The 288358-nt window shown below is 37.0% G+C and overlaps 1 protein-coding gene and 1 pseudogene across 14 annotated transcripts; one reads left to right on the top strand and one right to left on the bottom strand.

Moving 5' to 3' along the window:
* Positions 1-7558: 7558 nt before the first annotated feature.
* Positions 7559-201278, top strand: mast4 (microtubule associated serine/threonine kinase family member 4). 14 transcript variants are annotated; one of them, XM_069187097.1, is made up of 31 exons: positions 7559-8082; positions 63969-64122; positions 70484-70608; positions 105698-105729; positions 154647-154735; positions 160248-160317; positions 162812-162832; positions 163816-163894; positions 166384-166538; positions 167739-167814; positions 169073-169282; positions 172238-172339; positions 173965-174097; positions 176225-176292; positions 176763-176848; positions 178316-178524; positions 178940-179078; positions 181170-181302; positions 182642-182677; positions 184115-184280; positions 186295-186396; positions 187365-187487; positions 187684-187796; positions 188427-188554; positions 189839-190056; positions 190406-190603; positions 191156-191382; positions 192956-193078; positions 193221-193357; positions 193878-194062; positions 194406-201278. In XM_069187097.1, the coding sequence occupies exons 1-31, from the start codon at positions 7804-7806 to the stop codon at positions 198110-198112; spliced, it is 7623 nt and encodes a 2540-aa protein (XP_069043198.1). In that variant the 5' UTR covers positions 7559-7803; the 3' UTR covers positions 198113-201278. The 14 variants fall into 14 exon arrangements, with proteins under 14 accessions (XP_069043198.1, XP_069043199.1, XP_069043196.1 ...); XM_069187098.1 differs by having other exon boundaries at positions 166402-166538; positions 190403-190603; XM_069187095.1 differs by having other exon boundaries at positions 7560-8082; positions 190403-190603.
* A 32776-nt stretch (positions 201279-234054) lies between these two features.
* LOC138237806 (uncharacterized) lies at positions 234055-239080 on the bottom strand (annotated as a pseudogene).
* Positions 239081-288358: the final 49278 nt, after the last annotated feature.

A 288358-nucleotide genomic window follows, 5' to 3' on the forward strand; every position in this document is an offset into this window, starting at 1 on the left:
TTTTTATACTGTAGATTCTTGCATAAAAAAAGGCTCTCTTTGCCTTTAGGGAGGTGGCTTATAGAAAAGAGAATAGAAGATTATAGAAAAGAGCCTGCTCTCTGGACAGATAGACTTTGAGTAAGGGAATCTGGGTAGAGTAGCATATGTGATACTTTATATTCAAGGTTTGTTTTTCATTTGCATATATTCAACTATGTAAAGGTTTTGCCACTGGGTGCTTGGCACATTTTATGGTTTTTGTTGGTTTTTGGGAGCAGAAATCATTAAACTTCTTTGCATCCAAGTGTTATCTTGTCCACCATTTACTTCCACCCTTTACAAGTTACTTCCACCCTTGTCTGCCCATACCCAGCACTGTGGTTTTGTAACGAACAGTTCTTTCCGGACCCTATGCGGACGACACAGTCCGACGGAGTGGGGAAACACTAGGGAAACGTCATGCAGGAAAACGGGGCTGAAGACAAGGGGGCGTGTCCAAAGTGCGCTGGTGCACGGGGGAGGTGTGGCCGAGGCGAACAATCCGAGAGTAATCCTTAGGGAAAATCCAAAACGCAAGGGTAAATCCAAAACCAGGAGATCCATCAGAGGAAGGAATTAAAAAACCACGAAGGCCGGGTCGGAACCGGCGGACGGGGAACAGGAACGGGAACCGAGGTTAAAACCTTAACGGGACCAGGCGCTTCCTGGTCCCGGACTCGCACGATATGGAAATCAGGTGCAGAGCCCAGATGAGCGACAGCGCCTGGCTTTTAAGGTGGGGTAGGTAAAAGGGATCAGGTGCACAGAATGAAGTCTTTAGTGAAAGGGCTGGAGCACCCTTAAGGAGGGGGGACTATAATCGTGACAGGTGTGACGCTGCTGAACGTTCACATTAAGAATTTTGTCCTTTTTTTCTAATTAAAAGGCTTTTAATAGGCGATCAGTCTACAGTATTGTATTGTTTGTTCAGTTTACAGAACAAACACAGACAGGAATGACAAGGTATCAAACAACTTCTACAATTATTATTTGACCTAAAGGTTGTATTTCCTATAACACACAAGAATGAGATATGTACTGAAACTTTAGAATCGGGACTGCATTGATACCAATAACAACCCACTTACAACTGAGAGAAAATATAAAACCTTTCCTAAAATTGAAGATAATAAAACAGCTTGCCTGTGATTAAGTACTTAACTGGAGCAAAACCTAGAAGATGTACACTACCAGTTCCACAAGAACAGGACTAAGAACTATTGTTGCTGGAGTTGCTGATGTTCAGCTGAGGAACTGAATACCTGGTCATTAAAAACCCCATGGTATTGAGACTAAATAATAATAATAATAATAATTGCTTACACTTATATAGCGCTTTTCTGGACACTCCACTCAAAGCGCTTTACAGGTAATGGGGTCTCCCCTCCACCACCACCAATGTGCAGCATCCACCTGGATGATGCGACGGCAGCCATAGTGCGCCAGAACGCTCACCACACATCAGCTATTAGTGGGGAGGAGAGCAGAGAGTAATGAAGCCAATTCATAGATGGGGATTATTAGGAGGCCATGATTGGTTAAGGCCAATGGGAAATTTGGCCAGGACGCCGGGGTTACACCCCTACTCTTTTCGAGAAACGCCCTGGGATTTTTAATGACCACAGAGAGTCAGGACCTCGGTTTTACGTCTCATCCGAAGGACGGCACCTGTTTACAGTATAGTGTCCCCATCACTATACTGGGGCATTAGGACCCACGTGGACCACAGGGTGAGCGCCCCCTGCTGGCCCCACTAACACCTCTTCCAGCAGCAACCTTAGTTTTTCCCAGGAGGTCTCCCATCCAGGTACTGACCAGGCTCACACCTGCTTAGCTTCAGTGGGTTGCCAGTTGTGAGTTGCAGGGTGATATGGCTGCTGGCGATAAATATGTTAAACCGGGTGTCCTACCTAAAATTCACTTTGGGTTTGGTCAAATGAGGTCTCCCTAATTTTCCCCCGTAATTCAACTGGTGAAATAATCTCTCACATCTTTACCTGATATGCTGTGTAGTGAGACTGCTGGCAAAATGATCACTGTGTAGGATTGATGTGGGATCTGCACCTTGGTTGGTAAGAGTCCAATCGTATATTTAAAGCAGCCTGGGATGATTTGGGGAAGAAAAGCACTGTAAAAACTCAAGGAAAACTAGTAGCAATGGTGGAGGTAGCTGTACAAATACTGGCAGTTCCACACATGTAGCTTTTTTCAGATAGTTGCTAGTATCCAATTACTTTAAGGACTTCATACTATAGTTTCTTAAAAAAGGGCAGAGTAACAGCTTTGATAACATGGCTGTTTGTTCCAGACCCCCACAACCCTTTATGTAAAAGGTGTCTCCTGTTCTCAGTTTTAAATGCACTTCCACATAGTTTCTAGTCTGGTTTGTGTTTGGCTGTTGTAGAAGTCCATTTCGTTAACCTTATTAGTGCCTATGAAAATTCTGAATACAGTTCTTGAATCAGGTGCTCTTTTAGTCTTTGTAAGAGACTAAAAGAATATTGTTCTTTTATGGTGTCAGTGCATTGCAAGTCATTCCTCTGAGCCTGGAGATGTACCTGCTTGCTCTTCTCTGGGCTGATTCTAGAGCAGCAATGTCTTTTTTGTATTGTTGTGACCAAAACTGACTATAATAATCTAAAGGAGGTCTCATTAGAGAATTATAATGTAGTATCCTTTAACTCTATGCTTTGAATATAAATTAGACTGTAGTTCTCATGCACATTCGTTTTAGTCTCCTCTGATTAATTTCATACTTTTTTTTTCTTTCAATTGCGTACTCCCAATGATTCCAAACTAAACACTCTCTTAATTTGTCACTTTTGTTTCCAGACGGTTTTTGATATGCATTTTAGCAACTGTAGTAGTTTGAGAGGTAAAACAACACATTTTGGCCATGGACTAAAATAATCACATGGATCCCTGAGCTACAGTATGTGACTATGCTACATAATTAAACAAGCTTCCCATTGATGATAATTACTGGTAGTTAAGATAATCCTGCAGAACTACTGTGTGTAGCATGAGCATCTGAACAGGAAAATCAAATAATATTGGCAACCTTCATGAAATTATGATACAATTTAAAATACTAAACCTTTCATTTTTAAACCATTCAAAAATAAACACTAATTGTTTAAATGTGACTTGATCATGCTTTCAGTTATATATTTGTTGTTTCTTTATTTTATTTTTCATTGATTATGGTCTTGTAACCATTTTGACAAAACATCTATACGCAATTCCACTTTCACAATTGCTTTTGATGAAAAATATTAAATCACAAGCTGACAGGCTGCTATTTTTAGGGCCAGCCTGCATTTCGTTAAGTAATGACGACTAGAACCTCAAGCTTATTTAAAACGCTCCACTTAAAATTAATCTCAATAGATTTTAATAACATAGATCATTCATGTGTGCCAGGTTCATTCTGACTTGTACTTACATGGCTATTATGGCATAAGCATGCATAAATACAAGAATGTGCTTGAGCAATATTTGGAGATTAAAAGCATTATACATTACACTTCAGGCAGTTTATGGATAATATAAAAAATCATTTGGAACTTTACTGATGTTTTTATTAATTAATTTATTGCCTAAAGTGTAATGTATCATGTGAGCTTAGTGTAGCTGATTGCTTTTTTTGTAAATGCAATGTCTACAATGAAAATACCATAAGGCAAATTTTGTTTTCAGGAGCAACAATGTAGAGTAACCATGAAATTAAGCAGCAAGGAAATGGCGAAAATAAGTTTTAGAGTACAGAGAAGAGGGGACAACATACAAGGAGACTGACAGAAAAATGGGTAGACTGACAGCTTTCATACCATGTACCAAGTGAAGCATAACACCCATAACATTGTAGTTCATTTCTACAGAGCTTATTTTTTTCCATCCTTTTTTTTTGCAAAGGATAGATGGCGGTTTAGAGTTTTTGTACACAGTCTCAAATATTTTCAAGAATTTAGTGCTGCAGAAAGGTCTGTCCTCTGTAATGCACCTCAGTTATATTAGCAGATGTTTATAGATCACCTTCAGTTTTTGTTAGTAGTTATTTTTACAAAAGGAAAATTGGAGAATAAAAGAGTAATTAAGGTCAAAGGATCTTATTATGGGGATCAGTACAGAAAACATCAGTGCATTGTAGCAAGCCATCAGCAGCTGCTCAAGCAGAGCAAAACACAGTTGTAAAGATCTGGCATCACAGCAAGACCTTGTGTTGCTGTAATGTCTGCAGTTCAATTAGCGTTGTATTTAGACTTGACTAGCACAGGTCAGATTCTGCTTCTGGTCACCGATTGCAGCAGTGCTGCTGACAACCTGATGGCTGGTATTAATTTCTTAATTTGCAATTTGTATTGCTACATATTGTTTTATTTTATTGTGTCTGTAATGTTTTGCTGTCCAAACTGGAGTCTGTTACAGTTTGCTTAAAAACTGTGTCTCCCTCATAGTGACTCAACTTTTGAAGGCACCTTTTGAACTGACAGCCGGTCCTATGGTCGCAGGTTTTAGCCTGGGTTGTATCAGTAGCCGGTTGTGACTGGGATTCCCCAAGTGGTAGTGCAGAATTGGCTGAGCACTACTACAGTTATGGTGGAATTAGCCTCAACTCTTTTTGCTCTCAGTGACACAGTGGCCCCTTGTGGCCACCTGGGGGTTTGCAGGCATGTGGTACAGTACCTGCGAGGTACTGTATGTGCCTCAACTCCATTGGGCACTGATTCTCTGGTACAGGGCTGTAGCGCCTGTGATGTGTTCAAAGATGAGTGGCTCAAGGGTGGACAGGACAGAGGAGTCTGCCTACACTTCCTACGCTGCAGGGGTTGAAGCTGCAGCAATAATACTCAATGTGCTATTCCAAGTTGTAAGGCTATAACAAAAAAAAATGGTGATGGAATTGTTCTTTAAAATAACTGGTGATGGTTCCAGTGTCTTTAGTTCTGTGAACAATAGAATTGCATCATTCCTAATTTGAGAAAATGTTCCAAATAAAACTGGGATTGCCAAAAATGGGTTTTAATACAGATCCTGTATTTAACTTGTCTGCATGTTAACAGGAATCCAAAGGGGAAGGCTGTTCACCAAAATACAAAAAATGCGTTCAACAGTACTGGATACCAATTACTTAACCTCATTTCAAATAATGTTCAGTATTTCAACCCTTCCACGAAACAAACAAAAATGCTCTGAATTGTTCAACTGATCAGCCAGCTAAAACTTCAACGGGGCAATTTTCAGAACTGTTAGCTCCACAACAGATGTCTCACCTGACCTTCAGCATGCAGTTTCAAACCCTAAAAGGCGCAAGTCAAGCAATACAACAACATTTATCTATTTGTTTTCTAACCGCTTCATCCAAATTAGGTTACAGGGGAGATGGAGCCTTTCCTGGCAAGCAGTGGACTCAAGGCAGGATACAGCCTGGACAGGATGCCATTCTATCACCCAACAATATACAGTAGATATCTAAACTGAATATACCAACTGTATTTATCTTATTTCAATACATTTGTGGACTTTTATCTTCAGCATTAACTTAGAGAGCATCAAATGCAGAACAAACATTAATGATTTGGATGCGTCACTTGAGAATATGGTGGCACCAAGGAGCAAAAAGAGAAAAATTGCTCTGTAGAAACTTACATTATGGTTAAGAACATGTTTCCATGAGACATACCTGGAGTATTCTTTATGCTCTTGCTCTGTGTCTTTTGGTCCAGCAAAGTACTTTTCAGTGCCAGTTCTCCACCATTAGCAAACAAGCCAGGTTAATCTTTGGCTGGAAGAAAACAAACCGTCTCACTAAACATTTCACATGCAATGGTAATGCTGGTTTAAATCCTTTGACATTTAAGTTTTGGCTTGTAAGGGAGTCACTTTGTGTAGAGATAATCTTTGTTTTGTAATTTTCATTAATTTTTTACATGAAATTCCCATGATGTTGGAATTACTGTTAGGGATTTAATCTCCATCTGCATGATGCAACTCTAATAAAATGCTTTTTTGGGGGGCAAATTCTCTTTTTCCTATCTGCAAAGACGTAAGGGGCCACGGGTATTGCTAATCCTCTACAGCTATGTACTTATAAACAGGTCACAGCTCATGCTAACCACACCTTTACGTGCTTGGTTAGTTCCAGACTTCAGTTTGAAATATCCCAAGGCTCGATATATACTGTATGGCACTGATTTCTTTTTCAAGCTGTCACATGAGTATCACATGCTAAAAGAGAACAGCCAATACTTCAACAAATATGTTGTTTTTGGGAGCTGTTAATTCCAACAGATCTGTACTAAATGCTAGTGTGGGAATTGTGTGGCTACTCATACAATTAAGTTGTTAACTGAAGATTTTGTACTGTGCAACAGCCCCTCTGCAAATGTTGGGTTGTTTTATGATGCCATCAGCACTGAATCTAAAAAAATAAATACATGTTAATTATGCTATTTCAAATTGAAAGAAGGTTAATAATCATCATTAATTTTACTGTTTTACCCTCAAGTACATCAAAAAGTGGTTGCTTGCATTGTAGAGGAAAGCATTGTGGTTTGGGAATAGTCCTACAAAATCATATTGCATGCCGTAATGCTTCATGACAGTGGTGATTATTATAGTTATTAATAATAATAATATAATAATAAACTTTATTTTATATAGCGCCTTTAAAGGTGGCTTCTCAAAGCGCTTTACAGGATGACAATAACAATAAATAAGAAGACTACAACAATAAATAAGAAAATTTCACAAGACAGGACACAATTATAATTACAACAATACAACAATAACAATAGAGGAGACCGTGGAAGATGGTATTAAGAAGAGCAGAGGGGTGAAGAATGGAAGCAGTTAAGTAAAGGCTTTTCTGAAAAGGAGGGTTTTGAGTCTGGATTTGAAGGAGTTTAGAGAAGGTGACTCTCTAATATCCTTGGGCAAGGAGTTCCAGAGCTTGGGGGCATAGCAGGAGAAGGCCCTGTCGCCCATACAATGTAGACGGGCTTGGGGGACAGTAAGGAGGGCAGAATTTGAAGAGCGGAGGTTGCGAGGTGGGGAGTAGGGCGATAAAAGTTCAGACAGGTATTGAGGTGCCAAGCCATGTAAAGCCTTGTAGGTGAGCATGAGGATTTTAAAGTCTACTAGATTTTAAATTCTAGTTATTGTATTAGAATGTGATAATGATCAGATAGGTTAAAAATCACAAACGCAGAAAGCCACAGATGTTTTTGCAGCACTTGAAGAATTTACCATACAGAACATGTGTTAATTTCTTTGAAGAGCGGAGAGTTTTCACTTGAGAATATACCTTCTAATTTAGAATACGTTCGGCTTAAAGGTTATTTAATACATTGCTCTAACGTTCGGTTCAACTGGTAGATAAAATAATTAAGAGCAGCCTTTGAAAGTCTTAACAGCAATCTTTTTTAACGCTGGCGTGCCTATTCCCTGTTGACTGTTGTGCAGGCTGCCTGTGGGTTTCTACGAGGATTCCTCGCTCAAGTCCCGTGGGCGGAGACTCATAAGAGTAGATCTGAAACAGTAGCTGCGGCACTGCTGCTCAGACCAGAGTTAATCAGATGTTGTTGCTCCGTGACTGAACTAAGTTATGAGCTGGACATACCTGCTGCGAGCGTGGAATACTCGCTGAAATGCTGAAAATGAAATCGGCACCCTTCAAGGCCTGTTCACTTATCTGGGTGGACCCAGTTAAACAATAAAACAACTTTTCTGTTGCCTATGCAGTGCTCGGAATTAACAAGCCGCACGACACTTCTTTAAGCAATGGACGGGAAAGTTTGCGTTAGGTTCGCTACTGGTAAAAGCAATGAAAGCAAGACCTCTTCGGACTCGGATACCCTTTCGGAAGGCGAAATGAAGCATGTTTGTCCTGATGCTACACATGATAAGGATGTTAACAGTAGCTGTAGCGACTCTTGTTCAGACACCGAATCGCAAGCCAGAACCGGGAAGGAAAGCGAAAAAAGAGAAATGAGGAAGAGCTTGGGAAACGGGGGTTCTGGAAATAAGGAAGATCCCATCGAAGAAGAAGAAGACGAAATGGTAATTTATATGCAATTAGCATATTTTATAACTGCGAACAAACTAGTGCAAAAGAAGTGCTTTGCTATTTTCTAGCATCGTCTCGCGTGTGTGGGGAGGGGCTTGGGCAGGTGAGCTGTGATTTCTAAAGCAATGCAAATACTGTAGTGAAAGAAGTAAATAACACTGAGAACAAACGGAATCAAACAAATATCTGTTTCAAAGTCCGTGAAATGTCTTGCAGTGTTTACGGAATAGCGCTTTCATTATTAGATGGGGTATTTACAACTGATCACCAGGTGGTGTATGGAGTGGTGTAGGTGTTCTTGTCGCATACAAAACGCTTTTCTCCACCGTTTAACTTCCTAAGGGGTTCTAGGCTGCGTGCTATCTGCAAGTGAAAATTTTAAATTAAGTCCCTTTTCATATACCTGATATTTAATGACAATAGCGAGCCCCTAATTTAGGTAGATGAGCGAAACACCACTCCTACTCCTACTTTGAGAAGCCACCTTTAAAGGCGCTATATAAAATAAAGTTTATTATTATTACTAGGGAACACAAGATAAGTGGTGTTTTTGTGTTTGTGGTTTATTGGATATTAAGTAACTTAAGGCTCAGTCATTGCCAGCTCCGTAGTCTTATCACTAAGGTCACTAAGCAAGTGTTAGAGAGTTGCTATCGCCTATACCCACACTAAAACATGATGACTATACTGTAAATCATGGCAGTATGTGCAAGATTACAACAAAGCAGATTTTGCAACGGTTAATTGTGCTTTCCTTATTTTATGGAAACTTGCAAGTCCGTTTTGGCTCTATGAATTCGAAGAACTTAAGTAATATTATAGAAACCTGGGGTGTTAGCGTAGCGCCTCGAAAAGGTGTATTGCTGTTAGGATTAACGAATGGTTTAAAGTTACAAAATTCAGTATTTCTTAATTGATTACAAAAATTGTAAGTTTGTGTGTATGTTTTAAAACAACATTGCTGAATGTGGGTAGTCATCAACAATGAATGTCACTGTACAAATTCCAGCTGTCTAGTATTATTAGTACAGAATTGATCGATGTCTTAGGTATACCTTTTAAGCAGCATTAAAGTTTACTTTAATTCAGCATTTAAAGATAATTCTAGCAGATTTGACATTTTTTTTTATCTTTTATTGGTGAGAACTGAACTACTGTCACCTTGTTGTTGTGGTTGATTTGTTCAATTGGTAGAGCACCTTGGTTTAGTAAAATTTCTGTTGAAGACCCTCTTCAGTTTAGTGATGTATAAGTAGTGATCCATACCCTGAATATGTTCACCTGTCATAACAGATGAATTTCTGTCCTTTGGGATATTAACCACAAAAGTCAGCATTGTTATTGTATAGTAGATATTTAAAGAGCAAGTGGTGTACTGGGTCTGTCTTTTCCCTTGTGTTCTTATCATGCAAGTCTCTATAGACAGATTGCTGTGATACGCTTAATCCCAGAATATTTTGCCAGTGATTATGGATTTTCATCATGAGGGGGGAAAAAATACTTTTGTCCTTTACTAAATCCAGTTCACCAAGATTCTTTGTATGGTTTCTCCAGTGTGCTCAGCTGTGGAATAAGTTATGTTTAGTGGGGCCTCTTTGCCACACTAAACAAAGATCTTCTTTTTTCTTTTGTCCATCTTATGTTTTCCAATTTCAAAAGAAAATTGTAACAACCAAAAAATAGGAATCTAATCTAAGATCTGATAATGACAGGTACTGTATGTCCCCATGTTGTTGTATGCAGTAAATTAAGTAGATGCATCAATACACACTTGAGATGATATTGTACATGAACTGGCACAAGCATGTTTTCAGGTTTGCGCTATTTCATACAGTATAGAAGGTCTACTCAAACATAGAGAATTGTAATTTACCATAAAACACAAACAATGAAAACAGTTCTTATTCTTTGCTTTACTACATCTGATAAATTGCTTTTGAATATTAAAACCCATTTAAATGAAAAGCTGGGTTTATTTTTCATTCAAAAGTTTGAGTTCTTTAAAAAAAGTGTAGATGTAATTGGCAGAAAACATTTATACATTACAAAATGTATATTTTATAAACTTATGTTTCATTAGGCTTCTTAGGGTTTTTTTTAGGAGATCTTTAGTACCATTAGAATTTGCTCTAGAGATAAGCTTTGGTTCTCCAATTAGTATTTTGTACATTATGTGGAATATCCTCTGAATTTCAAAATTGTTTTTTGGAAATACTTAAAAAAAGGTATGATGTTGGCTTTAAAATGCAACTATAAATGTTTTGTTTTTTCTCTTCACATTTTGGATTGCATGACTTCAGCTTTATCCTCTACTGCCACCCTTGAGAGTGGGAAGGTAGAAGCTAATGAGGTCTAGTCACAACCTCTTCTGACCCTGTACTGTATTGTATATCATTGTACTGTGAGTGGTACAGATATTAAGCCTCTTGAATATGCATTACATTCTATAGGTTCTCTTCCTGATCCTGCCAGGTGGCTCTTAAGTGAAACATTTTCTTAAAAGAGCAAATCGGAACTTCGTTCTGTTATTTCTAAGCCAAGAGTAGTAGCTCACTACAGTTGAATTTTTTACCAGAGATTTGAATCATTGACATTTGCACTTAAGAGAATACTATTGAGAGCTGTCAAAGGGGCCACGCGTTATCCTCTAGGTCCCGTACAGTTGCAGGTTTAATCTTTAAATCTGATTATAAAATTTGAGATTAAGATTAGAGGCAAAAGAAGTGATGATCAAAGTGTTGCAAAAAATAACAAGAACATGTTTCCGATACATGGCACTACTACCTCAGTATATACTGTACAAATATGAAGTTATGGTCAACTTTTACTATACAGCCTATTCAAGGTGAGCCATTGACTGACTCTTTGAACATAAGAACTGTTACAATCAGGCCATAGCTACTTTAGAACTAGCTTGTTTAGTTGCTAATACAGTAGCTAAAGGATCAAGTATCCACTTTGTGAGCGTGGCAGGATGTTGGAAATATATCAAATAAAGAAAGAAATCTTCCACAGTTCTGCCTGTACATTTCTCTGATTTTATCACATTAGTCTGTATTATAAATTATATCTTTTGTTGTTGGATGTAACTGTACTGACTACAGGAGTGCTTGTAACATTTATTGCAAATGACTTCCTCGCTTGCTTTGCTGACCTAAATTACTATATCTTTATTTCCTTTCGGTATTCTTGTTACCAGATACACTGACATCAGTTCAGATTGCATACAGCACAGATGGTGGTAACAAAAGAAGGTTCCAAGTATTACTTCAATGAATGAATCAATGGAAAAAAAAACCCTTGACATAGCTAAAGCTCAAGCTTATATTTTTTTATAGATTTTCACTCAAGCCCGTAAAGGTCAAGGTATTGTATACAATATTATAGTTTAGATGGAGTCCAAAGCAGTGATTGTTTTGGTCTGATAAGAAAACATTTTTTTTAAGTGCACATTGTTCTTTTCGTGTCTTATTACCTGTACTTTGGAACATGTGGTGTGAGATTAAGAGCTGTAAATAACTAAATTGATAGCTGAAAACATGAATTTGGGTGATTGTTAATACAGTGCTTTCCGAACACCATAAATCATTCCTTTCTCAAATGTGGGCTTGACTGTTTAATCTGACCTTTAGTGCCCTTTAATTCTACCTCAAACACAGGTTGATCAGTATTGCATTTTGACAAATCATTAAGCCACCAAGCAGCCTGTTACCCAGGAAGCATGATGCAATGTGATGGGACTGATAGCTTTCTATACTCCTTCTAGCTCAAGGGTGGTTTCTGTATGAATTAAATATCTACGATATATGGCTTTACCCATACTGTACTATGAATGTAGTTCTTCATGTGTTTTCTGGTGATGCAGCTCAAATGTGTAATTTAATAAAGCACAAAAAAACAAAACAATGGACAAACAACCATTAAATTACACTGAACCAAGTAAAATAGGCTGGTTATCACTGGTTTTCCTCGAATAAACTGAATTCCACTAGTTGGTTGAATACAGAAGCCAGAGATATGTTTGGGTACAGAGCACTAAATGTGTTGAATAAGAGTATAGGGGAAGTTATGGAACAAGTAAAGGTTTATTCCATGCTGTGGAGCCTCACACCTAAAGAGCCGAATAGCCGAAATGTTGTGTTTTCTTTCTTCGATTTTCAGCATGGAATAAACAACGTTTCGGCTGTGGAGCCTCACACCTAAAGAAGGCTCCACAGCCGAAATGTTGCGTTTTCTTTCTTCGATTTTCAGCATGGAATAAACCTTTACTTGTTCCTTTGCAGCCTAAGCATGCTGACGCAGCTACCTACTTGAACTACTAGGGGAAGTTATGCCCAACTGCTACAAAGCACTAGAAAGATCTCTTTTAGAATTTTCTTTTCAGTTTTGGTTACCAAATCACAACAAATATAGCCTTAAAAAGAGTTCCAAGAAGAGCAAAGATATATATTCCTGGTCTCTAGCTTTGTTATATACAGACAGATATATAACTGTCTGTTATAGACAGTTATATACTAATGATATCAGTATACAGTATTTGTCTTTGGAAAACAAAGAAGATTAAGTGATTTGATTAAATTGCAGTACTTAAAATTCTAAGGCCTGTTGTGAAGGTTAACTGGGGCACTATTGCAGACTCTGTGGCAGAACTGGACACAGGTCATTTCATTTTCATTTAGCTACTGATGGGCCTCTGGTTTTGCATTCTTTGTTGTGTGCAGATGGTCTTATTAGTAAAGTTAAGCCACCATTTCACCTTTGGGTTTAAAGGACACAGTTTTCCTTATCCTTTCTGCTGTGACCTGATGAATATCTGCCCCCTCATATTGTTCTTTTCTAAAAAAATTAAATAGTCTTTCTTAGGGGCCTTTGTGGAATTTCATTTTGAGAGACGTGGTTTGTGCATGTCATTTTCTTTCCTATATCCTTGGCTAATTTACTGTGAGATATAGTTGGGCTAGGTCAAGATTTGCAATTGGAAGTAGTGTGGAGAATTTAGTTACAGTATTTCTCATACTGTAAACTCTTGCAGACTATTTTAACTACAATTATATGTTTTAAAAAGTTTAATGAAATTTATTTTATAGTAGCAACTGTCAAAAGCCTTTGACTCTTAGGCTGGAAGCCTTTCTTATCATGCACTGTTTATGAGAGTTATTCAGATGGTACTGTTTAGTTGCGTCCTTGATGGTGTGCTCAGCTTTTTTTGTGGGTGTTTAATGGTCCAGTTGCTACATTGAACCAATTTACTTGGTTATTGACTTATTTGATTAAAAGTTGCCTGTGTCTGGTGCAAACTTTTACAAATGAAGTAATAGAAATGTTCTTTCAGAATGAAAGCCTGCAAAAAGCAAGAACTTAAGAATGGTTTATTTGGCCCTGCTATCTCTTTTTTCAGTAGTTGAAGACCTAAGAATCTCATGAAGGCTTTTCATAAAGGAAGCCAGGGTTTTAGTAAAATATGGTTGAGCAGTTTATTCCATACTTCCACAACCCTGAGTGTAAAGAAGCTCCTCCTGTTTTCAGCTTTTCATGCACTTCCATGTAGTTACTTCTTGTGTTCTCTGGTTTACTGTATGTTTCACTGTTGGTTTTGAAGAAGCCCATATGGTAGACTTTGGAGCTGTGGTAGCTTAGACGGCAAGGGCGTCTAGCTCCTGACTGGAAGGTCCTGGGTTAAATCCCAGGTAGAGGCAAGCGATGTAGCTTGCTCTAATTCCTTCCAGACAGTTCCCAGGTCCCCTCAGCCTGCTTTCAAAGTGAGTACTGGGGGTTAATCCTTCTGGGGGGTAACAGGCAAGCCGGGGTGTGATGCTGACCACATAACCTCCACCTTCACCTTCAGTATTGGATGGTCAAGAAAAATGGTGGCCCTTGCCCCCATTCCCCCATGGGCCTTTGTGGCCTGAAAAGGGACCTACTGTACCTACCTACCATATGGTTGACTTTGTTTTGAATACATGAAGTAGATCCCCACACAATCTTCTCTGTTCAAGACTAAAAAGGTTGAGTTCCTTTATCCTGTCAGAGCAGGACATTCATTTGAGGCCCACAACTTATCTGAGTGCTCTTCTTTGGATTGATTCCAGAGCAGCAATTTACAAAAACGGAATGGGTTTTGTTGCACCGTAACAGCAACAGTAGATAGGATTCTAGATGAAGTATTACTATTACATTGTACACTGTTGACATGGTATCTATTGTTTTAAAGTCTATTATTTTAGTTATACCAGTAGCCAAGTGTTTCCAACATGTACTGTATAGATGAAGACAGTTTGTTTTAACTAAATGGTCTCCGTTAAACTAAGTTTAACCCGAATTATAAAATAAACAAAGGGTAATCTAAGAACAGATGCATGATTTTGGTTTATCATAGTGCAACATTTGCCAATTTTTTATATCATAATCTTTCTAAATTTTTTTTGAACACTTGGTGTGACAAGACATAGTTACCATATATAATTTATTGGTCATATAACATATTAAAGTAAAAAAAAGACACGTCTTAAGCACATTATGCAGCATTACTCACAAATCCAATTCATCACTCAAAAGCTGGAGGTTTTAAAGTTAGATTGGTATATACCTGGCCCATCCAGGATGTATACTGCCTTGCACCCATTGCTTGCTGGGTTTGGCTCCAATGCCCCCTGTGACCCTTTATGGGATATAAAGGATAGAAATGGATGGATGGGTGTATATCCATGTATACCTTTTCTTATTTCTGACTTCACGTATTTTCCCAGTGTGAGACTATTGACTTTTTTAATCCTGCCTAATCTCAGTGCTGTGACGTGGCTATAATGCTGAATTCTACTGCTTGATTATAGCCATTATGTATACATAAATTGTTAGCTACAGTTGCTTACAGCTATAAATTCCTGGCACAGACAGTCACAAAATATAAAGACATCCATAGTTAATAGTAATTTCTGATTGTTTTAAGCAAAGTGTTTAAAAATTGTACTGTATTTGAAAGTGAAACTGTCACTTACATACTGTATTACACCAGTCAGAAGAAACGGTTTTAAAAGGCTTTTTCTTTTCTAATCTGATAAGAAATACTATATTAAAAAGTACTTTTATTTATTTTGTGATACGCTGGCACAACCTTTATGCTATCATAGTATATAAAATATGCTGATTAATTTTGGATGAAGGTTTTCTTTTTGTGTAATTTTACCACTCTCAGCTCAAGCAGAATTACCTATATTCACAAAATATTACAAAAGAAAGTGGAGCAATGAAGTAATGAGCATGAATTGATTTTTAAATTATACATAAAATTGCAGATGTCTGTGAATGTAAAGACGGGAGTCTGGTATTTTGTTTCTGATTAATACATTTCTGAGAAATGTCAGAAATCAAAAAACTAATTTTGTGACTGTATAATTTTGGAGTTCAGAAACTGCAAAATCATTCATTTTTACCCCCAATTTTGTATAATTTTCTTCTTTGATAAATCTACTTTTTAATGATTCAATACAAAACCAAAATGGAAGGTGTTCTAGCATTCTGTAGAAAAGATATTTGATTATGGAACTGGTTGAAAAGGATTTAATTGCACTGGAATAAAATTACAGTACTGCAGCTTATCAATAAAGTCTTCAAAGAAGCCAAGTACCTACAGGAAATTTATCACAGGAAACCAGCCATTTTTAAATCTAATATTAATTCCATTTGTTTGTATGTTCTGATTAAATAAAGTTAATTTTGTAATAAAGGAACAAATGGTTAAAGTAAAAGTATCACTGCAATCAAAATGGAAGATTTCAAATATTACATGCAAGTGGTTGGATTTGTTTGTTAGTTAAAAATGTGTAGTTTTTAAATTTGCAAATTAACTTAAAAATATCTTCTCAACATAATGAATTGTAAGAGTGACCAACCACCTTTTTATGTATATATATTTCATGTCCACTCATTTATACAGTACATTATATTTGTATTCTGTTACAGAAATTCAAAATGCCGTTGTAAAAAAAGACCTCACAAATGTAACTCAACATTTAGCCATGTTATTCACTGGAGTACAGTTCTAATGCATCGTTTTATCGTTAATTTGTACACCAGTCATCTTAATCTGAAGTGGCTACCTACAGTATGACAGCTGCACATAGCAACATGTTCCTTAGTTCCTAATCCTAATATGCCCTGCTTGCTTAATATTATGAGATCTAGTCCATTTCCATTTTCAAGATAGATATTAAACTGTAGCACAAAATAAACTCATTTAGTGTCTTCTTTAATTAGATTGTGGTATGTTCATTTGGGATTTTCTGGAGAAACTGCACTGTACACATACACAGCATGTTATCATGGAATTCTGTTCAGAGAGCTTTAAATTACATTGTGTGTATCTGAAAGTTGATAGATGGCTGAAATATTTAATTATTTTGTATAGTTTTTTTTCCAGAGATTTTTTTGATAAATCACATTAAGGACTTTCTTCTATTGTGAAATACTGTTCACAATAGTTGGCATTTTTGCAGCAACTCTTAACCTCACTATGATGCATTTTGTATCGTTTTGTATTTTAATAGATTAAAATATACAGAAATAAATGTCTGTCAACCTTTTGTAATGCTTTTCTTGTCAATGTTTTGCATTTTATCATGTTAAGCCATGTTCATTTATTTGAGGACATCCTGAAACACTTAATGGAAAAACAGATCTGCTGTATGTACCAATATATTAATGTAATGTACAGTTTACCATATGTGAATTGAAACTTTAAGGCTGATATGTAAAGCTTTGTGTTCAGTGTAGAACATTTACTATCGTCTCTGGACATTGCCTTTTATTGTATATGCATTTTATTTTTACATTATTTTTTTAAGTGGATGTAAAACTTCAGTTCCCAAAATCTAAAGATGGTTTCACATAGTTAAAGGCAAGAAAGCATCGGAGTTATAAAATGACAAGAGACATTTATTGAAGCTTTGGTGATCTTGGATCTTTTTTATGTTTTACTGTAAATGTCTGAAATTAATGAGAATGAAAAAAAGAGGGTAAAAACCTTCAGCCTTTTGTATCTGCAAAACTTACACATTTAAAATATTAATAAAGGATAAGAGTGTAGCATTAGAACATTCTTAAATAGCTGGCATTGTATTTTGGTAGAGCAGGGTTTCCCAAAAGGGATGTCCGGGGTCACTCAATGGCTTATGCGTTAAGGAGATTATCTTAAATCCATTTAAGTCTCTTCTTACTGCCAGGGTGGTCATGCCATGATTTTTTTAAAATTCTTTTCCTGCTTCTTGCTGTGAATTGTGGTTTCTTGGCCTTATTTTAAGCCAGAGGAGGCCATCTGAAACCAGGTATGGCACTGCTCAGGAACATTGCAAGTCCTGGCTGTGCTTCTTCTGAAGGCTGTAAGGTAAGAATGTGGAGCGATGGGTGGAATTGTACAAGGCAGAAACTGTATTAATGTCTTACCCTGGTTCTGGTTTAAAGGTCTCACTCAGACACCTTGACAAGCATTGGACAGTAGTTAAATGGAAATGGACTAGATTATGTGGTGCTTCACCAAGATCTTCAGTTATGTCTATATCATAATATTTAATGGGATTTCACGGGCTATGTGTTTTGAAATTGATAAATTCCAACAGGTATGACTTTTGATCTATTTGCCGTTTATTAATTAGCTATCCAGCAGTACACATGAAATATATATTTACAACAAGGGAAACTATATCATTGTAGTGTTTAAGTCTTTTCTGTATTCATCTATTGAATGCAAAAGAATTGTTGATGTTGCATGTAAATATTTTGTGAATCATTTTTTCCAAAAATTGGTAAAAGGTAGAAAATGTGTGTAATTATCTGTGTGTGCTCACTGAAAATCTTTAAATGAGTGGGGAAAAATCTGAATCAAGAGCCAGAGTCTTTCCATAGTGTGGACTGAGTTTGTTTACATTGTTAGCTCAGGTAAGCAGTATTGAAACTTCTACACATGCAACAGAATGTTTTGTCTATCATTTTCATATATGATTTGCATACAACCAAATAGGCTTGTTTTCTTTTATTGTACAAAGCATTTCTATTAGTTGTTGAAAAACATTTTGTATTATACTTATTACAAATTTATACTGAAGGAATGGATGTGCTTCAAATCTCAAATAAGCAGTAAAATCTGACAACTCAGATAATAAGTATTAAATGAGGTTTTCCTGAATTCCTTCTTCATTGTGTAAGTTGGCAAATTTGGAAACTTGAAAGTGTTTTCTACAGTATTTATTAAATGTATTTGCTGTAAGGCAGAACTGTTAGCTAATGCATTTTGTGACACAAATACAGGAGCTCATGCACTTATCCATCCAAGAACAGTGTACATTCCCTTCATTTTTTAACATGACCTTGTTCATTTGGTTCAATTCCTCTGGTATAAACAAGAAGAGAGAAAAGCCTTCTTCTTAGAAGAGAGACCAATGACCACTATAAGGAAAGTGACCTATGTCTGGTGATTTTTATCTTGGATAATGTGAAAGCTTAAATTAATTCAGACATAAATTGAGGGATTTTATTCAGTATTTATTTGTAAAAAAATGGTTAATCAAGCTCATTTATTGCTGAATCTGGACTTAAATGTTGCAATTGTAGCCTTTGCTATCATCTGAACATACTGTATAAAAGAAAATGTGAAGCATGTCTGTTTAAATCCAAATGCTACACAAACTTCAATTAGAAAGCAGAAGTACATATTTCAGGAAAACCATCTGTTGAGAAAAAATGTGAAACAATGAAGTCGCCACATTTAATTAAACTCGTAGAAAAAGGATGTGAAAGTATGATTTTGTTTTTGGTTGTGTAATACTCAAGAAAGGACATGAGCCATTATCACATGATTGTGACGACATCCTTCTCAGCAACTTTCTGATGTATAAGACTGGCCAATGTTCCTGGAAATATTGATTATTCATCAATACATATTTTAGGTCTTTTCAAATTACCTTTATTTAAAGATAGATTTTATTTAAAATTAAAAAGGGTTCACTTCAATTTTCAGATTTCTACCTTTTCAACAATTTCTGCCTTTCATCCTACATCTTCCCCAGTGTGGGGAAAAAAAACAACTGAAGAGAAACCTGTTCATTCATTATAGTTAGGTGTGTGGATGATCTGTGTCATATCAGTAGATTCAATTCTTCCAAGGACATATGGGCATAGTACAATGCACACGGATCATGTGGCCTGCAACAGCAGAAGTTGTGCTTGAATAATCCTTGTGTAGTAAACTTAATACACAACTACGCAAAAACTTTGAAAACATTAGCCATCCTATGAAAAGCTTTACCAGTGCTAAATTGTAGGGCTTTTCCTTGTTTCATGAGTTCTGTCTTTGTCCTTGTAGTGACGACTCTTTCACATGACAATAATTCTATTTGATAGCTATCGGGACACACAAGTCTTGGGATGTTTTTCAGCTAGCGGATTCAGTTTAAACCACAAAGGAGTCTGGCTCTCTTTACTGCTTTTTTTTCAGTAATCATTTAGATTAACACAGGAAGCAATCTCCCATTGAGAGTATCAGGGCACAGAGTTCAAATCCCACTAGAGGCATTTTAGGAGGATAATGCATCTTCACTTTTACCATAGAAATCCGGTGTCCTTAACTGATCCAAATAATGGCCAAATTGTAAAAGGTTCTGTTGATAATGTTTGAGAGACATGATTTTTTTAACTTTGAGCATAAACATTCTCCCCAACCTCTGACAGAAGTGTGGGATTTTGGTGGAAGAGAAATCGGGAAAGCAAGTTGAACAGATGCAATGAGGTGCTCCATATGGTATGTAATGGACCCTGAGAAACAGATACGGGAATTCCAGAATATCTTTAGGGATATGTGAATATATAAATAAATAAAAATTTGACAAATAACAGCTCACTTCCCATATGCTTTTAATTCCCAATTCCTTTTGACATTCCTTTCTCTCAACCCCAATATTCTGTGAAGAGCTGATGGCTTTCAGGGGAAATAATTTTTCCCACTATAAGGACAATAGAGAGGGGTTATGCAATGTAAAAGCCTTACAGTATGTAGTTGACTAATCATGGTAGTATTTGAGTAAATGCATCAAGTTTAGAATACTAGTCTCTAGCCAGGGATTTGAGTTTCTCTAGCATAATATTATGCAAAGTGGAGTGGTGTCCTGGGTTTTCAATAACTATTCATCCTAATTAAATATGCAATAGATTCTTGTAGTCTGATTAAAGATCTGCATACCCATTAGTAAGCATTTTCTTTGAATATTTCTATATAAATTTTGCATTGCATGTTTGCATTTCTTATTTCTTGAGCACACAACAAGCAGAAAGCAACCAGAATTAATTCCCTTATAAAATATAATTCCTGGCTCCACCATAATATATTTTTCCTCATGTTTTTTTTTTCCTAAGAGCTGAGTGCATTTCTTGTTAATTGCTTGTGAAAAGTGACACGGGGTTATTTCTTGTCTAAGTCTCTTAGTTTCACATTCTTAACAGAGCAAATGTCAATAGTCTCACAAAGACTAGTAGAATTTTGTTTATGGCTTAATTTCAGATTATTTTGGAGTTTGGTCACCAGAAGATAGCATTTTGTTTTGAATAGTGTGTTTAAAACATAGGGTGTTTTGTGTTGGAGTGTAACGGACTAGAAGGTGTCATTTCAGAACCATAGCTTGGAGTCACATTTTTTTTTCTTGTATCTTTCCTTTCATATTATTTCTACAATGAAACAGGAGGATATTGGGGATATTATCTTTATGATCTTGTTTTTCACTGCATTTTCAAAAAGGGTATTAGAATAATAAAATATGCTCAGTTTTGTGTTGGTTTCAGAGAACTGTGATGTAAAAGTATTTTTTGATCTGCTTAGTTCAGTTTTGATGTTTAGTAAATGAGTAAATTTGTCTCCGTGGATATATTACATCAGAAACAAAACAGTTTTCATTTATTAGATGTATTTATGATATTAATTTAAATGAGGCTAACTACATTTTTTTCCTAAAAATCGTGCATCATTCAGTGATTGAGTTTTAATTATTTATTGCTGTATTTGGTGCACTACAAGAGATTCATTTTGAAAGGGGTCAGGAAAAAAACATTTTAGTCTCAGACATTGCAGAGATCTGTTTACCAAGTTTGAGCGGCCTGGCAAGTTATGTTTGTACTTTCATAAATAATCTTTGTGCGTAAATAAAAAAAAAAGTATTTAATTCTTGATTAAATAAGGATCCTGCGGTCTGCCATTTCAAAGTGGTTTACTGCTGTCTTTGCTTTCCTGACCATTGCCATTAATTACATCTGGCTATTTTTAGTTAAAGTGAACGCATTTCCATTTAAAGCACTAAGTAGAGGCCATGAGTGCCTTTAGTGTGAGATACAGTTCTAAGCCTTCTGTTTCCTAGTTGTGTAACAGCATTTCATACCTAAAAGAGGACATTTGTGGTGGAGAGGATACAATAGCCCACTGCAGGTTGTGTGAAGTACAGCAGGTGATGTTGCTCAAAACAGTACCAGTGCTAGGATTTATTTCTATGGGGTGACCTGTACGTATCAGGAGTGTTATAACCAAATTCATCATTCTAGTGGTCTGGCATCAGATTGCCTTCCTTGTGCTGAGCCAAGCCTGCATGTCAGATCTTGTAAGTACTACAAATTAAGATTATCATAGCTAAAGGAGTATTTATCATGTTGCACTAAATACTGTTCTGAGAAACCATCCAAGAACAGAAGAGGATTCACTGGTTATTGCTAATTGTATCAGACAATCCAGGAATGTGAACAACAAAATTGGGTAGTGTTTGTGGGTTCCAGTGGTATCCAGCAGCATTTACTTTTCTTAAATGATGCAATAGTTCTTTACATTTTTATAGCACTTCTCCTCACAGAAGATCACATATGGGATGTGACCCACTTTATCCATCCCTGTGAGTGACGCATAGCGTGTACCAGTACTGTAGTTCCACTGATCAAAGATCAGAGAATTGGGAAACTGCTAAAATCTGTTCTTATTGCCTTTATTTTTTTTATAACACTTTCCAATAAAAAAAGATACCCTTTGCAGGTGTTGTGTTTTCTCACTTTCTCACTGTTCTGTGTTGGTGTGCCTTGCGATTTACTTCTTGGGCAGGGCCATCTCCTGACAGGTTCTTACTTCAGATTCCTGAACTACAGGACTCATCCTGCCCTTCCAGTGAGTGGATCTGCCAACGGAGCTACTGGGGAACCTCAGGTTAACAAAGCATTTAATTTAGTAATAACGCACTCTGTCTCTCTTGAAATTGACTTCGCAATTGTCTTTTATTGTAATATGCGGTGATTTATATTTCATCTTTTGCTACCAAAACAAAGGTACAGATTGAATTAATGAATTGTGTTTAATCAATAAACAGCACATAATGAAAATGCTGCAGGGTTGCCTTTAAGCCTGCTGTCTTATTTTAATTAAGTCTTGCACGGCTGCTTCTCAGCAGTACAGTCTGCTGTGTGTAATGAGTGTAAGGAGCTTCAGTGTAAAGGTTTCTCTTGGAGGCTTTTCTTTCCATGGGGCAACAATATAACAATACAGAGATCCTACCATTGATTATTCGTAACAGTGTGATATAAGTTGGTACCAGGCATGATAATTTTGCTTTTGAAAAAACTTTTTCAAAAAAGTAAGTTTGGAGATTAGTCTAGTATTGTTCATCAATCATATCCCCAAATATTTAGTTAGCAACCTATAGATGTAATCCTCTTCAGAATCAGTTTAGTTCAATGCAGGGCTACGGAGAGTTAGAGCTTAATCCAGGTAGTGAGTTTAAGGCAGGACACGCCAAGGATGAGACGCCAGGCCATTGCAGGGAAAACAAAACACACACCTGCAGGGGAGGGTAATTTAGAGTTTCCAGTTAACCTACTGTACACAGAATGCTGTTGGATGTTGGGAGGACACCTGAGCACGTGGCGATAACCCACACAGCCACGGAGAGAACATGCAAACTTTACACAGAGGATGCCCCAGGGCAGACTCAAATCCAAGACTCAAGGGCTGTAAGGTTCCTGGTCTCCTCCAGTTTGTAACTTATGTTCTTTTTGTAAATCTAACTCGGCAAACACCTGCTGGGAGAAGTCTCCAGTAGTAATGGGCAGACTCATGTTACTGTAGCTCCTGTGGCCAGAGGCTATTTTTATACCAGTGCTGCAACAGGACTGGCAAGTCTGGAAGAAAAACCCATCCGCACAGTCTTAGGAAAGATGTCGGCAATCTGGCATGTGTCACATCCAGGTGCCATAGTTGTGAGTTTCCTCTCCATGCAGGTTAACAGAGTACAGGGATTTGCTGTGGTTGACTGTCTTTCAAGTTCAACAGGAGTGAATGATGTTAATTAAAAAAAAATAGGCTTTTGAAGTTGTAAGAATAAACTAATGTTTTTTTTTGTTGGTTACAGCCAATTTGAAACTGAAAATCCTTTTAAATATTAAAAACCACAAGCACATTTGTAAATAAACTATTAAGACAAGTGTCAGTATGTATAAATGGACTGTTGAAGTATACTGTATTATAAATCCATGATGTATTCTAAATAAGCAATATGGTTCATCTGAGTTAATTATGATATAAACCTTTTAAATTAATATTGATTCATTTCTGGATTAATACACATCTCCTGTCTATAGAGGTTGTAGCTCTTGGTCGTAGTTTACATACTGTATCAATTGAAATGGATTTTCTGTCTCATAGTACACCTTGCAGGGATAAATGAACTTGATCCAGTTTTCTGTGATTTTTGTTCCTGCCACCATTTGTTCAATACTGTATTACCTGAAGGGATTAAAGAAGCTATATATTGAGATATTTGTGAAGTCTGTTAATTTCCTTTCCCTTTACATTATCTGAATTTTGGATAGACAAAAAAGACAATTTTCTAGTCTGGGATATCTAATCAAAATTGCTAGAATATTTAGTCAACATTTAGAAATTAAATCAAGAGATATTATGTTTAACATTACATAATGCACTAAGGGCTCTTCTAGAATATTGTGTGCAATTTTGGTTGCCATGTAGCAATAAATATATTTCTGTTCTAGAATAATTTCAAAAAAGAGCTGCCACACATTCAAGAATTTAAAACAACCTCCTCCTCTGACAGGGTGAAGGAAGTGAAGCTTCTCAAATTGTCAAAGGCTTTGACGAAGATCTCCCAGCAGAGTTCAGAATTCTCGGGAACAGTTGGTGAAACACAAATTAGAGGACACGAGTGGAAGCTGCGTGGATGTATGTTTAAATCGGAGATTGGGAGGCACTTCTTAACCCCAAGGCTTATGGGAGTAAGAAAGAAGCTTCTGGATGATCACCTTGGTTCAATTGGCAGCTCACTACCAAAAGAGCTAAGTTGGCACAATGGCCTGCTCTTGTTCATCACCATTGTTATGACACTTAAAATGAGAAGTTTGAAAAAAATGGTTGTGGGTTCTGTTTGTGCCCCCTGCCTCATTTCTTTTTTAATTTTTTCAGTAACGTAATCACTTGTACGTTTATTTATTTAGGCCAGTTTAGCTAATGAAGTTCAGCTTTTAATTGCAGTGTATTCTATTTAAGTAATTCTGTACTCCTAGTTATGCTGATGCAATGTGTGAGACCTCTATGTATAATGTAATAGAAATTGGGTAATTCTCTGGAGAATTGTATATAGTATGGAGTATGCAGTATCAATGTATTTGTCTGTTTTTTTTTGTGCTGTAGTGCTCTGATTTAATTTTCTGTGCAGATCCTCTTGTTTTGTCAGCACCTAGGACAGACACTGGGAAACACCTAGCCTTCTTCCTCTTTTTGCGCTTGTCAAAATACAAAATGATTGCTGCGTTTTAATGTGGCATTAGAACAGTTTCATTGTATTGAACATGTTAATCTGACTAGACATGCTGATGATTTAAACATCATTAAGATAATATGTTTCTTCTCTTGATTGCCTTTTTACAGTATGGCAGTGTAAAGATGGTTACTAGACTTCTCAGAGCTAGTTTGAAACATTGGGGAAAAAGCTGGAATTACAAAGTTATTCTCAATAGAACAATTGGGAGACTTAGGGATGTAATGAGATGACATTTTATGAAATCACTCATAACAGATCATTTATAATGAAACACTTGAGCAATTTAATTGCATGACGCATTTGCATTCGGTGTGCTCATGCTGTAAGCAAGTTTCTTTGGTTTTGTTAAGCAGAATCTGAGTTTGGCAGAGTGTATTCTAAAAATGTGAACATCTTATTTTAGGATTCCCTGCAAGGTAAATTGGGTTAGGACAGCTTGGTCATCAAAGAATGCATTACCTGGGAAAGACAATTTGATTTCAGGAAATATTTGTTCTTGTACGACCAACTGAAGCGTTTTTGTGATCTTGTTCCTCCTAATATCCTTCTGATTAAATTGTGCTTTGTCTACTGTAATTTTGTTTACTCTGGGGCACAAGTAGTCATCATATTACTTGAACTACAGCTGTGCTTTAACCAGACGTGACTGAGGTGTTAAATCATGTTTATTGAATGATAACCTGGCTACTGACGGAGTGTGGAGAAGTAGTTAAGGTTCTGGACTTGTCTGTAACTGGAAGGTTGTGTGGCTGAAGTCCAGGGTGGTTCACTGCTGTTTTATCCTTTAGCAAAGCACTTTACTCTGATTTGCTCTGGTAACATGCTTTGGTCTTTAAATGGGAGTACCCAAGTCATAATTGTAAATTTTTTAATGGACTTAACTGGTTGAATAAAGGTTTATATTTCTGAAACAATATAAACGTTTCTGTTGACACGGTCTGTTTCAGTGTGTTTCAGGAAGAACTTTGTTTACTCTGTATATCTGAAATTTTGTACTTATCAGCTCTCTATTATACAGAAATATCCCCTCTTCTTACTGCACGTATGTAGGAATAGTTAATGTTTTACTTTTTAGGGAATACTGGCGCAATGTATCACTGAAACTGCTTTTTCACTGATAAGCGCTAGGCTAAAAAACAATGGTGAAAATGACAAGGATTGTATACAAGGCAGGTTCCACTGCAGCTCTCTGCAGTGAAAAAACATAAGACAGGTGGCAAGAGAGAATTATGTAATTGTTTTTGTCCTTATTTCAAATAATCACATGTTCAATAAACTTAATAAAAATGAAAAAGTAGTTTCCTGCAAAATGGTGAAGCATTTAAATAATAATTTTGCAAGAAGTTTAAAATTATATTCTCTGTTGAAAATTGAAAATGATTATTTTCATATGTAACATTATTTTGTTTTGTTCAATCTGTATTGCAATAGAATTTACAGTCTGACGTGTTCTTACACAGGGCCATTGTTTATCATGTCTTCCATTCAATGACAGTATCACAGTATGTTGCGTACAGTATGTCACTTGTACGATAGTGGATTGATTATCTATCATTATCAAAGAACTGTCTTCCACAGTGTCATCAGCAGATGTCAAACAGTATTTGCAAGAGATGTGCATTAAGCCCTGTATGTGGCCATTGTAACAAAACTGTCTCTGTAATTGACAGTTTGCGTCTCAAGTGGTTCTCAAGATTGGCAGTTTGGCATTGAATAAAGAATTATACAGTACCTAATGCACATTTAACTTGTGGTACTAAATATGGCTTTGTGCACCATTTTATTCTAATTCTAATTATTTTCATTCTTCATGAGCTGTGGGCTGGTCCAAATTGCATAGATCAGTAGACTGTCGATTCAGGTTTTGTGCGTTTGTTATATGGTCCCAGTCAACAAATAAAACACCACAAAATGTTCAAAAACTAACTTTGCAATTGTTTGAGATGGAAGTATATAAACAGTACACACTTCACTCATTTGGTTGCTAGTAGGTAATGGGTCCAATTGATCTGTTTGTTGAGACAAGGCAGGTAGGGTATCAGCATAGACAATATGGCTGGGTAGTTTACCAGCCAGATTACTAAATCCTTTTGTACCTACTTATCTCGGTACTGAAAGCACTTTCGCTTAGTTTCTGCTTGTGTTGTCTGGTTTGTGTTTCACTGAAGACATGAATGCTTTAACTGTCAATCTTTGAGGACTTGGAATACTTGAATTCTCTTTGTAGTATTTTTTGTTCAAGGCTAAAATCATTCAGTTCTTTTAACCTGTAAAAGCAGGACATTACTTTGAACACCAGAATGTACCTGGTTGCTCTTCTTTGGACAGTTTACAAAGCAGCGATTACATTTATTCTGTTGTGCCCAAAAATGTACACTAATGTCTTACTAGTGCTTTTTACAGCTTTAACTAAACATTCCTTGATTTCTATTCTAAATTAGTTTTATATTACTTTCCTACATTGTCTAGAAAACATATGTACATACATAAAGTATGTTTCAAATTGCTTATTCAAGCTCATTGTTTCTCATGTTACTGTATATTGGTCATTTATTTTTGCTCCACACATACACACATGTACAGTGTAACCCCAGTTTTATGCAAGTTTGAATTTTTTTACAACTGAGTGCAAAACAATATCCCCAACTTCCAGCAAGTATGCCCTACGTGAAAAACATATTACTAGTGCACAGTGCTAGTTGTGAATTTTTTTAGATACATCATTCACAAGCACATGACAGCACCAAAAAAGATGGGACATTTGATCCATTTCATTTTAATCTTTGAAGCAAAAATAATCTGAAAGTATTTGTATTTCTATTTCAATTGAACACACATAATATAAACTCAGGATACTCACAGTGATCTAAGTTACCTCAAACAAAAGCATGATAGCTCAAACTATTATACGGTATATACACGTTAAGGTACGATGTTGAATGTTGAGCTGATTTTATTTAGTCTTTCTTCAGCATAAGATCAAAGGATTTTTCATGGCTAATTAGGACAACTGATGTGGATAGGACAACTGATGTGGAATGTCATCACACATTTCATCCTGGTCTGGTTTACTCATGAGGGTGCTGTTTACATGCTTCTCGCTTTCATGCCCAAACAGATTCACCTAATAGGGTGGAAATAAGAGAAGCAGGGTGGTATTGTCTTACCAATGCATGATGGAAGTTCCCATTATCCCAGATCATGATCAAAGTAATTCCAGCATGTAGATGTACAAAACAGTTCTATGGAACATCTAGAAAATGCAACGTGTGGACTAAATTGTATGGCTCTAACCCCAACACAGAATTTCGTTGTCTAATTATGGCAACAAACATTAGAGTATGTACCATATGTAATACATTACAGTATGTTCACTCTATGCTGCCCAGGCAGCCTTGACTATGGCAGCTGGCAATAATGTTCTGACTACGAGGCCGTTTTATCAAAGCACTATTGATGTGGTTTCATATTTCACAAGCCCCCTATTGTACTGTAAAACATGGATCACATACCAATAAACATACAGTATACATGGTATTTATCTACATAACATCTCTCTGTTCAACTGTTACCAATACTGTGAGAGCTCCAACATGTCTGCTTCTTGCTACATGTGTTAACATTGCAATGCCTCCACAAGTTCATTTCTTTGAAAAGGCACCAAGTACATATAATAATAGTTACTTGATGCTTTTCAGAATGCATCCAATTGTTTATGCTGATATAACCAGCCTCTTGATGCGTTTTTGTGTGTAATGATGATGAACTGGATGTCCTTTAAGCAGATGTCATTCCTATGCCATGACTATTTCAACTGAGCATTTGCTCTGTCATGTCTACTACTAAGTGCTTTATATTTTGAAATTCAGAAGTGCAATGCAAATACAGTGATTTCACACAAACAGCTTGGCCATGTGAACATTCAGCAGTTTCCATAATATAGCGCAAGTAATTTCAGTATTATACGGTACGTTTTGATTCTTCAAATATTCTGCTGCAGGCTACGGTTGGCATCTTGGGATTTAGTTGGACATCAGAATCAGCTGCACAGATTGTCCGATCTCTGTTTATGGCATGGTCGGGTATCTTTCCTCTACTTTCATTTGAGACAACACGCTGATACAGTATATTTGTTGCTGATCAGGAGCTTAACCAAAGCGTGACCATGACCACGTCCATTTTTGTCTGCCTCCTCTGTGGTTGTCACAGACGGCTACTGTTTCCTCACAATCTGTTGTGTGGAGATGTAGTGATTATCAGTTCAATTTCCTTGCATTTTCACATGGAAAAAGCCATTTACGATAAAGACGTGTAATTGTTACCAAAGATAAAATTGAGTGTTTTGAATGAATAGACATTAGCATTTGAAATAGGTCCTTATGTGTGATAATAGTATTGAAGAAACTGAATAGGCAGTTGTGAGTGGCAATAGTCTGTTCTCATTCATTTGGCTTTTTTTAATATCCTTTTTTATATCCTTCAGTTCATTTTACTTCATGTCCTTAACTAGATCTTGTTTTTTTTAATCATTTTGTAAAGCATTTTCGTTCAGCTTATATTTCTCCTAATGTACAGTATTTGTTGATGTGGGCCTGTGCATTGTTGTAAAGTGAGAAGTTGTTTAGCATGTTCTAACCCAAGCAAATATCAAGTGTGAATTGTAATTCCCATGTTATCTTCCACATCTCATGTCATTAAGATCACTTTATAAGCCATATACAATTTCTTGCATTAGGAATTTTATTGCTCTGCTACTAAATGCAATGAATGCAAAGGGTAAATTGTCACAAACTGGGTAAAAGTAAATACAATTATTTGATTAGCATTTTTACCATGTATTTTTTGCAAGAAAATATGCTACGGTGTTCTGAGAGGTGTAGTTTATTCTAGGAACCTGTCATCAGTGCAAGTGAGACATCGCATGCTGACGCAGCTACCCACCTGAATCATTTAGTATTGTGGTTTTACTGTGTCCTAACCAGTAGTTTACACTGACTTATATACACCATGTGATGTGTAAAGACGACTATTTTAATTAGCTTCCTACAGTATATTGCTTATCCCATTTAATGTTGAATGTCTAGTTACATGCATTGTTTGTGTGTGTTTGGGGGAGGGGGTTTAAAAATCTGCCTGCTTAGGCCCCCTAGTGGGCTGGTAACCCCGTTGTTCACAGCTGTGTTGTGCTACAAAAGAAAATATTTGAGTTAATTCCCACCACTTCCCAGATTCTAATAATAACCACATTGTTTCTCTGCCTGCATGTTCTTATGTTGGAACTTCCCAGTGAAGACTTTGGATTGACAGGATTAAATCAAGAGCCTTTCGGTTCTAAAGTTTACTGCATAAACCACACATAGAGTATTAAGTTAACCATTTTGTCCTGCCAGCAGGCGTGAGCTACATCCCGGAGGGACTCATTAACACTGCAGGCTGTATAAGCTACAGTACATCGCCGAGCTGATTAAATTTTGTCAAAGTTGTAGAGTGAGCAGTGGGCATCATTTGTTTCTATGTGCCTGTATGTTCCCAAGAATATACAATAAATGTGGTCAAACTCTGACCTTTTTAGGGAGAAGCATATAGTCTATATGTTGAACAAAAGCTTTAGGTTATGTGCACAACTTTGGTTTTGCTTCTCTCCTTTATCACCACTGTATTAGGTGTGGTTAACTGGCACTACTTTGCTATGTGTGTATCATAATGTTTGTTTTAAATTACTGGCACTATTGTATTAGGTTTGTAACACTGGTTTATTGGCACTGCTGTACTAGTGTGCATTATAATGGTTTACTGGCACTGCTGTACTAGGTGTTTATCGCAATGGTTTCAAAAGTAACAATAACCCACTTTTTTGTTCTTTAACTGCTGCTGGCAATGATGCCATTGATTGAAATGCATGTGTGAAATACAGTAGGTGTTTTTATATAAAAATATTTATGGAAATATTACATATGTATGTAAATTTATTTTATTGAGCCTTTTGAGTACACATTTATGTTTAGTTACATTAAAGGTATCCAGTACATTTCTAATATAGGAGAGAAAAGGTTGTAGCTTGGTTCTATCCATCCATTTTCATATGTCCTTGTAAGGGTCCAATACTGTACATGTATTTTTTTACACAAACTATTTTGGTAGATGTGAGTCCACTAACATTCCTTTGTTTTAATAATATGGGGTCTAACATCGCCAGCCAAATTACCTGACTTGGCACGATTGGACTACTTTTTACAAAACAATACGAGCTTTTGGGTCTCATACGGTTGTTAAAATTGCCATAGACTAGGAACCAAAACATGAGTTTTTTCTGTGAGTAGTTCTCAGACTCATTGTCAGTAGAATATAGAGCCTGAATGATGCTCATGCTAGATGATAACATTTATAGGCTGAGCACAGATGTGTTATGGGGAAAAAAAACAATATTTTTAAGGTTGACTCATTTGTCAGGGTTTTGTTAATAAATACATATGCTATTGCAAATAAAAAACAAAGGAGCTATTGTTTCTTCCCTTGTAGACTTCTCATAAAGAATTATTTTAATGGAATGAAAGGCTGGAATAAAATCAATAGATAACCGTCTGTTTTGGGGGAAACAAAGTCTAGGATGAACATCAGGAGAGTAGATCAAAGAAAGCCAGCTCTCCTGTCCACTTGCTATTCATTAGGTTCATTGTTATGAGCTACCTAGTTAAGTAGTTACCATAGCAATAAAGAGAGGGTCGCTAAGAAACCACTTTGTTGGCCCTAAATTTTCTTGTTTTTGCTGAACACTTTTCCCCCCCTATATATTCAGATTTAAGCACTTTCTGGTAGTATTTATAATTGCAGCAATTGCAGCTATTGCAGCTCAGTAGTGATAATTCACATTTAGTTAATATGTGTGAGGGAACAGTGAACAGGTTTAATGCTGGTGAATGCAAAGGACAGAAGTCGAGTGAAACTGATAGCCACAGAAAGCAAATTCTCATTCATAACTTGTGGAACATATTCTGTACTTGTGACTTCAGAGTGTGTTGAATAACATGATGGAGCACAAATCTAAGGTAAGTGGTTGACCCTCTCCGGTATGGTAATAGCTGACTTTTGAACACTCTCTGTAATGTTAGAACACCATAACTAACTGCAACATACAGTGGGTGCCTACCATAGCCGGAAATAAGAAAAGCCAGGCTGTAGATGCCTTGTTTTCAATACATGCTACTTTAATGAATTAATACGTAATTTAATTACGTATGACTGTATACAGTACATCCTTTACATGAAGCAGGTGTCAGAACTGTTAAAATTTGTCATATGAGATGAAATGCTTTGGACTTACTGAAGCATCTTTCGAAATACCATTTTCATTTAAAAGACTCTTGAAATAAAACAGAAATGCACTGTATCCTGTAATCGAAAGTTTCCTGCTTCATAATTCAATCACAGAGAAAGCCGTGTCGCTGAAAATTAATTTGTGTGGATTTTCCAATGCACAGTAGTTATATACACATTCTAAGTGGTAATTGTATTGGTTTGAATTAAAAGTATTTCTCATTTAAAGACAGGTGGAGGCATTAAGTTCTCAGTTCAGTCCTGAAAACAAAACAGCCTTATCACACACTAATTACCTTATTGAGAATAATTCAATTTTTCTTCCATAAAAATATGAGAAAAAAACATTAAATGAGAAAAAATGTCCCCTTCTTAATAAGCTTGTGTAAAGTATTTTCAGTTGTTTTACTTAGTGTGGAAATTTTAATGTATCTGCTTGAACTCTGCTGAGCTTGGCTTCTCTGCAGCCAGGGAAATGCTAACACTTAATAGTCATTTTAAATATGTGTCATTTATCACATGATTCGGTTCATGTCCATTAAATCCAAACACCTTTCAAATTAGTGATTGCAACAGAAATGGTAAGTAATATATTGCCAATGTTCTTTCATCATTCACTGAACAATAGAAGTAATCTGTAAATTATCTGTTGTTCTGCCATAATGACTACAACTTTAAAGTTACTTTCATTTTCCCCTGGGACTGAAATGGAGAGTGAACCACAGATAAGGTTAATATACGAGTTTCTCCATTTCACATGATGAAACTCAAAGCAAAAAACTGTCTGCTTTTTTAAAAATGCACAAAAACATACATCTTATGACGCTTTTCCTGTTGGTGATGTGTGCAGCCCTGAGGTGATCGAGTCAGAGTTGAGTCCTCACTAAAGGTGCTCCAGTTGTGTTGAAGGAACTGCTTAGATTAGATTGCTTCAACTTTCAGTTACTTCTTTATGACCTCCTCTTTTGGAAGTATGGAAGAGCAGAGCACATACAGCAAACCAAGAGCAAGAATAATTGACTTTTTCTTGTGAACTTTTGTAAAGTAATATATTACTTACCATTTCTGTTGTAAAGAAATAATTTAGAATTTAATTTCCCAGTGGACCTGCTGGACAAAGCCATGTTCATAAATTAAAGCTGACCCTAGTAGTATTCTGTTCTTTCAAGCATCCCTCCATTCATTCAATTTAACAAATCCTATAGTGATTGCTAAAAATATATAAATGTATAATATCATACATCATTTACCTGTAGCCTGCAGTAGTCTTACACAGTGCTTTTGACCATTGCCTCTTGGATGGCTTACTGGAAAATCAATTGAATTAATTTGCCGCTATAGAAAATATTTACATTTCACATTAACAGTGAGCACAGTAAACAATTTGGAATGCCGTTCATTACAGGCTTCTTCACTTTGTAAAATTTACCCATGGATAATGGCTTTAACCTTGATCTTCACTCTCATATCAAAGTACTGTATGGATTGATGTGCTCTTTAGGCAGTGGGGGTGATGTTTAAAATGAAAGCTATAGCTGGCTTTATGAGTGGATGTGTGAGAAATGTGCCTTATGTGCCATTATTATGCTTGGTACTTGAGGTAAGATAAGATCACAGTGGACACTGTTAAAGGTTTTGCATTATTGGAGAGGTGTTCAATTATAATGGCAGAGTGATGTTGGTAAGTACTTTTAAAGTTATTTTCTAATGGTTAATTCCATTACATTCATGGGTATTACATTTCAAGGTCTGATGGTATCCAATAAAATACTCGCTCCTTTTTAAAGGAGTTAGCTCTGCACAATACAGTAGGTATAACCTGTCTGCTAAATGTTTTACTTTTAAATTTTAGTCTGTCTTGATTTCCACAATATTGTTTTTTATACAATCTTGCAGCAGTGTGGGTATGAAAAAAAGAAACGTTAACCAATGTATAAGAGTTCAATCCATATTCTTTCCCACATCAACCGAGGCTTGTGGCTTAATTTGCCATCAGTTTAAACTGAATGAAAAGCATTAGGGCTTTTTTTACTTTTCTTGCTGTAACCAACTGCACAAAACACTCTTCCTATTCGTTTTACAGTGGCTATCAACATTTTTTTTGCAGTTTGTGTTACAATATGGAATCATAATGTATTTAAATGGGAATGTTTGCTATTGATTGACAGAAAACATAATTAATTTCGAAGTGAAAACAACATTCTTGATATCCTCCTAAATGAATCATAAATACAAAAATTAAAATATACCTTATTGCATGAGTATTCACCCCCTTTGAGATGCTATCTAGTAGAATAACATTTGACAGCAATTACAGCTATAAGTCTTCTTGACTGCCAGCTCTGCACATTTGGACACTTGTATCTTGTTTGCAAACTTGCTAAAACTCTCTCAGGTTGCATGGCAACTGTTAGTGAACAGCAGTTTTCAACTCCTGCCACTGATTCTTGATGGTTGAGGTCCAGACTTTCTTTGGGCCAGAACATTGACCTTTTTTTTTTTTAAACCAACATGGCTTTGGCTGTGTGACTATACAGTATGTTTTGTGTCATTGTCCTACTAGAAGTAGATGAATCTTCTCCCAAGTCGCATGTCTCTTGCGGACTACAGCAGGTTTCCCTTCCGGATTTCTCTGTTCATGCTGCTTCTAAAGTATTTTTCCTGAAGTCTTCTAAGCCCCATTTCCCCATAGCATGATACTGTCACAGACATGCATCACAGTAGGGATGGTGTTATCAGGATGAAGTTCACCGTTACATTTGTGACAAACATCACGCTTGCAGTTGAGGCCAAAAAGACCATACAGTCTTCTTCCACACACCTTCTGGAATGTGAAGTGGATATTTGATCTTCCACAAAGCCCGGATATGTGATGCACCCAGGTATTTGTCATACTCTATATACACAGTTTCTCCCAATTTAGATTTAAAGACTGTAATTCCTTTAGCGTTGTCACAGCCATATTAGTGATCTCCCAGACTGAGTTTCTGGGGACACCCTGTTCTTCAAAGTTGGACAGCCATATTTTCTCCATTTCTTTATATTGGACTTTACTGTGCATTGGGGGATATGTAATGTTTTGGAAATTCTTATATCCTTCCACTGATTGGTGCATTCCAATAACCCTAGCCCAAATTTATTTGGAAAGTTCCTTTGTCTTCATAATGTAGTTTTTATTGGGAGCTGTACTATGGTATATTTATCCTCAGCTCATGTTAAACACCCTAATTGCACCAGGCGGACTCCGTTCATCAAATTATGTGACTTCTAAAGACCCTTGGTTGAACCAGAGCCTATTTATGTGTGTTATAGTAAAGAGAGCAAATATGTATATAATCACATTTTTTCTGTTTTATATTTGTAGAATTTTGTTTTCACTTTAACATTATAGAGTATTTTGTATCAGTAGTCCGAATACTGTAGGTAGCTGTTGTCAGTATGCATAGTCTGCAAAGGAACAAGTAAAGGTTTATTCCGTAGTGAAAAGAGAAGAAAAGAAACATAGTGTTTCAGCAGAAATGTTTTTCTTTTCTTCATTTTGTTATCAGTGGCAATAATCCCACATAAATATACTGTGATTCAATATTTACGTAAGGCCTTAAGATGTGAAAAAGTCCAAGGAGGTAAATATTTTTGATAGCTTCATGTACAGTAGTTACATGTATTTGAAATGTATCTAAAGAATTATATTTCACACCCTTAGTGTTCGAGTATGCCAGTAGTGTGCTAAATACTGTACAACAATGTGGGACACCCCCTTGAACCCCCTTATTGAGAGTCTAAAGCTAGGTTCTGACATCAGATTTTTTGTAGTGAGTAGACTCCAAGTTGAGTCACCTGCATCTACACTCTTTCTCTCCTAATCTCGTCCACTTTAGGTTGCGTGGTCTGTGATTGTTTTTAGTTCTGAGTTGAGCTAACCTTTCACCTGTAATGTTTGCAAAAACATGACCACTGTCCCAAACAGCACCAGTCTGTGATGCTGTTAGGCTTTCAAAATAAACAAACCCTGATCACATTGAGAACAAAATACGTTTGCCTTTATGTAATGATATCAAACCAGACAAACATGGTTTAGCTTCTAAATAGCTGGAGGGTGGAAAAATCAATATTAGAGGGACAGATCCTCCTGGGATGCATCTTATTTCCTGCAGTTTTCTGCCCTTGGTTGTAGAAATTTGTTTTCTGTTCTTGAATTTAGAATTGCTAATCATTTTATACCTTCTTAGTTTGGAAGTGCCAATTGTTCTTCAATATGGTTTATAGCTACAAACACTATACTGCATGGGAGAGGATGAGGCCACCTGTCTGAGTCATTTATCATTTGATATGTAGCTCCAAAGTGCCTCACTGGAGGCTTAACACTGATTAGAATTGTGGTGTGTTTCCCACTGATGCTTGCAAAATAGATGCAAAATAGATAGACGTGGGCCTTTTTAGGACATACACGGTATATACTTCCTTAATAAGCTTTTTTATGGTGTAGTCAGAAAACTGATATTTCTGAAGTGTTCTTAGTTTTAATTTTTGGGACTATTTTTCTTCTTTTGTGCAGGGTGGCTGAATTAATAAGTCTTATGCAGTCAAACTTGAATTGTTGCTTCATAACAGAATGATTTAGATGGATTTAAATACATTTATATGTATTTTAAAGATAGTGTGAGACTGGGATACATCTTTAGCTGTATGGGCAGCCTAGAGCTGAACCAGTATTTCCTTGACTTTCTGCACAGCATAGAACTAGCTGTGCTGACAGAAAAGATGGTACATAGCTTGCAGTCTGTCAGTGGACTAGTGTGACCATGCCTTGTATCTACTGGGTCAGGGTCCAGTCCAATCTGTCAAGGGCTTCCTAGCTTTTTGGGGAAAAAAATAGCAACGGCCCCTCATTTTGCACAGTGAAAAGCTGCCAAGCTCTGCTACAGGAATTGATTAATGAGGGGGAAAGGAAAGCAAAATCTTTAAGGTAGAAGGCTGACCTGCTCCCATGACCCCAGGCAGTGAAATACGCAAACATCTCATCTTCACCTTTTGTGAAATATTGTCACCCTAGAAATGCTGAATGGCTGTGACAAGTGAGCAGATCAGAGGAGTGTGCACTCAGTGTGGCACAGGTTATGTTGCATAAAGCCAAAATAATAAGCCACTGGCAGTTCCAACCTTGATCAGTGGGTAATTGGTAGATTACTGGATATTCAGATTATTCGATATTCAGATATCTACAAAACTACAGAATGATCTCTGCTGCACCTGGTATTGGATTAAGAAGAATTGTCTGTGTACTAGGGATTTCCCAATGACATAGTGAACATAAGCATTAGGCTTTGTCCAGTCAAGGACGCCAGGTGGTAAAATGTGCTCTCATTTTGCATATCGACGTTTGATTTTACGTGTGATTACATTTGAAGTTGATGTCTCCATTTACGATTGATGTTTTGTCATTGTGAAGGCATCACCAGCCAGAATCCTCTCCTGTGCTGCCATGATAACATCTGTATCTGGTTTTAGAGATATTGTTCATATTGCCCATTCAATTACAGACAGATGAAAAGCAGCATTTTATGCCATACAAGTCTCAATCTAGTGGGGTTTTCAACACTGCCATGTTCTGGCCCAGTATCATGACTTGAAGATTTCCCTGCATGGGAGATGCATAGGCTATTTCACACCCTGCAGTTTGGAGTTCTAGAGCAAGCTGCTCCGCAGCTGATTTTACTGTTCTATTGACTGGTCTGAATTTTAGGTTTACGCAGTGATTTATAATTGATAAACAAACATTATCTGTACCAGACGGAATTTGGTTTTATTTATTAAAATACTAGAGAGTTGTTACCGTAGTAAATAGAAAGTTTTTTTAGTTGACAGGTTAAAAGACAGCCGATACCCCATAAAATGTGGATTATATGCTATTTTTTAAATACCACCACACCCTGTAAGGCTTTTTGTTATGTTTCAGTCTCGGGGCCCTTTTATGTAAATATTTTAGATTTCACAGATCCGCTGAGCACACACAAAGCTTTTGATCAGATGTCACCTCACAAAGTCTCCTGCGCTTTTTTACTGATAATTAATAGATTGAAAAAAGAGTCCAGACTTTGAAGAATTAACTCAAACATTTTTTCTCCAAATAATAGGTATTTAAATGGGGGGGGGGGTTTAAAAGCAAAAATCTACTTTACTTTGAAATCAAAAGATTACGAAAAGGCTGATGTTCCCAATATGTGCTGAATGAAAATCTTCAAATTGATTTCTCCCTCCGGCATATTGAAAATCCACAGACCATCCCAGGTCCTGTAAGATCACTAAACTGAAGATCAAACACAAAAATTGATTTAATCATTTCGTTTTATGAATGGGCTTGGTTTTAGTATAAATCTGCTTATATTGGTTAAACCCAGACTGTTGTGGTTAAAGAAAATAACTTGACAACCATTGCTGTTTCAAATAATGCTTGGTAATGTCCCTAACAGCATGTTAATGACTGTTTACCTCTTTTAATTCTTTCATTCTGAGCCATTGTATCAGCAGGGTACTTATGAGAATCGCATTTCTGTGACGGTTGGGTCTGCAAGGAGTACTTTTCAGTACTGTTATTCATCCAGGGTTTGAATCCAATTAAAAGCTCTGTCCTATAATAATGCTGATTTCTACTGCATGTTCCCACAGACTTTTAATCCACCCAGTTTAAAATGGGGGAATCAAAAGTTTCCACTAGAAAGTGATAAACACAAGTTAAAACATCCAGTGCACATAGTGTAGCAGCAAGATATTTGTATATCAAAATCTTCATACTTCTATGTTTTTTACCCTTGTGAGTTTAATGGTATTTTTGTCTCTAAATAAAATATCATGCTGTATTTTGGTTAAAACCTGAAAATCTGTTTTATCGTATTTAATGCAGATATATTCTTGGTTCCCCTATTGGCTGTTGTATAGTTAATGTTCATGTGAAAGAAACCCCGATAAGAAAGTTGTAATTTTGTAATAGTATTGTCATTTTTGTGACAATATTGACAGTGAAATAAAATTGTCAAGAGGGGCATTATGGTTCAGGAAACTATGATGACAATAGAAAGACAATGTTCCTTTAGTATCAAATATTAAAAGTATTCACAGCCCACGGGTCCTTCTATCTCCACTTAAATGTGTCTGGTTATCTGTTCCTCTGACAACACTTTTCAGTTCCCTGGAGCACTGAATAAAAATTCATTGAATGCTTGATCAATTTTGATGTTTGGAACAATCCAGAATGTTTTTAGTCATGTCACAAATGAAGCAGAGCTTGAAATGAGCACACTAAATGCAGACATGCATTTTATTTTAATCGGATACCATGTTGCCTACATGCATTTTAGTTAGTTTACAAATCTGAAATTGAAGCAAACCTTTTTTAATGAGGGACTTTGTCAGCTTTTGTCAGCTGTGAGCAATATGATTGTAAGGTACATTTTTAAAATAATAGGGATGTGGCATCATTTTGTGTAGATCAAGCCAATTTAAACCTTGTATTCCTAGGTTTGACTTCATATCCCTTATGTTTTGGCTGTCAACAAGGCTGGATTTTTTGTTTGGAAGAAATGGCAGTATTTTAACTTAATAAATGCTTGATTGTTCAAAACAAAGAGTTATGTGTCTGAAGTTGCAGGTTTCTTGAGGGCTGCATTGAAAATGCACAACTCAGCAATGTTCTGCAATGCAGGCGGGCAGGAATGGCAGAGGACAAATGTCACTGCTGCTCCCTGCACGTGCAGAACTGTTTAAAACCATTTCCAACCTCATCTTCCACTGCGCTGCTGTGTGGGTCCATCTGGATTTTACAGAGCTTGGCAGAAAATGAAGCTGTTATTTTCAAATGAGAATTGAATTCTATTCAGTAGGCTGTCCAAAATAACGTAGAAACTTTTCAGTTTTTATAATGCAAAAGCTTTATTTATACAAAGGAAAATAGAATCACAGAAAATGTCTTACGTTATGTACTGTAGTGCAATAGAAATGAAGTATGAAGATTTTGCTACTGTATACAAATATCTTGATTACACCAGATATATACTCGAGTACAATGGAAGGGGTTTGCTCCACCCTGTGTGAAGTAAGTAAAATACAATAAATAGCTAAATACAATCAAATAAATAGTTGAATACTTCTGTTGTAGATTTATTATTCATTAGTTGTTCTAGAGAAATCTCTAGGTCCCAATGGTATTCTGATATATGTCAGGAAGCGATATAGTGTATAGAGATCTTTCATACTTGTGTACAGTATTAGCTCGGCCCTGCACCATCCCAGAGTTGCCGTTTTTTCTAGTGTGAACATGGGAAAAATGACAAGGTGGCCCTGGTTTGAATTACGTTTAGGCCACCATTTAGATGTTGTCCAGGGTCAACAGTTATAGGACCAGAGCTTCTAACAGTTATATCATTTTACTAGCCAGAATATGTGGGTAAAAATACTCCTCTACTTGCTAGCAAGCCAAAAGTGTAAACAGAAGCACTGTTGGACTAGGAAGGTAAACAGATATGTTGAGCTTGTCAAGTCAAAGCACTGTTTAAAAAGTAATAAACTGGCTGCTTAAAATTAATCTTTAGCCAGTAATTACTTTTTGATGAATTGTTTTTGTCAGCTACAGAAAGAAGTGTGGCATATTAACAAGAACATACAGTAAGAGTAATGAGCATAATAAGTTTCATACATTTATAACTTATGATGCTTTCAATAAAAAAGGACATTAGAGTAAATAACACTATTAAAGATATGCATTTGCATACATGTATGCTCATCTTAAACAGTCTGCATATTTGAATACATTTGTTTAGGCATTGAGTAAAAAAGATATTCACTGTACTTTGTAACTTTTGTAGAAACAGTATTACTGACTACAGAAAAAAACAGGCTTGATGCCAAATCAGTTTTAATTCGAGCATGTTATATGTTATATCCCCGAGGGTTTTTATAGCAGCAGTGTTGGTGTACAGACAGACAGAAAAAAAAATACATTTATTTGCATTGAAAACCAAGTGTTACGTAAGGATAGGGCTACAGGTATGAATGAGAATTTGAATCTGTTGGTTTTGGAGTTGGGGAGTCGGAATCTGCGTTCTGAAGGGAGTAATTGGAATTCATTAAACAAGGGGTGTGAATGATCGTCACAGATGCATTTTGCTTTACGCAAAACACGTAAATGATAATGTACAAACGGTACATTTGGAGGAAAAAAATGAGGGTGGTATCTTCCACCACAAGGAGTTGTTGTTTTGTTCCTATTGTTAATGACTAAATTCCAAAATTAGCAAGTGTTATTAGTCTTCAAAATTATCCCTGTCCTGTCATCAGTGTATCTGCATATCTGCAATATTACTGCATCCTGACTGTTTCTCAGTATTATATATATGGAGCTTTTGACTGCTTGGGTCTGAGGATATTGTGGAGGCTTGAGATGCTGGAGTACTGACATAGTTGTTGACTCCCACAGTCCTTTGTTTAAAAAGAAATGCGTTTCCTCATGGTTTACATTTGTGTTCTCTGGGTTGTTCTTAACTAAAAAAAAACTTGAATTTGCTAAATACATTTTAACTTTGACTACAATATTACATTACTCTGTAATAAAATGTCTGCTTTAAGTTATATTATGAAGCAAGAAATACATTCATTCAAGAAGCTTAAAAAATACCTACTAAAGTCTGGGCTTTTTCCATAAAAGTACTTAAGTAGGAAAAGAATCCTTAAAGTACGCCCTTACAGCTGCAATGGACGTTTCAAGTGAAAAGTGACCCAGCCATGGTGTTGAAGGTGGTGGCTTTTGAAGAGACAGCTGGGTGAGACCCTTGGATCATTTAAATTTGCAACCAAATGTGCTAGATGGACCGAATGGTCTCTTTTTTGTAACCTTTCTTCTGTTTATTTTACACCAAAACAAACGCTAAACAGTTTGGTTCAAATTGGTATTGAAACAGCAGAATACAGTACTTTATTATAATGGCCATATTGATTCTAGGAGTTACTGAGTTTAAAGTCTGGGTTTCTTTTATGTGAGATGGCACTCAGCCAGACATGCTGCTGGCTTGAGGTCAGGAGGGAAACTGAAACTCCTTATAATCTGATAGACTGAGAAGCTCTGTAAGCGATCACGTTTTCGGCTTGTAGTAACCTTCCTCCTTCAAAACAGCCATGGAAAGTGCCAGTTTAGGCCTATGTTTAAATTGAGTTTTTGATACTGAAAAGTTTTTAAAAGCTGAAAGTTCTAAATCGGACCGTTTTCATCTAAGGACTCAGACTCACTCAAAGACTGTTTTTAAAAATGATTGTCTAGTGTCATTATTTTATTTCACTTCCAAATTCACTATTTCACTCAAATTCAATTGTCTCTTCTCAAAAGTCATTTTAAAGGGATAAGGCCAATGTCTTCACTGCGGAATGCAAAATCCAGGCATTCAGAGCTCTATTTTCTTGTAAAATATTTGTCCATACTGGCACTGAAAAAAAATCAAGTGATCCTTTATTGACTTCAGAACACTTTTGCTAAAAGCTAACTTAAGTTCTCTTTCCTCAATGTAATGAGTCAAAGACACCAATGGAAAGCTCAGTGTTAATCTTTGTTTTCCAGTGATATAGCTTCTTCTTAAACACCAAGTGTAGATCTGTGTAGATCAACAATAGTAATTTCTGCTCCCTGCAGAAGTTTTGTACTACTAATAATAGTTTTATCTGACTTATTTTTACTAAAATCAAACCTCTTTATAAATGTATACTGTATGTTTTTTACACCCGTATTTTTAAAATATGAATAAAATGCCATTAAAGGTCTAAACATCTCCATGTTGTTGTTCTGTATGTGCTGTTGCAGATACTCTAGAAGTCACTTCATCAAGTAACTAATAGAGGAAACCACTGCAATTGTAAAAATCTTTTACCTGTAAGCACCCTATTTTTGTTAAATACTCAGTTACATAAAGGTAGTGGATTTTTTTCTATCTTTATTAATCCATAGCTGTGTGTTTAAATAATACAAAACTCAAGAATTGTCTTGATACAAAAGGTGTTGCCTGAATACTGCATGTTTGGATGTGGGAACCCAGCATGTGTCTACTGATCCCAATGTAGATCCTGGCAGGCATGTTGATTTAAGTCATCCTTCTGATTAACACTGTGCTGTAACTATAATGTTTAAAATGAAGGCAGCATTTTATATTAGGACAGTTGAGACAGTTAAGAACAAAGTCACATAGAAATACTGTTATGTTAAAATTGGTGGCTATACATTTTTTCAGCTCTGTCTTTCAGCGAAGCATCAAGGGAATCATTGTTTTCACACCCTCGATAATTATCTTTTAAAAACATAAATTGCTACTATACGGTTTACTTCACACCGCAATAGCTTCAAACTTTGTTCCTCTTGGATTACTTCAGAAATGTCACTCCAGTGTCTGATATTGGGGGGGAGCAGCCCGAGCTGACAGCTTTTGACATCTGCATCTACACCTCACGGGAGCTTCCCTCAGGCATTCCTGATATCTGCACGTCTATTTTGTCCTTCAGTGTTGGCGTGTTACTGTAGTACTGCTTTTGAACTTCACCTCAGGTTAATAATGTGCTATTCCCCAAAGACACATCAATACCGTGTTTATTTATTCCAAGGACTATGTAACCTGCATCCATTCTAAGGCTGATTGATTACATTTGAGCGCACATCTGTGTAAACAGAAGTTGGTGTAAATATTCTTTTTAAAAAGTTTGGGAATTTTCTATTTTTTCTTTAGGTATTTGGAATTGTGTTTTTTTCTTTTAAAATCAGGATAATAGAATACCACATGAGCAGAGGGAGGGGAGAGACAAGGGCTGCGAATGCTGTCTCCTGACACATCCATTGTTGAGCTGTTTGACATTTGAAATGCTGTAGGGACAAATCCGCACATCTTGAGTTCTGCACTTCTTGCTGTTGCCAATGCAGAATCACTGGTTCCTGGGTGGCAGGTTCCAAGGATTGCAATTGCATGGGGAAACCCCAGCAGGGTATAATCATGCTCCCACAGTTGGCCAATTGGATAACCAAGCATTGTTCCAAATGAGCGCATGTACTGCTTGAGATTCTTGAGAGTTTGGATCCCATGTAAACATGTTTAACAATGAAACATATCATTAGGACTTTAGTGGAAACCCCAAATTTTGAAAGTCTGCGCTGTGTTAGTTAATATACAGTTAAGGCTGATTTTTCTTCTCCGCTTCTTATAGCACCTACTGTAAGTGTTTAAAACCAGGAGGTATGTAAGTTCTGACAAAAATTATTCAGATGAGATGATAAATCCTTAACTATTAATGTCCAAAAATACTGCTTTAGCTGTAAATGCACTCATTTGGGAAAAATACTTATTTTAGATTTGTCAGCTTCAGTTTTTTGTTATATACCTTTTACTTTTGTACGTTTTAGTGCTCTGATCAGAAAAATCATAGCTGTGCTTCACATCTCGGTGCTCGGAGCTGTTATAAAGCAGCATGGATCTCTATAAAAATTGGGAAGCTGCAATGTTTAAAAATTAATCTAGAAAGACATGGAAAAATCCCCTATAAATACATAAAGGTACACGTTGTCCCTTTCTTTTTTCCCCTGCTACAGGACTGAGGAACTTCTGGGGAGCTCTGGAAAAACAAATTAAAATTGTATTTATTTGCTTCAAAGTGATAAGCGTCCTAGGTATTACGGATTTAATAAGGCAGAGTTTCACCGTAAATGTGAAATTGTAGCGTTTGCCTCTGGGGTTTGACATCAGTGTCATAATTTAATTTGGTTATTGTCCGACTTCCGCATTTTCAAAACGAAGAATATAGAAACCCCTGACATTTTCTTATGGTCTCTGCCATTGGGTTTACAGTTGCTTTTGTTGGTTCTTGTTAACCGGTTCTTCAAATCAAAGTTTATTTATCAGATGCACAACAATACAGCGTGCAGCAGTAGTTGCTGGCAGTGAGATGTCTTTTTCTGCGAGCTCACAAAAATCACAAGAATCGCAAAAATAAAAAAAATTCACAAAAACACAAAAATCACAAAATTGAGGTTGCATTTTTTTAAATTGAATAAACCTCAATATGAGTAGAGCTGCTATGTGTCCATGGTGTATGCAATATATACATGTAGTGCAGTTATGCTGAATACAGTGAAAACTGTGTGTCCATGTAGCCATTACAGATGATTTGCTAAAGGAGCTTCAGGTTGACTATTTAGCAGTCTTATTGCCTGGAGGTAGAAGCTGTTCCGTAGTCTGTTTGTCTTGCTAATAATAATAATATAATGATAATCATTGCTTACACTTATATAGCGCTTTTTCTGGACACTCCACTCAAAGCGCTTTACAGGTAATGGGGTCTCCCCTCCACCACCACCAATGTGAAGCATCCACCTGGCGCCAGAATGCTCACCACACATCAGCTATTAGTGGGGAGGAGAGCAGAGAGTAATGAAGCCAATTCATAGATGGGGATTATTAGGAGGCCATGATTGGTAAGGGCCAATGAGAAATTTGGCCAGGATGCCGGGGTTACACCCCTACTCTTTTCGAGAAATGCCCTGGGATTTTTAATGACCACAGAGAGTCAGCACCTTGGTTTTACGTCTCATCCGAAGGACGTCACCTGTTTACAGTATAGTGTCCCCATCGCTATACCGGGGCATTAGGACCCACGTGGATCACAGGGTGAGTGCCACCTGCTGGTCCCACTAACACCTCTTCCAGCAGCAACCTTAGTTTTTCCCAGGAGGTCTCCCATCCAGGTACTGACCAGGCTAAGTTGCAGGGAGTTGCAGGGTGATATGGCTACTAATGTTAAGAGAGAGGTTGTTCTCCTGGCACCATGCTGCCAGGGTTTCAACCTCCTCCCTGTATGCAGACTCCTCACCATCTGTGATCAGGCCAATTACTGTTGTACCATCCGCAAACTTAATGATGGAGTTTGAGTTATGCCTGTTGACACAGTCATGGGTAAATAAGGAGTAGAGGACAGGACTAAGCACCCAGCCTTGGGGGGCCCCAGTGTTTAGAGCCAGGGTAGAGGATATGTTGGTGCCCACCCTCACCACCTGTGGACGTTCCGTCAAGAAGTCCAGGATCCAATTACAGAGGGAGGTGTTCAATCCCAGGTCCTGGAGCTTGATGACCAACTTTGAGGGCACTATGGTATTGAATGCTGAGCTGTAATCAACAAACAGCATTCTCAGATATGTTCTTTTCTTATCCAGGTGTGAGAGGGCAGTATGGAGGGCAGTGGCAATAGCATCTTCTGTTGACCTGTTCTGGTGATACGCAAATTGCAGTGGGTCTAGGGTGTCAGGCAGTGAGGAGGTATGCTTTGACCAACCGCTCGATGCACTTCATGATAACTGATGTGAGTGCAACAGGGCGGTAGTCATTTAGGCAGCTAACTCTGGGTTTTTTAGGAACAGGGACAATGGTTGTTTTCTTAAAGCAGGAAGGAACTATAGACTGAGCTAGAGAGAGATTGAAAATGTCCAAGAAGACATCTGCCAGCTGGTCTACACATGCCTTCAGAACACGGCCAGGGATAGCATCAGGGCCAGCCGTGATAATATGACTCTAATTTAACTCTGTAGTTGTATTTAGCTATTTTGATAGCTTTCCTGAGGTCGTATCTGGATTTTTTGTATTTATCCATATCGCCAGAATTGAAAGTAGCTGTCCTAGCTTTCAGTTTGGCGGGTATCTCACCATTTACCCACGGTTTCTGATTTGGATATCTGCGAACAGTAATCCTGGGAACCATGTCTTCAATACATTTACTGATGTAGCCAGTAACATACTCCATATAGAGATTGATATTATTTTTGGCAGCTTCACGGAAGATCTGCCAGTCAGTGATAGCAAAACGGTTATTTAGTATAAAATCCGATTCATCCAACCAACATTGAATGGTTCTTAACGCTGGCCTCTCCTGTTTAAGCTTCTGCTTGTAAACGGGAAGTAGCAGAATGGAGGCGTGATCGGATTTGCCAAAAGGTGGTTGGGGGAGGGGTTTGTAACTATCCTGGAAGGGAGTGTAAACATTGTGTTTGTTCCGCACGTCGGGCAGTCGATGTGTTGATGTAGATTAGGCATTGTTTTCCTCAAGGTCGCACTGTTGAAATCGCCTGCTATGATGAATGCCCCCTCAGGATGTGCATTCTCATGTCTGTTAATGTGAGAGTGTAGTTCTTCCCGTGCCTTTGTGTAATTTTTCTGCGGCGGAATATACACCACTGTGAGAACTACCGATGTGAACTCCCTCGGGAGATAGAAAGAGCAACATTTTATTGTCAAATGTTCAAGATGTGTAGAGCAAGATGTTGAAATAATCTCCACGTCTGTACACCAGGAATTGTTTACCATGAAGGATACTCCGCTGCCTTTGCTCTTACCCGAATCCGTTGTTCTGTCCTGACGGTGAATAGAAAATCCTCCCGGGAGGATAGCAGAGTCAGAACTGACGGGTCAAGCCAGGTTTCAGTGAACGCCAGCACGTTGCAGTTCTTGATGTCCCGTTGGAAAGCAAGCCTTGCTCTCAGTTCATCCAGTTTATTGTCCAGTGACTGAACATTAGCAAGAAGTATACCCGGGAGCGGGGCGCGATTGCTGCGCTGCCTCAATCTTACCAGAACGCCTGCCTGTTCTTTACAGTAACTTGTGCATTGTATCTCCAAGCGTGGTTGGCTACACAACCGTTTCTGGCTGTTTTGAGCCCTTTCTTGATCACTGTTCCAGAAGACGGGGCCTCCTTCTAGAGGAGATTTCTACAGTCTTTAGTTTACAAAGGGGTGACTGACATCACCCTCTGTAGCAGTTTCTTGTACACTGAGTCCTTTTACACAGTTTGCCCTTTACAGTGCGGCAGTGTTTGAGGAAAACCAACACAGTAAACTCTCAAGTGCAGCATTTAACATAATCGCAATGCAGATGGGACCAGCTCTTCTAGGCAACCAAGGATTCATGATGGCCTAGACTATAGCTTTTTAGCACAGAACATTCTTTACATTCCAGGAATGAGCCAATCTATAGAATGTTTTTCATACCTACCTTATCTTTGAATGTGTTAATAATTACAAGGGGCTAAAAAGTTTTAAAAAAAATCGTTTTCAAATGGGAAAATAATTTCATTGGAATGTATTTTTGAAAATTGTTTTTCAGCGCGTGTAGCTCTCTGCTCCTGTTAAAGATGACATAACATGTGGAACATACTACAGATTCAAGCTCTTAATCACAACTTGTTCTCTTAATTACTACAGTGCAGATTTTTTAATTGTAACTTGTAACACCTTATAGATCAGCACTGTTTTTGGCTGTTGGCAGATATAGTTAACAGCTGTATAATTTTCTCAGCACTGATTGGAGTTGCCTTTTACCATAGGTGAACTGTAATCTTTTAATATAATGTAGCAAAATTATATCCTTCTGTTACAATTCCTTCTGCTACCACAAATCCTTGCAGTGCACACAGAAAAGTCAGTCTTGAAAATATCTCTTTACATCATTGTAATATTTCTAACATAATTTCATCAAATAATCTGTCAGCCTTTATAATACAGCTTATAACGTGCTGTAGTCACAAAATCATTGTACTTATGCATAGGTGAAGAAGTTAGTGTTAAAACAAAGTTTCTTGTATAGCTCAAGATGTATGGACAGCTTAAGTGATATCTCGTTTGCATAAGGTTTTGAAAAATAGTGTTCTGCAATTCAAATGGTTATACCTTTTTTGGTTTTTTATTTGGCATCTAAATGGACAGACACATCTGAGAAGAAATGAGCTGTAATAAGCTTCCTCAAGCCTTTTCAATGCCTCACTCTAATTTGAAAGTGTGGACTTTATTCTGTTGAGAGACAAGTCCAGCAATGAGAATCTAACTGTGGTGCCTCGGGGGCTGTTAAAATAATGGATCTTGACAGTGTTACTGTAGCGTTAGACAGCTTATATGTTGCTTGATCCCACTTGCATGATTCTTAACACAGGAGAAGTAGAGCATTATTTAAAGATATAGATTTATTTTCAAGAGTGAATCCACTGAAGTTCAGTATTTTAAAAACATTTGAAAATCATTTATCAGTGTGGGAGAAAAAGTTTTGGTTATTTCCAAAAGACATTAAAACAGGGTTTGAAAATACATTGCCCTTAATCTTGCATTGATGAGTGCATTTAAAACCACAAATGAAGTAAAATATACACAGTAATGTGTATAACTTAAAATTTTAATCACGAAATAGACTAAATTTCCAAGTACACACATCGCCATGTTGCTGTCATTGTCTGTGATTCAGAATGAAGCAACAAAGCACCCAGTGAGGTGAAACAGCCCTATTACATTGTAAACAAGCAGATTTACATCTCTTTTAATCCAACAAAAATACTGCTCTCCACTTCGAGGTGGTTTACAGACAAATACAACTTATCTCTGCATGCAGATCTCGTTAAAACGTTTTTGCGGTGAAATGTCTTCAGCGCAACCTGCACTTATTTTCTTGTACGTCGTATTACATTAGTCATTACAGGAACTAGTGAGCAGGAAGAGCTGGTTTAAGTCACAGTTCTCGCAAACTATCACTCTAGCCCATGGCGAGACCACTGGTTTGCGACCAACATGGCAGTCATACAGTACGTTTACAAAGTTAATGATTTTTTGCTTGATTTGGATTTCCTAAAAATTTGCGATACAGTCAATACATTTATTTTGTTACCGAGATTTAATATCCAGTCTGAGAAATTGGGACTTTAGTTCCTTTAACTAGATAAGATAATCTGCACAATGAGACTTCTCATGACTAATGGAAAATTATTAGAATAGAACTGTTCCTCCTGGCCAAGTTTGAAACTATTTTTCTCTAAGAATCGTTTACTTATGACTATTATGCCAGCCCAGTGTTTTCTTAGATACCTTCAATAAACAGGGTAACAAAAGCTTTCCAGGTTGAAAGCAAGTTAGCTGAGTAGAGTCGAATAGGTGGAGCACTATACACTATACAGCATTGTCCGTTTCAGTATGAGTTGGTGAGGATTTCTGTAGATGTGGTCAAAATGTGAAGTATCTCTAATACTGTATTGATGCAAATATTCTTTATATAAAGTAGAAGCATATAAATATAGACTACAAAGTTAATGAGAATACATTTAACAATGGGTTAATTGCTTATGGAGCAATTCATTACTTAATGCCCTTTTATTATTTCCTTAACAAAATAGCTCAAGGCTTTGCTGTACTTTATTATGCAATCCTAATAAGGCATATTAGCACATGGTACATGTTATTAGTCATCTTCATTAATATGTATGCACAAAATATTGCAAAGGATAGCAGAATGTAATGTACATTACTCTGACTTGTCTGAGTGTGTTAAAGACATTCTGAGTAAGATGGAAAAATGTTGGCCTTTAAAGCATGGAAAAAAAACGTTTTTGAGCAATTTCATCAATGTCAAGTGTCGATGCTTTTTCTAACAAACATTGAAAGGAAGAAATTCTTAACCTGAATTTTCTATTGTGCATTAACTTTTAGCATCAACTTTATGCATTTTTTCAAGTCATATAAAGCTTTGTCTCAGTTTTATGTTATGAATTTTAGTTAATAGTTTAATGAAATTCTTCAAAAACAGATTAATTGTCCCCAAACTTACAATGGGTGTAAATAAATCAGTGTATGTAGCAAAAAGTTAGAAACAAGTGATAATATCTTGTTATCTTGATAATAACTTTTAATTATGATAGTTCTTGTAGAATTCTAACAAATAATCAGAAGTCATTTTCTTTGGATTTTTAAATGCATTTTTCATGATTGTAAAGGGCTCACTCCAGTCTTGTTTTTCCGAATCTGACACTTTACTGAATGTTGTTTAAACAAGATGCTTATATGGTTGTTCTTTTTTGTTGTAATTAAAGCAGTTCTCACTACAGTTACTACTCCCATCATCAATTGTAACATCCAATTCAAAAGCTGTTATGTGTGTCAGTTTGTGAAATGACTTTGTCCTCTTTACACTGTGCCCCAGAGTTTTAAGGTGTATTTTGTTGTTTGGAATTCACATGGGGGTAGTCGGGAGATTGTGAATTTCCAATTTCCTTTAAAGGTGTGCATTATGTTTTATCAGAGTATTCTGTTTGATCTCTCCCAGATATTTCGCTGGTTGTCAGTTCTGCAGCTAAGCCACTTATGTCTACATTCATTTGTTTGTTTCTATGGCATTGTTTTTACTAAATTCCCTATCATAATAAAGTTGATAAGTTGAGATGGCGATTAATCCACCAGCTGGATGTTATATAACAGAATTGAATTTTTGGAAGCCAGCTTTGAAAAAATAAATTGGTAATCTTAAGCTGTCATGTCATTATTGCAGACTAAAGACTGCAACATCTGCCTGTACAGAGTATGTCTGTGATGATACATTTCCAATGAAACTTCTGATTATTTGGATGTTATTTTGTGTTATTAAATGTTTTTCTCTTCCTCCACTGGGAAAATGATGGCTGCTGGGCAGAGATCAGAAAAACTAGCCAGATCTGATGCAGGGCAGGTCAAGTATGTAAACTTACAGTAAGTCAATAAGAAATTAACTGCAGATAGTAAAAGCCTAAAGCTCACTGTAAAACGTATTTTGGTGTTCTGTATCAAAGGCTGTTGCTGCAGTAATTCATCTTCAACCCACTGAAGCTAAGCAGGTGTGAGCCTGGTCAGTACCTGGATGAGAGAACTCCTGGGAAACACTAAGGTTGCTGCTGGAAGAGGTGTTAGTGGGGCCAGCACGGGGCGCTCCCTGTGGTCCATGTGGGTCCTAATGCCCCAGTATAGTGATGGGGACACTGTAAACAGGTGCCGTCCTTTGGATGAGACCTAAAACCGAGGTCCTGACTCTCTGTGGTCATTAAAAATCCCAGGGTGTTTCTCGAAAAGAGTAGGGTTGTAACCCCGGCGTCCTGGCCAAATTTTCCATTAGCCCTTACCAATGATGGCCTCCTAATAATCCCCACCTATGAATTGGCTTCATTACTCTGCTCTCCTCCCCACTGATAGCTGATGTGTGGTGAGTGTACTGGTGTACTATGGCTGCAGTTGCTTCATCCAGGTGGATGCCGCACATTGGTGGTGGTGGAGGGGAGACCCCATTATCTGTAAGGCGCTTTGAGTGGAGTGTCCAGAAAAGCGCTATATAAGTACAAGCAATTATTATTATTATCATGTTGAAGTTTAGGCAGGTACAGACACATCTTCTGCCTGTTCTCTTAGAATTTCTGAATTTACCTCACTTACTGTATAATGTCTGTTTCATTAAAAGAAACAACTAGAATGCTTTTCAGGTATCTTTGAAAAGGCAACTTTGTTTTCTCTATCTTCATATCTTTTTTTGGTTGACAATTGGTGCCAACATTGTTTTAATCTTCTTCTTTAGGCACTATCAATAGGCGTTACCAATGCAAGTGTATGCTAGTCATGAGATATCTTGGCTGCTATCCAGAGGCAGATTGTACAAATATTCCTTTCCACTTGTTTGTTTTGCAGTTTAAGGATAAGATGAAACATCCTATGACTTGTTTCTTAATTGCCAGAATGAAAAAGACTAAGAAAATGCTGTGGTTTCATATAAATGGCGGAGCTAAAATACTATATATAGTGCTTTCCAAGAATTTATGGGGTGCACATAAATCGTTCAGTGCATAAAAAAGCATGACCAGTCTCGTGCCCTTTAGAGACGGTGAACTGTAGAGCTACAAAGACAGTAGATTAGCTAGCTGACACAGCTTATAAGGCTTCTCCTAGCGATTTGCAAGGATTTTTTCTTCAAAATCAAACTGGCCACTTTGCCACTTTCAATCGCCATGTAGTCTATCTAGACCTATTGGCAGGCATAGTTCTAGAGCCATGGTGTAAGATGAAATAAACTGAGAACCTACAGTATATGAATGAAGATTGCATCCTGACACATATCACAAAACCTTTCACAATCATTTTTTTGGGGGATTGTAGCACTGATTAAACTGGCAGGTTGTGAAATCCTGGCATCATCACCTGTACCTACTTCTGCTTTATTTCTCACCAGCTTGTTACAATTATAACTACACTGAACTGTCAAATTCTCGATTCCCATTTCACCAAGGGACACTTAAATTAGATACTGTAGGTATGATTCTCATAATGCAATTATAAATTTGCATTTGTATTTATGCAAGAGTCTATGTGGTGGGTTGCCTGATTGGCAGTGGTCAGTTGTCAGTCTGCTTGTCGTTTAACACGGGGTAACTGATCAACTTCAAAAATATTCTGATATTCTGTAACCTGCTTCACTGACATGACATTTGTGCAGTAGTATCAACCAAACCAGTGACGTGGACCACATTTTCAAAAACTCCTTCTCTTTAGAACACCTAAGCCTTTTGATTTGATCTTTGGCTGATTTCCAACCTTGCTTCATGCTGGCTTAGTGTAAATTGCTATGACAAAATCTTGAAATGTCTGAAAAGGACATTGTGATACCTGAAGCTAGCTACAAATTTCAACTGCTTCTTTTCAAAGCCTGTTCATGTGGAAAAAGTGCAACAGTGGCTTGAATGGGCTACATTTTTTTTAATTTCAAAGTACCTTTTCTGATTTTGCTCTTGCCAGTCAAATCAACATCTTACAGGAATCATTTGTGCAGAGTAGCAAGTTTTCAAAATGAAAGTAATTCCAACAAACTTCAGACCACTGTTGATGAAAATGTGTTTGGCAATTTGTAGTAATTAATAATGCTTTAATGTTATACAGTATAGCACTTTCAATCTGATAGAGTCTCAAAGGGCCTGTATAATAGAGGGGTCCCACTTCAACTATCCCCGAAGTCCAACTTTAATTATCAAGCCTTAGGGAGAATCCAATTAAATGTGTAAAGTTAGTAATATTAATTATTTCATATTTCCTGATTACAATACTCATACTCAGAACTTGGTGTGGTATTTATTACTCTAAGCACTGATTCGAAAACTCTGTACTGCCACCTGGTGGTTGTTCAGTAGAAAAAATGGCAAACATGAAACATGACTTTTTCACAGTCAGCATATTTGAAATAGTTAAGTTTCCATATACACACACTAAAACCATTTTATAGATGCAGCAACACTGAGTTTTTAAAAATCTGGCTAATATGAGTATATTCATTGTAGTTCTGTCAGTTTAAACATCAGTACTGCTGTATGTTTTTGTTAGGGTTCAGTTACTGTCTTTGACCTGAAGCACATTTGTTTATCCCTAAAAACATATGAGCCCCGACCTAATTTGTTTTTGCTGAAGACTCATACAATTTCTATAGATTGTTCTTTGTAGGTTACATCTGTTCTGTAGAAACCTAACCTCTTTTTTTACTTCAGTATTTCATGTCAATGGAAAGCCATTCAAATGGTTTGTTTGTAGCTATTGTTAAAGCTTCTTTTCTTTTATATGTGAAGGTGCATCAGAATGTCAGAATCATGAGGCTCTTTCGTCTATCTGTCTCTTTTGCTATTTCTTGCTAATTTGCAAAATTGTGAAATTAATTTAATGGAGTTGTAAATAAGGGAGTGTAAATGTATATATTTTTAATTAAATGCAAGTTCCTTACCTCAGTTTACCTAATCTTAATGTCTGGTCTACCCAGTTTCTGTTTCTATTAAATGAGTTTGAAATGTCATGCAGCCTGGATGATGTTCAGCACTGTTGAGATGACTGTATGCAAGCATTGTTCTTTATTGCCACAGAATAATGTTGTTTGTCTACTGATATTTACTGGCCAGTATTCTAGTCAGGAACGTCTGCAGCAGACTGGAGAGTGATTGCTTTAATAAGCATAAAGCCGTGGAGGAGAAGCCCCTTCTTTTATCTCTCACATTGCTTTTGTTCTGTGTTTGAGAGGGTTTTTTTCTGCATTTTGTTTTGCTGTGAAGGAGTAACTGAAGCTGTTTTAGATAAAGCCGGCTTTTCTCTTTCGGCGGAGCTGCCATGTACCGCAAATGCCGGCATGGCTTCTGTAGGGTGTGAAGAGGTTTTATTTCCTTTTATTGTGATATTCCTGATATTGTGCCGCCTTCGCTTGATTTGAAGTTCACTGTAAATTGATCCTTCACAAAGCCTTCATGATGTTAACATGATGATCTTTTATGTTGGAGTTAGTGATGTTTCTGGGGAAGCACACTGTAGGCTGTATGCCAGCAGTAAAGTTACAACCATATTATAATGCTCATTTCTTTTAAAAGAGCTGTAACATCTCTTAAATCTCTTTGTGAAATATATACTTTTTCTTATTTTTAATAAAAGAATTTAGATCTCGTCAATAATAAGTCACCACACTAAAAGAAATACCACGAAACTGGAGGGTCAGATGCTACTAATTTAAATGAGTTTTTTTAACCATTGCAGTAATATTACAATAGATAGGATGTTAAAAAAGCGCATCAGTTTTTTTTTTTTAAATCAATCAATAAACTGAAAGCCTTTGTTTACTGTGATAAAAACACATTAAGCACTTGTTTGTGTGGAGCTTAATAAGGATTTAATGGACTCAAAAAAACAAAACTCTGTATTAAGTCTCCATCTTGTTGTCAGCATTTATCCAGCTTCATCTGATGTTACTGCCATGCATGGACACATGTAAGACATGTTTGTAACACAATGGAGTCATTAAACTGTAAGGTACTCCTAGAGGAAGTATTTCTTTCCATTTGGCTCTTGTTGGGTTACGGTTTCTGGTCTCCTTGCCATACTGTACCTTAGTATCCACAGGTCACAAGGCGGCCTGACTCGAATGCAAACGGGACGTGATTAATACTCTCTGAGGAGAGGGTGTTCCTGACCAGACGGAGACGGCACATCAGCCAGTGTCTGACTCCATGTGTTTGTGTAATAAGGGAAGTCCTCTTCCTTTTCACTATTATTGTTCTCTTAGAATCATATTTCGGAACAGTTTAAAACCATTTCTCCTCCCCCACTTTCACTCGACCTGCCCATTCACAAATTAGAATGCTGCCACCCTGGCCAGTGAACAAAACTAAAACAACTTGTTGGTTGAGACTATTTTTTTCCCTAAGTTTTAAAAGCAGAGTGCTCTCAATGAATGTTCTAACTGAAAATGGCTTTCTGCAGCTTTTCACATGTCGTGCAATGTTTTTAAATTAAAAAATCAATCAAAATTGATGAATGAAACATTTACTACATACTGTATATTCTACTACTTGTATTCTGTTTACTACAATCTGACAAAATTCTATCTTGTTACATGTCGCACCACAAACAACACATTATCATTATTTCAAAGTCTTAAATCCTTAAAATGTCACTTTTAGATACCTGTAGTATCATTCTTGATGAGTTATGTAGTAAATATACATTAATTTAAAGGAAGCCAAAGGATATTCTTTATTCTTCATAAACCGCACTGCCAATAAACACTTTGTAGTTAATATTTACACATTGCCATTCTAATTGTATTGTATACAAAAATATACCAAAATAATTTATATAGTGAATATTTCATAATAGGACATAAGTTGTGTATTTTAAAGCTCACAAATTATATCCCATTCTGTAAGCAGACATCTCTGTTTGCAATTTGCAAAGATGTGATACAGGAGACATTCTCCCTGTGTTCACCTTTATTATATTTGAATATTATCATTGAATCCCTTTCTTTAACAAAAATGGGCACAAAAGTTGTATGTTGTGTGTTTTGTGTTTTATACAAAAGTTGCGTGTTGGGCACAAATTATACATTATACATTCATATTCATAGTTCTTTGTACTGTGCCAATCATAATGTCAGTGGTTTACTTTGATATATTTACATCTTATGGTATGGAAATAGAACATTCCTTAGTCTAGTTTTGCAGTCATGATGCTGGAGTACTTTTGTGCCTTCTGATTTTTGTTCCAACTTACAGGTATGTCTTAATTAAGATGATTGAATTCATAATTAAATCAACCATGGTTTTTAAGCGTTTCCTTCACTCAAACTCATTTTCAGATCTCATCTTAAATAACAACAGAACTTGGTTCCAAACAATCTGTTGATGTATAAACATGGAATCACGCAGTCAGGTATGCATGTCATAAGAGTTGCTGCCCTATACCCATTTGTGATTGTGTTTAATAAGAAACTCCAGTGTTTCTACCTTGGTCTAAGAATGTCTTTGAAAGGAAGATGAATTAAATGTTTGACTTAAATAATACCAATAATTTTTTCAAATTTGTCTGCATTTTAACTTTTCAGGTGTTTAGACTTGTATGTTATTTTACTGTTTCATGAGAAATATTGGCAAGGTGCTTAAGTTTCTGTCTTTCTCAGAAACAAGTGTGAGTAATGCCTCAGATCTTGCAGTTAACAGTGCTTTGCCTGAACTGATTGCTGTATGTAAAAATACCTGCAGTAAATAAGAACAGGTTTAAATTCTTTAACTGGTCAAAATTGATTCAATATCAATTGTATTGTCTGCTGTACTGAAAAACTTTTCTCAATAACAGTGTCTCGCTTGGGATTTCACTCAAGCTGTCCAGTTACCGAACAACTGGTCCACACCGCTGCTTCAAAATGTTTTTGGATGTTTAATGTATTAATTCTAAACTCAAAATGTCAAATACAGTAGTATTACCTCATTAATCAGAATGAAATAACATGCAAATCCTTTCTTTTTTCCTTGGAGATCTTGACTTAATGTATGTAGTGTGCTCATAAAAAAATGAAAGGGGCTCTATGCCAATTAATAACATCAAGGACATTCAAACAGTTTAATGACTCGATTTTCATTAGATTTAAAAACATGCCTTTCGTTACATATCAAATGACAGCCTTTTTTCTTATTCTCAATTATAGGATTGCACTGGAGATATAAATGAACATGAATATTTTAGAATCATTCCATGTTAAGATAAGTACGATTTCAGGAACATTCCCATCTCAAGATTTTGAATAAGATAGGGACATTTTTCAGTTTCTTTTAATATTAATTATTATTATGTGGAGAGATTAAATTAGACAGCCCTAGAGCAGCATACAGGAACCAGTTAAATTATGAACACACAATCAATTTGCAGGTTAAAGCTCTTAAACTGTAGAAGGAAAGGAGATGTTAAAAAATCACTTGTGAAATAATATGAGGATACTGTAAGTTGTTAATTTACAGTTCCCAGATGCATTCAGTCGAAATACTACAAGACTGGTAGCTACTGGGCAGAATATTTCCTTGGCTATCTATACAGAAGCATTCATAAGCTACAGTACATAGATTCTACATGTTCTTTTTAGATTCCCCAAATTAGTTTAAAAATGAAAATGAACTGTTACAAGCACTTTTCAAGAATCTCAGAGCAGTGTACATTCATAAAAATATAATACACAAAGTAAACGTACATTTAAAATAATTTAATATACATTTTAATATGCATTTTATATTAAGAAGAATTAACATCTATTCCGTAATGGTTTAGTGCAGTGAGTTTCATGGTGATAGCTGCACACAGGAAGACTATCTTTGATGATTTAACTGGTCTTTGATGAAACAGGCTCAATCTAACATTTGAATTTTACATATGCAATAAGTCCTTAATTTAACCTGGTGCAAGATCTTTCGGTACATTAAATATGAGGAGATGGGAGAACTATTTTATTATTTCACAGGAACATTGGACATTCTGAAATCTGTTTAGTACTTCAGAAGATAATCCAGGAAGAAGGGCATTATATTAATCCTGTCTTTATGAATTAAACACATGTATTACTATGTTGGTACACAAGAGTTAGACAAAAGAGATTCTCAATTGAGTAATGTTACATAGTTGTAAGGTAAGATAACTTTTTCTTGCATTAGAAATTTGTCTTTTCGCATACCCCAGCTTGCTCTCCATGAGACACACAGGCACACAGACAGGGGTAGAGAGAAGCTTGGTGTCAGAGCGCAGTGTCAGCCATTTATACGGTACCCCTGGAGCACCTGGGGTTAAGGGCCTTGCTCAGCCGCGGGATTTGAACCGGCAACCCTCTAGCCACGGATGCAGATCCTTAGCCACAGAGCTACCGCTCCGCCCGTAAAAAAGATACTCTTGTGATGTTTCATGATGTGCTTCAAATGACAACACTAAGTTTTTTACTTCCATCAGTGGTTTTATTCCAACACTGTCAACTGCCATAAAGTCACCATCTTTATGAGGCAGATGTTGGGAGCCTATGAACCTAAACCATGACAGAACTCTGGTTTTGCTATGAAGGTCGAAGACATGGTTTTGTTGTATCCATATCTTTTTGTCAGAAACTTGAAACGTGCAGAAGCCATAGCTATCGGTTTTAATCGGCATGTAAATCAGCATCAGCCATCCAGAAGATATCGTCATTGGCAGAAGTGAAAACTGTAGCCCAGAAGGAGAATGTAAAGCAATCAAATCGGAAGCCATCAGCAAATTATTAAAGTTTTCAGTATTGTCTGACTGACAAGGTTCAAAGTCTCATTTAGTTTAAGATAAAATTGTAATTTTATCACTGCTCATCCCAAAATATTTGGAAGAAAATGCAAATTGGAATTAGGATGATAGTTTTTAAGCACAGGCCATTGTTTATTAGCAACATACATTAAGCCTATATAAACAAAACCAAATCTCAGAAATCCATTGAAGTTGATAACAGAAGCTTTGAGTTCAGGTTGTAGGGATAGGACCCAGGACACATTGTTTTTGGATGTAGCTATAACAAGTATGAGATAACAAGACATTCTATTTACCTCTTAGACAGCATCAAGAAAAATAAAGTGAGAGAAATTCAAATTCAAGTGTTAGCAGTGCTCATGAGTGCAAGGAATGAGGTCAGCAGTTGGATATGGATATGATGTATTTTGGTGTAAAATATATTTAATGAATGCTGTTTGTTATAATGTTTTGCATAGAGAGGAAAGCTAGACAAGCTGGTTTGAACATTTTTTGATGGTGGAAATGAGGACAGTGCAGCTTCACTTGTTATGACTGTAACAGAAGAAAGGTCTACTAATATTGTTCCTAAGCCTGCAGATGAACAGTCAGACCTTTCTCTGTTCACTTAACTGAAGGAAGAGAAGTTGACCACTGCTTAATATTTCATATTATCCGTGTTGGTCTGAAACGATCACATGAATTTTACATTATTCAGAAGAGGGGGAAGGGGGGCAGACTCAATGTCTTATTTCAGCATTTTATTGATTGTGAAGAAAAAGATTGTAGGATTACTGTGACTCTTTTCGATAAGACTAGAATAAGTTGGAGAATCTGGCTCTTTCAAGGGTATCCCTATAGTCCTTCTGATGTCAGTCAGTCCCTCCACAAACTCAAGACGCAGTCCCCCTGCCTTCATTTCTGTAGTACGGTAGGTAGAAGCTAAAGAAAACAGTTTTCTTTATTCCAGTCTATCCATAACTTGTTAGTTATGTTTTGTCAAAGGCAATCGAATCCTAATGGAAAATAAACTGGGGAACCTTTATTCCAACAGAAGAAATACTGTATCACTTATGTGGACATAATTATATATAATTATTACATACAGTATAATGGTTAGCTGTCAGAGAAATTACTGCTGAATGTTATCGCCACTTTTTATTGTTATAAATATCAAGTTGAGAATATTAATATCAAGGAAGTAGCAAATAGGTGTACATTTTATTAAAATATTATATATACTGTACATATGTTTACAAACAGATATTTTACTGCTAGTTAACATGCTTTTTTATATAAGCACAACAATATTCTGTGGAATACAGTGGAACTGGTAAATAAAAGATGAAAAAATCAGGTACTTTCTTTTCACTTGGGCTTGTATGAGCTGTATTGTCTTATGCAGTGAGCAGGAATTCTGTTTCTTTAGTTCTGTAGTTATGAGTGTCTACCATGAGATTTTCCACAAAAAGTAGGCAATCCAATTAGATCATTCCTTACTGCATCATCATATTTCAAGGAATCTGGGGGAGAAGATACTCCAGTAATAATGCAATAATGAGATCTTGTGTGATACAGTATCAGCGATCCTACAGTATTTGACCACTATTGCTCCACCTTCCTTCTGGAATGTGCATCATGTAACACATGGTAGTAGAACATAGAGGGATCACTTTCCCTTTTCCCCAGTTTACCTTTCCATTTGCTAAATGGTCTGAAGGGAAGAGGATCACAGCACAGTACTATTCCACAGCTGCCCTTCTCCTTGCATTCTAGATTTTTAATGCACCGTTTCCTGGATGTTGAATGTCATTACTTTTCAGATCTTAGTTATTTTAATGTACTTAATGCTGGTCAGTTATACCGAAGACCAGGCTTTATAGACAATGTTTTTTAGCCAGGTTTGTTCATGCATAACAGCCTAGTAAAAGACTGCATGTACTTCTATGTGACTGACTCATTTCTAGGAAAAAAAAACAACTACATTTTAATTTGTTTTAAATTTGTTTTTTTTTGTTTTAATTGTTTTTGTTTGAAGTACAGTGGGATTATCGGTTGTAGTCAATTCCTACTTGATGTGTTCATAAGCTAAAGAAGCACAATGAGCTCTCTTATTTTTATTACCTGTTATCCAAAAGTGTTCAAGACTAGTAATGTTCCTGGTTAGGTGCCAGAATAAGAAGTTATACCAAAAATGAAAGATTACTATCACCTAAGACTAAGCCTACGTGTGAGGTTTCTCGTTGTTTACAATTGAAAATAAGGCAAAATGTATGTGGTTTGTCAGGATGCTTAGAAGTGTAACTATCTTACTTTGTATGATGTGTTGTATTGAATACTATCATTTCAAGTTCTCCCACATTTCATGGAAACATGAAAATGGCCATTGATGTCTCCAGTCCTTCATTCTGTATGAGCTCTTGAGGAAATGGTTCTGGAGTGGAGGAGTGAGTTTGAATAGAATAGAAATTAAATAGGATAACTATACTCAAACAATCAGTAAATTTTCATAACGTGTTCTGCTACGTGTGCATGATATTTACAAATGGAAGTTTAGTCAGGCTGAATGGATATTTGTGTGCATTCATGTTGAATTTAGATTAAGGCTGCTTCCTAGGATGATTAAAAGCATGAGATGATGCTGTGAGGCCATCAGAAGGTTTAATGTTAAATCATTTAAGTGTTTATTATTGTAAATGGAAAGAGAGATTAATCTCGTTGAGATAACCCATTACTTGAATGCTTATTTTTTGTGTTCTTGGCTTCACAAAATGTCTGCCTTTTAGCATTATAAATATTTGTTATTCAGAATTTAAATACACTTCTTCTAGGGCTTAAATGGCTAGGATGGTTTGTTCTTGTCTCATTTCCAGTGGCCTCAGGATGTGAATTAATCCCCTTATGTGTCAGAGTTTCCTTTCACAGACACACTGGATGATTGGATCCCTAGTCTTACTAATTAAGTTGGAAACCACTTAAAATCCCCGTTTTTAACATTTATCCAAAATCTTTACATATTACTTAGAAATTATAGGGCAAATACTGTACAAATATTTGTTATAAAACATTTCTTAATTGTTTTTTTTCAATGCTACATTTTAGCATACTGTAGATATTTTGCACGTTCGTGAAGTTAAGGTTCAATTATTTGCACTTGAAGCTGGAGTAAATGAACAGTGAATGGGATAGAAAGTCTCAATAGAAAATGCAGAGGTATTTCTAGACCAAAAAGAGGATAATTCGGTTTCCAATTATACTTGGAATTTTAAAATGCAGGTTTCAGAATGTCAAGCATCCAGTACTACATACTGTAGATGAAGATCTGTGGTTTTCAAAACTCCTCTGCCACACTGATTAGTCTCTGTCAGTAATTAAATCTGAATTCTTAACTCAAATTTTGTTTTCCCAAATGGGTTGAAAAGCATCCAAAAATATTTTGAAAATCCTAGACTGAATTAAGATTAGAAACATTTTCATATTTAAGCATGATTATTCCAAGTAGGATATAAACAGCTACAGTATGTGGCTACTGAATATATTAAATAATATTGATTTTCTTGCCTTAGTGTTAGTTTAATAGTGGATATGATGGACCTTTACAGAAGAGAGACTTAAATATTAAATATACCAACTGTCTTCTTGCACAATTTTTTTGACCAAATGTTCCCTTAATATTTTTTTATGTAGAAAGATTATTTTAATCATAGCATACAGCACATTATTTATGCCCATTTTAAAGAGACATTTGTCATTACTTATGGTATTTCAGTGGCTGGAAGCAAAACTGATGGGTATGTAGTTTCACTTCAGGAAAGAAATTTATGCTCTAATCTTGGGCTACAGGAAAAAAAGATGGCTTTGAAAAGTTCATTTATCTTCTTCTTCAGAGGTCAAACATAAATATGGGTAGTTATGGCATCTATGAACCTAGACATCAGTTTTAACCAGGCAAATTATATCCTATTACAAGATACACATTTGTTAGGGCTCCTCATGGTTTTCAAGGCTGCAAGGAGGAAGATACATTTTTTACTCTGTAAAATTGTTTACACAAGGTAAAGTTAGACAGAGGTATCACTGGGTTTGCAATAGTGTGTTAAAATCCTTTTACAGGGAAATGCAAAATGCTCTTCAATACTTAAAAACTGAAAGCACATATACATTGATAACAGAGACATTTATTTGAGTGTCAGAAGACAGGTTTTCTCTCTTGCCCCTTGACAACATATCAGAAGGGCTCCTTTGTGTTCTATTTTCTGTCAGGGAAGCCGTGTGAGTTTCATACTGAGATGCATTTTATTCCTTGTCTCCCCAGTTGGATCACATCTTACATCCTCCCTCCATCCCGGTACGCAAGTCCAGCAACCCTGAGGTGTCCTACGGCTCGGGAAAAGCTTTCAAATTCAAACGGCAACTGAGCGAAGATGGAAAACACCTGCGCAGGGGGAGTCTCGGAGGAGCCCTGACAGGTGGGTGTTAAGCACAGGTTCCAGAAGCACGTTTATACTGTATAGCTTGCCGTTGTTCAGACTTGTGCTCATTTATTATTCTGTCTTTACAAACAATATTTTTTGTCTTAGTCTGCCTGTCGGTATGTGCATGTGTCTGTATTGTATGGTCTGCCAGATTTTTTGTGTGTGTTTTTGACCGTCTGTCGTCTTGCACCTTCGAGAAACCCATTTCCTGTGGGAATTCATTTTGACCTGAAAAGACTGCACAGATGAATCAGACATTGTGCATTCTTTTCAATTATAAGTGCATGCTTTTCTTAAGCCTGGGATGGGTGCACAGCAGCTCCGTCACAGATCATAAGGAAGGATTTCCTTGCTCTGCGGTATGATGGATGCCTGCAAGGACAGAAGTTCACACTGCGAAAGTATTGACTTTTCCTCGCTTGTATCCTGTTTTCTCACTAATAAGCCAACTGCTCGGTGAGGTACAGGATGTTTCTGAAGGGTGGGGTATGTCACACCAAAAAGAGTGGTGCCTTTTATTGTTTGTCTGGAGATGTCAGAAAGCTTTGAAGATATAAGCTAGGTTCTCTGCACCCCCTGGCTGCCATAAGTTTCTTACAAATGGGATAAGATTTATGGCACCAAGTATTTAACTACACTTTACTTTTGTACTTCAAATATGCCAGCAAACACTTTTATTTATTTTCTTTAAATTTCATGTAATAGTCTCTTTTTCTATATCATTTTACCTAAATTGATACTATAGGTTTGTACTGTAGCTTTTTTGATTAGGGAATCAATTTGTTATGCAGATTTCTAGAAAGAAACTAATTACAGCTTGAAATCTAATTTTATTTGTTCTTCTCACCGTTATTTCTTAACATTTCCCTTTGGGGGGAAAAAATAATTTGATTGAAATGTCTTTGTTTGGGTTTTTTAAATCTAAATTACTGCTTTTCCAAATAAAACACTATATCTCAATCCTAAAGTTCAATCTGTAGGAAATGTATGCTGAAGAAGGTAAAATTGAATAATCCTCATGGTTTATTTGCACAGCCCTGGGTTATGTACCATAGTTCATATCGGAGACATATGTACCATAGTGAATGTGCAGTTCATTGACAAAGATTCTTTCCAGAACAGTTTTCTTTAATTTGCATAAGTTTTTTTTGGCAGTATAGGAACCATTCTGTTTGTGACACCAGTGAAGCAATGTTTTTTTTCTTCGTATATTAAGTCTTAGCTGAATGTCATTTATGTTTTGCTTTCTGGATATGATGTTTTTTTTTATTCTCTTTAGCAGGAACTGAATCTGTTTGTTGTTTATTCTCATTACTGTTACACCCATCTGGCCTTGCTAAAGAGTGGATACAGGGTACCCCCCAGTGACGGCTATTGTTCTTGTCTACTAACTTCCCTTAGAAAGAGATACAGTGATTAGCATGGAGAGATGATCTGTCCAGCTGAGTGGCAGCAGTTTCAGTTCATGATGTGCCAGGTTTTTCATGATGTGTTTTTTCCACATTCTGTAAGGGAGTGTTTTTCTACTCTTTATGTATTGTCAGGACAGAAACTGTAGGAAACTGATTCACCCATGCATTGACCTGCAGTTAGTATAAGATCTATGGTCAAGTATGACCCTGGGACAAAAAAACTCCACAGCTAGTGGCTTTTATTCCCTTTAAGATAAAATTAAAAAAGGAGAAATGTTTTTCTTTTACAAACAGGTGTACCCTTATGGTTTCATCATAATTTCTGTATAATGATAGTGCCTGTAATCGTGCTTATTATGCTGTCTTAAATTGAATTATAGCAAGTTAATGAGTTAAGCAGCCTAATATTTCAGTATCTAGAAGTAATATTTCCTTTTGTGTGATTAAAAAACTTTGTCATTTACAACCACATCCTTAATGAAACAGTTCCTTTGTGATGGCAAATTCTTCATCCTTACCAACTGCTTTTCATTTAAGTCATGTCTATAATGTGGTTTTTGATCATACTGTAGTTTTGAAAACTTGGACACCCTGTGTGTCCATAAAATTGCTTTTAAATGAGAAAGTGCATGATAGAAACATAAAATGAAAGTTGAGCCTACATACCCTGTCACCATTATCTTTAATACTCAGCTTTTCCTATTTCAGCCATATGTGATTTAGGAGATCTGTGGTTTGTTCATCACATGCTTTATTAATAATTATTAGTTTTCCTTTACAGAACTGTTTGAAATGTGGCATATTCTAGTCATCCTTTCATTTCAGTCCACTTTTCCTGTTAAGGGTTGCAGGCTAATTTCCATGGGAAATCCAGGGTTATCACATATAGTATGGTATAATGACCGTAGCTGCTCTGTAAATGGAGTTTCAAAGTCTATAAAGCGCAACTTATTGCTGCTAGATATGTATAAGCATTTTTATGACATTTTACATGGAATTCCGCTTGAAATGGTACATTCAATGTCATTGAATATCTATATGAGACAATTGCATGGAATTTTGCTGTTTTCATAGAAACTATTATTACGATTATTACGATTATTATGATTATTATTATTATTATTCAACCAGCTGTATGGGCTTCAGCTTTTCTAGGGTAGGTTCTGCAGTAGACTGAAATCCCATCCAGTGGGGAATCACATGCTCTCTCTTTGCTTGATGGCATGGAGAGCAGGATAGCCTCTGTACTGATTCGCCATGATGACACAGATACCTATTACTTAAATTTTGTCTTCCTTATTTGTTGTGAAGACATCATTCTAGCTTATCGTTTTTACTATTTTCCAAACCATCTTGATCTTCATCTGTGCTTGTGATTTTTCATGCTCCTGCTGTAGAAGTACTCTCTCTGCTGTTTTTTTAGGGATTTAGTAAGTAGCACACAAACACATTTAAATTGAAGTTACAGCTTTAAATTCAATTCAAAATCGGCTGTGAGCATCCTGATTTCTCAGAAAACCATGAACTCTAATGAAATGGTGTGTTTCATTGAGTGTGTAAAACTTAGGCTAGGAATAACAATCGATAAATTTACAGTCAAGCCCCCTATTTTGTTAGTTTTCCTGACAAGAACTAGACATGAGAGCAGGGCCTTGTGTATTTCCTTAAAACTTATATACAGATATTAAAGTGATGTATTCAACAAGACAAAAGCAGTAGCTGTTTTTGTGTGCTTATATCTCAGATGCCCTTTTGAGATACTCACTTAAGTTATTCCTTACTCTCTAGGCTTTAAAAATAAAATCAGTTTATTTTCCACAGTTGTTATGTTTAGTGATGCGTGATAGTTAATTGCTCATCCTTACCAACTGTTTTTGTATAACTGTGCCATTCACGAGGGCATCCATTGCTTTATTTTAATCTCAATACATACTGTATATTGTATGCAATGACTGCTCTTGAAGTCACATACTACAGTGCATCCAATCTCGTGTTTTCCAGGATGTACATTAAATCAGGAATACATTTGGTCTTGTTTGTTTTCATTCGCGTTTGTAAGCTGTTATCTTTTGATATAATGGCATGCAGCATTATCTTGTTGCTATTAAATACGATCTGTATGTGTGTGAACTCTGTGACCTGTTTTGTTAAGTTCTGATTGACTTGTTTGTAGTTTAATCACAGTTGAATCAAGTGAAGAGGCCATCATATTGTGGGATATGGCTGGCTACAGTCATAAGGATATTGTGTTCTAGGTGGACACTTTCATCAAAGACAGCAAAACCAAACAGGAAGACTTGGAGATTAAAATCAGACAAATCTGGACAATCAAGACCACAGACATGCCAGCTGTGGTCAGGTGTGATATTGAAAATGTACCCTGGAAAACCAGAAACCAATACATACTACACGTACTCTTCAGAAAATATTAGATCTAACAAGCTGATTCTTATCGGCAGACTATTGCATGGGTCTGAGGACTATTGGGTAACCTAAGCGCCAATTTGCTCTTAACCTTGTACATTAGGGTCTCGATATTCTTGACAATATAGTATGTGAATTTGTCTAAAGTATATAGTGTGTACTGTATGGCAGTATAGTATCTATGCTTAAAAGACATACTGTAAGTAATCCTTATCCTTTATATGATATTTTGTTCTAATGCATTGGCCTCAATTTAATTGAAATAACATGGCCAACTAAAATGAACGATAGAAATCACAAACTTACATGTATGTTAATCAGTTAAAACAGTGGTTCTCAAACTTTTTGGACCAAGTAACACCCCTAATCCAACCTAAGCATCCAAGTACCACCTACAAGTCATCTTCTCATAGGAACCCCAGAAATTCTCAATGACCAACATGAGCGCGCGTGCACACACTCACACATACATATAATAAATATTATAATGATAAACTTAATTTGATATAGCGCCTTTAAAGGTGGCTTCTCAAAGTGTTTTACAGAAAAAAAAACATTAACAACTAATAAAAAAGCACCATTTCAGTGAGAGGGGTGAGCCTGTTTAGTTGAGCAAAGCAGATGTGAATTAATTTTTCGAGCCTTGATACAATTCACAACGGAGTCTAACAGATATTAAATCGTCAGGCATTTTCTTGACCGCAAAGATCTTGCGGTGGATGTTGTAATGCGTACATTAATTTCTGGAGCAACCAATCTAATTCGTGCAACTGCACCGTTAGGTCGGCTTGTCATTGCTCTAGCACCGTCTGTACAAACTCAGACGCATTATATCCAGTCGAGGCCATTCTCTACGATAAATTCATTCAGAAGCTGAAATACATGCTCTCCTGTAGTTCCTGTTGGTAGCGGTTTACAGAACAGAAAGTGTTCATGGGACATGCCCTCAAACTCGTGTCTAACGTAAACGAGCAAATTGGCCAAATCGACTACAGACTCATCTAATTGCAGTGAAAAACCTCTGCTCATCTTAACGCGCTCTATCAGTGTACTTTTGATATAATCCTTCATTTCAATAATTCTATGAATGACTGTGTCTTTCAGGGGGAGGGGGGCAGCAGGTCGAGCTGTTTGGCAGCTTTTTCTCTACACATTATACGCGTCAGCTCTTTTGCCAACGGTAAATAAGATTCTTCAAAAATAGTGTAGCTTACCTGCTTTAGCAATCCGCAAGCTTGCATTTTTCCGCGTTTCCGTTTTTATTTCTGTATTTATTTAAAGTTTTTATTTCATGCGCATGGGAGCGAAACACAGAGACGCTCGGTGTATTTTTCTCAAATTAGAACTGTTCTTAAATATTTTTCAGTTATCACGCTTTTGTGTGCTCACAAGATTACCTGCGTTCGTAGCACGTATTTCTTTGCATTCCTGTGTTTACAACGTTAGCATTGTTCCAAAATCACGCACATTCTCCTTTCTCCCTATTTGCTGGAGATACAGTAGCTTTTTTTAAATACAATTGGTCATTTGCATCCGTAGCACGCATTCCTATAGAGTGGTACAGAATTACAGAGTATCTCTTCTGTCCACTGAGCTATTAGCGCGCACTGTATCGTAGTACGTAGGCTGCGTATTCGACACGTATTAAAATACGAAATATGAAAACCCGTCCTGATTTTTCAGCGCACATGACACAGTTCCAGGGTCATTTGGCGTACCACTTGGTGGCACTCCACGTACCACTGCCGGTACGCGTACCACAGTTTGAGAACCACTGAGTTAAAATAAACAACATGAGTCTCTCTGCATCATGTGAATGCCTGCACTCTCTCTCTGTCTTACCAGCTATTTTCCTGCTCTGTGAATAGCACTTTAACGAAGAGGACATTGAAACTGTCAGTGAGCTATGAAGTTGTCTCCAGGAAGTGATTCTGCAAGGTGCTGGCCCTGAGCCAGGTCTTTATACTACAAAAACAAAACCTGGTTGAGATAAGGATTCTGGGTAGTACGTACCTGGGCAGGGAGTATGGAGAGGGTTATTCACTTGCTGGCTTTATCTCACAATCCTGAGTCTGTTTGCACTGCTAACTTGAAAGTTGATCTTGGCAACCTTAGGCTTGTTTTCATCCCATTCTGCTCTTCTTCTCCCATTCATGAGCCCGTCAGACAGACTGAAACACGAATAAGCAAATTCACGAAAGTTATATTCACAGGTTTCAAGACCCAATTGTCCAGTGTTTACAGTATGTGAAGCATAGTGATGATGTTCAGTAACAGATTCTGGTTTCTCAGTGTGTTTTTCAGTGGTCAGAGGGCCAGCTGCACTAGATCTCGGGTCTCTGGGGCAGTAAGTTAGCAGGCCATTACTTCACAACAGGGCCAAGTCCACTTATAAGCCAGTGTGCTTTGGATTTATAATTGGTGCTCCCATCAAAAATGATAATTAATATTGCTTCTATTATAAAAGGTTATTTATTTTCTCTCATCTTATTATATAATGTCTCTGATTTCTGTTACAGGGAAGTATCTGCTACCCTACGTTTCTGCTCCGCAGGCATGGCTGACTCCAGCAGAGACCTCCAATTTGGTCCGCATGCGTTCTCAGACTTTGGGCCAGTCAGCACCCTCTCTCACTGCCAGTTTGGTAAGTATACTCCCCTTTTCATTAGACCACTTCGATGATGCCCATCACTGTGGAGAGGCCGCAGCGAAAGCCCCGGCCTGTTCTCTTGCATTATTTTTAGACACGCCCTCACCCGATTTTTTTCCTTCTCCAGAACAGAGCCAGGAGAATTATGGCTTGCTGCTCGTCCCTGCTGTGAAACTGCCTTTTCATCTCCAGTAAACTAATCAAGTTATTCTGCTGAGCTACCAAACAATCTTCTTGTTTTTGATGTATAAATCAAAACCTTATTTTGATATTCTCTGAAGTGGTGGCTACAGCAGGTATTTCCTAATATTACAACATGCAAGAGGCCTGGTGACATGAGATAAGTCTTGACATGGTGGAGGGGACTGGCTTTTTATGCCATACTTCATAGACCACTGCAGTTCGCAAGTGAACTAGAGTGATGGACTAAAACATGTTTCAGTCTAAAGTTCAAACTTTAATTTGAGCAGCTTCAGTAAAACTGACCTAAAGACTATAATATGTGATCCCCCAACCTGCAATTAACTCATTACAAAATCTAGTGGGACTCTTTACCAGTAGTTTTGCAACTGAAGCATTTAAAAAGCCGATAAAATGTTTTTCTGCTAAAGTATAGGTATAATAATACGAGTTATATTTACTTTTATATTTCAAGCTACTGTAATTGAACTAAATGTGCCTCTGTGGAAGTATTGATATACATTACTGTTTTGATTTTTTTAAAATGTGGTAGGGTTAATCTGCAAAAGAATGAAAAATACATATTTTACTTAATGCACATACTGTTAAGAGATAGTCTGGTTACCATTGAAAAAAACAATAAAATTTAAGCATAGCTTTTAGTAGACAAATAAAAATACTTGCAATTAGACTATAGACCAGGCATAAAAAAATTGATTTGTTAAAAGATATCATGAAGACTTTAATGATCTGCTGCTGATTGATATTTAGTTACGGTACGGTACTGGGACTGGAAAACAAATTATATATGGGTGTTGCCTCACTATAGCTACAGCACAATGACAGCCGTGATAACTGAGCTTTTGAAAGTGAAATTACATTATTTAAAATGAAGTGTTGTAATTAAATGATGAAGACCCATGGTGGTTTAGATGTATGGATTGTCCGCAGTGGTTCAGCACACCATGTGTCGGTGCTGATGCCAGCCTCATTTTATTTTTCCTTTTACCCATGAGGCCAAACAAAAAAAAATAAAACAAATTGAATTTGCTAGCGTGCATCGAAGCATTTTGACATCACCAGGCAGCAAGCCATAATGAGAGTTTTGACAAGCTATGAATCAACCTACAGAAAGGACTGACACTTTTTTTTGTGCAACTACCAAGGAAATGTGGCTGCTTTGGATCTTCACTTTCCTATACCTGTGAACCGCTGTTATTGAAGTAAAAAAAGCTTCGTTCCAAATTCATGTGACAGATATATTTGTCTAGTGATGTGATTGCAACAGTTATCATCTTGAGAAGAACTTAGAACATTTATCATTTGCAGTGTTCGAAGTTTCTTTTGCCACTGAATGTGAAGTCTGGTCTTTTCATGACTTTGGCTTTTTAAGCTGGTAGATAGGTTTAAATATTTGATACTCTCATCACAAGGTACCATACCACAGCTTTGAGCCCTAAAACGTTCAGCACAGATATCCAGTATTCAGTTTTTAAAACTTTTTCTCCTAAATCCCTTTCTGTATCTAAGTACTAAGGTAATTTCAGAGGCCTCTTTATTGGAATATGTGCTGTTTGTGTTTCCTCTATAGTTTTAAAGTTTCAAAATTTATCATTCTACAATCATCAAAATATCTGTAAAGTAGTACATTATAGAACAAACTATGACAAAAGCTTAGAGACTTAAATTATAGATGATATGCCATAACAAGCCATGAAAAGCTGTTTTTTCCATCAATGATAATATCTTTTACTACCTCACTACTTCATTCAATAGAGATGGAGGAAATCCGCTTAGGAGCCTTTCTTGCATAATCTGATTGCAAGAGTCTCTTTTAAAGTCAATGTCCAATACTGCTTTCAGTATGACAGAGCTTTTAATAATTTCCTGTGTCAGGTTGGTTAAATTGATCACACAGCCCAGATAACAGATCAAGCCATTCTTGAGGAGGTAATTTAAGAAAAAAAAAGCAATCTAGCAATATTCCTGTTAGGGCTGTGCATTTTTTACATTGTAAAGGCCTGGAAGCTGCATGAGCTATGAGATTTAATACTGATTGGAATAAATTGCTATTGATTGTCGGGTTGATTATGAGGAACAGCAGCACAAGGTGTTTACAAAACAAAGTCAAAGGAGTAAACTGAATGACTTGACTAGAAAATTGATGGACATGGCTTGCGTGGGTGTGGAGTGATTGGTAATTTCCACAGACCACACTAGAGGGCGCAAGTGCATGCTATATCCACGGAGTATATGAAGCAGACGTATTGAGATTTTTGGGGAGATTTTTGTTTAGAGCACTTACTGTACACCTGAGAAATGCTTAACTTCATCTATGGGTAAAATTAAACATTTATTCAAATGAAAAAAATATAATGTAAAGACGTGAATATTTACAAGATTGTCTGAGCTTCTCTTTGTCAGTGGCATCTGTGGTCAGAAAAGGCATGTGGACATCACCACTTTGTTTTATTGATATTAATCAGTATATTCCAGAATTTCTTTGAGACAATATGGTCTCTGCAAAGGCCAAATGCTATTTAGAATAAATGGCTTACTTCCCCACATCAGGACTGTGCCGTTCTGGTCCTGAACGGCCCGTGTCTTCAGATTTTCTAGGTCTCTTTAATAAAAATGCACACGAAGGCCCAGAAAAAAAGGTGTTAAATTGGTCCAATTAAGCCAGTATCTGTCTTCTTTAGCTCGTTAGGAAATGAGCTGTAATGAAAACCCACAGCCACACCACGCTCCAGGATCAGGACTGAGCAAGTCTGACTTGCACACACAAAGATGAGACTACAGTAGATAAACTAAGGGAAACTGTCTTTTGAGATATGGCCAGTTATTCTGAAATTCATTAACTCCAGTTTTCAGCACCAGTGGGTTTTGGAAGGCTTGTATCTATGAATTAATGTAATGTTCTGTATACCATTTCTGACTGGGAAATAGCTTCCCCACTATACAATATTTATATTATACTGTACATTTACAAGAACAGTAAACATGAGTAGTCTGTAACTATGACCTTAGTGGTTAATTCATATATGTTCATAGCTGGGAAATCCAGAGAGCCTTATTTCTTGCTTGCACCCCCAAATCAATGCAGTATGAGGGTGACTTATCTCTGGTAATGTTCAGCTACTGTACATATTGCTGGGATTTTAGTAAAATGCAGTTTATGTCTTTGTATTATTCTTGAGTTTGTTTGTTAAAATTAGAAAAGTGTCTACTCCAGATGGTAGCACAACCTGTTTGAGACACTTTGTTAGCCTCCATTAAGCTTCTCATAATAGTTTTCCTTTCAGTCCTATTTGCATTGTAAATTGACATGCAATATTAGGTTTTGAAGTACCCCTGGGTTTGTTTTTTTGTCATACTCAATCTCTGACAACACTCAAATTGTGCCTTGAGAAAGCAAGCCTAAGATGAACATCCTGAGATTTAGTTTCTATTAGAACTGAATTTGTAGTTGTATTTGGAGATTATCACTAATTTACTGCGATAAGTACATTCCCTTGGTCTCAGACACAAGTAGTCTGTTATGTCACGTGTGTATGATGATTACATGTACAGTAGCTTGCAAAGGTACCATCAGGTAAATTCTAAACAGTTAAAGGAAATGGGTTAATCCAAGTTTTGACAAAGTATTTATTTTCCCAATGCTTACTAGTCACCATGGTACAATATATATTCTAAAAGATGCAGAATAACTGTACTGAATGCTTAAAAAATAAGCTTTTCTTAAATTATTTTTGCTTACTATGAAAAAAATTAATTGTTTTTCAGCCTGCGTTTATTTTCAGAAAATTTTATTTTAAAGTAAAAAATGTTTTCAATTATTCTTATTATGATGGACTAATAATTATCCAGTCACTATCTGGTGGACATAAGATTATTTGGAAATGCTGTAATTAGGAAATTGTTTTTCTTCTTTGCAGTGGACATTGGAGAGCTAATTTAAATAATCATTGAACAGTTTTAATCCTAAAAGTAAAATTTTGTACAACTTTAACTGGTGGATACTGAAAGCATAATGAGGGAAATGCAATTAAATTTTAATTACATCAAAAATAAAAGCTCCTGGTATATTTTATTATGAAAAAAAATAAATAAGTAACAATACTTTAGGAATGGGTACTGCATTAGAGGTTTTCTCAGATTTCACAGATTTCACACGTTACATATGATTATTCAAAGATTAATAATGTTTTAATGCATCTTAAACTTGAAATTTAAAATGAACACTTCTGCATAAAAGATTTTCTAAAGCTTTTGGAAATCATTCTGATTTTATGTGTGATGCACATCTCCTGTGCAGATGGAGTGGAAATGCTGTAAAGCAGACTGATTTGTTTTTCAATTATATATATTTTTAGAAATGAAAGAAACTAAGTTAAATAGAGAGTGTAAAGTTCACTAAGTCATTAGTCAAGGCTAAATCTTGTCTCTTTAGCTTTTATTACTTTTTTGAACGAGCTTTTTTGAATGTAGAATTGAAAATTGGCATGCAGTTTTATGATGGTTCTAATTGAGAAAAAGATCCAAGAAGTAATGTCGGTAAACGTGATTGTAGTAAAAAAACACTAAGATAGTAAGATAGTTGGGAACTAGCTTTTGTCTTCCAATTCAATTTATGCAATAACTCATAGCAGTTAACATCAGCAACCAATATTTCCAGTTAAACTGAGCAATAATTTCATTGATACTTTTATATATTATACTGTACCTACTGTAGCAAACTTAATTTTCATGGGTAGTCAACCTACGTTTGAGCTTTTTGCTGCTACTTGTTTGGTGCAGTAGCTCACTATTACTGTACATCATTCTTAAAGCTTTTAAGGCAATTAAAGAATGGCCTGACATTGTTTTAATTCACAGAAACATTTTGTTTGAATGCTTCAAGCTGACATGTGCAAACTACTTTCCAGACAAACATCTATTGAAATGTAGTCATCTTTGTTCAAAGCTGCTGCTTAATGTGTAATTTTTGTTGTGTGGAAAAAGTAATTATTTTAGATTTGCCTGCAAATCTGTCCAACACTTACACATAGATTCAGATTCAGTAGACACCATTCAGTTTCAACAGTTCCTCGCCGTTTCCCAACCCAATCTTCTGATCAAGCCTTCAGGCTTTACAGAATCTGTTAATTAGTTATTTTTTCTGCAGCTATGATAAGTGACTGTAACTTTAGGTGGAAGTCTGTTAAACCATGTCTGAAAGCAGAATCTCCTCATAAGAATTAATAACGTGTTCTTTCAAAACATTCCCTGCCACCATTGACCATTTTTTATTAATGAAATTCTCATTCCATAGGCTTTCCAGGAATGTTTCATTAATACTTAAGATGATTTCTTACAAATTCTTGAGATGCTGAATCCCTTGGAAAGGAAAATACTGAGGTTCTTAATGTCATTTTGTCCCCTTGAGATCTGGCAGCTACCAACGAGAGGTTTTCCTGATGTGGAAGACCATGCTTGATTTTCTTCAAACCGCCTCAATACAATCTCAGAAGCCCTTGGGGAAAATGTACAGTATACAGTAACTAAGATTAGATTTAAATTAATAATTAGGGAAGGCACAGGGTCAATAAACTACATTTGGAATGTCTCTATGCGAGACCACAAAGACAAAACGCTTTTGAATTTTCTTTGCCTCACCCCTTTGGAATTCTTTCAGTTCTGTATTTATGAACCACATTACTTTACAGTATATCTGTCATTAATACACACAATTAAAACATAGTGCTTGCCGGACAAAACAAGCATTCTTTTTGGGCAGTGCAGTGGCTCTGTGGCCTAGGCTCTGTGCCTGTGGCTGAAAGGTTGCCGGTTCGTATCCCGCAGCCAGCAGAGTAATCCTACTTCGTTGGGCCCCTGAGCAATGCCCTTAAACCCAGCTGCTCCAGGGGCACCGTATAAATGGTTGACCCTGCACTCTGTCCGAGCTTCTCTCCCCGTCTGTGTGTCTCAAGGAGAGCAAGTTGGGGTATGCGAAAAGACAAATTCTTAATACAAGAAATTGTACATGGCAAATAAAGTGATCTTACCTTATCACTTTTCTTTTAATACCTTTGTGTAAAGTTTTTTATGTAAATGGTTTTACGGGTCATCTTTGTTTAAGCAACTCTGAATGTCTTGATGTGGGGTCATGAACTGAAATTCTTTGCTTTTTCTAATCATGTGGCTCACGAGTAAAATGTGCACACAGATCAGCGAAGCAGGTGTTTAGCTGAATGCGATTCAGTGCAATCTCTGTTTTTCCTATAAGTATTATATAATATAATATATATATAGTATGCATATTCAACATGGACCTGTACATAAATAATAGCCTTTGCGCCATTCGGAAAATTATATACTTGCGCTTAAGAAGAAGGAATGGAAGGTAGTAGATGCTGGCACGTTTTCCTAGCCAAGCTCATATTTATTATTTTTTAAAATCTATTTTTAAACAGAATCTTTGTACTGTAGTCTAGCGAAATTCTGTATAATGCATGGGGTACATGGTTTTGGAAGAAAGAAATCCCATTAGGAGGTGCTATGTAAAACACAAATGTATCTTGAGATTTAAGTTGTTTCATAATTCTGAAAGTAAATTATTAAAACAGAACAGAATATTACTGAGAAGGTACTGTATATGAGGAAAAAAATGAATGTATGGAATCTCAGTTGTACAAAGATTAAATTTTACTGTATGTACATGCAAATTAAAATATTATCTTTGTTTTATATGTTGTATAGGGCTGAATGATATGTTTTGAAAGCTTTTCTTTTGTTTTGAGGGTGTGTAGATCCAGAAACCGGGCTCTTCTGTGATATGTTCTTCATATAATTTCTAAGAACATTTTGTATTCTGCAGGTTTATCAGAATTTGGTGTCAGGGAATAAAAAATGGTTGCAGGCCTTTTTGGCCACCATAGCACGGTTTATGTAGAAATTGAAATCTAATTAAGCAGCAATCGCTGGTGCAGCAGGTGTTACCACAGATGACCACCTGTTTTCTGGGAGTAGTGAGGCCAGTGCAAAGGCAGTGGTTTATTACTCACAAACCTGGCGGCAATCTCTTTTATTTGCTGCTGGTCTGCTAGTCAATCAATTGAAGTACAGCATATGAGCACGAAAATGTATCTAGTCTTTCGTTATTTTTTCCTCTACTGAAATAGCTACTGTCCTTTCTTACTAGACGTTGTGCTGCTGGATTCAGTGTGTTAGTTGTCATAAATCATCATACCTGAGCAGGGCATGAAGTTTAAGGTCAGAGAGGGAAAGAATGTATTGTCTTTAATGGGCATGGAAATTCAAGCAGCACTATTGGGTATCAGGGCAAAACATGAATTTTAGCCCAAGGACATTCAACCTCTAGAAAAATACAAAAAACTATGAAGAGCCCCAAATTTGTTTTAATTAAATATGATCAGGTTTAAGAAGATTGAGCATCTTTTAAATGATCCAGAAAGAGTATTTTTATTATTTTTTTTTTAACTATTTAACTGAACATCAAGTAGCTCTTTCTGTTGTTTAAGACTTTTTTTTTCTGATGTGCACTTGAGATTTGGAATTTTGAAAGAAAAATACCACCAGCGCATGCTACCAGCGGACATGTGTGATGATAGCAAATGACATCACTCCCCATTTTTATCATTGTTAATGGTTTTCAGCGCTGGGACTGTTCAGTGTGAAATGAGCGGGACCAAATTATTCTGAGGAGGGCTGGAGGGACCAGAGAGAATGCAGTTGTGATGAAATGGACTTAATGTCTGATGCTGGGCAAATGTGTGTGTATGGGTTGTCGAACAGATGTGCTCCTCTGGCGTTGACCAGCAAGGACCAGTCAACTCTTGCTATAGGGTTTTCAGATTTTGGAGAGGAATTATGACAAGTGGTTGGGTCACATTGGCAAATGTTCCTGGTTCTGCTGGTTAGTTTGTGCCCTTTGTAGGTGTTCACTTGTGTGAAGTTCGCTAGTGTTTTTTTAAGGGCATCCTCCTTCCTATCTTTACCTAGCCATCTAAAACTGTTTTTTTTTGCTGTTCCAAACATATTTCATTGTGTTCTATATATTTGTTTTAAGTTGGCAGACGATTTGGTTACACAATTTATCATGAAAGATTCACCATGCTAATCCTCCGTTTATTTTTTCGGTAAGTCTTTTGAGGACAGTCTGTGCTACAGAACACGTACACCCTCTAGTACTGTCTTCTTACTAGTCATTTCTAGTAATAGCATCTACTGTATATCCACAAGCACCATTATGGGTTGTCCTGGTTATAGGGATACTCTTGGGAGACAAAAAAAAATAACTTTGCCTTCCAGTCATTTTATTTTTACACCACCTTCGCCTGAGTAACTAAACATATTTTTGGCCTTGTTTGTGTTAATGGATTTTTGGTGAGCACATACTGTAGCTGGGTAATGTCAGTTTAAAAAGCATATATGTCAGGCTGAGGACATTGTCAGCTGGCCTTATTATTTCCTATTTCAAAGAACTCCAAAGCAAGAAACAGAGTGTAGTTGTTTTTTGGGAAAACCTGAAATAATGTATCAGCACAACTTCCTCTCCGTCATGTGATTTTATGCTTTTAAAACTTGCTTTTCTTCCTGTTTGTTTTGTGGCTGAAAGATATTTAAACATTTTGCATCTTGAGTCACTTGCATTGTCATAAGGTACATGAACATATTTCAGCTTAATGTGTTTCTCCCCTTAACTGCTGTGGTGTGGCTGGGCTGCTTTTATTAACCTAGTCTGTCTTTTTACCTCCAAGTATGTACTACTCCTTCCAGTCTAGCATGCATCACTCCTGACCATGATAAAGTCTGACAGGAAATCAATACTTTCTTCATGCCAGATTTGGAGATAAGATTGTCATAATCCTGATCTTGAGCTTTCATCAATGTCTGCCAATTCACCTTCATTATTATTGCAGGCGATGTCCTTAACAGATAGTGCTTTCTTCTACTGGTTTGTTTGTACAAAGAAAACAGAACTGACACAAGAAGGGAGTGCATTATTAAAGGATAAAATAATCCACAGTAACTCTGTGTTCATACAATTACTGTTTTCAAGTTATATTTCTTATGCAGTACCCTTCAAGGCTTTTTTTTAGCAAAGCAATAAGTAGTCAGAATTAGGAAATAAATTGCGATAACGGTTTAATCAGACAAGAAAAGGGTAGTCTATATTCATAGATTGCTTCTGGTTCCTTGTTGAACTTCTTTCTATATTTCTGGTATGTGCACATTCATTCACCTGATGTACATGCCTTAAGCTGAAAGGTATTGCTACTATTTTACAGTACTGCATATAGCCACTTATTCCATAACTTAAAACAAAATAATTTATTTCAGTGTTGCTTGTTCAAGGTCACCTTCCAGGAACAGAACCTTGAAATCAATCTTAAAATAACTGGCTTACACCAAAAACATCTGAATGACTATACAGTACAAGTATGTTTTTTTATGCCTTTTGTAATCACCATAATGCATTGTGGTGGAAAATAGGTAGAGGGAACATTTATTTTTCTGTAGATTTATTATAAAAGTGTTCCTCAGACACTTTGGGCCACGCCGTTTCACTGTTAGTGTTTGGTATGCCCTTCCTGCAGTACTTTTGAACTGCTGCAGAAAAGAAGCTGGGGATGGAATATCCACACTCATTCTGGCATTCTTAATGGCGCGCATTTCAGCTTAGCAGTGTAAAGGGCCTTTTCCTTTCTTCTGTGGAAGGAAACCACTCTGGCCGTCACACAGAGGAGGCAGTCCACCCGCTGTGAGGAAATGATCCCAAAGCTCTTGACTTCCCTGTTCACAAATCAGTTCTCACCCTTTCTCATTGGATTGCAGCGAAGTAGTGCAAAACAATGCATCTACTGTACTATGCGATTAAGGCACCAAAAGTCTGAATTCATGGCAGCAGGCCACTAATGAACGGTACACTCTGTTGGGATTTCCTGTTGGTTACAGTAGATTTGCCCTTCTGACAATTGTAATTATGTTCAGATAATGTCCACCACCCCCCGGACGATGCTTTATTATTTATTCTGTTGTGACAAATGAGATTTTTTTACAATTTGGAAGAAAACTGCATTAAAATATAGACTTTGAACAACAGACATAACTGTTGATTTGCAGATATTTTGCAATTTACTTTTGTCAGGATCTCCCACAAAGAGATTTGTTTTCCTGTTTGTAATGCACATCTATTTGCTGCACTTATTTTTCTTTTAGTCATGTAATGGTTATATTTCTAGATTTCTTTGTATGTGCATTGCTATTTTTTCTTTTAAGTGCCAGAAATTTGGGAACATTTAATGTACTTATTGCCAATAGTCATTTGCTGTTAAATAATCCTTTTTCATTCCCCGTGCTATTTAATGTCATGAACTCTTTAAACAGACAGAGCTGATGTCCTCTTAATCTGTGTTTGTATCTAATTGAAGGCTCAGCATGTTAAATTAATCTTTATATTAGGCACCACCATGCTTTGAATTCATGAAGACTTTTTTTTCCATATCTGGAACCTGCATATTAAGTCTTATTACTCTGGGCAAACAGTCCAGGTGGGGAAAAAGTTTACGTTCAGGTCACCTCTTTGACCTTTTGTGTTTTTCAGCTCTAGGTGGCTGTCATTCTTGTTAGCACTCGATAACAGAAATGATTTGAGCTCTGCTGGAAAGACAGTGCAAGTCAGGGGGGCCACTTAATATTCAGAGTGTGGTCACAATGAATTGAAATGAGACCGGGAGAAAGAGCAAAGAAAACAGAAGCTGAAACAGACTGTGAAATTGCTGGATGGAAATTGCGTGATGGAAATCACACAACTTATTTTTCTAAATGCTAATAATTCAGATTGGTTAGCCGTGCAGCAGAGAGAGCTCACATTCAGCATATGAAGGCTGATTATGTATCCTGGCAAGGTTGCTAGAATAACCAGCGACTGAGTAATGGTTTGAAAAAAAAACCCGGTGCATTCTGCTGCTTGAAAGTGACACCAGAGATATAGTTATGCAAATGACTTGAGTTTCAGAGGGATGGAGAGAATGCGAGCGTTGATGTGAAAGTGATGGTCGGTTATTGTAGTGTCGTGTGCAGTGTCAGAGTTGCTAAGACCCCTGTATTCACTTGCCACCTGAAACACACCGATGCCGGGAAAGTGTAGGATGGCCGCCCAGCTGTGTCCCCGTGTTTATTGTGATTATTTCCTCTTCAGGACCAGCTGCTGTCTGTGCCGAAGGTCTCCTGGCTGATTTACTTGTCCGGTTTGACCCACAAATGTGACCCCCCCCATCTATAGAGAGAGAAGAAAGAATAGGTTCACTGTAAGAGCTCAGTCAGACAGGATGTCAGTTACATTGTTGCTGGAGCTAAACAATCCGAGCAGGATTTCCTTTGATTTAATGGTCACCCAGGGTGCAGAAGTGTGTCGACAGTATCTGCGTGATGCAAGGGCCCACTTGCTGCTGTGTTAAACACAACTGCTAGCCGACACTGACACTGTCCTGAAGTTACTGGAGAGAATAACCAGGGGAGCATCAGCTGACTTCCCGTCTCCAATCAGATAAGCTGTGATGTAAGTGTTTAGCAGCTGCTAAGATCAGATTTAGCGTGGAGAGCTCTTGAGGCAGTGCAGCATGGCTATACTGTTGTGGGGAGGAATGAGAGGACCCAGACACTAGCATGGATGAGTCGAGCATTCTGAGGCGCAGAGGGCTACAGGTAGGAAACAGATCAGCCCACATTGTTCTCGTTTTACTGTGTGCTTGTCTTCTTTCAGGAGCTCAGTGCAGCGAGGGGGTGGGTTGTGTGAATAGATTTCAATCAGGACTTTTAAACCTTTATGTTAACACTTGCTGGTTCAGATGTGGTATGAAATGTGTACTTCTAAGTGTGTGTGTATGTGGGGACAGTGGCAAATGCACCTGCACATTGAAGTCATTTTATAATTTTATAGTTTGTATGTTTATTGGAGGGATAAGAGAGAAAACAAGAGCCATATACTGTACATTTTTAGCTGCAATGCTTTTCATTACATGAAATGACTTAAGTTTTTCATATGTAGCAAACTAAAAATCTGCTCCCTTTTTTCTTACTCTGTGAGACTGAGTAATGTGCACTGCCTGTAGATACACTTTCTTTTAATTATTCTTTAAGCTTTTTCAGTGAAAGTATTGATGCTGGAATGTTGTTTTTCATAAACATTTTAATTCTTTGGCTGCCTTAGAAAACATTTGTATGACATTTGGAATACATGTAAATGAACTAAAGGTGCCTTTGTCTCAATGTTGAAAGGGTTTCTTTTGTGATTGGAGATATAAGTATCAGTTGTTACATGGTTGTCATTAAGATATTGCAGCTCTGTCAGAAGTTTGTGTTCATTTTCCGAGCCAGTATTGAATATGCATGTTTCACAGCACCCAGGTCACTATTAATAATACATCATTCAGTTATTTTTCCACTTTTGCTGTTCTTTCATAGTGTAAATGTTTTGGGCAGATTTGTGCTTAGCACGAGCTGCATTTTAAACCGAACTTAACAAGTTTAAAGCAGGATAAGCAATTAAAACTGTTAAGGTGTAGAATTTCAAAATTATGAATGGGATGTTTATCTTTGTTATGGTTGAAGGGGGGAATCCTGTTTGATTCTAGAAGTTAAATACTGGCCATTTTCTTTAAATGTTATTTTGTAACTAAACATACTTTTTTCTTTTGTGACTGAATCAAGAACTAACTACAGGTCTTATAGCCTCTAAAATTGAAAGGTAATTCAGTAGGTCAAGCAGTGGCAAATATACAGTATATTATAAAGGAGTAGTTTGTGGGAGGGGGGTTGAGAATGCACATTCATTAAATTAGGTTTTTTACATTTAGAAATTGATTTTGAAATCCCCTAATTAATTTTCTGTGTCCTAAAAATTTGAAAGGAACTATAAGGGTAAACAGTGCTGTTTAGGTTTTGAAGAATGTTTCCTTTCCTTTCTACTTTTAATTCAGTTATTAAAAATGCTTATGACAAGTCAGATAACTTCCCACAGAGTCACTTTTTTATTTTTTTAACTTGAAGGTCATTTTTTCACACAATTAAATTAGGAGATATGTTTTGCTTTTCAAAATGCTCTTTATCCCTTATAGGGCATTTAACCATGCTAGCCATTAAAGTTGAACAGCACTAGCACATTCATTTATCAGGTGCTACCAACTGGTAGATTTATTAAAAGGAGCTAATTATTCCTCTTTGTTGTGCATGCTAATTTCAAACAAATTAACTTCTTAAGTTCGTTGTCTTCAGAAGAACAGTTGCAACCGAATTGCCCTGTGTAACAAGAAGGAAAGCAGTTCATGAAGCCTGATGGTTTAACGAATTAATATTGTCAGTGTTTCCTGGGTAGAAGCAGTGTTGTTGCCGGCACACCCTAGGAACTGCACGGGGAAACTCGTCTGGCAGGAACATGTCAGGGGACCTCCTGAGTGAAAGAAACGGTCAAGACACTCACACAAGAGCAGGATGAGCTCTGTGGTCATCTCTTTGAAACCAAGTCATGCTGCTAGCCCATTACGACTGGGATATCCCAAGTGGCAGCACACAATAGGGTAGGGATTATTCCACTGGAGCTCTCCGAGCTCTCAGCTACATGGTGACCCTGGAGCTGGGAGAAAGGCGGTGCTGTAGTTGAGTGATGCGCCTCTTCTCCAGTGGGCACTAAGGCTTAAGCACAGGGCTGTGTTGCTGATGGGCTTGAAGTTGGGTGGATTGGGAGAAGCCTGCATCCACTCCCTCATTCTCCCCTGTTTGTGGTCGCAGGGTTCATAGCCTGTAAGCCAAGCTGTGAGAAACGTGCAATTGGCTATTTGAAATCAGGGCAGGAATAAAAAAAAAACAGAAGATTCTAAATTGATGAAAAAAATGAAAATGTCAAGCAACACTTAGAATCCCCTGATCCAAAGTTAATAGGAAATAGCTGGTGCAAACCAGGGGACATATCTTTGTTTTACTCCTTGGGCACTTTACGAAAGGGGGTGGGACAGGGTAGAGAAATTTCTAAAGAAGAAAATAGTTCATAGTTTAGAAAAAAAAAGTCTGTTAACAACATTGATTTGGAAGGGTTGTGCTGCTTCGTAGAATGTAAACTGGCGAGTTGCCAGGTATTCTGATGTGTCTTAAACTGTGTGTATTCACATTTACAACCAACCAGTATTAATCCCACTATTTTACTGTCTTCCTTTTACAGTCATTTCTCAAGACATTTTAACTGTGTAGTTTGGAAAGACAGACTGAAACTTGCCTGCTTTACCTTGCCATGGTGACCCTCATTGACAGGGCTTCTGCCGAAGTCAAGTTAATAAGAGGCCACACCAGCTGTGCACATGTCCTTAGAGGTCAGGTTACTTAGAAATGACTTCAGTGTAGGTATATGTATGAAGAAAAAGAGAAAAAAGCTACTGTTGGTGTGATTTTATTGCAGCTCAGAAATTAAAATGCTCTGTGGCATTTTGCAAATTTAAAAAAAAAAATTGAATTGCAGTCCTTGAAAAAGAATTGAGCTTTTTTAGATTTTTATGTGAATTCATAAACATAATCCTCTGTTCACCATCACCCGAATCTCCTCATAAAAAGCAATAAAGATTATCCTAGTTAAACTAGAACAGACATGCTTTGTCAGCAATTGTTTTCACTGTTCATGGAAAATATAACTCGATAGATATTATCATAAAAATAGACAGACTTCACCAAATATTGACCTGCTGTTTGATGCTCTTCTGTATTCCTGAAATTAATGCCTGTCATTTAAAATGTGCTTTTAATTTTAGATCTTGGGCCCTATGTACACTTGACTGCCCCTGTTAGTCTATTTTAAAATATATTTTCATATGCTCTGAAAAAGTGCTGATTTGTGCTCAACACTATTTTTTTGGTGAGCCAGTTTTTGTCTGCCGTAACAGTTTTTGTTGTCTGCTGTAACAGCATTAATGGGACTGCAAACAATTACATTCTTGCTCCCATCAAAACAGTGTTGATCTCTGGAAACATGGACCTTGGTAAACTTTGATTCCGGGTTGTGTGTTTTCTCCTTTGCACTTGTGCTCTGCCCTATGAAAATGAGACAATGATCATCAGAATCATGAAAGCTGTAGTCATGCAGAGCTGCCTAACAGGACTGTTTAGCCATACTAAAAGAGGGCATCATAGAAGACTATTGCAGCAACCAAATCTGATGATAGGAATCAATGAAAAATTGTACACAGTTACCTAGATCAGTATAAGTTATAAGAACCTAGGAAAGGTTACAAAGTAGAGGAGGCCATTTAGCCCATGAATGAATGAATGAATGGACCCATATGAAGGAAAGTGTCCCATAGCGAATTCCCTTTCTTTCCCCCATGCCTAACCAGCAGATCTCGCATACAGACATACCCTCTCCAGGGTCAAGCTCACAATCACATATTTCTTGCTTTGCATGAGTTGTCACATCCTTTACCATTTCATGCTTTGAGGTAATGAGATTTAGAAGAGAAGATGTGAGGATCGTTTCTACAAACGTTTTCCATCTCATCATCATATCGGTTAATTGGTTGCTATTACATGATAAAGTTGATATTGTTGCATTTCTAAAGTGCTTTCTTATACTTTATTTTGACTGATAAGACCAAGTAGCTAGTAGTAACACTGTATGGCTCTTCTTGTCAACAACTTGTGGTATAGATTATACAGTTAAGGTAGGATGGAGATTTAAAGCTTGCTTGACAGTTGCATGAGCTAAAATTGACAGTGTTACCTTTTACTATAACCAGATGCATTGCACATACTGTACAGGAGAAGAGAGCTTGGTGAAGCGGAAGTCTTTGATTATTAATGCTTTACAGTGTTGAATTAAACAGCTGTGCTGTGGAGGAAGCTGTGGTTATTTTTGCAAGCAGAGCAAGAGAACCTAGTCACTGTATCGTTCAGCACTGCTGAAATTAGAACTCTGACCTTCACTTAGATAAGGCTGTAGAAACCTTTGGTATATTTAGAGTATAATCCAGCATAGACCCTCATATTATTGACTAAAGATGTTGGCACATCAAATTCTTGTTTTAGAATTTAGTGCAATTTGTACAGTTCTACAAGGCTTATTACCTGTTGTTTAGTTTTCTACAGATCTGTTCTTTTGCTTCAATGTTTTTGGTAACATGAGAGTTTGTTTATCAGAGTCTGAAATATTTTAATAAACACTGAGACAGAAGATTGTAACAGGGGGAGAAAAACTTCCTGATCTTAAAAATGCATGGGGATTTGATCAAATGCTGTTATTAATGCAATTATTTCACTGTGGCTAAAACCTGTAGCATACACACTCACTTCAAGAAAGAAAAGTTAATTTGCATTCATTGCTTTGCCTTTAAAGTTGTCCTTTCTTTTGAAATCAGTGGCATTTCCTGTACAACTGGCATAGCTCCACATCAGACACACTCTGGAGAGTCTCTAGCATTAAGGATTAGTATTAACCTAGCTGTTAGATCCAGTACTTTTTTGCTGAAGCTTAATTAATATAAATAGATTGTTGCATGATATAAGATGTATAATTAAAGTTTCAGAAATAAGCACACTAGAATTCTCAGGTGGTTTAGTGTTACAATTATGGGCAGCATGGAACATGTTTTCATTGATGTTCTAAACAGGAAAATGTAATTGAATTTGATGTATTGTTCTAATAGCTTTTTAGAATATACTGTTGACATTTAAAGTCTTGTTTTAGCAGAGGAAACTGTGTAAAAATACCCCCAGTTCTTGGCACATCTTTATCAATTTCATTACTTGCAACTGCAATAATGTATTGACAAATGTATTTTCTGTTATAACAGATATTAAAAAAAAATAGCTGTGGCAAAAGTAATTTCTTAATCATGGTGCCTGCATGGGTACATCATTTTGATACTAAATAGAGGCTGATGAGTTATGAAGTAATTTGTGGTGGCATTGACTTATGCCTGCATAGTTGTTTTTTTCTGTATTGTTAGTTCCTCTTACTAAGAAAAAGACACGAGAGAATTTTTATAGAGGGCAGGTAACTTTTCTTATAGGATCATTGCTTTCAAAATGATGAATATCCTCTAAAACAGATCGTTACAAAAAAATGTACTTAATAGTGCTCTTATAATATTCTAATCAGGGGAAAACTGCCATTTATCAGCGAGGTGAGCAACAACTAGATCTCTGGATACTTTCTGTAGTCCCCATGCCTCCGTTCAACAGTTTGTCTGAAAATCTATAGCAGGACTGCTGTGTGTAACCAAGAGCTGGAGTACACCATGCCTGAGGAGACTGTTCAGGAACTCCTCTGGCTAATGGAGCAGTTGCAGGTTTGATGGTAATTGGATGGGTTTTAAGACATCTGGCAGCAATGGCACATGCAGTGCAAAACTAAAGTAAATCAAAGCCATCTTGGGAATTCACTGCTTTCATATCCCCCGTTTCTCCTCTTTTTTTAAAGATGTGACAAGTTCTGCCCTTTCTCAAGTGTTGAAGAAATTTACTGAGGAATAAATCCAATTGCTATGTACATAAATGCATTCTGGAAAAAGAAAACACAGGAGTTTCAGTATTGTTCTGCAGGGATGTACAGTATATGCAAAGAGTGTCTAGCTGCCCTTACCTGTACTCTGGAGGGATTGTTTGCCTTATGCAGCAGACTTTGGTATCAGGCTGTTAGACTGGCATAATCAAATTGAAATGCATGAGATAAAGGGGCTTTAGGCAGGAGTTAAAATCCTGTGAGTGGGAATATAAATTAATGTAAGTTTATGAATAAGGCAAAGCCTAATTAAAGTAACAGAATTGGGAGAAACGAAGCACGCATTCTCAAGTATTTTACATTTTAGAGCTAGAAGTATGACAGATGCATACTGTACACACGCGTACCACAGCACTTCTTTTCACTGAAGAAATGAGGATATCCTTTTAAGATAAAATGGTGGGAGGTACAATGATAAAAATCACTTATACAGAGTATTGAAGAGGTCTAGTCAGTTGCATTTCAGATAAGAACAATCTTACATTTTTAAATTAATTTTGACAATTATTAGTGACTTGTCTTAAAACGAATGATTTTTATTCACCACAAATGAAAGATTAGTCTTAATTTCTGTAACAGTTTAACAGAGCTATAGTATATTGTCAAAAGGTTTGGATAATCTTGTATAAACACCGTCCTTTTTAAAAGATTTTCCCATATTGTTTTAATTTGTTCTGTAGAGAAGTACAGTGTGTGCAGAAGTGTCTAGCTGCTCTTACTTGTTACTCCTGAGATACTATTTGCCTGTGCAGAAGACTTTGGTATCAGACTCTTACCACTATCATTAGTCCTTCTGTTTGGTCTGACAGTTACACGCCATGCCACACAGCATGATACTGTGCTGAATATAAACAAACCCCACCCCTTTACATTTTAAAGTTTGTTGTAGAAGAGAAATAGCTCATTGAAGGTCCATACACTATCTCCTGAGCTTAAGTTACTGTTAAATATTTCTCCTTTATTGCTTCCTTACGGGCATTAGTATATCACACTGAATATTGAAACCTAAAAGCCCAAAGGGAAACCAGTTGAATAACTCCAGTGAATATCTTAATACACGTAAGAGCTGATCCTTTAAGAATATTATATGAAAAAAGCAACAGTTCTAAATTTTGCTTCTGAATAACAGAACTTATTTTAATGCAGGGAGACATTTTTGCCTGCTGCTTTGGAAAGAGAATATTAACTGAGCTTTCCCATTCTACATATAGCTGTGGTGTATTGCTTTAAAGTGTGTGTGTGTGGTAGTGCTTCCAGAGACTAGTTGTATCAAATAGAGTAGAAGAGAGAATGCTAAGATTTAGTGACATGCAGGGTCAAAACCAATTTTAGTGTCAAAAGAAAATTGGGATGTAGTGCTCTCTCCTCTATACTCTTTGTGTGGGTTATTATAGCCATTATTACAGTTCTCCCAAAAGGAGCCACTGATATAGATTTCCACTGTTGTACAGTATGTTATTGACTCAAAAGTTTATATTTCTAGAGCAGTTCATTATCCTTCTACATTTAACACACACCCAAGGGGAATTGGACACAAAACCTTAGCAAATCAAGTTCATCCCCCTTTACACCTATACCAGATATAAAACAGTCCAACTGTCTTCCTGTAGCGTTGAGTGAATGTTGAGCCCTAACTATCGAGAACAGTATGAATTGCCATTGTATTTGGTGCAAAATTGTACAGCTTTGCTTTCTAGGTACAGTACCTAGGTTAGCCATTACAAGTGGTTTGGCTGGTGCCATTCTTAAAAATATGGTGTAATGTAAATGACACTTTCACGTGGTGAAATGGTGTACATCTCAGGAAAATGTATATACTGTTTTCTTTATGTCCTAATTGAAATTGTACTGTATATGTTACTGTTCATACTTTTTAATCTGGAGGCAATTTGTAAATCCGTGTTATATTAATAATGAAAAAATCAAGTTGAGATGCATGGTGAATTTGATGTACTTCACTAATATTGATTTTTAATTGGAAAACCTCATTTTTTAAATGTGGAACTCAGAATTTAAATGCAAAATACTAACAGCTAGAATGTTTCACCTTCCTGCAGTATACAATATTATCCTACAGTACATTTTTCTAGGTTTATTTTCCATTAATGTTAAGTTAACCTACATTTAATATATGTAATACTGTACAGTATAGCAAAAGTGCAGCAGTTAGAGCGATGTCTTCCAAAGTATGAAATGTTTTAAGACAGTAATGGAAGATTTGATTTTGAATGACTGTAATTGATTTTGGAAAAAAATGATTTTGAAAATTGTTTTTTAAATAGATGCTGTTGTAAAAAGGCAAAAATGTGCATCATATCATACATTTAATACTAACGTTTATATACTGCATTCTATAATTTCTCAATATATTTAGTGTTTCCAATTCAAATTGGTATTTTGATTTTTATTGTAAGGAATGCCACTCTCAGCTAAAGGCCAACAATCTGTAGATAGTCCTTTAAAGTATGTCTAATTTTGGATCTAGTTAATCTTTATGACACTTAAAAATTAAATCAGTTCACTTGTTTTCTTCCCGTGAGTTATTTTTCTGCTCATTTAAGTTTCCATTTTGTTCTTCAGCTATATATTTTCTTTTACTCTTGCTTCGAGGAGGATAAATTACCTGCCTAGAAATCAAATAGCTACACCTGGCTTTTAGAAATGTGGAGCATAACCACTGATAGGGAAGGAACTCCTGCCGAAGAATCCATTGTTGGGAGTAAAAATAAGGATTAATCATCCTGGGATTCTGTAAGTGGCTCATTGATATATATGTCACAGACAGTAACCTTTCATCAGGTGAAATGTTAAACTGGTGGCATATTGTATCAAAGAACCGTCTCCACAGTAATAGTGCAGTTTACCATTGAGATCACCTTATCCTCCGTAGAAAATACAAAAATCAATACAAGAGTGCTTGTGTCTGGCATCTTAAATTTGCTTTCTGTGTGAATACAGTTGGGGTTTTTTACATGTATTACAATAGACAAGGAATACATTGCTTTCTACTCTTAGTTTCAAAGCAGATACAGTGTGAATGACTTCAAACTGAATTGCCCCCCTCAGTTCCTAAATTTAACCCCTCAATTTAATATTTTGTTTAAGATTCTCATAAACTGTACAAATTGACTTGTTTTAAAAAAATAGAAGTGAAAAATATGGACCTAAAATATACTGTATAGTTAAGGTGGGTTGCTGCAAAGGAACAAGTAATAGGTTTACTCCATGTTGAAAAGAGAAGAAAGAAAACATGTTTCAGCTCTGGAGCCTTCCTCACACCCGAAGAAGGCTCCATGGCCGAAATGTTGCGTTTTCTTTCTTTTCTTTTCAGCATGGAATAAACATATTACGTGTTATTCTGCAGCCTGAAATATATATATATATGCATGCAGATATGAAAATTCATAAATATAGGTTGCATTTTGTTAAAATATTAAGATGGCACTTGGTTTCTGTTTAATCTATCTGGTGTGAACTCATATTTGACCAATTTGATCTTCTGAAGTCATCATGGCAGCAGTTTTAAGTTCTAACATTGAAAAACTATTTTCTATTTAACTGGTTGCTTGATGTCTATAAATGTTTCAGGGATTTTATAACTTATGTTATATATAATTAATTTATAGGGGGCGCTCACCCTGCGGCTCATGTGGGTCCTAATGCCCCAGTGTAGTGACGGGGACGCTATACTGTAAACAGGCGCCGTCCTTCGGATGAGACGTAAAACCGAGGTCCTGACTCTCTGTGGTCATTAAAATTCCCAGGGCGTTTCTCGAAAAGAGTATGGGTGTAACCCCGGCATCCTGGCCAAATTTCCCATTGGCCTTTATCAATCATGGCCTCCTAACAATCCCCCTCTATGAATTGGCTTCATTCCTCTGCTCTCCCCCCCACTGATAGCTGATGTGTGGCGAGCGTTCTGGTGCACTATGGCTGCCGTCGCATCATCCAGGTGGATGTTGCACATTGGTGGTGGTGGAGGGGAGTCCCCATTACCTGTAGTGGGGTGGAGTGTCCAGAAAAGCGCTATATAAGTGTAAGCAATTATTATTATTATTATTATTATTATTATATGGATATCAAATTAAGTAAAAATAGAAAAAAGAAAGTTGGGTTTTGACAAAGAATTTACAGTAAGTCGCATACAGTAGTAGTGTAGTGGGATAGGTATCACAGAAAAGCTAAGATAGGAAAAGATAAATACACCATGGGTAATGATTAGCTTTCAATGGATAACCATAGAATGGCACAGTTTTAACATTGTGCGCAGTAGCTGCTGATTGCTGCCTATAGCAAGGATAATTCATGATTCACTTTCTTTTGACAATTTGCACATAAGACGATTGTGAAGAATGAAAGATTTTGGTTTTCCAAGCATGAAAAGAATAAAAACGTGAGGAAAGAGTTACTTACTTTTTTGTATCTATCATATATGCACATACTATATACACACTACTGTACATGTGTATATCAACCAGTTTTCCAGGAACAATGAGTCAAATTCCCCTGGAAATTGAGATTCTTCCACAATGTTGAGAAGGTTAATAAACTTTCATATAAAACATGAAAGTTTTTTTTTTATGCTGCTCCTTCCTTTCCTACTTGCATTTCAGTAAAATTGTGTCCCTGTAATTTTGACTGGCTACCATGTAAAAAGAAAATCATGATATTCGGTGCCAGAAGAAGTTCAGTGAAGCATTTCCAATGCTTCCCTAGAATGGTTTCTAACTGGAAAACGATGTCTAAAGCTTTGAAAAACAGGACATGAAGAATTCAGAAGTACCATGCATGTGTGCTCCTGCAATGTATCGATTTTCTATTTCCCATCAGCAGATAAAATTATTTTTCTTTCGGTCTGTGTGTAGTTGAAATAATAGGACACTGTGGGAGAGAATAGAAATAAAGTTGAGTTCATTTCTGATAATTTTCTTTTGCCTTTAAGGCTGTGAACTCTTTACAAGACAGTACCCATACATTGCTTTGGCTCTGCTGTGAACCGGGGCTAAGAGACATTAGACAGATCGAGATCATTCCGAAGAGTAGCCTGCGATAAATTATTCATTTCACAGGTGCTACCCACGGCTGAATAAATCTTCGGATACTGAAGACAGTGGTTCTCTGAACATATCCTTCTTAATACACAAACAACAATGGAAGAAGCAAAGCAGAATCTTTCATTTCATGTGCAATATTGCCCTGTCTGTTATAAATTGCAAAACGGTCATGTTTTAGTCAAGGTTACATTTTGGGTTTCTGAGATGCCTATGTTTGTTGCCACTGAATTTGTCTTCTTTTTACCCAATATAGCAAGCAACCCCGGGGGGGGTTGAAAGGCTTTTGTTTTGAATAGTCTGTTAATTGTGTGACCCACACCATGACTTCAAAGGTTATCACTAAAGGGAAGCCTTATAAGTGATGCAGATGCTGAAGTGTTTGTTTTTTGGATTAACTTTTATTATTTTTGAAACTGCTTGTACTCATCTAGCTGAGGAGGACCCTAGTTCCCATTTCTTTAGGCTCTGAGTGAGTAGCGTAGGGAGCAGGGGGCATAATTTGTACCAGAAGGTCACAGGTTTAAAACCTGCCAGGGGATAGTCTGAACATACATCATTCACCAGAGCCCCCACACTCTACACACGCTTAGGGCACGGTGCCGATAATAGGGTTACTGCAGTCTCCAAGGATGCAATGAAACGTCAGGATCCCATCTGCTTTGTGCAGGTTAAAGGGCCAATTACTCCCACTGACTTATTTTTCTCCTCTGCAACCTTTTTTTTTAATCTCCAATTCAGTTTATTTACTAAATATCTTCAAATAATAGCAAAAATCAGCAAGTACAGGGGGTGTTTTGGGGTTTGACACAATTGGTGACATACTGTTTGGTAACCACAGTTGGCTTGTATCCATTGAAGAAGAGCTTTGTTTGTTCAACCAGCTCAGACCAATTTAAACTGCCAACCTGTCTTTATTGAATGCGTCGTACTTGCTATTAATTCTACTACTATTGCACCGACAGCATAGTAAGCCATGAAAAGGATGGTTAGACTTTCTGGGAGCATGCATCCATAAGCATAAGAACAGGGAAGAAAAGAAAATAGGAATCAAACATTTTGTTGTTGTCCGTATCAGTTAAAAGACTTTTATGAATCTTTGCTGAAGCCCATTGATGTAGAATAAAACAAAAGGAAGATGTCTTGTGTATGAAGGTTTTTCCCCCCCCATAGGATTCCCACATTCACTCAATGTAAAAAGTAATTTGAAAAAGAAGGACATTTGACAATGACTCTGCTCTGCTGAAGATGATGCAAATAAAATCATTAGTGTTGCGTCTTTTCATTGTCAGCTTCAAGCCACACACTGTGGATTGCCTGTTTTGAAGAAATTTATAAGAGGTCCCATTGATGGGACAGATAAAATGCATGTCTAGGCTTGGATTTACAGTCTATAAATCCCACATCACATGTTATGAAGATCACGTGTGGTATTGATCTTGGTGCCATCGCACAATCTTTCAGTGAGGCTCACTTCACTGCCCGATTAGAATTATATATGTACCTTTATTTAACCAGACAAGTTCATTTGCAATGAATACGTACTGTACAATTACAAGTGTGCGTTTATACAGCAGTGTGTTTTACTGGAGTAGTCTGAGTAAAGTACCTTGTTCAAGGGTATAAGAGAGGTACTGCACCTGGGATTTGAACCCATAGCTTTCCCGTTACAGCTCCAGAGCCTTAATCACTGCTGCCCTTAGCGGCTGACACAGAGAGTTTTTTTTTCCCCCATCTGTCACAGAGAAATGATTACATTTCAAGAAGAATAAACACCAATGTTTTTTTCTAGTTACTTATACATCTTTATGAAGTTTATGCATATAGGGACAGAAAAATATGTATTCATAGCGCTTACTATCCCTACAAATATTAAAAACTGAATAAACAACGTTTTAACTCATGAATGCCATTGCGTAAATGGACTTTTACAATGATGTAATTCTTTTGTGGCATAAATATTGACATAACCTTACTCTCTTAGGCAAGACACCTCTTAGTTAAGACCAGATGATTGGCTGCGTGCGTTTGCTTGTTTTGGATGTGTGGTCCATCTTGAGTACAGCAGTCACTGTCAATATCCCTCTCTAACGGTATAATCCATGAATTACAGTTTCTGTACAGTATGTTTTAGGCTTACTGTATGTCTAATACCTGTACATTAAAAAAAGAAGCATTAAGAAAATTCTCCCCATGTAAATGAATGAAGAGGCAGTAGAAAAAAAAAAGTTTCATTTAAAATGAATGTCCTCTACTGTTAATTTTGGTTAAAGAAATATGATGGTGCTGGGAATTTGTCTGTTTAAGATTGATTTATATTTTACCTTTTAATGTAAGCATATCATTATTAAATTACACATCATCAGTGTAATTAGACTTTAAAAAACAGTTCCTACTTCAGGGTATGTTAGGTGATCGTTAAAATGAACATGTAAATATGTTAAAATGTAGTGTGTTCACTAAATGATCTTTGATCTTCTCTTGATCCCCTGATGATCCGGGAATGGAATTCTTGGGATTCTTCTATGAACAGACGTCTTTGGCAATCCTAATGCAAATTGTTAGTCATGGTGGTCTCTAGGGATGCTGTTTGGAAAAGCAGCCTTGTCTCTGATAGTTGCTCATGTGAAGCACAGTCCTTTGTGCTGCTTCTGTGAAGGACGGGCCATTTCTTCATGTTACCAGTATTCATAATCTAATCTCAATTTAAATGGAAAGTACAAACTTTTAATATGTTATGCTTGTTGTAATAATTACTTCAGCAGAGGTTGCAGTGATTTGAACTATATTATTTTTTAAAAATATGGTACTTGAACAAGAATTTTAGGACATGTGAAGATTTACAGTAGGTTAGAATATATTTTTCAAAACTAATTTATAATAAAAATGTATGTATTATTAAGTATAATAAAATAACTTTATAATGATTCTAGTCTACTGTTAATCCATGAAAATTATTATACTTAGGCTGCATTGCATGACAATATCAGGTAGCTGCAGAAATCATTTTAAAATAACAGGAATGCAAAATGTGTTCTTGAACATTTCAGTTGTGCGAGATGTATTTAGTCTCTTGGGATTTAAGCTGTTTTTCTTTGATCTAAACTGGTTTGCTGGTGGTTTTTTAAAAGAAGTGATTCTATTTTTAAGCCTCACTGTACTTCAGCTCAAAAGACCTTTCAGTACGTTTGTCACTGTTGCCTGAAATTCTTAACTTTTCGCACAAGAAATGAGTTCCATTATTGTTTGTTTTTGCATTTGATATTTTCCATTTTTACATGTTCTTTTCAAAGGCAATAATTATTTCTTACATATTTACAGAATTTTTTCTTTTTGAGCTCTATATAATAATAAGGATGTCCCAGCGATAAGAGTAGAGTAGGTAATTGAAGATTTTACTTCTACTCAAATATAAATAAAATATTTGAAAATAATAACATGATACCAAACCACATGTTTAAGCCCCACTGGTTAAAGCTTGTGGACCACAATGTGCTTACATTTAGAAAAAACATATTGTACCTTGTTGCCATATCCTTGTTTAGGTGCTGTCATTATTATTAATGTATGTCATTGTAGTGATAAACATACAAGGAAATGACTGGCAGTTTGATTTCAGAGGGAGGTTTCTCATTTTCAGGGGAAGCATCGCTTTGCCTTTATCTTGTGTAAGTCTATCCTGTTAATATAATGTTGCAGATTTTCATTTACATTTGTACATTAATATGTCTTTGACAGTGCACAACCAGCATCGCTTGGCTAGGTAATCTTATTGAAAAGGCTTCCCCTGTATCTTTCTGATGTACAGTAGTTGTTTTCTGAATTCAGATTGTTGATAGTGAACACTGGCACATACTATCACAGGGATTTATTTATACTTCAGTGATGTATTACGGTATTTTCAGGAGCAAAGAAAAAACAGAATTAAAGTGTTCTGTATGAACGGCATTAACGGTGTTCTGCCATTCTGGTTGTTGCTTTTGAAAGGTTTAAAATCTTCTCATTACAAAATGAAATTAAACTTCAGTTTTAAGGTCTTTGGAATAGTACTCTGAATCATCACCGTTTGTTTTAAAGGCTAGCTAAGAAACTTTCTTATACATGGCCAAAACATTAGGTTTAAATGTTTTATTAAAACACATTAATTCAAGCTTTTTAGACCAAGTCCAGGCTGGTTTGTATTTTATCGTATGGTTATCTTGTTTTAGACGGCTAAGCCTGGTGAGTGTCTGCTTGCTGCACATCGATTTAGAGCTAGATGTGTGGCAAAAAATCGGCCTTTGATGTTCCTTTATTCTTGTGAATATTTTAGATGAAGCGCGGCTCAGAGATGTCTCTTTACCTGAGTGGTAGAAATGAAGAAAGGATGGAGGATGATGGTTTTCAAAGGGATGCTGTGTTCTTTTTGGCAACTCAGCATTTTGCTAATTCATTCAAAGTACACTTCTTCCTCTTTAGATAGATAAGAAAACAAGAAATAAAGCAGAATTATTAATAAATCCTGCAGAGTGGGCCTTTTAACAGACATTTCTGCCTCTTTGATGACATGACTTGGGGCTTAGGGACTCTACCTTGGAGGTCATTTAGTGACACAAAGCAACTCTCATGGTGGAAATATGGCTGAAACAGTTGCCACAGCAGTCCAGCCTTTACAGCAGGCTGGAAGCCAAAATCTAGTATACAATACTGCAGAATACTTACACCCTGTAGTGGTTAGTCTCATAGAAGAAACAGCTGTCTTCTGAAAATAGTTTTCAAGCTTTCCTGCTGTTTTGCTATAAAAATAAGCTGAAAAACAACTACAGGAAAAGTGTTTTATAGCCTTTAAAATTGGTATAGACGCTGAAGTAGATATCTTTAATCTGGCAGCCTTTATTGATGTCTTTTGTCGGTCCAGAGTAGTATTTTACATGAAAAAACCCTGCTAATCTGCATACAATTGTCTGCATTGAATTCCACTGAGGTTTTGTCAATCATCGCCTTCAGATGGAATTCTGCTTTTATTTATGGAAAATGTGGAGTTTATGCCACACAAAAGTAATGAAAATCCACTTCTTATCTATCTTTATGGTATGCACTTCAATCTGAAACATATGCACTCAGAGTAGTAATACAATTATTTCACTCAAGTTTATTTTTGCAAATTGAGGTGCCTTTCAGTATGTTGTCATGAACATCCTTTGCATACAGCCTTTGGTATCTCAGTGTAAACTATGAAATTGGTACACTTATACCGGATTTTAAATTTAAAAAAAAATGTGATGCAAAAATAGATGTGAAATACACCTTATTTCATCTTATTTTTCTTTCCAGCTCTAAGATGTTTTTCAAAAACCCTTCTTTTAGTTTTTGAATTGTTTTCTTTTGACATGCAGAGTTGGCAAGGCATGAAAATGACATGATTTGAGTTCCTGTCAAATGGATCTCCTTCACATTTGACTAATACAGTGATTCCAGGGACTATGCATTCAATTTATATCTGTACACCCAAGCTGTAAATGTACTCGACTGTGATGTGTGCTTGGTTTCTTCAGTACACAGACTTCATATTTCATGCATTAACCTGCTTTGATTTCTAGTTTAAACCAAAATGTTTTCCTATAACAGATTTTTTGGCTTTCAGTTAATTGAGTTTTATGTGACAGCATAAGGGTTCTCTTTAATTTTGCCACCCCAGGAAGAACGTGGCTAAGTTTTGTTTTCTGAAAATGTGGAGTTTAGGAAAAATGGTCATTAAGCTTGTTAATTTCCCATGGTGACTTTGTGTTCCCATGCCTTGTATTTAGTTAATGCTTCATTTATAAGGACTGGAAACAACAAGACAGCGACCCTAACCACTAATGACTTTCTGTTGCAAAGATATGACAGCTTCAGTCTATATGCACTTGCTTCATCTTTGGGCCTCATTACTCATAGCATAGACACATGGATGATAAAGTACTTCATGGCTTAAGTCCATCTGCTAGACTCCTGTCAGTGGCAGCTTGCTCAGGTGATACAGTGTGACCCTGAATACACAAAGAGGGTGAATAACAGCCTACCACTGCTGAATAAAATCACTCTTTTCTCATTAGTTCATCCAATCTAAAAGGTAGATAACAAAAAGGCTATTTTTCTGGTGTCACGCAACTGTTCATCTACCTACGCTTGCTGTTTTAATTGGAAACACCTCCTGTAGTGCACTCTTCATAAAGATTCAAGACGAGGACACGTACTGTAGAATATAAGGTTATATGTTAGGTTATAATTCAGGAATATATTCCTTGATGTTGAATTGGACAAAAGATCAACACTTAAAAAAAGCTTCCATTTTTTTGTTAAATTGTAATAATAAATAAAATGTTGCCTGGGGTCCAGATGAAGTTTTCTTTTCTAATAGCAGAGTTACACCATTTTCTTTTTCGTAGTTGTTTTTTTCAGCTCGATCCAAATTGAAGTGTTGTTTACAGCTACAGTATATGTGAAACCTCCAACAGCCAAGAGGGTTGCATCAGAAATGGGCCAAGATCCCTTAAAATGGTTTATGTTTATTGGGGAGGTATTCCTGTTTGGTGTTCGTCATTTGTTTTTGCAATGTGTAGCCATCTTGTGTTTCAGTTGGGAAGGAGCCACACAAAACAAGCATCATGGCTGTGGAAGTGATGTGTTTGAACAAGCACAATAGTAGTGTTTTTCCCAATGTCAATCACTGGCAACACAGACTTTTTCAAATGATAGCTACAATAAATAGCATTAGTGATTGTGATCACAATAACGATTACAAGTCCCCATTTACAACAAGTGAATTTAGAGAATTCTAACAACCTAATTAATTTTGGATGTACAAAATGGCATATGTAATTGCGCAGTAAAGGATAATCTGAGCAATTGTACTAGGAAGACAACACAAAATGACCATGCCTCTGTAACAGTGCCTTTCTGTGAACCTTCTATAAAAGTAGCTCATGATTTTCCTCCAGGAAGACCGCACTTCTCAGAGAAATTACATTGTACACCTAGTTAATGATTTGATGTAAGCAGCACAAACACCATAGGTAACCAAAGAGAACTGCAGGTTGCACTGTGATTCCAATGTGAGTATTTTTGATGACATCTTCTGCTCTGGTAAATGGCAAGAAAGGTAAGTGTGTTTGCAAAAGTGTAGTGTGACCCCAACACAACCAAGTTGAGGTTTGAATGGATTTTCTTTGTGAGAAGTGAGCTTCATCTAAACGCGTTCAATTGCAAGTGAACCTTGAATGGAGTCTTGCTCTTAGAGGGTTCCACAATTACACAGGTCTCTTAGATTGTAATCCTTTTTTTAGTTTTACCATGGCTCTATTTTAATTTAACTGATTTTCAAAAGGCTGACTAAGGAAACTTAACTTGGGGTTATAATGCCACACATCCAGGTAGTGTCACTTTGTCCCATAGGCTTTGTTTGCTAACAAGTCAAGATTATTCTATTCATTTCAGAAAATTTACTGTAATTGGATGAAATCACTAATAGTATTGGTTCTATTTTATATTCCGCAATACAACTGAATATATCTCTTGAAGGTTACACTACTGATGGATATTCAGTTTTATAGTGTGTGAAAATTTTTCTCAAACTAATTTCCACACCAGATGCTGGAGAGGGCTTTTGGGACAGAATACTGCTGCTTTGGAAACTACGTTTATAAATCCTTTTGGCCTGTTGGCTTAGAAAATGGAATTTTGAACGTCCCCAGTTTATATTAATCACACCACCTCAGTAAGTGCACAATCTGAAATGCAGTTAGTTTTCATTATTGAATGCTGCCCCATTCCAGTGGAAACCAGCAGGTGGTGCCAGACATGAAGTTAATGGAAGAGGAGAGAGACCGAGAGCTGGGTATATACAGTACAGTACTTGGAAACCACTGACAGTACCAGCTGTTAACCCATTAACAGTATATAAGGGGCTCAAGTATACAGTATCGATCAATATAATATTACGTACTTTATTTGGATTTCCAGAAACATTTAATGTCAAATGATCATTTTCCAAACTATTTGCAATTTGGAAGGCAACTTTTTGTGATTATACAGTAGTTTATTGTATAACATTTTAAAGCAAAATACAAAAAGAAAACTGGAATGTAACATTTTGCTTCCCCACAAAAACCCCCTTTTGATCTGTTTACTTTCAGTAAACCTTTTAATTTTACCATTTTAATTAAGCCATTTTTGGATTCACTCTTAAATTGTTTAAATTGGGATTCTCTTTAGAATGAATGAGTTTTAAAACAAGTATTTTTTTAAGCAGATGAATTCAAAACCCCATTCCTTGTGGATGTAGGTCCCGTGTTCTATGTTTCTATTAGATTTTTTTATTAGGAACACCTTTTAGTAAAAGTTTTGCTGAAGAGCTTGAATATCGCCCTCTATTGGGCTAACATTGGTATTATATGCAGCTATAATTGCAATTATTGATATTGCTGCTATTAGTGGTGTAATACATCAAGTAAAAATTCTTGGTAATGCTTAGAAAAAAAAAACCCTTGGTGTGCTCTGAACAGCTGAAAGTATATTTTTTTATGTGGTAATTTTAAGACATAACTGCAGGTTTAACAGAAAAGTTTTTCAAGATTAACAAATCAACCTACTAAAATCAAATTAAAGCTATACTCAGTGTCAGTATAAAATTAATTTTGCATAAACCTAAAGTTGTTAATTTTACTTGTCAAACATTGTACTTTCTCAATTGTAGGTTGTATTTTTAAAGAGAGGTTCGAGTGGGGAGTTGCTTCAGTGTGCTCTGGGTGGAAACATACAAGTAATTGTTAATTCCAGACTGAAAGAGAGCAAAAACACAAGCTTCAGGTGTGTCTGAAGAAGACTCAACAATCCACACACCAATGTAATACAACCCCATACTTTACGCAGTTAGTGAATGATAAACTGGCTATACCCTCGTGTAAAATATTTAAGGTCTAGCATTATGAGGTCTGATAATTTTTCCTTTGACAAGGGTTGCACTTGTATCAAGGAAGATATTACAACAAATGAATCTGACATTTTACCCTCAAAAAGTACTTCAGAATCAGAAAAAAATATTAGAATTATATTATAATAAAATAATTATTAATTTTTTATGAAAACACAAAAAGCAAGAAGTGGAAAGACTCTGTGTTCCGCGGTATCTTTTTATTTTAAATTAATTTTGAACATCCCCAAAAAGTCAGTGTTCTTGGCTCATTTTATTATCTAGTACTGCTAGCATTTTTTTCCATTATTAGCTGTGTTTATGTAGCGCCTTTTCAGCCCAAACCTCAATTCATACTCCCCTCCAACACAGCATACTGTACATGCAAAACAGATTGGTGTCGATATCAACATGCAGAAAATGCATGTTGTTTCCCAGAATTCCACGGTTGCTCTAATATGGACTCCAGCTGAGAAAAGTAGAAAAAACAGAAACCACAAACCAAAACCCACGACACAGGAGTCAGGAGACTAAACTGGAAGAGATGGGGCTTACATGGGGTGAGGCAAAAGGTATCACCCAAGTCGGGAGGAATTCATGGAGGCATATTGTTGCTGCTTTGTGTCCCACATGGACCCAGGGGGATAAATAGTCATCCCAAAGGTTCCCAAAGTGCTTTGTACATACAGGGACCCACTTTATCCATATATAAAGTGCAACTCAATCTGGGGATGATTTTTCATGCCCACAGGAGAATTTAGTCAGGAAACTGGGGTTCACTACCTTATCTTTTCAAACTCTTTTCTGCCATTCTTTTATTACAAGTGAAGATAAGCGGCGAAATCATTGGGGGCAGATCAGATCAACCTAAATGCCCTCCACAAATGTGGTTTTAAAGAAGGCTGAGTGTTGTGGAATGTGTAGCACACCCCCTCCACTGTGAATGTACCCTGTCATCTGGGAGGGGCTTCTGTGCAGCTAGGTGTAACAGTAATAAAGAAATCTTTCACTCCCTCTTCGGTTTCCTTCTCAATGTAAAATAACTCTTTTATCTCCCGTAACACTGTTGTACTTTGTTCGTGATGTTTGTTTTTGTTGCATTGGAGTGATGGGACTCAACCATAAAACAGATTTCACCCAGGAGAAGATAAAGCTTGAACTGAGTTGAAAAACAGTGTCATGGTATCTGGAACGGCCAAGCAAACAGGACCTCGGTTTAACATCCCATTTAAAGGATGGCACCTTGTACAGCACAGTGCCCCCGGTGACTATGCAGGGACTTTGATTTGGGAAATTCTGGTCCAGAGGGAAGAGAGCCAAACTGAGCCAACTAGAATCCCATCTAGTGTACAGCACTCGGAGCAGAAACAGTGTTTCCTTTGGAGGACTCCCATTCCAGTACTGACCAATCTTGCTCAGCTTCTGAGATCTGACAAGATCCCACTACATGGTGGTAAACATGAGGTTGAGCAGTATGTTATTTTTTTCTTTTTTTTTTTCCCCCATAGCTCTTAAATGTTTTAAAACAACCACACAGTTGAAAGACTGTGCATTTGGCTTGGACATTAGCCCCATGAAATCCCCAGGGATCGATACTAATTGTCACTTCAGTTTCTAATAAACATTTTAGCTCCTATTGATTGCTTTGAATTGGACACCGTAACCGGCTGAAGGGCCACATGGCTTTCCCTTCCACAAAAGCCTCCCTCCCCACCAATCAATACTGAGAGTCTGCAGCAATTTAGTGTTTATAGATGAATGAATTACTGTGCGTTTTATACCACTTCAGAGCCTACGTTTTCCTTTTTAATAGGTGGTCCTGCTTTTTATGCACCAAAGACATTTTATCCGATTTCACAAAGGGGGAAAGACAGTCTTTTCAAGCACAAGTGAGAATGACCGCTGCAGACCCAATCCACCCCACATATGACTCCTCGCAGAAGCCTTCAAACTTTTACACAGTTGTCGCATCTTCTTGTCTAAAAAAATTGCAGTTGTGGCACCGTGAGGTAAAAGTATTTGTTATATAATCAGCCCCCTCCAGACATTCAAAGCAAAAAAAAAATCAAAAACAAAAAGATTGTTATAGCTTTGCTCCTCTTAGGTGACTGGGAGGCGTAACACTGGCAGATTTTAGAAGAAAACGTGCTTCAGACCTAAACCTGGGACAAAAATTTGGAGGAAAATGATCCTAAGCTCAAGGCCAAAGTTAGTGTGGAATAACTTAGGAAGAAAGGAATTAAATGTCCTTGTGTGGGCTAGTCAAAGTCTTGCTGGGAATATGTGGAAAGAGCTGAAATCTGCTGTCCAGAAGTGATGACCAAGAAAACCTGATCAAATCTGCCAAGAAGAACTACACACAAATTGCACCAAACTGGAGTGCAAAGCTGGTAGAGACTTTCCCTAAAAAGTCTTACGGCTGCAATTGCTGCCAGTGATGTTGTTGATACTCAAATATTGAGGTCCCTGGGCTAAAAGCTTACAAATTCAATGCTTGTATAAAGTTTGTCATTTGTTAAAATATGTAAGCTTTTACAGAACATCGTTTTTGTTGATTCAGAAAGGAGGTTCCTCTATGTATTGCATTTAAATTGCTTTTTTTTTGTTTAGCTCTTAAATTTACCGTACTGACAAGTATGGTAGTTTATCTTACCCTTAGACATCATCAGTTGGAGCATTCAAGGTTTCAATAAAATGAATGGTTATGCGATGAACTGTGAAAAAATTAAAATCTTAACTTTTACGTGAAAAAAAACTTTGAATCCACTATGTTCTGAATGTTTGACTTCTGTGTGCTTTATACTTTCAAACCAGGATTTCTTCAGAAAGATCTAAAAGGAGAGGAAGCCTGAAAGATAAACTTTATTGATATTTATTTTTCAAATTACTTTTTATCATACAATTTATCTTTTCAGAAGGACCTAAGTGTCAACATTTAGCCCACTCAATAGTACTTGCCCAAGTACTATTAAAAGGACCAATCATTTATGAAGGGAAATAGCTTTAATTAGGTTGAACTTCGTGTGTCCTGGAGGGCCAGAAGTTTCTATGCTGTTTTCAGTCTTGTACTCAGACACCATACTCAGGCTGTGTGAGTCTCTGAGGGGATACTTGGTTCAGGCTTGACAGATTCCAGAACCGTGGGTCACTCGGCAAATGTCATTCACTGCTTGCTCTGTGGTCTTGGCATGTATAATCACAGTAGACAGAAAGTGAGAAAGTGAGGTGGCTCCAGCATAATGGAGGCATCTAAAACCAGGTGAAGTGGCAAGATTAACCCAATGATGACCACAGATTCATCTTTTTTAGTTTCTTTTTTGGTCAGATAAGTGATTTGACATCAGTTTAACATCATACTCTTTTCTTTTCCTTTTACAGAAGGAACTGAGCCTTCCAAGAAGAGGAAGTTTGTAAGTAACATGGCTTGTTTTCTACCATTTTGTTCCACATTTGCTAATTTCCTGACTTGTACAATATACTGCTGATAGATATATCGCTCTACCCCCTTGTTCTGTACATTGCATAAATATGGTTGCTCTTTTTAAATCAGAAAATTTATCTTACAGTATTGTTTTTGGTTTTGAAATGTGGTTTTATAGCTTTTTTTTTAATCACTGTATTTTGTGAAGAGGTATGTTTTTGCTTGGATCCTATTTTTATGGCTACCTGGCATATTCCTCATAAGACGTTTATGCAGTTTGTGTTGGAGATCTCCAAAGTCTGCTTTTGAATTTATAGCTGCAAACTACTCGCCTCATACTCTAGTTTTCACCATCCCAATGGCCTTGCATTTCTTAATAACGAACCACTATAGTAGAGAGTGGGAATCTCAGGTTTGAGTGGATTCTTTTCTATCTATCCTATTAATTGTGGAGGTCAGTGTCCATTTGTCTTCAGTCTTTGAAGAGTTATTTGACCTTAACCATGATCTATGTACCTCCTTGTTGCTGCACATTTTTTTTGTTGAATTTTACTGTATATACTGTGCTGTAACGCAAGACTTAGAGATGTGAATAAATGTGACCCTTGTGCTTTCTGGAATTCAATTAATTGATAAATATGACTTTGCTTTGTGCAATGCTATTAGAACACTGAATACCTTTTTATGAGATATTTCGAACAAGTCGCATTATCCAGTGTTTGTCATTGGTTGTAACTCTTTCTGATACTTGACATCCTACAATGGCATTGTTCTTTTGTCATTGAAGGAATTAATAAATCTGGAGTCAACTGGGTATCCTAACATTTTGGGGATCATGCGTTTTAGAATTTATTTTTATTTTTATTTCTTGTATTAATGGATTAGTTGTTTAAAACAAGTGCTTTACATTGACAATTACAAGTATAATTATACTCACAGCAAACACAGTACGTACTCTATTCAAGTACAGATGTTAAATGAAAATTAAAGGAAATTGTAAGGTTTCTTGTACAGTGGAAAAACAGAAATATTAAGGTTCTTTGTAAACTGGGAATTATTTTCAAATTTAATGGACGGTTTTACTTTGGTAAAACAATGTTTGTTATCCTAAAATGGATAATTTTTAAATTATAAGTGTTTGTATTTAGTGGATAACATTGAGCAAATGCTTTGAATCTGAAGTAAAAACCTTGTTGTTATTATAAAGGCAAGCTGGATTAGGCTCACTGAGCTGTATATAACTGTAAAGAAATTGCCATGTATCCATTTAGAGAAAGCAGTGGGGTTTCTTTTCATGATTGACTCAGGTGCTCAATGTTGGATGGTCTTTGACTTACGCTAGCTCCTTCAAAGCTTAAAATTAAGCTGATTCATGGCACTCCCCTGACCTGAAACCGATCAAGATCTGTCTAGGCTTGATTATGTTTGCTTCCCACAGGCCAAATGGCATGTCCTTAAGAGTTTTTAGATGATTCCTGTAGTGGGCAGAAATAAAGAAATAAAATTCTCCTAGAGTCGCGCTGTGCTTGGAATGCAGTGTGTTCAATGGCGTGCTATCCGTGACAGATGTGGCTGTGATTGAATGTGTGCTTGACTACCCATTCTGGTGGTCTGGCGCTGGCTCACTCATGTGCAGGAGGGATTATAAACTGAGAATCAGCTTTGTTATGCCATTTGCAGTGCGGTGTTCCTCACACAAATCCATGTTTCGTATAAAATGAGAATAATGGGTACAACGTATCTAAAAAATAGTTTTCACAATTTGAGCTCATTATTTCCAAGGCCTAGTTTATGTCCCTGGAATGCTGAAGTCAATAATCCGTTTTTTTTATTTTTACAATAAACAACAGGATGATATCCTTGGAGCAATTAACTACTGATTGGGCTAAAAGGATCTCTTGGCCACCTCTTGTTTGTAATCTTTATGTTCTTATGCAGTTGTCAGGGGAAACAGTCAGCCTTACATGTAAGGTTTACCATTGTATTTATATCTTGATGTTGGGTAGCATTGTGAAGCCTTTGGTATTGCCTGATATTGCCTGTGGAAAGAAAATGCTTTAGGGAGTACATGTAGGACTTGAAATGAGGGAACTGAAAGGCTCCCGATGGTTTAGAACAAGCTATCAAGCCATGTTGTTGAAGAGGGCTATTTGGGGGGTCCAGGAAATGTCTAGATGACTATTAGACCAGTCACCAAGCAAGCAAGATGGCCCAAAAGGCCTCCCCTTTGTAAATGATTCCCTGTGGACTAAGTAGTTTACTTACAGAGAGAGTAAGGCAAGTTAATCCCTCTTTAAACAAGTTTAATTTACTCCTTGAAGTGCTTGTAAGGTGAAAACTCATATAATTGAAATTCTTATTAATCCCTATGGTATAATTTCTGTTTGGTTACTGAGCTCAAAAACGTTTTCTCAAACATCCAAACTTTACCTTAATATACACAGACTATGTATGAAAACTAATATTCCTGGTTAATAATTCTAGTAACATACTTAAAGTCATTATCTGTTGCATAAACAAGAGGTAGAAAATAACATTCACACTCACGTATGGTACAGTACTGTAGCTCCATTGTTATGGTTGTTAACAAAAGCATAAACATTAGGTACTATTCTGTATTTTATTAACTTAACACACACTTGTAATTTTTTTAATTTTTATTACACACAAATGTAATAAAAAATGAAAAGCAAATTACTTACCTGAGAAAAAACTAGAAAGGAAGAATCTCAGCAATGCTCTATGAGAGCCTAGCTCAGGGTAGGAAATGAAAATCTACTCAGGTAGCATTTACTACATTGCATATGAATGAAAGTTTGTATAGTGGTTTATAAACAGTTTCTATAAGGATTACTGTAGTGCCAAATCAACTTTGCCAGTTCAAAATGTAGCTTCAGAGTGCACTCCTTTTTATGCCACTTCAAATTGTATTATTTATCAGTTCAACCATTTACCTCCAAAACAGTGGGCTATTTCACAGCACAAATACAATCCAATTTTCATATTGTTGCATCTGCATGAGGTTTCACTAGTGTACTTCATATAGTTTATCATACACTCTCACCATTTCTAACAAAGTATCACATCGGCTTCAAAAGTGAGCATTTATTGCAAGATGCTTTAGGTTAGTATTGTTAAAACATACTAATACAATTTATCCCTCTGGGATTTTAGGTAGTCTGTTTAAAAGGTAATTTTAAAGATATGAGGTACGTTGATGCATCTCATTTAGCTTTTTTTCATTAACTAAAGAAAGCATCTGGAGTTGTGATGTAAATGTAGGCAATAGTTCTCAAGGGTCTGTTACTGTACTTTCTGTGGATGTCAAAATAGAACGTGTTTTCTGTTACTTGTAAATCCATTGACTAGTAAAAATAAGTCTAAATCGTTTTGGAAACCTTCACTTTTTTGCTAAACATAAATCAGCACAGTCATCCGAAACTAAATCCAGAAAAATTTGTTGATGTGTAATAGTTACTGGAAAGCTTGAATTTAGTATGTATTTGAGTGACTATATATGTATTAACTTGTTTAACTTAATTTAGTTTGTCTTCTATTGTACAGAAATGAAAATGTTAGTCTTATTTAATTTCTTGGATTAGTGTCTGTCTTGCAATATAAACAGGAAATGACAACCAAAACATTTCATTATAATGTCCTTGGCCCTTCATTTGAAACCACAGTAAATTAATTGCAGTGTCTCTTATCTGGTACAGTGCTTACCAGCAGAGGTTAATCTCTTTTTAATCATGAGATAAGTCTGGAGACTGATGATCTGTCAGGAGTTGCAGTAAAATGTGAAATCTTCCAGCTTATATACTGTATTAATGTTTAGCTTAATTGTTGTAATGTGAAAGGGGTGTTACAAAGACAAAGTATCTACATATATATGTCATATTTAATGATCAAAATTGTGTTTTGTGTTGACAGGTAATCCATATTGTGTGTATGACATCAGTGTTCATTAATATATTTCATCCATGCATTAGATGCCATCCCTATTGCTGTGCTCTGTCCTGAATATATTATTTTTGACACTTTTAGAAGAGGGCCAAGAGAAAGCAAAGAATTTTAATTAAACTACCAGTCATTAAAATACTGGATGTTTTTTAGCCTATAGTTGGATAGGTGACTTTGTGGAATGGTTACTTGCACCTTAGGCAAGTGAAATTAATGGAATAGCTCGGCTTTTAGATGTTTCATTAATTAATGTCAAAGGTGGGGGTGGGAAGAAGAGAAGCAGTCCTATGCCTCGAAATCCTGTGAAAAATTAGGGAATATCACCTTTTATGTTCAGGGGCTAGATCATGCCATAAAAGTGACTCTGTGTGGACTGTTTGGGTTCCAGCTATAAATCCTCTATCAGTGCCGATTCATGTGCATTCCAGGCCTTTTTCAGTGGAGTGTGTTTTTGCCTGAGCACTTTAACACACTCTTATGATTTACTGTCTTTCCTGTTGTCTGTCTGTTGGCTTCATGGGTAAGTACTCTGGCAGAAGGGTTCTAACTCCAGGCAACAATGACCCCAGCCTAAGCACAAAACTCTCCTTTGTAAATGGCGTATCTTTGAAGTCCAGAATCGGTGATTCTGAAGTTGCCATGGAAATGGCATGATATCATATCTTTTCTCCAGGGTGTGTATATTCTATGGGCTATCAGTTCTCCTTAAACTAAAGACATCTTAGATGTGTATAAATTTTCTCTTTACCTCACTTTTTAAAAAAGAAGCATATAATTCCTCTGTACCTCTAGCACATAAAAACTGCGTCTGGGAATATAAAGATAATCTCAGCTGGTTGAATTTAAAACCTGCGGGAATGACACCTAAATTTAACTGAGCCTACTGTCATACTGTATACATTAAGTGATAATGTACTAGAAAGCAAAGTGACCAGATTAAGACGCACTTTTTTTCCTCAAATGATCTATTTAGAATAACCGGTATTGATTCATGCTGATTTTAGCCATATTATGGAAAATGAGATGATCTGGGTTACTGGCATATTGTCTGCATGCTGTTATATTCTACCATGTCTGTGTGGCAGTTTATTTCATACAGTACTGTATGTCTCCAAGAATGTGGCTGCTAAATGTCTACAAGTTAACATGGTAAGTGCTACTAATACTGTAGAAAAGAACTGCCCCTAACTGCCTAAAGTTATCATCTCTAGATGGACTGGGAGTAGGTGTGGAGTAGAGCATAATTCAGTCAATTCTGTCAACATCAGTGGTGCATTGAGCAGGTTTGCAAAGCGGTATATCAGGTTATGCAGACCCTACATCATGAGCACACAGTGTACTAAGCCAGTGTGGTGCAACACGTACACTTCTAATGCAAACATGGTCATACATTATCGCAAACTGGATGCTAGGGACTTTCCTTGTACAACAACACAGCAGGATATCTTAGCCACTTATTCAGGTTCTCATTTTGTTAATTCAGTAATCCTTTGTGGGCTGCATTGCCTTTTGTGTTTACTGGTACCACCTGCTATTTTTTAAACTGTACACCTTCACTAAAATAAAGGGAAACTTCTTTATGTTCAGGTGAACAAGTCCTTAGCAAAGATGACTCGGCTCTTGACGTATCATCTGTGCTTAGGTCTGTGGCACAGATGCACTCAAGCATGAGGGATTCTTAACTTCAAATCCAGGGACTGGAGTTAAGACTGACTTTTTCCCTAGGAAAAATTTAAAATGATTCAGCCCTAGGATAAACAGAATTTAACTCTCAAGCAGCAAACATAAATGCTTAACTCAGAAGCCCATTTTGATTGATTGCCCTGAAGTTCTGTTTGTAATATGTTACAAACAGAACTGTTTAAGAAATGTATTTACAATATCTATAGCTGCTTTGATATTTTCTGTGTGGGGAGGGTCTGAGTGTAGACATCTGATGTATGATAGGCTAGTAAGGTAAGATAAGAGATAAGATCACTTTATTAGCCATATACCATTTCTTGCATTAGGAATTTGTCTTTTCGCATACCCCAGCTTGCTCTCCATGAGACACACAGGCACACAGACGGGGAGAGAGAAGCTTGGGGTCAGAGCGCAGGGTCAGCCATTTATATGGCACCCTTGGAGCAGCTGGGGTTTAGGGCCTTGCTCAGGGGCCCAGCAGAGTAGGATTCCTCTGCTGGCTGCGGGATTTGAACTGGCAACCTTCCAGCCACAGGCGCAGATCCTTAGCCACAATGCTACCGCTCCAAGTCCAATGTAGTGCTTTCAGGTTCCCGTGGATATGCGCCCTCCCCACTCCTGCCTCAGGTCGGCACTCCACTGCTGGGGCTCGAATCAGTTGAGCTAAAGGGAGATCTCCCCTCAGCACAGTGGCTGAGGTCCCTGCTATTTACATCACTGCATTGGCAAGGCAGCTCACATAGCCTGTAATGTCGGCCGTATGCGTTACACTCTCCCCCGCTTAATTCGCTGTCCTTGGCGAAGGATTATCCCATCCCACTTCTAACACCAAGTGGTAGAGTTTCTTTTCACACAGAAATATGGCATTGTTGCATTTATTTTGCCACAGGGTTTACATCAAGGGGCTGGCAAGCAATGGATCTAAACAGCACTCGTGACAAATCTTGAAGTGGGTCCAATTATGGAGTGGGGGCGAGGGGGTGAGATGTGATACTTAGACCTGCTTTTCCAGGAAAGTGCTGGAGCCATCACCCCACACTATTGCCCACCTTGAAAAATAAAACTTACAAGAGCTGCCCAGCATAACAGCTGGTACCAGGGCTTTATTTTGACTTTTTTTTTTGCTTTGCTCTTTTTTCATCAAGTAATTCTGCAATAGTGATTTATTTTATTTGGTTTATGTATTTATACTGGAATCTGTCCCAGGCTTTGATGGGGAAAAAAAAAACATTGTATACTTCAATCCCATGAATGTGCCTTGTTTGATGTTTGACCTCTTCTGTCCTATCTTTAGCTCTTATTGCCACCTGTTTTTATGTTGATCTTGAGTTCTTAAGTATCATCTCTTGTGCCAAGTCTAAAGGGCTGATTCTGCATGTATCAATTTGTTGTATATAAAGAGTACTGCTTTCCTCCTACTGTACCCTCACACAGAGGTGTTTTTTAAGCCTTTGTTTAACTGATAAGTGTTATGAAGAGTCTATATGGTGTTCTGCTTGGAGTGAATATAAATGCCTTAGCTTAGTTCATTTGTTAGTACAGTTCTTTGATAAGGAAGGATAGTGACTAGGACATAAGACACAGTTAACTGAGGTAACTGTCTGCTTTTTGTACAGTTTTAATGTAAGTAGGGGTGTCTGAAAATTTTTCCAATGTGAAGAGGAAAAATGGAAGTTTTAACATATTGTGAAATGTCAAAGAAATTAATCATACAGTATAAGGGTACTCCTTCATCCTTTTAGCTTTAAAAGGCCCAAAATATGTCACAGTACTTTTCTTTTCTCATTATCTGACAATGTACTGTATACTGTGTGGGTGTAGGTCATTATGACTACTCTTCTTAAAACATTTAAAAATGAGAATTTTTTAGAAGATTGTGGATCATTTTCTGTCTGAAAAAAGGTTATTTGCCTGTGTGTTTTGCCCCCCAGAGATGCAGGTGGAAGCAGCAAACTGTTTCAATCCGCTTGAGAGAACATTAACATTTTTATTGCTGAAGCAGAAAACCAGTTTAATGGTGCCCTTTTGCTTCAGAAAAGCTTCACATGGTAACTGCTACAAAGTATGAATTAGAAATTAATCTTATTAATAGCTTTATTCATTCTTTGAAATCATTCTTTGCTCGTGCTGTAAGAACTTGCAAAGCAGGGCAGCTTAAGTTGTTCCCCATTGTGTTCATCCTCTTCAGATGGTGAAATACATTTTTAAGCACACTTAACTGTCAGAAGCCATACAAATTATACAGTATACAGTATATACTGTATTTCTCTGCAATGGTGGTTTTGAATGTATTCCCTACTAATGATGTCTTTGTTTTGTGATTTTCATTTCTTTTCTTATTCAGGACCTTCACACAGTATGTGTAATGTATCTACTACTGCTCTGTTTTATTTCATGTTAAATATTCCACTTTTCATGTCCAATGCTCAGCAATTCAGTAGTAGCAGTATAGTTTGTATAATTTCTCTCAGTTAAATCAGCTGCTATTCCCTTTTTGCCTTCCTTAGCTTGTTCCATCTAAATATACGTGCAGTAGTTCCATTCAATACAGTACATCTGTTCTAATATGCTTTGCACAAGTTCCTAGTTTATCAGCTGTAAGTAACAATTTGGAGTGAGCCTGTAACCTAATTAACTTTCGTGGCCTTTGACCTATGTATATCTGTGGTACATTTTATTGCCTTCTATTTGATAACCTTTGGATGCGTCACAGTCAGTTTTCCTGCTGGATCGTTTTGACTGATCTTGACAACAGTTATAGTTTTAACTTCAGTTTAATTGTTACGCAGATTATATTCACATTTAAGTTAAAACTTTGTCCCCCCCGGACCCCTCCTCTGTCACTTCCCTCTTCTTTGCATGACATCAAGCTCTGGTTGACATCAAATTCTATGAATCTAAGTAGTGACAAAAATCAGAAATTGTACTGGTGGGAAGGAAATGCTAGCCGGGAGAGCTTCACAATAATTATGGATGGCTTCCCTAGTCACATATAAGCTGTAGTTGTAGGAATCTAGCAGTCACACTTGGTCCTTTCCTGTCTTTTGAACCACATGTAAAAAAATTGCTAAAGACATCTACATTGGAAGTCTCTACGTTGGCTGCCTATGAAGTCCCGTATACAATACAAAATATTGTTACTGACTTCTAAAGCTTTAAATAATCTGGCTCCATCATACATCTCTGAACTCTTTCATGTTCACACTACCTACCATAGTTCAGTTGAGGCTGGTCCTTTGCTCACTGTACCCAGGTCTAAATCTTGAACTTTTGATGACAGTGTCTTTTCTGTTGCTGCTCCATTGTTATGGAATGTCCTTCCTCTGGCACTTCAAGAGACAAATTCTTTGACTCTCTTCAAATCTAAACTTAAAATTCACCTGTGTATCAGAGCCTACTGTATGTCCGATTGCCCTATACTCTGTCCTGTATTCTCCTGTTTATTTTTTTCTTCTACTTTTATTGTACTTTGTCTTTTTTTCTTTATGCACAGCATCCTTGAAAGCAGCCTTTGGAAAGGGTAATTAAAAATAAAAGTTTTTAATATCAATTTTTAAAATACTGTAAAAAAAATCACACTAAATATTTAGCTGTATAATTGCTCATCTTTCTCTTTGCATAAGAAATTTAAAATTACCTCAAATTAGCAGTGCAGTGTTTTATGAGCATTAGTTTTTAAAATACTAGTTTGGTCTGAGAGCTTTTTAGGTAACCAAGCACTAGGCATGGTGATGGGAATACATCAGAGGTAATGAATTCTTTGTGACACACATCAGCTTTATAATGTAATTAGTATTGTTCCCAGTGCTGAAATGATAAATCTTGCTAACAGGTAAGTCATGCTTTAATTCAATTGTTCATATTGTTGTCTTTGGGCAATGTTGAGTAAAAGATTGATCTAAACATGGTGTAGACAGAAATGGTTTAAACTGCAGTAGGAATCATTACTGTTATCACCTAAATGTTTCAAAATAAAGATAGGCATTTATATGTTGTGCTTTATGGTTTTATAAGTGGTTTGTTTCTCTGGGGCCTGTCCATCACTGTGTGAGTTTACTTAAAATGTGCTCCACTGTTTTAGAGTGTGGTAAAACGTACAAGGATGTTTTTGTGTCTTCCATTGCACCACTGATAGCACTGTCGTCATTTTGGAAGGTTTTAATGCCTAAAGCAAGATCCATTTGAAGGTACTGACCAATCAGCAATTAGCAGGACTGAAACATTGACATGCCAGTAAAGAATATAGTTGTTGTGAATGGAGACTTTGTATTGCTTTCTAGTGCAGAAAACCAACACAAAACCAAATTTGAATAAAGAAACAAAACTTATGAGTGACCAAAGGTCTGTTTGCAAGTAGAAAAAACATTGGAGATTATCTGAAAAATAATGGTTCTTAGACAGGTGAATTATTTATTGTAATTCATCAATGTTAGCATGCATGGTTGTAACTTGTAAATGCTATTTTAATGGCTTGATTTATAAAAAAAACTAATTCTGTAATAAATGACACAATTAAAAGGTATTAATTCTTTATTCAAGCTCTTAATCCCAAATCTTAGTTTACTGCCTCTTGTTTGTACTTGCAGCGTGAATTTTGGGAAATACAAAGTGGCCTGGTGAGGTTTTATTATTAGAAAGGCCTAAGGAATAATAAAGTTGTGTTTAATAAAGTTTCAGAGGTGTTGTATACCATATGTGTTATGATGTGGCTAGCCCATGAAGACAGACACTTCTGTGTTTGTGCAATAGCCAAGTGTGGCTCGGACAAAGTATGAGGCAGGTAGAGATAGCTGAAGCAAGAAGGTGCATGGACAGTGATGAAGATTGCCAAAGTGGCCTGATGACAGGCCGAAGTAATGGAAGAAGGATGGCGATCAGGATCTGACAGGGCTGGAGGTGAACTGAGTTTTCGGGGCAGATGCAGACGGCGAGAGGGGGTTGGGGGCTGAACCCTTGTGTGGGATTCTGGCATTCAACCGTGTCACTGGTCCAGTGTCGAGAAAGAAATTGAATTTGAACAGACTAACAATATTTTGGGCTGATTCAGGCAGAGTATCCTTCGGTGACACAGGTTATTATTACTGAGTGCACTACCTTGTCTGCAGGCATCTCAGTGGCTGCAGAGCACTGGGTCAGGGAGAGCAGGGTTTAAGTTGTGTGACCTGATGAATGAAGCAATGAATTTGATGAAGGAGGCTGAAAACTGGCCTGAGAGAGTCCGAACAGCCCCGGATGGAATGTGACTTTTTGTCGGAATGCCTGGTTTCCAAGGAAGCCGAGGGCCACGAGCTCTGGCCTGCCCAGACTCTTAACAGTAAGTGCATGTACAGTAATTGAAATTTTAAATGAAGGTTGTGTGACTTTATCCACAACAGCCACAGTGCTTTTATAAAATTACTTAAAGAGCTGTGATATAAACTTTATTAGGAGAATTTGCTAACCTTTTAGAGTTCTGAAAACACACTAGTATGGGTATGCTGTTACAGAGTTAAGATCTCTCCTCTCCAGCATGACAAGCTATAATGGCTTATTGCTGCAGAAAACATTATAGCAATGTGAATGAGAATTCACAATAGCAATGTCAGCATCCTTAAAATCCACTGCCTTTTTATTTTTATTTGAGGAGTAATTCCTAAGTTTTTAAAAAGGACTTAATTTAATAATACCAAAGCTTGATATGTGATGGTTTAAAACAGATCACGCTGTTATCTTCGCCAGGACAAGGAAAAGAGAACAAAAATAAATGAATGGATAGATGAATAAATATAAGTACTTGCAATAAGAATAGTGATAATGAATATGACGTTGACTTTACAGATAATAGTTCTTTAACAGCTTGCATTGCCTCTTCTTATAATGCAACAGCATAGGAAAAGCAAGGACTGCTATATGAAGTAACTACGTTATCAAGATTGTTAATAACTGTTTTAAGATCTATTTTGCACATTGTTTTGACATCAAGAGAAGTTGCAGGATTTTCTTGTGCTAAGATTCAACCAGCCCTATGCAGTAATGTTAGAATCCTTTTTTAAAAATTTTCCCACCCCAAAACTTGGGATGACAGCACAGGCATAGATTTGTAAAGGCATTGCAAAGCACGGTACACGATCACTTCATGACACACAGCCTTCACACAGAGTAATGTTGGAGCATTGCAACATTTTAAATACTGGAGTTCTCCTTATAATAAAAGAAACTGGACTTTCCTTATCAGCTGAGAAAGTAGTTGGATTATACATTTCACATGTTTTTTTTTCATGCATGGACTAGGCTGAAGAACATTATGATACTGGTAAACAGGCCTTTGATTAAGAAGTAATTATTCTGAGGGATACTCTGTTTTTCTTAGCAGTGGAGTGATTTAGTCTGTAAAGTACAGTATTTATTGTATATACAGTATAGCAAAATGGTACACTTTCACTTTTCCACCTCCATGTTTTTCTATGGTCACTACACATAATCTTGACAATCTCATCATGTTCACCCACTTACCATTGTCTGTTGGAGCTGAAACTTTTTTTTTCAATTGTTAACTGTGTGGGCCCAACCATACACCAGTGGCTGGCTATGGATGATGAGGCCAAGGATGGACACATCCATCTGGTAACAGAAATGGGGTGCAAATCTTCACTAACACATTTTGGATTTAATATTTTTGTTTTAGTGGTGATATTAGGTTTTTTATTTTTTATTTCTCTAATATAAATATTTTTTAACATGATATCTATTTTTATAAACTTTCCTGTTTTTGCCCATGGGTGATTTGGCAAGACATGAAATTGGTAGTTGATGAGTTAATTTATTTGGCTTGGACATTTCGTTTTTTCCTTAGCCACTGTTGTTTGCAGAAGCTGCCACGTTTTCAGTTTTTATTGATTGTCATCTGCTGTTTGTTATGCAAAATAGTCTTTTCCTGTCTCTCAAAGATACACAGATACTTTAAAGTGTCTGCAGTACAACCTGGGCATGTTAACATGAAGGTTTAGGGTTGTTTTTCTTTTATTGAGAAATTGAACATGCATATTTCCATAAAGCATAGATAAGAGGATTTTCTATCAGGTTATAGGCTTCATAGACGTAAGGGGCTTAAATAATAAAAATTAGTTTGGAATGTGGTCAGAACCCTGTATGCCAACCATTGCAGGTTAGAGCTTGAGCTGTGGCAGTGGCTAACTAGTGGTACACACCTGGCCAAGCACTGCTGGCATTGGGTGGCCTGGAGTCTAACAGGATATCCTTATCTTGCTCTCTGAGAGTGACCCCTGTGATTAGGGAGGTGCCTGGGAGCTTGTATTGATGCCATTTAGAGCTTCATGACCCCGTCTTTTTGTTACCAACACTCTTGCCCAGACACTGTGAGACTCTTGCAGACATGCTCCTGCAGGAGAAAAGCATGCAGGGTTCTCTGTGCCGAAACAACAACTATTCCAGGTTGGAAAAAACGTAGGAGTAGGAGAGGTAAGCAGTCATTGAAAATGTTATATGTAAATGTTTAAAGGTAAGTGGCCACTGCTAAAATAGAGCAATTCAGTCTGGATCTGATGCAAATTTGAGCCGAGGTTAACTAATGTCTGGAGAAGGGCTAGTGATCATTGGTCATTTCGCCATTAATTCAAAATGTCATGCTCTGCTTTCCACATTTGTGACTCGTTTTTCACATATTTACTGTGTCTGTTTGCACTTATCTTTACATCTGCTAGTCTACTGAATAATTTCACACATCGGCACAAAACCTGCGAACAGGTTCTTAAATTTAACTGGTGTAATTTAATTAAAGGGGCAAATAAAATGAACAAAATCTTTTAACCAGTTAAATTCTTCCCTTTATGTATATGTTGATGACATGAACCAGATAGCATGAAAAAGATACGATTCTGTGCATAAACTTCAGAATGCAGACTTTTCTTGCACAGCCCAGTGATAAAGTTACTGAAACAGATACAGTAGCTAAATTGCTAATGTATAGATACTGTAATTCTCAAAGGTCTTACAGTAATCATCAGCCTTATTTGCTTCTGGTTCTTGGCCCAGGAAGTGTAGGTGCTGCAGCATTTGTGTTGTTTTTTACAGAACATTGGCATTTTAAACTCTTTTTGTGGTCTTCTTATGCTTGTAGTCAACCCTTAAATTCTCAAGTCCAGCCTACATTCTGAGGCACCACAGTCAACCTGGGCTTTCTATTAAAATGCAATATAAATGTACTGCATTATTTCTTTTTTTTAAATGTTTCTGGCAGTAATTGTGTGGGACAGTTTACCTACAGTAATTGACATTTCCTTCTTATTCTTCTTGTCTTAAAGAATACAAATATTCTGGATTTTTTTTCCAGCAATCCTGATTTGCTCAAAAATTTAACTAGAAGCATTCATTAAACTGTTAATATAATAAATGCAAAGAAAATGAATTTTGCATTGTTAGGTCACAGTCTGTCCACGTTTATTTTATTGACACTATACACATGATTATGTTGTTTAATGACTTAATACCCTCCAGAAAAAAAAATTACAGCATCAAATTTATGGAAAATATTTAGAATTTACTGCAGAAAGTGAAGAGATGAAAGGAGAATATAATAAATGCTTGAATCATCACCAGAACTTTACTATTTATAGAGAAACCCCTGTGAATAGTTGATACTGTATCTATTGTATGTGGATCAATCTCAGACGTTTTTTGGAGAGAGGTGTCTGTCAGAAATACTTTACATACTGTAACTTTTCTACTTTTGTATTTTTTTCTGACTTTTACTTTTAACGTGATTTCTGCTGGTGCTCTGATTTTTCTTATCTTGTAAGATCTGAATTTGAATGATAATGAAATGAAAAAACTTCCCTTGGAGTCAAAATTTTAGACTAGATCTGAATGGAAAATAAAAGTATCTTCAAGATCCCGAGTCCCAGAGCTGTGCAGGATCGAGTTCAAGTTTTCTTTGTTGTTGTTGAGTCCTCTCCACCAGAAATGTTGGATGAGCATGACTCCCCAGCTCAAGTCCTTGACTGAAGTTCTCTATGCCTGGATCTTTTGATAGCCATTCAGTTATAACGGGTGCCTTGGTTTTGTGTTGTGTGCAGAAGATGATTTCTGTTTTCTTGTAAATGAACTTTCGCTTCCTTTTCAGTTGCCAGATTCCATTCAGAAAACAAAAACCATGAAATTCTGTAAATTTAGTTCCAGTTACCACAATAAAATAGGTATGCTGCTGCATTTACTCATATATGCTTAGTTATGTACCACCCTATTAAACAAAGGTTATTCCATGGAGTTTGCCTTCTTAGAAGCCACACCCTTTTTATCTATGTATCTGTAAGTCTGCCAGTTTTTTTCGACAACGGCTTCCAAAAGGTTTTTAAATTAACTGATTATAACCAGTTGTTGTTTTTTTTCCGCTGTGTACAGTTTTTCGGAAAGTGGGCCAATTAGCACCAATAAAGACAGGGAGAGTCGTTTGCATTTATTTTAATTTAAAGTTTAGGTTAATTTAGAATGATTAAAAATAAGTAAGTAATGTCTGTCTCGCAAGCTACAAGACTAAGAATATTTAGGTTCAGGGTCAGAGAGTTCTGAGTCTTTGGCAAGGCAAATTGCAGTGTCTTGTTCCAGCATTTTGATGTCAATACAGACACAATGGATCTTGAGTAGACATAAGTCAAAGATAATGCAGTGATGGGGTTGATCAGAGCATTAGGGAAATTATAATTAATTCCACTCTTCTTAAAGCTGCTCTTAACCAACTAATTATACAGATTATAACGTTATTTTTCAAGTTTTTAAATACATAAGAAAAATGTCATTTTAATTCGGTGCCATCACAGACAGAGACATAAACACTGTCCAGAGATTCTTGGACATTTGTCAGGTATCCCATAGAATGAGTCCTAGAAACTCAGAAACCTTGGGCTGTTGTCTGTCATTTCCACCCCCTGCAATGTAACCCTTTCTTGACAGATAATAACCCAAATTCTCCTTCTGTATGTCATGAGGTAATCCAACGGGACTGTGGAAGGAGACACAAAGTGGAAAAAGTGCACAAGCAAATATATTCAACCATATGTGGAAATGACAATATAAGTGATGGGGATAATAATCATTTTTCCCACTTGTGCTTTAAAGTATATCCCCCCCTGCTTAAGTTGTTAAATAGTTTTAAATGTCAGAAGCTAAAGGATCAGCATTATAAACGTTAGGAAGAAAAAGAGTGAGAAGCTTGGGGAAATTTCATGTCTACTCAAAAAAGCACACATGTACTGTAAGTGCCCACATGTAACTGTCTCCCATTACAGCCTCTGAATCTTTAATGGTGGAAGCAGCAATAGAAAATTCAATTGAAAGAGAAGTGCAAAGAGATGGCTGTTAAACGGTTGATTCTAGAAGAGGTTGGAATGCAAAGCGCTGGAGCTTGCAATTGTGTTGTAATTGCTCTCTGGAGTGCTGTCAGTCTTCATGATGAAGAGGAGTTTTCATTTGTCCGAGCAGAATTGTGCATGCGTGCAGTGACTGAAGTATCTGGTGTTCATGTGAATATGTCAGTTTTTAGATAAGCATATAGTATGAGGGTTCAGAGTGCCTTGGGCTCTGCTGCGTTGATGGAGAGAATCACCGCTGGGGGGAGGTGTGTGTGTGTGTTGGTGGGGGGGATCTCCTGCCTCTACAGGCAGTTGACATTCTTATCTGACAGCTAGAGGTGGAAGTGGAAGGACCCAAACTTGCACCCCCTCCCCTGGAGAGATTGTTAGTCCATTCCTTTATAGTAGTTCATTTTGGCTCTTTGTCAGTGCCTGGATGCTGGCAGTGAATACATCATGGTTACAATAGAGCGAGCTAACATACTGCAGCCATGAAAGCCCAGCGGGAGAGACTGCGAATTCCGGGGCTGACCTTGGAGTAAGTATTTTCCTTTTTTCAGCATTTTAAGGATTCATATTTGTTTCCTTGCCTCCTGTACCTTTGTAAAACCGTGAGCATTTGTGAATGTTGTCAGCAGTGCCGATATCAGCGAGTATAGCAGATGCGAGTGGCGGAAGAGTAATTTAAAATGCACTGCAGCTAGCATCAGCCAGTCTGTTTGCCTGTGTATGGCAGCCTAAAGCCAGGATACTGCAGCAGAGGCACAACAATAACATCACTGTTTACCGGTAATGATACAGACGCACAGTGCATAATCATCTTGACAGTGTGTTGTTAAACTACTTGTTTGGTAGGCCACGGTTACTGTGTTTCTACCATGTGGAGGACTCTAACAAAAGGTCTTCTGTTTCTAGTAAATAGTTCAGATAGGTTACCATAATAAGGCCACTGTCTGGGAAAATAAAACTCATTAGAAATAATATTCAGTTTCATTCCGAGCCAAAAGAGATACGTTTTGTAAAAATCACAAGCAAAACAAGTAAAGATGTCACATGTTTTCCTTAGCATATTTTTATGTTCAGTCACATTATTTTAGAGTTATAAATTAAGGAAAAATTATGACTTGAGTAACATTCAAAATTGTTATTTTATCACTGTTAGCTTTTTTAACAAAGCAATATTAATACAGGATAAATGGATCAGTAGTCAATAATAAAATATGCCCATTTATATGGGCCTGAAAAAGCTACTAAATTGTGGGATTTTCAGCACAGTGTCAAAGTTGTCTGTCTTATCCTAGGTACCGTATGTCTTATTCCTTAGTCAAGTGTTAAACCTGTTTCGGGTTTTTTTTCTTACACAAAGTAGCTTATGAATTGTACAGGCTCTGCAGACATATGAATGGAAGTGTCCTAATATTGATCTCTTAGCTCGTCTTTCTGTGGTGATAATACAGAAGACCTCAAACGTCTTAATTGTGTCCCACGGGATTGAGTCGGTAGTGCCAAAATGGTCTTTGCCCCTGAGAGTAAAAAGTGAGCTATCCACATCTGAGATCTCAAAAAAAGGGGTATTGCTTTTTTAAAAGTTTTATTTCTCTGAGATTGGGCCATACCATCATGTGAAAGTGAGCTTTACACCCTGATTCATTGTGCTTGATTATATCAGGTACGCCGTTTTTGGAATTGCATTGTGCTGCAGGAAGCTTAACTCCCTCCACCTAGAGAGCTTCCTGCGCATGTAGCTTACAGGGATTTTGCAAAGAGATTTCGTGTTTATTAAATTCAATTTAACTTGCAGCCTCACTCCAAGAAGCTTGAGCCCAACTCCCACAAGTCCTTGCAGCCCATGCAGCCCCCTGCACGCATTTCATTTCTGGAGGTAAGAGCTCAACAAAATAGCCATTTTGTTTTGGAGCAGTTAAAGGATGAGCAGCGAAGCCCATGCATGCACAGCTGCTGTCGATGGAACTGTGTAGCGACTCGTGGAATCGGAAGCATCGTCTTTTTTTTATTCTCGACTTTGCCGGGAAAACTGCAACCACGGGCAAAAAAAAATAAACATTGGAGATTGCTTTGATGAGTTGTGGGTATGAGGGGAGGGGGGTCACCATGCTTTTAAATTGGTCTTGGTACTTTCTCCCTCTCCCTCTGTGTCTATTTGAAATCTATTTCTAGTCTATCTTTTGTGAAAAGTAGGATTTGTACAGAGCAGTCGACATCTGCGTCCAAATGTAAATAATTAACTTTATATTCTTCTCCAAAGCTGCTCTTGGTATTTAGCAGAGGAATTATTCATGTGCTATAAGATAATGTCAGGGAAGGGGTGTTAGTATGCCGGCTACCAGATGCTTTCAGACTGAGAATTAGATTTTTTGTGGTTACTGTCCTGACTTTCCCCTTCTGGCACTGCGGCAATTATATTTGATTTCAAATTCTTTTAAAGCCCGATTTAAAACGGCAGGATAGGGCACATGATGCCATTTCCTTTCTCTTTCCTTTTCTGTGGTTCTATTCATAAAATGACGTGGATCTCCTTTTCATTACAAACCATAAATGAAAGTATCATTAAATACTGTAATAGTGTTGGACATGTGAGAATTAGGCAGAAATATTTTAGCCTGCAATATGGTTCATAAAACATATACAGCCCAACCTTAAAAAGACTCACCCTCCACTAAAACTATGCTCTGAGCATTTCTACAGTCTTTACTTGGTGTACTTAACAACTTAAGAACAAAGAAAGGCTGCAAACAAGTAGTGGCTATTTGATAGTAATTTAATCCAAGGATTTCATCCACTGTTCCTTCAAAGAAACCAGAGTAATGGATTTTTCAGCATGGCTGTGTAACTTGTTACATACCCCTGCAACCCTTTGGGTAAAGAAGTTCTTCAGTTCTCCATTTTAAACTCCCACATAGTTCCCACTGGTGCCCATTCATATTTGGTTTGTATTTCTACATTCTGAAGACATCTGCTGGACTTTGACTTTATCTATGCCTTTTAGGATTTACCATATTACTGTATATCAGTTCCCCTTTTTAGTCTTTTCTGTAGGATATGTGGATACATTAGACAAAGATATTATGGTATGTCAAAAGTGGGTGTGTACCATCCGGTTTTATATACCCAGCAAAGCAAACAGGTCTACAGTATATGTTTGTTTCCCAAGTTGTAAACATATTACCAAGCTCTCAATCACCAGCTGATGATAAAGGGTGCATAGGAAGTCAAAACAATGGAGTTTGATTGTTACAAGCTGAGTTATCAGGATGCCTTAGGTTTGTCTTGCCTAGTCAGTGAGGATGTAGTTGTTTGATGCCGTAAACGTCCCAAAGAAAATCCTTTTCTTCCTCTAAGCTGTCATTTTGCTTTCAAACTAGCGTGCTTTGTAAATTACATGGATTATGAAACCTTGGTCTTTTGTTGCCGTTATTGTTTTGTGTAATTACTGGTTACAATAATGAAAAAAATAATAAAGTCTAGTTTGTGTTGAATTTGGAAGTGTTGGGAAATTCCACACTCAATTAAAATTAATTTAAAATATAATAAAATCAATGTAATCTATACAGTATTAGTTGTATTAATTATGAAGTACTGCAAGTATTATTCAGTTATTCAAATATATTAGTGCTAATTTGCAGTGAAAGTCTTGTTTTATGTGTTTTTTTAGTCTTGTGAATGATAATGCAGTTTTCAAGAACACATTTTATTTGTTTGAATTCACCAGTTTTAAAAAATAAATATGAAATCTTTTTACTGGATTGCATTAATGTCAGACATACTGTATACAATATCTCTTTCCCCTATCCTTTTTGTTTATTAATGTTATTTTAAGGAATGTCATTATGATGTATAATGTGCCTGTCACTGGCATACTTATCCTTTTATTTCCTTTGAAGACCTTCCAATAAACTATCAGTGATTTTTATAGGTTTTCCCCGGCTGGGAAAAATTACATTATAATTGATTACTTTTCTATATACTAATTTCAGTTTTGTTTACACAGCTTTATCTTGCCTTATTTTCCAGCTGTCCCTGTCTTTCTTGAAAGAAGGCAGAGTGCAACTTTTCAGAATCAAACAGGTTTCAGCAGCACAGCTGGAACAGAACACTCGCCATTCTGTTGAAATTTCCATTATAATTTTCTCAATGTGATTTTTTTATCCTGAGCCTCAAAAGAATCAAATTTCCAAAAAATCTCAACAAATTCCAAAAGTTATTATTAGGAAAGTGACACATGTTATTTGCAACAGGTGGACTGACATTTTATTGACCAGGCAGAGCAGAAGGAAAATTCATTATGCTGGTTAATATTGGTAATAAGCAGGGAAGTCTACTGTGACAATCACAGCCTTAGTAGCATGTCACCATTGGGAATCATGTAAGATCTCCCTGTGAGACATGCGTTACACCAGGTTGCCAGTTCTGTCCTGTGGGAATCTAAATCATTCTTTTTAATCCTGGACAAGCCTGTGCCTGTTCACTGTTTTCTGAACTCTAAATGCCACATCATACCAGCTCATCCCACAAATGTTCAACGGGGCTCAGGTTTGGCAATTAGGGCATTTGCAGCATAGCTGTCCCATTCTCTTCTCCAGATGAAAGCTGTTATTACACAAGACAGGGTGTGCTTTCCTGCTGGAGTGGTGTCATGTCGGGATGAGTCCGCAGATAGAGCCGCAAGTATGGACAAAGGATGTGATCAATATACAGTAGGTGCTGTGCAGCCAAGTCATCATCAATCACTGCATGTGGGTTCTGGGGCAAACAGGCACTCCTGCCCAGACTCTCACACTTGAACCTCCCTATCGATCTTGGCAAGGTGTCCTGGCTCAGGGTCTCCCAGAGTGATGTAATGCTGATGGACTGCATAAAAACTGCTGACTGTGAACATTCAACTTGTGATATAATTAACCATAAAAAATAAATATAATAACACTAATAGGCTTTATTTTATAGTGTACTGTATAGGGCCTTTCGCGATACATCATAATTAGTCCAGCCTCCGGCATAGTGATCTTATGAAAGTGTTGTTCTCCTGATAAGTGCCCAACCGCCTCACAAATTTCCCATCAAGAAAATTCACTGAAGAATGTTTACTAAAATGTTAGGAATTATATGTTTTGACTTAACTCGCTTGACTAAAGGTCAGCCGCATGGCCTTAGGATGAAAAGATTAGGACTCCCCTACTGAGAGACACGTTAACTTAAGGTTTAGCTGCAAAGGTGGAAAGGGGTGGAGGAGAGATGCCGAAAGACAAATTCAAGGAAGGGAGGGGGCTTCCAAAGGTATTTATAACTTTTTGCCAAGAGATTTTATAGAGCATTACAAGTTAGAGCAGTGGAGGTGAAGGAGAACATGGATGCTGTATTACTGTATATCCCAGGCTTTCTTTAAAAAATGTTTCATTCCTCATGCAACAGTATCTCGAGTTCTGAATGACCAAAATACAGAATTTAAAATATTTATTTTATTTTCTGTGAATTTTACTGTATAAACCTTTTTTGATGCTCATTATATATCTAATGGGGTGCACTCTTTCTTGAATCTTGATTTTTTTCATTCTTAAGTTGCAATTAATTGCATCAGTTGGGGAACTATGGTATGTTTCTAAAGTTTTTAATTTTTAGGTTTTCTGTTGGTACTTTACATATGTCATAGTTGATTTTTAAAGCATTCTACCATGTGTCAAATACCAGGGAAATACTATACCACAGCTCATTTTTGTTTCCTCATTCTTGAGTTTGACATTTTATTGAGTGTGGTTAATTGACATTACCTACAATATCAGTTTTCATGAACTTGGATAATTTTTGTGAATCTAAACTTTTCTTGACAATTCTGTCTTTGTTTTATTTTATGAGATTAGTTTTGATGTGCATATGTTACTGACTGCTGTTTGAAATTGAAAAGGATAACAGGCTTTAAAATAATTGCAGGGTTTTTTCTTGCATGTGCTCTGTGTTAGTGATGTGAAAGTGTATAGAGTTAATTTGATGACATAAACATACAGTTAACATGGCTTCGGCTCATTTCAGCATGCTAAATTGTAAGCAACTGAATAAACACTATACAGGTATACCTAAATATCCCCTTCATCTATTTTCTGACTGCTTCATCCAATTCAGGCTCACGAGGAAGCCGGAGTCTATCCTGGCAAACAATGGATGCAAGGGAGGATACAACTAGGACTGGATGCCAGTATATCATAGAACGTGCAAAGTCACAGATACGCACACTTACATCAAGGCCAATTTTCACAGAAGCCAATTAACCTGCAGTACCAGCACAGTATGTCTTTGGACTGTGGGAAGAAACCAGAGCATCTGGTGAAAACCCACACAAACATGGAGTGAACATGCAGACTCTAGGTCTGTAATTGAACCCAGGGCTCCAGAATGGCAAAACAGCAGAGCAAATCACTTCGCCGCCATGCTGCCCCTTAATATACCAATGAAACATTGTTAGTTTTTAACACAATTGTATCTCACTGTGACACAGGAAATACAGTATAACAGGTAAAGTCCCTGTTTGGTGTTTGCTTTGTAGCAAATGTTGACTCTAGATCCATAATCAATATAAAAATATTGTTGAAGTTTTTTTCTCTTTTGTTTTTAGTACGTTGTTCTCCCAGGAATATTCATGCAGCAGGTATTTTTATATGCCTCTATTGTATATATACTTTATGCATTTTATTTCTTAATTGTTAGGCTGAGGTCAATATCAAAATATCACAAAACTAAAATGTTGATACTCATCCCCATTATTAATTAAGTATTACTCTTCCTGGGCCTTTGAGACACCTTAAAGAATTTGTTGTGCTCAGTGAATCACCGTAGAGGGAATACAGTATGTGAACAAATTTAAGTTCACTAAATGGACAGTTATAATACTTTGCTAATAATGCGTCTTTTGCTAAAATTGAAAACCTTCAAGATGATTATAAGAAGTATCTGACTAATTTTTGAAAGGAAGTCAAAAATTGAGACACCAAGTCCAATTAACTCTAAAAGACCTTTGTTCAAAATGGAGCTTTCTTAAGTGTCAGTTACTAATTAATTTTAAATTAATTCTAATCTGCAGGAGTTTCATATAAGGAGGGCTAAAATAAGATAAATGATGAAGGAAAAATTGTCCTGCACTATATCTCATCTCAGTACTATTCTTCTGTTAAGAAAGAGGATTCATGCTAGAGTTATACTTACCCCAGCTTTTTGGAAAATTAGATGGTTATCATTAAGAGCATATAAATGAAAATCCATGCATATACATTGCTTATGAAGTTCAGTTCAGTTTGTCATATGCATAAGTGCAATAAAATGCTTATTTGCATGTATGCTTCAATACAAAGACATTAAGGAAACACCAAAAAACAAACACAGAACGGTGGCAGCAACAACAAGTTAAATATCATACATCTTGAAAAAAAAAACATCAGTCTGAGCCAGTAGTAGGGGTAGAGTTCAGTAATCTGACAGCCTGTGGGAAGAAACTTTATGGTCCTATAATGCTTACCAGAGGGAAGGGGGAAGAAAAACAAGAAAACAGGGTGACTGGTATCCTTAGCAATACTTCCAGCCTTCTTGAGACAGCGAGTTGTAAAAATGTCCACAATAGAGGGGAGCTGTACTCCAATGATGGACTGGGCTGACCTGATCACCCCCCTGTAACGCCTTCCTGTCAGATAATGAACTGCTGCCAAACCACACTGTAATACCACATGTGTAATACCACATGTGAGCACACTCTCTCAATAGTAAAATGTGGTAAGGACAGTTGAAGATAGACCACATTTTTTCAACTGTCTGAGGAAGTAAAGGTGCTATTGTGCCTTCTTTGTAGCACCAGTTACATGCTGGGACCATATATATGATATATAAAGGACATTATATTGACCATTTCTTAAGTTACATTTACATACATATTAATATTTGTGCTTACTGTATTCCTGACTTTTGTCATTACTATTACTGTTTTTTCCAGCTACTGCATGATTGTATAGTGAGACATGTTGCAATCTAATTGCATTACATTTTACTGTGACTTTATACTCTGAAAATACTGTAACTTTATACTTTAAAATAAGTTAGTCCGTTTTCATTGAAATTCACATTGAGCCACATTTTCAATTTCTGGGTTATTAGTTCATATTAATTATTTTCTCCTCTAGCTGGCCATGTCTTTGGTACTTTTTTTTCCCAAGCTGATCCCCCTGTGGGATAATGTTAAGAGGGAAATGTCAGAGTCACAGGCAGGAGCTTGCAGATAAATGGAGTGCAGCAAGGTAAAAGACCGCAGAAAGGGATGGTTGCCAAATACCGACGAGTTCTACTGTCTTTTTCAGGTCCCCTCTCCAAAGTGTCGTTAGTTTAGTATCGCTTAATAAGTAATGTCTTGTGGCTTGTAAACAACCACAAAACAATCCAAGCTGTTGTGCCTCGAGAACATTTGACTAATGAACTATGGAACTTTTACTTTTAAATTAGCATCACATCATCATTTTCAGTATCTGCTTATGCAGTTCAGGCTCTTGATAGTCCGGAGCCTAACCTAGAAGCATTGGGCACTAGTCAGGATACAACCCGGGTGGGAAACCAGTCCATTGCAGGATACAGACAGACATACAAATGCATACCGTACACACGCACACCAGGGCCAACATCCCTGGAGGCCAAATAACCTACTGTAACATAATGGCTTTGGACTGTAGGAGGAAACCTCAGTACTCAGAGGAAACTCATGCCACCACAGGGAGAACATACAGTACCAACACCATGCAAACAGCACCCCAAAAATTGAACCCAGGACCCCACCACTGCGAAGTAGCAATGCCAACCACTGTGCCACCATGCCACCCAAAAGTATTAATCATAAAAATCAATACATTTAAATTATTTACTGTTATTTTCCTTCTTTTTTTGCTCACCTCGTTGCCTTTCAGAATGCTTCTATTAAATGTTTTACGCAACAGCCAATGCCCATACACCATTAAAAGGAACTTCAAAGATCTGATTTTTTTTGTATAAAAACGTTTTCAATTTTAGATTAACAACAGGAATAAGCAGCATGGAACCACAAAAAAAAAACATCTGCCAGCTCTCAGCTATATTCCACTATTCTCACTGATCTACCTGCGCTTAGCAGAATAAAAGATAAATTCAAAAATATATATACACATAAGAACTTTAAAAAGGTTTCTATCAAGAGGAGAACATTTGGTTTGTTAGTAATTAACTGATCCAAGGATCTCATCCTGCTCTTTCTTGAAAGAAGCCAGGGTATCCACTTCAACAACATGGCAAGTTTGTACCATAATCCCATGATGTGTCCCAGGAATGGGCCTGCCATACTCCAAGAGTAAAGTAGAAGCGGGATGACTTGCAGATGGGTAGTAAAATGGCAATTTTGAAAACAAGGTATGGAAGATGCCAAGATGTTGTTGCGTGAGGAGGAAATAAACTTTGAGCCTGCAGTTTTCTTAAATAATCGTTCTCTGAGAAACACTTATTTGTTATTTCTTCTTACTGATGGCTCAACAACTTTGGACGTCTCCAAATAAATGTGTGCGACATAAAAACATCTTTTATCCCTCCCCATTTTTTTAACAGCTTCCCTGCATTTTGAACACCCCTTTGTACTTTTCATGGAAGGTTGGTTTTCCGCACATACTGTAGCAACACATTGTTCTTTATTATAAAGCAGATCATTTTATGAAATCCAGGAGTTTCGAAGTTTATAATGGCTCACAAGGCTGAAAGATAAAAGTATTACATTTCCTTGAAATTATTCAAAATAAGGATAATCCAGGGTAATAAAGGTGAACATGAAAGTTTGGTAATCTGAGAACATCAATAAACTCGCCCCGATTACTCAGTAAACTGGTATAGTCAGGATTCTCGCCAGGTCTTTAACACCTGTTTTTAAATATCCGTTATTTCTGCAATGATCTACTTTCTAGGTAGCTGCAGAGAAATTGAAGTATCTGTGACCATCTGTGTACAAGAGTAGGGAGTAATACCTGAAAAGGGTGTAGGCCTGTAGTGTATGTAGTCTTCTGGAGAGAGCACACACCAGCTAAACACAGACTGTGTGAAGTACTGTGTAACAAAAAACATCACTTAGCCTGGCCTGATTTGTTTGTTGATAGTGTTCTGATGAGTCATAAAGAGACCATTTTCTAAAGCAGAGACCAAGGTTCATATAGAACTGAAAAAGAAAGTCCTATAGCGTTATACTGTACCTCAGGCATAGTGGCGTTTCACTCAAGCTATAAACCTACTTTAGTTCTTTACAGGATGGAACTAGTTGCAAAATTGAAAGAAGTGTAGTAAAATATGACACACATGAAATTGAAATGAAATGGGAAAATAAAATGTGTATGATAGATGCAATGTAAGAAATAAAGGCCAAAGGGAGGCTCTTTGTGTGCAGTTGTCTGTGCATGATAGCTTTTTAAAAATACATTATTGTATATAGTTTTTCATTCAGCACCTTTGCTGTAGTGCATTGTTCAAGTTTTTGTCATGTTATGTCTTTTGTAATGTGAGGAAAACACATATGAACTGTACTCTGGTACTGTATATAAGACAATAAATTCGAGCGTTTGAACAGATTAGGCAGAAAGAAGAGATTACATTAAACTTGAAAAATTATAGTTTACTATGGACATACTGTACATGTTTCACATAACTGAAGGAACAGAATAATGCAAACATTTGTACATACAACTACAGTATTCAGTAAAAGTCTGGAAAATAATTGTGCTTTTAGAATGTTAAGGATTACAAGGAATAATTGAAATATGTATATCTAGTCTCATACAGATTTGTATCTTTCTTCCCAGTTGATTACGCAAAAATAGCCAGATATTTGACAGCCTAGTTAAGAAAAATAGGCACAACCTTTTTTGTGACAATTTTTCGGTAAGCTGGGAACTGTTCTAAAGCAAAACAAAGATGTGTTGTTTTCTTCCACTTAAGCTATTTTTTAAAAAGCAGTGTGTTGCATTCAGAATTTCATTACAGAGATTGCTTGAACCAGGTTCCACCTTATCAGGTGTGCCTCCCCCTGCTGGTCATTAAAATGGAGAAGAGAAAGCGTTGCAACACAGTGGTGACAGAGGAGTAGTTTGATGAGCCACAGATACACCCACACACAACAGCTTCCACACACTCACACAAATGTTTTTGCTTAATGCTCTGTAATTTTTATCACACACACTGCTTGTTCCTGAAAGGATACAGTACATGTAACCATAACAAGCCAGCCATAGCATTTTGAGAGAAGGCTTTACAAATTTTAAGGATAAAAACAAAATCTTTGAGATTTCCACTTGCTTGATATGGGCACATATCTGTTCCTATTGAGGTGTTGAATTTTAGATTTGTTTTTGGTGTTACTTGGAGTTTTCTAAAATAAATACTTTTCTTCAACATAAACAATATGATGGAACCATCCCTTCACATTCTAACGCTCTGTAGGTGTCATAACCTCTGTCCTACAAATCTTTCTTGAGATTTTGGAACAATGACAAGACTTTCATCCATTCAGGATGTAGAAATGACTGCCCAAATTGAAATAGGCCCTCTGGGGGCTGAAATCACATTTCTTTAGAGATTCAAAGATTTCTGAAGGATCACCGTAATCATAGCCCACATGTTCATAAGTTGTGGGGGGTTTTCAAAGACCTTGTTCAGCCATCCCAAACACATAAAAAGTTTTTTATATGGGTGGATTTCCAAATCCCAACTTTTTTTGTTTTTAGAAAATGTACAGCTTCAAAAGAAAAGTTTATCTCTGTTTCCACTAGAAGTTGAACAGTACATCTTCAGTTTTTTGTCAGGTGAGATGTACTCATTCCAACTGCAGTATGACTGTAAAATTCAGTCACATGTCCTTCCTTTCTTTACTAACTCCTCCAGCTACTAACATACTGTACCTCTCTTTCGGAGTTTGACAGGTCACCGTTGTTCTTTTACTAAAAAGATTTTTATTTTTATGCTGACAAGAAAATCTTGTCAACTCTGTATCTGGATCAGTTGTATCTTATCAGGATTTCTCATTTTAAATGGTCTATATCATACTTAGATGTATCATTCAAATCCATAGTCAACATTATCCACTATTCATTGTAGATTTTTATAGGCAACAAAGTGTTTGCAAAGCATATAGACACTCTATCAGGATGAATTTTATGTTCCATTTGGGTCTCCACTCCTCAACATCCACATTTTTTAAAACGGAAAGTTGTGGGAGTTCACACCATCCACCTAAGGCATCTTGGTAAAAAGTGTCTTTGACTTACCCTTTTTAATCAGTACAAAGAAATTACACTGGAGCCTAATTAGAGCACACTCTGCCAGCCTAATCCTCCAGAGTGTTTGGAACTCGAGAAAGAATCAAGGATAGGTATAACATCAGCCAAGTTTAGATTTCATTGTGCAATTCACAACCCGGGAGCCAAAAAGAGTACTTAAAAGCCATGTTATGACACTGGCCTTAAATATGCCCTAATTCACTACGGAATGCCAATGCTGTAAATAGTATTTTTTTTGCATCGGGCACCAAAATTATATTTCACTTTTTTTCTAAAGCCATTTTCCTCTGATGATTTTATTTCTTTGAAAGGCATCAGTAAGAGCCAGGATGAGATCATTGTGTGCACCCTGTCTTGTCATCTGAAAAGAAGCATGTTGCTGCCTGCTCTCTTAACCACAAACCCTTCCTGCTGTTGTCTTTGCTTAACAGCAGATGGGGCATTACGATGGATCATTTAACAACAGCCTTGTTAAGGGATATCAAACTTTTTTCTTTTTCTTTTTCCCTTCCCCCTTTAACATTGTTTTGCTTCTTATCTGCCAAAAAGCCAGGAGAGTGAGAGTAACTGGAGATCAAAGGTGCTTGAATTACTATGAGCTCTCCTGCAGCAGAGCAGCATATTCTTTTACAGTTGGGGGGGGGGGGAGTTTTGCACAGAAGACAGCAAAGAAACACCACATTTAAGTATTAAATGCATTTAAAACAGCGGTCAGGGAAGAGGAAAGAGGAACCAGGTTATCTAAGCTGGATATGCTTTGCAACAGCTGGTGGTGATGCAGTGCTACTCTGTGTCTCCACCCCCCCACCCCCCTCTTGAGGATGTGAAGTGGTAGCTGCCTGTTAGATGATATGGAGTATGTTTGGCAGAAGCAGTCCCAGAGATACAGTGCAGTTCCCTTTCAGAAGGAGAAAGAAAAAGAAAAATCTGTAATTAGTTGTGGTTCTCTGCCGGTGGTATAGCTGGTGAGGGTCCAACAGAAAGGGCAAGAACATGTAGCTGTGGTCCGCTGGGTATTCACTGGAAGCAATTACAGGACAATAAAGGACGCTGTGTCCCTTCTGACAAGCCTTGTACCATATAGCTGGCTGCAGATGTGCGTAGACAGATCAAGTTGCTCTTTGATTGTTCTGCGGGGAGTGTTGGTGGCGTTCCGCTTACAAACGCTGGACGCGTTTCATCCTGTGGCTTTTAAATCCCCTTGAACTTGGGCTGGTATGAAGTTTGGTCATGTCTGACTCGAGCTTTTGGACTGTTCTCTCCAACTTTTCTATGCCTCATTTCCTCACAGGAACAAGACTCCGTCGGTCTAAAAGGTAATGGTTAACACACTATGTAAATTGTACCATTTGTTTGAGGGGTGAGGGGTGTTAAATTCTAATAGCTGATTTGAGTATGTACAGTATAAAATACTGAGTTATGCAGTTGCTTAAAAGAAAGCAGTACCAGTATGCTTTTTTTAGTATGACCAATATTTGTTTTGTAGCATGAACAGTTCTGACACTTACGCTGTAAGATACTTACACCTAACAAATGCTGAACAGGTGCCTTAAACTTAAAATAAAGCGTTTCTTTAGAAAGAAAAGCTCTGATTCTCTTAAAGAGAGTAGTTAGTACTTTCTATCCAAGACAAACACTTGAACATAACTGCTGCTGTCCTGCCTCCACGTCACCTTCACCTTTAGTAGTGAATAAGTTAATTGTATTTGATCAGTACTTTTATTTGTGTGTATCAGTCCTATAGTTCAAGACTCTGGCAACCTCCCTCTGCTTATACTGAAAAGGAAAGTGGGCTGAATTACAATGTAGTGTTTTTATATTTTAGGTTATATTCCATATTTTCCAGAGTACAGTATATTATAATGGCATTTGTATTGTATAGGTTCACCTACAGGTAAGTATTGAATGGTTGTGCAATTATGGCACAACCTGCCCAGCCATGTTGCTAAGCTTCATACCCTGAATTCCTTCAAGAAACAGCTGGATGATGTGCTTAAAGCACTTACAGTAGCTACCAAAACTAATGAGCTAGAATGGCCTCCTCTCATTTGTAACTGTTATATTCTTGTGTTTAGAAACAGTCATGAAAGGTGGGGCTATTATGGCATAATAAAGATATAAGAAAACGTTAATAGAACACAATATAGAGTATGCATTTTTCCATTAAGCAATTACAAAAGAAATTCAGATTGTTTTGTCTGCAAAGTTGAATGCAACCTTGAATTAAATTCTAATGTATATATGATTTTTTTTGCATTTCTTTATTGTTGTAGCTCTGCTATCTGCTATCTTACAAGACTGATTATATTGATGATCTTGTTTCAAGAATGATTTTGATGTTTCAAAGTTTCTCTAGGTAGCCAGGCCTTGAATGCATCTATAGTAAGGGTGGTCAGAGTGGCAACCCTTCTCTAACCTTCTTGACCTTTTTTGTAAGTGATCTAAAACACCTGGGCAACTATAGCCCATGCATTTCACGTATGTGCAGTATTTGGTGTTTCCATGCAAAGCCTAGCCTAAGAGTTTTCTGTGTGGCCCTCCCACCTAATTCTAATGTTTTAGAATTAGCCCCACCCCCCAGATCCTCATTTTCTAATGATTGGACCCTTTATAAAGTTATGCCCATTGTGTGAACCTGATGAATTTTCGCATGTGGTGTGGTGGACAACTCAGGTCCCTGATGGTCACAGTCTCTTCAGGTTGAGCCCTCTCCATTCATATTTTTAATGCATCTATGAATTATTCATTAAATTAATTGGACTGATTTAAGATTTTAACATTTTTCAAATGTCTTTATGTGTTGATTTGAGGAAACCTTTAAAATTTTCTAGGTTATGGCCTTTGAGAAGAGCCCTTTTCTGCCTTGGTTTTAAACTTGGTAAAACAGAAGTAGGAATTTTGATGAGTCCCCCAGGGACAGTCATTTTATAACATCTTTACAATACCTGAAACGCTCTTATAAGCGTTCATTTATATCATACTGTATGGGAAAAGTCAATTGCTTGTATTCTCCTGAGTGATGGGTTTAAATGAAAAAGTCAGTTTAACTTGCAGACCCAGTTCTTGATGGTGGTCTTTCATTGAGTGGAAAAAGCAAAGTTCTGGCAAAAAGAAAGTAATTGTTGAGTTGTGTACTTGTAATTTTTAGCAGATGGGATGTTTTTGCATTTGTCTGGGCCCGGGTGTGATCATTATTTCAATGACTGGCACTGTTGAGCAAGTTCTGATTCAGTTGAACAAACCGATATGTGGAATCAATGAGTTTATTTAATCCATGGTATGCTTTAGAAATAGAAATGTTAGCTTGTTTTGTGTTAGCAATTCTTAAGGAAACATTCTACATGTGTTAATTAAATATCTCAAATATATGTATATACAATAGAAAGAAAAATAATATCCACCCAAGTGAAATAGTGATTTTTTTATAAATTGTCTTTATTTTACCTGGCCACAGTCCCTCCTGCAACTGAAGCAAGGATTTGAGCTGGCTTTGATCACTGTAGGTACTGTATCTCAGCATGAACCAAACATTTTTCTTGTATTAAATCATTTACATGTATTACATTTTACATAAATCATGAATGCATATTTCTTCACTTATTACATGAAATAGTGCACCAGACACTCAGATTTCTGTTGAGATGAACCTCTATTCTGAAAAACATTGTCAACAGTTTATAGAATGCCGCTTTTTTGTTACAGCACTATTCATAAACTATAAATATTGTATATGTATAGTAGAGTAGTTTACATAAGGTTATGTGAAGAATGGGTTAAATGTTGCATACTGTATAACCATAGAGCTGCAATAATAATGACAAAACATTTGCCTTATCTCTTTCTGAGAAGATATTCTTTGGGCCTGTTAGTGACACCTGCTTATCCTGAAAAAGCACTTCAGCATGAAATGGTGCAGGGGACATTTGCTGATTGCTTCCTGCATCTTTTCTCACTCAAGCTGTTATTTATAAAATATTCATAAGACAGGAATCCAATTGACCTTTGTCTGAAGCATGCTTTAGAGCATCTAGAACTCTAGCCTATTACTCAGTGTGCTAAGCCTTAATAATAAAGAATTGAGAGTCAGAGTAAGTGTGCAGGAATCCTTTGTGCACGTCCGCAGGCTAATAATCCCTCTGACCTCACTGCTATGTATTGGTGATAATGGCATGAAATATTAGAAGCAAGCTGAGATTTAATAATAATAAGTTAGTAAGCACACATCAGCTTGTAACACTGATGAAGAGAAGTTTTTTTTTATACCAACCTTCCCTTTAGTGTTTCCAAATAACATAGTTAAGATCTCTAAGAAGTGAATGATTTTATACTGTTAGTAATAATACTAGATTTAAAATTATACGAAAAATAACATCAGATGGATTTCTTAAAAGTGATAGATGCCTTCATTTTACTTTATTTCACATTCAGTAATCTGTGATAAGCATTTTTTATCACTTTCAGCTCTGAGTTCAAATATTATTTGAGATATAACTTGAAATATACAACTTGTTTGTTTCCCTCAAATGGAAAAAAAAGGTAAGCCTTTTCCTTTAAGACCAAATTGGTCACGGATTTGTTTGCCTTACTGTACAAAAAACAAAGTAAAATCATTGGTCTCTTTAAATGCTTATTTCAGTTTGATGAGTTTGTCCTGGGCAGTCATACTTAATTACTCCTTAGGAAGTAATGACAGTTTTGCATTTACTTTATTCATATTGTCTCTGTTTTTCTCTGTTGTGTAATCATTTTCCTGACGGTAGTTTTTTTTCTAAAAGAAGCTTGTGCAAAGATTTTACTGGCTTTTTTTTTAATAGAGTTGAGTCACCGGCACTAATTTTAATGTCAGGAAATGTTTTAATTCTTTCAGCTAACTGTAAATCCTTGATAGAAGGGCTTGAAGTAATAATAACCATGAAGGTCAATGCACTATTAAGATAGACTGCTTATACTGTATGCTTGCAACAGTGCATTGTACAGTATGTCAGGGCCTTAAATAAAAATGACATTTTGAGTAAAACTGTAGTTGGGTAAATAGACTTTGCCTGTGTGGATTACGTTATGCATGGAGTCATTCCAATTCCAATTTTAAAGCCTCTGGTGTGACAGAGAGGTTCTGCCTGCTGCTAAATGTGTTATAAATATCAATTATCATGTGAGCCCAAGGTGTCTTAGTACTTTTCCATTTAAACTGCATTTTGCTAGACAATTAAAGATGCATCTTCAGAGCCACTGAAGGTAAAGAGATGAGACGTGGTCTATAACACTTTTTTTTTTCCTTCAAACTGGTGAAGCCGCACATTTGAGCTGGTGTGCGCTCCTGGAGCATGTGTAGCTTTTTCTGCTTTGTGAACCTGGCAGCTTTATTAAGGCAGATGAAGTGGGACTTTAACGGACCCTGCTGTGGTCAGGGAGAGGATGAATTTATGTTAATTACTGATATTACTCTTATGCTTATTTCTTTTCATGTGTTCCCTGATTTAATTAACAGGTGCTTAATTAATGTTGCAAAAATGACATTGTGAGATTTAATAGTAGGTACCAATATTCTGAAATATTGTCTAATAAGACGGCTGACTTAATCCTGGTCAGTGTGCTGTTTATTTTTAGACTGCTTTAAACATTTAATGCCATGCATTTAAACAGGACATTATCTGCTGTTGTATTGAATGTTTCATGGACCTTTCAGTGGATCTTGCACACTGGTTTGCTCTGCCCAACTTGGCAAAAGAACTTGAATTATTTTACTTCAGCCGGTTTACACTTCTTTTTCACCTGATGCAAGAGATAAACATTAGTGATTTTGGTATTGTGTGTTTGGCAAACAACTAGGTGTAATAAATAACCATCATTACAACTTTTTTATTGACTATATTTACATTAAGTACAAAGAATGACATTTTCACAAAAACAATGTTCTGGAGTTACTTCTTTCTTGCTTTTTCTTATTTATAGGAATCTACATACATTAATCTTTTGCATTTGTTTCAGATTATTTCCTCATAAATAACAATGATGGTAAACACTTAAAAAATGGTAATTTTTCACTAAACTCAATTTTAACCATTGAACCTTTTAGCTAGCAAGTCAGTCGTACATTCTCACACTGATTCTTTCTTTCAATCCAAGACGTTCTTTTTTTCAGCACAGTAGCTACTGTATGTTTCCTGCTAATTTTCTTGCTCTGTATACAGTACCATTTTCAGATTGGTTAACTCTTTCTAGAAGCCAATTTTATCAAATAACAATCTTAGTTAAAACAAAAGTCAAACCTAAAAAAATGCACACAGTTTGCAAATCCAAATTATTGAAATTGTGGGAGGATAAATTTTAGGAAAGATGGACTCAACTTCTTTCTGTAAGTACATTTTCTTCAGTTGGAGACATTCTGTTTGTTGTGGCAAAAAACTTACTGAAAAAAATGTAAAATGATTTTGTCTTTGCTTTGTTTCACAAAAGAGGCAAAACTCAAATCACGCCTCTGTGAAGGATGCTAAATTATTTTTTTCCCTCATTTCAGTGTAAGACCTCATTTAATGTGCATCTCTTTTATCACAACTTGCTTTTGTAGTGGCAGGTGATGTCAAGTATGATATCTTTCTCCCAGCTGGTGAAACACTTCTCTGATACTTTTGAAGTTAATATTTCTTAGTAAAAATCTAGCATTGTGCTGCAGCAGCTACTAGAGTAAACACATTGAATCACTTTAAATATGGAACATGATTTTATATCGGCAATAACAAAGTACTTTTTCCAGGAATAAAGTAAAAAGCAATATATCCTGTCAATTTATCCCCATTTTACTTTCCAGTAAAGGTTTTGATGGTCAGTTATAAGCTGTATTGCCGATTTTATTAAGAAAGGTGACTGCCATTTTCAGGTTATACACCTCATAGATAATGGATGCCTTGGAAACACTTTATAGTTTTACTCATAAGATATTTTATAGGAACAATAATGGGTGTTTCTATCATTTGACATTTTACTGCATTTTTACGAGATTTTGTTGTGAAGAACCACCAGTATTGTATAAGTTAATATAAAATCAATTATATTTTACTGCTCAATTACTACCTTAAACTAATGTTTAGGCCTTAGATTGATATTCTTATTTATGGTGTCTCTTAAATCGGGGTTTATTGTTACTATAGGTTAGAACTTTAGAGCTTAGTTGTGTTATAGTTTGAATAATATTCAGAGAGCAAAATAAAATGTTTGATAAAAATGCAGTCATAGTCAATATTAATGTCTTAACTTAGACAACATGAACGAGCAGAGCTGTACCAATTTGTATCCCTTCTTTTTGCTACAGCTCCTACTCCTGCTGTGTTTTTCTGTCTTTTTAATTTATTTCAGTCATTATCAGGATATGGTTTTATCACATGTTTCCAGCAGACACGCGGAGACTATTAAATCAAATGACTTCTGTAAAAAAAGTTAGTCAAAGCCTTTGTCTCATCTTATATGTAGTTCAAATAAAGGTTCTGTTGTGAACATTCCACATAATCTCAAAACCCCCCAAAAATAGGTGGAAACTGAGTTCATCCACTTCTAAAGTGCAGCACCTACTGTATTAGTGCGACATGTACTGTATCAGCCGCTCCATTATACAGCTCAACAGGTAGAAAGTTAGAAAAGTTTGCATATTTTACCAATTGAAAAATATCAGAAGTTTAAATAAACCAGATTGTATAAGCCAAGAGTGAAGTTTATCTAGGACACCAGGGTTAAGAGTCATCATCTTGCATTCAGTGGCTTGGGCTCTCTAATAACCGAGTTGTTGGGATTTCTTTATAGTATCTGAAGGACGGGACCTCGTACAGCACAGGAAGTTATCCAGAGAATGGAGTGGTATACTGTTCCACCAATTGCACTGGTAACAGCAAACTGGTTTTCCATAGAGGTCTCCCATATGCACATACTTTTGACCAGGCCTAACCTGGCATATCATCTGAGATCTGATAAAATCAGGAAACTGGGTGGGAATAATTAACTTAAATATAGCACTCATTGTAAGCAATGTTCTCATTTGTTTTTGCTTTATTGTTTAAATTAAGGGAAACAACAATAATATGACATATAAATTCCCTTTCAAATAGATATTGCTGTATTCCTCTAAAACAATGTACTGTACATATGTATGTCATTTGTCTTTTATCCGTACTGTGTGGGTAGGTTTTGATGGAAAGATCTTGTTGTAAAGTGAACAGAATTAACAAATTAAGATGTATTACCTGGGTACCATTCTATCATTGTGTACTCGTTTCATGTCTTTAATATTTATCTTTTATTGTAATAGACATGACATGCTCACAAATAGCCCAATTGTGCCTATGTGGGATTAGCGTGGGAGTGAAGGGACATCTAGGACTCAAGAGACCAGTTACTGTAACAGAAACATTGTGACGTCTTCTCATAGAGCCTGGACAAGCTTGTACAGGAATGGTACAGAATCTTATGTGACTACTGTATGTGCAAACTGGTATGTCAAAGGTATGTCACCAATATAAGGATTGTGTTGCGTCCAGCAGTGGCTACATAAGTTACTAGCCAACATTTTAATGGTCAGACAAAAAATAGATGTACCTTTATATGTGTTTAAAAAGGGAGTGGAAGTCAAACAGAGATACAAGTGTCTTCCCCACCATTTTAATGGGGTTCAATTGTGCAGAATACTTTGGGATCCATAGGTGTAATTGTAAAATTGTATACTTTTAACATCTCTCTTTGTAGTCCACAACAAAATTTATTATGGGTATATTTTACAGGTCATGGTGTTTTAGGTTGGTTTGAGCAGGCACAGAGGCACCTACGGATTCTGGTTCTGTTTTTATATTTAAGTGTCTTATTCCTTTTTAAACTTGACAGTTTGGAAAAGCCCTGCTTTGACATGAGATTGATCGCATTGATACTGTGTCTGTACTGTGAACCTAGACTAAAGTCGGCTAAGGACTGATAGCAATGGTCTTTACAACTTTTGTAGCTGTATTTACACTGTAGGGTCACTGAGCTATCTTACTGTAGGTTAGCTTAGCTGTGTGCACACATCCTCTTAATTAAAATACACACAAGCGAACATCATATTCATCCCTCTGAAATGAAAGGCTCAACTCTTACCCAAAACACAAAGGTGGAAAAATAGCAGCTTGCTATTGTATCCAATAAAAGTGGAGAAGACTTTTATTATATTAACAGTATTATAAAGACTGTTTTTTTAACTGGGTATTCATTTGAAAAAGGTAACATTTGGTCAACACCAAAAACGGAGACAGCCTGCCATTGCTAGGGGAGATCACAAAAAAAATAATAAAAAAATGTCAAAGAAATAGGCATTGTGGTCTGAGTAGTTTTAATGCATGCTTAAGGCATGTTTTGAATCACCCCGTTTGTATGAACCAGCCTTAGGTTGGTTTGCATTTAAGTTATGATGACTTTGATCTGGCGTAGAGATATCTCCTGGTGGAAACAAAACCATGACAACTCAGGGTCACCTACAGTGTATTTGGGGTTAAACTCATATTATCTGACACTGTGACCAACAAATGTATCACACTGACCAGTGTAAAAAAAAAAGTATTGGTCCTTCACACTTAGATGCCATCGTACATTAAAGATTTTTTTCTCTTGCTTAAATATCATGCAAAATATACTTTAATATCAGGTTACTTTAAAAAATAATGAGTTTTTTTGTTATATATCATATCATATCTGGAGCTTCATGGACAGGTTAATGGTCATGTTTACTTTCGTAATGAGCATCAGGGTAAATTATATACTGTGTGATGTTTCCATTTCTTTCACTTTTATTAAGATCATGTTTGAGCACTGAGCCATAAATCATCATTTAAGTCATGATTCTAAATCAGATCTGCAGTTATTCTGTTTGGTGACCACTATTGGTATGGGTATACATCTAAATAAACTAGAGTATGTGAAGATTCATGTGTTTTCATTACTTATTATATAGATGATGGGGTTTTATACTGATTATTTTATGCTTTAGTTTCTTATTAAGAATATGTATGGATCCGTAAATTGAAAGAGATTGAACATGAAACAGAGTAAGCGATCATTTGTTTTCATATTTTCACATTGTTGTTTGGCTAGTAGAACACAGATAATTCAAGTCTGTAACTAGATTTGTACCTCTTAAATAACATTGTATTATAATTGCCAGTCATATCATAGGCAAGAAAGGAAAAAATACTTTCCTTTTCACTTAAGAAATTGACGTTTACAGTCCTCTGAACTGAACGACTCATTTGTCTGTCAAGGTGTTAGTATGAGAGAGTCTTCAGCTGCTCTGGAAATGAAAGTCATAAGTGTCTAGGAAAATATTTGAAGATGTGACATTGACAACTGAAACTTGGCATCATCTCCATAAAATAGTTGCTGCATAAATCAGTAGAAGAGAATGGAAAATTTCAGTAGATGTTTGAGAAAGTCAGTCCTTTCTTTGCCTGAGGTTGAAAAATAATCAATAGGGCGTATACAAGCTGTTCCATTGTTCTTCACTTGTATAGTGAAGAGGAAGTTTGGAAAGGGCTTCAGGTTACCAGAAAACCATACATACACTTTGCTTTCTACATTGTACTGCAATTACAGTGCCAAATGTAATATTCATTACGTTATATCCAGCAACTGATTAAAGAGAACTCGAACATCAACTTTTGCCCTCAGGCTTTTGCACTTCATATAAAATTTAACTTATTGGCAGTGTTGCTCAGAATCAAAACTGAAAGCTGTAGTTATGTAGTTGAGAGGTTGTTTGTGCACTGAAGTATGGAAGAAAAGAACACATTTTAGCCTTTTAAGACACCACACAATAACATTCATTAACAAATAACCGCTTATTGAAATATTTATTGACACAATTGCTTGATTACATTAATATTGCATTACTCTCTTCCATTAACAACTAACTCATTGGATAAATTCAAATTACAACCAGACATGTTTATAACCAGACAATGTTATATGCTTTGGGAAAAGACCAAATATTGCGGTACAGATATTAGTTGCACTCTTAAACTGCGTGTAAAATGTGATTAAATGATATAATAGTGAAATGTAATTCAGAAATATCATTTCTAGAGTAACTGACAATATATTTTATACATAGGCAATTTGCAAAACTAAACCAAGTGGTTATATACCAAAAAAATTACTTCTACATATCAGGGTTTCTAGGTTGTAGAAATGATAATTGTAACTAAATTAGATAATCTAGCTTATGAGTAAGCAACGTCAGTAAGTGACAGACACAGAGCTGTCATACTGTATATTTATTCTAAAAATGGCTTAATAGTTAAATAATTACAGAGAAGAAGGGATGATTGCTCCTGCAGAGATGGTAAAATGACAGGGCTGCCACTCGGATCTGTATTAGGACTGTTCTTACAATTTATATCAGTGATGTAGATTCTGGTGTGAAAGTTCCTGTCAACTTAAGATACTGTATGATACCAAAAGAGGAGGATTGGCAAACACTGTAAAGTTGAAACAAACTTAGCAACAAAAAAGGATAAAAGAACTAGCCAAACACCTGGCAGATGATGCAGAGAGTTACTGTACATAATGATAGCAAAAGCATAACCTATAAAAAAAAAACCTGATTTTAAAGAAGCTACCTTTAAAAAATGTATTGGCACATTTCATGTTCTAGATATGATCCTAATTTTCAATCCAATTTATTTGTCAGTCAAAATAAAACTTGATTAAAACTTTAGGAATACAGGATTTGTCCTGGGGGCAGACATTGGCTAGCTTCAAGTCCTCCCCCTGGGAGCAGTCCTTTTGGTTATTTCTGTAGTAAAGACAGGCATATCATTTTATACTGTACATACCATTTTAAAACAATTCCCAGATTGCATTTTTTTAATTCAGAAATTATTATTAATACAATATCCATTGTGCCCCCTGTAGTTTAATTAATCAGTTCAATTTATTGAATTTGAGTTTTTTGTAGCATATTTATGAAACCTTTTATTTGTATTGTAGAAATCTCTCTGACCATGTGTAGTCTGCGTGGGGTCCATTCTGGTTCTTCGTGAGCCTGAGTCTTTATCATAAGTCCTTGCTAGAAGAAGACCCAACTCGCAGTGCTTGTGTCTGAGCAACTGGGTTAGTGAGTCACAGTATCTGCCTGTAGAATACTAACTGAATCTCCGATAAGTCAGGTACTGTACACACCTGCAGACAGTGCTGGGAAATACTGTCATTCCAATCTTACTATCCCAAATGTCAGTCTTCAAGTAGGCCTATTTAATGAATTTGGCATACTGTATGTGTTGTTTTTCAGTCACTGAATGATTTATTTAGGTTCCTCTGTAGAATCTTGGTTGTTTAGCTATTGTATACCCTCATTAATTTCAAAATTCATATTGTTATTTTCATACTTGTATATCGTTCAGATTGATTGCTGATTATGCACTTGCACTTTGCAGAATATTATCATTCTGTATGTTATTTCTAAGATGATGCTATACAGTACGTGACATTCTCCTGCGAATTTCGTATTCAGGTTGGAGAACAACCCTATTGCAAGTTGTACTTTCTTTTAAAGATAACAATTTCAAGACATTATGGTTTCTGATGTCACTGACTTAAGACCTAACTTCCTGTTGTCTGAATGATTCAGCCGCATGTGACATTCAGTGTATGAAGCACTTAATGACTGTTTTGAGTTTTCTTCCTTGTCTTTGATGAACATATGATAAGCATCTATTGTTTTCTTTTTTTTAAAGAGTTTCAAAATATATTGAAAATATGTCAGACCATATTAATCTTCATTGGAACAAAATGCGGTGTTTACAGGATTGTCCAGCAAAGGAATGTCTTTTAATACTTTTATAAGAGTTTTACGAGAGTAATTGACATCCATTTTTATGGATGTGGAGCCAGGATCTACTGTAATCTGCTTTTTAACAATGTTACAGGAATTCACAGGAAATTCAAATATGTCGCAATAGATATCCTGAAATATTCTCAAGTAATGTTGAAATCTTGAGTTGTTCAGTTATTCATGAAGCAGATACATTTAGGATTTTCAGTTTTGCATCAACATACAGTACAGTACATGCCAAAATATCTACAGTACATAGACATTTTAATTTCCCACGGTTGTGCTTAAAAATGTTTGATTTGTTGTTTGATTTTAAGGCAGCTTGTGTAATGGTATCACTGGAATCAAATTTCTTGTTTTTTTTTACTGAAGTTATTCTGTTTAAATGTTTAAACTGTGAATATTGCTAAACTGTGTCCTAACATTTATTCATTCAAGCATAGTGTATACTGTATACAATACCTTAACACCCTGTCGTTGTCACTGTAGATTATCAATAACACTGACAAAGTACAGTATCTGCATTATTGACAACTTGTTTATAAATCATCATTCCAAATTTATAGTGATGGAAAGCTACAGTATCATCTTAAAGCAAATTTTCCTACAGTATTTGTCTATTTCAGTCAATACAATGTAAGTGTTTTTAACAGTTTTATAACCAAAAAGGCTCTATGTTCAGGTTGTCAATAGAAATATATATTGTCAACAGAAATATCTGGGTTTTTAATAACCACCTTTTTTAAATTACAGCCTAGGGTAGTCATGGACTTGTTGTAGATATCTAAATTCAGTTCAAGAAAGGACATTAATGTTCTAAATATGCATTATTGCCTTGAGTTACAGTCCTGCTTGTAGTACTTTGATATAATTAATTCTGGAATTTCTAAAGTACTTTCAATCTTTAATGTTTATCTGCAAATTTAGCTGTGGTGTAGAGTAAGAGCTGTAATTCCTACTGCAAAATAACATTTGTTTCTGTGTAGGTTCTACCCAGTTACAACTGCAGATTTATGTTGCTGAAAAGGACAGGGGATCACGTTGTAAAAAAGATTGTGATATGTTTTATATAACAAGTGTTCTGTCTCATGTCAGGCATGACTGATGATATGCTTTTCATGTCTTAATAAATGTACAGTATAGATACTTTTTTACTTCCTATACAAAATGCATATGCAATTGCTTTCATTATATTCAGGGTCACCAGTTATGTAAATTAGTTTTTAAAATCCAGATACAAATTCCTGATACTAAAAGGATTGCAAGCAGGCTATCACTACTGTATATTATTCAATAACTATTTCTGATTATTTTAATGATATTGTGAGATCCATAGAAACTTCAGTTTGAGTCATGATTAAGACTAAGTTTTATATTTTGAGGTTTAATAGATATTCTATTATTCATACATTTACTGTCAATTGAGGTCCTATTAAATGTTTCTGATTTATCTATCCGTTTTCTATCTGCTTTATCCAATTCAGGGTCAAGCAACAGGTGCAAGGCAGGATCCACCCTAGACAGGATGCCTATAATTTTCTCTCACTCTTTCACTCACACCAGGGCCAGTTTTCCCAGTGGCCAGTTGAGCATGAGCACTAATGAAAGATGTGAATGCAAAAGTATTCTAACAAAGTAGAAAAAAGCTGTCTGAAATCTAGGGGTCTCAGTACAGTAAGTGTCAATAGATCTTTGTTTTAGGGAAATCACAAGGGCTCTGGAAAGTCATCTCTTTGTGCCGCAGGGCCAAAAAGTACAGCTCTAGGGAGCTGCAGACATTTGATCGATTGCTGGTGCATTCGGACAAAAGGACAGCTTCAGTTTGCACCTGTACAGTTAAACTGCAGTCTTTTTGACATTGAGAAACAGGACAGATTTGTTGCCATTTTATTCTCAGCTTCGTATTAAGGAACAAAATTGTGTTCCTTTCAAATTTTCTCAATTTATTGTAATGCCTGTGATCAAACAAGTAATTTGCTGTCCTTTTGGACTGCAGATGTGTGGCACTTTGTAATGATTTCAGCTGGTAGAATAAGAAACAACTTTGGGAACTAACTCACTGGAATCTGTCTTTTTAAATAATACGCAGAAAAGTAATGGGTTTATTCCATGCTGAAAAGAGAAGAAAACACAACGTTTTGGCTGTGGAACCTTCTTCTGGTGTGAGAAGAGAATAAGCATAAATAGATAAATTTAATGGATTTATACAGGCATCTAGCAACTAAAAACCTGGCCTGCTTCATAAAGTTTCATTCTATTTTATCTGTGAGGTAAGCTCATATACAAGTTACATGGATCACAGTAAAACAATATTTTGAAATAGGAAGCAAAAAGGCTGTGAATTTCAAAAGAGTAGAAAAGTGCAGTGAAATAACAGGTTCTCTGTTGTCTTTATTTGGAGTCTCCTGCTGTGTATATTTAAAGGAAATTTATGGCACCTTAGCTGAAGATACCTCAGTATCTTTATGCAGTTATTTTCTAAATAAGCATATCTACAGTATTTGCATTTAAACTTCTAACGTGTGGAAAAGACTGTCAAAAAGTGTAGAAATACATGTGATGTGCACATATATACATAATGTGATGTGCACATTCTTACACGCTGGACAAATCTGGTGAAAGTAGCTAAAAATGTCTGTGCTACCCTGTGTTAGGAATACAGTACATAATACTACAGTGCTCTTTCCAACAACTGTGGAAAGAATTTTCTTTGCCTACATTTTGTACAATTGTTCTTTACATTAAGCTAATATACTGTACATGATGGCGAAGCCATACAACTCTCATAAAGATTTTTACTTGTATAGTATACTGTATACACACATGTGCAGAAAGAAGCTTTATGGCATCCCCGGATACTGTAGATATTTTTTAGAGACTACTGAATTGGTTAATAAGCTGTAAATATACTGTGCAGAATTGGTTGTATAATATTTTGTGCATGTTGATATTTATATTATTTTCTCTGATTTTCTTGCTATACTCAGTATAAAAAGGAGGACAAATCATTGTAAGCCCTTGTACCACTGTTACAGTTACAACCCATGGCAAAAATGATGAATTCATGAGTATACTGTGCAATGTGATATTGAGGTTGACAATAGCGTCAGTGTCAAATATCAGTGTTTCCTAAGCTTTTGTCTGTGACTAAACTCTTAAGTGATCCATGCATATATATAACTCCAAAATAATTGACAATGCTGTTCCAGCTTAAACTCATTTCTACACCATCACAATTCTGTTCATTGGCAGTTATGAAATCAAAGCCTACTGTAAGTAAAGGTTTGACTTAAAATGAAATCAATGTGTTAAGCTAAATTTAAAAATACTAATCACTTCCACAAACATGCATAATTTAAATGCTAATGTACTAAGCTACAATTTGATATAAAAGCAGTGCAATTTTGATCTTCATCATAAAAAAATACTTTGCCTGAAAGTAGCTCACTGCCTACAGTATTCACAATTTGGTTAGAATGAATGTTAAATTTGTTAAAGAAATTTGTTTTGGTTTTTGTTTTGTTTTGTTTAATTTGTTAAAGTTAGGGAAACTACTTTCATAGAAGATTTTGCATATTGCACGCTAGGTTAAAATAATTTAAAAGTCATTCTTAAAATGTTTGGAATGAAATATAACCACAGCTTGCTTGTGTTGTTCAAAAAATTACTTTATATGACACCAGATGTTCCCGGTGTCCTCAGTTTGAAGATCAGTTCTCACTTCTTTTGTTTGCACGAAGTACTGTATTTGTTCCATAACACTGACTCACTCCTTCAGCAGTGAGATTATCATTATTGAGGTGTCAAGAAACAAAAAATGCTGTAGGATTAATTTAAATGTTTGTATACAGTAGTTCCATGAGTGGCCTTTAAGCTCCTTCGGTGTTTGTATTTTTACAGGAAGTGAAGTGAAATACTCCGTGCATAAATGTTTTGCAGTGGCAACAGGATTTAAAGCCTTAATTTCTGTGGAGAGACTGATGTAGTTGCAGCTGGTACTTCTGTATTCTTGTAAGTTCTTGGTCCTTTTACGAGACATTTCTCTGTGGTGGTTTAATAATGGCTGCTGTAGCATTTAATTTTTTTTAATAGTTATCTCTACTTTTCTGTTAGTGGGATGGTAATTGAGGACTAGAGGAATAATGTTGTCTGTGAGCTTCTTACTGTTGGTTAAATGTTCTCCATCTGTGACTAATTTGTAGCTCCTAACCTGATACCTGTAACTTGAGCATAAAACAAATCCATTAAAGGAAAAGCAATTTCAAATGAGGACAAGCCCTTGTTTAATACATCAAAAATCTTTTTCAATTAAATATATGTACACTGCACTTCAACCACCTCCAAAAGTTATATACTGTATGTATATAGAAATTATTTTCAAAGGGCTGTTTTTTTTAAAAGTGTGTGGAAACAATCCAAGCATGAAAGTGCTCCCTACTTACAGTAGTTGAATGTGAAACACTGCCCTAGATTATATCCATATTTAAGGGCTAGAACATTGAACACTGACAAAATACACAGATAAATAGAAGTTAGGGTTCATTATCACAGCAAAGGAACAGCATTTCTTAAAATACATGTCAGCAACAGGCAGTATTGGTTTTCTAGGTCAACACACACCAGTGATGTAAGAAGGGTATCAGTTATAATCTGGCATGGGCAAGAGGATCAGGAGTCTTTTAATCATGCTGTCTTTGATAATTAATTGGCCTTTTCCCTTTCGGAGATGCAGTGATCATCTATAAACAGTAGCACGAATGAGCCCTAATTTTAGTTATTTTAACACAGAGCTTTCTCAGTAAAGGTTTCTTTGTTCAATGGAATCAAATTTAGTTTGTTGTACATAACATAATATGCAGACTCCCATTTTTAAAGTTACCACTTATTTGTTTGAATATCACCAAGAAATTAATTTTATTGATTTCAAATTGGAATTTAAAGTTATAAATATTGACTAGAAATGATGTGGCAGACTTTGTAAATAAAGTACTTTAGCTTGACTGTTTTACACTACAAAACTAAATTTTTAGTTTGTTTTTTTTAATGATATGCTTTTAACACTTAGGGTTTCTCTGCCTTAAAGTTATCTTTTAAAGTAGTACATTTTCATCAAAATCCTGAAATATTTAATCAAGTCCAGTTGCTGGTCTCTCATTTGGAAAGGTAGAGGATTAGAGAGTGAAGCATTATTTTGTGCTTTGTCATAGATATTTTTATTTTCCTCCCCGGATTCCCTTACGTTCTTAGCTAAAACTTTGTCTATTATAAATTCAGAAGTGGTTACTCATAAAGTTCTGAGCAATTTGTTTATGCAATGCTATATTTTAATTTTTCATTTTAATCCAGTGTAGCCTATTGGGAACTAAGAGGATCTGTTTTGTGAACAGTAAGCATGTTATTAAAACACACTGCTGTTCACAGCCTCTGTCCTTCAGAGGAAGTACAGACTGTGAATGCTGCAGTTTTGTTAGCTGAGCGTAATTGAGTGTTTCTCGTAATTGAGAATGTTAAACATTCTTTTGAAGGTAATCTAGACATTTGTGATTGAATGGACCAACGTACTTTTCTTGGGGAGGAGGAAGTCTTGAAGTGTTGGGTTCCAGTTTTTGCTAGCTTTACTTGGAGAAATGCAATACACAGGACATGCTAAGTGGCACAAGCTGTGGAAAAGGACAGTTAGACGGTAAGACATTTATTTGTGCTGAGTGTTTTATTGAAAAACCAGGGCAGCAGGTTCTTTACAAAACATTTTTCTTTCACATAGAGTTATTACAGCTCTTAATTTTGTTGGTAAATAAGGTTGTAACTCTTACTTTAGAAGGGATAATAAAAACTTGATCAAAGAAAAACGAATTGGATTTTCAACAGAAATGAATTTTGTGATGTAGCCTGCTCAGTTTGGCCTCATTACCAAATTATGTAGAGTAATTCGTAGGTTTGGTAAGTATTCATTTTAGTAAACAGTATTTTTTCTCATTTTACTTCTCTTAATTCTTACATTAGGAAGTAAGGGGAACTATTTGGAGCATCCCCACCATACAGAATGAATTTTAATGAGTTTTATATTCACAGCTTAATGGCTACTAAAATTAAAATGACACCCACTAGCTGTAAATTACTTACGGAGTAATCCAAGTGAATAATAATGGTGGTGTTAAATGAAGTAATGGTGTTACTGCATTAGTAGAAAAGACCTGTTATCCTCTAACATACTATTCCCATGGTCAAACACAAATGTTAAACCTGCATCATAGCAACTAGGCAAGAAAAGTGGCCTTATTTGATCACTTCTATTTCATGGAAATCCTGGCTTCAGTTCAAAGTGGTAGAACATATTTCTATATTTCTGATTGCTATATTTAAAAATCTGAGCTCGGTGTAAGCTGACACAAGCTAATTCATAATTCAAATGATTGAGAACAGGGTCACCTGATGTTGGAAGCTGTTTAATCAGTCATAATGACAAGACTGTTAATGCGGCTCATGACTATAAACTGTGTGCGTGCAGAGGCTTTTGAAGACCCAGATGGATTTATACTGTATTTTAAAACAATGGCTCCTCGGAGTGAAGGATACTGTATCTGTCTCTACTTTTATATAAACTGAATTATGGTTTATGGTCTGAAGGATACAGTGGAATACTACATATTTTGTTTACTTATCCAAAATTAGATGTATTTATGAGAGATTAGTGTTTAGCTACTTATACAAATTAGACATGGGTTAGAATACATACTGTACCTGTATATCTAATTTTTTACCTGTGACATACAGTACTTAGTACAAGCTCATTCTCTATGCACTCTTGGCTTCTATGTGGTATGTGGCTAACATTTTGTTAGAAATTGATTCAACAATATATTACCTGGATCCAAAAGGCTGTTAGATTTTAAATTTCTTACTGCCTACTGTACTCAATTTATCTTCAAAATGAACACAGTGCAAAAGAGACATTTGTTGGAAGCTATTAAACTGTAATAACATCATGTATTCAAATAATATGTTTTTAAATGCATTCTTCTGCTGATACGGCCGTCTTTTTGGTGAAATTCTAACAGGCCATGGTGTGCAAACAGATCTGTAAATATTCAGTTTGTTGACAAAGGGAAATGAAAGGAGACAGGCCATGGCAGCACTTTATATTGAAATTTTTGTATTCAGTTCAATATAAAAAAATCTTTATGGTTTAAAAGTAAAAAAAAAAAAACAATCATATGTGCACCTGTTTTGAAACTGTATTTATTTTTCAACCCAGGGAGAAAAAATAATCCAAGTAATTATGTAAGTGGTGATGCATGTTGTGTTGATCAATTTGTTGGCTAATGAAAACCAATTACTTCAAATCCCTTCACACACATGCATACAGTTGTTAATTTGCCGTACTGTAGATACTTTGTCTTAATTAATGGTTTTCTATTTTTTGTGTATCAATTCTTCATGATGCATTCACATGTTGTACTTGCATATAACACCAGAGTGTTTTCTGAAAATGATGTTTCTTCAGTGGGAAATATAGGTCCCCGAACAAGACACTGTCGATCCACAATTTTGCAACGCTTTTGCTGCAAATGAACAGGACAAATCAATTTGTCATTTTTGTGTTGAATTAAGAAAGAGAAGAATCAGTGTTATCTGTCAGATTATTACAAAATGTGTGTTTTGGAACAATTCCTATAGGTTTCCAGCTTCACCTTTTATGAGAGAAGCACTATGATGTTTTCTCCTTGCTGTCCAACTGACACCTTTCTTTGTTTTTCAGCTGCAGGACGAATAATAGAAAAAGTCTGATTGGAAGTGGCCAGTCTTCAGCTCTTCCCCGACCACATTCACCACTGTCTGCACATACAGGTACAGAGCTCTTGAGCCATGGTGTGTGTCTCTGTCACTCGAGAGTGTTCCTCTTAAAAAAGAATGCTTCTGCATTAATATCAACACATAACGTATCATTCACATAATTGAAAAATGCCAGCCATGCTGTTGTCTGAAGGAAATTGAGTGGGTCTCGACAAGCTTGATAGCCACAGAATTGTTGGCTCAATTTATTCCCAAGTACACCTGTATTTTCTGTGTAAAAAAGACATACTCTCTAACAATTTTGTATCATGTTATTTTACTTCTGTTTTGTGAAATGTTCTTAGCAAAATTTGTAAAAAAAAATAATTACCTGAATTTTTTTATATATTAACCCAAAAATAATTGAGTATTACACGAAGTACATACACTTGTTTTTGAGTTAGAGAAGGAACATGAACAACAATAATCAATTTCTCTGACTTTTCTCGAGTTTGAGAAGGACAGATTAAACTTGCAGTTTATAAATCCATTTGTTTCTTCCATTATTAATCTTAAACTTACAATATATTCAGTGCACTTGCACAGTTTTTCAGCTTTGCTTCAAAAAAACTGTTTTATTCTCAGATTGTTCAACTATCTATACTGTATATTTTATTTTATGGATTTTTTTTTTGCTCTTAGAAACCTCGACTGAGGAGCAGCATGCATAGCCTCTGAATATATATAGTTCTGTCTGTTGCTCAAATGTGTAGAATGTTTAAAACAGCAGAGCACCTTGGCGAGAATTCTGTACTGTGGTATTTTATCGCTATTTAAACATAATTTATTTGCCTGATACATTTCTTAAAATTGATGTACAGTTTGCATCCATTCATTCAGCTTGAGTAATCAACCAAAGGCATTGCAGCAGTTCACCTGGGAGTCTAAAGCCCTGGTCACTGTTCTCTACTGCTTCTCCTGATGTTTACAGGATGTGTTTGTTAGAAAGAGCAGGAAGGAGCAGAAGTGACTTTTGAAAGGGAGTTACTTTCCGGCTTATGTTAACAGAAGCGGTCTTTTGTTTAGTAGAATACTTTTTTAAACTCTTATCAATGAAATATTATATAGCACAGTGCACATTATTATTTATTTGTGTGTTTATGGCTGGGAGTTGCCTTAGGGGATTAGACAATGGATTTAGAACTTTATTAAACTGGCCACATCTAGGACAAGTGTGGGTTTTGTAACTATAGCAATATGTGCAGTATAATGATTGTATTTGGAATATACAGTACTTAATTCTGCATCACACAATCAGGAAAGAACGTTCCATTCCATTGTGATAGTTGCCTTTTCAGCACATTCAGAAGGTTTCTCTAAAATCCAGAATCTCATCCATCCTCAGTGGATGCCAACTGTTGAATTTCAATGAGATACAAAGTTTTCTCAAGTCTTTTTATGCAAAATGGTTTCTGAAAGTAAAAGCATCAAATGTTGAAGTGTGTGCAGATTACAGTATTCCCCATGAGTACTCTCGCTCACATTGATCATTGCTACATATGGTGTGCAACATCTTTTGATATTTTTGCAGTGCATTTTTTATTATAGTTTACAAGGAAGCGCAGCATCACTACAAAACATTAGTTCAGAAGAATATTTTAAGGGAAATACTGATCTGCGTCCAATATCTGAATGCGTTTGCCAGAGACTGACATTCATTTTCTTTATAATCTTTCAGTAGTGAGCATTGTTAATGCATGATTAGAAGTCTATCACAGATCAGTCGACCTTGGCATATAATATACTATACATTAAAACAATTTCTCTAAAGACATCTTTAAAATCGCTCCAATCATGATAAACTCTAGCCTTCCTCTTAATCCAGTCAATATATTCTACATGAGGTATACATAAATATGAATCACAGCTCAATTAAAAGACTTGAATTAATCAAAATATAATATGGCCCCCTTAATCACTAGGCGTGTAAAAATGAGGAACCCTCTTTACTACCATGGGGAGTGCTATTGTTTTTATATGCTAATTAACTGTTTGCTCCCCATGGCAGTAAAGTTAATTACTTTCTTAATGTTGGGCGAGCAGTAACATTACGAGCAGTTTACTTTATCAGGGAAGGAACACCCGCCCTAATCACTGCAGTGCATTAAACATCCGGGGCTAGAAATGTTAAATTGCCAGACATAATCCCTAGAAGCAGTGGGGTTCTACTAATAAGAGAGTACAGCACATACGGACGGAGAATTAGAAGATGCAGGTTTTCCATTTTAAAGTCTCCCAGGTACAGTTTGCAATTGCAGATGGCTGGATAAATGCATCAAGCCCAGCTGGAAGAAATGAAGGGTGCATAGAGTCTTAGGTTCAACATACCCGGCTTTCAACTGATTAGTCACTGTTTACTCCTGGGCAAAAAGCTTGCGGTACTCATTTTGTGTTTTATTCCTGCTGATTGACCATCACTCAATGCCCTCATGCTCCTGCTCTGAGCCCCAGTTAATGAAAATATCCTTTAATATTTAATGAACAGATTTAATTTATTGTCTGTTATTGATAAATATGTCTGTGTAAATGTAGTATTTCTAAATTGTGGAGGTTCTGGGACCAGAAATGAATGAATAGTTTGGCAGTGTTTTAAACCTGGTCGATGGGTTATTGTAGTCACACTAGGCAATGAAATCTATTATTTTTGTTTCCTCTGAACTGTTTGGCTTGCAGAGTTCTTTTCTTTCCCATCTATTAGCAGGCATACAAATATCAGCATTATATTCTTATTCACATGAGCTTCTGTAATTCTGCCTGTTACCTCCCTAGTTTGTTTACTATTTTGAAAAAGTGATTGCCAAAAAATGTCTTTACAACATGGTTGCACACAGTACAATGCTAGAAGTAGGCAGTATTTTTGACATGTTAAACCAAGTTCTCATCTGTGACAACATTACGCTTTATTCTTCTATTTTCTATTATATTTCTGTCAATGATGGCAAACTGCATTCAAATCAACACTAGCACATATTGTTAAAAAATTTAAAATGCTTTCAGTTTATGGTTAGATTTCACATTTTGGTTGTGGTTCTAAGATGTTAATAAAATAAATATTGCATGTTGTTACAACAGAACAGGTTCTACTTATGCTTTTCCTAAGCTTATGAGAACAAGACGCTGGTACTATAGGCTGAAATCCAGGATCTATGCTATTATTTTTGTGTGGGGGGAAAATGGTACTAATTGGCTTGAAATAGGAAAGACTGCACTTCTGTTTAATCTTTTAATCCTCTGAAAATGGAAGTGACCTCTGATCCACAAATATCAGCCATGTCATTAAATGAATGAGAATTTACCCTGAATTTCTTAAGGCAATAATTCTGTCTTGAGATTTCTGTCATAGGGTGCCAGTGGCAGAAGGAAACAGGAGAGGAGGGGTGTGGGGACAACTGGAAAATTCTGTTGCCCTGAGGTATATAAAAAGCCATATCTGGAGCTGTAAAGAAAGAACTTAATTTAGTTGTGATAAATAGGGGGAACAGAAAGTCAGGGGTTCTTGACAGGTAAAGCAGGCTTCTTTCCTCATGGGAGTAACGAACAACACAAAGGCACTGATGTGGATTTCTCTAGAATCAGGGCACAGTGAAACCTGTAAATAACGATTCTGTTTTTTTTACATTATATGCTCTATCATTTTGTTATCCTGCATACAAAGGGTGTGTTAGTTTGATAACAAGGAGTTTTTCAAAAGAGTTTGCTGCTCTGTGTTCTGCAAGTGCTTGGAAATATTTCAAAGTACAAATTTAGCAAAAGACATAGCACACATATGGAAAATGGTAATATAGAAGTGATAATTTCACTCAGATTTAGGTGGAAGCAGTGGGACTCTTTTTGCACTGCAGAAAAAAGGTTTCAAAGTAGCCTTTGAATCTGCCTGGTTTTATTTTTTTCAGAAATTGTGTGCAGGGATGATTCATACTATATCTTTTGTGAAACTTAACAAAGAGAACAATACTATTTCTAAATCTTTTTTAAGTCTGTGGATTGAATGTGATATTGTTGCCAAATGTAAATATGTCTGTTCGCCTCTCACTGTATTGATGCATTTTCATGACATAAGGGAGGTAAACCTAATCTCTGCTTGATAGTCTATAATTTGGCTGCAGACTTCAGTGAGTTCTGTCTTGAAGCTGATTTGCGTGGTGTGGAATTCTGTTACTAAACGTCAAGGTACATCTTCACAAATGTAATGTCTGTAGTTGCAGTAAAAGCCTGATCTACAGATTTCCGACAGGACAATATTTTGAAGGCAGATGAGTATTCTGCAGTCTGTATCAGATCTTGTTGTCTGATTAGTAATGAAGTGGTAGCAAGATATATTGAAGACCTCTAGGTAAAGATATGATGATATGATGAAGACCTCTAGGTCTTCAAGGTGAAATAAAATTATTGCCTGGAGAGTACATGTTAAGAGTTATAAACCTTTGATTTTGTTTAGGTTTTTCCTAGCTTTAAGCTATGTACTCAATCAAAAGGACAATGAGGTTTTCCTGCAACTAATAAAATTGTAGGTTGGTATAAAATTGTCAAGCTTAGGCCCCTGATGAAGTGTAAAGACTAGAGTCAATTCTGATGATAAAAGTTGAAGGTCAAGGTTAAACAACACAATACATTTTTTAATGAAATGGGTAGCTATGAAAATGAAAATTTTAGGCAAAATGTGTCCTTACATTTTCTTCATAAAGGCAAGTGAAAGGAAATCTTAATGTATGTGCTGGACATTTATTTTGTGTTAGTCACGGTTCTGAGGAGACAGACCAAGGTCAGGTGATGAAGGTATTGGCTGTTGGATTTTCCAACTGAATTACATGGAAATGGACACTTTTGACCAGGGGGAGCCTTCAATTAACAATGAAAATAAAAGAAATATTGAAGCGAAACATTCAATTTTTCATGTTCTTTTTAGTACTTAGAATACTTATTGTGGAAAACAAAGTAGGAGCCGCTTCTGTTGTTGAAACATTCTAGATATGTTTGACAGCATATATTTCAGCATATAAATCCATTATGCTGTTGAGTCTGAGAATAATTTAAGTGGAATTTCATATTCCAAGTCAGTAACTACTCACAAGATAAGATGTTTTTAAATTAATATGTCAGATTAGTTTGCATAAGCTAAGGATTAATTTATGGTACATTTTTCTATTTACTGTACTTTCACTGTTTAGAAACTTGGAAATGCTAGGAGGTCCATTGACAGACTGTGCAGGGAAAGAAGCACACAACCAGCTGATTGACAAACATAACAGATTATACAGAACAAAATATAGTATAGAATCCCTAGTGTAGAGCTCACACCCGAAGAAGGCTTTACGGCCGAAACGTTGTGTTTACTTTCTTCTCTTTTCAGCATGGAATAAACCTAAGAATATAGTATATATCTACGTACTATAATGTTTTTTATGTTTTTCTGTAATCAAAGTATTATGATGCCATATCAAATCAATTGGGATGTTTACAGTACAGATTTACACCCAGAGGTTTCTAGTTTAATCTTTTTGCTTTTTTTGATTGCTTCATCCTGTAGGAACCAGTCCTCAAGACAGTCCAAGGAATTTCTCTCCTAGTGCCTCAGCCCATTTCTCCTTTGCTCGGAGGTAAGAAAAAGCCTTTCTCCTCCTTTTGAGGATTTTAAGAATGTTCCAAATCTTGTTCAGACATTTTCTTAGAAAATTGTATTAAGTGCACCAAGAGTGAGCAGTCAATGAAGAATAGTTGTTGAATTACACTAAAGTACATCTAACATAAAAGAATGAATACCTTGATGTCATAACTGACGTGGGGGACCTCTGAACTGTTTAGTTTTTTTTCTTAAAGTGGTAGGGGGAATGTATTTATATGAAAGAAAAAGTGTGGAAATGTTATAGTATATATAAACTGGCCCTGTCCCCTCAGGACAACACTGCCTCCTTGTGATGCGTCCTGATAGAGTGGGCTTTAAGATTCCTTCAAAATTTTCAACTATACTGATAATATTGTATCCTCTCAAACACATTTTAATTTATCAGAATGCAGAATTCGACTTGTCAATAGAAATCCACTTATGCCTTACCACACGGGCTAGAGTATATCAATTATCAAAAGCAATTAATTGGAGCACTAAGACCCATGTATACTTTCCCTCAGTTATCATTATTTCTTCTTTAAGTTTATCAAAGACCTGCAGAAGACTAGAATTATGATAGAAAATAAAACCAGGTTAAACTTCAAACCTGCTGATTTATTCTCACTGTTCATTATGTAATGAAACAGAATTTGACTGTGTTGAATTTATATCACTAACAAGAATGTGTGAGTTTTTTTTGCAGTCTACAGACTACATAATCCTGCAACACATTTCCAATATTGATGATAAGATAACTTTAACATTAACATTTTCCATTTAATGTTGATTAAATGTTTCCAGATAACTTTAACTGAACCTGGGAAAACTTGTCAAAATTATTTTATTTTGGAAGTATGTACTGTACAAGTGATTTAATGGAAAATAACAAATACAGTGCCACTCATGCATAAATGTTTTCCATGCAAAACTGTTTTGAAGAAATTAAGATGGGTTAAACTGACATTAAAGTATATAGTAGGGCAAGCAACTTTTTACATGAATTCAGTCATCCTGAAATCCTCACATCAATCTGATAACATAATGATCCCTTGTGTCTGATATTACTTGTCAAGGTCGTAGACCATTTCCCTGTCTGTATTCTACTGTACAGTATACAGTATATCAGTGTCTTAAATCAAGAAATCATCCTGGGAAATGGGATTTGAAAAGCCGCTTTGATTCATGGGACTGGTCTCAAGCAAATACATCTATTTACTGTAGCTTCCCATAGAAAGGAAGAGAAGTCCCTCCCCTCCTTCAATGTATTGTACATTTACTTGCTCTTTCTCTTCCATGTCAGAATCAAAGAAGGGCAGACTAATCATTCTGTACCTTTCTCCTACCTCCATACATTAGTTGAGGGACTGAATGCCAGTAGTTGGTATTTTTGTCGTTTGCTTTTACAGGAATTTGTATACACAGTACTTGACCATTCCAGTCAAGTTACAGTATGTCCCTGTACCAGCTCACGCCACACAGTGGGCACACATATTTTACCCCCACACACCCTCAACCCTCACAAGGAGCACGAGTTAAGAATGTAGGTTAATAACATAAACATCACGAAGGACAAGAGAACATTTAGCCTACTGTATCTACTGTAGCATGTTTGGTTTCTAGTAGCTAGTTGATGATGGTCAACTAGCTACAAGAGGTTGCAAAACATTGGTACAAGCTTTCTGGTCAAGTCTTCAGGTAGGTAGCATGAGAGGATAAAAGTTAACTTAATAATGTAATTTGCTACTCCTAATAGTAATTATCAGAAATAACTTATAATAATAAATAATTTTCTGCAATTTTCAAATATTTTCATTAGAGTTTTCTTTTCCTTTTCCACATCTCCATTTTCTCATAAATAAATTTGCATACAGGTATTTAAAATTATATTCTGCCACAAAATCTGAAGAAAACATTGCTTTTAGTCAGAATATACTGCTGAAAGACTTTATTGTTTCTAAAAATTAATGAGATTTTATTTTTCTTAAATTGGAATTTTTAGAGCAGTGGTTTGTGTTGCATGAATCATGAATTGCCCATTGGAAATGCTTTGTTCTTTTCCAAGTAGTTTCTCATCCCTTTCACTGTTACCTCATATTTTTATAGACAGGAAGTAGGCAACTATGTTATGAAGCTGCAGTATTTGTAATTAGTATTCAATGTTATGCTGTTGTCATCTGTAAGGACCTGATAATGAAAAAGTAGACCAGAGAGGTTCTTTCAAATTGTAGAAAGATAAAGGGGGATAATTAAGTTTTAATTTGAGTGAAGTGGATTCAGAATTTTGACCAATTAAAGTCTCTACGTTTGTATTTTCCGCTACACGGTACGGTTTGTATTGATTTTCAACCCGTACAAAAACACAAGTTGTTTTAAAAGTTAAACTTGCGTTTAAAGGGCTCTTGTAGTTTATTGAATGGCTTAGAATTACTTGTTCTCTTTTTCCCCTCACTCTTCCAATTTATCGTGATTTTGATGACTTTCGTCAGTCATGGCCACAGACCTGACAGGTAAATACGGTGTGGTCCCTTAGTAAATTTTTGTCTTGTTTGTTTCTGTATACTGTATACTGTACATGCATAGTTTTCTTGTGTTTTACTTTATCATTTCATTTTCAAAATTCTCTCCTTGGAACCAAACTACTTAGTATGATTACAGCTGTGTATTTTCTTTCATTTGTTTTCATTTAGTTTATTAGCATGATAATCACTCTTTTATCTTCTCTGTTAGTAGTTCTTTTTTAAATATTTGTGTTGCCTGCAGCTACATTATCTGTGTGGCATAAGCATTTGAGTCTCCAGAATGTAGTGTTCCATAGTACAAAGATAAGAAAAAAACAGTATAGACTTATATACAGCTTTATCAGTATTGCGTACAGTATGTTACTTTGAACTGCGTTTTTAATTCTGTATAGTGTACAGTACCTAAATCATCTGCAAGAATGTTAAAAGTAATATTTTCAGTGTTGTCAACTATAGATCTTTATCCTCTTATCTCTTTTTATTTTAATAAATGTTTTACCAAGATTTTGGTTTGTTCAAGGAAGCAGGATGGAATGGCATTTAGTGTAGAACTGCCTTACTGTGGCTAGGGCTACCTTCTGTGCGGAGCTTACATGTTCTTCAATCTTTGTTTGTTTCCTCTTACCTTTGTGGTTAGATTAGCTGGGATCTCTGAATTGTCACTGTGTGCTTGGATGTATAGGCTCACACTAAAGGTACGGTAGGGTATTCTTTCCAAGAAATAGAACTTTCTGATAGTGGATGGATTGACACATTCCCACACAGGGTGTATCGCACCCATTGGATTAGTCTTACAGAAAATCATTGTTCATTCCTCAAAGCTACAGAGCCATGTCTAAGTAAAAACAAAAACAAAAAACCTTAACAAAGCTCGCAACATGGTCATTGGTGTTTCCCTATGTTCTGCCATCCTTTGTGTCAGGCTTTTTCCTGGGGGAGTCATTAATGAGACACTTGTCTTCTCTGAATAGGACTGATGGGCGCCGCTGGTCTTTGGCATCTCTTCCCTCTTCAGGTTATGGGACCAACACCCCAAGCTCTACTGTTTCTGTAAGTCTTATATTATTTCTAGTACAGTAGCTGTGACGGAGACCTTCTTTAGTTAGGAAAACAAAACTGGGAGTCACTGCTCTGTGAAGACTGAGATATGCATTTTATGGCTGAGGGAGCTGTGTAGTTTATATATTACTTAAGAAATCATTAAAAGGGAATTAATCACCAGTTTTATGTTGATAAGTATTCAACCTAAAATTGCTCATTTGCAAGTAGAAGAATTTTGTTGACCTTCTTATTGCTCATTGTGAATTATTTCCACATAACTGACCTACAGTATGTTGCAATTACTGCCATGTTTAACTGCTGTGACTTTCAGTCCAGATTTCCAAATGCAAGGCAGCAAGTGACTTGAATAGCAAATGACAACATTTGCACCATTATGACAGAGGTTGGGAAATGGCATTTGTATTAACTGTATGAGTCAAAATATGATTTCCCATACTGTTCCTTCAGCATAAACAACACAAGGTTGGAAACAATATTTATGAGTCTACAGCTTTGATAAAATGGTTGGCCATTGTAGATTGATTAAAAAATCATCCCATGTCTTCTCTGAAGATTAGAGTTGGGATTTACAGCTCATATTATAACATTCATGTGTATCCTACATGCTTCTTGACATATTGAAAGCTTCCCAACAGACTAAACATGTTTGTGTTCCTGTTACAATACTGTATGTATGTGTGGCAGTAATCCCACACCCACTGACTGTGATAATTTTGTTTTTCATCTCAGTGTTTTGAGATTTTTAGCAGGCCTGTCTCACAGCAGAGCATAGTCATGTGTGATCAAATTCATACAGTGAATGAAATTATTATTATTATTATTATTATTATTATTATTATTATTATTATTATTCAGATTGTAGTCTAAGAGTACTATAGAAAAAAATAAATGGAAAATGCTTTAGTTATGAGATATTTAACAAATATTGTTTCGCATGCTTATGGACTATAGTATGTAAGCATTGTTGTGCTCTAGATTTGATGTTTCTATAACAGATTGTGGCATGAAGTTCAATAAGAGTGAATCATCCCACCAGCAGCTTTGTTGTGCGATAACATTTTTTGGAAGATATTCTCTTTCAGCCAACCAACCCACTCTTAGTACTCTCCTCTATAGCTCCTCTGATTTGTTTATTGTCGGTACAAAAACTGAGATTGCAGAGATGGCATACAATCAAATACTTCTTCCTATTCGGTATGAAAATATTTTCTTTTAACACACTTTAAATAAAAAAAAACAGTAAAAAATATGACATTAATGAAAACACCACTACTAAAATATGTCATCAGTTTCATCTTGTCTTCTATTAGTTGAGGTAACAGGAATCAAAATTGATAAAAATAATATTCTAATAAAAGAATGACAACTGTTATACAATTTATGTTTGTATGCTGATTGTTGTTGATCTTTATCTTTTTTTATCTGATTTTGAGTTAAAAGTATTAGCAACTGGCCCATAATTTTTGCCACTGCAGTTTTTGCTACAGCTTCCTGGGATTGAGTATCTGTAGACTGCAAATATTGTTTATTAGGTAGACAGTAGATATAAATAATTGGTTCTCATGGGGCTTGTGTTCAAATATTAGGGCTTCATGAAACACAATAATATAAAAACATACACTTAAAAAGAAATGTGTTGATGAAAGCTTTATTGTAAATATACAATATGTCATACATTATATGGAAGTCCAAAGGGTCTTTATCAAAAGCGTGTTTCATTGTGTCTTGAAACTGCAGTGGCAGAGCTTGACAGGAACAAAAATGTATCAGAAAAACATACTGTATATACAACTGTTCACAGAGAAAATAATTCAATACAGAAACCTCCCTACTTGGCCTTTTATTTGACCTAGGACCAAGCTGAAAAGTCCAGATACTGTAATATTAAATTTGAATAGACCACAGTGAATGCAATATTCTTTTTTTTTCTTCTCAATTTACAAATCCCTAGGAATTACTCCACCTGGTTCTCTGTCCACAGATCCTATAAAGTTGACCAGCAAAGGATGGAAAAAGATCCAATACACATTGGCCTAAACATACTGTCAGTAAATTTGCCTCCAGAGTAAACAACAGTGCTGGGCTTTTGAACACCTGTTGCTGAAGATATTGCAATTTCTTAGATGCCTGGGCAGCCACAGAGGTCTCTGTTGTGTGGCAAACCAAAGAGGCCTAGACTGGCTGGACTTGACCAGTTAATCATGTGGCCCAGTGGTCTGTGGACTGGAAGGCCCAGCCTGCGTGCTGGAAAGAATCCCTTTTTTAGTTAAACCACTTGGAGGCCTACGATAGTACCGGTAATTAAGGAGGGGGCTGGAATTCACACAGTAACACTGTTATCTGTGGCCCTGCTCGCGCAGTTCTTTCTCTGCTCCTGCATACTGTACCTCGGACATATTAGCTAGACCAGGAAACAAGTCCGCACTGTAGTCAGCTTTTTTCTTTTCTTTTTCAATATATTTTCATTTCATTTCCAGTCATCCTGTTCATCACAGGAGAAACTGCACCAGCTGCCATTTCAGCCTACGCCCGATGAGCTGCACTTCCTTTCCAAGCATTTCTGCACCGAGAGCATCACCGGTGATGACCGAAGGAGAGCCACACCAATGCGTCCACGGTCCAGGAGCCTCAGGTACCAGGAAATAAAAGCTTTATTAACGTTGACAGGGAAGCTGCAGCTACCTTATTGTAACAATAAAAGGTCCCATACAGTACATGTACTGTATAGTATAGAGGGTTTCACGATTAAAAAACTGACAAACTGAAATGTAAAGATAATCTTCTTTTTTCACTCTGTCATGGAAAAGTCGGCAATGCTGCAAAGATATTACAGTTTTCATCCCCCTGGATCCTTATTTAATTTCCCATTGGACCTAAATAAGTTTAAATGACAATGCTTTTAAAACCAGGATTCTATTACCAGAGCTTATGTATAACACAGTGTTAATTTGTCAATGAAGCTGGGGTAGAGGAAGTAAATAGTTCACTGTCCTTTGGAAAAAACAACATGGGGAATAACCATTTTTGCAACATTTGTAATTGCTATCAAATAGATCTTCAGAAAGTAATTGTACTTCAGTCTAGAAATTTGTTGGTAAAGGCTTTTGAGATACAGTATATTGTATATGGTGTAATCTTTTCTTCTTCCTTATTTATGTGTCTGAAACAGTTTTTATTTAACTGTCAAGCTTTAAATTTTGTATATGATTTAGCCTGACACAGGAAATCATTTAAATACCTATTATTTAGAAATTGTGCTGGAGATTAGGTAAAACACAATGTCCCTACAGAAAATAAATCCTAGCTGCTCTGTCTTTATTTGTGTGGTCAAGTATAAGAAACTACAGTGACACCTTGAAGTAACAAGGCACATACATTATCTGGAGAACCAGAAGTTACCATAATTAGCACCTTAACATTTTTTATTTTAGGACCGTTTTATAATTACCTAATTTGAATCTTTAAAAAACTGTTAAATATATTCTCATACTGTATATACTGGCAATGTTTATCCTTGCCAGTATTAACTGGATGACAATCATAACTTGGTTTTAATCTTTATTCTAAAACTGGTAGTTAAATTGATCATTGATCAAAACAATCAAAGCCCCCTTTTGACTATATGAAACAAATGCTATGCAGTGTCCATTGGTAAAAGAATCCTGCCTTTATAAATTCCATTTCATGCACAAAGAAAAAAAAATCTGTATGAACCCCATGTTAATCCTACATCTACAGTACAATACAAATATGGAAACAAACATGGCTAGATCTCCTAACTGATTAATAAATATTTAATTTGAATGCATGTGCTGTTTTTGTGTCTTTCTAGTCCTGGACGATCTCCATCATGCTGTGATCATGAAATTATTATGATGAATCATGTCTACAAAGAAAGGTTTCCTAAGGTGATCATTATTTTCCTATTAAAACCACAAAGCTGGAAACCATCTTAAAGAATCTTACACACCACCAGGCAGCCACAAATCCTGTATTTTACTTAATGAAAATTATTTTCAGTCATCCAAATGCCATTGAACTTGAGTTTCTTAAAACTTTGATTCCTAAATCAACTTGTAAAAGTGTCTTAACAATGTACAGTACTCTGTTTGCTATAGTTATACATTCCTACAGGGTTTAAATGTTAGTAGAATTCTTCTTAAGTAGAAGATGGGGGACTTGTTTTCTATTTTCTTGTGTTTTTGCACAAAAAATGTTAAAAAAAAGTATGTTTTGGATAAAGTTCTTGAAAAAACATATTAGGTAAATGGAAACATTCTTAAAGAGACATCTCTAATGCATGACCCACTTTTGTGATTTAAACAACTCTATATTTAATACTATTTTAGAAAGATTTTGTGGAAGATCCTAATTTCAATATCAAGCTAGGACTGTCGATGCTTTCCCTTGCAGTCTAATATTAAAAACCACACTTGAAACTTGTAGAAGGTTCATGTTGATAGTGAAAACTATCCTAATAATATTAGTTGCAAAATAATATAAGATGAGGTGAGATGTAATAGTCAACATGATGAAGAAAAAAAAGGTTTTGCATCAGGTTCGATTATACAATACGTTGCAATGAACTTTGAGGTGTGAAGTGATGGATTTTGTATAGCTGATCTTAACTTACTGCAAGTTACTTTAGCTTCTCTAACTTGAAATCAAATTACAGCTCAAAGGAATATGAAGGCAAAGGGGTTTGTAGGATAAAGCTGGAAAAAAACATTACAAGGATGTGTAAAAGTGCTGGCCTCTGAATTTGAAGACAAGCAGGGGATGGATGTAATTTATAAAATGTGTCACCTACATCTGCCCTTGAATCACTGCTATTACCTTCCGCTAAAGAAACATCTTTTACACTTGCTGTATAGGGAGCAAACTTTCTTAACTCACTACCTTGCATTATTTTGGGTCTAAGTGGCACCTGGAATGCAGCGCAAATGCTGGTACTTTAAAATGACATTTTTTCACATTTTCTTTTTGTTAAATAAGCTTTTCTTAATTTGTTTCTCTTCAATTTGAATGAAAAACACGGCTTTGTAACATGAAGGTGGTAGTGTTTTAGTGGTCCATGTTATAGAGGTTTTTAATCACACATACATTTTAGGATGTTATGATCTTTGAGGTATATTTTTTATATATATATATTTAATTTTCAATTAGGCGACTGCTCAAATGGAAGAGAGAATCCAGGAAATTATCCGAACCAACTCCCCAGACAGTGTGCTCCCCTTGGCAGATGGAGTCCTCAGCTTTGCTCACCATCAGATCATTGAGCTGGCACGAGACTGCCTGGATAAATCCCGCCAGGGACTCATCACATCTCGGTACTTCTGTGAGCTGCAGGAGAAACTGGAAAAGTTATACCAAGAGGTTCGTGTCAATGTTCTGTGACCAAAGATAGAACAAATTGCTTGTGTTGGCATTTATGAATTAAGTCTCAGGACAGTGACTCATTTATGGAAAATAAAAGACTGAATATTAAAATTAAAAAAATCCCTTTCCTCAAATTGTGGCAGCTGGTAGCCTACATGTGCCTGGTCAGATTTTCATATGCACCTGTAATGTGTTGGTCCCAGTTGGCTGTGAAACTAGGTCAATCAGAAGAGAGCCACTTTTTTGAAGAACATTTCTTTAAAATGCAGTGATTTATTGTAATAGTTATTCTAATTTGTACTCTAGGCTTTTTACATGTATACCATAGACCATGTTTCCTTATGTTTCTGATTCATAAACTGTGAAATTTGTTACTTATTTGCATTCAAATGTGTTCTTTTACTTAATGGAACATTTTCTTGTAAGGTTTGTTAAATGGATGTTCCTATCCATGTTCTAGTATTAATTAATAACTTATAACCCAACTGCCTGAAGAGGCTGTTTTCAAATGTACGGTATTTAATGGTTCCTACATGGAATTTAGGCCTTCTGAATGACTTGGCCAAAAAAGATGCTCACTCCAGGCACAGGACGAGCTCTGTGATGTAGACAGTACAAGCTTGGGTCATGTCACTGTTGATCTGTGAATGGAAATCACCAAGTGGCAGTAACAATAGGCTCAGTTCCACTCTGGGTTGGGTTGAGATTAGTCAGCCAGGACTTTCTCTTCTCGTAGTGACACCAGGACCCCTGCACCCTTCGATGCACCAATAGGCTTGATGTGCAATGCAAGGGTGACACACCTGGCCTCTCATCTGTGCTTGAGCTAAAGGGTGAATGGCTTCATGTATAGGTTTTTCGGAGATCCCTTCTTTCTCCAAGTCTATATACAGGGGTTATTAGTGTGAGCTGAGATACTGCATTAAGATACAACTGACGATTTCGCATTAGGTGGGTGTGTAAAAATATAGTTGGCTAATAATAGTTATCGAAATGTTGGAAAATAGGACCAATGAAAATCAATTTTAAGATCATGATATTTACAGATGAGTTCACGGATTCTTTTATCATAAAGCCTGGGAACCAACAGAATATAAAAAACAAGTGGGGGTGGTCAGCCCTTTTTTGTGGGAAGGACAAACTTTTAGAATAAAAAAAACAAGCAGAATTGTCTGGTGAAAGACTTTTCTGTAGCCCCTATTTACAGATTCCTTGAGCGGAAAGCTGGTATGCCCCCGCTGAAGATTCGTGTATGCTGTTTGATGCCTCTGTTTCATCTCACAATGACATTGAACTGTTCTCCCTCCTGTCTGTGGTTGCTCTGGGTTCATCACAATTTCTGATGGGATGAAAAAGGGAAGTAATCCCTGGTGAACTGCAGAGCTCCATTTAAGTGCCAGTCTTTGCTTTTCATGGATCAAGGTCGATTTGAAATGAAAGACCAACACCCCCCCACCCCCCACCAATGTATTTTTCTCTTTTTGTAAAAGCTTCTTTTCAATGGCAAGAGTTAACGCTGTTCTGTGATTTAGTCCCTGAACACCAGGCCTTCCCCAAATTATGCGAGTGCATCTTTTTTATGCCGTCAAACTTCGTCACCACATTCTGCAACAACTGAAATAAAACGGCAGTTCTGCCTGTTTAGTAACTATGCTTGCTTGCTCAGGAAAAAAGGTTGCATAAATCATGGCAATTTAATTATGCATTTTTATTTAATTATGCATTCTTTCTCGCACATACTATACATTCATGAGAAATAGGGATTTTTTTTATTCATTTTTATCAAGATGAGTAATTTGAGAACCATTTCTTTGTAGGAATTTAATGGAGTGATTTGGGGCTCAAGGGCACAACAGCAGCATTCCACCTGGGATTTGAATCCACAATACTTCAATCTGGGAACCATAGCCCTAAACATTACTCCACATTTATGTTAACTTAATAATTTAAATCCTTATTTACTGTACCACACAAAGGCTAATATGATGTTATTGTCATGGACAATGTTGTAGTGTAAAGCTAGCAAACATTACTGATAATGTGCACTCAGAAGATGCTGACAAAATCAAATAATACATTTGCAAAAGAAAGAGCATTAATTGATGAAATTATTTAATTTAAACAAATTTATTGATAATTTGGTAAACATAATTTATTTGAGCGATGGTCTAGTCATATGAATGAGGAACTTTCCTTTGCAACTTCTTTTAAATCACTAGTTAAGTCTTAAGTTGCAAACTTTACTAGTGTTCCTATTATTGATCCCTGCAGTACTCCAGCAAATTGTATAACTCAAATTTGAGCCTTTTCCCTTTATTATTCTGTTGTCTATTCATTAGATTCAGTTCAAATATGTTCATTACCTTGTGTACCACTTGCAATTTAGGAATTTATCTTTCAAAAGCCTTGTGAAAGAATATACTATTTCATATGCTCTGTTTGTATCTATTGCTGATGCTGTTGAAAACCCTCTAAAAAGTAAGTTAAGTAAAACCTACTTTTCTTTATACAATTTTATATCCCTAAAAGTATTTTACCACAACTCTGCAGTGTCACAAGTAGGTTTGAGATTAGTCAACCAGGTTCTTTTCAGTTAATGAAGAAACCAAAGTCCTACAACTTCTTGTGCAACTTCAGGTTTGCAATGACATCACTGAGGGAATCTCTGCTGTTGCTGTCGACACTAACCCTCCTATTAGGTGCTAGAAAATAAATGACTTGGGTGGGCAGGTTAGAGGATAGACAGGGAAACTCCTGACCTTCCAACTTCACCATTAATTGGATTGGTAAATTACAAAGGTGCAAGTACTTTGATTTAACTAGTCTGTGACAAACTGGGATATTGAGGAGATCTCTTTCCTAATTTTATGAAACCCAATAAGAAAATGTTAATGTAACTTAAGATTTAATGCTGCAAGTATAATTTTTTTTTGTTCTTATTTCACTGCACAGTCACACGAGCGTTCGGAGAGTGGAGAGGTAACTTTTATTAAAGAACTGGTTAAGAAGATTCTAATAGTTATCGCCAGACCTGCTCGTCTTCTTGAGTGTTTGGTAAGTGTTCATTTAGTAAGCATTCCATTTAAATGAATTTGCATATATCAGCCTTTACTTCTTAAGTGTCTGATATAACATGCTAATTTCCATTATAGCTACAAAACAGTTAAAGGGCTGCCTGATCTATTATATAAAGAATTATTACGGTACTGTATGTTGAGAGTGGTGCAGTGGACATCTGTAATGCTTCTTCTCCACGATTTCAAGTCATATACTGTACTTACAGCCCTTCTTTGTTCTTTAATTTTTTGAAAATGTTTTCTGGTAGTGCACAGCAATCAATCCTATGAAAGTACTTCTTCCAGATTTTACTTATTCATATGAATCCTTGAATACATTCCACATTCTGCCACATTATTATTGAACAATAGTTTTCTTTTATAAAATCAGTATAAATGCACTTGATAATCTGTGATTTTGTGTTGACATTAATCCAGAAAAATCAAAAGAGCCTGGTAGAAATTGTATTATACCCCAGCACCTATCATTATGGCCCTGGGCCATGTGCTGAATTGCATCCTTCATGCGGCTCTTTCAGTGAGCAGCAGATTACCATGCTCTTTCATTTGAGCTATCTGAGAGATGGCAGAATGAGGATTCCTCCTCCACACAGCCTGCTGGTGTACAGTGCAGTACAGAGTGGCAGTACAGCGCTGCTTCAGGAATATGAGCTTAATTTCTCATTTCATCTCCCCATTGCTTTTGCTTCTAAGGTTTTTTCTTATCTACTGCTACTTCTGTAGTAAAAGTTAGCATTAAAAATAAACTACAGTACATCTAATATCGGATAAATTAACTATGTAAATAATAATGGTAACAACAACAACAGTAATGATAATAATAACTGTAGTTTTAACAATGGATCCTGCTTAAATTGTAAGTATTAGAATTACATTTGATAGGCTGCTCCTCTTACTATGAGATTGCAATAAGTTAGGTTAATGAGTCCTTGCAGAAATGCACTGTGTATAGCCTTGTGTGTAATCAATAATATGGAAACGGCACACATCTCCTTTTCCACATATGTCTAAACCAGTATGGAGACTTTAACCCAAGGACACAGTAACTCATTGAATCCTGCATAGTAGAAATCCTTGTCAAGCCTGGAGCCAGGACTTACCTACCTACTGCATGTTCCTGTCAGTCAATAGAAATCATAGAAGGAGATCGAAATCACTGAGTGCCAGGAGGCCTCATGCCGTGATTGAAAGCATTGCACCACACTTCTCTTTGTGACATGAAATTAAGGCTATGTCTCTCCAGGAGCTGATCAGCTATTGTTAATCTGCTATGTGCAATGCCAGTTCCTATGGCCAGGTGGCATGTTCGTTTGCAGGCTCAGGATGATCCACACAATCCTGTAACAGTGGACTGTGCAAAGCTGCTGGGCAACCTCACTTTCAACCTCATTCACTTAACAGTTTTTGAGTTGTTGTTTTTTTTTACTTACCACTGTTATAGCATTGTTTAGCTCTCTAGTCCCATTTACAGTACGGTATGAAAAACAGTTGTCGCATTTTGGCATATGTAAAACATATTCTGCTCTGATCTATGTTCCACATGAACCCCAGAATATGCTGACTGGCCTGTTCTTCTCACTTATTTTATTGTCATCGTTTCAGGAGTTTAACCCTGAGGAGTTTTACCACCTTCTGGAAGCAGCAGAAGGTCACGCCAAAGAAGGGCAAGGGATCAAGACAGACATCCCGCGCTACATCATCAGTCAGCTCGGCCTCACCAGGGACCCCCTGGAAGGTAAAGACACCTCTGAGTGATCTGCAGAGAGGACATTATGGGGACAAAGTCAGTGTTTGTGGTGAATGTGGCACAGCTTGATTCTTCCAAGGTTTAAAAATAGTTTTCAGTTTGGAAAAGGGCTGAATTGCAATAGCTAATTCTGCGGTATCACACTTACATGTGGCTTGTTAGCCCCGTAACTGTTTGAGATTGGATTTTAAGCTGAAAAGCATTTGTTTATAAATAAAGCTTTATGTATGTGCTAAACTCATGTTGGTTCTAATCATCCAGACCGGTAAAACTAGTACTGATCGGCTGTTCGCAGTTTCTGCTGGAACCTGGACCACCTGAATAGATGATCAGTGTCTCTGCTTTTTTATGGGAGGGAGTCTAACAATAGTTCTTTAATTAAGATAAAATAACATACTTAAAATTGTTGGCAACTGAAAACAATATTGATAACATCATTAATACTACTAAAATGTCTGAGGTCAGTTTTATTTAAATTAATTGAAGGCTTAATAATTTATTAGGCTACTGTATTTAGCAAAACTGTAATACTAATCTAGCACCTCATGATACATTATGATCTTGCTTAAATGTATTACCATTTTCAGTTTTAAGAACTTTATAAGATTTTAAGCCCCATTTTGGAATCCCATTTTGTGTTTATTTTCTCCTCTTTCTTTGGTTATGGACTTGGCTTATGCACTATGCCGAGAGCCAAGTGTTATGAAGTACATTTCAAAACCCGTGTTCTATTTGCAAGTAGAGTTCCACTGTAGTTAAACTTTTTTTGTGGAGCTAAATTTAAGAATAGCCAAAAACATCTTGTCAAACTTTAAACCACATACCTGTATTTCTTTATATTAGAAAATGCTATAAACATTAAGTTGCAGTTTAAGTTTGTGTCCTTCAGGTTTACAGTGTTATATTTCACCAGGATGGAGAAAAGAAAGTCATGTATTCTACTGGCTGTTTCTTTATATTGTGAATTGCTGCTCTTTCATGAGTCCAGTCGTATTACTGTTCTAATGAAATCCAATTGTAATTTTAAGTGTTAGGTTTCCTGGTTAAAAATGGTTAATTATACAGTTCCAGTTTACTCCCAGATTGTGTTCTTCTTGAGTTTTGGTGGACAGAAGCTGCTAAGGTTTGCAGACTGAATAGTGTCTAGTCTGAAAGCATGATTACTCAGTGAATAGCGATTTTGTGTGTATTGTGTTGAACAGATTGTTACTGACACCACACTTCATCTCTGCTTGTGAAATGCTGCATTAATTATTGGTAATTGTAAATTTACTTTCCACAAAAAGAAATACCTCAACAGATTCACACACTACCAGACAAGTAGCACTGCAGCTCACCAGCTCCCATGAGAGAGATTTCTCCATTCTTTTCAAATGAGTGTTTCTGTCTTCTTTTTCAGCACAGCTTTCACAAAAGGGCAGAAATCAACTGAATAAAAAGGGGACAGATGGTTAATGGCATTTTAAATGTGTATTAGTCTCTGTGGGGACAGTAAAATGGTCGTTTAACTTGGCACTCGCATTGCTGGCTCCTGCGGCACATCTATTACTCCCTACAGTTTGCAGACTATTAGACTTTAGATAATTTGTGATAATGATTTGTTCTGGAGTTGTGATTTTCTTAAAGATATTCTACACGTGTTCAGCTCTTTTCCACCCCATTGCCCTCATTGAGAAGAGCTTTGACGTCAGCTTCTCTAGCTCAATGCTTTGAAAAAGTAAAAATACTGCTCATTTTGAAAGCGTTATGTCTAAGATATCAAAAAGAAGGGCTAATTAAGAGATACTGTATGCAGTGTGGGTCATGAAATAGTCTTGCATGGATTTCATTCTGTACATTGAATATCTGTTTTCTGCACTAGGGTAAATCATAAGATTCAGCAAGATGGAATTATTGCAGGTTAAAGTAGAAACTGCTTATTTCTAGAAGTTATTTTTTTATCTGTAAAAATTTTAGTAATGTAATTTTTACAGAAATAATGGTGACAGAGTATTAGTAAGTGGGATATTAGATTTGAGATTTTTTTTCTAAACTTAAATGTTTCTATGAGATGTTTTTATAATATGAGACAAACCCTATATTGAACCAATATTGACTTTTGCAACTCTTCCTCAGAAATTGCACAGTTGGCCAGCTATGACAGCGGAATTGCAGAAACTCCTGAGACTGATGAATCTTTGAGTGTAAGTAGCTTAGACACCTTGGTCTTGAAGTGTAATAACAGTGCCATGCAAAATCAGAGATTAAAGCAGAGAAGAAGACGTATGTTGTCATACTACATTCTAAGAACTGCTTCTTAGACAAGAGCAGCAATTCACGGGAATTGTACTGTGAAGTGCAGCTCAAAAATATGTTTTGGGATTTATCACAGCTTTAAGATAGTCTTTCAGTTACAGAACTGTGTTCCTCCAGAGTAACTGAGTTGTGCTCAAATGTTTCTGTGATATATTGTCCAAAAATAAGCACATCCAGCGAGTCTGTATGAATAGTACATCTGATTATAATCTTCATATACTCTACCTGTGAGTTAGGATTAGAGCCTTTGTAAGTAAAGAGACTAAATACAGTGTTTAAAGTATTGCTCCAAATATATCTCAGATACTGTAAGATGTTTTATATACTGCTGTGTATTGTTTGGTTTCTGTGTTCCCAGAGTGTTAGTGTACCACTAAAGTCTCGACGTAAGCCTTGTGAAACGGATTTTGAAATGATCAAACTGATTAGCAATGGGGCTTATGGGTAAGTAGAAACTGGATCTCTACAAAATTCCTTGTATTTACGTAGTATGTTTTTTCATTGGTGATTTAGAAGTCACTAATACTGTACATATGAAGTATGTCAACAAAACATGTATGCATTTAAATGTGGGATTGTTTTTTTATTTTACATAGTTGGATCTTTAACTTTGTTGTACCCAAGGTAAATTAACACTGTACAGTATTTGAATAATTACCTATAAAAAAGCACAGCTAAGTAATTAGATGATAACAATGATAATAAGGATAACTGATATTCTTAATAAAATAGATGTTAAATTAGACTGTTGATAGACGTGTTTTAGTTTCATGATGGTTTAAAATGTGTTATTAAATTAGATGTTTCCAAGTAGGATACAGTAAAAAGTTGCTTCAAGAGCAACAAATGTTGATTTCACCGATTCATTGATCGATTGAACTAAAAAATAACTACTACACAGCAGTGGTTAATGCTTCAAAAAATAAACATTGATTTTACCTGATAATTTGCTAGTATAATAAATTTGATTCTGACACTCCTAATGTAAAGTACTGGATGCACTGCCCCATCAAAATATTAGAGAATGCCATGTTCCAAAAAAGTGACCCAATTTCTTCTACACTACATAATTGGCCAACATGTGGTAAGTACAATGATCCTTAAGGACTGCAAAGTAACAGGAGACCAGGCTTTTCTTCAGTGTGCTTTGTTATGGAAAGCAAGGCTGCTGTAAATGACCTTGCATGAATAATGATTCTTTGTGTACAGTATGTATCTCTGAAAGAAAAAAATGATTTGGCTAATATGTCAATTCAGACAGCCTCAGGGTTTACTGGCAATAGGCAATGCAGTGTATGGTGGATGAATCTACTGAACATCTACTCTCATTTCCATGCAGAGCTACAGTATGTCAGCTGTTGCTGGCTACAGTAAGCGTGTTCATATCTCCGTAGATTTCTGAAATCATCTAGTGGAATAAACCATACAGTGTGTGCAAATGTAAATTATAATGGAGATGGACTGATCCACTATTAGGTGTACAGTAGTTTATATTTGTAAGTGGGGAAAGGTAGTACTTTTCCTTTAGGCAACAAAAACATAGAGGATAGACTCTGCCAGCAAGTTCTGGAGCCTAACCACTATTTTTCAGCTGGTTATTCATGAGTTGCAGAAATTGGACCCCAGAATTCCTGTGCCTGAAATATAATATTTCAAGATGTAGATTAATTGATTTTGCTCATTGCTTAAAATATTTTTTTCACATTTGTATACAAGTAGGAAGTGAAGTGGAAATAGGAAGTGAACAGGCACTTTGAAAATTGACGTTTTATGTGAAAAAGTGGGATGACAATGTTGTCAAATTGTTTAGATGCTGCTATTTTGTCTTAAAAGAGATAACTAAGGAAACAATCGAAATAGAATCAGTAGGTAAAGGCAAACTTAATGTGTATTTTTTTTCTTTTTACGCAGTGCTGTTTATTTGGTTCGTCACAAGGAGACAAAACAGCGATTTGCAATGAAGAAAATTAATAAGCAAAACCTAATCCTGAGAAACCAGATCCAGCAAGCCTTTGTAGAGAGAGACATCTTGACATTTGCAGAAAATCCATTTGTAGTGAGCATGTATTGCTCCTTTGAGACCAAGCGACACCTTTGTATGGTGATGGAATATGTTGAAGGTTTGTCAGATTTTCTGTTTCTTGTCTTTTTTTTACAGCATATGGCATTTGTGTCACCAGAAACTTAATTTTAAAGATCCATTATTATCTTTTTATGCAGTTTTATGTACAATTAAAGCATACAAGCGCTGAAAAGAAAATGGGAACTTTAAACAGGAGATACACAAAGCACTTCTACCACAGTCACATTTTTAAACATACCATGAAGTGATGTTTTTTTCTTTTGGTAGAAATGATAGTATTGCTATCTGAAAATGTATAGGATGTATTTTTATTTTCTTTTGAGTGTCTTGCAGTACGTTTTGAAATCTTATAATGTGTGGTCTCACAGACTGCTGAAACCCATGTACTTGTGTTTTAGCAAAGTCATGCCCACAGCTACTGTAAAATGACCTCTCTCTTTCTTGTGCCACAGGAGGTGACTGTGCCACTTTATTAAAGAACATGGGCCCTCTGCCGGTGGATATGGCCAGGATGTATTTTGCAGAGACAGTTCTGGCCCTTGAGTACCTCCATAATTATGGAATAGTCCACAGAGATTTGAAGCCAGACAAGTACGTAAATAAGCATTCCTTATATTCTTTGAATAGAGAAAAACCAAAGCCCGAGATGTGCCAGAAACCCATTTCTTTACCAATGTCAAGAATGTTTTGATCCATTAAAGATCTTATTTTCAGTACAGTATAAATTGGAGTCTTTGTGTTCTTCTTTATTATTTGTTCAACACAGATTTTTAACTCGCTGGCTAAAAACAAACAACTGAACTGCTAAATAGTTGGCTGTTTTCTTCTTTTAATGTATTCTTATTAGACAAAAAGTGCTGGAAATAAAATGAGTCTGCATTTTAGGTTGTTTACTTGCGGCCCTGTTTAATCTTGCAGTGGCTTGCAAAATATATTCAGACCCTTGCTATGGTGTCCAATTTAGTAAAATTACAAAATGATACATGTACTTTAAAATATTACTTTTTATTCTAAAGACTAAAAACAAAAGAGAAACTGTTTCTGTTGATAAGTTGCTAAGTCTCTACCAACTGTGTGCTGTGTTGGTGCAATTTCTGCTTATCCTTCCTGACAAATTTGATGTTCTTAAGTGATCCCCAAGCAACTTGAGAGACCTTGAGGCAGTTTTCCAACCTTTCTGCAGATTCCCAATAGGACTGAAGTCGAGACTTTGACTGGGCCGCTCAAGGACATTTCTTATTCCTAGAGTATGCCACTCCAGTGAAGCTTTGGCCTTATGCTTTGAATCATCCGTCTTACTGTTAGGTGTATTTTCACCCCCAAGCCTTTAGTTTCAAGCCTTTAGTACACTGAAACAGGTTCTCCTTTGCAGGATATCAGATGGGTTTTTCACTATGCCGTACAATTTTGTGGTGTGACTGGGATATTAGTGACTGATGCACATTTTTCCCCATCTCAGCCATTGAACTAAGTAACTCCTCATCTTTCTAACCTGGCTGCTCAGTTTAGAGAAAGGATGTGATTAGGCAGAATCTCAGTAATGCACCTTTCTGTTCTTGATGATTTGAAGAATATGCCAGTGTGACATCTACATTTTTGTACTCTTCTCATGATCAGTGCTTTTCAATGACAGTGCCTTGCTTTAAAAGATCTTTAGTATTCATGAGTGGGACTTTGCTTAAAACGCTCTATCTGACCAAGGAACCTCACAGTTTTTATTCTGAACTAATGAAAACTGCTATTATTGAACACAGAGACAACATACCTACTGTAATTCTGTGGATACATTTTGTTCACCTAAATTAATTTAGGATTGCTACATCTAAGTGTTTGAATACGTCTGTATATACAGTATAACTAACATTAATTGCTACTTCAAAGTGTTGTGACTGTAAGCTTTAAAGCAACTAAATTTGAAAACTGTACAAAGATCTGAATACTCTTTTAAGGCACTGTATGTTTGGATTTGGGTTAAGTCATTTTTGATGTTTTTCTTCTTTTGAAGACCATGGCAGTGTAATTACATATATCAGTCTGTTAATTTAAAATATCTGAGTACTTACATTCACACAGGAAATTACATTTCTGTGAAATCAGTAATTTTATAATGGTTTCATTTGGAATCTTATTGAGTTATGAGCTAAGTTTTACATGTGGGCAGAACTGGAATAATACTGTCACATTTCAGCCTTTTGGAGAGCTACCCTTGAATTAACCTTATTTCTATTAGGCTTGATGCTGAATTATGAATTATATTTTAAATTGAACTAAAAACATTAAATGCTCTCTTTGAAATGTTCCATCTCTGATTGTATTAGTCACACTCCTGAGGCAATTTATTTTAGCCAGTATGGGATTCTCATGGGTATATAAATTGCTTCTATTCAATAGACTGCTTGTCTTTTCAATAGGAACATTTTTTTATTTTTTTACCACGAAGGTTATGAAACTGGTTTGAAGTTTGAAGCAGGGTCTCTCTGCTTCATGACAGGAGGATAAACAGCTTGTACAATACTGCTTTCTCTAAGCTATGGTGCTCCTGAGTTTTAAAGCAGCACATTGAGCACAGTTCACAATTATTCAACCACTTCACCCTAGATAATGAAATTAGCCCTAATGGATGTGTGTATAAACAATTTCTCATTTTTCTAACATAATAATCTTTTTTTTTTTCTTCCTTAGTTTGCTAGTAACATCCATGGGACACATCAAGCTCACAGACTTTGGACTGTCCAAGGTGGGATTAATGAACATGACAACTAACCTGTATGAGGGGCACATTGAGAAAGACGCAAGAGAGTTTCTAGACAAACAGGTATGTGGGCATAGCTAATATTTTAAATATAGTTTTAGATTATAATTCTCTTAATTCAATAAGACAAGTCAAGAGTATTAAAAACACTTTCTTAATACCTTTGTATGTTGTGTAAATGACTTAAGGTACAGTATAGTTGTAAAACAGAAAAATGTGACAAGTGATTGTCTTCTGCACATTTTATAAAATGCTCTGTGTGCTACAGCATCCCAGAGCAAATTATATTGAGAGTTTCAAAATCTGGCTAGTGCAGTAGCATTTAGTTTGCTTCTTGAATTCTGGCTACAGGATATGTGCGATTATTAGCTATATTTAAACATCTTAGTTTGTGTTTATTCAAGATTAAATAACCTCTGTTATGTTGAAAATAATATTGTTGAGATGTTTCATTCAAGAACTGTCAAAAATGAAATTAAAACTATGTACCTTCACCCCTCTGACATTTGACAGTTCTTTACAGTTGAATAATTGACAGTTATTTTCAAGCCTTCTCTCCTTGTAGCTACCTTCCATTAATCTTACTTGTAATTCTTATCATTGAACACAGTTCTTATTTTTAACATTATGTCAGCAGAGCATGTTGCCAATGCCTCAGACTTCACAAAAGGAAAGAAAATAAGCAAAGTATTTTCACTGACTGTAAAACCTGAGTGTTCAAAATGCATTTGCGTTACTTCGAACATAGTTGTCTGGTATCTTTTCAACAAAAGTTACAATTTTTCTGCATTTCATGTATAATGTTAACTGCTATACTAAGTTAAACAAACTAATTATCATGAACCTAAAAGTGTTCTTATTTTGCCAGTTCAGTACTCTTTAGGTAACAATGAGTTATATTTAACTATTTTCTAGACCTTGGGAAAGAGTCATACTGTATGCAATTTTTTATAATGAACAGTTTTGAGGGACAAATGACCTTTTGTAAAGAAAGAGATGAGTGAATGTGTATCAGTTGGTAAACTGCAAGACTGAAATGCAAATTATATTCCATCTGGGATTAGTGATCAGAATCGCCTACTGTATATAGTCTGTTTAAGGGACAGGTAACACTAACCTACTGTATAATTAGTTATCATTCACCCTGTCTTTGAATGAAATGGAATCATCAGAAGGCAATGTTAAAGAATTGTTGTGTTCCCCCCCAAAAAAAAACAAAAAATGTGAACCGCTTTATTTGGTAGATAGCAGTATTAAAAAAAAGCAATACATTTACCTCTATAACTATTGCTGTTGTTCTGTGGGGAGTACAGTAGATGGGTCTTGTATTGTACTAGGAGTTATGAGGAAGTGTGTGTACAGTACAAAGACATGCTCCTCTAACCCAGATCTCTGATATCAGTCAGGATTGAACAGAGCCAGAGACCCAAAGGGAATGGCAAGTATACAAAACTGTTAAGCAAAATTCACTGCTTCTGGTACATGTGCATTCTGCTTGCATACTTAATAAGCTAGTTTTCAGAATGAAACCCACCAACTGTCTACGAGATCCCATTCCTTCAAGATCCAAGGTGTAGTTTCACACATTATCATTGTCTACCTGGTCTGTGACCTCATCAGCTGACCAAACACTATATCCACAAGATTCTGAAATGACAGTTTAGGGAAACTATTAACACCCTTGAAAGCATCCTAGAATGTTTGGAGTACTGGGCTATTAGGACATGATCATTTGATGGTATAATAAAAAATAGAAATATCTGCATTGCATTATGCAATTATTGTATGCGTTTGTTATGTTCTACTCAATTTGCATAGATAAATAAAAATAGGGTCTCTCACTCTGCTGCACTGCTAATGCGCTGGACTCGCTGTAGATTGCAGTGTTGACTACAAGACTACACTACTTTACAGTCCAACTTCACCAAGTGCACCTGCTTCATGTGTGGGGTGTGCTGGCTTAGACAAGATGCAAACTGAATCCCGGCTGATGGCTATGATTGCACCTGTCACAGAGACCAAACAAGGACACACAGACTTGCTTTACAAGGTTTTTTACAGAGTTATTCAAAACTCTTAAAAAAAACAGAGATTTTCAGTTCACATCAAAGATAATCTAAGGCACTCATAATGTTGACTGGAAGAGTTCAGCACTTTGACGCTGGGCCATGCTTCATTAATCTAGTCTGTCCATCAGAGAATCGATTCCCTTTGCATCCATTGCTATAGTCTGGATTATTCTCCTAACCACACTGTTTTCAGCAATGCACATTATACAAATATTATATTTCAACTTAAATAGAACTTAAAACTTATTTCAGTTAAAAGGTATAAGTACCATCTAGTGCACATCACACTTTTGCTTTCAGTATATAAATGGCATTGCAAATTAGACACCATATAGTTATTTGCACTGCTAAAAGTACAAACGACACTCTAAATGTCCTTGCATGACAGTAACTGATAAAACTACTGGTATTGTGATTTTGACTGCTGTGAATGTTAGTGTATATTTCAGATTTAAATCCAGTGCAGTTTTTCATTAATAAATAGCACCTAGAAATGGAATGCTTTTATAAATGTTTTGTTCTGCTAAATTATTATGAATGGAATTCCAAAATGATTGGATTCCTCCATACATCTCGATTAGCAACAGACACTGCACTCGCCATTGTTTTTTAATATTCCACAAGATTCTTCTGGAACGTTTTCCTTCTTTAGATTTTACTAGTCAAGAAATGGCTGTGATATGAAGGGTAAGATATTGGTCTTCTTATCACTCTCAAAGATACTGTACAGAGAAACTCCTCTTTGTTTATGAAAGAGTCAGTAAGTGCCAGCTCTTCCCTTGTTGTAAATGTTGTGTTGTTTGCAGGTGTGTGGAACTCCAGAGTACATAGCTCCAGAGGTTATTCTGCGCCAGGGTTATGGAAAACCAGTGGACTGGTGGGCCATGGGAATCATCCTGTATGAATTTCTGGTTGGCTGTGTGCCCTTCTTTGGAGACACTCCCGAAGAACTGTTTGGACAAGTTATTAGTGGCAAGTGCATTTCTTGTTCATTATGCAGAACGAGCTTTCCAGAGAATATGTACGTGTACTGTACAGATGGTAGACTAAAATAATATGTACTCTAGTGTGTATTTGGGGTAATTGCTATGCAAAGATGATCATTTCTAAAGGTGTAGTCAGTCTAGATTCTAGCAGGTTAAATAATTGTGCCTTTAGTGTCACTTATGAGGCCTGAAGGTTCCAGACAAGAGCTAAAGCAATAGGGCTTGAAGCACCATTCCAGGCCTCAGGTTTCAGAGACTAGTGTGGCAAAAACTGTATTTGAATAAGTAATAGGTTTATACCTTGCTGAAAAAAGAAGAAAGAAAACACAACGTTTCGGCCGTGGAGCCTTCTTCAGGTGTGTCAACAAGGTGTGTCACACACCTGAAGAAGGCTCCACGGCCGAAACCGCAAACTGCTTTATTCCTTACATTTCCTTTGGTTAAACAATTTAGACTCATAATTAAAAAAAAGGATGTTAAGTACTCGTTGAAAGTATGATCAAGGTTAACTGAATATTCAGTTCCTGCAAATGATCTCTTAAAAAGCGGTAAAATACAAATCAAACTGCACTTAAAACGCTGGATTTCAATTCTGTATTCTTTAGCCATCACTAGAAGATTTCTTTGATAAATAAAAAAAAAACAGTATGTGTTTATTTAATGTATAAAAGGAAAGGGGTGTAGTGCTGTTTGTTTGAAGATGGAGCAGCTGTTCCCTCCACATCTAAAATTCAATAACCTTTCAAACATAAGCCCCTAAGCCAACCCGTATGGCTGTGGAGGCCTTGCAGCGAAGCTAGATGGTAATTGAATAGACTCCCCAGCCCTCTCACCTGCTGTTTTCAGAGTTCCCTTGCAGTTTTTGAAATCCCCAGCTTTCCATTGTATGCCCCCCAAAGTTCAGAAGGAAATAAAAGCCCAATTATTTCCCTCGTAATGATGTGTTCCACGAGCGGTTTGTATTTTGAGCTGCCCTGGTTGTGTTTTTGAAAACAGCATGGGTATCTTTAGAGTCCTCCTGAAGGCAATGTGGGCAATCCCCATCAATCTCTTGAAGTCAACTCAGTTGCTATACTGAGATTCATTAAGCACAGCAAGCAACTGTATAAACAGGGAACAGAGTTAAGCTCCCTATTATGCAGCACTATGTAAATGAATGGATTTATATTGTATTTTTTTAGTTTGGCTTTAAAGGGCAAGGGAATAGATGGTTAATTAAGGGAAGAAGAACACACTTAGAACTGCTGCCATGGCCTTAAGGTTCAAATGCATATTCATGTTTTTCTTCCAAATCTGATTAAAATCTGTGGTACAAGCTGCTGGCTAGACAATCATGGAAATAACTCAATTTTCTAATTGGTTTGCCTCACACGTCCTCAGGCACTCTTTCGCAAGTGCATACAAATGCTTTCCTGTTTGCTACAGTAAATATAAAAGGGCCCCATTTCTGTTGTTTAAACTGCATGTTTTATTAATTTAGTGATTGTTCATTGTTCAGAAATTTAAAGAGTTGAGTATCACAGCATACATATGACCTAATGTCTTCTTGCATTTCTGGATGCCAGAAGATATTTAAAAGGTTCATGCACTGGAGAGTGACCTAAGTCAGGAACTAAGTCAGTTTTGAGATAAAAGAAGTAAAGTAGTAATGAGATCTCTGTGCTTCAGAAGTGAACAATGGTAATTTCAGTGTGAAAACACAGGAACAGAACATGCCACTCACCCATGACCACAGGAAGATAGTAACGAAGCCTGTGAAGTGGAAATAAAAGGATTCAGACTGCTTTAGTTTGAGCAAAATAGAAAAAATTCCCAGTGAATTTCTAACTGAATCTAAGGTAGCTGAATTAGATACTATGGGCATCCTTCTACAACGTTATGATGTGTAGCACTGTACCATTGCTTTTTTTCTAATTTGAAAGTCACTTAACATGATTTTCTTCACACCGGTAACCAGGTGTTTTGTAATTACATCCTTTGCCCTGCCTGTTCTCAACCAGATGAGATAAACTGGCCTGATGGGGAGGAAGCTCCTCCCCCTGATGCCCAGGAACTCATCACGCTGCTGCTCAGACAGAACCCCCTGGAGAGAATGGGCACAGGTAAGTCTGCGCTGTCATGCAAGTGCAGCTACAGTATATTTTACAACTCCCACTGTACCAAAACAACCAACAGGGTTGCTAGGATTAACCGTAATGGACATATCTGTGATTATATCCATTACCTCAAAAATACATGCAGCTGTTCTGTTCACGGCATTTATAACTTCCCAAGGTCAAGCTTTAAAAGTCTGTCGTAAGTTTGATATCTTCAAAATATGTTGTACTGATTATGTTTTTATTATAAATACGTGCTGTATTTATTAGTGTCATTCTTGTGATCAGTTAATTGTTAATTGACACTCACTAAGGGAAAAAACTGCAGTCAAGACCCAAGTTCTCCATTTTCTTGGGTTTACTGGAATCCTTTTATAGATGCTGGAATTACATTGGGAACTGTTTACATAGGGGATTGTTTTTAGAATTTCCCTTTTCCATTCATAAAACAGATAAGATCATCATAGACAGCATTAATGTATGTCATGCTGGTGGAAGTAATATTTTGTATGCTTAAGCCTGACCTGAGTATAAGCAAAAAGCTTGCCATTTTGTCAGCTGACTGCCTTAAACTTGATTAAATCAAAACCAGTAAGCATTTATTGTAATCTTATGGGAAGATTTGAGATAACGGAATCTGTGTTCAAATGGAGACCCTTCTCTTTAAAAGGAGACATTTTCAGGAATATTAACCTTTTAAGAGCAGTGGCATTTCAGTTATTTTTGAATAATATTGCGTTTAAGAATGTATTTGGCTGATTGTTTTATTCTATGTGACTTCCATATACAGTATACAGGTACCCAGTTTTACAACTGTGTGTTTTACTGGATTAATCCATAATATATATACAGTATATGTTTTCTGTTTATTTCTAAATAAATATTTAGGAGAATCACCTGCACTTCTCTTCACATTTCTTCATTTAAGTTACCACACTGCTGAAATTGCTTTGTTTGCTTTGTTTTTCTTTGAGGTGGAGCCTATGAAGTTAAGCAGCATCAATTTTTTTACAATCTGGACTGGAACAGTCTCCTGAGACAGAAGGCTGAGTTCATCCCACAGCTGGAGTCAGAAGATGACACCAGCTATTTTGATAGTAAGTACCTGTGTGTAGAGTTGGTCCTCAGTTTCATTTACAACTTGCTGTGGTTATCTTATTTTGCAATTCCTTTCTGAGACAAGTTCCACAATAAGGTCTGTTATGAGCACAACATAAGTTACTTCTAGTTCTTTACATTTTTGTTATGTGTACTGTAAGCAGTTCTTTGAACCAACTCCATTCCTACACACAGCTCGATCAGAAAGGTACCATCATTTGGAAACTGAGGAGGAGGATGACACAAATGATGAAGACTTTAATGTGGAGATAAGGCAATTCTCCTCCTGCTCTCACAGATTCTCTAAAGTAAGTCATGCTTTAAGCACAGCTTGTGTTTTCTTTTGCATAAAACATTGCAGCTACAGAAACATGTCTGTAGTTATATATTGGTATGACATGTTATTCTCTTTATGAGTTGAGCAGTAGTTATGCAATATGTTAACTTGATGAACTATAAATCACTGACTTGTATATACTATCACATGCATAAAGTATTGTTTTTTGAACACTTAATATAATTTACACAGTCAACCACACAGGATGATAAATCTTAAGATTTATGTGCATCCAAAGTTTTAACACAAACAATCATCCTCTACAGCAGTGCAAGGTGAGAAAGTGACATTTGCTTAATTTGAGATTTAGACTGAAACTTTATCAGGAATAGAAACATGTCAAATCAAAGATCTCCTAGTTACAATTATTACAATCTAAGAGGTATGTGAAATCTGCTAAGCTAATACTGATTATTAGACACGTTTCTAGCAGTAATACAGTGTGGGTGCTTATACCCATAAGTGCTGAGTAAGTCCTAGCTCTTATCAAAGACTGCTTTTCATTTTATCAGCAATTGTTTTATCCTTCTGATCAGTCTTTTTAGAAATGGGCAATATCATTGCTCTCCAAAGCTGTAGTCTTGTCTGATTTTGATGCCAGGTCTTCAGCAGCATGGACTTGGTATCCCGCAGCCAAGTAGAGGAGAAGGGAGAGCTGGGTGAGAAGACGAAGAGCGGAAGTCCTCTGACTGTGGACTCTCTCAGCTGGACGCCTGAGTTCAGTGAAATGTAAGTCACAGAAATATAGGCTTGATCTCCCACTTGAACAATTACATTACTAAATGTTTTCTGCATCCTTTTTATCTCCACAAAATCTGAAGATGCATCTTGTTACAGTTGGATTTACTGGCACAAGTCTGTCACTTCTAAAAGTCTGTAGTCTGAACTTCCAGATCAAGTTGAGAGATTTCTCTGGGGTGAGGTACATCAACGAGCAACCCCGTCACATTACTTTCGTCACCTAATTCATTCTGACACTTGATTTCAAAGAGGAACTTCAATTAAAAAGGCCATTTCAATGTTATCTCATTATTATAAAATGAAAAGATATAGATAGGTAAGACTTTATTAATATTGAAGGGAAATTGATGAACAAGGTGTTCACAGGTAAGAAACAAGAGTCACATACAGAGAGGGCACCTGGATTTGAACCAGGGACCTCTTGATCTGCAGTCAAATGCCACTGAGCTATACCCCAGTAACTGCTATTTATTATAATATCTAAACTTCTGATATCATTTTGGTACGTTTACTGTGCTCTGTCTTGATGTCACACTACAGCACCAGCATGTTTGTGTAATGTGAGCACATCTTTACCAAAATGCAGATGGCCATGGCAGCATATGTCTGTGGGCAGACATACTATACCATCTATTGTTTTAAATGGGTGTAAATACACCATTACATTAAACAATATATTGGAGTCCTTGAGTTTTCCAGATCTGGAATGCAAGTGCAGATGCATCCAAAGTGATGTTCTAGCAGACTTCAATGTATAAACTGCGTTTGGCTTTTAGCAAGATGGAGTTGCATCTATGTATTTCAAGTTGGCTTGGTCTACAATAAATTAGTGGGACAATGCCATTGTTCTTGAAGGATGTTTTTAAACCGTGCTTATAGTGAGGGGCTAGTGGTATGAAATTTATATCTCATCAGTTCTTCAGTATTAAGATCTTTGTTCTCCACATGTTGCCTGCCACTAAGAAAGTTGACTGGCGGTTTATTTATTTATGAATATTTTTGCAATAGTATAATAGACATGAGTACCTTGGCACCAGATATTGAGTGCACCATAATTGTGATGTTGCCATAGTCTTTTACATTATATTGCAGATAAAAGGGTCCACCTCTGAAGGAAGTAACATATGTTTCACTCTGATTTATATTGTCTGAAAGGCTCAGAAATAATGTAAAGCAGGTTATAAATGAAACATTTATAGAATGGAGGGCGTGTGGTAAATAATAGTTTGACCTGAATTTGTTTAGTTTTTCAACGCGACCTCTCCTTCACAGGCCCTCTTTGTCTCATTCCTCGGACGCCGAGAGCACCAGTCTCAGCCGGCGCTCGGGGCTGCTGCCGAAGTTTGCCATCTCCGCCGAGATGGAGGAGGGTGACGAGTCTGTGGCCCTTGGTGACACTCAGAAAGTAGCTTTCACCATCGGTGAGCCGCCGCAGGATGAGCCCGAAGCCACCACTCCTGCCAGCACCCTGAGTGGCTCCACTCTCTCTGGTACATTGACCTCTCACTTCCCTGCCTAATAACTGAGTGTTGTTTGAACACCGTTGTACTGGGGAACTTGCACACAAACTGGTCAGACACCATTTCCAAATGTTTGGGATGTCATGAAAAAGTGTGTGCTGGTTTAATAAATAATTTGCTAGAAGAGAAGAATCTCATACTGAAAGTCCTCCCCATCTTAAAATAACTAATCCTTAAAGTTGAATGACATGGTTATGTTAAGTGCATGTTTCAAAGGACTCGGTAAAGGCAGCATTTCCTCAGGGTTTCAAGAAGTTACAAAGGATGCCACTCTGATTTATTTTGATATTGCCTTTGTTTCTAAACCTCTTTTTAGTAGGCAGCTTCTCTGAACATCTTGATCAGATCCATACACGTGGAGAAGGTGTGGAAAGCCCAGATAACGCTTCAAAGGCATCGGGAGCTCTGGGTTCTCACTTGGCTCATCAGTGTCCGGAAAGCACAGAGAAACAGAAAATCCCCACCAAAGTCACCAAGTCTGTCTCCGCCAGCGCTCTCTCCCTTATGATCCCAGGAGGTGAGGAGAAATATATAAGCCATGAAATCACATGCTATGACTCCCTTTAGAAGCCCTTTATTAAAATGCATGTTCGAACTTCTGAAGAGTCACCTTTGCTGGTGCAAAATCCCAGTTCACTGAAAACGGAATGGAAAAAGCCTTCATTTCACATTTGTGCGGAGAGAAAAAATATATCCATTGGTCTCAGTTGCAGTTAGAACAAACATCCGTCAGAAAGGGGGAGCAGGTTTGAATTATACAGTATATTGTGGACAATGACTAAACTTATTTGAGACTGACTCTAAAGGAGCCTTTTTTTTTACAACAAATATTTTTCTTGGTACTGTATGTCTATACCAGTTCTCCTTTTACTTTTTCTAATATTAATTGGTCAAAACTTTCTCAGTGGATTTATTTATAATATACAGTAATCTGAAGTTATGGAATGGGAACATTTTTATGTACTTTGATGTGTCATCTTCATAGTAATGTTTTATTGAGTTTTTTTTTTCAAAACTTGCAATTACACAACGGTGTTTCCTTTCCTTTTGCCTTCCTTTGCGCCCGTAGATGTTTTTGGTGTGTCCCCTCTTGGCAGCCCAATGTCCCCTCATTCCCTGTCCTCGGACCCTTCCTCAAGAGACTCGTCTCCTAGCCGGGATTCGTCCCTCTGCGCAGTCAGTCCTCGGCAGCCTGTCGTCATTCACAGCTCTGGCAAGAAGTTCGGCTTCACGCTGCGCGCCATCCGAGTATACGCCTGTGACAGTGACATCTATACAGTGTACCACATGGTCTGGGTAAGGAGGCTAGCTGTTGTGTCTCCTTGTGTGTGCATATTTTAGTGATCTATCTTTTCACTCAGATTAATGTTAACATGTAATATGTTTATTCCATGCTAAAAAAAAGAAGAAAGAAAACAATGTTTTGGCCGTGGAGCCTTTAGGAAGGTAAAACACCTGGAGAAGGCTCCACGGCCGAAACGTTGTGTTTTCTTTCTTCATTTTTTCAGCATGGAATAAACCTATTCCTTGTTCCTTTGCAGCCTACGCATGCTGATGCAGCTACCCACCTGAACTGCTTAATGTTAACATGACAATTTTACTGTTTGTATTTCATAACCTTTGTTTTCAAATGTACATATATCTCTGTTTTTGTCATTTGGCACATCAGGGGAAAAAAACTCCCAATCCAAGAAATTAAACTAATTAATTCAATAATAAACTAATAAAAATTCAAATTTGGAGGCTGTGAACGAAAAAAAAAAGTTGATTGCAAGTGATTTTAACAGATGAAACTTTCAGAGATTTATCTTGAGGTAGCTTGTTGGGGAAAAAAGTCAAAAAAATATCCTCTGGTTTACAAACTGTACTTGAAATATTAAAAATCACCCTCCAATCTTTTACCATTACATCCTTTAGCAGTACCATTACATGAATACATGATTTCTGGCTACAGAAAACATGACTAACAGTAGCAAAACCCTGCTGTTAATCATGTTTTCACAAAAATATAGTACATTTTCTGAAAGAGGTAGGAGCTTGTACACGAAGCTTTGAAAAAGGCAGACGTTCAGTGATAAAATCTTTATTTTACATTGTTCCATTAAAAGCAGTCATCTGACAGCATTATTGCAAACTTCTAAAACTTCTAAGAGTAAGATTATTGACCTACATGTGAAAACAAAGCAAGCATACAGTAGATATTATTTCTGAATGTTTTTTCAGACTCGATCTAAGTCCCTGATTTCTTTTAGGAAGGTGTCCCAGAGCTTCAGGGCATAACAGTCAAAGACCCCTTCACCCACAGAATATAAATGATTTCTGAGAACAAATGATAAACCACAATTAGAGTGATGGTCACATGATGGGATATAAATAAATAAAAGAACGAGTACAGTAGCTACTTTCAAGAGCAGTAAAAGTACTTGAAAATGAATTTGAAATCTGACAGGAAGCACATTGAATGCACATGACGTACTGTAGTCAGTATTCTAGCTTCCAAATTCTGAAGTATGGAAACTTAAGGAGACTCCTGTGTGAAGAGCATTAAAATAATCACCTGTGAAAAAACAATGCAGTAAACAGCTTGCTACAGATGGCATAGGATGCAATTAGGAGCAATTTGTCACTTTAATCAGTCTCTATGAAAGTCATAAGAAATCGCAATGCTTAGTGACGATGTCTCTCCTCATTTCCCACATGGTCAGCTATGCAATATTATTAGCCATTATGGAATTCTGTATAACACTCTGTGGTTAAATGTGGCAAAGGGCACTATAGCCAATAAAGGTTTGATTGATAATGAAAGCTAATTAGGAATAACAAAGGGATGGAAGCAGCTGATCACTTGTGCATTACACTACTGTTTCAGAATGTGGAGGATGGCGGCCCAGCCCACTTAGCTGGGCTGAAAGCTGGAGACCTCATCACTCACGTGAATGGGGAACCTGTGCACGGACTTGTTCATACTGAAGTTGTGGAGCTGCTGTTAAAGGTGAGGTAGTTTTCATATCTTAAACAAGAAAAGGGAGTCTCCAAGGTATATGTTTTATAATATGCACCTTTTGTTTTTGGGAAAGTGCAGCGTGCCATATTATCATAGCGTCATCAGCTAATTTTATTGCACTTTGTTGCAGAGTGGAAGCAAAGTAGCCATCACAACAACTCCATTTGAGAATACCTCCATCAAAACTGGCCCTGCACGGAGAAACAGTTACAGAAGCAAGATGGTGCGTCGCAGCAAGAAACCCAAGAAGAAGGAGACTCAGGAAAGGTTAGCACAACCTTTTGGGTGGTTCATGTAAAAAATTACCATCTGCAACCCTCTATGCACACTTGAGGACTAAACAGAATTTTAGTATGCTTGCTTAAATTTAAGTTGTCCTGATAATAAGAGCAGTAACAAGGAAAATGTTTACGCATTTAAATCAGTATTGAAATATTAGTCTAAATGTGCAGTATATTGGTCTGTTACTGCACATCTGTAAATGACACTAGGAGATGAAGAAATAACAGTAGTCATTTCTTGCTACATTATGTGCAGTGTTCTTCCCGATGTCACCAAAATATGGAAGACATTTAGTGATGCTCTCTTTTAAGTGTGCTGTTTTTTTTCTTTTTCTCTTCCCACAGGGTGTCACTGTAGCTTTCAGTAAAATGTAGTTATTTTCAAATAATAAAATGAAATGTCTATTTGCTAGACCATGAGTTGGAAGAATTATGGAGATATCTCTTTTTTCTTTCACTCTTTTCAGCTCTGTGAAAAAAAGCCAATTAAAATTTCTCTGTTACAGGAGACGTTCCCTTTTTCGACGCTTCGCCATGCAGCCTTCACCTCTGCTGCACACCAGTCGGAGTTTCTCCTCACTGAACCGCTCGCTGTCTTCAGGAGAGAGTCTGCCCGGCTCCCCAACACACAGCCTGTCTCCCAGATCTCCCACTACAGCCTTCCGCTCCACCCCAGACTTCAGTCAGTCAGGTGTGTGTGCAGGAGCACTATAATCAACGTTCCTTCATGATTTCTCCAGTTCAAATGTTCTGTAGTTAGGAATTCGGTTATAACCAATCCTGCCAAGTTGTTTAAAAATGTTAGATTTTTACAATGCCTTTCTCATTTGAGGTACTACTTAAACTGCCATTTTCTACCTTAGCTAATAACCTTATTATTAATTTAATAAAATGTAATTAATAAAATGCATTAATAATAAATGAAGCTGTAAATAACTTGCAATTCTGTATTAATTGATGAACAAAACTCAAAGGTTTCTGTTGATACCTGGGTATATCATTCTATTCTATTCTGTTTTTTTTTTTCTATGCAGGTGCTACCTCCTCCCAGAGCAGCTCACCCAGTTCAAGTGCTCCAAACTCTCCTGCTGGCTCCGGCCACATCAGACCGAGCACTCTCCATGGCCTGGGTCCAAAGCTGACTGGGCAGAGGTACAGGCAAGGGCGGCGAAAGTCCGCCGGCAGCATTCCCCTTTCTCCGCTGGCCCGCACACCTTCCCCGACTCCTCAGCCTACTTCTCCTCAGCGATCACCGTCCCCTCTGCTGGGGCACTCAGTTGGAAGCTCTAAGACGACACAAACCTTCCCAGGGAAGATGCATTCCCCCCCAACCATTGTCAGACATATGGTGAGGCCCAAAAGTGCCGAGCCTCCAAGGTCCCCCCTGCTCAAGCGAGTACAGTCTGAGGAGAAACTCTCCCCTTCCTACAGCAGTGATAAAAAGCACTTGTGCCCTCGCAAGCACAGCCTGGAGGTGACCCAGGAAGAGTCCCAGAAAGAACCCGTTCAGAAAGACCCCAGTTTGCAGAGTCTGGAGGAGACGGCATGTGAGACTCCCACGGTGACACGCGTCCGGCCTGCAGAGCAAGGCTGTTTGAAGCGCCCAGCCACCCGCAAAATCGGGAGGCAAGAATCCATTGATGACCTGGACAAGGAAAAGCTGAAGGCGAAGGTGGTTATGAAGAGACAAGACTGGGCGGACAGGCGTGAGTCCTTGCAGAAACAGGATGCCCTGCAAGAATCCAGTTTTGAACCTGAGCATGTGTCCTCCACTTGTTCAGATGATAAGGACAAATGCTTTTCTCAAAGAGCTAGTAGCAGAACAATGGGCAGTCCCGAAGCAGTTATGTGTGAACCTCACATGGCAAGTAATACACTGAAAGACACTCTGTATAAGAAATTGAACACAAGAGTGAGTGAAAATATTCCTGAAACACAAGGCTCATACTGTGTTGTTTTGAGCAGGGGGGGTGAGTCTGTATCCATGCTTAATGAGTGTAGTAGATCCCCATCAAGTTCAGTGCTTCAAGACTGGACCCCTTCAAAAGCAGAGAGACAATACAGAGACCATGTGGAGATGTTATCAAGACAAGCAAAGGAAAGCAACAAATCTGAAAGATTGGATATCAAGGCTCCTAATATCGAACTTGCCAGAAAGAAGCAGTCTTTTGATGAAAGAGAGGACTGTATCTGCCCTATCCCTAAAAGCAGGATAACTCCCACAGTTCATGAGGGTCTTCATCTCAGTGCAAGTAGATCCAAAAGCTTGCAATTAGACTCTTCTTCGGTTCTGGACCATGTTAAAGGAGCAATCGGAAGTGTCCACACAGCTCCTGTGATTAACACTGAATCATTGGCTCCAAAATTGATGAGTGGGAGAGGTGAAAGTGCTGTGGAAAAGCTTCAGTTAATCTCATCTACTGAGGGCCCCATCAGGAAGACTTCCTCTGAGTATAAACTAGAGGGGCGGTTAGTCTCATCTTTAAAACCACTAGAAGGCACACTGGACATTGGAATGCTCTCTGGGCCAAGGACATCAAAAACTGAAACCTGTTTGTCTAAAATGGCAGAAAACCAAAATGGCAGCACTCTGGCGGCCTCAGTGGTGCCAAAGCAGGGCTGCAATGAGAGGGAATTGTCACAACAGAAGCCAAAGGTGGAGAAGCAGTTAGGAGTTTCAGTGTATTCTGTGAGCCCTGAACCTTCAGTAACAATGAACTGCAAAAGCCCTTTAAAAGAAGAATCTAAAATTGAAAAAGGAAGCATCGAGCGTAAGAGGCAGTCTAATAGCAGCAGAAGAACAATTGATCAAACAAGTGAGGTAGCCAGTTGTCCTCCAAAGAAAGAGACTTCTGATATAAGTCAAACACATCCAAACAGAGACACCCAGATTAACACAAAAGCAAACCAGAGAGGTGTACACGATTTGAATGCTTCTAGCCCTGTAGGGCAGTCTTGCCCTGGGAAAAGCCCTTCAGCAACAGAGGCTCATAATGAAGTGCAAGTTGAAAAAGTGGTAGAACTGAAGCCCCAGGAAATACTTAATTTTAAGACTGAAAACATCAAAGAGGATTCTAAACAGACCTCTGTTCCAACTACTTCTAAATCAGGAAGTCCAAAAGGGCAGCTGTCTGCCAAGAGTGAGATATCCAATACCTGCACGAAGCATGAAACATCTGTCCAGCAGCTAAGCACAAATAAGCAATGCATTAATACACAGACAGGTATTAACAGTGAGGAGCCTACTATAAAAGATTTACCAACCACTATGCTCAGTTCTAAGCTTTCTCCTGCAAGACAGGAAAAAAACAATGAGAAACAGAGATTTCTCTCAGAAGTGACATCTGAAGTGACAGCACAGAGCCAATCACAACACAAATCTGTTAGAAGTAATACAAAAACCCTAGTACCCCAAAGGACTTATTTTATTTCAGATGTAGGCTCTACAGATAGAACAAGTACTACACATGCCTTACAGGAACAACATAGTAATTCCAAAGCTCAAAGCACCAACAAAATCCAAACAAGCACATCAATTTTAAAAGATGACACTGGTTCTGCTAGTTTGTCTGTTGTAAAAGAACCAAAAGTCTCTAAAGGTTCGGGGAATAGGAAGGCTGAAGTCAAAGAGCAAAATACGAAGTCAGAAGGAAAATGCACTAAATCTAAAGAGAGCTGCAATATCCCATCATGTAATTCACTCAAAATGGTGTCTGATCAAAAGAAGGACACCTGTAGCAGTGTTAATCAGGCAGAGGCCAATGTGATCTTGAGGCAAAACAATCCACCAAAGACAAAGACATGTAGTACTAAGATGGGAGAGACTGGAGAAGAAATGAAAGCTAAAACAATAGAGTCAAGGACTCAGGTAAAGCACTGTGCAACTAAAGTGGTAGGACTTGATAATGAAAGTCCACTACAGAAAAGGCAAACACCCGACATTAAAAATAAGGAGCCTCTTTCTCAAGTGCAAACAATAAAATGTCATTCTACAGCAGATGCTCAATCACGGTCTGGGACAGATGCTGGAAGGCAGGCAAATTTAAAGGAAAAAAGTTCCAAAACCAAGACGAGAGTTGAAACGTGTACTCCAAGCAGTGCCAGTAAAGCAGAGGGGGAGTCCAGGATTTGTGATGAAAAAAGTGCAGAAAAGTCAACAATTAAGGAGGTGCTTGACACAAAACAGAAGGAGCCAATGTCTTCATTAATCCCCAGTAAAATGCCTCCTCAGAAAGAGTCAACAAAGCTGCCCTGCAGTGGTCAAACTGTTTTTCCAAATGTGGCACCTCTGCAGAAGTCGGCATCTGGGGAGAAAAAAAAAGAAGCACAGATGCACAATGAAGCACTTTCCGTCAAGGTTAACACAATAGACGATAAATGTGTACATATGGACAAGGAAGGCGTTGTCAGAAGCCATGCTGATGGCCCTAAGTGGGATTCTCAGAGACACACTGGAGAAATGCGGGGAGCTGCCAGCACTGCAAAATGTGAACTAAAGCAAGGGGCTTCTGACTCTAAAACAGGGTGTTCTGATAAGGTTTTGACCCCTCATAAAAAAGACACAGTTGAGCTTAGAGGAAAAGAACTGGCCCAAGAGCAGACACCTGAGTCAAAAAACATTCGTAAAGACGCATCAAAAATGTCCTCTTCTTTACAAGATGGTACATCTTCAGAGAAGGACTATGGTCGGCAGAAACAATTTAAAGAACCAGCACGTGGCAGTGCACACAAAAAATCTTAGTAAAAGAGAGAAGAAGAGAAATAAGCCAGGTCAGCTGTCATGTGTATTTATTCTTCTTTTTCCGTACTGTGCTGTACGAGAAAACAAAACAGGACTAGCAGTTTTTGTTGCACAGTATCATTTTAATTGTAGTAGAAAAAATTCACTCTTTCAACATGCCTTCTTTATTAAGAACCGGTGAAACTGTTACCATATAGTATTTGTACAGCATAACCAATATGCCAGAGTCTGCATGATATCTGCGTGTGTGCGTGTGTGTGCATAAGGAGAGTTTTCTGTAAATATACAAAACAAGACTATTGAATTTAAAACTGAATGTAGATCACATAATTTGCTGCTGATTTTCTTCATTTACCAAATTTTTATTTTTAATGTTGGTTACTCAGTTCCTGAAAAAAAAAAGTACTCTGCTGAGTGGGGGGGGGGAGGTCAAAACTGTGTCAAATTTGTATTGCGAAAGAAAATATATTTTAGTGATGTCAGAAGTTTGCGTAATTGGTTTGTTACCTGCATTCTGAAGGGGCCTTTTTAAGGTTTAAAACAATTGTGCCAATGCTGAGTTGTTTTTTGAATTGCACTCTTGAGCACTTGTCTGGGACCACCTGAAATACAAACTACAGCATTTGAGTTGTCGAAATCCATTTCAGTCCCGATTAATCACTTTAGGTTATTTTCACTTGGAAAAACTTTCCTGGTAGTGAAATTGCAGTGTTCTTAAACTTTTGAACCATAAAGAGACTAAATATGTCATTGTTTGCAATCATCGGTCAGGGAATTATACAAATAAAATAAAGAGAATGTCACCAAACTGTTTTCATTAATTACTGTGTTTTTCTCTCGAAAAGAAAATAGTTTTGCTTTTCGTAGTAGTATAGCAGAAGGAAGCCACGGTTTACCGTCACTCACCTGGAACAATTTAATATCGAATCATATTAATGTTCTTTTAGTTCATTGAAACCTACTGTATGTAGTGGAAGAGGCCTTATGGTTTTGGGGTGTGGTACTTGCTTTCTTTTTAGCAAGTTTTGGTGAAATTCACATTCCTTTCACATACATCTCTTTTACATTTCTAAAAGTTTAATTTTTATGCAAAATAATGTAAATAAAACACTACTAATTGTATAAAACGGGGTTAATGGGCTTACTTCAAGCTTGAATGTTTTTTGTTTCTTTTTATATATATATTGCTAGGTTTTATGTTTGTACTGTATATTAAGGAACTAATTAGTTCTGCCATATTCTTTCTGATCCTTGGCCTTTTTATTCCTTTGAAAATGCTATTGTAAGTTTCACTTCTGTTTGAAAACAACATCAGAGTCAAGGAGAGCTACAGTATATGAATTGGTCAATTCTTAGCACTTTGTAGCTTTGACGTTTGATTTTTACTTGTATTGAAGCAGGACATACTGTAAAACCAATGTTCAGATTATTTTTACGTTTATCTGAAATATTGTGGGAAACTATTCATTCACCTCCTTTAACAGCGCAACAAATACACAGATCTCCTAAAGACAGACACCTGGTTTAAAGTGAACTGAACAGAGCCTTTAGTGATTCATTTAATATACAAGTTGCTCATTGTCATGACAACTGAAATGGAAGCTCAGAGGTTGCCGGGGCTGATCATAATGGGGAAGAAGTGGATAGCTGAGGGAGTCACACATTTCCTAGTGTACAGGCTCATGCTTTCAAAAAATAAAACGCAATGTTTTACAAGAATGTGTTTTAGTTACACCAGTAGGGAAGGTAGGTGCAGTAATAGAAAAATATTGGCCTGCTCTGTCTTTTCAATGCGCCAAGCTCTATGTCACTGCTTAGGAAATGCTTGTGATGTACAGTACACGAAGAAATCTGATTTATGCTAAGAACTACTGTTTTTAAACATCTGAATTTATTAAGCCAAAATGTGATTAAAGTAAAGTGAGTAAATGTAGTTCACAGCATGTATTAATTTCAAACTAGATGAGAAGCATTTCCTGCAATTGCAATAAATGTTCCCAATTTAAAGCTATCTGGGTTGCAAAGATAAGAGGGTGTGCCAGTTTAAGTTTACAACTATTTAGATGGAAAAATAAGAGGAAGGAAATAATTATTCATTTTTGTTCTGGTTTATGCTTTGTTGATATTCATTTGGTTGTTTAAACATCCCTTTAAAAAGAGATTTCCTTCAATATTTTATTGTAATTAGAGGAGTAAAGATTAAACACATATTTCCAGTATATTAGATGCATTAGTGATTATGCAGGTATTAATTGTACTTTGGTAGAGTAAAAAATAAAGAATAGTACATAAAACTGGAATGTAGCATTTTAGAAATGCACTCAAGAAAAAAATAATTAACTGAACATTTCAGAGGGCAGGTGTGGTTGTAGTTTTCATTATACTTCATTTTAGGACCATCTTTACGTAAGACCCCTTGTATCTTGATCATGGGTAAAATGCACCTTAGTTGAAAATATAGTGATATTCATTTAATGATAAATTTCTGTCCTACTTCAATTCTTTAACAAACAATTATGTAGAAACAAGATACAAGTCCCGTAGGGTATATTTATACTGTATCTATTTCTATCTTCTGTTTTTCCGCTTGAAGGGAAAAAGGCATTTTTATTTAATTGCTACATCACAGAAAGGTAGCACAATAATGCTGATTTAAATGTCATCAGAACATTAGGATGTCTCCTTTTGGTTCCCATGCCGATGTTTTGAAGATTGTCCTGTTTAAATTCTTAAAGCACATTTTACATTTGTTTACAGATACATCATGGATTTACAATTTGTATATTGCATTATTACTTTGCCAAATCTCTGTGCTGCATTTGGTAATTTCACAGAAAGTGTCGTGTGATAGTGTAGTCTGTGATTCATTTTACCAGCCAGCTGTTAAGTAAAAGACTGTGTTGGTCTGTGTGGTATCCAGTTCAAGTCTCTGTGTAATGATCCGTCATGTTATAAATGTTCTTTTTCCGCTTTCTCAACGTGTTGACTAGTATTAGATGAGCCAGCTTATAAATGCTTTGTCTTTTACGATCTGTGCAATAAAAGTGTTTGCATTTTGTATTTTCCCCAAGGAAATCTCTATGGATGTCATAGATGTTGTATATTAAACAAATATTTATACTTCTAAAGTCGCATAACACTAAAAATAAAAAGCATGAAGAATTCACATGGCCTCGTCTGATTTGTGCTCATTTTTTATATGTACATTCCGTTAGGACAAATAGGTATTTGTCTTACTATAATTATTGCAGGATTAAAATGTTCAAAAAAAGTTTTTTCCAACATCCATCCTTTGTTGCTTTAACACAAACCACTGTATTTTACGTACATCACAATATGTTTAAAAATAATTATTTTAAAGATCAAGTACAGTGCATATTTTGAATTATATTTACAGTAAGTCATTTTTATCAAGTGCATGATTAGGAACTGCACTCACCTTTATAATATTGGCATTATTTCAATGGAGTATGTTCAAGTTCATGTTTATTGTCATTACACTCATATACATGGTATATGGTATAACAAAATGCTATTTAGCTAGCTCTCGGACATAAGTAGTACAAAGAGAAAAAACAACAACAACAATACAATTGTGTAGCAAAAGAAAGAGAAAACAGGCAGTGTGCAAAAAACAACAACAGGCAATGTGCAAAACAACAAAAAGGTGTGCAATAACAAAAAGGTGTGCAATAATATGCATCAATATCCATCAAGGTTATGTGCAATAATATGCATCAACAGAATAAAATAAAGGGATAGAAATTATGGGGAGTGAGCTTTTGACATGTATGGTAGAGGTAGATTTTCAATGTGTGTTTGGGTTTTTGGTAAGAAAGAAAGGAAGAAGGCACTGTGAGGTTCAGAACATAGGTGAGAGGTGAGGTGAGAGTGAGAGTGAGAGAGGCTGGGAGTTTAATAGTTTGATAGTGCGGGGGTAAAAACTGTCTCTGAGTCTGGTAGTCCGGGCCCAAATGCTCCAGTACTGTTTTCCAGATGGTAGCAGATCATAAAGTCTGTAGCTGGGGTGTGTGGGGTCTTTGATTATGCTTAGAGCTTTCCTCAAGCACCGTCTGTCATAAATGTCCTGTATAGATGGGAGGGTAACCCCAGTGATATACTGGGCAGTTTTCACCACCCGCTGTAGGGCTTTGCGGTCAGCAGCACTACAGTTGCCATACCACACTGTGATGTTAGTGTGCTTTCTGTAGTGCATCTGTAAAAGTTAGTGAGGATCTGGGGACATATTTTAGCCTTCTTCAACCGTCTTAGGAAGTACAGGCGCTGTTGCGCTTTGTTGATCAGACAGGTGGTGTTGAGAAACCATGTGAGGTCCTCGATGATATGGACACCAAGGAATTTAAAGTTACTGACCCTTTCCACTTCAGTCCCGTTGATGTGGATAGGGGCATGTCCGGTTTGCAGTTTCCTGAAATCAACGATCAGCTCCTTGGTTTTGCTGACGTTGAGGGTGAGGTTGTTGTCATCACACCATGTTGTAAGGAGATTGACCTCCTCCCTGTAGGCCCTCTCATCATTGTCTGTGATCAGACCTACAACTGTGGTGTCATCGGCAAACTTGATGATGGAGTTGGTGTTGTGTTTGGCCTTACAGTCATGGGTATAGAGGGAGTAGAGCAATGGACTAAGCACACACCCCTGGGGGACCCCAGTGTTCAGAGTTAGTGTGCCGAAGGTGTGGTTTCTAAGCCTGACATCCTGAGGTTTGCCTGTCAGAAAGTCCCAAATCCAGTTGCAGAGGGTGGTGTTGAGACCCAGTGCACTGAGTTTCTTGACTAGTTTCTCTGGGATGATAGTGTTAAAAGCTGAGCTGAAGTCGATGAATAGTAGCCTTGTGTATGTGTTCTTTTTGTCCAGATGGGATAGGGCTGTGTGTGTGGCAATGGAAGTTGCGTCATCTGTGGATCTGTTGGACCGGTAGGCAAACTGGTACGGGTCCACTGTGTTTGGGATGGTGTCTTTAATGTGCTTCATGACCAGCCTCTCGAAGCACTTCATGATGACAGGTGTTAGTGCCAGTGGTCGGTAGTCATAAAGACATGTCACTGTGGTTTTCTTTGGTATTGGGATGATGGTGGTTGTCTTGAAGCAGGTGGGGACTACGGCTTGGGCCAGAGACATGTTGAAAATGTCTGTGAATACACTCGCCAGTTGATTGGCGCAGGCTCTGAGAATGCGACTGTGTATGCCATCGGGTCCTGCAGCCTTGCGTGTGTTCACTTTTAGCAGAGATCGCCTCATCTCGTCTGCAGACAGTGAGAGCAGCTGGTCAGCTGCGGATTCATTATGCAATTGTAAAATTTTGGGCTGAAGAGTGAAATTATGTTATCTACAGTTGTACAACTTGTGACATAACAGGGCATGCAGTGTTGTAACAGGAATTTTAGAAAAGGAAAATGCATAAATGTAGCAGTCAGGTAAAAACCAGTGAACTTTATTTAGTTTCCTTTTTGAGCTACTACCTTGACTCTACACAAGTCTTGCGCTTTAGGTACCCAGGCAGCTAAGCTGCTTGCTGGCATCCTAAAACATCAAGTCTCAAATTTCCGAAACAGTCTCTCCCCAAGGCTGTTGTTCCAAACTTTAAATGACACTTTCCTTGGTCCTTTGGTTGGTTTCTTCCTTTGCACTTCCCTCTGGTTGATGTTGCATCCAGAGGATCTTTTCTTTGTTCACAGATGGCTGATCAAAACCGACATTTCGAAGCATCAACTTTCTAATTTTCAAAATGGATTAATTGACCAGTCATCTTCTCACAACTAATGAGATGACAGAGGGCGCATCTGACTCCACACTGACTCCACACTACATTCTGGGGAACATTCTTCATGGAGAAGCCTGTGAAAGAAAATGAACTGAAAAATAATTTGTCACTCAGCTCAACAAAATATTAGGTGTTGCAGAGAACTTTTGTACTGTTGATGTCAGTTTTGATCTATATCAGTGTGGGTGTTCTATATCCATATTTATTGCTTCATACTGTTTTTTTCTTCATTAGTATCCATTTGATTTATTCTGACTAACTGCCCACAATGTGCTCCTGCCAATATACTGTAAATACACAGGTACTGTTACTCATTACTGAAGTGATACACACTGTACTTCCTAGCTTAAGTCTTAAAATTGAGGTTTTGCCTGTGACGTTCCAAGAAGGTTTTGTGTTGTAAATAAAAAAAGAGTAAACATAATCCATCACTAGTGTAATCATTTTTTTCAATTCAGTTAAATGTCCACTGGACATTTAATCTGATCGAAGGCTATCATAAATGTTAAATGTTTTGAAATGTAAGTCAATCAACTGATTCTTTATTAGATCAAAAGTTAAGGATTCTGAACCATCTAAACAGATTTCAAATTCCACTTCACATACACACTATAAAGCCATTACGTGCTGCCACAAATACCTGTTTTGTGCATTAGCGTCACGTAACCACTGAAATAGGAATATACTACATATTGCAGAAAATCCTACCTTTTGCTGTCTGACACTGGGAACACCTACACATGGAATACTCTGAACTCAAATGTTTAGTGGTCCATGAAGTATCCCTGCTTTATTTTTAAAGAAATTCTAACACATTAAAAATAATTAGTAAAAATGACAAACGATACCAGCTTAAAGGACAGTGGATATCACCACTCCTCAAATATTCTAACATTTGCTACTGCACAGTGCCCTCACACTACTAACAGTGTGTATTACATCATTTGTAATGCATCAAGTGAGCTTTATTTGCAAATGTATTGCTTAAAACTGTCTCTGAGGCGGCCTCTAGTGGAAGCAACTGCGAGGACGACCAGCAAGTGAGGCCCCAGATGAGAGCAGTGCTGAGCTGTGCAGGCATATTGACATTGATGACTTGTGAGCCAGTTTTTCTGTTACAGCAGATCATGATAATGTGTCAGTCTTGACACATCATGGCCCGTTGTTGTATTTGACAGTAACATCTTGCCAGATTAGAAATTGGTGTGAATACCCCAAATGGTGAATTACAGTGTGCTGATTGTTATTTCAAAATATTCCAGCCTCCACAATATTGATGTTCTCGTGATAAATGGGGTGTATTGTTTTCTTTCTGTAATTTTCACCAGCCTTGACATTCAACAGGTCCCCTCATCACCTGTGCTGAATCTATTTACAGATAATTTGATTTATGGTTTATGTAACAAAGTCATTGAAGTGTTAAAAAAAAGTTATTTAGTCAGGACTGATAATCAAAATGACACCAAAAACAAAGCCTGTATACTTTATTTCTCTAAAACATATATGCACAGTTACTGTATGCAGTATACTACTTTTGATCCAAAAATGCTTGATATATTGTATAATATATAATTAAAAATAACTGTCTACAGCACCTTTATCACAAAAACACTTCAAAGATGTTACTTTCAAAGCAAAAAGTTAAAAAAAATATTCTATTAAAAAATAATGTACAATAAGTACTCTGTTTCATTCTGAAGTATTACAAAAACTGGTATACCCTTTTGAATTATTTTACAGTAGGAATTCAAAGTTGTTGCTATTGGAACAAAAGCAATAAAGACAATTTGTAATCGCTGCTTTCATTGCAATGTTTTGTATCCCACAAACCTAATTCATCAACAAACGTAATCTTTCATATGAGTGTGTGCTGTGGTTAAGAGAAAGTACTCTAGTTTGGAATATTTGTGAGGGTTTTGCTACAGTACAAGGCAAACTAAAACTATGACAAGAATTAGGGCAGCCAGCACTACAAGTACAACAATGTCACAGGGAGACCACATACTGTGTCCTCAGAATTTATCATTTTATCAAGGTTGTGCTCATACCAGCTGATAAAATCAAAATTGGAACAATTGCATACTAGACAATTGTAGCTACACTAAGATCAATTTAACTAGTTTTCTCAATGCCTTTGATGTTGTCAACTGCTATCATTTCTATGTGGTTTGTTGCAAAATTCTAATTTATATTTTTCATAGAGTAGAAGGTATTGCCATTAAATGTAACAAGACAGTTCTTGCTGAAGTCAGCATACCTGGGATGTGTAAGGGAATCAAATATTTTGTCTGCAATGACTGTGATTTGACACTCAGATAAGATTAACACCTCCAATTTAGGAACATGCTTGAATATCCCTTTGTCAGTTAAGGCCACAGACACGAATAAGTTACCCTGCAGACTGAGAAGTTGTAGGTTTTGCAGGCCTTCCAGAATGTATGTATTGCTTATATTAACTTCAGTCCATGAAAGGTTAAGAGTCTGGAGTTTGTGCAAATTGGAAAAAAGGCCCTTGAGTTGAGTGAAAGGTCACTGTTAAATGACTTACAGTAAGTCTAGAATCCTTAGTTCTGGAGTTTCGCTGAATGGGAGATCTTCTAATACTATCTTACTGTTATAGCTAAGATTCAAAAGATGAAAATTTCCAGACCTTCAAGTTGCCTACCACAGCATTGATCACCTGTTTGAAGGTCATTGCGGCTGATATCTAGGTATTTAATTTTAGAAAGCTCCTTCAAACATTTTTTCTGGAATTTTACCCTTCCATTTTTCTGAATCCCTCTTATGGAAAGATATGTCAGAGCAGGAAAGTTGTGAGCAGAGGCTGAATAGATATCAACAAAACTGTTTTCATTTAATATTAAATGAGTGAGAGATTCCATGTTTCTGATGATAGGGGGAAATGCACTAATATGAGTGTGAGTAAGGTCTAGCTTTTGAACTCCACTGAAGCACTTAAAAGGTTTCATTACTGGTTTCAAAATACTGCAACCAAAAATGAAGCACCTTTACAGTTCTATAACATAAACCCTGAAGAGAATCAGGAGTGATATGGTCTCTCTTAGGATCCAAGATTAAGGATATTAGTGCTCAGTCCCTTTAACCCTGTTAAAATCATGGAGACCCTGCAAAGCCACCACTGATTCAAATGCGTTTGGCTCAATATAAACATTATAAACAATGTTATTGCCCCTAAAGTTTAGTGTGAGACCAGTGGTGTAGATACCTCAACATTTGATATTCTTTGAATATCATCAATCTGGAAATCAAGACTCTTTAGCCTTTGCATTGTGAAACTACTGAGGTACTGCAAGGAGTTTATGTTGTTATCCATTTAATGCCACATCTGACATTCATAACAGCATATGTCATGGAAGAAAGAAAAAACAACGTTAGAACAGAATCCTGATGCTTCTATTAAATTCTGATTGAAAATAAATCAGCCAAGATGGTGGTACTACATGAAACAAAATAATGTATTCTTCTCAATTAAAAAGAAATGGCTTACACAAAAAATCCAATTTTGGAAAAAAGAATATTACCTTTTATGAAAAGATAACATTCTCCTTGATGCAACATTCTCCTAAAATGCAAACATACCTACTGTACAATACGTTTCTTGTAAACGTTAAGATTGCTTCTGTTGTAAAAAATGAACAATGAAGTCTAAACTTGTCAGATATCATTCCAGTGTGTTTAGTTCTGTTCTCCTTCCTTGCACATTGCTTTTCTGTAACATTGTTAACAGTTTAAAATAAAACTGGCAGTTGTACAGTATGATAAGTAGTAAAACGAGTTGAGGTACAGTATTGTTATAGTTGGTGCTTATAAAACACTTTAAACAGTAGACTGAATAAATGAAATGGTCTGGTATTTTTTGAGAAGATGAATATTTGCAACACTGCAAAGACTAAACTCTGTATTGTAAAATAAAGTCTGATCAGCTGCAACACATAATAAACTGATGTTACAAGGACAATTCCTGCACACCAATGATGTTTTTGTCATTCTCCACAGTCACAGGGCACCCCAGCTCTACTTTTAATGGTTTCCTGGTGGTGCCTTCTTTAATTTCCTTCAGCTTAGAATTCTGTAGCCTCAAAAATGTAATTCAGTACAATACTTTATTTGTTCTCAGAAAGACAAAAAATTTAAAAAGCAAAACAGTCTCAAATGTTGTGACTTGTCTGGGTCAGTATATTGTGCATGGCCTACACCAGCATTGGAACTCTGGGATCCATTCTGTTCTAGGCTTTAACCATGTGTCTGGTATGTATTATACAGTTACATTAACAGCGACAGTACTTGCTACTTAGGATATACAAGAAAAGCACTATTCTATTTAAAAATGTTTTTTCTACCTTTTTTGTGAATGCAGATCACAACACAACACATTATGAGAAACTAGCTTTACATTGTAGCATTTTCATATTCCTCTGTCCTATATTAATTCTGTTAAAACTGTAAATCTGGTCTGGAAGTGTGTTTCTCACATCATGGCTCACAGCTATGATTCCTGGGACTGTATGCAGATCAACCTGCCCTTCTTTGAGCCAGTGGTTTTTTCACATCTTACATGCACCACAACCCTGCACCTGAACCCTGTAGGGTCAGCTTTTATGTTTCTTTTCAGAATTGGGTCTGTTTGATTTGCTCTGTTAATTTAGCAAAACCTGTGGTTTACCTTATTAAATCCAGGGAGTTGAGACCCTTCCCTTTGATAAACGTGGTGCTGTAAATGGAGGGAAGATAGTTGAAGCTGAAATCCAGAGATTTAGTAGATGATGGAATTTCTTCAGGAATATGTTGCATCCCATGACCACTGCAATTGTATTCAGTGCCGGGGACCACCTGTTCAGAACAATGCATCTGTCTGATTGGATGAAAGATTTGACTATATAAAAGACTAACTTGAAATGTGAGGGTTTTATCATTGTAATTACAGGTACTTGCAAGATCCGTTTGACCGATTTCAACATTAACACATCCCTGATTTCTGTCTTATTGTCAATTCTGCTGACAAACTCTCCTGTCAAAAACTTGTATGCATGGCCAAAATGTGCTGTGATATGATAACCTGCTTTGGGTTGAAAATACTACACAAGCACAATGGATTTGACTTTCTAGAAGGCAAAAAAACAAGGCTAGAAGAGTCTTGATCAGAGACAGCTCTGTAGTGCGAGAGCGTCAGATCATTTGAACAGTTTACACTGGGGGTGCTCTCTCCTGAACAGTATCTCTCAGGGGGGTCTTTACTTTACAGGAAGTTAGTGTGATGCAGGTACCCCATAACTCATAAAGCCCAACAGGTTACAAAAAAACACACTAATATTATGACCAAAAGGGCTGAACACGCTGTCCTTTGCAGCTGAGAGTTGTCATCAGATCTCCCAGAGACCTGTAGCTGAAATGTATACATATGATTTTAAGTAGTTTATACTTTCAGCAATTACTGTATATCATACAATAAAAAATACAATTGTAATCACTTTTTGGAAGCTTTTGTTGATCAATCAGTTTTTTAGAATCTACCACTAGAATCTGTAATCTTAAAAAATTACCTAATTTATAAGCAAGGTAACATTCATTTAAAAAAAATTGTTTGCCTTGACTCAAGCTACTTTTTTGCATTTATCTAAAAAATGCAACTTATCTGTGATCTTTCCTATAAAGACACAAAACTATATATTATATGCACCTTTATATTACATACAGTATATTGCAATATACAAGCAGTGTTGAACAATTACAGATTACGGATTTTTTATTCACATTTCAACTATAATTTCTAAAAATTGTATATAGTAAATGGCTTTTTAATACATCTTTGTGACTTTAACATTCTTAACAATTCTTACAGTATGTACATTACTGCATTAGAAAAGTAGAACAAAAGATTTTTATTTTTGAGTCCCTACCTCAACACCTGACATTCCTGAGAGTGGGTCTGTTTCATTGGGACAAAAGCATTAAAAATAGATAGACCAAGAGCAGCCATCCTCATGTCATTTTTCAATATTGAAATAAACTGATTCAAGTTTTTTGTGTAAGTACAAAAAAGGAGGGAAGTACAAAGACAAAAGCTGGAACAAAAAGTAGAAGTACAAAGTATATACAGTATGAGTCTCTGAACCAAAGTCCTTCCCGGGATTATTGCTATGAGCTAAAATAAAATAAAAAAACCTTTGTATGGTAATTTCACAATTTACAACGTTATTGCTAATATTGTGTTACAGTTTTGGTGATATACAGTCAAAAACTGGATAACCTCTGAAGCTTTCCCTAAATGGCTACCAAGACTGAGAAATATTCAATGAAATATTTTAGAAAAAAGTTTCAATAAAAACAAGATTCTACCACATGCAATACTTACTCATACTCTGAGGAAACCACTCTGATGAAGCCCTTTCGATATAATGTTAGTGTGTCATGGAATTAATGCTCTTATTTTTATGTCCAGTTACAGTATACTGTATGGTCAACAGAGAAATTTACCAAATGGTATTTCTTAGAAATAACCTTTTTCAAAAATGCCCAGTTTAAATTTTTTCTGGTTGTTAATTATCTCAGCTTTCTACTTTAAGTCGTGACACAGAAGAGATGAAGACAACGTGGATATAACTTCTGGATTGAGTTGTAGAGTAAGTGATACTGCAGTTATACGGATACTTGTGCTCAGAGGGGGCAAAATGGGAAAAATTGGAACAGATGTTGCGGGAAAATCTCTACCAAGTCTTTCCACAGATTCTCAATAGGATTCAAGTCAGGACCTTAACTACTATAGGTCACTTAAGAACATTCACTTTCTTACTCTGAAGCTACTGTACTACAGTGTAGCTGTGGCCTTTGAGTCATTGTTCTGCTAAAAGGTAAATTTTTGCTCCTGTGTTTTAAGTCCTTCGTAGACCAAAACTCTAGTACTTAGTTCCATCAATTTTTCTTTCAGTCTTTACAAGCTTTCCAGTCCCTGCTGAGGACAAGCATCCCCATCACTTGTTTAACTGCAGGGGTGGTTTTGACTGGGGGATGTTGTGTTTGTGTCTAATGCAATGCTTTGCATTTAAACTAAAACAGTTCTTATTTTATCTGACCACACAACTTTCAGTTTTCAGTATCATTTAAGTGCTTTGTTGCCAACCTAATGCAGGTTTTCTTCCCAGTTGCATACAAGCCACCTACAGTATGTGAAATAACAAGGATATTGTTGACCCAAGTACATTTTGTCCCATCTCGTCCACTGAACTGTAACTCTTTCAAAGGAGCCTCTTTACTGTGGCATCCCTAACCAGTTTTCTCCTTGCCTGGCTACTCAGTTCGGGGTAATAGCCTGATCTTGGCAGTATCAGGGTGACTTTTACTACTTAATAACTTTAAGTTCAATGAGATATTAACAGTCTTTGAAATGTTATTATATTTTTCAACTACCTACAGTATATCTCTGAATGGTTTTGAAGGCTCCTTTGTCTCAATTGTTGAATCTTTGCTTGAAATGCTCTACCTGACTGAGGGTACACTAAGACAGGTCTACTATATGTAGCAATAGGTGTAATTTAGGTTTACCACCTAATTTAGGTTTGCTTTGAATATGCAGGTTGTGTATAGTACATAACAAATATTAATTACTACTTTAAGGTTTCAAGACTACCAGTTGTTAAGCAACAAAATGTGAAAACTGTTCAAGAGTCTGAATGCTTTTGCATGGCACTTTAAATTCAATATCAGCAGCCACAGACAGGTGTTTTGCCTTGATTAGGACTTATTAGCATGACACACTGTAGCTAACTTTGATCAGTTGTCCCTTCCAGGTATGGTGGAAGTTAATTGCAACCACTGAAGGGCACTAATTTTATTTGTGTGTGTGTTTATAAAAGAAAAATAAGTTTTTATGTTGTACACAAGGATTAAATGATTAAAATATCTTTTGTTTCTGGACATCTCAGACTAAAATCTGTATTCTGCAGTTTGGAAACAAATGTAGCCATAGTGTTGCTAATCACTGTTCAAGGTTTTGCTAATGGGTAACACCATGGTGCAGTGGTTAGCTTCACAATATACCAGTAGATGTCTTCATGTGACAGAAAGATAATGTTAAAGAAATGTTTCAAATATGAACCATGAAATAGTATTAATCCAGGATTAATTACCAGGGTTGTATTTGTTGTAATGGTTTTACAACTAATCTGATTCATTTGAAGAAATAAGAATATAAGACAAGTTACATAGGCCCAGCTTTTTATTACACTACTTTAAATATTTTTATTTTTGATAATAAATGAACTAGCTATACTGTAAGTGAAAAATAAAAATATATATTTTTTACAGTTTTAATAGTTAAGACCTTGCAAAAAGAAGAATAAAGAAAATTCAATGTTTTGATGAATAGAACAGCATATTTTAACACCAACCGGTGAATAATCATTTCTGCAGATGCTGCACAGCTGTTAAATAAAAGTCAGGAACTGTGTCCATCAGAGGGATCTCTATCACCTTCAGTGTCATAAAGACATGACTTTTGATCTTCATCAGAAACACCTAGCGCTACAAAGCCAAAAGAGCCAGATATATTGAATAATTGACATTCTCCACTGCATTTTCTCCTCTGTCTGCTATTACAATATCAAGCCACATCAGGCCTCCAGGCAATTACTAAAATAGCATTTGCTTCAGATTTGTTTATGTTTTTTATCATACTGTCAGTTACTGTACCTGACAAATCAGAGATCAAAATTACAGTATTTAAAATGCAACTGCCTCTCCTGAATTGATTATCCACCTTCTTGACTTCTGCTTGGAACCTAAAAAATAAATAAAAATGAGAGGCGGCAGTTTCGTGCATCTTGTTCTTTTGGTTCTTTTCTTTGTAAACAGAAAAAAAATAGAAAAGTAAAAGTACTTTATATAGTTTCTGCTTCTGACTTACATTACACCAATCGTGGTGTTGAAACTGATTCTATTGATACTTTCAATAAGAAAAACACAATTACAAGTAACCAAATAAGCTATTTGGATGGAATGGTCACTTTACTGTTTTTTTTTGTTCAGATAACATTCTCCCCTGAAATTGTGTTAATCAGACATCTCACAAATGCAGAATGAAGAGGTTCTGCATATCTTACAGGGACATATTTTTTTTTCAATCTTGCTTCATGATCGGGTCATATTTTGGAGTCAGATACAATCTGACAGTTTCAAAAAATAATACAGTAGAACACTAGCTCAAGATTCAAGATAATTTTTTAAATGTCATGTTAACAGTTTCTTGGTACTTCTAATTCCTTCACTTCACATTTACAGTAAATAAGTAGCTTGTTTACCTGCAGACAAGTCTTAACAACAGTCCTTAACAAAAGTCTTTAACAAAAGATACTACTCTTGCTTATGCAATTACAGAACCTCACAATTTTTGGTTACTGCAAAAATTATTATAGTAAGTCATGTTTTACATGTTTTACAGTAATGCTGCCTCTGAATTCTTGTTAAAAAATATGTTATGACAACCTTGTAAAAAAACAAATTTATTACTATCATAAAATAGATTAAAGATCATTTACTGTACTTCAGAGAATAGCAGTACAGCTTAAACTAGCATGAGACAGCCCTACTGAAGAAATCCTCTCTTGACAGAGTAAATGATTTTACAGTATGTTAATTTTGCCTAATGTCTAATTCTTAGTAATCCCCTTTAGATTACATTGTATTAATTAATTCAACTCTGTTTCAGTAGTCTTTCTGTTATGTAAATAGATTCTTTTTGGTTAATTTAATTAAGAACATGCATTAGAGGGACAAAGGCCCCAACTAAAATTTGTGATTTTATGGAAACTGGAAAAAGTCACTAGACATGCAGTATCCTCCAGTAATAATGGGATGAGTGCCCCTTTTACAGAAACGTACAATGCATTTGGAAGTGCTTTCATAGGAGTAACCTCTTATTTCTTTAAAGTTATTCTGCTACATTTTGAGAGATTTAACTTTAAATAATCTCCTGAAGCAATGGTGGCTCATTACTGTACTGATTTACTGTATAATACAGTATGTGCCTGTTTGAAGCAGACAACATTTTTGCAACTTGTTTCCTGTAAATTTAAGTATAATTTTTAATAGGTTTAAGGGCAGTAATATCCAGAACTCTGTGATATGCTGTCCCCTAATTGACACTGTTTATTTAATTAAAATAGTACCCTCTTTTCACCACACATTTTCTCTTTATTGGTGGTTTGGTGGTGGAGTGTTTAACAGCTTCACCGCCCTTCACCGGGTCAATACAGTGTAAGTCACATTGGAAAATGGTCAGATGTGCAGCCTGACTCTCAAAATATTTATAAAATACTTATACAGATAATAACTTATCAAGACAATAACCTAGAAAAACGGGGGTTCTTATCAGAAACACCTAATTAAGCAAGTGTAAATACTTTCGATTTCGATTAACTGCAGTACCAGTGTATTTACAGTAACATTCCGCTTTTGTACACAAAGCTGAAATTCATGCAAAAGCCAAATGGTGGCGCTGCTGGCACATCAGACTTGACTTTCTTGTCTCACATCTTTCTTTCAGAAATGACAGTTGTGTACACGTTCATTAGTAACGCAACTTCAATTTTTTCAAATACGTGGAACAGAATAGACGTTACTGTACATAAATAGAATATCTTACGGAACAGATTAAAGAGCCAACATGCATTTGAATCATAATTTTCTTTTTTAAATGATCTTTTTAAAGGATTTCTTTTTTAAAAGATTGGTTGGTCTGGTGACCCAAAATCTGGATATCGTTCTTTATACGGTATATAAGCAATATTGTACGTGATGGTGATGGTGCACGATTTCTTTTCTATCTTTACTCAATCCTGTACCGTATGTGTGGTTGAGAAAGTGCATTAAAACACCTGAAGTTTACTAAACAATAATTACATTTTCCCGGTTATGTAAACGGATTACTGATTTCAGTCAGCTTAAAAAATTCACTCATGTCTAAGAAATGTGATTTTATCCCTCTTGTTCTAATCAAGTTATTTCGATTATTTAATATGAAAGAAAGTCATCTAGACGTAATATAGTATGACATTTTGATAGTAATCTTTCTGGAAAACAGATGAACAAAATATAATCATAACATGAAATAACCTGCTCCTCAACACATTTTATAACATTTTGTTCTCAACACACCACTCCCAAAAGTAAGTTTAGAGCTGTTAAAGCTTGCACTTAATCACTTAATCTGTTTTCTGAAACTACAGTACAGTATATCAATAGCTGTATCAAGGGATAATTTATGTGGTGGCTATGTTTATGAATGATCTTACACCTTTTATACAACTGAGATTTGCCAGTTAGCCTTTCTTTACCAAAACACAACTTGGGCAAGTGTGTACTAAAGTTCCAGATCTTGAAACTAAAATTGCGTCACTTGAAACCTTGAATAAAATGTATTTCTGTTAGATATGAGACGTTGATACACTTGTAAGTATGGATTCTGTTATTACTACCATGAAACTAACTATACAAAAAACCAGAAGAGGAGAGCCTACTTTTTCCAACATTTGTGGTAAACTGGGTGTTTAAATGTCCTAATTTGCTCACAATTAGAAGGCAATGTGTATGAAGCGTGACTTTAATAATGGATAGAGTCGATGCCAAAGATGTAATAATGAGGGTTAGTTGCACCCATAGTTTTGTAATACTGTTTCGTGGGTTATTACTGTATTACAAAGCAAAATGCTCTAATCCTCTTAAATATTATTTCATACGGGGGTCCAATTAAGTAGGGCAGAAAACAATTAAAGACCATATATCAGATGTCATCTTCCAGGATGCAGTAATGGAGTCAAAGGTCCTACATGGCAAGGTTTTACACAAAGACTAGACAGCATGCTTCTTCTGACCTGAATCGCTCAATTAGACATCAATGACTAAGCCTCACAGGCAGCATAAGCCTTTAATCTTCCTAAAATGTAAATAAACTAGACAACCTCCTGTAAAATCAAAAGAGGGCCCAGTCTTATTTTAAGATACAAATCTACCCCAGATTGCAAAAGTCAGAGGAGAGTTGAATTCTCACAAAGAGTGATCAGCCAAAAATAGCATGATGAAGTTTTGTGAGTGACTAGTTGCCAAGAAGGACAGATTCCCACAGGATGAAAGCTTTGTTTGTTTGTTTTTTAGCAACATATACACTCCCACATGGACAAAATGAATAAACTGTTTTCTTTTTCTCAGAATGCTGTATAGACGATTCTATGTGCATAACGTCTACTTCGATGTGAAATAATTGCCCAGACAATTTTGTTTCCTGATGAAGAAAGGAAAAAGGTACAATAGATGGAATAAAATAGCCTTATTTAACTAGATCAATTGCTTAGATGATTTTTAGATTATTTTCTACTTAACTAGCCTCAAAGCTCTTAAATCCATTGAAAATGTGAACAGTGTGATAGCACTATTTACCTCTTCAGTGGACTGAGTTTTGTGCAAAAACAAAACAATAAATCTGGTTTATGCTATGCAGCCTGTGTTGACACCTTCATTAGAAGTAAGCTTTATTATGCACTTTGTTTTACTCAATGTTACAGTAAGGGCAGAACGTAATGAAAGCCATGCCCTCCATCCCAGCTTCTCATTATCATGGAACAACTAACAGTGGATTGCCGCTGTCTGAGTCATGTTCTCTGTCACTTCCACAAGTTCGCTTTCTTACAATGTTGCTTTATTAAAAAGAACAATAAATAATGATATACAAATAAAAGTTAATGAGGTCAAGGGGGAATGAAATAGTAGAATGAGCATCATAATTTATTTTTTTCTTTTTGGGGATGAAGGGCCCTCCAAACAGTAGAAGTAGCATGGATCTCAATAGGTTATCAATAGTCCAGGGCCATGCAATGTTATCAGTTTAAAACTAAATATTTCTTTAGGTTAGTTGATTTTGATTTTGTAGTTACTGTACTAGTATGCATCAGAAAAAGCATTACAACTATAGTAGTAAGTGAATGCCTGTAAAAACATGGTAAATGTCTTGTAATATCAACTAAATACATACTGTACATGTCATGCATACAGTATGTTTATCCTCAAACATACATTTTGCTGAAAATAAACATGATCTGAAAACCCATATTTAAATATACAGTAATTCCTTCCTCCAGAAATAGACCTCAAAGTCTCTATCTAAACTGTTAACCAATAACTTCTGTTTATATGCATCTGCCTCTGGCATGAAAAGTGACTAATACCTTACCCTTCAAAATGGAAAAAAAAATACTTTCACCCTAGATTAAACATAGCTGGATGAGAATTAGATCACAATATTATTCTTTAACATTCAGAAATACTTCCTGAATTTGAAAATTACCCTGGCAAAACTGCTAGCTTGCTGCTCATAATTGTCAAGATGTCTGATGCAATTTAAAGCCAAACCATTTGGAAGACTTTGGAGGGAGTTAACTTTAAAATTGACACATTTTTTCAGTGTGGTGAATCTTTTTAGGAGATTAAATTTACTTTGCACTGTAGTTAACTTTTGCTGGAATGAGTTCAAGTACATTTTGTTTCTTGGGCTAGAGCCAGGCTCCGCTCAGAAGAGCCATGCTGCAATTAATATGCACCGCTTTAGCTTAGAAAAATGAACCCTCATGCACATGGGAAGCAAGGAATGCATGTCATGTAATAACACAACAAAAGGTTATGTTTATAAAAATGAATATTTAAAAACTCTTCAATGATATTTAACAATTTTAAAAGCAAAAAAGGTGTTTCCTTTTCACAAAGGTTTTTGAAAATACTCCCTTGAACTGAATCAGTTCCAGATGTGCTCACAGCAGTAACAAAGTCCTTGGAGCTCACTGCTCAGGCTATTTGTTTTTTTATCTTGACATTGGAATTTTATCAAGAGGGCCTTTCCATCATTTGTGATTATTGTATTATTTTTTATGAACACATTTAAAATATCTTTGTCATTCATTACCATAAAAAACAAAAGGCATATAATGCTGGTAATGTACATCATATTCATATTGTATCATTTGTGATACACATGTTGTATGCATTTGGGGTGCTTCATTACTATCAAAGACGTTCCTTAGTAATTATACATGTGAAAGAATTATGATTCCTTAGGAATCATATGATAGTATTGTGCATATGCATATGATAGTCTGTCTCGTTTACCAATCCAGTCTATGTAAAGTATCTCTGTAACACTTGAGAGTTGAGCAAGTTTCAACGCACACAGTAGGTCTGATGTCGTGATTCAAGCTGCAGTTTGAAAACATTTAAATTTAGACTCTTTTCAACTGTGTATTTCAGCCCTCCATTCTAGGATGAAGGCCAATATTCTTGTCTACTGTACGTTCTAGAAAAGTCCTGTCTTTATTTTAGATTTAAATGTAGCCAAGCTATATATAGAATGTTAACCACAAGTTATTTCTTCATACTTAAATAATTGGTGTCAGAATCTTTCTTCCGTTACATTTAACATTCTACAATTTTGTCTTGAAGAATGACGTTTATATTGCTATAAAAAAGAACAAAGTGACTAATGTGGACAGAGATCTGGCTGCCTTTAATGTGGTTTTCTTGCAGTCTTCCATTCTACAAAACCTCATCATAAACTGACTGAGCAGGAGTGACTGTGGTACTCTGTGGTAAATTAACATCAAAGTATTTGACCTCTCTGGATTGTAATAATGTTGAGATAAAACTACAGGTTATTGGTCATGACATCAAAACTATGTAAAAAATAGCATGACAAAAAGGAACAGACCAAATTGGAACCTATCTGATAAAAGAACTTTCCTGTTTTTAACTTTACAGTCTTCCATACTCATATGTTAATTGACTAAGTATTAATACAGTATTTCAGGTGGGTAGCTGTGTCAGCATGCATAGACTGCAAAGGAACAAGTAATATGTTTATTACTGCACAAAAGAAGAAAGAAAACACTACGTTTGGGCCATGGAGCCTTCTTCAGGTGTTACAGTATACCCTGTCTGATTCCTTCAATCAGTTTTGACATTAAATCAGTTTTGACATTTTCAAAATCTAAATGGAAACCTTAATCTTTTAAATGTGGTTTTGTCTTGTGATCTTTGTAATCACATACAGTATTGTTTGTGCATACAGTACAGCTAGAAAAACTTACATTCCTACTCCTATAATAATTTTATAGACATAATTTGCATGTCTGTAGTCAGGACTATATAGATAATAATAATAATAAACTTTATTTTATATAGCGCCTTTAAAGGTGGCTTCTCAAAGCGCTTTACAGGATGACAATAAACAATAAATAAGAAGACTACAACAATAAATAAGAAAATTTCACAAGATAGGACACAATAATTACAACAATACAACAATAATAATAGAGGAGACCGTGGAAGATGGTATTAAGAAGAGCAGAGGGGTGAAGAATGGAACCAGTTGAGTAAAGGCTTTTCTGAAGAAGAAGGTTTTGAGTCTGGAAGAAGAAGGTTTTGAGTCTGGATACCCAAAGACCACAACTGACCCTATTATGATACAATGAAATAGTTGTGCAAGAAAATAACTGGTCTCCATTGCAACCCTAAGTACAAAAAGTGAATTGAAAATTACCTCTGATTAAAAATGGTATGTTTACATAATTTAAGTACAGGAGACTTTAGAATTGTCCTTGTGAGAATTTTGGAAAACTTTGTTATTGAGAGTTAAATGCTTTCTTGTTTAAATCAAGCTTCTTCAACCTTAGGTTAATGATTATTTTCACAAGGGTCAGAACAACCAAGGTCCATGTACTGATTGTGGAGAAGGGAGATCTTGAGGCTTTTGAAATTTATCTTAGGATGAATCCAATAAACATTATCATAGGTTATGTCACAACAAGGCAAGGAAAATGTCATTTTGTTCAGATCATGACAGCATCTCTGTATAATAATGGTTCATGAAGGTATTGTTTACTTTGCCATAATGCAAAGGTTACTTATATACATAGCGAGTATTGTCATGATTTTAGTGTCATCAACTTGCATAATGACTTGCCATATACTGTCAACCATCAAAGTTTTCCTACAATACTTCATTGTAACCCAAAATCAATTTTCAAACAGCTTATTCGTTACTTTTTAAAATTATTCCACAGGAAATTAAATATAATGGTAATTATTAACTACTGTAAGTACCACCCACACTCCTCACCCCCTTCAGGAGGTTTAATGCTATAGTATGATTGCTGGCTCTTCTTGGAGGAAGTTGACTTTCAAAGAAAACTGAGGACTTTGAGCATTGAAATATACCTGATCACTAGGAAATAAAACAGCCAGGGACGGGATCCAGATGGAATATTTTGTATTTATGAAGAGATCAAAGTAGCTGCCATCATGCAGGGTAGAATATCAACCTTTGCAGCTCATATTCTCAGACAATGTGAGCTTTTCCAAGGTTCCTGTTATTACTGACCCTTTTATTACCTTTAGCAGCAGGTCAACTTTAGAACCAGCCTGACAGCATGATAATTAGCATGAAACAAGATGAAAAGCTGTGAACAGCAGGTCTAATTAAGTTGCAGCTCAGTGGGAGACCTGAAGAATAATGGCAACTCACTGTAAAAAACATATACATACATAAAAAAGTTAGAGAAGGGAGTTGTGTTACTGTGCTAGATATAAAGAAACATGCAGAGATGAATTCCATGCTAAAAAGTACAGTACATGTGTGTGTTATGTTCACATGATTAAATGTGTCTTGAAAAATTAAGTGTCCATGTTATACTGAGGTTGCAATCATGGCACCATGATTATCTACATAATCTGATTTAATCTGGTAAATCTATGAAATGCAGATTTATAACTATTATGGAAATAGATGATCTTTTTAAAGAAAATTGAAGATTCTGAATTACTGAAGTATTCTACTTCATTTCTATGGGAACCCCAAAATAGTTCAAGTGCGGCAGAATAAAAGGCTTAAAGGTCAGAAAATTAGTATAATGTTTAGTTGGTGCAATCAGAATAGTTTAATTGACTTCATAGTAAATACTGTACCTGTACATCACATTAAATTCTCTCATAAAGATATTGAAAATCACATAGTGAGAATGACAAATCAACCATGAAGACCAAGAGCTTTAGAAACGTATCAGGGATAAAGTTGTTGAGAGGCACAGATCAGGAGAAGGTAACTTACAGTGGCTATCAAAAGTATTCACCCCCTCTAACCACTTCATCTAATTCAGGGTTGTGGGGGAGCTATCCTGGCAAGCAATTGGTAGAGGTAAGGTTTATCATTAAGAAGTGGGATGTGGATTATACCATCCAGAAAATATATAGATCTGGCACCCTTCCAAAATGAACAGAAGAAGAGTGTGAATGTCTTTGAGAGGCCAAGTTAGTCCCCACTAATCTTGTTGGAGCTGGAGCAATTTTTCCAGGAAGAATGGATGAAATTACACCATCTCACTGTGTACACTGGTATAGACCTTTCCAAAAACATTAAGAGGAACTTAAGGAGCTGAATACTTATGCACTCATTAAAAAGCATTAATTGAGAGATAAGTAATAGGTTTATTCCACGCTGAAAAGAGAAGAAAGAAAACACAACATTTTGGTCGTGGAACCTTCTTCAGGCCGAAATGTCGTATTTTCTTTCTTCTCTTTTCAGCATGGAATAAACCTATTACTTGTTCCTTTGCAGCCTATGCATGCTGACGCAGCTACCCATGTATGGCTGTGATTAAGATTTTTCCAAGCCCATTGTTTCTCCTTTCACCTCTGACAGCCATGATCACACTAATCTCTCCGTCTGTGTTCTCAAAAATGTTTTTTCTAACTCATACATCAGAAAAACTACAGAAACCAAAATTATCCTGCAATTTGGATCACACCTTCCCCCTTCTCTCAACGAAAGACAATTTTTTTTATAAATTCTCTCTATTCATTGTAGGTTTCATTTCACACCTCTCTTCACCTATCCTGTCTTCACACTACCTGATTGGCCACTCTGTCTGTCCCCTGTTCCCACCTCCTGCCCCTCCTGTCTCCCAGCTTTTGTTCTCCCGCTACATTACCTTTGCTTACTGCCCTGTCTTTCTCACACCCGAAGAAGGCTCAACGGCTGAAACTTTGTGTTTTCTTTCTTCTTTTTTCAGCATGGAATAAACCTATTACCTGTTTCATTATATATATTTGCACTTGTAAAAATGATGTTAATAAGAATAATAGCAATTACATAATTGTAAAACATTCAGCATACAACATGGCCCACATTTCAGATGTACAGTTTTTTATTGTTTGTATTAACAGATGTGAAAATAAATATATTCATTGAATAAAGTAGTAAATAATGAAATGAAACAAAGAAACAAAAAGTAATCCTACATGAAGCAACCTAAATGTATTTCAGTATCTGTGATTTGGGTAATTTCACTATCATTTTAAAATGCTTATGCTGACATTGTCTGTTTGAAGGTTTCTTCAGCTAAGCAATAGCAACCAAAGACCTACAGTATTATAATGATGCCTGTATTGTGCAATTAGCATTCAAAAAGGATTGGATAATTTTTCCTGAGATTGTTTCTTTATTTCTTGATCGTGTATTGGATAAACAGGTTAGAAAATGGATGGATGTTTCTGTCTTAATGAAATTTACTTCAGTCTTTCAGCTTAGTGTTAAAACCTAAGCATCCACTCAAAATCACAGGAAAATCATCAGGTACTATTTCATGCGCTACATCTCTGTAACTGCTGTAAACACTTATACACATACAGTATGACTAAATGCCTTGGATCCCTTGGTACTCTTTAAATTCCATGAAGGAAGGATATTTGGATGAAACTACAGCACAGCTCTTCTGCTTGAAATCATGGAGGTCATAGATTAATATAAAATCATATTTTTAGATTACTGTTCTCTTAAACACATGGATGATAATATTTATGAAAGCACATTTAAATTAAGTGGACTTGTAATACCCAGACCTTTTACAAAACAAGATTCTCCTATACAAACAGGGGTAGAAAATGGAGATGATCTGAAACTTAATCTTGTCTTGAAAGATCTTATGTAAAAATTTTTAATCAACAATATTCATTATATGAACAATATTCAATTGCAGGTCTATACAGGATATACATATTGGTCCATTTTATTGTACAATAAGACTGTAGGAAAGGCACCAATTAAAAGGAAATCAGCTATCCCATTTAATACTCTTTCAAATTAAGCTGACAGTTAAATGGTCTCTGTTGTCATGATGTCATGATGAGGGACCTTGATTGATCTAAATGTGCTCTATTAGCATAACAACATATGCAGAAAAAGCAGCTCAGCTCAAATAAATTTGGGTAACAATTTTAATCAAAGTGAATGAGTTTACACATGAAGTTCATAAACAGAAGTCCGGGAAGTGGTCATATTATGATCTTGCATTCCTGCTTTCTAGTGTGAATACTTCACCTGCCGACACTCCTTTTCATGCATCTTTTCTAGTAATGGCTAAAAAAGGCATTTTCCTCTTGTCTGAGTCACATGTATCTTCATGTTGCTAGACTTTACCTTTTTTTTGTCCTGCTCCTCAATAACTTCTCATGCCTGCTGAACCAACTCATGCTGGTGGTAAACCAGCCACCATTTGACTTCATCATGTCAGGAATTAGAGTCACTTTCCTATCTTAGGTCAAAGAACCTTGACCTCTCCAGAGAAAGCTACTGGCTCCTTGCTCCTACCTTGATATCTTTATTTTCTCCCAGTTCTCTTTGCTCATTACTTCACCCTGAAACTCTGGAACAACCAATGGCTCCTTCTTCTTTGCTTCTTCTTGCACTCCTCCTCTTCACCCCCTTCTTTTCCTCAAATACTGCTCCTTCTGCTCTTGCCCCGTCTGTTCCACTTTTTCTCCATTTCTAGTCAGGCGTCCAACCCACCACAGATACACTCCCATCTTATCTTCATTGTTTCATCACTACTCCCTTCCCCAGACCCTGTTGGAGTCTTCCCAGTCACTGATGCATTCTGCCCCTAGCTTGCAAGCTGATGGTGTTAGTCTGCAAAGGGCCAAGATTCCTCATCCTTAACCCTCCCCGGGTGTCCTGGTGCTCCATTGTCCTAAAAGAAACACCCCCTGCACTGTTGAGCCAAACCATCATGGAGATCTGGCACCAGGACTCCAGTGGCTGTCCACGATTTGATCCAAGTTCAAATTAATGTGCTTGTGTAATGAAGTATCACTTTGGATATTGTGGCAATGACCTGTGGCCAATTTTACAAATTGCAACTGGTTTCCGTTTTTGTTCTTCCTGCCTTTTTTCCCCATAACATTTCATTTTGTAATTAACATTTAATTAGCACAATCGATATATATTTCCCACTGACCGTTGTGTGTCCGCTCAGGTAAATCTACTGTACCTCCTTAAATAATTGAGATCTGTAAGTTTTCATTAAATATATTCTTACATTCAACCTTTAATTTCTATTTTCAGCAAATTGGTTATGCAAATTACATAAAACTAGAAAGCTCGGTAAGAGAGACATTCAATATTATTAATATGTATAGAATTGAATTCTGATCAGTATAGTATTTGTTTAAAATATACAATAGTAAACACTATGTGCAATAGTGCAAGTTAAAATTTGACTGATTCTTAGGTGTAGGGGCCCTCTCCTCGGTGGGGGCTCAATGCAGTTACCTACACAACACTGCCAGTTGTACAGTATGTTCTGAGCATGCTAATGTAGTGCTTGCAGTGTGATCAGGATGCTCAAATCCAGGAAATGGAAGATTAGAGTTAAACCCATCACACCTGTACTCACTGTTCTGTTTATTAACCTTAAACAGTAGGAAGGGAGGTTTCTGGTGTGTGAGAAACCTCAATATATCAAAGTTCCATCAACATACCGGAGCTCTTTCCACTCTCATGCTCTCTCTTCTGTGGCTGCTGCATACCCAGCCTGCTTCAGAACAGCCACAGTGGATATGACCTCTAGGAACCTCACCATCACAGCTGCAATAAAGGTAAACCAGGAAACAAAAACAGGAACAACATTCTGTATACTGTAAAAATGAATGCGAAAAGTAGTGAAGTACACATTAAGTCCTTATACATCTTTATGACCCTATAACAAAATTTTCATCCTATTGGTTTTACCCTAGGAATGATACTTGTTGTAGATTCTGCCTTCTGAAAAGACAACAACAGAATTTTATCACCCTTCAGCCTGAGAATCAAAAAGAAACAATTGAATTACTTTCAAATACATACTGTAAATGAAATAGGGTACCTCATGGATCAGAATTGGAAGCATCATATATTTTATCTGCAAAGCAGACCTGAACTGTAATTTTAAGAACAAGCAAATTAAACAAAATGATTAGGGTTCAAGAGTTTGTCAACAGTCAGGTAAATCCAAAGGGATTTAGTCAGGAAAAGAGGAAAATTATATGCCATATAATACTCAAACAACTGGAATACACCTTGAGAATTATAATAATAAGGAACTTTGAAAAGGTAATAAAATGAGTAAGAAAGTAAGCTTTAATCAGCAGAATACATACTGAAACTGTATACAGTATATTATTGAAACTGTAATTCATGTTTGAGCAATAGAATTACCCATGTTGCAGCAATAAAAATAAACAAGCAAATTAGCAAGCAGCATGATTCCTGTACGGAAAGCAATTGGATGCATGGACATTTTAAATGTTTTTAGAATATGACTTTCAGAGAAGAACAAAATTTTTTCTGAAAGTAACTGTAGAAGACAGACAAAGCAAATGCAAGAGAAAAAATGTAGGTTTATCAGGGGAAACATTTTTTTACATTACAAAATACTTGTCTTTATTTAGTCTAGAGAAAGAGAAGGTTATTCTGTAGCAAAAATAGAAGGGTGCTAAATTTATTTTGTGCTAAACACACACATGAAGGAGTTCAGATTAAGAATTATAGAGTTCTAAAAGTCATTTTAAAGAGAGGTTTAGTTCTAGTTTTTTCTTCAGTCCTGAAATAGCAGAACAAGAAGAAAAAATATGGAATTCCAATACAACTATTGTACATCAGAACTAAGAACAAAAGACATTTATTTATAAGGAATGTTGTGGGAATACAAAATGCTCCAAGCTTCTACACTATGGGCAATCAGCTATTAAATCATACAGTGTACTGTAATGTCCACAATATTTGGACATAAGCCTGAGGGTGAATGTTTGCAGACTGAGTTTTGATGTATATCAAAGATGACAATCTTTTTATGGATAATGGATGAAAATATGAACGCCCTTTATATTCTGCTTACTATTGTTATGTAAAATGCAAAATAATGTTCTCATTCATTTTATTGATAAAACCACTATTTTGGGTCTGTCTCTATAAAATGTCTAGAACCTACAGTATACTGTATACAATGTGTAGCCTAAACAGTAAATCATAAACATTGATTTGTTCACCATATTTAACAAAATACTTTATTTGAACTTGTTACTTGGCATATTTGTTATATCAAGTAAAATAAATTCAAGTGGTTCAAAGCATTAATTCTAGAATACAACACATCACAGGTTGAGCAGACTATTACAGAACTTGATTTTCCAAAATGAATTTAAATTCAGAGAAATAAAGAAATAAATTGAGAGAGCAATGGCAAATCAATACATATTAATATAAAGAAGTACTGTGGATTCAATTATTTTTGTAAATGTGTTTTTAATTTATTTAATATAGGTCAACTTTAACAAGAGGTTATTTTTTCCTTCAGAACAGACATTGCTCTTCATTTATTGGACAATTTCAATAAAAAATGAATGCGTCAATTGAGCTGGAGATACAAGATAAGTATGGCAAACCACATTTTTGAATTCAACTTCGAGAAATACTTAACAAATATTGCAGAATGCTTTGAAAGTGGCCTTGATGATGAGAAGAAGAAGAAGAAGAGCGTGACAATTAGAATTAGAAGTTAATAAAGATTTCACCATTTAGACATGCCATTCATTGCACATTTAATAGTCTGTATTGTTTCTTACCCCTAAGTAATAAATATCCTGCAAAAAAGCCTTGCTTTACCACAGGATGTTTATTTACTGTACAATTATTCACTATGGCTAAGATTCAAAAATATTGAACTGATTGAGTGCAGTGCAAGTTTTTCTTATTTTTAAAATACATGGTATACAAATATTCTGTCCATCCATTGTCCAACCACTTCATCCAAGTCAGGATTACAGGGGAGCCAGAGCCTATCATGGCAACAGGCACAGGGAGGGATATACCCCAGATGGGATGCCAGTCCATCACAAATTACACACAGAGACATAAACACACAAACACATTCACACTAGGGCCAATTTTCCCAGTAGCCAATTAACCTACTATTATGTCTTTGGACTGTGAGAAGAAATCCATGCAAACTCCACAAAGATAACACCCCTGGTCTAGAGTTGAACCCCGGTGCTGCAAGACAGTAATGCTAACCACTGCATCACCATGCTTCCCATACAAATATACCTTAAATTAAAATGTATTAACTTAATTTATTCACTATATATACAGTATACTGTAGCAAGGCACATAGGCTGCTTTTACTTTCACTTATCATTATCAGTAAATGAATGCTACTAGGATCCCATAACGATGTCTTATTTTTTCTTATTTTTTTCATGATATTATTGGTAACTTTCATCTGTCTGTCAATAAAGCTTTGCACTATATTTATAGTGTCTGTGGAACAAAACCTGGTTGGACTCTTTTTGGAGGAGTGTAACTGAACCAGATGGATTTTCAACAGGTCAAGTGTGAAACATGAACTCCAGCAATCACTGTTTTGGTATGCAGGGGATGGTAAAGGGTCATTTAGGCAGACAGTTGATTTACAGCAATTACGTGGCTCAGAAATGCACTTGTAATGACCGCGGTTCCACATTACTAGAAGGACCCCTCATGATACCAGCCTGTTGCAATTCCATTCCTGGATAGCAAGGCTATCATTCATTGTAGACATTTGATGTGCACCAGTTGTCTTATTTTATTAAAACAAGATGTTTATTTATTTTTTTCTTTTTGTAAATTTGGAATTGATAAGTGTTTTCTAACCTCTCGTCTGGGAGTCACAAAATTTTCAATCAACTTGGTTTGCTTCTGCCGAGCCTACAACAGCACTGGACGATAAAGGACAGTGCAAACTCACCTCCAAAGTGTCTGCTTTTAAGGCATTCACTATTTTACACACTACAAGCTACACAACACAATATAAAATAGTTACTATTGACTGCAGGAGAAATGTGTCTCTCATTTATATTATTGAACCCACAGGTTTAATCTTAATCAGATTTGAACCTGTGATCTAAACAAGTATTCTTACTGTCTGATCCATGTGGTAGCCTTTAGGAAGACAAGTTTATAGGTCTACAATGGAACAGATCTATTTTTTTGACTCAAGTGACTTAACAGAGATACTAAAGGTGCTTGTTGAGGTGTACAGGTTGAACCTGGGCCATGTAACTAGAAGACAGTGACTAGCATTATGTGAGCAATGGCATGGAAATGGCTGAGAGGTTTTTCTTTTTTCCAGGTTTCCCCTGGCTTTAAGTGCATTATTGACCTTTGAACCTGTTGGGTTCCTGTGAACTTGTAGAGGTGTCTATGAGAGTCTTGCTGCTCATCCTCTGTTGGCACTGTGGACCTCAATGATGCAAAATGATTATAGTTAATGATGATAGTTCAGATTGGCAGGTGTTCTGAATAAGTGTGCCCAGGGATCCTCATTCTCCCCAATGCAGTCACATGAAGTTACAATGATAACAACTGACAATTCCAAACTTGGTGGGGTATAAAGCGGAAAATAATTGGTGATTCCAAATTTCTTTTAAATTAAAAGGTTATTTCAGTGGGAGGTCTAAGGCTTATAGCTCAGAGATGGGCTGTTTGGGAAATTATGCTATATCATTAGTTGACTATGACCATTATCAGTCAACAGTATCTACAGGATTGGCTAGGGTGACCTCAGCCACCTTGTGGCAGTGACACCCTGTGGCATGTTATACAGTATAACTTGCAGTGTAATCAGTGTGAGCTGTATCAGTCCTTCATCTGTTGTGGATCAGTCTTAAACAGGATGAAGTATAACTTGCAGTGTAATCAGTGTGAGCTGCATCAATCCTTCATCTGAAGCTGATTCTACTGTCAGTGCTGTGGGCAATACTAAAGGATCTGGGCAGTGAAGTCCTAGATGATGCAAATATGGTCTTCATCTTGTTTTCATGTAGGTCTTATGACAGACAACCTAGTTGATTAAGAAGTGGGGATTCTTCATTACAGAATATTAGAAAATAAACAATTCCACACATTAAGAAGAACAAAAACATACTGTATGTACTGTATTTGTGTATTACAGTGTATACAGACACACTGTGTCATCTATTTTATAGTGTTGGCCATAACTGGCTTGTTAGTAACTGTATACTGTATGAATTTATAGCAAAAAGACCATTGTGATGTCAAAAATCAAAAGGATCAAGATAAAACTAAAAACTAAATCTCCAAATTGTGGATCAGTCTTAAACAGGATGAAGTATTTTAGTACCTGGACCTGCTTATAGACTATCACCTGACATTAAGTTAAACTTACATCACTAAAAAAAATAACAGACACTAGAGTACTGTACAATATGTACTGTATTAACATGAATGCTGATATCAATTTTGGATTACAGGTGAGCTGTTTTTCTCTGCATTTCACCTCACTAATTTAAAAATACTTTATATATTAATGATATGGACCAAGTGCTTTTTAAACAAAATTGCTCATATTCCCTTTCCCTCGTAAATCAACAGGGCAAATAAAAGATTCAATACCTGCAGGGTACAAAATTTCATGCCAAGCTTTCTAACAATTGAAAAAGTGTATTCCCTCAGTTTAATAGTTTCTACAGAATACTTTCTGTGAGGTCAATATTGGCTTACTCCAATATTGGGAAGTAATCCAAAAATGTATCTCAGCCATCTTCAATGAACAAATGTAAGGACTATTTGCACCTGATTCTAATTATGTATATCAGTATACCAAATTTTAAAATTGAACCTAGTATACTTTAGTTTTGACTTAGGCATTGCACAAAAAAGTACTGTATGCATAAGAGATAGACTGACAAGAAAAATATACATACTGTATACAGTACAGACACACAAAGTTATTCAAGAAATGCTTGAATAATTAAAAAAAAACACCTGCTACCCCTGTGAATCCCCTTTTATAGCAGACTTAATCTAAATTGAACCCTTGTGTGAATGTGACTCTCAGCCCTTCACTGATTATCCAATTAATTTACTAATTCACCACATGTGAATCTATTTACATCATAGAGACCTGAGCAATCTTTAGTGGCAGGTCAGCTATGGAATGGAATATGGAATTAATGTCTCCGGTTGATCCTCTATGTGATCCCATATTAGTTTAATATATTTTCAAATGCCTTGATATTTACCAAAAAGTTTTTTAAATATGTACTATGCTTAATGTTTTGTTATATGATGCTGAAGTAAGTGCAGCAGAATCTGTACTGCAATTCTGCATCTGTAATAATGATTTTTAGAAAGCTGTGATGGTTACTGTAGGAAATCCATTTGACAAAACCTGAGTAACCTGCCTGTGTAAATCTACTTCAGGCTCTTTGGTAGTCATTGTAGCATTATTTAGGTCAAGTGACTCATATCCCTAACTCATATCCCCAGTCTGCAAGGGACAACACAGGGCATTAGTGACGTGTCAGGTTTTCTGTATCACCGCATTGCTGATGTCAATGATTATTTAAACGAGGCTAAGGAAGGATCAAGCTACAGCTGTATCTGCTGTATCTGTGTGCTGACTGAAAGGAGGATGCAGACATTTGTACAGCGATGACATTTGTAACTTTAAGAAAAATACATTTTTTGTCAGCAGGGCAAAATATCCAAATTAAAATTATCAAGAAGAGTAAAATTATGCCAGTTATGACTTTAAAACTTTAGCTTCACAAGGCTTTCTAGATAGCATTCATAATCTTTAAATTACTGTAGCAGGACCAAAGGGAAGATGTGATTCCCAAGTGCAAAGTCTAAATTAGGTCTTTAGGGCAGGACTTGGTCACAAGGGTTGAGCTCATGTGTTAGGATCCAATTATCAAGCTGTAGAAAAATATTGTTTTGAATCAGTTCTGGTTAATAATATGGTAATATAACACCAACTCTGACCTGTGCAGAAACACAGCTTCTGTAGCTAACAGAAACCTTGCTAAGATCCACTGACACTATTCCTTTAGTTGAAACCTTCACCTAATGGCTATAATTTTTTGCAGAAAGCTCGTTGCTCAGGGCTTGGATGTGGCCTAGCAGCCATCTTCAGTGAGTCTCTGAAAATTGAATTAAAAACTATTAATTACTTTCACACATCTGAAGCAATGCCTTTTAAAATAGCACCCGAATCATCTACATACTGTACATTCTTTTAGTGTGCAGACCCCCAGGACCATATGCATTGTTTCTTGCTGAATTTGATGTACTGCTCTCTGATTTAGTTATTAATTTAGACAAAATTGTAGTATTGGGATGACTTTAACAAACATATGGACATACAGACAGACACCTTCAGTAAAAAGTTCTTGTCTCTCCTTGACTCTGTAGGTTGTAGTCAGCATATAACAGGACCAACACACATATACCATCATACACTAGACTTAATTATCACTCATAGAGCTGATATTCATCATGTACTAGTCCATCCCATCAATAACTCTTTTTCTGACCACTCTTTAATTACTTTTGAGATTCGACTCCCCTTGATAGCTGCCGAGGAGAAGACTATAACAACACGACACATCAACGAGGGGTACTTTATTAAATTTCATGAACACAATGAACAATGCTAGCTTTATCTCCAGTAATAATGTTCACAAAATCACATATAACTATAATACAGTGGTCAGACAGACCCTTGATGAAATTGCCCCGTTAAAGACTAAGGTAGTCAAAACCACTAGACGCTCTCCATGTTATAATTATCACACATGATCCCTTAAACAGGAGTGCCCCAAACTAGAGCGCAGATGGAGCTCTACTGGTTTGCAAGTATTCCAGTCGGCATTGGACTGATAGCCTGCAACAATTTAAGAAAGCCCTATATAGAACTCGTTCAGCTTACTACTTATAGAACTTATAGAAAGCAATAAAAAAACCTTGCTACCTATTTAAGACAATAGCCAATCTTACAAATAAGACCTATTCTATAGCACCATCTAACTTTAGTAGTGACGATTTCATGAACTTCTTTAATGATAAAATTAACACCATCAGACTTCAAACACAATCAAATAAGCCGCAAAGAACTCTGGTACAGAAACAATATGAGCACCTCTTTAGTGTTTTTCAATTAGTTAATGAACAAGAATTCAAGAAATTAATTATCAAGACAAAGTCAACCCTCGAAGTACTGGCAGGACCTATAATTACTATGATGAACACATTCCTTGCATCAGGCATTGTACCTGATCAATTTAAGGTAGTGGTTGAAGAAGCCTAAGAAGCCTAATTTGGATCCACTAGTTCTTAACAACTACAGGCCTGTCTCAAATGTCCTATTTCTATCTAAAATGCTTGAGAAAATAGTTGTGGCCCAACTTCTATCGTATCTGGACTCAAATAATATACTTCAGAAATTCCAGTCTGGTTTCCGCCCAGGCCACAGCACTGAAACTGCATTAACAAGATTTCACGAGGAATGACAGCAGCCGAAAGCTTGGGAGAAATTAGAATCATTTATTGAGATGTGGAGATTTGGCGTAACCCACTTGGCTGAGGGCCAACCTCCCAGCTGTTGGACGGGGAGGATAGGACCCCCATGCGACCAATTGGGTAGCTGCAAAGGTGGAGAGGGGGTGGAGGAGGAATGTAGAAAACGAACGAGGAAGAGAAGAGGGTGACTTTTGATATACAGTATATGGAGACCAATTGCTTACGTCAGGATTAGTGAAAATTGCAGCAGCTGTGTCGAATGATCTTGGCTGCCTTCATTCCTCCCGAACTTTCATTAAAAACTCAATTTCACGAGGAATGACAGCAGCCGAAAGCTTGGGAGAAATTAGAATAGTTTATTGAGATATGGAGATTTGGCGTAACCCACTTGGCTGAGGGCCAACCTCCCGGCTGTTGGACGGGGAGGATGGGACCCCCAAAAGACCCCCTAGTCACCAGTGCAGAAAAAAAAACAAATGATTATTAAACTAATTCAGCCAAGGAGAGAAAGTGCCTGCTTGAGGTTACCGGGGTTAGTTTTAATGTATGCGTGATAAGCTTCGGAGGACCAACGGCTGAGTTGCTTGATGAGATACTCGGGTATGCCTTGGCGAGCGGCGGAGGATGCAGCCCCTGATCTGAAGGAGTGCCCGGAGAACTGTTCAGGAGGGTATCCAGCGGTTAGAAGAATGTTGTTGAGGTGAGAGAGGAACCAGTCGCAGGTCACGATATGGCCCTTCTCGTTTACGAACAGAGGGTCAGTAGGCAAAGCTCCAGCAGAGATGTGAAGATGTGCATAATGGGATAGAGGCTCGTATGGGCTTATGTAGGAACAGAGTTCGAAATAATAGATGAGAGTGCCAGACCCGAGTTGTTGGTTTTGCTTTTCTTGAGATAGAAGGTCAGTGTATCGGAAGATAAGATGGAGATGTCAGATAAGCAGGGTTGAGAAGAAGGATCAAAGGATGTGGAAGCAGCGGTAATTTCAGAGCATCTTAGGAAGCTGAAGAAGGGTAACAAGAATAAAGATTCAAGAGTGCGGTCGACCCAGGGTGAGTGATAACCCAACCTGAGAACGTAGATGCAGGATTCAAGGATGTCCGAGGTAAGTGGTGCGCGTTGGTTCGGAAGTGGTTTTTTAAGCCGCAGAAAGCCTTTAAGAAGGAGAGTAATTTGAGGGTGGATAAGGGATGGACAGGTCGTGCCGAAAAGGAGTTTATGGAAGAAGTGGATGCCGCACAGGTATACTTTGGTGGTGGATGCTCGTACCTTGAGTGAGTTTCTGCAATAGCAAATGAAGGATGATACTGTGAGAATATCGAAAGAAGGGAATTTTATGTTCGAGGTGGAAGGATTGGAAACCCTTCCAGGCGGTCCAGTAAGAATTGAGAGTAGTTTGCTGGGCCAGCTGGACATAGTGATGGAAAGGATGATTCAGAGGAACGTGAGTTCTGAATAGGGAGGTATTGTGCATGGGTTCGGTCTTGCATCTGGTGCCAAGTTCCTGAATTTCTGAAATTGAAAGCGAGAAAGCTATCTCATTAAGGTGACCTGGAATGTGAGCAGCTACGAGGATGAATTGATGTGTGAGAGAAATCCATTTAAGGCGGCAGAGAAATTTCATGATAGATTGGGATGAAGACCTTCCTTTGTTGATTATATGAACTACTGCATAGTTGTCCGAATGGATGAGGACAGATTTTTGTTTCCAATTGTGGCCCCAAAGAGAAGCGGCAACGACAATTGGAAATATTTTGAACAAGGCTGATGACTGGTCGGCGAGAGGGATTGAAGAGAATTCGGGAGGCCAAGGGGCCGCAAACTATTGGCCTTTGTAATAGCCTCTGAAACCGACTGAGGGGGCTGCGTCTGTGAAAAGCTTGATATCCTCTGCGTCGGAGAGGAGGTCATCGTAGAAGAGAGATATGCCATTCCAGTTGGCCAAGAAAAGCTGCCAAAGCCTGAGCTCGGATTTGCAGTCAGCTGAAAGGCTTACGTGGTGGTAAAGAGAGGGCGCAGAAGTGGCGAGGTTGAGAAAGTAGGAGATGAACGACCGTTCTTGAGGAATGATACGCATGGCGTAATTGAGGTGGCAGAGCAGAGAGAGAAGTTCCCTCTTTGTGCAAGATTTGGCAGAAGAATAGGTAGGGTATACGTCCGGATCCTGCCAATCTTGTCGCGAGGCAGGGAGGCGGAGAAATTGATGGAATTGAGGGTGATCCCGAGGAATTGGATTAAATGAGAGGGGCTGGTTGTTTTGTCTGTGACAAGAGGTACCCCTAGTTTCCTAAAAACGGAAATAAGTGTGGAGGAGGCTTTTGCGGGTGGGGCATGAGGAAAGTCTATGGTAAGGAAATCGTCGAGAAGGTGGAAGAGAAAAGGAAGCCTATAGTTATTCAAGAGGATCCAGCAGAGAGCTTTGGCTTAGGTATCGGAAATTTTTGGGCTACTCCGAAAGTAAGGTGGACTGCGAAGAAGAACTTGTTCCACCAATGAACTCCGAAGAGGTGCCAGAAGTCTGGGTCAAGAGGCATAACTTTAAAGGCACTGGAGATGTTGACTGTAGTGAGCCAGGCACCCGGACCTTCAATTTTGATGAGAGAAATTGCGTGGTCAATTGTGGCATAGAGGAGGGAGAAGTCTGAGCTGGGAATAAGGCTATTGAGACTTGGCACGCGGGAGTATTGAGGGGCTGACAAGTCAATCATAAGGCGTTTTTTACCGGAATACTTACGGACCACTATACTGGTGGGATTGATGCGGTATGCGGGGAAAGGGGAAAGTCAAGTGGGCCGATCATGAAACCATCCTCGACTTCAGATGCTAGTGTAGTGTGCTCTCTGAAGGCACCAGTTCTGTAGGATTTGGGCATTTACGGGGACAATTATTAATTGTAGCCATAAATCACAAAATGATTCTTTTGATGGCCTTAGAATCCAACCATGCAATATAACTCAAACAACGCACACATACATAGGTACTAATACACGAGGATACATTTATTAAAACATAAAATATGCATATAAACCTAACAGATCTTATCGAGAGGGTTATCAGTGTAAAAGAGTGTAGCGTTGCCATAACCGGCCCAGGGACGCCAAAATGTAATGTTAGTGTGCTCTCTGAAGGCACCAGTTCTGTAGGGTTTGGGCATTTACTGGGGCAATTATTAATTGTAGCAGTAAATCACAAAATTGATTCTTTTGATGGCTTTAGAATCCAACCATGCGACATAACTCAAACAACATAACTCACATAACTCAAACACACAGGTACTAATACACGAGGATACACTTATTAATACATAGAATATGCATGTAAAACTAACAGATCTTATTGAGAGGGTTATCAGAATACAAAAGGTATATATTCAGTCAGTTACAAAGAGTTACATATATCAAGAGGACATATGTTCAGTATATCATTCATTTAGACCGTTTCATAAATGAACTTGGTTATAACTTCTACATTAGATACTCAAAACAAGTACATAACTCTTAGGAATTAAATTGATATCAACTGGTTGGGATAACAATTGAATTCTCAAGCTGTAATGCATTGAAGTTGAATACTCATCCAATCTTTGGGGATTCAGATCTCCTGCGGGCACAAAGAAACAGTTGCAGGCTGTTGCTGTCCAATCCGCGCTCTCTGGCTCGGTGCCAGGCTGTGCTGTGCGGCTTGCGACGGTGCGCTGCTGATGCTCACTGACCGGCTAGTTAGTGTTGGCTTTAACTAGCAAAGTTTGTGCACAGGAGAAAAGATGACTGTGGGTCCCAGCAAGTCAGGAAGAGGACCGGTTCGTTCCTGATGAAGAGCTAGTTCTGAATAGTGATTCAGCTGTCCACACTTCTGACCTGTTCACGAGGCCTGCTGCTGGTGCTAACCTCGGGTGGATCCTCTGGTTACTCTCTGGCAACCTCCGCTCTCGACTCTTAGAACAAAGGAAAGTTCTGGCACTCAGACACACTGGCCGTTCCGTGGTTGTCCGGGCTGAGTCTCAGGATGGTAAGGAGGCACGCTGCGAGAATGTCCTGCCCTTGGGAGCCTTCTGTTCCTGGGCCGTACTGCCCTGGAATTCTCCTTTGAATTCCCTTTAGAAAAGTCCACAGAATTCTCCTGAATCCCTTCTGAATCTTACTGAATCTCTCAGGTTTCTGTGTTGCCTGTTTTTACCTGGAGGAACTTCAGCTCGTTGATTGGCTGAAAGTTCCATGGGCATCAGAGTCCCACGTAGGTTACTCGGCCCTACCAGTCCCTGATTGGTTGATCAGGGTGAGATATGAGTCACTTACTCCTGACACTTAGGAATGCAGTCCAGATGTCCATCTGGCACTCCCTAGACAGATAGGCGCCAATGGATGACCATTGATCATGATAGCCAGGCTTAGCTAAGTGCATCCCCCTTTGGGAGCTGTCCTAGGAAATCTTATCAAAGGAAACCTTAAATCAGCCTGCATGAATAGTTTCTCTGTGGCTGCACCACAGAGATGAACAGAGATGGGACCATTTGGGAAAGCTCAGAACACTTAATCCTTTCTTATTAATAAGCCTCGGCGCTACAGCAGAATACAAAAGATATATATTCAATCAGTTACGAAGAGTTACATATATCAAGATGACATACGTTCAGTATATCATTCATTTAGACCATTTCGTAAATGAATTTGGTTATAACTTCTACATTAGATACTCAAAACAAGTACATAACTCTTAGGAATTAAATTGATATCAACTGGTTGGGATAACAATTGAATTCTTGAGCTGTAATGCATTGAAATTGAATATTCATCCAATCTCTGGGGATTCAGATCTCCTGCGGGCTCTCTGGCTCCGTGCCAGGCGGTGCCTTGCGGCTTGCGACAGTGCGCTGCAGATGCTCACTGACCGGCTAGTTAGTGTTGGCTTTAACTAGCACAGTTTGTGCACAGGAGAAAAGATGACTGTGGGTTCCAGCAGGTCAGGAAGAAGACCAGTTCGTTCCAGATGAAGTGCTAGTTCTGAATAGTGATTCAGCTGTCCACAGTTCTGACCTGTTCATGAGGCTTGCTGCTGATGCTAACCTCAGGTGGATCCTCTGGTTACTCTCTGGCAACCTCCGCTCTCGACTCTTAGAACAAAGGAAAGTTCTGGCACTCAGACACACTGGCCGTTCCGTGGTTCCGCGCTGCGAGAATGTCCTGCCCTTGGGAACCTTCTGCTCCTGGGCGTCCTGCCCTGGAATTGTCTCGCACCCCTGGAATTCTCCTTAGAATTATCCTACTGGAATAGTTCACCTTTTAGTTCTCCTGGAGCTCTGTGTTGCCTGGTTTTACCTGGAGGAACTTCAGCTCGTTCATTGGCTGAAAGTATCATGGGCATCAGAATTTTATGTGGGTTACTCGGCCCTATCGGTCCTTGATTGGTTGATCAAGGTGAGATATGAGTCACTTACTCTTGACACCTAGGAATGCAGTCCAGATGTCCATCTGTCACTCCCTAGACAGATAGGTGCCAATGGATGACCATTGATCATGATAGCCAGGCTTAGCTAAGTGCATCCCCCTTTGGGAGCTGTCCCTTATCAAAAGAAAACATCTTTAAATCAGCCTGCATGAATAGTTTCTGTATGGCTGCACCACAGAGATGAAGAGAGAGATGGGGCCTCATTTGGGAAAGCACAGCAACACTTAATTCTTTCTTATTAACAAGCATTGCCGCTACACTAGCATGGAATCAACGGACTGGGGATCCGGGGTGGCAGATTGCAAATTTTTGCAAAAGACGGCGGAAGAAGGAAGTGTGCACGGCCTGGTGAGAATCCAAAGGAAAGGCCCTCGAGTAAGATGTGGGTGGAAGAGGGGTGGGGGTGACAGAGCAGTTCGGAAGCAAGAGCGGGGATACCTATTGGGGTAGACAGAAAAGCCAGTAGTCATTTGGGAACGCTGAAGGTGGAGCGAGCATGGAAGGGCCGGCGGGGGCAGGCAGAGCGAGCGTGAGCTTCGCCGCAGAAGCTGCAAATGTGAAGGAAGTGACAAAGGGAAGAGGTACATGTCGAGGAATTGAAGTTGTTGCAAATTTGTTGGCCTCTGATCATCACGATAGGGCGACCGCAAACGTCTTTGGACCGGGAAAGTTTGAAGAAGACCTGGCGGGAGAATTCATGTTGTGGGGGAGAAGGGGCAGAGGCAGGGTTGAGCTTGCGGACAGTATCTGGGCAAAGATTTGATGAATGTGTCCAAGAGGAACAGAAGTCGCAGGAAAGAGCTCTGACGCCGGCGAAAGTGCGGCAGTAAAGCTCAATGTAGAGGGCTCCCCAGTAGGTGCGCTGGTTCCAATGGAGTAGATGGGCAGCGGCCTTGGCCGAGAACTGCTTGTGGTAATTGTAGAACAGGGAGCCTTCAAAACGGACAGATAGATCGAGGATGATGTGCATGTAATCGTCGAGTTCCTGACGACGTTCGGGAAAGGCGGAACACATGATGTCGTGAAAAATGCCGAAAGCCAAGCAGAAGTCGGAAATTCAAAGGACTGAAGCAGAGTGAGTGTCGGAAGATTTGAGAGTAACAGAAATCAAGCAGCAGTCGACTGTTCTAGAATCAGAGTTGTAAGTGGAGGAAGAGAGACGGTGAGCTAGATTGACGTCCCCACCTCGTAGAATTTGCTGCCGGAGTGAAAAAGTAATGAGAGGAGGACTAAACTTTAGTGCGTTAGGAGGAGCTGGGAGAGGAACGGCTGTTCGGAGAGAAAAATCCTTAGTAAAGGGGAGATTGGAATCCGGGGCCGAAGGCATGGGATGACTGAAGCCGTGTTGGACACCGGGGATGGGAGAAGATGAGGAGGGAAGAAGAGCGGAAAGCAGATTGTGGTAGGAGGGGTTAGACGGATCCGGGGCCTGAAGCTCGGTGGCTTGGGACATGGAAGTTGAAGACTGTTGAGGAGGAATTGAAGCAGGGGCGAAGGCTGCGTGAAGGACTAAGAAGGCTGCCGAGATGTCTTGGATGCCAGGGGGTGGGGGAGGGCAAGGGCCGCCTGTTGGCTGAGCTGGGGGTCGTTTACTGGATTGCCTTTGGGCCGTAGAGACAGCAGCAGGGGCCAAAAGAAAAGCAACCAGGGCCGAAGGCACCAAGCCAGTGGAGCTTGAGCCGTGTTGGATGCCAGAGGTAGAGACAGAGGAGAGTGCAGAAATTAGATTAAGCAGAAAAGGGGGTGGGGGAGGGGCGTGAGCCTGGGGCCTTAGACTCGGCAGCAAGGAGTTTAGGGAAGGAGGTTAGGTGGAAAAGGCTAGGTGCAGTTGTTCAGCAGAGGTATGGATTTGTTGGGGAAGAGACACAGCCATGGATATATCAGGACAAGACAAGACAGAAGACGTGACAGGCATAGGCGCGTGGCGGGCCCGGGGTCCTCACGTTGGGATGAGAGGTGGCGGCACGTGTGATGTCATCAGAGGGCACCAGGGGAAACTGTGTAGCTGATGTTTCTTTTGTGTAGACTGCGGTTAAGTACAGGGAAAACAGAGCTTTTTTGGAAGCATTTCTTTTAAAACGGATGCCATGTTTTCAAAGTATCCTCTGAAGGCTTGCTACGGTCCAGTTGGAAATCGCGAGAGATGATCCAGGAGAAGGGGGAGCCGATGTGCGTGAAGCGCAGCAGCGGGACATCCTCGGGAGAAGCGGGGGTTATTTGGAGACTTTGCAGTGAAGAACGGGAAGGCTGGGTTTGTGATGAGAGAGGGTCTACGACGGCGGAACCGGTCTTTGGCAAGGAGTTGGATCTTGTGAGGACTGGCTGGGAGATGAGCGGCGCTGATGTGGCACGGCGGATGATGGAGGCGATGAGACGGAGGGGGAGGACTGGACGAGAGGGGTAGGAGAGTCTCCTGCGCTGCAGAAAAGGTCTTCATCAGAGCAGCAGATTTGCAGATCCATGAGAAGGGAGCATGGATTCGAGCTAGGCAGAAATTAACCATGCAGAAAATGAACGAGGAAGAGGAGAGGGTGACGTTTGATATATATGGAGACCGCTTGCTTACGTCAGGATTAGTGAGAATTGCACCAGCTGTGTCGAATGAGCACGGCTGCCTTTATTTCTCCCTAACTTTCATTAAAACCTCCATTTATAAATTATATTCTGTTAGCTACTGACGCAGGGAATGTAACAGTGCTTGTGCTTATAGATCTTAATGCTGCCTTTGACACGGTTGACCACTCTGTTTTGTTACACAGGCTTGAGTTTGAGGTTGGCTTATGTGGAAGCGTCCTTAAGTAGTTTACTTCGTATTTAACTAATCGTTTTCATTATGTTCAAATATCTAATAATTGTACTGCTTCGTCAATGTCACCAGTTCAATTTGGGGTACCACAGGGATCAGTGCTGGGACCAATACTATTCTCTCTCTACATGCTGCCGCTAGGTAGGATAATACAAAAACATAATATTAACTTTCATTCATATGCTGATGACACTCAAATACTGTATACATTTTGTTTACACCTAGTGACAACTCTTCTATTATCACTTTAGTTAATTGCATTAATGAAGTAAAGACTTGGATGTGTGAAAACATTTTGTTACTTAACTCTGATAAAACTGAGGTTCTGTTGTTTGGAGGCAACAATACCGATAGGACTACTATAACTTCAGCACTTAACTGAGAGGATTTCAAAATCTGTCTCAAAGACACAGGACGTAACCTAGGGGTCATATTAGATACAATTAGACACAGATTAGACACAAGACTCTCATTTAACTCTCATGTTAAAGCAGTATCGAAAACATGCTTCCTATAGTTAAGAAATATTGCAAAACTAAGGCAGTATCTCTCCACTCAAGACACAGAGAAATTAATACATGCTCTTGTATTCAGCAGGTTAGACTACTGCAATGCCCGCTGCATCACCGCCATGGATCCAAGAGGGACATCGTGGATATAGCTATAATTTAGGAGGATTTTGCTGCTCTACAGAGTACATGGAGTACTGACACACAGAAGACATGATGGATGGATAAATTAATACCCCCATTCATTTATTTCTATTTTTAGTTATATAATGTTAGCATCCTCAAAGGGGTTGGGCAGCCAGTTGACTTTGGACCCCTAGAGGTTTTTTTTCCTTATGAAGGAGTTTTTGGTTCTTCTCCTCTGTTGTCTTCTGGTCTTCTGTTCTGTATTCACAAACGATGGTTACTTGCATCGTTAAGCACCTTGGGGCAACCTTGTTGTGAAAAGTGCTATATAAAAATAAATTGAATTGAATTATTTTGAAATGATGCTCTGTATGGTAATTCAGCATTAAAACAAAGAAATGAGATGGCATATTCTGAGATGTGAGTTTAGCAACATTTCCTGCTGAAGCTATTTTTTTTTTCATGAGATAGCAAAGGTATCTAAGTGTCTCACATTTGCATATTTGCATTTTAAAAACCACTTCAGTTTTACAGCAGGAAGTGAAATATTCAAAATCTCCAAGAAAAGAGTGGCAGACTATTAAAGACAATCTGAAGTATACTGGCCTTTTCTTTTATTCTGCTCTACTTTCAGACTCTTATGTCTCTTAAAACTTTCGGTATTTACTTCTTAACTCCTTCCAGACGTGTTAGGATCTTTTTTCCAGCGTATGAAACCTCAACATCAAGAGTCAACATACTGTAGCTCCTCAATAGCTCTTCACTAGAGCTAATTCACTAAAATGTTCTTCATCAGTTCTCTAATAGTGCAAGGCTGATATCTAACATCATAACCGGACAGATCTCAGATACACTTTATTAGTTTTTCCAATATATTAAAAGTTCTATTACCTTATTGTACTGTAGATCAGACCATGGATGGATCACCCCTATAATGTATGTAATATTCTGGATGGTAATCCTGTTGATTTTTCTTAATGCCAGTTATAAATAATGCCAAGAGATTTTTAACTTTCATATGTTTTACAACAATGTATTTTTTTTAAATGGAGAATAACACACTTAGCTACCACCCCTTGTATGAAAGTTGGTGCAAACCAACATATGGAATTAAATTTATCACAGATTTGTAGAAGATGATACAGTTGAAATGTTGGGTTTTCTCATATCACCCTGCAACTCACAACTGGCAACCCACTGAAGCTTAGCAAGTGTCAGTACCTGGATGGGAGACCTCTCCATCCAAAAAACTAAGGTTGCTGCTGGAAGAGGTCTTAGTGGGGCCAGCAGGGGGCGCTCACCCTGGAGTCCATGTGGGCCCTAATGCCCCAGTATAGTGATGGGGACACTATACTGTAAACAGGCGCCGTCCTTCGGATGATACGTAAAACCGAGGTCCTGACTCTCTGTGGTCATTAAAAATCCCAGGGCGTTTCTTGAAAAGAGTAGGGGTGTAACCCCGGCGTCCTGGCCAAATTTCCCATTGGTCTTTACCAATCACGGCCTCCTAATCATCCCCATCTATGAATTGGCTACATTACTCTGCTCTCCTCCCCACGGATAGCTGATGTGTGGTGAGCGTTCTGGCGCACTATGGCTGCCGTCGCATCATCCAGGTGGATGCTGCACATTGGTGGTGGTAGAGGGGAGTCCCCATTACCTGTAAAGCGCTTTGAGTGGAGTGTCCAGAAAAGCGCTATATAAGTGTAAGCAATTATTATTATTATTATTGTTAAGGAATAAAGCTCTGCTTGCACCTTTGAAGCTCTTATTCTGATGTAGGTCTCCAGGAAAACTGAAACTACTGCTGCTCGATTGTAAGGACTTGAATGGTTTGGATCCTGACTAAATTGTTGGAACTGTTAACCCCCTCTACCCTTACACAACACTTGTCAGTTGGGATTGTGGCTTTCTATCAGAGCCCAGTATGAAGCTAATTCACTGGAGGACTACACTCATATTTTCTGCCCTGCTGCACAACAGAGGGACTGTGTGGATTCTGTGTTGTTTTCTGCTGTTAAATTGCAGAACTGCAAGAATTGTACCCTGTTTAAGTGCATAGTGATCTGAAATATATGAACATTCAGTTTCTATATCTTAAGGTTTTGTGTAAAAACAATCTATACTGTCCAGTGTCTATAGTGTTTAAATGTTATGTGAATAGTTAATAGTTCTAAGATGGAGTTTCTCAATGTACAGAGACTCTTTAGTATTAGTGGAAAATACCACACCACTGCCCTATTATATAAACACATTCCCTACATTCATTTCCCACAGCTGGTGGGCTTGCGTAAGAGATCCTGTATCTTATCACTGGTAATCCATGGAGAGTTCAGTTATTGCAGAAAAAAACCTCACATACAACAGTCTGAAAAATGGATTAAAATAAATCTTAAACTGTATCAGTAAAACTGATTAAGGTCCACATTCTAGACATTTTTACATTAGGCTGGATTTCTATGGAAACGGTGTACTGTAGTTGATACTCTGTTTGTATCATACAATGCAAAGCTATCTTTGAACACCTTCTTCAAAAATTAAGGTGTCCTCATCATGCAATTGCAACTGATAAGAAAATGGAATCATAACTGTAAGATTTTTGTAACAATATGGTCCAGACGATTTAAAATCAATACAGGTCATATTTGCATGATACAAATACTGGTTTAAGACCTGATTTCCAATCCAGTAAGATAATCTATTACACACTTTTCTTAGAGACAAGAACCCAGATGTTTCCAGACCTTTCTTAAATCCTCAGACATGTATTGGCCTTTGCTCATAGCAGCCTATGAGTTGTGATAAGGGCAAAGAAGTGTTTTCAATTAGAAAGTGAAGGTGCAGATGTGGTAATGCTACGGTGTCATGAACAAAAGGCAATAGTTTCTCTTTGCTGGTGAAGCGCTTATAAAACATAAACCTCAATTAAGCCCTTTTTGGCCCTAAATTTGGTACTTAAATACAATTTAATGTGTAATACATTCATTGTCATTATCTTGGGCGGAGTGGTGGCTCTGTGGCTGAGGATCTGCGTCTGTGGCTAGAAGGTTGCCGGTTTAAATCCCGCAGCTGGCAGAGGAATCATACTCCATTGGGCTCCTGAGCAAGGCCCATCTATTTACCCCAACTGCTCCAGGGGTGCCTTACAATGGTATACCCTGCACTCTGACCCCAGGTTCTCTCCCTATCTGTCTCATGGAGAGCAATCTGGGGAATATGAAAAGATAATCCCTAATGCAAGAAATTGTAAAGGGTTAATAAAGTGATTTTGTTATTATTATATTATTTTGTATTAGAATACATAGTTAATATTGTATTTAATCTCTAAACTTAAAAAAATAGTATTCCACAAAGCTAGATGTAGTATTTTGGTTGGCCAGATATGAACTAAAGAAGTCATTTAATATGTTAGACATTTAAGCAGTTAGGCTATTACTTTACTCAAATGTGTCAGGTGGTTTGCTAGTTTGTCCCCCAATCAGGTTGTATCTTCTGCTTTTTTTATTTAATCATCATACTGAAATCATCAGTTCATCGGAGACATGGCACTTTAAAACTGTAATCAACTGAAAGTTTTTTTTAAATGCCTTTTTCAATTAAATTTTTTAATCTTTTTAAATCTTTACACTTAAGATATTTTCTGGGATAAATATTGGTGAATAATGCATGCTTGATCTGCCAATGATCAGATCATGTGAACAGATTAACAATTACACAGATTTCTTCAAAAGTAATATTTCATCTCTGATTACATCATTTCTGTTATTGCAAAATACAGAAATGTTTTGCCTATAGTATTTGGTTCACCTTTAGCACCTAGTGGTGTTTGGTTCACCTTTGGTGCACTTATTATTATGAACTAAGTAACATTATTGTCATTGTGGCTATAAATATTCATAAAACAATCCCATTCAAATACATTAAATGCAAGAAAGCACTTACTGCTGTTTTTTTCTAGTTTCAGTTCAATTTTTTTTTCAATAACTGTTGTCAGCAGTCCGAATATATACAGTAATTTACGTCAGATTTATTTGATGCTTGAGTCTGAAGATGGTGAACATCAGACAATTAACATAATTATGTGAACCTATTGTATGTCATGTCCTCTGCCTACCACAATCTAACACGGAATGCACCCGTGCTAATTACTCTCCAGCTCTGAACGCTTCTGCCAAATGACACCGCTCCTGCAAATCAGCCAACCATGACACTCCATCAATCAATGCACCCTCTTCCTCGCACAATACTTAAACCCTTCAGAACCCTCTGCTCTTTGCCTGGTATTGGTTGATCTTTGGAGCTCCTACTCTGCCTTTGTTTCTGTATCCTATTCTCTCTTTGCGATGAACCTTCCTTCGACCATGTCTACTGCCTTGCCCTTTTGGATTGGAAGCCTTCTTGTTGACCTTCACCATTTGAATCACGGAACTGCCTTTTAACTACGATTTCTGCATTACCCTCTTCTGGATTGGAAAACTTTTGTTACTAACCTCGGAACTTGACTTGGACCTCGCCTCTCGCCTTGCCCTCATTCTCTCTGAGAACTTTACCCTCATCTCTAGACCCCCTAAGGCACCGCATGAGGTTCATCTTCCCGTTTGCTCAGTGGGTCATTTGTGACACTGTAATTAAGGTGGAGTGTAATGAAAAGAAGCAGCTATGTAGGTTACCAGGACAAAGGTTGGGGACCACTGATTTAAAGTTTCTTATTTGAAAAACAACTGCATAAAATAAGACATTATATCCCCAGTAATCAAAGCCCATCACTATGAATACATACAGTATAGATCAGATTATTTCTGTTAAGTGAAAATTGCACACTTAAAGGAGTATTCAACTATGCTGGTTTATAGAAATAAATATGAGGAATAAGCACAATTATACTGTGGTAACACCCTTCTCTGGACCTTTGATTCAGTGCAAGCAGTTATAAAGACAACGCAGGTGAGAGGCTCTATTTCCTTGGGGCCTTAACCCAGAACTGAAACCCAAAATGGTGCATACTGTTTGTTTGACTAAGTTGATGTATCCAGTGTATGATTTATTTACATGTGTGCACCAGTGGAATAAATCATTTATGATCTACCTTTTTTGGAATCACTAGTGCTGTGTTTATTGAGTTTTAAATAGAGCTTGGCAAAACTTTTAGTGGCCTTTTGCTTTTGAATATCTGCACATACTATTTAATTCTGTTGACAGTTCTTTGGCCTGTATTGGTGTACAGTACCATAAATGTACTTAAAGTAAAATATAGCCATAATTGAAGTCATTCTTGATAGAAGAAGTTACTTTGAATATTTGTTTTGTTTTTTCACAATTCTGGGAATTTTGGGTACTTCTTTGATAACCCTGCATATACTTTATTTATTGTGAAGAAAAGACATTCTGGGGTTATGGGATTTAACTGCCTTTTAAGTCAATTTTCAGTGGAAAAATCTCGTATGGCTCTTGTTACATCACAGTTGTGCACTTTACATGAAATCCATGGCTCAGTGATAATATCTCACGGTTCCAATAAACAGGGTGTAAACGTACAAAACATTAAGATATACATGGAAGCAGGCTTCACTAGGATGTCATCAAGCCATTTTCCTGTTAATTGGCTGTACTAAGTCTGCTTTTAATAGGCTGACTGGAAATAACCAACTTGAAATTATGTTTTCCACTAAGTAACAAAAACAATGTCTCTGTGTTAATGAACAGTGACTCAGTGTTTTGGAAAATGTAGTTAGAAAATTGTGCTAATAAAATGCAGTACAGTACCTAGGTACTGTTAACAATTACATCTGAAATAATTTAACAATCCAAAGATCAGACTGCACATGGCAGTGTACACAGAATATAAAATGAATTTGACCATTGGTGCTTTTGTTGTACATGTGTATTGAATTATTATGACACCTCAATATTATGTTTCAAAGTGATACATGGATTGGTTGTGTAATATTTTATATACATTGCATATTTTCTAAACTTTATTAACTATCATTATTTAAAATGTCTGGGATCCTTGAGAAATATACTGGATGTAGTTTGAGGCTATGAATTCTGAACAAAAGAGGAAACTGTTGAAGATCAATAAGATACAGACCTCAGGGTATAAGGAAGTGTAAACTTTCAGGTTAGAATTGTGACAAAATGACTTTTGGATTATAAAGGCCAAAGGTGTTTTTCCTTTTGAAATCCTTTACAAAGACTAACTTGCAGATGTGAAGAGATGGAGCAGGATATTTCATTTAGCAATTTATGGATAAGTATACTTTGATGGATGAGGTTCATGTTTTTTTTAAGTATGAACAGAATAGGATATTTTACTCGGAATAAACTTAGGAAAGGGAATATAAAAAGTCAAGTAGAAACCTTGGTACTACTTCAAATCCAACAAGTAAAAATGAAGAATCTGAGGCACGCTGATCTGATTAATATTGTTTTTGAGTGAGGTTACATTGAGAAAGTTACTGGAATATTACTTCTGAAAAGGATGACATTCAGCATTGGCTTTCAAAGCGTGAGACTACACTTCATTACTCAGGTTCATGTGGTGGAAAATCTAAGTGTTTGACTAAGTAGAACACATCAGGCTAAAAGAGATGTTAATAATTTTGTCTGAACTACCTAATTTATGTTGAGGACAGATCACATTATACAGATCTACAGGTAGTGTAATGTTATAGGGTTCCCACAATTCCCATCTGATAGTGGTTGATAGACATGATATCAGATTCTTCGCAGATGATTCTCAGCCAACAGCAACCACACAAAAAAGTCTTTCTGCAGTGGGGGCCAGGCCTTGCTAAGATGGACTATCTAAAAGTGTGTCTCACCTAAAGAACATTCCATAGTCAAAACTGTTTTCTTCCTTTCTACTTTTCTTTGCAGCATCAGTTTCTACTTGTCCTTTCCTACTGAGATGCTGCCATTGCGCATATCTCGTTTTGCTTTTTCCACTCCACTATCGTGTGATGTGCTTTTATTTTGTTCTGTCAAATTTCTTTAATTACTGTTTTGAGAGTAAAGACTGGTGCGGAAGAGAGAATTGCATGTTTTGTTGCATTGCATGTAAGATGTTTAGTCAATATGCACGGATGGATTTGATCACTTACTGGACGTCACTGAATACATTTTGGGTGATACAATGTGAATGCCCTCTCACAGGACCGTGCACCTGTTGCTATGTGCAGATTTACATCTTGGGCTTGATACTTGGTGAGATCTTAAACCATCTGTAAAAGATTTGACGTTATAGCCCTGAAATTCCACATCATAGTGTGAAATGTATGTCTCTTAGGGAGTGTGTCTGGTGCTCTGTGTACACGGATTTCACTGCTTGTGTTAGAAGATGTATTGCAGTCATGAACAAAAGCAAAATACATGGGATTAATGGTATGGCCCCCACGATTTTTCTTACCTTTTTGGATCAGCAGGGACCCTCTCTATTTCAGATGATGCTGAGTGCTGTAGATCGGGGCTCTTTCACAAGAGATGTCCATACTACCATTATTTAATTTTAAACAAAAAAAATAAAGGACCCCAATCCATGCGGTAGCTTTCACTACCTAATAAATTCAGACACTGCACTGTAAGACAAAGTGCTCTTGCATAGAAAAATAGAAAACGGACTTAGTTTTACTCATCAAGTGGGATTAATCAGAAGCCAGCTGGTGACAGATAGCATCCTCTCCTTCCTATCCTATCCAGTGATACAGAAACTCCAGAAGCAATTCTTACTTTAAATATTGAAAGGACTATTTCTGGATCATTAGAACATGAGGGTTTAGAGACTGAGTTCATTAATATGGTGGACATTTTATTTACAGCTCCCTCTTTGATGGTGCAAGTACAAAATGTTCTCCACAGCTCTGCATGGGTGCCCTCTCTCCCCACTGCTGTTTTCCATTTAATTGGATCCTTTCGCACAAGCACTTCATTGATCTGATACTTACAGTATCTACCAACATTAGAAATATACAACATTGCATCTCACTTTATTCTGATGGTATCATGTTAGTTTTTGAGAATATTGTCCAATTGCTGCCTTGTGTATCTGGTTTTTTCAATAACTTTAGAAACTAGTCAGCTAAAATTAACAGATCTAGCAGCCACAAGCAGCCGTATCACCGTGCAGGTGTGCACCTGCTCAGTACCTGGATGGGAGACCTACAGTACTCCATAAAACTAAGGTTGCTGCTGGAAGAGGTATTAGAGGGGCCAGTAGGGAGCGCTCACTTTGTGGTCTGTGTGGGTCCTAATGCCCTAATATAGTGATGGGGACACTATACTGTAAAAAGGCGCCGTCCTTCAGATGAGACGTAAAACCGAGGTCCTGACTCTCTGCTCATTAAAAATCCCAGGGTGTTTCTCAAAAAGAGTAGGGTTGAAACCCCAACGTCCTGGCCAAATTTCCCATTGGCCCTTGCCAATCATGGCCTCCTAATAATCTTCAATTGTGATTATTGGTTAAAAAATGAAGAAAATATTATCGTTGATGTCAAGATGATGTTATTTTGTACTATGCCTTTCCTTGAAAATATAAAAACTGATAATAAAATATGGCTATTATCCCCACCTTGGTACCTCATGTGTAACCCTAACAAGAATACATCAGAACTTCCTCACCTTTGTAACTGGAAACATTATGCCAGAGCTAAGACTGAGAGCTGAAGAGAATGCTGTCATCAGGACTCGAAATGACCTAATTTAAATAAATGACCATGCAATGTTCAAATCCTTACTCATCAACATTTCAGTTTTGTTGGGCAATGGAGTACGGTATTTGTCAGATGTATTTGTCAGATGTCTGCACTGGTCAAGGCTTCAGCTTCACATATACACTTCAGGCATATTTGGTCACTCCTCTTTGTCCCTGGATAGTTTTTGTCACATGTATCACATTAAAACCAATCTATAGTTGTGTATGGACGTATGCATCCATACAGTAAAAAGAGCCAAGCAGTTTGCCATGTGGACTCTTCATTAAGTCATTAAAAATGATTTCTCCCACAGAATGCATTTTTATTACACCTCGGTATATTTTGTTTATGTTTTACATCTATGCCTGTGCCCCTGAATGGTTTGCTCCCTTGTTGACTATGTATTTGTCTTTGTAACAAGCAGAGGAATGACAAAGTAGAGAATAATCCAATTTTGACTGCTTATTGATCTAAATATACAACAGATGTCTGGGTGTTAGAATATATGTGCTGTCTTAGTGTCCAGATGGTTAAGGAAACAGAAGAACAGTGACTCTTTAACATTTAGGACAGCTGTTGCAATACCTCAGATTTGGCCTGAAACACCGTCCTGTATATAGAAACAGTGTTACTCAAGCCTCTCTTCTTGCTTGGTTGGAGTCAATACAGCATCTTAACATGTAGATATCAACACACACAGGGAAACTTATTGCCTGAATGAAGACAATGAGCCAGAATGCAATTCTAGTATTCCTTATATGGTAACTAAGAATTATAGTTACAGTATATATTTTTAATATCAAGTAAAAATAATTGCATCTCTTAAACAATGCATCTTGAATGATCTTATTACAAATACATTGTATTTTATGAAGTTATTCTTTTCTAATGATCAACCTAAGTAGGACCATATAGTTAAAAAGAAAATATTTTCTGAGTTTTCGTTGTCACAGATGGCAGTTAATGTTCTCGTGTGTTTTAATATTCCCTGAGGGAGATAAATGAGACCAATGCAAATTTAATATTGGTAACCTTCAGAAAAGCAAGCAGTCGGTATGCTTAGAGGTAAGTTGTGGGAAATCCATGTCAATTTAATATTGTACCTCATTAACAGAACATTGTGTCCTTTAGATTTTCAGTGGGGTAGTATGTGTTTTTTTCTTTTAAAGCCTTTGTAGATTTTGAAATTTCCATGCTGTAATACCAGTCAATAATAGTGTAATTAGCTGAAGGAATATTATTTTGAGTTTGTAGTTATGAGGGGATTTATTTTAATTTTCTAATTTAATGAATACAAAATTCAGAAGCAAATTAGAATGGTTCTTTATTTAAATTTGTATTGTTCTGCACTTAAAAATAGGATGTTTAATAGGAGCCTTATTGCAACTGCTGGGTTTAATTGCAAGCAGGAAAAAAATGTGAATTATATATGGAATCTAGATAATCAATTCACTTTATATTGACAAGTGACACAGCTACCAGATGTTAAAAATGATAATCTATTTGTAATATAAGAGTACAATTGGACAAATCAAAATACTTTTATTTTATGGCCTATTTGCCATACAGTACACTTGGATTTTGGTGCAAATGAGAAAATGGAACATGTGCTTCACAACTTTTTGATTTGCACTAAAATATCTGGTAATAACATACAGTAGGATCCCATTTTATACCAAATTACACAACTTTGCAGGATTTAAGGGTGGTAACGAGCTAAAATACTAAAAAAAATTTACAGGTATTTTTTACTTTGTTAGTCTAAATAAAATCAGCTATAGTTTAGGCAGTTTTTTACACCTAAATAGCTATTTTTAATTTATTAAATTTAATTTTTAATATTGTTTCAATGGAGTCATGTTGGTGAAAATGATTAATTTTACCTTAAAAATAAACATTTTGAACACCATAGGCATATTTACCTTCCACACTGTATATAAACAATTGTGCAGAATTGTGTAGTTTGGTTTTTTATGTGTGTGTTGCAGTAAAATTTGTTCCTCAGAAACACAGGGCTTGCAGTACAGTGAATCTCACTTGAAATCTGAGCACAAGGAGTTGAATACTAGGAATTGTTAGAAGTGCACACAACGTTCTTGCTAAGGTCAATAAACTTTAAAATTGCATAATACTATTTACTGTTTTTTCTAATGTTCATAGGATTCCAAGGCCTGTTGACAGTGACAGTGACAGCTCTAACGTCAATACAGAAAGTTCTTGATACAATGTACAGTCTGTTCAATTCATAAACCAACTCCCCCTGCCCCTGTATTGGTTGGAATAGACAATGGTAGAGAATTTGACACAGCATGGTTTTATGTTTTGTCGTATATACTGTATACAGACACAATATGAACAAGTGTCAGGTGATACATATAATATTTAGTCTTTAACCAGTATAAACAACAAAATGAGACTAATGACAAATAAAAATCCTAGCTATTATCATATGAAAGCAATATTCATTTTATCCACAATACATTCAATTTATAAGCAATATCCATATTAATTTTAATCATACTGCCAGTGTATGACTGCATTAATTTTGAGAAACATTGTACCAGACCTATTGTATAACTGGTGAGTTCTGACTGCTTTCATCCTAATATTTCATTAGTACAGAGTCCTTGTTTATTTGTTGTTGTTTTTTCTTCTGGACTGCAAAGCTAGATGATATCTAAGGTTCTCTTTGGAAGCATCTTTAAAATATTTTCCAAAACACCAATGAACGTTTTAGTAATTTTTTAGTAACATCAAACTAATAACCTCTGGCTTTGTAACTAATTGGCAGTATCCTTTAGAGGATACTGTACAGTATGTTAATTTCTTCATTAGGGATTAAATCTAATTTTCCTGTCACTATTGATGGGAAGTATTTATATTTACATTAATAAACTCCCTGGCTAGTTTACATTAGAAACATTAAAGGCTATGATGAAACACTTTTTTAAATTTAGGTCAATGTAACTTTGTACAGTTTGTTGGAATTTAACAGACTTTTGATTGTAACTGATTTTGTAATCCTGATTTGAATATTCTGAAGGCCCTGTAACACATATTAAGCTACTAGTCAAATTTACCTTACACCTACAATACTCCATGCAGAGTACCCTATACAGCATTAAGTACAAGTTCAGATCTAGAGCCGACTTTATTGATCAGTCAAATGTCTTTGAGCATTTCACAAACATGTTTACTGTCAGCAGATCTATTACACTAACAAAGACATTAGTGTGAGCGGTAACTAAAAGCATCAGTACTATGTGCTTAGCTTTCTTAATATATTCTTCTATTTCTAAATAAATCCAATAGACTGTCGTTTTCAATTGTTTGTTCAAATAATTCATTGTAAATAATGCACAATCCTGCAATATGTTTTGAGAAAAGGCGAATACACTGTATGTGTTTGAATTTGGGCAAAAACTTTAGCTTATGAGATACAAAATATAATGTTGCTTATTATTAAATTATTAATCTGTCATTGACTATTCTTTAGTCAATGTTTTTAGTTTATCATGCACTTATACTAGCAATTTGCTCAATTAGTATTCTAGACGCAGAATTCCAATAAAAATGTCAGTAAAATTGCTGATGTCTATAGATTTTCATTTCTCAGTGTTGCAGTACGGAAAACACATCATTAGAAAGTAGGCATTATGCCATTGTAAAACATGTATCACACAGCATTCCTTGCCTTTACAGTATTACATTGTGTTATATGGTCTCGCAAAATTTCAGATGCCCCTGTTAGGGATTCGGTAAGAGAAACCGAAACCAGTTGTAATGTAGTGTGCTCTCTGAAGGCACCAGTTCTGTAGGGTTTGGGCATTTACTGGGACAATTATTAATTGTAGCAGTAAATCACAAAATTGATTATTTTGATGGCTTCAGAATCCAACCATGCGACATAACTCAAACAACGCTAATACACGAGGATACATTTATTAATACATAGAATATGCATATAAACCTAACAGATCTTATCGAAAGGGTTATCAGAATACAAAAGATATATATTCAGTCAGTTACAAAGAGTTACACATCAAGAGGACATACGTTCAGTATATCATTCATTTAAACTGTTTCATAAATGAACTTGGTTATAACTTCTACATTAGATACTCAAAACAAGTACATAAGCCTTAGGAATTAAATTGATATCAACTGGTTGGGATAACAATTGAATTCTCAAGCTGTAATGCATTGAAGTTGAATACTCATCTAATCTTTGGGGATTCAGATCTCCTGCGGGCACAAAGAAACAGTTGCAGGCTTGTTGCTGTCCAATCCGCGCTCTCTTGCTTGGTGCCAGGCTGGGCTGTGCGGCTTGCGACGGTGCGCTGCAGATGCTCACTGACCGGCTAGTTAGTGTTGGATTTAACTAGCAAAGTTTGTGCACAGGAGAAAAGATGACTGTGGGTCCCAGCAAGTCAGGAAGAAGACCGGTTCATTCCTGATGAAGCGCTAGTTCTGAATAGTGATTCAGCTGTTCACAGTTCCGACCTGTTCACGAGGCTTGCTTCTGGTGCTAACCTCGGGTGGATCCTCTGGTTACTCTCTGGCAACCTCCGCTCTCGACTCTTAGAACAAAGGAAAGTTCTGGCACTCAGACACACTGGCTGTTCCGTGGTTGTCCGGGCTGAGTCTCAGGATGGTCAGGAGGCACACTGCGAGAATGTCCTGCCCTTGGGAGCCTTCTTCTCCTGGGCCGTCCTGGAATTCTCCTTTGAATTCCCTTTAAAAAAGTCCACAGAATCGTCTCCAGAATCTCGAATCTCCCAGGCTCTCTGTGTTGCCTGTTTTTACCTGGAGGAACTTCAGCTCGTTGATTGGCTGAAGGTTCCATGGGCATCAGAGTCCCATGTGGGTTACTCGGCCCTACCAGTCCCTGATTGGTTGATCAAGGTGAGATATGAGTCACTTACTCCTGACACTTAGGAATGCACTCCAGATGTCCATCTGGCACTCCTTAGACAGATAGGCGCCAATGGATGACCATTGATCATGATAGCCAGGCTCAGCTAAGTGCATCCCCCTTTGGGAGCTGTCCTAGGAAACCTTATCAAAGGAAACCTTAAATCAGCCTGCATGAATAGTTTCTCTGTGGCTGCACCACAGAGATGAACAGAGAGATGACCATTTGGGAAAGCTCAGAACACTTAATTCTTTCTTATTAATAAGCCTCGCCGCTACATAGTGAATGAACCCACTTGCAGGAGCTGATAAAGCCTAGCCGCGATCCAAAGAAAGCCGTAGTCGAAGAAACGAGCCAAGAGTCCAGGGGAAGCCAGAGATCCAAACAGGGAACGAGTTACCGAAGCGAAACCGTGATCCGAAACCGTAGGCAATAGAGCAATCCGAGAGTCCAGGGGAAGCCAGAGATCCAAAACAGAGCGTGAGTACCGAAGCCAAGCCATGATCCGAAAAACCGTCGTCAAATCCGAAAACCAAGAATAACACAAAGCAGAAGAAGGAGTAGCGCAACTAGGAAGCTCGAAAGGAAAACCAATACTGAGCGATGAGGTAGGAAAAGACAGGTGTTTAAGTACAGGATGAGACGGGGGTGTGGTGGTGAATAAGAAAACTGATAGGTAGACTGATGAAGTAAGGCTATGCCTTCTTCTGCCTCTTCCGTTGCCGGGAGGCAGGGATTGTAACAGCCCCCTTGGGATACCTAAAGGTGCTCTGAGGTACATTAAGGCTCTTTAAGTAACACTTCAACATCCAATGTACCTACTGTATCTACAGTAGCTGCAAATGCAGCATCTTAGATGGTGTAGAAGCAACAGGTAGATGAACAGTCAAAATGCAAGCAGAATGTGAAGAAAGTGCACATTCAAATGCGGACCGAAATCTAATGATTTTAGATAACTTTAAAACTACATACCTGGCTCAAAGGGGATTTTGTTGTTGACCAGTTGATTACATAATGCCAAATAAATCAATGATACAGGGAAACATCCCTATTTATTAAAACAACTGTGAAATAAAGAATTAAAACTACTTATTGCACTGTGAAAGAATGCAAAAAAACTTTACCAGTTTGGCTGGGTTTCTTCGCTTTGTTGTCTCTGCAGCCTAAAAGTGTAAAATGAGTAAGGCTAAGTGAAGATTTTCCGTTTTCTTCAAATAGATACTTTATTGATCCCGTGAAGGAAATTGCAGTGCAACAGCAGCTTAACACAGACAACACAGCAACAGTGTAACGAATGATACAATAATAAAATACAATACAATCAGTACAGCGAGAAGTGCACTAAGAAGAGTTACTCACAGTCCAGAACACACAAAGAACAAACCAGAACAGAACAGTACACAAAAAAGTCGTATTATATAAATATAAATAACTTATAAATATAAATATAAAGGTTGCTGCTGGAAGAGGTATTAGTGGGGCCAGCAGGGGGTGCTCACTCTGTGGTCCATGTGGGTCCTAATGCCCCAGTATAGTGACAGGGACACTATACTGTAAACAGGCGCCATCCTTTGGATGAGATGTAAAACCAAGGTCCTGACTCTCTGTGGTCATTAAAAATCCCAGGGCGTTCCTCGAAAAATAGTAGGGGTGTAACCCTGGCATCCTGGCCAAATTTCCCATTGGCCCTTACCAATCATGGCCTCCTAATAATCTCCATCTATTAATTGGCTTCATAACTCTGCTCTCCTCCCCACTGATAGCTGATGTGTGGTGAGCGTTCTGGCTCACTATGGCTGCCATCGCATCATCAAGGTGGATGCTGCACATTGGTGGTGGTGGAGGGGAGACCCCATTACCTGTAAAGCGCTTAGAGTGGAATGTCCAGAAAAGTGCTTCTGTATATAAGTGTCAGCAATTATTATTATTATTATTATTAAATATAAATGTATTGCACAGCTCCCTGGCATACAGTATATTGCCCCAAAACGGTTGTAAACCGGAAAAAGAAAAAGAACAGATGTATCAGTTTACTGTTCAGTCCAGAAACAGGTCACTGTCAATGTTGCCTCTGCCCAGACGCAAGGTGGATGCGTTGTACAGTCTTATGGCAGAAGGCAAGAATGACCTCCTGTAGTGCTCCCTGTCGCACCGTGGATAGATCAGTCTATTGCTGAACGTGCTCTTCATTTCTACATGCATGTCATAGAGGGGATGGGAGACATCGTCCATGATGGCCTATAGTTTGGACACCATTCTCCTCTCAGCCACTACCTCCAGGGGGTCGAGGCCAATGACAGAGCTTGCTCTCCTGATGAGCTTGTTAAGCCTGTTAGAATCCCTTGCTCTTATCCCAGAGCCCCAGCATACCACTGCGTAGAAAATGGCGCTCGCCACCACCAACTGATAGAACATACTGTATGTAGCATCTTACTACATACATTGAAGGACCTGAGCCTCCTCAAGAAGTAAAGTCGGCTCTGACACTTCTCGTAAATGGCCTCGATGTTCTTAGACCATTCCAGTCTATCATTGATGTGCACTCCCAGGTAATGATCAAATTAGAGCATAGGGTCAGCTCAGATTCAAAAGCAAGAAAACATAATGTTATTCATAATTTTTAGTTAAGATGAAAGGACTCCATAGAAGATTACTAGATCAAACACAATTCCAAGCTTTGTTTTCTCAAGAAGCAAAAACGCTGGGCTTTTATGGAAAAGCAGGAAAGGTTAATGGAGTATATTAACTTATTAGCAATAACACAAAACAGATGATAGGGATTAACTGAACATGATAATTATGTCACCACATCTCAGTTTAACTTTCAGTTTATGGCTGGATTTTCATTCATGACCACTCAGAAACTAGGATATGATAAATCCAGATTGTACTAATCTCATAAGAAGATTATTTATGGTAATACCACATTATAACTCACAGATGTAGACCTTGCGACATGCATGGACCTATTGGGCTCTGAAGCTTCTTTTACTGAAGCCAATAGAAAGCTGCTTTTCAGACACAGATTCCAGTAGTGATTACCTATTACATGTGGGCATGTGCAGCCAACGTCATGACCACAGTTAGAAGAGCCAAAGTATACTTTAACGAGTAAGGTAAATCCAGTGTATAATACAGCAATGCCCTTAACCTTACTAATGTCAGAGCACTGCCTGCTGATCAGTAGGTGTATCCACGTCATTTACCACATTACCTCACAAGCTTACAGGAGAACAGTAAGGACCACATTACACACTTACTTTTTTACTAAAAATACATAAATACTACATCTCCATTTTTTGTGCCTTGTAAAATGTCCTTATATGGCACTTACCATAGTTTCTCAGATTTTGTGAAACACTAGCAACAGCTTGAAATTTATATTGAGAAACAATTGAATGTTGAAGACATGGTACAGTATGGTTCATGTTTAAGAAGTTTATTACAGTTAGATTAGTTCAATTTTAATTTTATGCAGAGAATATTGAATTATTTTCTATTTCACATACAGGGTTATCTGAGTGAGTCTGACTACTTTCTAGGTAATTTGATTTGTGGTTAAAATCGAACATACGATCTAACTGAGGTTCACCTCTGCTCTTTGCCTTTATTTAACACACACTTGTTTTTCTTGCATTGCCTTAGTAGCTGTGTGGGACGACCATTATTTCATTTATATCATTATTTAATGATATATTATTTCATTAAATAATGTATACATATTTGCCCAACTGTTTATTTTTGTCTGTTTTAATTTAAGTCATTCTTAGAAATGTTTTTTATCTATTTTCATTTCTGCTAAAATAGACACAGCTGAAAAACATCTAATAAAAACTCAAGGGCATATTGTGTGATTGCATCTTTTGGGGAATATATTTTGCTAAATTTTGCTAAATTGGGTCAAGGTCACCTTTCGAAAACTCTTGGTTAAATTCCACTCCTATGGCTTCTGTTGCATTAGAATGTGCTGATTGGATGACTCGAAGGAGGTGTGTATGACCTCCCAACTGTGTGTTACAAGCCAGTTCTTTGCCCATCCAATGGAGGGTGTTCAAGTGGGTGCGAACACGTCCCACTATAACCCAGAAACATAGACTTTGCATCTTTTTTACACATAAAGAAATAACCTTAAACATATTTTGAAATTTTTTTAGACTTTTGTGTTTCTGTTTTAAATACTGTGAATGAATATAATATAAAGCTGAATTTGGGCTCCGAAGACCATCCCTTCATTGTTGTCATGGAACCTGCGCAGTGAGCAATGTAGGGTCGACATCAGCCGTCTGAATTACAGAAGGGTCCAGGAGCCACTTCAGGTACCATGAAGGCCTGTTAGGATCCCTGCATCTTCCGCACTCAGCAAACCAGACTCAATATCAGAACAGGTGAAAATATCCTCAGCTTTTTCGTTGGTAGATGGCGGGTAGCAGCACAATGAGACCAGAAAAAAAATCAAGCATCCTGGCAGCATCCATGATCCAAACACTTGCAAGTCTGCTTGACTTTTTCAGTCTCATTACCAGGAATCACAAAGTGACTCACAAAATCAGAAGTTCTGAGAAGACTTGTCACCATTGTATCCGTTTGTTCAAACATAGAAGAAGCAATGTGCAAAGAGTAGTTCATACTGTACTTATTGTGAAGGCTTTAAGACAAATATCGCCAATGCCTGAAAAGAGACATATTTTATACCAAGTACTAAGACTGGTTTGATCAAAATGAGCATGCATTCAATGAACTTCATCACGAGTCCAAACCCCCTATGTACTGTATAACACAGCAACCCTGCCTTGTAAAGGCCTCCCCTTTGATGTGGTACAGTAAATGCTCCTGAGAGCCAAAAGAAATGTAACACAACATACACTATGAATCCTTTCAGTGATATTTAGAAAAATAAAAATGTCAATGTTTTAAATAAACAACAACTAATATTAAAAAACTGTAGAAGTTAAATATGAGCAAGCAACAGGTGAATATAAGGTAATTGTACAGTATGCCTAAGAGATGCACCATATGACTTGGCCGAGAACTCTATGTAAATGCAAATTCAGTCAGCCCATAAATCTTAGTCAAGTATGTAGCATCAAGTTTCTATCCAGTTTTGGGAAATCCTAACTCCATGTCTGGCCAATATTTGTATTGGTTAACTTCCACAGTTGCCATAGTTACTGTGGCTTAGTAGCGTATAAAGTTGCAGTTATGCCTGGTCTCTGGATTGACTTGATTGATTATCTGAACCAGCTGGCTCTGACTGTCCATCTACTAAGGCTATTTTCAGGATTTCACAATATTAGAGCAGATGTCTCCTGCCTTACTGAGCTGAAGCCACCTGGCAGCATGAAAAGCATTTACAAGAGGCTAAACCCCTGTCTACCTAGCCTATTTTTGAAATTATGCTCTTTCTTTGGCTAATTTTCAGTAACTCAGAAACCTTTGTATACATTTAAAATACTGTACAAAAGAGATGAAGTTCATATCACCTTTTAAAGTTAACTTTGAATTATGCTGAAGAAGAGGGATTACATTTTCTTTCATTTTAAGATGACGTTTGCAATGGACTATCCTTGCAATAAAAAGGAACAAAGTTAACCAGTGACCAAGTTTAGTTTTTCATCAGAAATGTACACAGAGAAAACAGGAAAATGGCAGAGACTAAACAAACCCTCTTGAACAGAACTGGATTAGCTTCTGAGAACAAAAACAGCCCTTGATAAGAGAATGCTGTCTTGGGACTGAAAGAGATTGAGGGGATGTGTTTTATCATATTTTCTGTACTTCCCATGAAATCCAGTGCCCTGTTGCCATTTGAAACTGTTGAAAATGTAATTTGTTTAATTTCCTTGTCTCAAAAAACTTATACAACCAGCCTGAGGTCAGGAAATCGTAATCAGCTTGAGTGCTATTTGCTGGAAATCACAGTAATGTATTACTCCTTTCATAAGGTGTCAAAGTTAATTTGACAAAGATTTAGGAATCATGTTGTTTTGGTCCCAATTTTCAGTCAGAGGATTAACTGCAAATGTGCATCTGAGAAAGTCATCTTCTCAAAACTCAGAAACTATGCTAGGCAGTACTGGGATAGGAGCCTGTGACATTAAACTGAGATACTGATAATGACACTGTTCATTAGAGTGGTAGTCACCCCAGTGTCCTGGATAAAATACACTCTGCACTTGTACTGTTTAGCCAACTTAATTCATTCAAATGGTGAAAAGTGATTTGGGATTCTTTGAGATGGAAAGAATTACAGTAAATAAATGTAAAGAAATGCTTATCTTCTTCTTACTAACATGGGCTTATACCCACACTGTACTGACATAATAATTTTATAATATAATTAATGCAAATTATTGCACCATGTAGCAAAATAATTTTTGATCACCTTTTTACTGTTGATAATGGAACGTGATAATGGAAAATACAGTAAATTGGAAATAACCTTATAAATGAAAAATAACGTGTTAATTCGGCATATCGCACACTAGTTTTGGCAAGGCAATATCATCATCTTTTCTACTATACTTTGACCCTTCTTTTTGATCACATGTGGTCCTATTTATGAGCATAACAGTAACATGCCAGCGCAAATGTGTGGAAAGGATAGGAGAGTGTTTGATGTACTATGAAATTATGTCTCTACACCATCGTGCAGATAAATAAAAACTTGCGGACTACATCCAGCAGATGACGTGCAGCGAAGGAAGAAAACAACTTGCAATGTCCCAAACTCCTCTCCCAGTCTACTGCTGTTGTTTGAAATTGTAACGAACAGTTCTTTCCGGACCCTATGCGGACGACACAGTCCGACGGAGTGGGGAAACACTGGGGAAACGTCATGCAGGAAAACGGGGCTGAAGACAGGGTGGCGTGTCCAAGGTGCGCTGGTGCACGGGGAGGTGTTGCCGAGGCGAACAATCCAAAAGAGTAATCCATAGAGTATCCAAAAACACACGAGAAAGTCCAAAACCAGGAGATCCATCAAAACACGAAGTTAAAACCACGAAGGCTGGGTCGGAACCGGCGGACGGGGAACAGGAACGGGAACGGGAACGGGAACCGAGATTAAAACCTTAACGGGACCAGACGCTTCCAGGTCCCAGACTCGCACGATATGGAAATCAGATGCAGAGCCCGGAAGAGCGTCAGCGCCTGGCCTTTAAGGTGGGCTGGGAATAGGGAACAGGTGCAGAGGATAAAGTCTTAGTGAAAGGGCTGGAGCACCCTTAAGGAGGGGGGACTATAATCGTGACAGAAATCATCCATAATCAACTAACTGCTGCGGTGCTATTTCTGAGATTTTGTAATCATGAGTCCCAAAGAGAAAAAAAAGGAAGAGGTCATGTCTGGTCGTATTACTAAGGCACAAAAGAAAAGAAAATCAATACCCTTAAGTGTGAAATAAGTTTAAAGAAGAATTGAAGAATGTCGGAGAACCAAAGAGATTTGTTCAGCTATGAATTTAGCTTCATCTACAGTACATACCATATTTCAAAATAAACAAAAAATCAAAGTGTTGAAAGTGTAGCTGGTGGTGTGATCATGTATTTCCAGAGCTAGACGTCTAGTGTTTGAAAAACTTGGAAAAAGTTTTGTTAAACTGGATCGATAGCCTCAGACACCACAACTGAGCGCCATGCTTACTGTAGCTCCAGCGTAAGGCATATTAAGGCAGTTTTATAGTTTTTTAATTTGTAAATTAATTTTAGTTCTCATTACTTTACTATATGTTATGGCTAAAATTTCATGTGGTGACTTTTGGGGGATTACAGAACAAACTGGAATTTTCCCCATAAGGAATAATGGAAATTGCCAATTTGCTATTCTGAATTTTGCTATTTGGACAACTTTTTGAACAAATTAGATCCATAAAGGAAGGGGAAGGTGTATTATTAAGCCTGTGTTCAGTGGAAACAACTGTTGACACCATCATGCTTGTACTGAGAGCAGCTTGTGTCCGGCTGTTGCCAAGGGCGACCAGAACACTCACATAGGGATTCAACCATCCACCAGCCCTGTGCGAACGAGATCAGGTTGCCTCTCCATTAGATCAAATACCCATCAATCAGGCAGTCAATCCTTTGGTCAATCATCTCATTAAGGGGGCTGTTTAAGGCAGGGCTCTCCATTAGATTTGTGCTCAGACATTGAGCTATTGCTAACCCACATCTCTTCAAACGACAACATTTTCCCTTTAATTGCAGCCAGTACCGTTCCAGTGTAGACTTGCTGTTCCCAAGAGATCCTCTTGCCTGCACGTCGGGATCTGAACTTTCTGCATGCCCTGCTACAGGTCCTGCTTTTTTGCCTCTCTGGTGAACCGAGCTGCCTATTATCCAGACAAGTCCTCTCTTGGTGGTCTCCTCACCTTCTTCTCCACAGACAGTTCTCAATCTCGAAGATCCCCAAAGTTTTGTGCTTGGGTCTTGACCAGTCAACTCACTGCAACACTACTCAGCAGCGGCTGTAGCGTAGCAGATAGGAACTAGTATTACTGCATCTACACTGAAAGGATCAGACGTTGTAAATGCTTTCCTTCTAAAGTTCAAAGTAAGAATGATTTTGGTTAAAATATTGGCAAAAATATTGGTCCTTACAGAATACTGCTATGAAATATTAAGCTTAAGATGTGGCAAAGAGCAAAGGAACAAATGACAGGGAGTCTGTGAATGCAACATGCAATATTATACATATGCAATATATCATACAAAATGCAATATCATTCATATCATTGTATATTAAAAATGAATCCTTTGAAAAATCATGATTTTAAATTTGCTAGGAGAGAATGAAGAGAATGAATTCAAGAATGAAAGATGAATTTTCTGGACTTACAGTATCTGTTGTAACTGCTGCCAAAGGTGCCTCCACCATGTCTTGACTCAGAGGGTGAATACTCGTCCAATCAACATGTTTTAGCTTTTGATATTTTTTTGCTGTGTTTCCTGACTTCACTTCTTTCACCTATAAAAATGTTGTGAGCATGCACATTTATGATAAGAAATATTCACTTAAAACAACATGTGTACTGCATGTCATTTGTAATATAACACCATGTGACTGCTCTGGAAGAGGGGTAATACATTTGCACAGAAAACTTGAGTGCTGCACGGCTCTTGGGTCCTGGGTTTGATGCTGGCCTGGGGCACCATTTGTGTGATGTTTATTTGTTCTGCCAATGGCTGTGGGCATTGTCTAAGGATACTCCAAGTTCCTCCCACTGTCAAAAACATTCTGCTTAAATTGTCTTGTGAATTGCCTTTTTTGTGTGTATGAATGCATGCATGTGCATTCTATATAGGATTAGTATCCTGTACAGAGCATATCCTGCTTTGCACAATTACTTGCAGTATTGCACTATTAACCTGTAAATGGAATAAGTGGTTGTTGAACATTAATGGAAATGAAATATTATAAGTGCCTGAAGAGATCATTCTGTTTGGTGTTTAAGATGCACTGCAGTTTCCTGCTGATGAGAAAGTTGTGTAATTGTTATTGTAGCCTGAAGTGTTCTGTTTTTACATGGAAGGTCACACAGCCATGCAGGGTGTGTTGCCTGGTATCTGCTCATGAATGGAAGGATAAAAGTGAATCCAAAATTACACAAAAGATTACAGATCAATATCATTCTCTTCTCCAGCTTGTCTGCAGATACAGTGGGCACATTTTCTGCCTTGTCAAACAGTCCGTGCAATAGGAAGTCTGAAATATGGGCTCAGAACTCATTATTTATCATGTGCTGCATATTCCTTATGCCTCTGCTGGCTTTTTGATATTGAAGTGCTGTATATTCATTATATACAGTTCATAGTATTTTACTTAACAATCACTTCTTTTAACTGTCAGGCTATAGTTTGTAGTTTGAATTATATTGGAGGTTGAATTCTGTGAGATATTTAGGGCATTTTGAACACATCATGAATGTATAAACCCTTGTTAAAAATAGAAACAAATGAAAGTCTGTTCTTGCTTCCTGTTTAAAGCTGGGCTGTATCAAAAAAAAGCTGAGCCTCAGATGATGGAAACTGTGAATCCGAACATTAGGATATCAAATAAGATGGTGCTAATTGTACATATTTGAAATGATAGATGTAAGACATTGTAAATCAAATTCTGTAGGTTGCAAAAATTGTATTTGCACAATAATGATACATTGGAGATATCTTCAGATGGATGATACTTATTAATAAAATATATTAATAAAACGTACACATCCCATAATTTTCAATTCAAGATTATATAGTCACATTTGTCATTGCTGCAAATGGTTATTTTGTTCACTAGAGGTTTTGTGACTGTTACTGCAGCAAATGCAGAATGTGTATTTATTTTTCCCTACACACTTACTTGTAGTATAAACTGTACATACAGAACAGTGGCAGCTTCAATAGTTGCTTATTCGATTTTATTGCTGTTTTATGAGAAAACAAGCAAACATGATTTGAAATTGCTTCACAACTAGCTACTGTATAATAAAGTTATCTGAGTTTCATTTGAGCAAGGAGTGAAATATTACTGAAAAATTGAAACAACAACAGTAACACGAAAAAATGAATTAAAAACTGAAATAAAAGTAATATGTTTTATTATACCACAGTGGCATAAATTAAACTGTAATGTACAAAAGAAGCAGAACCTTTTTAATGAGATTTAATGAATAGTTATTTTTATTGCCAGCAATGTAAAATTAAACATTTTATTAACTGAACATCTAGTGTTGGTTTGTCAAGAAATAACAAAACTAGAAAGTTATTTTTTTCCCTAAAGGAAATATAATTCTGTGTTAAAACAGATCACCAAACCAATGTCAAAATCATTCTTTTATTAGAGCTGTTCATCTGGTTACACAATACCTTATTATTTTGAATCTCCTATAAAGCATATTGTATTTGAATTATGTATTTTTTATTTTTAAGTTTTTTATGTTTTTTTTTTAGATTAAAAAAAAATAAATACAGTTCATTCTTGATAGCTGAGACTCTCACCAGGAGATTGGGCCTGAAAACTGATGGATGGTTTCTCAAAATAAATGAAAGATTTGAGCTTTTTGCTAGATGTACACATCAACACATTCCTCAAGTCAAGTTTCTTTTGCAGTACTGAAATGTTTTGGCAGAAGTGGCCATGTTTCCTTCAAACAGTTCTTCAGTGCCTGCAGTATAGTGCTATTTAAAGTGCCTCTTAAAGGGTGACATGTCACAGAGCATTTAATTCATTTCATTGTTGCCTAGTAACATAAAGAAGATCCGACCTTTGCAGTTAATTTGCAAAAATAATTTCATTTACTATTTTATATCACTGGAACATGTCAAGTAGGTCAGAGAATTCTAATTTGGTTGGTTCTATTTGCATGTTGCTAATATATATTCGAGTGACATGGTAGCTCCGGTTAGCTGTGCTGCCTTACAGTGCTGGAATCCTGGGTTCAATCCTAGACCTGGGGTGCTATCTGCATGGAATTTGCATATTCTCCCTGTGTTCATGTGGGTTTTCTCAGTCCAAAGATACTGAAGGGTTACTGTAAGTAGCCTCTGGGGAAATTGGTCATGGTGTGTCTGTGTTTGAATGTGCTCTGTGATTGACTGGGGTGTATCCCTCCTTGTGCCTGTTTCTTGCTGGGATAGGCTCCAGCCCCTTGTGATTCTGGGTTGGTAGGAGTAAGAAAAAGGGATGGATTAGATGCATGCTATGTATAGACAGTCTCCATTATTGTTATATACTCTAGCTAATACCTGTCTTTGTAACCTGTCTCAAATTTTAATTAAAAAAAAATTCATCACACACTTTAGTCTGGTGGATACCACAGATAGAAAATCAGTATCATATTCCTTCTCTTGTCTTTCTCTTCTCTCTTCCTCTTCTTTCTTTAATTCATGTTTCTGTGTGATCTTTTAACCCCGTCTTCTATCTTGATCTTCTAAGAAGGCTGATTTATTGACTTAAGTGCAATTGGTTGAGTCTTAGTAAAAAATTGCTTGTTCCTAGAATTATAGGCCACTGTGTCTGCTTCAAGTGCTGCTGTCACTCACGACTGTACAGCAAGACACAGCAACAACCGCATCATTAAGTTTGCAGATGACACCACTATAATAGGACTGATCAGTGATGATGACGAGTCCACTTACAGGGATGAAGTCGTACAGCTGCTTAGGTGGTGTCAGAGCAATAACCTGGACGAACGTAAAGAAAACAAAAGAGCTAATAGCGGACTTTCGGAGACACAGGCCACACACTCACAGCCCACTCAGTATTGATGGAACAGAAGTGGAAACAGTCACCAGCTTTAGGTTTTTGGGAATTCACATCTCTAAAGATCTAACCTGGACTGTGAACACTGACTCTATCATGAAGAAGGCTCAGCAGCGCCTTTATTTCTTGAGGTGCCTCAAGCGATGGGGGATGCCAATACCTGTGTTGGTGATCTTCTACCGCTGCGCCATCGAGAGCATCCTCACCAATGGGATCACCGTGTGGTATGGCAACACCTCTTCTCGAAAAAGAAAGGCACTGCAGAGAATGGTCAATATGACCCAGAAGATCACGGCTGTGGTCTTACCGAGACTAAACAGCTCTATGAGGACCGCTGTTGGAAGAATTCTGAAGAATTCTGGCCATCACAGAGGACAGTCACCACCCTGGGCATGAGCTCTTCACCCCACTGCCCTCAGGCAAGAGATATAAGAGCATACGGACACTTTCCACTTAATTCTTCAATAGCTTCTATCCACAAGCAGTGAGATTGGCAAACACATTTAGCCATCCCCCTCGGACCACACCTACACCATTACCATCTACCTCATTATGATTTCTTATTTATTGCACATCTCCAGTCATTGTTTACACGTCTATATTGTTAACATTCAAACTGTCTACATGTTTACTTGTACATTGTCTACTGTTTGTATATTGTCTTGATGCACTGTTTGCACTTGTTTTGCACTTGATTGTTTTACAATCGAGAGACTTTCTGTAAATAAGAATTCCATTGTACCAGTACATGTATCGGTTACATATGGCAATAAAGTTAGTTCAAGTTCAAGTTCAAGTCACAAGATACTGCACATTACAGCTGAACTAATGCTACAAAGAATACCTTTTGTCTTAAAGAAAGGGGAAACTGGGTAGTGAAACAAACATTTTGATACTCTAAACATGTCATATTATGATATAGAAGAAAGAAAAACATTTGCGGGTAAACTAAAATAGTTTTTTTAATTTAAAATTTCACCTCTCAGTGTAATAGATTTCACCAAAGCAAATCTTGTACTTAATAATCTGTGGAACTCAGTTATCCAGTTTACAAACTACAAGTTACATGAAGAGGCAGGAGAAACAGGTTGAAAACACAAGAAGACATTTCAAGAAATCCAATGGTAAAATAGTTTGTGCCAATTCAACAGATTTGGCACTTTATTACAGTGTTAAAGAGACACTAAAGAAAAGAGATGGTTCAAAGAGAAATTATGGGTATATACTTAATAGGTACTGTATTCATTGTCCTGGGATGTAGTACTATATGTATATAGTATATAGTGCTATGTCAGATGATGTAGTACTATATATGAAAAATGCCCTGCAGGCACAGGAGCTCAAAATAGACAGACAACACCACCATTCAAATGCTAAATAAATGTTTGTTAAACAAAATATTTTTGACTTTAGGCAATAAGATGGGGTGTTATAACTGGGGATTTCAGCTTTGATCATAGTTAAGGAAGGCATGGAAAGGATGATCATGAGGGCATACTGTTAAAGTCAGATGGATACATGGCTAATGACTCCTGTTGTGCATAGTATTAAAAGGTGCACAGAAAAGTTAGTACTTATTTATTTTGATATGAGTTTTATAAACAATAAGAACAGTTTCAAATAAAGGGAGCCAATAATGACCACAGAATAATGTATTGAGAAGTGTAGATTAATATTCTATAGAAAATAACGGGATGAAAGTTTTAGAATTTCAGAAAAACTAATTTATAGAGAAATGAAATGGCATTTAAGAAACTATATTACACTTTACGTCCAATGCAAGTTGCTCCCTCATGGCCAAGGGTTCGACAGGACTCACTGGTTAATGGTACTTTTGCAAGCCTGCAAATCGAAATATCCCCATGACGCAGAGATGGATGCTGTTTAGTCTACTGTTTAGTCCAAAAACAGGTCAATGTCAATTATGCCCCTGCCCAGACACAAAGTGGATGAGTTGTACAGTCTTATGGCAGAAGGTAAGAATGGCCTTCTGTAGCGCTCCCTGTTGCACCTTGGTTGGAGCAGCCTATTGCTGAACGTGCTCTTCATTCTCACAAGCATGTCATAGAGGGTATGGAAGACTTTGTCCATGATGGCCTCTAGTTTGGACACCATTCTCCTCTCAGCCATTACCTCCAGGGGGTCCAGGCCAGACTTTAGATGAGTTTGTTCAGCCTGTTAGCATCCCTTGCTCTAATCCCAGAGCCCCAGCATACCACCGTGTAGAAAATGGCGCTCGGCACCACCGACTGATAGAACATACAGTATGTAGCATTTTACTACACACATCGAAGGACCTGAGCCTCCTCAAGAAGTAAAGTCGGCTCTGACACTTCTTGTAGATGGCATCAATGTTCTTAGACCATTCCAGTCTATCGTCGATGTGCACTCCCAGGTACTTGTACTGCATGAGTCCACTATCTCCTCGCCACTCCCATGGATGTAGACAGGAGTAGGTTTCATCCTTTTCCTCCTGAAATCTATCACCAACTCCTTTGTCTTTGCCACATTCAATTGCAGGTAGTTCTCCCCACACCACTCCACAAAGCTGCTGACCAGTTCTCTGTACTCTTCCTCCTGTCCACCCTTGATACATCCCACAATTGCAGAGTCGTCTGAGAACTTCTGCAGGTGACACGACTTTGAGTTGAGAAGTATAGAGGGTGAAGAGGAACGGAGAAAGAACTGTCCCCTGAGGAGCCCCTGTGTTACTCGCTACCTGTTCAGACACACAGTTCTGAAGTCTAACAAACTGTGGTCTCACAAACCTGTCAGATAGTCGGTAGATCATGGAGCCACACACTTGCATCTCCTCCAGCTTCCTCCCTAGCAGTAAGGGCTGGATAGTATAGCACTGGAGAAGTCAAAAAACGTCATACTCACAGTGTTGCCAGCCTTGTCCAGGTGTGAGTAGGCCCTTTCAATATGTAGATGATTGCATCTTCTACACCAACACTGGTGCATTGCAGTCAACTGCTATAAGGTATTGATACCAATATTGCTATTGATTTTAAGCCTCCCATAAATAATTGGCATTATACAGTAACTAACCTGAATCGCCAACAAGGAAGACATAAGAAATAGTAACAAAGAACTGGCAGAAAATGAAAAATAAATGGTAAATGCATTAAATGAATGGACACATCAAAGAAATCACCAGAGTGGGGTGTTGTTTTTTTTTTGCCAACTGCACTAAGAAAAAATGAAAGATCATATTCTTGGTCAATTAAAAAAAAAATGTCTTTAAATGGTTGTCCGTGTTTAGTATCCCATATGTTAATAGAAAATGGAGTAAGTGTTTGCAAAAGGGTAAAGAGGTGGAATTAGGGAATTATTAAGCAACATTTTATGTCTGTATTCTATTATATATAGAATAATAGAATACAGAATACAATATATAGGCATTAATTATATCTAAATTAGAGAGTTATCTGTCTGACCGCCTAAAGGATCTAAATCCTTTTAACTTTGAACATGGAAAACAAAGAGAAAACCAGATTCAAATATTAAAAATCCTAAAAGGCTTTGATAAAGTCAATGTTTTCTAGGGCTTCAAATTCAGCAGTGAAACACAAACCAGAGAAGGAACGAGAGCTTCTAGAAACCAAATGAGCTAGATGGGATGAATAGTTTCCTTTCATTTGCAAACTTTATTATGTTTTTATTTGACCTGGATTTTGCACTACTGAACAGTGTCACTAACCACTGTTGTTTCCTGTTCTGAACTGCTGACAGGCCAGAGTTCAGAATCTCATGCAATATTACACATTTTCTTTCCTTTACACTTACAGTATTTCACAGATCATGAAAACCCACGCTGACCACAGACCAAATGATTTCAGGTCTTTGGCACTTACCACATTTTTCATATATTTTCCTGAAACTTATTTTTGTTTTGTTTTCGTATTCAAAAGAAGCAGCTAAATACATACAAGTAAAAAGTCCCCAAAACACTTACAATAGGAAAACGGTGAAGCAGTTGTTTTGAAGCAGTATACAGTATCTTTACTGTAATGTAGTGAGTGCTACTGTATTGCTTCTCAGTTACAGAATGTTTTCAGTAGCATATACAGTACACTAATGTAATTAAACCTGTGGTCTATTTCTGTGTCTCACGTACATTATGAATGTTGAGATTATCCTACAGGCTTAGAAAGGTTACGATGGAAATCTGTCTCTGGTGAGGTACAGTATTTCTGTTTCTGTCCCCAAATACATATCTTTCTTCCTCTGACAATTTAGCCTTAAGACATGTCCATACTTTTTACAATTTTAAAACAGTGGAAATATTTGATCAATTTTAATCTTTCTACTACTACATATCGAGCAAATCTCTTAGTGATATGTTTTTCTTGACAGAAAACCTTACAGCCTACTAATGTTTAAACCCCCAAAAAGTATTGTTACAGCACATGTTACATGTTGCATGTTATTGTTACATTACAATCTGAATAGTTTAAATGTTTAAATGTAGGATTCATAAATAGCTTGCAAAGAGAAGCAGTAAAAGCAGAAGTATCTGCACTGGGAAATGTATGAAACAGAGTCCTGCAGTATTCATTGCTGGGACAGAAACTTTTCTTTGTCTACAGTATTAAGATAATACAGATCTTTGTGTAAATAGATTATTAATTACATGTTAATAGGAGATTGCCTGAGGATGCACAGAGGTACTTATCATCAACCAGAATGTACTGTAATTAGTTTAATAGAAGAAGATTTAGTAAAGTTTCAGTGATGAGTAATAACAAATGTAATTGTTCAGAAATGTCTTATATACAGTAGGTAAGAAAAATAAAAATAGCACAGTGGGGAAAAAAAGGAGGGCCTATGTGTTTGTATGTTTCCATACCAACTCAGCTCTTAATGATCTAAATCATCTCATTGTTGGCTTGAAAGGACTACTTTCAAGCTCTTCAGGTGCTCCTGTTTAAAAGAGACCTAGAAAGCCTGCGTACACACACCAGCCTTAAAAGATTAGAATTGTTCTGCCCTGACGTAGTAGATATGTGAAGCATCTATTATTACACTTCCAGAAATTCCCAGAATCACGTGGTGCAGTGAAGGGTGTGGTCATCTAGCGGAAACCGAGACAGACACATCACAAGACTGTAGTGTAATTAAAATGGTGTTCATTATATAAAACAAGAACATGTAAAAATAAAATAAAATGACACCCACTGTAGCTCACTTTGAGCTTCTAACTCACTAGGTTTCCCCATCTAAATATTGAGTGTAGCTAGTCTGTCCCAATATCATTCCTTCTTGGAAATTAACAACATAATGTTATGGCCAGCAGCCATGTCACCCTGCAATTCACAACTGGCAACCCACTGATGCTAAGCAGGTGTGAGCCTGGTCAGTACCTGAATGGAGACGTTCTGGAAAAAACGTAGGTCGTTGCTGGAAGAGGTGTTAGTGGGGCCAGCAGGGGGTGCTCACCCTGCAGTCTATGTGGGTCCTAATGCCCCAGTATAGGGACGGGAACACTAAACTGTAAAAAGGCACCATCCTTCAGATGAGATGTAAAACTGAAGTCATTAAAAATCCCAGGGTGTTTCTTGGAAAGAGTAGGGGTGTACCTCAGCATCCTGGCTATCCTGCTGGCCTTTACCAATCATGGTTTCCTAATAATCCCCATCTACGAATTGGCTTCATCACTCTGTTCTCCTCCCCACTGAGAGCTGGTGTGTGGTGAGAGTTCTGGTGCACTATGGCTGCCATTACATCATCCAGGTGGATGCTGCACAATGGTGGTGGTGGTGGTGGAGGGGATCCCCATTACCTGTAAAGCACTTTGAGTGGAGTGTCCAGAAAAGCGCTATATACTGTAAGTGTAAGCTAATATTTGTATTATTCTTTCAAAAATAAAAGAAAATAAAGTTTCTCTTCTCTCCCTGTTTTAAATAATTTGCCAGTTCATGGTTTTTCTATTCTTTTAAGTATTTAATTGTCCTTTCATCTTTTTTCATATTTCTGAACACTGTACAATATTACTCAGATACGGTTCTCTCTGTCATATATGTTATATAAATGAGTGGTTACTCACAGCACCATGCAGCATCTCAGATGTAAGAATCTTTCTCTCTGCTTGTCTTCTTCTCCTGCAAGACTCTTTCTTGTAGATCTCTGTCTTCAGACAAGTCACTGATTAGCAAAAATGCTTAACAGTGTTCTAGCTTGCACTTTAACAAAAGGGATTAAGAAGAGTTAGAGGAAGTCCAGAGACCAGCAAAACCTACTGCTGCCATCAAATCCATTTTGTGCAGTTCTTCTGTACTAAGTACAGTATGTTACTTTGAGGGTTCTTGGATAGAATCCTGGAGGGGCCTCAATAGATCAGGGGTGAAGGGGGGTTTGACCACATCAGCACTCAAAGACTGACAATGCCAACATTTTATTGAACATTTTCACATTTTCAATAACTACTCTTTTTCTTTGTGGACCCTTCCACTCTCAAAGAAGAGCACAGTCTTCTAACTTGCACAGGTCTTCCTTCTCTTCTGAGCTCTTCTCACAGCTCATTAGGTTCACTCGATCATCATCTGGACATTTAAATTCTTTCCTTGGTGTTTTTCATAATACTCTCCATTTTGCATCGTCAACACTCCACCCAAGATTAATTGTACTTAATTGATCTTCTCACCAACCATCACTAACACAGCTGATCCTATTTGGCCAGGTTCACCTTTCTCTAACCAACTCTTGCACCCCTGACAGTCTCAGCTGGATACTTTCCTTTCTTTATCTCAGACTCTGGGCCTAATTATTCTGATGATGGGAAGGCCAAGGGAGTACTTGGGACTGCTTTTCTTGAATTGTGACAACTTGTGAACATTTAAAAAAAGAGTTGAGTAAATTGGCCCTGTTATGAGTGTGTGCCTGGTGTGCTTTGTGATAGAATGGTATCCTACCCAAGTTGTTTCCTATAATGATTCTGTATTGGATACAGATTGGTGGTTAGAAAATGGATGGAAGGGTGTTATTTTACTATGTGTTCCAAAAACAGATGTAGTTTGATTTTGTTTCTTACAGGAAGAATATAAACTATGTTCTCCTTATCACTATATAATGGCAATGTTCAATATTTATTTCAATTTTTTTCCCCCAAATACATATTTTTCTTCCTCTGACAATTTAGCCTTAAGACATGTCCATACTTTTTTAAATTTTAAAACAGTGGAAATGTTTGATCAATTTAATCTTTCTACTACATATCGAGCAAATCTCTTAGTGATATGTTTTTCTTGACAGAAAACCTTACAGCCTACTAATGTCTAAACCCCCCAAAAGTATTGTTACAGCACATGTTACATGTTGCATGTTATTATTACATTACAATCTGAATAGTTTAAATGTTTAAATGTAGGATTCATAAATAGCTTGCAAAGAGTAGCAGTAAAAGCAGACGTATCTGCACTGGGAAATGCACATGATGCCAACAGCACATTGCTTGGTCTCAGAAATAATTTATTGAGATACCAATCAGGATCTCAACTGACTATATTCAGGCATTGCTATCAAAAGCATATCTGGCCTCAGGCTTTGAATGACACCGTTGCTAACCTGTGGAAACACCTAGCACACAGCTTGAGGCCCAAGTTAAGCACCCACATTTCTCCAGCCATTCTCCAAGAAAACCAGTGTGACAGATACTTCCAAATGCTTCTTCTTACCCCCAGGTTATGGTGGTAGTATTAATTTTTTGTCTCACCCTACACATTTAACACTGTGCCTTCCAAATTCTCTTTGTTGTCATTATCTATTCCTGTGGAATTACAAATTTGTGTTTTGATCAAATTATCAAATTACACTTAAGCTTTATGTTAATAAGGAATTGAGGTATCATGGGTTTGATCTAATCTCCATACAAGTTAACAATAGCTAATTGTATCAGATAATGTTAATGTTTTATATATTGTTTTCTTTTGAGGTTCTTTGTACAGTGTTTCTGTTGCACAGTGCTCTCCAAAATTATCAAGACAGCATAGTTAAAACTGTTATTGCTTTACAATCAAACAATGTGTACTAGCAATCATCAGATTCATACAAATGATGTTTTATTTTTAGGTATTTCAAAACATACAATTTACCAAATTATAACAAATGTCATATGTTCAGTATAAGGACATGTTCGCTCAAATTAAATTTCTGACTTTGAAAGTCAGTATTTGGTTGCATATCCCTTTGAGACAATAACTGCTTGGGTCTGTGATCCATGGAGCTCATCAAACAAGTCTGAGATGCTTTGGTGCGCGAATTTGAGTTATTGCCTATTCTTGGGGTATCCTGGCATCAGTTCGGTTCTTCAGCATGCATTGTCTTGAACAGTTTAAGATTTTACACATGCTATTGGGGTCAGTGCTATGGATCTTCAGTTGACCAATTTTGCCCACCTATTCTACAAGACGTGTTACAGGAGTTGGCCCAGTTTAAGTCACAGGTTCTCCCTGTTGTTCCTTCAGAACTGGAGTTTTATAAACCATCTGTTGGAGAAAGACTTTGATTACCTAGTTTTACTGTATTTAGTTAAACAAGGTACCTAGTTATAGTTGTAGAGGCTTGTAAGGTGGAGATTGATATCTTGGGTGCCATTCATTATATGGTGTTGTTTTATCCACAGTGATTTACTCGGTGGAGTTGCATCCATCATCCATTTGATCATCCTCATGGGTTTCTATCTCAGATATGGCATCTAGGACAGGCTTTGAGCTTCCTTCACCAGAGATCTGTTGTGTAAGGACAGTTCGTCACACAAGAAACTGTTAAAACTCATCTGGGATGGGACACTGTGAACTTGGGAATATGGGTTGTAACATTTTGAAATGCACTACTAAGCAAAACATGTTCAGATTCCACATAGCATTGATTGGAAAGAGTTGACATAATTTTTAGGGCACAAAGAAGAATATTTAATAGAGGCTCTCATATGGATGGTAGCAGTGAACCTTGCCATTATTAATCTTGCATATGGAAGTGGATTTAGACAAAATTGCAATGCAAACCCAGATTGAATAGTGTTGACTGGGTCTCTTAGACTCACCTTCTCTCTATCTGGGATTTGGCCATGTGTCAGTCACAGTTGTAATGGCCACAAGGCTCTTACAAGTAGTTCAGATGGAGGCCTTTGTCAGCTTTCCTTAGAATTGTAGCCCAACATGTTTGGATGGCAACAGAACATGTAGAAGAGACCAAAGGAGTTACAAAAGGAGGGTAGTTAATTGTAGGTGGCACATAGCATTTGGGAATTGTGTCTCTTGAGTTCCATCAATTAAATAGTTATTCAAGTACTCTGTAAAATGACACTGCTTGCTCTGTAAAGAAGATGGCAGTACCAAAGTTCTAGCCATTGGGTGCATTGGTGGAAAAACAGAGATATCCATGGTTTCCACCCCTAACAAAGAGGTAATAGCTTTAAACCATGGTACCAACTAAGATTGCTTAGGAGCAGAGCTCCTTCAAGAAGTCAGGGGATTAAGCCATTGCCAATTTCTGCTGCCCAGAACCAAAGGGAGGGTTGTATTAATAAAGGACACTTGATCCAACAGTCAACCCATTACACATACAGACTTGTCCTTCTAGACCAAGGGTTGGCAGCCTTTCTAAAGGGACATGTCAAGAGTAAGCTCTGGCACTTGTTTTTATGTATTTGCATGTCATTGATAATTTGAAATGTCGATAATAACTAATCAATCTAGTGTGACCCTTGCTCTTGCTTTCCCTTGTCAAATAACAGGCTTATAGCCTGACACTTTAAGCAGAATGCAAACCTTTGAGTGTTCAGCTGTTCCATGGTCATGAGATGGACAAGGAACTGGGGTGAGTTTCCCAAAAATGATTAATCTTAGAGATTAACGAGCAATTTTATGAAGTTCATACATAACGTATGTGCTACATTTTCGTGCGTTTCCCAAAACCCCTCTTAATCAGTCATTTTATGAGCGAGTATAAAGTACTTTTGTTAACCCCGCCCCTGAAGTCGCTTAGCAAAAAGCATCACAAGTTGAAAAACAATCGTTTGACTTATACTTTCATTATATGCTGTTGTTTTTGGTCCTTCAGTGGGATGAAATCAAGTTGTGAAAAGGAATATGAAGTAAACATGACATCATAATTTAACAAGCAATTAAACAAACTTGTATAGATAGGCACAAAATTGGACACCTACCTGTATTGTTTCTAAGAGAAAATAAATGACTGACATGCCGTAAAAAAAAAGCAAGATTGACTGCGTGGACAGTGTATGTGTCCTGAACAATGTCTTTGATTAAAAGAAAGATTTTTTTGGTGCGCTTCTATTGTTAAGAATCACCATGTTTCATGAGAAAATACTGCTGTTATTTATAGTTATTGGGTGTATTGGAACTACATTTTAATTGTTCTTATTAACATGACATCAGAAAAAAAATACTTCTAAGCTTGGCATGTGTCACTCAACAAATACAGGACCTATAATCAAATTTAAAAACAAGAAGGTCTAAGCTTTACCATCAACAATCACGACAGAACATAAAACGGTATTCGAACTTTAAATAAAAATAAATATTAAGTTAAATAATTCAACCTAAATAATGCATTTCTGCATTTCATCATGAAAATCACATCAACTAGTCAAGTATAAATCTTAGCATTTTTTAATTAAATATATTGTAACAGATTGGGGTTCTCTGGGCATGTGCCCTGGCTGCTCCCATCCTAGTTCGTCTTGTTTTGTCAAAGAAGCAGATATCATCTTGCTTTCAAAAGACTGCAAAGATAGACTTTCAAAAGACTGTAAAGATACTAGCAAAGGTTAATTGCACTATGAGCTGCATAAAGAAATGTAAAATAGTCTTTTTTAGGTGTGAGGGCAGGAGTGGATGGCAGCAGGAATAAACAGCAAATCACAGGAAAACAAAGAGCAGGGCAGGTGAGAAGAGTATCCGAACAGTGAGTGATCAGAAAACCAAGGAAGGAAACAACTGTTACACCCGGCTTTTCAACACAATTTTTTTAACTTGTTAATGCGTCACACATTTCCTGGCATATTGTGTTTTAAAGAAGATGGGAGTGTCTTTCCCAGGTATTAGCTCATCAGTATAGTACACATTTATCTGTACCATACTGTATGTCGGTACAGACAACAAGCTGCACTACTGTATAGCTTTGGTAAGAAGACGGACTATGGCCAAAATCATGAAGACTCTCTCACCCCAAATAATCAACCAAAGAAGTCAACACGAGACATTCTACAGCATTTGGCTTCCATGGACATCTTTGATTGTGAAAGCACAGTGAGACGACATTATAAAGGGGAGAGGAGGCAAAGAGAATCTAAACCAAGGACGATTCAAAGGTAAATAACTTTCTAAAAATACTTTTATTACATGTAAATACAACTACACACATTATTTTTATAACGAACTAACTGATCTCTTTTATTTCAAATCCTATTGTGCGAGCCATCGACAGACTGACGAATGAAAATGATGAGCTATCGGCGATGCAAGTTTAAAGATGGCTGTGGGCTGACCTCCGTGCGAGAGTGAGTCTGACATCGATAAGAAGAGTGTGCAGAAGGCTTGGATGGAGATATAAAAAAACCAACACGTGCCCCATGATAAGGGTAAAAAATAAAGAGGAAAGGCTCAAACAAGTGCTTCAATGGATTGAACAGGGAAAGACATTTCATTATGTACTTTTCACTGATGAAACAACAGTGGCTATGGAACAGTTTTCAACCATGTAATTTTGTAAAAAGGGGAAATATGTGGACAAGTCAAAGCCCAAACATCCACTGAAGGTTCACATCTGGGGGGGCATATCTAAAAGAGGCCCGGGACCACTTCTTATTTTCAAAGGAATTATGGATCGTGAATTCTTCGAGAAAGTCATGGTCAAACAGCATGCCGCCCCATATATCAGGGAGCACTTTGTATCAAGGCACTGTCTCTTTCAAGACAACGATCCAAAACACACAGCAGCAACAGCGAGGCTTATAGCAGAAGGAGTGAACTGGGTGAAAACTCCAGCCGAATCCCCAGATTTAAATCCAATAGAGATGGTATGGCATTCGCTGAAAGACTATGTTCGGAAAACTGCTAAACCCAGCACAAAGCAAGAACTGATCAATGCGATCTACAAGTTCTGGGAGGAAGAACTGACAGAACAAAATTTCAACAATTTTATTAACAGGCTGTTTCTTGTTCTTCCTAGGATTGTTGAGCGGGGTGGGGGGCATTTGGGAATACGAGTTATGTGAGTCCGATTATAAATGAATGAAAACATTTGCTTTTGTCTGGGTGCTGTACCAGCTGTACAGAAAATTAAAGTGCCCTTTTCCATTCAACGGGTTTCTGAGTCGCTGTGTTCTCCCTACAGTATACTATATATAATAATGCCACAATATGTCTTTTATGTGTCGCAAAAAACTGACTTGCTTTAACAAAATGTGTCATAGAGAAGACTCCCTTGCCCCCATCTTGATTAAAATACTTGTATTTTTTCACAATCTGGCAATGCCAGACAGAATTCACAATCGCTGCAGCCAAATGGCCTTGCAGATCAGAAAATCAAGGAACGGAACAATTACCGCGCTCGCTTTAATCTGCTAATGAGTCAAACACATTTCCTGGTGTATTGTGTTTTAAAGAAGATGGGAGTTTTTTTTAAATACATTTTAGAAAAGTGTAATCTATACTAAAAAGCTGTATTTATTCAATACCACTTGATAGTTACATTAATAGAGATAAGAATTCAAGTTGATACTGTTTAGACTTTTAATTATTTAAACTGTATTACAGCATCGAGAGAGAGATTTCCATTTAAATCCAGCGCGTGTTCAATTAAATGTCTTTATAGACTCACAATATGACAATGCAACATAAATTGCTACCTTTGTCTTCTGCATAATAATGTTCACCTCTCTGTCCAGCAAATTAACAATAGTAATAATAATGAACTTTATTCTATATAGCGCCTTTAAAGGTGGCTTCTCAAAGCACTTTACAGGATAAAAACAACAATGACAACAACAACAATATTGTATTTCATTGCACTTTGACAGATCGCCTTAAAATCAATTGTTGATTTAACGTTTGACAGTAAATGTTTATATTGTAACACATACAGCCTCCATTGCTCTTGAGATCTGGCTTACCGGCGTTGTGACATCACCGCCTTTCCATGGTTCTAGCAGGGACCGCAGCCCGGGCTGAGGGGAGATTCCCCTTTAGCTCAAGAGGCTGGGTCCCTGTCGAGTGATGCCGGAGGCCTGGGTTTGAGTCCCTGGTGGTGGGGGGCTGACCTGGTATGGCAGTGGCGAGGGTGCCCATGTGAACCTTGTAGTGTTACAATAACATCATATCTAATTTTTATTTTCTTAAAATTATATATTTATATTTATAAATTTAAAAAAACGTTTGCCCAGCCTAAGAGGGGGGGTCTGCTCTCATTGACAGCTGTCACTTCTCCATACCCTCAAGTGGAAAATTAAGAATGCCAATGTAAACGTCATATTTACAATTTGTTGATAATAAAAATGTTTTCTCTAAAGCAAGATTAGGTTGATAGCAACCTTATCAAAAGAAACATACATCTGGCTTTGCAAATGGAATGGATTTTCTCACAAATGATTGCTCCTCCAGGGCCAGAACCACCACAAAAATGTTCAATTTAACTGTTTACTGTACATTCATTCCTAAACTGGTTAATACAAAGAAAAGTACTTTGCAGTGTCCTGCATTGATCATCAATATGACATGAGCTTCTAAACCCTCAAATGTCTGGCTGAGCTGCTTTCTCAGGGAGCAACCATAGCTTGGGTCTTTTCATGTAGGGCATCTATCAGGAATAGCCCCACTACGCTCTGAGTGGCATCTTCACTCCCTGGTGGTAGATATCGCTTGGGCTCTTTTATGGAGGGAAGAAATCTGTCCATATCATGAGAGTCTCATTTGAGTTCTCAAAGAAGGATTGAGATGACTTGCTGGGAATTGATGCCCTGGTGCACAATGGCATTTAGCAATGCGTGCTCCCTTCAGGCCTACCTTGCACCCTTCCAGGAGGAAGTCAGAAAAAAAGAATGTGGGAGTCCTGTGGAAAAAAAGGCCTGCTCATCACCCTGTGTTGGGCTCAGGGGGAACTGCCAGCTTCTAGATAGCCTTCCTTACCAGACCTCTCTTCAACTGGATCTCATGTCTCAGGCTCAGAAAAATATATGGCAACCAAGAGCTTGACCCCTGAAGGTTAGAAAGTAAGCAAGCATGTAATCAGCAGGGGTATCTGGACCATGGTCGGGATCCAGTCTACTGACCAACTATGGTGATCAAGCTATTTTTGTAGTCTCTATTGGAAGGAATGGATGTTATCCACTTTGCAGATGTATCTGGTTGACGTTTGTTTGTGCCATATTGGAATTGAAGGGAAGTCTGCTTCCTTTCGTTTTTATTTGCAACTCAGCTACTTAAGGAGGCAAGATGCTTATATCACCCAAGAACACCTACAGTACATGGTGTCTCAATATTGTTCATGCTATCCCTCTAGCTTTGATTGAGCATCTGTAGGTGGCTGAATTTGGTTTTCTATTAAGACCATGCTTTTGCTGGCAATTGCCTCTGCAAAACACGTCAGTGATCTCCTTGCCCTTTCATTGCAGGATGTTTGCCTATAAACTTCTGATGAAGAAGTGAACTAGAGTGTGGTTATGCATCTGTAACTACTCTAGGATGCTGGCTCAGGCCCTGTTGAGGCCCTGTTAAAGTACTCTAGCCCTGGTTCCCCGAGAAGAGTACTCATAAAGCTCATTGGGTTTTTATTGGCAGCTTCCACATGGTGTATGGGATCAAAAGAGGGAAAGTAGAAATCATGCCAACTCCATATGCCCTGAAGGGAGAGTTTGAGACCAGGCAACATGCTCCTGACTGGCCTATCAGCAACTTTGAGATAAATGCCAAGTCCTCCACTACTGAATACATTAATATCCCATTGGCTTATAGATACTCCATTCTATCGGGGAATCAGCATTCCGTAATTTCTTTGAGGCACACATGCATGTGTTCACTCAGAAGAAAAAATGCATTAGCTTGGAGTGGTAACAACAATTCATGTCACAGATGTGACCACTGTGTTTTAACTTTGGCCAAAAACAACAGCTGTAAATCGCTATCCTAAGAGAAGAGCAAAAGGTTTCTGAATTAAGGGTCAAGGATATAATTGAATCCAGATATTTCCTTCTTAGGACAATTTATTTTCTGTTAATGAATGACAGATTAATTTATGAATGCTGCTTTTTAATTTGCTTTACATTCTACATTTTACAAAAAAAAGATAAATAAGAAAATTTACCAGTGTTTAGATTATTTTTTATTTAATCAAGCAAATAAAAATAGTTTCAGTTAAAACCTTTAATCTCAATAGTTTTATTTCATTTCTTAGAAACAATATACAGTATAGAGTGGGGATGAGTACTAGAGTCGGGATTATATTGGATAATGTAAGAAATACTTTTGATTTTGCTTAATTTGTATAATCTGTAACATAAAATGATAAGCTTTCACTAGTTTAGTTATTATCCTGTCTATTTAGAGTTATGTGCTTTGTATGGTTTCCTCAGGAAACAGACATTTTCTATGTTTTCTAAGAAATAGTTTTCAGTTGGCTACCCACATGGAAATTGCTTTTCTATCATTAGATACAGGTAACTGTAGGCATTTGCTTTTAAACTTTTTATATAACCCTGATTATTTTCTCTAATTTGTTGTACTCTTAGTAATTTGCATATATAAACAGAGTAAGTAATTCTACACCCTTAAGAGGAAACCAGTACTTTCAAAATGTAATGTGCTTTTTTGATGCAGAGCAGATCTTAGTATCAGTACACTGTAGTGCAAAATATTTAATTCATGATTAAAAGCTACAGAAAAAATTCAGCAAATTTATTATGAACTATACTTTTACAGTATGCTCTCAATATTTATTCTATAGCATCTATTTCATATTCCAAAATTATTTAGAAGGTGATAAGGATATTCAACAGTTACTGCAGGGCTAATTTAATTAAAATACTGTAAAAATAAAGTGTCAGGAGAGCACAGTAAATATACATACTATCATGAGGGAGGTTTTCATGACCTTTCGAAAAGTTTTCTGATACAGGCCGTAAATCACCACATATGCAGTACAGTATTGTTTTTATGGTAGCCTCAAGCAGTTTTTTATAAATATTGTTTTACAAATTCACAAACCCATAGTAAAACCCATAGTAAAACATATTCTTGAATTCTGATCCTGAATATTATATATTGGTTCTTGAATTTTCCATTTCCTGTTTCATACAAGTCTGTCTCAGATCCTAGTCAATCTGCAGAATAAACAATACAGTATATGTTTTGAAGCACTTTTTGGATCACACACTATTTTCCCCAGTAAAACTAACATTTTTGTCCAAATATCCTGTATGTTCTGCTTGAACTTGGCATTGGCTTTTGTGAAGTGAAAATTGCTATGATGGAAAGAGTTCCAAGATAAATTAATATTTGATCTGCCATGAGGATCTCATTGGAAATTCTCACATTTTTGTCAAGCATCCCATTAATCTATCTAGGAATGAGACCATTTTATGTCAAACAAAATAAACCACTGACATGTTTTATCCCATTACTTAGATAAAAATTAATTTAGTTTATGTTTGCTTATTCAAGGCTCTTATGTTATGCAGTCCCTTGGAAAAGTATTCAGATATTTCATAGTTTACACATTTTGTCTCTTTAAACCTCTCAGTCATGACAGATTGAAGTAGCAACTAATGTGTTATATTCACAACCTACTCCTCACATTCAAAGCAAGAAAAAAAAGAAACTAGATGGAAAGAAAAATGGAAAAGTATTGATTGTACATGAATCTAGGTACATAAAATTGCTCTTAATGAAATTCAAATTTAGTTATGTGTCCTCCATTTGCAATAGTAGTGGTTATGATATCTGTGACCACAGTCTACTCAATCATCAAGTAATGGAAGGTGCATTTGAGCAGTTACAGTACATAGGGAGGAAATGGGTAAGGTATCCCACTACAAGGCCAACAACAAGTCTGAATGAGCTGAACCAGAGTTGAGATGTGAGATAAGGTGCATCAATCAACAATATCAGTCCAGAAAGTTTACCTGTTTTGCAGTGGAAAACCCATCTCACAAACTCAATGGAATTTGGAAACATACTGAGTGATCCAGCAAAAAGAGGTGGTCAAATGAGACCAAGATGGAACCTTTTGATATAAATACAAAGCATTCCACCTGCTGCAGAACACCACAACAAATCATGCAGTCAACACCATCTGTAAACTGTAGTCAATCATGGTGGTGGCACTGTATGGGGATGCTTCTCCTTAGCAGGTAGTGGAAAGCTTGTGTGGATTGAAGGAAAAATGGAAAAAGCAAAGTACAGGAAAATATTAGGGAGATAAAACTGGGGCAAACATTCACCTTTCAGCAGGAAACAACTATATTGGGTTGACTTAAGAATAAGAAATTTAAAGTCCTTGTGTGGCCCAGTAAAAGACTTGCTAAACATGCTTGTCTTACTAAAAGCTACTGTATAACTGCTGCCAAAGGTGCTTCTACCAAATATTTGCAGCAAATAAATACATATGCAATCAACACGTTTCTCTTTAGCTTTTGCAGCCATTTTCTGCTCTTCAAAAGTGTTTCAAGTTGGGCATCCAAGGTTTTGAATAAAGCATCACTTAATAATTTTACAAAATAGAAAACTACAGGAACATTTTGAATAATTGTGCAAGTCAACATGTGTGAGCATTATCTAAATATCTACCATTGTAGAGAGCTACAGTATGTAGGTGGGGAGGTGTGTTGGCTTGATGGTAAGCATTTCTGCATCAAAGCTCTTGGTTCCTTCATTCAGTATCAGTCTGGAGTGGCTTTTGTATGGAGTTGACACGTTCTCATGCCAATATCAGGCTTAGGTAATTGGCATCTCTAAATTGTTCCCTATGTGCTGGGGCCCTGGGTTTAATTCCCAGGCTGCTATTTGCATGGAGTTTGTGTGGCCTCCCTGAGTTTGCTTGGGTTTCCTCTGTGTCCTCTGTTTTCTTCTGGAAAGTTTGTCAGCTTGAAAGTGTGTTAGGATTGAGGAGAAAAAAGACAAAGTACAGACAGATACTACAACACTTTCAGTGTCCCAAAGTTTAAACTGAGATGAAAGCATTTCAGAAGAAAAATAATCCAAAACACAAGGCCTAAAGAAACCGGAGTGACCTATGAATTAAGAAAATGAATGTCTTTGACTGACCAGGTCAAAGCCTTGTCTTTTTTTTTTTTGAGAATCTGCATTAAGACTTGAAAACTGTTGTCCATAAGTAAAGCCCAGGATTGGGCACATCGGATCAAAACCACTGAAGATTCTTCAGTATCCCTGAAATTCTGCTCTTGTGTGTTGACTTTCCAGTTCACGCTTTCTTACTGTGCCAAAAGCCAGTCTGTAAAACTCAATTGCCAAAATGCATAAGACTTTGTGATTGTTTTTGCTTTTAAAAAATCCCAGATTTTGCTGGTGCTTGAGAGGGGACTTGTTTTATAAATGAAAAATAAAACACTCCTGACAAAACCTTTGAATTTACAGTGGAACCTGCAGGGGTAAGTGTTAGAAATGGAAATGTGAAAAAGAGTGCATTTTATGTAACTATGCATGATAATGATTTGGATTGGGATGTGGTATAATTATATGGTCTTAAAATATGAAAGGAAATAAGATTCTTTCCAAAAGAACTCTCAAGGAATCTCTGCCTTTCTCCTGGAAAATGTCCTGTGAGGTCTCACATCATTCATTGCAGTACAAGCTGTACAGTGATATGTTATTTCAGAGGGCATGCTCAGAGCCAGGAGAGGTTATTTAGAGTTCTTCGTTCCACAAAGAGAATATTTATTACCTCCCCTGCTGCTGCCTTCAAGTCTGTGAATTCAGGAGATTAAATTACCTTCTACTAACGTCAAGTTTGGCCAGGTTTAGATTTTGATTAGCATACACTCTCATGCACACATTCACATATACAAAGTCACTTAGCTTTGAAAAGGAGTTCAATGTTGAATGTATTCCTGATTTTAACTATTTTAGATAATAGTGTGAAGTTTCTTTGGATAAATGTTTTTACCCAATACACTAGTAAATAATGTTATGTCAACTCCCAATCCAAATTTGCAATATCTTGTCATAAATAACTTGTAACACATTAGCTTTGTAGAAAGTTCATATATGGAACCACTGATATGGAAAATTAATTCAAATGAGTTCCTGAATGCTAAGAAGCAAGAGATTATTTTATCAAATTCTCATTACAAAATGTATAGGTTTTAGTCTAAATATGTAAGCCTTTTACTTTATAGCAATCCTAACTGTATGTCTAAAATGAATCCTTTTTGTGTTTTTTTATTTTTGAGAAATAATTTTATTATTAATAAATAATAAAAACAGGTACTTCAAATAAATACTGTAGATAAACCCCACATGCTTCAGCAGTTGTAAAGGGAATTTTCAAAAGTGCTTTGCTTCAAGTGGAGCAAAGTATGCTGTTCCTAAGAAACAATTTTCCCTAGCAGCAAACATTGCCTGAAACTTCAAGAGAAAGGTGTCACCTTTACAGACTGTTGCATCAAAAATGAATATATACTATATTATATAAAACATATATATTATATAAATATCTATGAATCTATATTGATCTATAGATACTATAGTATATAGTGTGTGGCAATAGCTTCAATTAAAGTCCACAATATACATTATATACAGTATGGTTTATTTCTAGTTGTGTAAAGAAACTCCAGGACTTTTGGCTTCCATTACACATATGCAGTATTTTATGCAGTACTACTGTACTGTGCCAAACAATTAAAAACACAGCTTGACTCAGCAGTAAACACTTTATCAGGAAGATCTGGTATGAAACATCAATCAGACATTAAGTAACAATTGTAAAATGGATGATCACATCACTTTCAATATCCGCTTATCCAATTCAGGGTGACAGTGCCCTGAAGCTTGTCCTAGGAAACGCTAGGCACAAGGCGGGACATACCTTAGATAGGAATCCAGTCTATCACAGGCCACACACAAACACACAGACACTCACACCATGGTCAGTTTCACAGAACCCAGTTAACTTTCTTATATGTCTTTGGACTGTGGGAGGAAACCAGAGCACCTAGAGGAAGCCCACACAAAACAAAGGGAGAACCTACAAACTCCACACAGATAGCACCCCAGGAATTGGACCCTGTTAAAACCTATTAAAGTGTATTATATTATATTTAATTGATTAAATAAACAATAAGGTATGGGGGTGGTATGGTGGTACAATGGTTAGTATTGCTGCCTCACAATGCTGGGGCCCTAGGTTCAATTCCTGGGGTGTTATAAATATAAATATAAATATAAATCGTTTGTATTTTCTCCTCATGTTCACATGGGTTTCCTGTGAGTGTTCCCATAGTCCAAAGACATACTGGTACTGTAGCTTAATTGACTTCAGGAAAAATTGGCCCTGGTGTCAGTGTGTGTGAGTTTGGGTATGTGTGTGTCCTGCAATGGACTGGTGTGCCATCCATGGTGTAACCTGCCTTGCACCCATTGCTTGCCGTGATAGGCTCCAGCTCACCCATGAACCTCTATTGGCTACAATGGTTAGAAAATGGATGAATGTTATGATAATGTACAGTATGATAATCATGTGCTCTAAGTCACCTCCATAATACCACATCGTCAATCTTCAAAATCAAAACCAGTAAAAAATCAGTCATTGTAGTGTAGAGCACACTAAACTAATAGTCCTTGCCTATTTCTGATCCTACTGCACACTAACAACTACCTATCTTAAACGTAATACTAGTTCTATGCACAACCATAGCCTTCACTCTTATCCAAGTTCCCACCCTAGCCATTATCCTTCTAGTGGTTCCAGACCTTACTCTATCCTAAACTCTAGATCCAGTTTACACCTGACCTTAACCCTAACA

Source organism: Lepisosteus oculatus, chromosome 3 (assembly GCF_040954835.1).
Source record: "Lepisosteus oculatus isolate fLepOcu1 chromosome 3, fLepOcu1.hap2, whole genome shotgun sequence".
Taxonomy (NCBI): Eukaryota; Metazoa; Chordata; class Actinopteri; order Semionotiformes; family Lepisosteidae; genus Lepisosteus; species Lepisosteus oculatus.

What these genes read in the sequence shown, in the direction of transcription:
- mast4 (XM_069187095.1), top strand. Translation starts at nt 7,804, where the DNA reads ATGGACGGGAAAGTTTGCGTTAGGTTCGCTACTGGTAAAAGCAATGAA. An exon ending in GGTGATGGAATATGTTGAAG is followed by an intron (nt 178,525 to 178,939) that starts GTTTGTCAGATT and finishes CTTGTGCCACAG; the next exon opens with GAGGTGACTGTGCCACTTTA. An exon ending in GAGTGGCTCCACTCTCTCTG is followed by an intron (nt 190,057 to 190,402) that starts GTACATTGACCT and finishes ACCTCTTTTTAG; the next exon opens with TAGGCAGCTTCTCTGAACAT.